Source organism: Talpa europaea (assembly GCF_964194135.1).
Source record: "Talpa europaea genome assembly, chromosome: 8".
Lineage (NCBI taxonomy): Eukaryota > Metazoa > Chordata > Mammalia > Eulipotyphla > Talpidae > Talpa > Talpa europaea.
In genome coordinates, this window is record NC_140075.1 from 67,921,141 (window position 1) to 68,209,498 (window position 288,358).

The 288,358-nt window shown below is 37.4% G+C and overlaps 4 protein-coding genes across 6 annotated transcripts in view; 3 read left to right on the plus strand and 1 right to left on the minus strand.

Annotated features, from left to right (window-relative positions):
* Positions 1-46,849: 46,849 nt before the first annotated feature.
* On the plus strand, positions 46,850-84,574 carry G2E3 (G2/M-phase specific E3 ubiquitin protein ligase; the record flags this gene model as incomplete). 2 transcript variants are annotated; one of them, XM_084239779.1, is made up of 14 exons in its annotated part: positions 46,850-46,901; positions 53,458-53,555; positions 55,669-55,770; positions 58,272-58,396; positions 59,643-59,808; positions 65,737-65,843; positions 66,788-66,904; positions 69,912-70,036; positions 70,140-70,272; positions 72,843-73,150; positions 74,644-74,825; positions 78,759-78,931; positions 82,759-82,949; positions 84,318-84,574. In XM_084239779.1, the coding sequence occupies 14 exons, from the start codon at positions 46,865-46,867 to the stop codon at positions 84,572-84,574; spliced, it is 2,121 nt and encodes a 706-aa protein (XP_084095905.1). The 2 variants fall into 2 exon arrangements, with proteins under 2 accessions (XP_084095905.1, XP_084095904.1); XM_084239778.1 differs by having other exon boundaries at positions 46,865-46,901; positions 70,140-70,276; positions 72,799-73,150.
* Positions 84,575-90,569: 5,995 nt separating this feature from the next.
* SCFD1 (sec1 family domain containing 1) lies at positions 90,570-188,095 on the plus strand (the record flags this gene model as incomplete). 2 transcript variants are annotated; one of them, XM_084240740.1, is made up of 25 exons in its annotated part: positions 90,570-90,627; positions 95,384-95,454; positions 97,391-97,479; positions 97,940-98,030; positions 101,486-101,608; positions 102,801-102,888; positions 106,557-106,646; positions 112,886-112,941; positions 117,291-117,376; positions 119,551-119,650; positions 131,269-131,408; positions 139,039-139,129; positions 139,538-139,611; positions 140,259-140,340; positions 154,809-154,905; positions 160,777-160,847; positions 163,027-163,106; positions 166,690-166,752; positions 168,722-168,797; positions 172,198-172,251; positions 176,162-176,214; positions 178,095-178,128; positions 179,896-179,961; positions 186,326-186,394; positions 188,072-188,095. In XM_084240740.1, 25 exons carry the CDS (start codon positions 90,570-90,572, stop codon positions 188,093-188,095), a joined length of 1,926 nt encoding a protein of 641 aa, XP_084096866.1. The 2 variants fall into 2 exon arrangements, with proteins under 2 accessions (XP_084096866.1, XP_084096867.1); XM_084240741.1 differs by lacking the exons at positions 90,570-90,627; positions 97,391-97,479 and having other exon boundaries at positions 95,411-95,454.
* An 89,789-nt stretch (positions 188,096-277,884) lies between these two features.
* Positions 277,885-278,355, minus strand: LOC311174823 (coiled-coil-helix-coiled-coil-helix domain-containing protein 2-like; the record flags this gene model as incomplete). The annotated part of the gene is made up of 1 exon (XM_084239554.1): positions 277,885-278,355. One exon carries the CDS (start codon positions 278,353-278,355, stop codon positions 277,885-277,887), a length of 471 nt encoding a protein of 156 aa, XP_084095680.1.
* An 8,440-nt stretch (positions 278,356-286,795) lies between these two features.
* COCH (cochlin) overlaps positions 286,796-288,358 on the plus strand; it is a gene marked incomplete at both ends in the record, with an annotated part of 11,625 nt that continues 10,062 nt past the window's right edge. The window contains 2 exons of the mRNA XM_084240411.1: positions 286,796-286,828; positions 286,910-286,964. Coding sequence (XP_084096537.1) covers positions 286,796-286,828; positions 286,910-286,964 — 88 coding nt within the window. The remainder of the gene's footprint in view (positions 286,829-286,909; positions 286,965-288,358) is intronic.

Here is a 288,358-nt window from a genome sequence, read left to right on the forward strand (position 1 = left end):
TCAAAAATACCCATGAGCTTGAAAAAAATTGAGGCATCTTTGTCAACTCTGATGTTCTTTCTAACTGCATTTATACTTGGGATTGAGACCTTATAATGACAATAATAATCATAAAAGTTTTCATTTGTTGAGGACTATATACCAAGCACCAAAGTAGTTACTGATTTGTTCACTGATTACTTATTGAGTGCTTATTATGTGCCAGGGAGGTTGTTAGTAATAATTCTTTGGATAATCCATGGTTAATTATATCTCTACAGTTTCACATATGAGGACACTGGAGTTTAAAAGTATTAAGTAACATTCCAGTAGTCATCTTGTGGATAGCTAGGACAGCTTTGATTTTAACCCATACCACTCTGATTCAGTGAGATGTGTCAGAGGTTGAACTGAAAAAGTATTTGGCCAGGATGCAAGATTTCTGAATGCCTGTTACCTTATTCTGCCATAGCTATAACTTTCCTTTCCCTTCTTTTCCTTGACCCTCCATCCAAACTGCCCTTACCCTCCTGGTACCCTTGCAAAATATCCAAGGGATATAGGCACAGAGCCCAAAACCTAGAGAATATGCCTTCTTTATTACTGTGAAACTTTTGTCCAATTGCAGGAACTAGTAGCCAAGTTCCTTTTTATAGCTTGGGTTTCTCAAATAGTTTTCCTAAGAAACTATTTAAACGTTGTTAATTACTATGCCATATTAAGTATTTCATGACCAAAAATACCATAAAATGCTACATTATATATTTCTGGCCTACTGTTTTAAAAAAAAATCAACAGATTAAAAACTGAGAAAGTTCTGCAGGAAAAGAAAGATTGGATAAATCTGATTTAAAAAGTTTTTCTCAAATTCGTTTGACCAAGAACACTCTTATCATGAAACCCCTACTGATATATTGCAGAACCATACCCCACATTTAAAAAACTTTGGCTATCACAATGACAGACTTAAGCCATCTACACTGCTAAAAACAGACCCACGCCAATGTTACAATGAATTGATGTAGCTTCTTCAGCACCTACAAAATAGAGTTTCTCTGACCCCAAACATTCCATGTGTTCACTTTTCCTATATAACAGACATTCAGTGTGTACATAAAGAATATGGTTACAAGACTCACACTCACGAAGAATAACAAAACACTATTAAATTTCGGAATAAATGTGACCATTGCTTCAACCCTTTACAAACAATGCATCAATTGCTTGCTTAAAAACATTTCCCAAACAAAATCAATGCAATCAATTCCGAAAATATTAAGATCTAGACCCACATAATTCTGACCAACCATAATCTATAGCAGAGAAAAGAAGAAAAGAAAAAAGAACAATTTCAGTTTTACTGGGTTGCTAGTCAATTCATGCCCGTTGTCACAGAGTCCCCCAGTTGTGAACTTAAGTTTCTCTTGGAAGAAAGAACCTGCGAGGAAGTTAGCTGTGGCCATAGAATTCCACATCCTGAGCGTTGAGGGAGTAGATGGGAGATACATCATTTAGCATACTGCCGCACTACCTCTCCCAGAGAATACTTGAAACTTCTGTTTTCTTTCAAATTTGTAGAAATTTCATTTTGGGGGCCTCCCTGTTCACGCAAAGGGTTAAGACGCAACCTACGAAGCTGTCTGCAGCTGCTGCAGCACGAGTTCAATCCCAGGCCAGGGAGCTTCCCACATGGCGCAGCAGACCTCTCCAGACTTTCCCGATGCTCCCCTCAGCAGTGTACTTCAGTCAATCCACCTGTTCTGTTCCCCACTCTGTTTCTGGTGAATCCTCTCCCCTCCACCCATACCTCTGGCCTGTAACCCAGTTCTTGTATGCACAGATAAATAAATCTTTTTTAAAAAAAAAAAGAAATTTCATTTTGGGCACCTCAACTCATAACATCTTTTCTAAAGCCCCATTCTCTACCTATTACCTATCCCACAAATTTAGAATCTCAAATTTTCTCTTTCCATTTCCCTTTGGTTACTGCATTTCTGGCACCCAAGTCTAAAATGACAGTGGATTCCCACTTGAAAACCGCTTCCCTACAGTCTTTTGAACAAAGATCACCACATTTATAGCAGGCAATTCACAAAACCCTTAATCGCCTGCATTTCTTCATCCCAAACAAAATCCTGTCATGTTGATGACCTAGGGCTGCTAAGAGATGGCTACCCATGCCTTGTCTGAACTTCCTCACACCATTCCTTACATTGTCTATAGAGAAGTGTTATTGTTTTTGAAGTCTGTGGGTTTGGAGTGCGGGGCCCTGAGGTTCACTCTGGGAAAGCTTTCACCAGAGCTCCTTTTTCAGTGACATGCAGCGAGTTTCCCAGGGGAGTTTCTCCACGAGACAGAGACATTTGTTATATTTACAGGGTAGGTTTATTAGGGAAGGGATAAAACAGTTAAAGACACTTGCATAGACACAAACGGGCAGGAAGAGCTGCCCCAAAAGGGACAGGTTTGCTCAAAGAGGCCTGCATGGTTGCAAGCAGGTGGCCTTGACAGGTCACAGGCAGGCAGGAAGCTGCTGCCCTGCTGAGGGAGAGAGTTGGTGAAAAGATGTGCCTGCATAGTCACAGGTGGGCAGAAGGAGTGCTGCCCCCAGCCAGTGCAGAGACTGCACTGATAGAGTCTTTCTGTTTGTGAGGGGCTCACTCATTGTAAACAGTCAGTTCCTTGCTAATTTTGGATAACTATGTAGAATTTGAAAGGGACCGAGATTCTACAATGGCCTCAATCTCCATATCTTTACCTTTGGGCCTGTGCTCTAGACAGAGCTGATACCTGCTTGGATGTTATGCTTTGTAATCTAGGCGTCCTGTCTGTGCCATCAGTGACTCGGGATACCAAGGATACTCCCATACTAGGGTTGTCCGTGCCTCAGGATACTAGTTTCTGCATCTGTGTTGATGGTTATGCTAATCTCTTCTGCCCCCACCTTCTTGTGTGAGCCAGGTTTCTGGTCTTGTGGTACACCTCCTTTTCAGTGTTTTGTCTATTCTTGTCCTCCATCAGACGCACCTTAGTCCCACATTTGCCTCACGTGAAAAGAATGATTCAACAGTTTTCTGAACTGGACCTACTGGTGGTGATCTATTTAAAGAGTCTAATGATATATGGTATCTATATGCTTGTTATATAATCTCGACCTGCATTGCTATTTTCAGTTGAAATCCATAACAGAAGTCATTTAGAAAAAACAGATACAAAAAATGGAAGAGAGGAACACAGAAAAAGCTTCATGTTTTCAAGCTTACTGGATTATTTGTCACGTTAGCTTGTAGAAACAAACATCTTTATGGTGAGAAACTCTAGAAGGGATTTGTCATGAGATTATTTTTTTTACCATTATTTGGTAACTTAATATTAGGAAACTGCTTTAATCTTTGTTTTGTAAAAAATACAAAAAGAGCTGATAAGGTTCTTAGCTTTAAAAGACATAGTCTCCCACCTTCCATAATTTATTTTGATACTTATATGTATCCCACAGTATTTGCTACTAACACTACATAATGAGTGGCAAGCTCAAAGTTACAATAAATTATGCATAATTTAGTCTTTGGAAGGTCTATAAATACAGTGTGAAGTGTTCAGCTTGTTACTTGATGCAACATCTGAAATCAGATTGCTTTGATGCAAATGTTTATCTCAACGTTATAATTGTGGCATGAATTCTTCTGAATTTATTTTGTTTGCAAAGAGCATTTTATTAATTAGTTACACCAGTCTCAAGGGTATTATATTTTTTTAGAGACATCAGTATCAAAACCTCTGCAAATATAAAATGACTCATTTTTAAAAGAAGAGAAGTTTTATTAAAAGATTTTTTAATACCATTTGGAGGACATAAGTACTAGACCCACTAGAAAATAAATTCCTAAAGGTTTTATTTTCCAAACATCTTTTAAGCATTGAAAAAATTAATTTTAGTGTTTATTGCTTCTCATTATCCCATGTTCTTTCTTTTGACAAAAATCAGAGTACAAGGATCTTATCTTTGGGTTCAGTTGTTATAAACTAAGATGACTCAATCACAGCTCAGCCAGGTTAGGCCTGCAGTGCTTTGCACAATGTTCTTAACCTCCATGTGTTCATTCTCCTCATCTATAAAGTCATAGTTATCATGCTTGCTGGGACTATTGTAAAGATTGAATTAGTGTTAGGGGGAAAAGAATGTCCTAAAGCTAATTCCATACAGGCTTTGCGGACTCCACCCCCACCCCAGGCCAAAGCCAAAGACACTGGGAACTCCAAATCCCATCACCACCAAAGGGAAGGTGTCTGGGGCCTGAGGGTGGGGTTAAGCAGCCAGGTTGGTATAAAGCCAGACACGTGGGCTTTGGAGGGTTCCCCCATTTTGACTCTCCGCCTGCTCGCAGCGTCCGGCCAGCGCTGAGAGTGCCTTTGGGTTTCCAGGTCGTCGGATCGGGTAGGACGCATTAAAGACTTTATTTCCCTATTTTCTCCCTGAGTTGTACATTTTCCTTATTTCCTTTTCCCTTGTAAATAAACCTTTTATTAACCTTTTGTGTGTGTCTGTAGTGGAGTATTAATAAGTCCCTTTTAAGTGCGTGGGTTAGGACCCACAGCCAGGAACCCGTTCAATATCGGGGCTGCCCTATAACATTAGTACTTATAAAGTACTTGTCTGGCATATAATAAATGCCCTAAAAATGTTAGATAATATTATTTCTAAAATATTTAGTGACTGATTTTCAATTCTACATTATTTAACTCCCTTTAGACATTGGCATTTCATAACCAGTCTCTTCCTTGGAATTTACTCTCCCCTTTATTTCTGTGATACATCTTGGTCCTTATTTTCCCTCCCACTTCTCTAATCTCTCCTTATAAGTCTTCTTACCTATAGCCTTGAATTCTTATGTCAGTGTTTCCATTTATACTTTCTTCAGACCTCTTATCTTCAATCTTAAAATATACCTTTTCTGGGCCTCCCCGGTGGCACAGCGGTTGAGCGCTGGGTTGCAAAGCTGCCTGCAGCCTCTTCAGCACCGGTTCGATCCCTGGCTGCTCCCTGGCCACCCCCCACCCGCGGCCACCGGAGGAGGGTCCCACATGGCACGCAGACCTCTCCTGCCGCCCGCTGCTCCCCTCAGCAGTGTACCTCGGTCTTTCTGCCTGCTCTGCTCCCCGCTCTGGCTCTGGTGAATTCTCTCACCCTCCCGCCCTTCTGACTGTACCCAGTGCTTGTATAAATAAATAAAATAAATCTTTAAAATATACCTTTTCTCTGTATGATAAGCTTCCATTTTCTTGGCTACTTCTTATATACTAATGGCTTTTAAACTTGTGTTTTTGCCCTATACTCTCTTGATCTCTGGAGCCATGTATCAGTACTTCTAAAGCCTTAGCAATTTATGCCCAAAAGGCAATTCCCATTAAATAAAATGTTTAATTATGAGGTTGAGGAGGAGTCCCAGACTATCTATAAAATCTACTCTTCAGAAGGAAGAACTTCCTCTACCCTCTTAAGCTCAATGTTTGGGGCCCTATAAATTAAACTAACAAAACATAGAAAAGAGGTTTTTATTCACGAACATACATAGAAGTTCACAGAGATATGTGACTCAAAGAGATGATTACAATTTGGGGGCTTATATAACATATTAGTATGGAAAGGATAGAGGCATTTCTGGGAGAACAAATGACTTCTTAGAAGTGGGGGGGTATTTAAGAAAAACAGAGTTTTTTTTAAAGATAAGTGGGCCCTTAGGAGAAGACATGAAAAATATTGTTACAGGGCAGGGAGAGGGGAACCCCAGACCCTGGAAACCTGCCTGCTCTAAATAGGTTCTGCCATCCGCCACATCAACACAAAACATATGAGACTTTAATGGGAAGGAACTTTAATACAATTAGGAAACAATACAGGAAAGGCAAAGAATCTAGTTTCTAAATCAAGCACCCAAAGTTACCCGTCTCCTCATGGGTAAAAGTCCACCCAAGCAGGATTGGCCCGGAACAAGGCCCCAAAGCCTGCCCCAAGTCTAAAGCATCTTCCAGTGGGGACTCACAGAAAAGGATCAGAAACCACCAGACAAGTCTGGAAGGAAAAGAGTAAAATCAAAATCAAGACCAAAACTGCCACTGTCACCTCCCCGCGGGTCTCTCACTCACATCTGTTCAACCAGTCCACGACCAAAAGGCAAGTGCAGTTTCTTCATGTGTCTCTCGGCTCCATATGCCTCCTCCAGGGCACCTAATGGCTCTCCATCCTGCTTCCTTCCTTCCTCAGTCTCCTCTGCAGCTTCTTCTCTCCCTGCTCAGCTTCACCCTCCTTTTTGGGTGGGGCAGGAAACCTGGAACCTCCCCCTTTCCTGGGGACCACCCTGTTACAATATGACAGTTTTGTGACTGACTTGGTGTGAGGCCAATTTCTCATAGGCAGGAAAGGAAGGTAAGAAGAGAGGAAGGGAAGGGACCAGAAAAGGGGAGGGAAGAAAAAGGGGAGGGAATTGCTCCCAGGCATGAGATTTAAGACAAGTGAGTACTATTGGGAGGCTCTGCTTTTAGGCAGATAAGAGATTTCAGGAACTCAAAGCATTCAGCTTTAAATAACTTTCATGCCACAGTGGCTCATTCTGAATCTCTTCACTTCATAATTAACCCTTCTTTCTCTGCTTCCTCCCATACTTACCCTTGGAAAACCAAGCAACTGAAATTTTCAAGTAGAAAAGAACTGGGATATAGGACACTCTAACCTGGTGCTTCTATTGCTGCCAAGCTATGCTTGCTGTATTTGAATAGTTATGGATAATGATGATAATGATCATGACTATTAGGTGACATCTCCTAAGGTGGTCTTTGTATGCCCACTTGTCAAAATGTGGGAGATGTTCTAGGATAGTACAAGGTATATAAGGAAAAAATTGTCACGTTGTCTAAAGTTGTGACTGCACATATGATGTGGCTAAGACTTAGGAAAGATTACAAAAGGGTAAAGTGATTACTGCAAGGACTGGTCATGCCAGTCAAGAGAGAAACAACCTTGGATACTGGCGAAGAAATATCTTAGCCCCAAGAAGGTCAGCAGTTGGGTAATATACCATAGATCTTTCTTAGGTCTTGTGTACAAGGTATTTTGACTAATTTTACCCATCCCCTCATGGACAAATACCCAGCAAAACAGGGTTGGCCCTAAGCAGGGCCACTGACACCTGAAAACTTGCAACAAATCTAAGGTAGACCTTTTGGTGGGGAACCACAAGAAAAGGATTAGGCAGATCTCAGAGAGCTGGGACCAAGAGAAACATTGAAAATACAAAATGCAGCAAATAAGCCACCAGAAAGTCAGAACCACAGCTACCAATGCCTCTGCCAAGGACTAGGAGCAGCCTCCCCATGGGTTTTTTATCCACCTCTCTTCCAAGTGTCTCTACAAGTCTCTCCTCCACCTGTGTTCTCCAAGTCTCCTTCCAAGCGGTCCCAGGGTGCAAGTCATGCCACAGAAGCAAGAGACTGGCCTACCTGCCTTTTGTCTTATATATATCAGCTCCACCGCTAGTTCCCAGTAGCTCCCCTGCTCAGGAAGTCTGATTCATGACATAATGGCATATGTAAGCCAGGGTAGCTGCATGTAAGTGGGAATAGAGGAAATAGTGCCTCCTTTTTGTGAGGTGTATCTGTAACAGGCATAGAAGCATTGCACTTTTTCCCCATACCTTGCCCTGTGTATTTCTTTGGTCTGACGATTCCTGAGTTACATCCTTTTATAAGAAATCAGTAATCTAGTTAAGTAAACAGGCTTCCGGAGTTCTGTGTTCTCCTGTAGAAAATTAATCGAACCCAAGGAGGGGGTCATGGGGTTCTCTTATTTATAAGCAGTAGGTCAGAATTACAGAATACAACCTGGACTTTCAACTGGTGAAGTCCAAGGAAGAGATTGCTGGAACTTCTCATTTCTAGCCAGTCAGTGAGAAGCATGGGTGAACTGGTGATAAACCACTTTTTACTGGTGTCTAAAGTTGCTGGAGGGAGGGGATATGGGGTAGGAGGAATTGCAGTCTTGTGGAACTGAACCTTTAACCTGTGGAGCATGATGCTATCTATGGGTAAATGGTGTCATAATTAGTTTGAATAGTTGGTGTCTAAGAGTTATTTGGTGACATGGGAATATGACCTCCACCACCCACCCCTGTCTCTGTCGCACGCTCAATCTCTCTCTCTCTCTCTCTCTTTCTCTCTCTCTCTCTCTCACACACACACACACACACACACACTGGAATTGAGTCCAGAACTTTCTTTTAGGTGTGCCAGAATAATGCCCAGATGTGGACATCTCTTATGTCTCTTATATCCTCTTTTTTTTAAAAAAAAAAAAAAGATTTATTTATTTATGCATACAAGAGCTGGGGTACAGGCCAGAGATGTGGGGGGTGAGAGGATTCACCAGAGACAGAGTGGGGAACAGAACAGGCAGACTGACAGAAGTACACTGCTGAGGGAAGCAGCAGGCGAGTCAGGAGAGGTCTACTGCGCCATGTGGGTTGCTCCCTGGCCAAACTCATGCTGCAGAGGCTGTGGATTGTTTCATAGTGGGTGCATAACCCCTTGCACCACAGGGAGGCCCTTCTTATATCTCTTGGCTCACTATAGGAAAGTGTACCTGGGAGCAATTGGTCTGAACTTTACCAAAGATCTCATGTTTTCTACTTCACTTCTCTTTTGTCACCATCTGGAATTCCTTTGTGAGCCTTCTCAGCCATTCTGGCACACCTAAAAGAAATCCTGATAAATGGGAGGACAGCAGTTTGAGAATAAATGTGACCTTCTCTTTTGTCTCTCTACCAAGTATTCTAAGGCCCATTCTACATTGTTCTAATCTCACCTGCCCCATCCTGGAGAAAGAAAATGTCATAGAAACTAAAGCTGAGAAAAATACCTAGATGAAGTAAGCAATGAAAATGGAGGAGAGAAAAGAAGTTCTGGCATTCTCTCAAGGCTATGCTAGTGTTTTATATATCTTTATATGCTTCTAATAGTTAGCTTATTGTAGCTGCTTAATATGTGCTGGGGGGAAAAATCAGTATATAGAGTACATAGGGTGAGAATAAAAGAATGTATTTCTGGCATATATGACTTTAAATCTTTATGGGAGATCTAATACATTAGCTGTCTAGAAAAATCTGCTTTAAAAATTTTATTTAAAATTGGTAACCTAGAAAAACACCATGTGTGGTATTTGGCTTCTAATCAGAATTTTTATTGAAGTAAATGTATTATTTCTTCTACAATGAAAATTTTTATTTACATCTCCCTGCAAGCAAAATGTTAGCAAGAGTTAGCAAGGGTTGATTGGAGGCAAGAAGATAGCAGGAGGGAAACTGAATGAATATGGCAAGGACTCTCCTCCTGCTGTTTTTACTATTTTCAAAAAGCAAATGAGGAACTATGGAATTAATTTAGTGAAATGTTTAGTAGTTTTTAAAGAGCTTAGTTTCAATATAAAAACATTGACATGGGCTATTGATGTGAATTTACTTGAATAGATGGAAACAGTGAAACTTTATTCAAGAATATTATAAACAAATTTCATGAATATTTATTGCAAAATCTACCAAATTATAATTCTTTACAAGTGCTTTGTTCACCTAAAATTTCACTGTCATGAAGTCATTGCACAGTCAGAGTCTGGAATGCCTGGTATAAATATTTACTAAGTGAATTATAGTCAAGGGAGTTTTCCCACTAAGCCAACTCCCTCTGATACCACCAGGGTTTTCCCTTCTCTATCACCAAAACCAGAAGAACTCAGGGACCCCATCCTCCAATAGAAAAGGAACTTACTAGTATTCTATAAAATAAGATGAAAGTGCTCATACAATCAGGTCATTAAAAAGGCAAAGCATGTTTATTTGCGATCAACAATTGTAACTCAGAGAGCACAGGTTCCGGTTAGGAATCGTGTCCCCAGGAGGGATCTGGGTTGGAAAGTTTCTTACAAAGAGTAAAAGAAGGACAAGGTAATGGAGATAAAGTGATATCAGGTGAAGGAGTCAAGGTAAAATGGTCAGGTGGAGAAGTCACAAAGTAAAAAGAGGTTAAAATTCTTGTTATCAGTCTTTGAAGCAGGACATTCTCCTTCTTCTTGGCTTCTTGAAATGTTGAAGGTTTAACTCCAACGTCTTTTTCTGCACTGTCTCTCTGACTCTCTGACCTTATATATAGTGGCTCTAGAGATGTCAACTTTTTGCAAAGTGCATTAAATTAGGTGCTTAACAAAGCCTTGGGGCAGTCTTGCATGTCCTGAGGAAGTAGCAAAGAGCTTTGGAAGGAATCAGTCATATAAGCATCTGTTTCATTCTGTTATCTTTGTTTTGGCACCAATTACATACTTCTATTCTCTCAGGACCCAAATATTTAATCTTGAGACATTTAGCTAATATGTGAAAATAGTAAAATGTGTATTCATTTCTGCTAAAACAGAAATAATTTGGAAAAAAAAACGCTGTCAACATAGATAAGAAGTTCAGGAAAGAGAAAAGTACAAAACTGAATGGATAAGTCAGAAAACCATAAAATATTAATGTTGGAAGTTGCTATAAAATAGTGGTCAGAAGAGTAAAAATGGTGGTGGTACAACGCAGAAGAGTAAAAAAGTTTTCACAAATCATTGGTTCATAAGTGAGAGAAAGGAAGAGAGGGAAGAAAGGAGGGAGGGAGGCAGGGAGGAAGGAAGGCAGGGAGGAAGGAAGGAAGGAAGGAAGGAAGGAAGGAGGGAGGGAGGGAGGGAGGGAGGGAGGGAGGGAGGGAGGGAGGGAGGGAGGGAGGGAGGGAATAATGAAGAGTGACATTATTTCCAGGGTTTCTCTTTGTGGTAATCAAAATGTCCTAAAATGAGATTATGGTGATTTTTGAGCAAATCTGTAATTATCATTACACTGTACATCTAACATGGGTGAATTTTACATGTATAATTATATCTTAATAAAAATGATTTATAAAAGTTAAAAAGAAAAGTCTGATAAATTCAGGAGTTTGCCAAACACTGACAAGCTAGAGAACTGCATTGTTCTGTTGGCTAGAAAGATGGGTGAATATTGAAGAGTTAATTGAGGATCTTGAAGAAATAGTGACTTTCAAAGATCGTCTCCCCCCTACTTGCACCAGATCTTTCCTTTGCTAGAAAGCTCTTATCACTCCTCCACCCCCTCCCACCTTCATATTCACAAGACTGCTCCTCTAGATCATTTATATTTCTGGTTCATAAAACACTTCTCTGAATGCTTAATCTAGAATAGTCACCCATTCACTCTATATTTCCTATATATTATTACACACTATGTTTTAACTCTTGCATTGCAGCTTTAACTATCAGATGTGTTTATGACTTGAAAGTGTTTATTTATTTGAAAAATCAAAACCCTCAATACTCATAACTTATTTTCTACATAAATATGATTTTATTCTTCTGCTATCTTCACTAACAAAATTTTATTATTCCTCTGTCTTCTTTGACATTATTTTTTTTAGGAAACTATTGTCCAAAAAGATACATTGTAATTATTTAAAGTAGTTTTATTTATAATTTACATAGAATAAAATTCACCCATTCTAGATCTACAATGAGATGGCAGCTACTATATTTATAGACTTGTACCAATTCATTACATTCTAACTTTAGGACATTTTGATTACTCCAAAAAAAGAAAAGTTGTCCCCATTAGCAGTCACTCCCCATCTCTTCCTGACAGCCCTAGAAAACCACTAATCATTTTCTGTTTCTATAGATTGGCCTATTCTGAACATTTCCTATAAATGGAATCATGCAATATGTGATCTCTGTGTCTTATTTCTTTCACTGAATATAATGTTTTTGAATCTCATCAATCTTTTAGCATGTATCAGCATTTCATTCCTTTGGATTGTTTAATAGTATTCCTTGTGTGACTATACTAATTTTTTTTCTCCATTCACCAGTTAATAGACATTTGGGATTTGGGATATTTCTCCTGTGGGGTTATTAGTAACAGTGCTGCTATGAACATTTGTGTACAAGTCTCTATGTGAGCATATACTGTCATTATTTTTTTTACAGAGATTCTTAAGACTAAATTAAAATTAGACTTGCTGCATCATATGGTTACTCTATGTTTAATACTGTAAGAAACTGCCAAACTGTGCTTTTAACCATTTAACATCTGCAGGAGCAATACATGAAGGTTCTGACTTGTCCACATTTGCCAACACTTTTTTTTTAACTGTCACAATTCTAGAGATTATTATTTTATTTGACCTTTGGAGTTTTTAATTGGAATTTCCCTACTGTCTAGTGAAATTGAGCTTTTATGTGCTTATTAGCCATTCAATACTTTGTCCTTTCATTCAGTTGCTTGTCTTCTTATTCTTGAGTTATAAGTTCTTCTTTTATTTTAAAGATTTATTTATTAATGCATACAAGAACTGGGGTACAGGCCAGAGGTGCAGGAGATTTAAGAGAATTTACCAGAGACAGAGTGCGGAGCAGAACAGGTGGATCTATTGAAAAACACTGCTGAGGGGAGTGGGAGGCAAAACAGGAGAGGTCTGCTGCACCATGTGGGTTGCTCCCTGGCCGGCCGGGTATTGAACTAGTGTTGCAGTGGCTGACAATAGCTTGATAGCCCTGTTCCTAACCCCTGCGCCACCAAGGAGGCTCCAGTAAGTTCTTAATATATTCTAGATCCAGGTCCCTTATCAAACTGTGTGATTTTCAAATATTATCATCCATCCTATGTGTTTATCTTCTACCTTTATTAGTGGTATCCTTTGAAGTGTAAATGTTTTTAATATAGATGATGTTCAGTTTATTAAAATCTTTCTTTTATCATCTGTGCTTTGAATCTAAGAATTCATTAACTAACCCAAGTAATGTTATAAATTCCAATTTCTAATTGCTCTAATTGCTAGCATGTAAAAATACAATTAATTTCTGTGTTTTGACCCTATATTAAAAAACCTTGTTTAACTCATATTATCTCTAGTAGTTTGTAGGTTCTGCCAGAATTTCACATAGACATGTTATCTACAAATAAAGTTTTACCTCTTCCTTTCCTATATAAATGCCTTTATTTTCCTTTAAAGGTTTTGCTCTTAATATCAGTTTTTGTGCTTTTCATCATTTGTTTGTATTAATCTAACACGTGGCATATGAACTAACGAAAGCATATGTTCTAAATGAATCTTAAGTTTGTATACATTTTCCTTTGGGAGATGTCCAGTCTTCCTTTGCACCAGTTTCTAGCAATGAATCAGTTGTTTTCCAGAATAGCTGGACTCAATAATAGGGTAAATATTTAGATGGCAAACACCATAATATATCAAATAACCATAAATCTAAAATCTCCTGTGCTGTCGTCACTATGATAGATGATAATTGGGGTGCTTTTATAGGAGCTAGCTTCCATAACCAATTATTTACAGCAATAAAACTTCAGAGCACTCAAAGGATCAGACAGCATATAGTTAGAGGCTATGTTGCCACAGACTTTACAAATAAGACACAACAACTCTCTTTTGCTCTAAATCTTTCTATTACTCTAAAGCCTCTCAATGCTACAAATGACATTGCTTGATGCCAAACCATTAGTGATACCAAAAAGACTATCACACTATTTGACAGTTTCTGGGAGGTATGTTAACGGAAAACAGATCATTTAGTGGCCCTCAATGACTGGTATTGGTTTTGTGATACAAAAGCCTACTGGCCACTACCTGAAAACTGGGCAAGGATTAAGGTTACTTGGTAAAATGATGCCAAACATTAATCAGAGTTTATTTTAGACATCAGTGTCATCTCTTGGAAAAGAAATATTTAGGTAACAATTAAGCAAGGGAAAAAACCTAGAGCTTGATTAGATTCCCAAATCCTCTCTACTTAAGGGGGATTCTTAACTGATTTTGTTTCTCCTCAGTTCTCTAGAATACATGCTTTACAAAAGACCCAGAAAATTGGGAGGATTTTACATACTATGTTTCAGAGAATAGCAGAAGTGTTGTATAATGCCATCTGGACTATTGAACTCCTTGCCTAGGAGTAGGTTCATAAAACTGAACTTAGTGCTTCAGAATAGAGTCACATAGATATGATATTGGGCTCTCAAAGGGAAACTCGTGCTGTGTTAATATGTGTATCATGTGTTTACATGCCTACATATATCTCTGGAATCTTTAAAGCTAAAAAAATTATCAAGGAGGCAAACAAAGAAATCTGATATCTTCACAGTGGTGTAGGCTGTTCTCTTGATTTAATTTTGGTACCCTTGATCCCTGGTGAGAAGTGAACTTTGAAGTCCAAACATGATCCTTGTCTTAGCATCTGTCTGTGATGCTATGTTCATGTATGTTTTTCCAGAGTGTTACATGATGCTGTAAAGCCAGTGTGCCATCAAATGATTCAATAAACAATGGTAGTAGAACAAAACAAAAACAACATTAACAACAACAGGGGGAAATGCAAATCAAAACTACCATGACATACCATCTTACACCAGTGAGAATGGCACATATTAAAAAAACTAGCAACAACAAATGTTGGCGAGGATGTGGAGAAAAAGGAACTCTCCTGCACTACTGGTGGGAGTGCAAACTGGTCCAACCACTATGGAGAGCTGTGTGGAGATTTCTGGACCTCCTAAACATAGAGCTTCCATATGATCCAGCAATTCCACTCCTAGGTATTTACCCAAAGGACACAGAAACATCAATTCCAAAGAGCACCTGCACCCCTGTGTTTATAGCAGCACTGTTTACAATAGCTAAGCTTTGGAAACAGCCCAAATGCCCAAAAATAGATGACTGGATCAAGAAGATGTGGTACATATACACCATGGAATATTACTCAGCATTCAAAAAAGATAAACACATGCAATTTGCAGCAACATGGATGGCGCTGGAAGGGATCATGCTCAGTGAAATAAGCCAGAAAGAAAAAGAAAAATACCGGATGGTCTCACTCATAGCAGGAATCTAGAAAACTTAAATAAGGGACCAGGAAAAAGAATAACTATAAGAAAGAAAATATCAAAATCAACAAACAACTATGAACAAGAGACATTCTATGGAGGGTGGGGGGTGGGGAGGGGAGGGATTGGGGTCAAAATAAGGGGATTGCAATTGTATGGGGACTATAAAAATAAAATTTATTTTAAAAAAAATAATAAAGTTTAAAATTCTCAGATGTAAAAAAAAAAAAAAAAACAACAGGGAATCTAGATATTTATAGAGATTGAAAAATTAAAACCCACTCCCAGAAATCTGTTCACAACCATGCCCCCTCAAATAAAATGGCCTGTAGAGGTGAATTGTCTATTCTTCAGTTTAAATTGAAAATTACCACAAAGGGGGGAATATTGAGAACCACCTATATGCATCCAGTTTACTGTCTGTACTAAGATGACTTCATTATTATGCTATCTTCATAATAACACCTAACTTTTCCACTGTCCTCTCCAACTTTATTTTACAATTTTAAAAATCTCTTGGGCAGAAAGGTGAATGTTGCAAAGGAACTTGCAACAACTAAACTTGCAGGAACTAAAATCAGACTCTTCAACTTAGTATCAAAAGTACTAACTGCTTTTTTCATTGAAGTACAATTGGTATAGCATGGTATTTGTTTCAAGTGTGAGACATAGTGATTTAACATTTGTACACACTGCAAAATTATATCAATGATAAGTCAGGTTACCATCTATCACCATAGAAAGTTACAAAGAATTTTTTCTTGTGAAGAGAACTTTCAGGGGACCTCCCTGATGGCCCAGGGAGTAAAGTCTCAGCACTATCAAGCTATAGCTGCCCCTTGCCAAGTAGCTAACCCGAATGGCTCAGCAGACCTTTCCTGTATTGCCTGCTGCTCCCCCCAGCAGTGTGTCTCAGTAGATCCGCCTGTTCTGCTCCCCACTCTTTCTCGCTGGTGAATTCTCTCACCCCCTGCACCTCTGGCCCACACCCCAGTTTTTGTATGCATAAATAAATAAAATAAATATTATTTTAAAAAGAGAGAACTTTCAAGATTTACTCTCTTAGCAACTTTCAAATATACACTACTATTGAATATACTATTGAATATAGTCAACATACAGCACATACATTGCATCCCCATGACTTTATTTTGTAATTAGAAATTTGTACCTCTTAATCCCTATCATGCTTTTTGCCTACCCTCCAAAAACTCTGCCTTCTAGCAACCACAAATATGTTCTTTCTATCTATGTGTTTTGTTTCATTTTGTTAGCACATTTGTTTGTTTTTTCAATTCTATCTGTAAGTAAAATCACATGGCATTTGTCTTCCTGTGACTTTTTTCACAGTGTAATACCTTCAGGGCTGATTCATGCTTTTGTAAATCGCAAGATACTATTCTTTTTTTCTGACTGAAAAATGTTCATTGTATACTGCGTTTTCTTCATCCAGTCATCCATTTATTGACACTTAAGTTCTTTCCATATCTTGATTGTTGTAAATAATACTGCAATGTATTTTTTTGTATTAGTATTTTCATTTTCTATAGATAAATAGCCTGAGGTAGCATTGCTGGAGCATATGCCAGTTTGTTTGTTTTTTAATTTTTTGAGCAACCTTCATATTGTTTTCCCATAGAAGTTTCACTAATTAGCATTTCCACCAACAAATCACAAGGGTTCCCTTTTCCATGGACTCACTAACACTTGTTATTTGTGTCTTTTTGAAAGTAGTCATTCTTAACAGGTATAATGTAAATATCTCACTGGGGTTTTGACTTGAATTTCCCAGATAATATTGGGCATCTTTTCATATGCCTGCCAGCCATCTGTATATCTTCTTTGGGGAAATATTTGTTGAAATCTTCTGCCAGTTTTTATTGAATTGTCTATTTTTGGTATTAAATTGTATTTGTTCTTCTTAAAAATATGATTTTCAAATAACTTCTCCCATTTAGTAAGTAGCTTTTATGTTTTGTTCAAAGTTTTCTTTGCTCTGCAGAAGCTTTTTGGTTTGATGTAGTCATATTTGTTTATTTTTGCTGTTGTTGCCTTTGTCTTTGGTGTTAAATCTGAAAACTCACAGTAAGGAATTAACTGCCTGTGCTTTCTTCCAAGGGTTTTATAGTTTCAGGTTTTGCATGGTAGTCTTTAATCCATTTTGAGTTAATTTTTTTGTATGGTGTAAAATAGAGTTCCAGTTTCATTCTTTCGCATGTGGCTATCCACTTTCCCCAACACCATTTATGAAAGAGACTGTCTTCTCCTTTGTGTATTTCTGCCTCTTTTATCATGTTTATTGACCATATATTTGTGGGTTTCTTTCTGAGAAATACTTAATTACAACTACTCAGATCTCTTTTTAAAGCCCTTGATTTTTTTTTTTCCCCCGTTGGTTTTTTCTTTTTTTTTTTTTTTAGATAATAAATTTTATTGTTATATTCCCCATACAATTGCAGCGCCCCCATTCTGACCCCAATCCCTCCCCTCCCACCCCTGCCCCCCTAAAAGTGTCTCTGGTTCATAGTTTTTTGTTGATTTTGATTTTCACTTTCTTATAGTTATTCATTTTCCTGGTCCCTTATTTAAGTTTTCTAGATTCCTGCTATGAGTGAGACCATCCGGTATTTTTCTTTTTCTTTTTGGCTTATTTCGCTGAGCATGATCCCTTCCAGCGCCATCCATGTTGCTGCAAATTGCATGTGTTTATCTTTTTTGAATGCTGAGTAATATTCCATGGTATATATGTACCACATCTTCTTGATCCAGTCATCGATTTTTGGGCATTTGGGTTGTTTCCAAAGCTTAGCTATTGTAAACAGTGCTGCTATAAACATAGGGGTGCAGGTGTTCTTTGGAATTGATGTTTCTGTGTCCTTTGGGTAAATACCTAGGAGTGGAATTGCTGGATCATATGGAAGCTCTATGTTTAGTAGGTCCAGAAATCTCCACACAGCTTTCCACAGTGGTTGGACCAGTTTGCACTCCCACCAACAGTGCAGAAGAGTTCCTTTTTCTCCACACCCTCGCCAACATTTGTTGTTGCTAGTTTTTTTAATATGTGCCATTCTCACTGGTGTAAGATGGTATCTCATGGTAGTTTTGATTTGCATTTCCCTGATGACAAGTGATGTTGAACATTTTTTCATATGCCTGTTGGCCATTTGCATTTCCTCTTCAGAGAAGTTTCTTTTTAGCTCTTCTGCCCATTTTTTGACTGGATTATTTTCTTTGTTGTTGTTGAGTCTCATCAGCTCTTTGCAGATTTTTGTGATCAGCCCTTTATCATTAGTGTTGGGTGCAAAAATGTTCTCCCAGTTGGTGGGGTTTCTCTTTGTTTTTGTTATTGTCTCTTTTGCTGTGCAGAAGCTCTTTAATTTGATGTAGTCCCAGCTGTTTATCTTCGCCTTCACTATCACTGCTTTGGGTGATGTGTCTGTAAAGATGTCTTTGATGTGCAAATCACGTAGTGTTTCACCTATATTTCCTTCTATGTATTTTATGGTTTCAGGTCTTATGTCTAATTCTTTAATCCATTTTGAGTTGATTTTTGTGTATGGTGTGAGGTAGTGGTCAAGCTTCATTCTTTTGCATGTAGCGACCCAGTTTTCCCAACACCATTTATTGAACAAACTTTCTTTGCTCCAATGCATAGTCTTTGCTCCTTTGTCAAAGATTAGTTGACCATAAATCTGTGGGTTTATCTCTGGATTTTCTATTCGATTCCATTGGTCTGTATGTCTGTTCTTGTTCCAATACCATGCAGTTTTGATGATTATGGCTTTGTAGTATAGTTTGAAGTCTGGGAGTCTGATGCCTCCATTCCCTTCTTTTTTTTTCAGGAGAGCTTTGGCTATTCGGGGTTTTTTGTGATTCCATATGAATTTCATCAATAATTGTTCTATTTCTTTGAAGAATGACATTGAAATTTTGATTGGAATAGCATTGAATCTGTATATTGCTTTTGGAAGGATGGCCATTTTAATAATGTTTATTCTTCCAATCCATGAGCAGGGGATGTCTCTCCATTTCTTTGTGTCTTCTTCTATTTCTTTTAACAGTGTTTTATAGTTTTCTTTGTATAGGTCCTTTACCTCTTTTGTTAGATTTATTCCCAAATATTTGATTTTTTTTGTTTCAATAACAAAAGGGATGGTCTTTTTGATTTCTTCTTCTTCAGATTTATTGTTTGTGTATAGGAAGGCTACTGACTTTTGCGTGTTGATTTTGTATCCTGCCACTTTACTGAACTGATTGATGAGTTGAATTAGCTTTTCTGTGGAGTTTTTGGGGTTCTCTATGTATAATATCATATCGTCTGCAAATAGTGATAGTTTGACTTCTTCTTTTCCTATTTGGATTCCTTGGATGTCTTTCTCTTGTCTTATTGCCCTGGCTAGGACTTCCAGTATTATATTGAAAAGCAGTGGTGAGAGTGGTCATCCTTGTCTTGTTCCAGATCTTAATGGAATTGCTTTCAGCTTTTCACCATTGAGAATGATACTGGCTGTTGGCTTGTCATAGATGGCCTTTATGATGTTAAGGTATGTTCCTTGTATCCCAAGAATTTCAAGGGCTTTTATCATGAATGGGTGTTGCACTTTGTCAAAAGCTTTCTCAGCATCTATTGATATTATCATATGGTTTTTATATTTCTTTTTGTTGATGTGTTGGATAACGTTGATTGATTTTCGGATGTTAAACCATCCTTGTGTCCCTGGAATGAATCCTACTTGGTCGTGGTGAATTATCTTATGGATACATTGTTGGATTCTGATAGCTAAAATTTTATTGAGGATTTTTGCATCAGTGTTCATCAGGGAGATTGGCCTGTAGTTTTCCTTTTTTGTGTTGTCCTTGTTCGGTTTTGGTATTAGTGTAATGTTGGCTTCATAGAACGTGTTTGGTATTGTCCCTTCCTTCTCAATTTTTTGGAAGAGTTTGTGAAGGATAGGCACTAATTCGTCTCTGAATGTTTGGTAGAATTCATTTGTAAATCCATCAGGTCCTGGGCTTTTGTTTTTGGGGAGGTTTTTGATTACCATTTCAATTTCGCTAATTGTAATTGGTCTGTTTAGGTGTTCTATTTCTTCTTTATCTAGCTTTGGGTGATTGTAGAGTTGTAGGAATTTGTCCATCTCCTCTAGATTGTTAAACTTGTTTCCATATAACTGTTCATAGTAGTTACTGATTATTCTTTTGATTTCTGCTGTGTCCGTTGTGATTTCTCCTCTTTCATTGATGATCCTGTTTATTTGTGCTTTCTCCCTTTTTTCCTTTGTGAGCCTGGCTAGGGGTTTGTCTATTTTATTGATTTTTTCAAAGAACCAGCTCTTGGTTTCATTGATCTTTTGGATTGTTTTTTTAGTTTCAATTTCATTTATTTCTGCTTTGGTTTTTATTATTTCTTTTCTTCTACTGGTTTTGGGGTTTTTTTGTTGTTCTTTTTCTAGATCTTTGAGCTTCGAGATTAGGTTGTTTCTTTGAGTTCTTTCTTGTTTCTTGATGTGAGCTTCTATTGCTATATATTTTCCTCTTATAACTGCTTTTGCTGCATCCCATACATTTAGGATATTGGTGTCCTCCTTGTCGTTCAATTCAAAAAATTTTTTAATTTCTTCTTTCATCTCCTCATTAGTCCAGTGGTCTTCCAGTAGTGTGGTTTTTAATCTCCATGAGGTAGGAAAGTTCCTTGCCTTCTTTTTATGGTTTATTTCTAGTTTGATGCCTTCATGGTCAGAAAAGATGGTTGATATGATTTCAATCTTGGTGTATCTGTTGATGTTTGTCTTGTGCCCCAGTATGTGATCGATCCTGGAGAATGATCCATGTGCGCTTGAGAAAAATGTGTACTCCGTTTTTTTGGGGTTTAGTGTTCTATAGATGTCTGTTAAGCCCAATTGCTCTAGGTCCTTATTTAGAGCTTTGGTTTCTTTACTTATTTTTTGTCTTGTTGATCTATCCATTGTTGATAGTGGTGTGTTGAAGTCTCCCACTACGTATGTGTTTTCTCTGATGTCTGTTTTCAGAGAGGACAACAGTTGTCTGATATATTTTGGTGCTCCTTCGTTTGGTGAGTATATGTTAATGAGTGTTATTTCTTCTTGAAGTATTGTCCCCTTGATCATAATGTAGTGACCATTGGGGTCTCTTTTTATCTTTTTGAGTTTGAAATCTGTTTTATCTGATATAAGTATAGCTGTTCCTGCTTTCTTTTTTGGTCCATTTGCTTGAAGGATTGTTTTCCATCCTTTAACTTTGAGCCTATTTTTATCTTTTGTAGCTAAATGTGTTTCCTGGAGACAGCAAAAGGTTGGGTTTTGTTTCTTAATCCAGGCTGCAACTCTGTGTCTTTTTATTGAAGAGTTTAGTCCATTTACATTTAGAGTTAATATTGATATGTTAACATCTGTATTTGCCATTGTGTTTGTCTTTCCTTTGATTTTATTTATTTATTCTTTTAATAACTTTTTTTTTTTTTGGCCTTCTTTCATTGTTATTCGTCCCTCTGAGGTTCTGGCTTTAGGACTCCTTGTAGTATTTTTTGGAGTGGGGGTTTAGTTGCAATGAAATTCCGGAGTTTCTGTTTGTCTGGGAAGGTCCATATTCTTTCTTCAAAGAGGAAGGAGAGCTTTGCGGGATAGAGTATTCTTGGTTGGCATCTGTTTTCTTGGAGTCTGTTGACTATGTCCTTCCACTCTCTCCTTGCCCGTAGTGTTTCTTCGGAGAAGTCTGATGTCAGCCTGATTGGCTTTCCTTTGAATGTTATCTGTTTCTTCCCTCTTGCCAGCTTCATTATTTTTTCCTTGTCCTGGATTCTTGGGAGCTTTACTATTATGTGTCTTGCTGTATTTTTCCTTTCGTCGTGGAAGTTTGGTGTTCTTCTTGCTTCTTGTATATCAATTTTCAGCTCCTCCTTCACATTTGGGAAGTTCTCTTCAATTATCTCTTGGAATATTTTCTCTGTTCCTACTTCTCTCTCCTCTCCTTCTGGTATTCCTATAACTCTTATATTTCCTTTCCTCATGGAGTCAGATAGTTCCCGAAGTCTTTCTTCATTCTTTTTCCTTCGTACTTCTCTTTCCTTTTCTGTTTTGGTTCTTTTTATTTCTGTGTCTTCAAGAGTACTTATTCGTTCTTCCATTTCATCAATTCTGCTTTCATTGCTTTTCCCAGAATTCTTTAGTTCTTCCATTAATTCTTTGATCTCCTGCATTTCTTTTACTTCCCTCTTTAGGGACTCAATTTCATTCTTCTGATCGTTGATTATTTTTCCCTTATCATTGTTTTCCTTTATGACTTCTGTCAGTTTTTTAATCACGGCAATTTTAAATTCTCTTTCTGGAAGGCTCAGAAGTTCTTCCAAGTTACTGTCGTTGCCATCTGGGGGCTGGTTTTCTTTTTGTGGTGTGCTTTTTCTCTGGAGAGTTGCTAGGTTGCGTGTGGTTCTTCTCCTCCCTACAGTCTGTTTTCTAATTTGCCGTATGCGTTGGGACACTGTGTAGTTGGGACTGGCCGGCATCTTGGGTGGGCTTCTCTGCTCCCCCCTGGTTCCTCCAGGAGTCATCTGTCAGTTTCAAGCAGTCTTTATTGGAGAAAGGTCCCTGTTCTAAAATGCCGATGTGGGGACACACTCCCCTGTGCGCCTGGTCTGCCCCGGCGGTGGGTTCCTGCTCCCCCTCTGGGCTTGGACTGCAGGCCAGAGGGGTTCTGGCATGGGCGAACTTCCCCCGCTCACCTCTGGCTTCTGAGGAAGCCTTCTGCAGGTAGTCTTTACTGAAGAAATGTCCCTGTTCTAAAATGGTGATGTGGGACACACTCCCTGCGCGTACGGTGTCAGGCACACTCTTCTGCGTGCCTGGTCTGCCCCGGCTGTGGGTGCTCGCTCCCCCTGTGGGCTCAGACTACTGGTCGGAAGGGGCCCGGCATGGGCTACCTCCCCAGCTGGCCACTATCTCCTTCAGGAGCCTCTGCTGGCTTCAAGTCGCTAGGTGGCGCCAGAGATCTCTCCTAGAGCCCTTGGGGAGCTGATTTTCCACCCCGTGGGACAGGGAGCAGAGCGGGGATGGTAGGGTACACCTCAACGGCTTTGGGGTGCTGTGTCTGCCTTGTGCCCCACCGTCGTGGGGAACCCACGCCCCTAATTTCGTGCCCCGGGTCTCAGTTCCAAAGCCCTCAGTTCCAGGACGCGGGCTGTAGCCCAGATCAGTGGCACGGGAATGGCGCCTTTTGAATCCCGCTCCCCTGCCTGGGCGCCTGGTTCCTGCTCACTCCGGGAGGGCCTCCGCGCGTCTCCCCGCAAGCCTAGGTTGCAGGCGCGGGGACCTGGGCAGCTGTGATCCGATCCGCGCAATCCGCGCCGCTTTCCCGGCGCAATCCCGCTCCGAGTCTGTTTTTCCGGCGCGCCGCTTCCGCGCAGGCTTACCGGGCTGCCGGGGCTGTGTGCTGGTGCTGGTCTCCTCCTGGGCGGGGCTCTCTTCAATGGCTCCTGGAGCTCACCTCCGCGGCGGATCCTGCGGGGGTTCTCCACAGCTCCCGTTCACAGGGTGTGGTGGCTGCAATAGTTCCTTTCCACTCACAGTCCCGCTTGCTGCGTCCTTTGTTCTTGTTGGCAGTTTTAGTTTGTTTTTTTCCTCCTCTCTGCCGGTCGGAGAGTGCCGCCTCTGTGGGCGGGGGAGGGGAGCAGGGTTCTGCGCTTCCCTCCCTTCTCGTCCTTTTTATGGCAACTTTCTTCTTTGGGCAGTTTGCTGGAGTCGTCCGTTTATCTTCCGTGTCCTAGTTCTCACTGGGACCTGCCGCTTTTCCTCCCTATTAACTTTTATAATGGGAGATCTTACTCGCAGCGTCTCCTCGCCGCCATGTTGCTCCGCCCCCTCCTAAAGCCCTTGATTTAAAATCTTTACCTTGCTGGGCCTCCACTGGTGGCGCAGGCGGTTGAGCACCATGCTCTGCAGCGCCGATTCAATCCCGGCTGGTTGGCGAGGGTCCCACATGGCGCGGCAGACCTCTACTGTCATGATCGCTGCTCCCCTCAGCAATGTATGAGTCTGCCTGTTCTGTTCCTTGCTCTGTCTCTGGTGAATCCTCTCACCCTCCCGCACATCTGGCCTGTACCCCAGTTCTTGTATAAATAAATAAATCTTTTAAAAAAAATCTTTACCTTGCTTTGTCCACCAATCTTAAACTTTCATATTATCATTATTACCAAATCCTAACCAAGTCTTCCCACTTCTATTAAAGATTGACTTAACTTAAACACTAGAATTTCTTGCTCTCTCCCTTTAGTGATAGAATGAGGGCTCTGTCAAAGTTTTATTTTCCTTTATCAAGCTAGGAACAAATACTATTTTGTCAAGAAATTGGCATTATTTTGAAGGAAACTTTCAACAATTTGATTATAGATTTCTATTCCACTATTGTGTATGCTACTTGAGATTAGAGGCCTTGCTTTATTTGTTCATCACCAAATCTCCAATGGCTAGAATAGTTCCTACAGTATGGGGAACTCAATAAATATTTGTTAAGTGAAAGAATGAGTGTTAAAAGCATTAGGGGAACTGATAAAAATTGTCTACAGAAGTCAGTAAAGATGGAGGAAAGCATTAGCAAGTTGTAATCCTCATAAATTTGAACTGTTTCAACAAAGAAACTGCTGAATTATTTAATTTGTTTAATACAATTGTGAAACTATATCCCATACTACTGTATACATTATAGATTTATATACCCACTATACATGGAAATTAATAGGGATTTTAGGGAAGGTTTAGTTTGCTTAATCATAACCTTCTTTTTTAAGTTTAGAACCTAATTCCCTTGCAATATGTAATTCTACATACACACATTGAATTGTTCCTAAAAGAGAAGCATATTAAAGATTGGTCTTCTTGTTACAGGGAACTTCATGAAAGGAGGAGGTGCTATTTCTCTACTAACATGCAGACACCTTTGATTACAAGTCCCAGTATACCATGAACTAGACTTCCTGGATGGGGGGCAGCTGGGAAGGAGAAAATTGGAACAAAGGGAAGAGGAGACACATGGGAGTAAACACATGGGGTAGAGGCATGTAAAGACACTTGGAAGAGTGTGGGAGAGAGGCATTGTGGGCAGGCTGCTCCTGGTCCTTGGTAGAGGCAATGCCAGCAGTTCACTTCTAGCTCTCCTGCTGTCCAAGCTCTCTGAAACTTGCTTAACCCACTTTCCTGTAGTTCCTTTCCAGAAAGTAACGTAAACATATGGTAAGATTTCAGGCCCCAGCAGACCCACTTTAGACCAAACCTGTTTGGCTGGGGGCCAAACCTATTTGCCCATGAGGGGATGGGTAATTTTTAGAGTTTATTGGAAAACTATTATTTGAAATCCTTTCTTTGCTCTCTGTGCACACCAATCCTATTAAAAATCTTTCATACTAAAAGTATGCTTCCCTGAACTTTGTATGCAGGGATGGCTGGAACCCTTTATAGAGTATACACTCCTTAACAGTTTGGGGTCTCTGAATACCTCTCCGTCACATGCTAATATCCTTTATTAGCTCTTTCCAATTTGCAGGGGATAGTAAAATAACCTATCTTTTATGAAAGGATGCTCCTAAAGTGATGATGAAATACATTTATTGTCTTTTGGTATTCTTCCTTGTGTTAAGGGTTGAATTATATGACCCTACAGAAGCTTTGGTGGAGTACTAACTTCCCGTACTTCAGACTGTGACCTTATTTGGAGCTAGAATCTTTGCAGAAGTAATAAAGTTAAAATTAGGTCATTAGGGTGGATTCAAATCCAATATAACAAGTTCCCTAAAACAGGAGTGGCAGGGAGGTGAGGGACTGCATGCAGAATTGAGAGAATGCCATTTGAAGATAAAGGCAAAGATATGTCCACAAACCAATTAATGCTGAAAATTACTAGCAAATCAGTAGAAGCTGGGCATAGTCATAGAACAGTCTTCCTCACACTTTAGGAGAAACCAACTGCCACACTTGATCTGAAACTTTTAGCCCACAGAATGGTGAGATAATAAATTTCTGTGGTTGAACTGTTCGCGGTATTTTGTTAAACACAACATCAGTTTACTGACCTCTAAAATTCAAAACCTAGAAACTATTCTTTAGAGATTATCTAATTACTCTTAAACTTCTTGCATTACTTTATGCTCTTAAACACTGTAGACACCAAAATATTTTGTTTATGTGACTTATATTAGAAATTATAATAGGAAATTTTAACGTGTATATTTCATTTTAAAATAACAATAATATACCCATTACACTTTAATGTAGACATTTTTATTTTCCAAAACAAAAATATCTAGGGAGAAGTATGGCATTGCTTTATATTTATGCAAATCTCTTATATGTGACTTAATAAGTACAATTAGATTCTCATATTCTCATATCAGTTTTTCCATTCAATCTGTTGTAATATCACACCTTAGGTAGCCTCCAGGAAACTCCATTATACACTTGTGAGAGAATGCAAGTGAAAAAAAAAAGCAATCTTACTATTATGTAAATGATTTGACCTCAAGGACCACATTTCAAGAACTGCTGATTTAATTCAACCTTCAGGCTAGTGCCGGACTCCTCTCTGTACTAACCTGATAAAGCCTTTACCAAAACCTTGCTGATATCTTAGGTCCTTTAACAAATTAACGTCCTACAGTTTTATAGATGAGAAAACATATTTCTCATAAAAACTAAACTATATGATTATCAGATTCTTTTAGGTTACAGTTCTTATAGCTACTCTGATCTCTTAAGGGGTGTGTGAATTAAAATGTTGTCATGTAAAACAACAGATATTGTATGCAAACAAAGTTTAAAAAATCCAGTTCTGCCTTCTGGGGTCTTGGTTAAATTGCTTAACTGCATGAAGTCCTAGTTTTGTAACAGGGTGGTCCCCAGGAAAGGGGGAGGTTCCCTGCCCCACCCAAGGGAGGGTGGAGCTGAGCAGGAAGAAGAGAAGCTGCAGAAGAGACTGAGGAAGGAAGCAGGATGGAGCCAGGAGACCTGGAGGAGGCGCGTGGAGCCTAGAGACACGTGAAGAAACTGCGCTTGTCTTTTGGTCGTGGACTGGGTGACACAGATGTGGGTGAGACCCGTGGAGAGGTGACCATGGCAGCTTTTATCTTGATGTTGATTTTGCTCTTTTCCTTCCGGGCTTGTTTGGTTGTTTCTGACTCTTTTCTGTGGGTCCCCACTGGAAGATGCTTTAGACTTGTGGCAGGCTTTGGGGCCTTGCTCTGGGCCAATCCCATATGGATGGACTTTTACCCACGAGGGGACGGGTAACTTTGGGTGCTTCATTTAGAAACTAGACTCGTTGCCTTACCTGTATTGTTTCCTAGTTTTATTAAAAATCCTTCCCATTAAAGTCTCCTATGTTTTGTGTTGATGCGGCGGATGGCAGAACCCATTTAGAATAGGCAGGTTTGCGGAGCTTGGGCTGCCCCTTTCCCTGCCCTATAACAGATTTGGCGACCACGAAGGGACAATCTGTTATAGGGCAGGGAAAGGGGCAGCCCAAGCCCCGCAAACCTGCCTATTCTAAATGGGTTCTGCCATCCGCCGCATCAGCACAAAACATAGGAGACTTTAATGGGAAGGATTTTTAATAAAACTAGGAAACAATACAGGTAAGGCAACGAGTCTAGTTTCTAAATGAAGCACCCAAAGTTACCCGTCCCCTCGTGGGTAAAAGTCCATCCATATGGGATTGGCCCAGAGCAAGGCCCCAAAGCCTGCCACAAGTCTAAAGCATCTTCCAGTGGGGACCCACAGAAAAGAGTCAGAAACAACCAAACAAGCCCGGAAGGAAAAGAGCAAAATCAACATCAAGATAAAAGCTGCCATGGTCACCTCTCCACGGGTCTCACCCACATCTGTGTCACCCAGTCCACGACCAAAAGACAAGTGCAGTTTCTTCACGTGTCTCTAGGCTCCACGCGCCTCCTCCAGGTCTCCTGGCTCCATCCTGCTTCCTTCCTCAGTCTCTTCTGCAGCTTCTCTTCTTCCTGCTCAGCTCCACCCTCCCTTGGGTGGGGCAGGGAACCTCCCCCTTTCCTGGGGACCACCCTGTTACAGTTTCACCATATATTTTCTTTTTCAGGATTAAGTAAATCAACGTTTTGATAGCTCCAGGTCAGTTTTTGGAATATTGAAAATATTGGATAAATGTGAGTTCCCTTACATTTTCGAAATCATATGTCTTTCATTATTTAATCTAATTTATGAGAGACCTGATTGCTCCTTTATGAAACTGCACACATTCACTTGGTATCTACTACTGTATAAATAATAAAAAAGATGTGAGCCACCTCTGAGATACCAAATTTGCTAAACCCAAACTATAAAAAAAAAAAAAAAGACCAGGTAGGGTTAGATAGCAAATATTGTTATTAGCTTACTGCAAGTTTTCGCTATACTTTCAGTTTATTAATTTAGATTAAGTACACATATAACTTATTAAAGCTAATCCTTTAGCACTTTATTATGCTTTCACTAAAATGGATAAATTTTTCAGTTGGCCAAGGCGAAAAGTAGACAGCATGTCACTAAGAAATCTATCATTCACTCTGCAGGAAAGAGAAAAAGAGCAGGAGACTAAGGAAGGAAATGTGAGTATAACTACCATTATAAGTATCCTCTCATTTAAAATTCACTACAAACCTATGAGGTAGTTATGGTTTATTTACATTTTATAAATGAATAGTGATATTCAGAGGGTTGGGCTCTTTCTTCCCACTTAGCTTGTAAGTATAGAGCTAATATTTAGAGCCAAGTCCATTTAGATCAAAAGTTTCAATATTATACTACTATTTGACTCCTTAAGGAATTTAAGAACAGCCATAAGGTTCTAAGCAAAGAACTAAGCTAGTGCCTGCTCCCTAAATGGTAATGCTGTGTCCTAGACCTTTGTGAGAACTTGAAGTTTTCTTTCATCTCCATCAAGATATGCAGGTGAGAAGCTCATTATAACTGAATTGCTTTATCAACTCACTTGAGAAGTCATTTTCCTCAAGTATTCTGGGAGGGATTGAAAAATCAAAGTACACAAAAATAAACTGAAAACAGTTTTGATTGCCAGCAATTGTATCCAAGAATTTTTAAGATTCAGTTCAAACATGTTGTTCATTACTTGATTTATTCTGGGTGGAATTACCAATGTGTGTGACTGTATTTGGAGTAATACTCAACTGGAAAGAGGCTCTGATTTCTGTGTAAACACTTCAGGCCAAAAGACAGCAATTAAGAAAAACAATCCAGACAACCAATTGTTTGAAACACCAACCTGGAGAGGATGATTGTTGACATAAACATATTTTACCTTTGACCTGTATTAGAACACCATGTCTCCTATTGGCTATAAGCAAATTTTGAGCCCTTCTTGCTAAAAGCATGCAGTTTCCCAGCAGGGACAGTTATCATTCCACAGCAGTGCTGTTAATATACATACTTATTATCCCAACAACTTGAAATAAGAGACCTGAGATTGCTCTTTTGGGTGGTGCTTCCTGCTGCCAGAAGGTGGTGTGTTTGACTTAAAAGACACTAAGGAGATTCAACTTGAATGCAGCAGAGGTTGCAGATAGCTTCACAGTGCTGTGCTTAACCCCTTGCGCCAACGGAGAAGCCCAGGATCAAGAAATTCTGACTCATATGAAAGACAGAAAGTGTTAACAGAAATTCAGTGTGATTAACCTATGGAAGGATTGAGTAGGAACTATAAAGTACATTGCTGAAAAGTATAATTTAGTCCAACAATGTGTATTGATTCTATCAGTATTACTATTTAGCAGAATATTGTACTTTTTAAATTAAATAATATCATTTGTCATTTTCATTTGTATGTCTAGGGATTAAATAGCCCTTGCTTTTGAGGTACCAGTTTAGGAGGCAAAGCAACACAGCTTTGTGAAGCCTCTAAACTATTTCTTTTTAAGATTTATTTTTAAGGTTTATTTTATTTATACAAGAACCAGGGTATAGGCCAGAGATGCAGGAGGGTGAGAAGATTCACCAGAGACAGAGTGGGGAGCAGAACAGGCAGTCGGACTGAAAGCTCTGCTGAGGGGAGCAGCAGCGAGGTAGGAGAGGTCTGCCACACCATGTGGGATTCTCCCTGGCTGGCTAGGAATCGAACCCACCTGCAAAGGCTGCAGACAGCGCTGCGCTCATCTCACTGTGCCACCGGGGAGGCCCCTAGGTTGTTTATTTCTAATGGGAATGCTTCAAAAAACACTAATCTATTTATTGATATATAGGAGAATCCCATAGTTGAGATTTCGTCAACAAACTACTTTCCAAAGGATTTGTAGCAGTGTATGTATGCCCCCAGTAGATGAGACTTGGCCTTTTGCCACCATCACCTCCCAGTATTGGATATTAAAAATTGTTTTTATTTTGGTAATCCAAGAAAGGAAAATTATTTTAGAATTGTGTAATAGTAAGATTTTTGTTTGTTAACCTTTAGTATTTAGTAATTTCCTTTTTTAATGAACTGCTAATCCACTTCTTTTGCCTACTTTTATAACTTTTTGAAAATATGGAGTTTCATTTTTTTAACCTTAGTTATTAGCCTTGTATCACATGTATTATAAATATTTTCTCAACGTTTTTCTTTTCTCTTTTAATTTTTTGTGGTGAATCTTGCCAAGTAAACATTTTAAACTTTACTAGTAGTGTTTTAGGAATGGAAAAGTTTTTCTTTTCTCCTCTTTTTCCACTACTTGAAGTTCTGCAAACTAAGCTGATAAAAGGCAGATTAACAAGAGAAAAGCATAAAATTTTTCTTTTGAAACTTTTACATGCATGGGACTCCACAGAAAAGAAGTGAAAACCAGAGAAATGGTTAGGTTTGAAGGCTTATATACAATTTTAACACAAGGTGATAAATTGTGAAGTGACTAGGCCAAGAAAGAAAAAGAGGTTTAGCTTCAGAAAGAGTAATTGATGGGAAGGTAGATATATAGGGGAAAAGGAATGATAGTTAAGAGTTATCTAGTAAGATTCATCTTGGTGCCAACTCCCTTTCTGCCAATAAAGAGGTATTCACCCCGTCCTGGTACAGGAGAGGGGACGGGGAAACCTTCACTATGGGAGATTTATGCCTTGCTTTTAGTTAGAAGGGAGAAAGTAGACAGTTCTTTCTTTTACCTTCAACTCAAAATAATCTTTATGCCAAAGTGGCATGTTTTAGGTTGCCATATTCTTTTATTTTATGGCTTCTACGTCTCCCTCTTCAAGAAATGTCTTCTCGGCCTCCCTGGTGACACAGCGGGAGAGCACTGGGTTGTGAAGCTGCCCGCAGCCTCTGCAGCGATGGTTCGATCCCCGGATGCTTCACGGCCACCGGAGGAAGGTCCCACATGGCCCGCAGACCTCTCCTGCTGCCCGCTGCTCCCCTCAGCAGTGTACTTCGTCAGTCTGCCTGTTCTGTTCCCCACTCTGGCTTTGGTGAATTCTCCCACCCTCCCGCTCTTCTGACTTTACTCAGTGCTTGTATAAAAAAACAAACAAACAAACAAATAAATAAATAAATCTTTAAAAAAAAAGAAAAAATGTCTTCTACTCTAGGATCACAGTTATTCTTGTAATTTTTCTCCCAACACATTTGTTATAATTTTTATATTTCAATTTTTTATCCTTCTAGAATTTATTTTTGGCATATGGTGCAAGGTAAAGTTTTAACCTATATCTCCCAGAGCCAGTCATTGGTTTTTTGGTTTTTTTTTAAAGATTTATTTATTATTAATTTATTTATACATGCACTGGGTACAGTCAGAAGTGCAGGAGGGTGAGAGAATTCACCAGAGCCAGAGTGGGGAGCAGAGCAGGCAGAAGAACTGAAGTACACTGCTGAGGGGAGCAGCGGGCAGCAGGAGAGGTCTGCGGGCCATGTGGGACCCTCCTCCGGTGGCCGTGAAGCATCCGGGGATCGAACCATCGCTGCAGAGGCTGCGGGCAGCTTCGCAACCCAGCACTCAACCGCTGCGCCACTGGGGAGGCCCCAGTCATTGGTTTTTCTTGTACATTTATGAATGAAACCATTCCTTTCCCATTAAACTGAAATCCACCTTTTTATTAATTATTATAATATTAATATTCTATGTAAAGTTACATTTTTCTGGATTCCCTATGTATTTGTCTTCTTTTTTTATTTATTTTATTTTATATAATTCTTACATCTTTTTTTCATCTTTGCACAATGTATGCATTTTCATTTTGGTTATATTCCCCATACAATTGCATCTCCCCACTTATTTTGACTCTAGTCCTTCCGTTCCCCGCCCCTCCCTCCCCCCCCCCCCCATTTGTCTTCTTTATGCTAATACTTTTTTAACTTCTACTCTTTGAGCATAGATTTAGGTTGTTTTACTATCTTTAGAGACAGATTATGTACTCTCAACCTCTGCTAATCTTCTGAAATGTCTTAATAATTCTTACATATTCATCTTACATTTACAAATATTGAAATTGTTTATGTTGTCCAATTACACCTTTTAATATCAAGTTATACCTCTCTTTAAAGTTTATTTCTAAGCATTTTATTTTTGTCATTCATGTTGGTTAGGATAAAAACCTTTCAAAGTAAGTTCTAGACACTTTTCTGCCAAAGCACTTTGTATTGACTCTAGCATATGAGCAAATAACCATTGGTCCCAAGAGTTTTTGTTTTGTTTTCAGCTGCATATGGCGTGAACAAGAAGAGGAAAACAGGGAAGACAGAAACTTACATTAGCTTTGATTCAAATTTCCAATGAATTTGGTTCTGTTAGTTCAGATTGCTATGTCTTTGTCATTTTTCTACAGTCTTCGCAGCATTTATAAAGTGAAATATTAACGTCAATATATGTCACTTGATTTTAAAAAATGACTTGTTACCAAAATGTTCAGTCTGATGGCCAGATTTAAATATCTCCTATATTAAGTATTTTCTTCAAAAAGTTAAATCCTTATGTACTTAGTCTTCTTGATTTAGTCAGTGGGTATTTATTGAAGATTTTCTTAGTCATGAAATGCATTCAAGCATTACTTGAATTCTGGATGTATTCAAATTTACCTATACTCAGTGTAAATAATGCAAATAATTTTAATATTTCACTCAATAAACACCAACCCAAGGAAATTTGTACAATTAAGGCTGGCTAATCATATGGGAAATGTCTATCCATGACTTTAAGAGGTCATCAACTGCTGATGAGAAATTAGTCTTATTGGTCTGACATAGCAGAGTTGCTGGGTAATGATAACTTTGTCTACATTTTGAGGTAAGACATTAAAGAACTTAATAAGTGTCCCCTAGAAAGAATGACTAAGGAAAATTCAGTGAATAAACATTTTTTAAAACTTACCTATATAGTTGTATAAAAAGATCATATAATTTAATATATCCCATTTATAAAAATAATATATATTTCATATAATATATATCAATAGATAATCACAGCTATGAGTTTCACATATCAATACAGAAAACATTTTTGTCATGTATTTTTTATTTGTGGGACTTTGCAAGGACAATTTGAGAATATTTTACTTTTGCTTGCTGACTAACCTGAGAATTCCTGTGAAGCATGAAACTTAATGGTTGGAAAATACCAAAAACTGTGAAAATCAGGAAAATATATAACATAGCTTCTGCCTTCCAGAAACTTGAAGGAACAATATAGAATAGGGCCATATTAGAAATGTGAGATGTGAAATAATTTATCAATGAATGAAAAAATATGTGGTCATACCATTACTATGAAATTGTTAAGTGAATTAATGAAATGACACACTATTCTATACATTTATTAAGCCTGATTTCAAATCCAGAGTATAGGGAATTTGTTTCCTTTTAAAACAATGAAAATTGGGCCTCCCCAGTGGCGCAGCGATTGAGCACCTCTGTAGCACCGGTTCGATCCCTGGCCACCAGGGAGGGTCCCGCATGGTGCACAGACCTCTCCTGCCACCCGCTGCTCCCCTCAGCAGTGTATTTCGTTGTCAGTCTGCCTGTTCTGTTCCCCTATCTGGCTCTGGTGAATTCTCTCACCCTCCTGCACTTCTGACTGTACCCAGTGCCTGTATAAATAAATAAATAAATATTTTTAAAAAATAAGTAAATAAATGTTAAAAAATAAAAATAAATAAAACAATGAAAATTACAAGAGTAAAACATGCTTGTTGTTTTGAAAATTCAGCTGATTATAAAGTAAAAGTAAAAAGTCTCTTTTCATCCTCATTCACCAATGGAACTCCCAGAGACAACTCTTTATAGTTTGCGTATCCACTTCAGAAGTTTTATATGCCATATACATAATTTTAGAGGAGACCACATACAGTCCTTCCAAAACTGACCTTCATTTGAGTACCTACTAATTATTATTTTTAGCACTTGCACGTGGCAGTAATATTACTGCTGAAGTACAGTTTATTTAATCATTTCCTTATTGTTAGACTTTTAGGTTATTGTTTTCCACTGTTAAAAAACAGTACCTCATTTAGTAGCTTTACACCCCCTTGTGTCCGCCGGTTGTCTGTAAAATTAATTCCTAGAAATGTAGTGAATCTTTAAAGCTGCAGTTTTGACCCAGACTGAAGTTGTTCTGTCGTGACTTAGTTTGTACTAATCAGTGTAGCTAAATCAGTGTTACTAGATGTTAAGATGCTCTGGTCTCAACGAGAAAGATGAAAGTTGTTTAGTTCCCCACCCCCCTTTTTTTGGTTTTGTTTTTTTGTTTTGTTTTGTTTTGGAACATGTTCAGCTCTTCCTTTCCTTTCTTAAAGCTCCCAGCTACATCCCTTCAGAAGCTCAAGCTGTTTTGGATTAAGTATATATTGTGCGTCCTTCGTAAAGGAAAATGACTCTTGTCCTAAGAACCGCAGAGGAGAAGCAGCAATCTTGAAAAACGATCTTGTGTCACAGGGGAAAATATTTGCAGTTTTCTAACATTTATTCTCAAACATTTTATTGGGACCAGGAACTGGTCCGACTCCTCTTTTCAGTTTGTGGCTGGGCTGGACGAGGGTGATCTGTGGTCTTTTGTCCGCCTCAGACCGGAGAGGGGGAGAGGCTACGTCTTGACTGTGCCGGGATAGAACTGAATTCAGGAAAACTCCGTGACCGAGCGAGTGACGGGGTCGTTTTCTCTACTCGTCGTAGCTGTTGCTTATGAGAGGGTAACCGTGAGGGGTAAAAAAAAAGAAAGAAAGAAAAAGAAAAAAAAAAAAAGGAAAAAAGAAAAAAAAAAGGGGAGAAAAAGGAAAAACAAAAGAAAAAAAAAAAGTCCCGGTTTTATTCTTCTCGTCCTTGAAGGAATGAACTTCAGCACGTCTCCGCCCACTTCAGAAACAAGAGTCACCCGACAGAAACAGAAACTCCGACCCGCGCCCGGGCTTCTCCGTGAACCTGAACGCGGGAGACAAAAGAAGCCGAAGCGCAGGGGAGACAGCCCCGAGCGAGCGCCCAGCGGGAGAGGAGCCGGGGCGCGCCGCGGGCCCCGCCTCTCAGGTGGTGGGGCCGGGCGCTCCTTCCGGGTTGCTGCGGAAGTGGCGAATTTGAATCCTGGGGCCGTTGGGTGGGGCGGCTCGCGGCTGGCGCGCGGCGCGGCGCTGAAGGGAGAAGTGACACGCTCGCTCGGGAACTTCTGCCCGCGCGCCTTGTGAGTGGATGCGGGGACGGGATGAGACGCGGCTCCAGCGGGAGCAGCGGGACCGTGGGGTGGGACTGGGGGTCGGGGGGCAGGATGACCTAGCGGGGGCTTCGTGCTGCCTTCGGGGGTGTCGGGGCCGGCGGGGGGGGGCGGGCGTGGGAAACTGGGGGAAATCGGGGGTCCGGGAAGCGTTTCCCGGCTCCGCGCTGCCCGGGCACACGAGCCAGCCCCGAGTTGGGAGGGTCCCGAGGCCTGTCCTCCGGGATCTCTGACTTTCTGGTAATCACAGTCTAGTCTTTCGGCCAGTGCGGCTCAGATGTTGACGCTTCCGTCGTAAGATCTAATTGCGAAAGCGTTTCCACAGGTGAAGGAATTTTCCTTTCTTAAAGATGGAAGGTTGGGGGCGTTTAGAATGTGGAGGCGTTTAGAGGACTCCGTAGCCCCGGAGTCCTCTAAAGAGGAAGTCTTAGAGGACTTAATTACTCTGTACCGCAGAGCAGTGACAGTCTTTGAAATGCCTGGTGGGGATTTAAACTGAAATCTGAGTATCCTTTGTATTTAAAACCCGGATATTTTCTTTCACGGTTGACTTTTTTTCGTGCACCGCAAAAATCCGAGACTCTTGCTCTTTTAAACTGGCTGTAATAAAAGCACGATTCACAAGGGTCTTAGTTTGCTAACAATAGGGATAAGGTTTAGTTGGTTCCCCAGACCTGCAAAGTCCTTCTCAATCTGTTTACGGTTATTGTATCCAACCAGCGTCTTCATAATATTCCACCATTTTCTCAACCTGTGAGGGTCTGTCCATACTACCTCAGCTCTCCAAATCACTTTTTTATGCTTGCTTAGCCATCAACCTTTTTTATTTCACCTTAACATTTTACCTAGTGGGTTGTAAATACCTTCCTTAACTACTGCACACAGAGGGCTTCTGCTTGAGTGCAATTTAGTTATAAACATAGAACTAGACTGAGAAGCTTTTGCTTTATCTGCAATTCTTGGTACAGAACAGTGATTTTGCTCTGAAACTTCTGATCAACGAGTGCTTGTTATTTTAACAGTTTAACACACTGTATCTTGTCAATGCTGAAAAACATAAAATGCTGCTTTTTTCCTGGGTAGTGTAGTACAGGGATTTCAGTGATTATACATAGTTTATAAATTTGACAAATATGGGTAAATAATTAAATCATTAGTTCAGAAGACATTTCAAGTGGGAAAAGATTTAGTGATTTTTTTTTTTTAAAGTTACGTTTAGTTTCCTCCTGGTGCATCTTTTTAATTAGAAGGATAATGTATGTTAGGCATGTTAAAAATTAACTTTATAGTAGAGAATTTAGCTTTATTTGTATGTGAGTTTGTTTCTACTTTCATTCAATTTCTAAGCAAATATTGGAGAATGAAAAACAGAAAAGCTTGTGTTTCCTTTTCAGTTTGAACAGTCAAGACTTTTATCTCACCTCGACCACAAATTTTTCTTTAAAAACCTGCTCAACAGAGTGGGAATGTCATTCTAAAAACCGGTGGGTATATGTACTCCCATCGCACACACCTTCTCCTGCAGTAGTCTAAGTATTTGAATCTGCTTAATATTTGATGAAAGCTAGACCATTCAAAGCCTCCCTGGTGGCACAATGGGCTAAGCACAGCACTGCGAAGCTATCAGCAGCTACTGCAGCATGAGTTCGATTCCTGGCTGACCAGGGAGCTACCCACATGGTGTGGCAGACCTTTCCTGTCTGGCCAGCTGTTCCCCACTCTGTCTCTAGTAAATCCTCTCACCTCCCACACCTCTGGCCTGCACCTGAGTTTTTGTATGCATAAATAAATAAATCTTAAAAAAAGAAAGAAAGAAAGCTGGACCATTGCTTTTTTTGGATTTTGGAGTTGTGCTGGGATGACAATGGAATTATGGCAGAACAAGTAATGGCCTAGGGAGCTAATATGGGAGTGTAGAGGGCAGACACCAGTTTTCTGAGGACTAGTTATAAAATAAGTCAATATAAACTTGTAAATTTGTTGTTTCTGCTTTTTTGTTAAAACTATTTTTTAGAACAGATTTAGGTTCACAGCAAAATTGAGGGGGGAAGTATAGGGAGTTCCATTACTCCTTGCCCCCACAAATGCATTGCCTCCATTATCAACATTCCCCACTAGAGTGGTACATTTGTTGACAATTAATGGACCTACCTTGAGATTTCATAATCATTTCATAATCATATACTTCATAATGACTTAAACTTCCTAGTTTTGATTTCTTTGCTCTTGGTGTCATACATTCTATAGATTTGGACGAATAATGATTATCCATCATTATTATATATAAAATATTTTCACTGTTTTAAAAATCCTGTGTTCGACCTTTTCCCCCCCTCATCCCTTTTGAAACCACAGATCTTTTTACTCCCTAATTTTGCCTTTTCCAGAATGTTATTTAGTTGCAGTCATACTCTATGTAGCCATTCAGATTGGCTTCTTTCATTTTAGTAATAATATTTAAGATTCTTCCATGTCTTTTCATGGCTTGATAACTTTTCTTTTTAGCATTGATTAATACTCCGTTGTCTGGTGGTGCCACAGTTTTATCCATTTGCCTACTGAAGGACACCTTAGTTGCCTCCAGGTTTTGGCAGTTAGGAATAAAGAGCCTATAAACATTCATGTTAAGATTTTGGTGTGGACATAAACTTTCAGTTCTTTTGGGTAAATGTCAAGGAGTATGATTATATTATCACTTGGTTGTATACAGTTCTTTTTATACATTGTTGGATTTGATTTGCTAATTTCTTTTGTTCTATATTATCTGTAGTTTTCTTTTGGTATTTTCGCATTCCAGTAATGCTGGCCTAATTGAATGAGTTAGGAAGCATTTCCTTCTCTCTTCTGAAAGAGATCATAGACTTGACATAATTTCTCCCCTAAATGTTTGGTAGAATTCAGCATTGAAACCATCTGGGCCTGGAGTTTTCTGTTTTGAATTTTCATTCGTTTTGAGTTAATTTTTACTTATGGTGCAAAGTAAGAGCCATTCTCATTCCTTTGCTTATAAGTACTCATTTGTCTCAAAATCATTCCCTGAAGAGACTATTCTTAACCCCATTAAATGGTCTTGGCACCCTTGTCAAAAACTAATTGATCATAAATGCATGGGTTTGTTTCTGGTCTCTTCTACTGATAGGTATGCTGTCCTTTTCCCAGTACCACCCAGTTTTGAGTAATGTAAATTGTTTTGACTATTTTGAGTCCTTTGCAATTCCTTAAGAATTTTAGAATCAGGTTTTCCATTTCTGCCCTCAAAAAAGGCATTTGGTTTTGATAGGGATTGCTTCAAATTTGTAGATTACTTTGCTACCCAAACAGAATGTTAAGTCTTCCCACCATAGACTCAGTATCTTTTCATTTAATTTAGATTCTCTCATTTCCTTTAGCAGTGTTTAGTAGTTTTCAGTGTACAAATCTTGTACCTCTTTAGCAACATTTATTCCTAAGTGATTTTGTTCTTTTTGATGTTATTGTCAATGGAATTGATTCCTCAATTTCCTTTATGGATTGTTCTTTACTGTTGTATAGAAATACAACTGATATGTGTGTGTTGATCTTGCATCCCACAACTTTGTGGAATTTATGTATCAGTTCTAACAGTTTTGTGTGTGTGTGTGTGTGTGTGTATACAGGTGAATTCATTGGGGACATAAAAGACTCTGTCCCCTGAAAATACATTTTCTTCTTTCAATATGGATGCTTTTTATTTCTTTTCTAGCCTAATGATTCTGGCTAGAACTTCTAGTACAATGTTGGTTAGAAGTGGTACAAGTAGACAAGATCATTTTGCTCTAGATCTTACGTGCTTTCCAGATCTTATTAATTTTCAGTCTTTCACCATCGAGTGTGATGCTAGCTGTGGGTTTTTAATAGATGCTTTTTATGTTGCTGAGGAAGTTCCCTTTCTGGTTGAGTGTTTTATCATGAAAAACTGTTGGACTTACAAATGTCTTTTTCTGCATAAATCAAAGTGTTAACAGCATGGTCCCCAGGAAAGGGGGAGGTTCAAGGTTTTCTGTCCCACCCAAAGAAGGGTGGAGCAAAAAAAAAGAGAAGAGACTGAGGGAGGAAGGAAGCAGGGTGGATAGCCAGAAGGAGACCTGGTGGAGGCACATGGAGCAGAAAGACACGTGAAGAAACTTGCACTTGCCTTTTGGCCGTGGACTTTGTGAAACAGATGTGGGTGAGAGACCTGTGGGGAGGATAACAATGGCAGCTTTTATCTTTATTTTGATTTTCCTCTTTTCCTCCCAGACTTGTCTGGTTATTTCTGATCCTTTTCTGTGGGACCCTGCCAAAAGGTGCTTTAGACCTGTGGCAGGTTTTCAGGCCTTGCTCTGGGCCAATCCTGTTTGGGTGGACTTTTACCCATGAGGGCACAGGTAACTGGGTGCTTGATTTATAAACTATATTCTTTGCCTTTCCTGTATTGTTTACTAATTGTATTAAAGTTCATTTTCATTAAAGTCTCATATGTTTTGTGTTGATGCGGCGGATGGCAGAACCTATGTAGAGCAGGCAGGTTTGCAGGGTCTGGGGTGCCCCTTTCTCTGCCCTGTAACAAAGGTAGACCTGTGGCCTTTTTCTGTTAATGCAATGTATTGCATTGATTTTCTTGTATTCTGGAATAAGTCCGACTTTATCATGGTATATTATTCTCTTCACAAGGATCTAGTTTGCTAGTATTTTATTGAGAATTTTTGCACCTGTATTCTTCTTTTTTTTTTCCCCCCTAAGATTTATTTATTTATTTATACAAGCACTGGGTACGTCAGAAGCGTGGGAGAGTGAGAGAATTCACCAGAACCAGAACGGGGAACAGAACAGGCAGACTGACAAAATACACTGCTGAGGGGAGCAGCGGGCAGCAGGAGAGGTCTGCGCGCCATGTGGGACCCTCACCGGTGGCCGGGGATCGAACCGGTGCTGCAGAGGTTGTGGGCAGCTTCTCAGCCCAGTGCTCAACTGCTGCGCCATCAGGAGAGGCCCTGCACCTATATTCTTACGGGGTATTGATCTGTAGCTTTTCTGTGATGTCATTAGCTTGACTGGGGCTGGAGGCTTTTCTTCTAAAATTACCCATTCACATGACGGCAGGTAAGTGCCTTAATTATCTGCCAAGTTCCTCTCCAAGGATTATCTTGAAAGTCCTCATGAGATAGCAACTACCTTCCTTCAGCACAGGTGATTCATGATAAAGAAGAGTAAGGAGTAAGTCACAATGCCTTTTATGACTTACTCACACATTGTCATTTCTGCCAGACTTTTTGGTGGAAGGAAGTTACTGAGCATAGCCTGTCAAAAAGAGAGAACTCAGATTCCACCTTTTGAAGGAAGGAGTATCGAAGTGAGTATCACTAACTGAAGATAAGTAATGAAAGAGACTCAGAATACCTCTTGACTATAGCTTTCTGGAACTCTTCATTAAATTGTTCATGATTTATAAAGAAAGAGAAGAAAACAGTTTGATATTATTTTGAAGACCAGGTCCATTGTTAAGACTTGGATTGTTATTAAGATAGGAACTTACTTAACATTGTTTTCCTCCTTCCACACAGGAAGTCTTAAAATTCATGTACTAGAAGGAAAACAAATAACAAAATCCAAACATGATTTCAATTACTGTGGTACATAAAGAAACAAAACAAATGAACTAAATAAACCTTTAAGCTCTAAGACCAAATTAGTGATTTCCAGAAGGGAGAGAAGTGGGAAATATTATAAAATGGGCCAGTTTTACAGTGAAGTGGTGAGAAAAATGACTCAGTGGTGAGCATAATGTACTATAGTATATGTGCTGCCGAAGCGAGCATGAGCATAATGTACTATAAACAGAGGTTGATTTATAATGGTGCATGCCTGAGACTTATACAGTGTAATAATCCAACGTTCAATTAAAACTTTTAATATGTGAAGTCATTTTTTTGATGAAGATTTGTTTTGAAGAGTGTTTGAAATAAAGTGATCAACAGTCAGAATTTAGAAACACTTGAAACAAAACTTTCATTTCTAAATCTTGATTGTGGCATTTTTTCTAACTTCTAACCTTTACATTATATTAATGAGACACACATTTTTCTTTATCTTGTTGATGGATATATGGGTTTCCAGTTTGGAACTGTCACGAAGAGGGCTGCTGTGAACATTCTTGTATAAAGTTTTCTGCCTTGGATACATTCCTGTTTGTGAAATCCCAGCATCAAAAGCTTGGCACATGGTGGGTATATGTTTAACTTTTAAGAAACTGCTGAAACTTAAAAATGATTATTCCAGTTTACATTACTGTCACCTCATGAGCTTGAATAACAACAAAAGGGAGATGTAGAGACAGGAAAGAAACCTCTGGGTGAAAAAATCTAACTTGACTTCCCATAGATATACAGAGCTAAAGCTATGTCATCTGTTGTTTTACTTACCTAAAATGAAGTCAGACGTCCTTTATTTACCCTTTCATCAGGCTCCCCTTTTCTTGGGTGTAGGAGGTCAATGTCCCGTGTTTTTCTTCCAAGCTGATCATGGTGGGGTCATCATTTGTTGCGTCATGGGGCAGCAGCATTGGAAGCAATGCGTGATGAGAGAAAGAACACTGAAAGTCCAAGTGGAGAGAGGCCTAGAGGTGCCTACATATAAAAATTGGCAGTCTTAATCTGCGGGAAGACTCATATTTATTTAAAACCAGGTTCAGAGAAGATGGGCACGTACTTGGGGAAATGTAAAGGATAGGGGTGCATTACCGGGATGTGTTACAAGCTAGGGTGGCGTGACCTGGGCTCTTGCTTGGTGGGGGCGGGGCTCCATAGTTCCTGCTAATCAAAGCATACTATCTCTAATCCCTATTTTTACCTAACTTTCTTTTTTTTTCTTTTTAAAATTAATTTTAATCATTGTTCATTTTTTAAGCAATATTTGCTTCCCCCCACCCTCAGTTGTAGTCCCATAGAATTTCCTTCACCAGTGGGCCCATGCACCATCATCAGAGTCCCCTGTGCTCATCCCTCCCTCCCTCTGATCCCTCGCCTTCCTCCTCCCCTGTAGGATGTGTCTGATTTATAATTGTCTGGTTTTGCTTTGTTGTGTTTTGTACTGTTATTATTTTTTTACACTGATGTCTTATTTGGTTCCCCTGTATTCCTCCTATAAGTGAAGCCATCTGATATTTTTCTTTTTCTTTCTGGCTTATTTCACTGAGCATAATTCCTTCTAGCTCTATCCACGTTGCTGCCAATGGCATGAGTTTATCTTTTTTGATTGCTGAATAATATTCCATTGTGTATATATGCCACATCTTGTTGATCCAGTCATCTATTTATGAGCATTTGGGTTGTTTCCAGGTTTCACCTATTGTAAATAGTGCTGCAATAAACATAGGGGAAAAGGTGTTATTTTGAATCGATGTTTTTGTGTCCTTTAGGTAGATCCCTAGGAGTGGAATTGCTGGGTCATATGGTAGCTCCATTTTTAGTAGACTGAGGAACCTCCAGACAGCGTTCCATAATGGTTGGACCAGTTTGCACTCCCACCAGCAATGTAGGAGAGTTCCTTTTTCTCCACATCCTTGCCAATATTTGTTGTTGCTAGTTTTTTTTTGATATGTGCCATTCTTACTGGGGTAAGATGGTATCTCAATGTGGTTTTGATTTGTATTTCCCTGATTATAAGGGTGTTGAGCGTTTTTTTTCATATGCCTGTTGGCCATTTGCATTTCCTCTTTGGAGAAGTGTCTTTTAAGTTCTTCTTTCTTGACTGGATTGTTTACTTTGTTTTTGTTGAGTCCTATGAGTTCTTTGTATGTCTTTGTTATCAGTCTGTTATCTGTTGTATGGAGTGTAAAAATTTTTTCCCAATCAGTAGGGTGTCTCTTTGTTTTGGTTAATGTCTCTTTTGCTGTACGGAAGCCTTTCAGTTTGATGTAATCCCAGGTGTTTATCTTTTCCTTAACTTTCTTTGCTTTGGGTGATACTTTCTGCTAATATTTACAGGCAAGGTAGTCTTGCTGATTTTGCTAATCTGACCATAATGTCTGCCTGCTGTTTTCAGCAGATAATGGTTTCCCAGTATGGTCCTCATACCAGGACTTTTGCCCTGGTGAGAGGGCCCCTGTCTGATTCTACATTTGAGCTTAACCAGCAGGAACCCTAGTCACCAAAACAATAGGCCAAATAACAAGGAGGGCTGGAACATTACCAGCAGTTGATGACAATTTCCCTGATGTTTAGTGTTGGTAGTCTTTTTAATATATTGCTGTTATTGTGGGTTTGAAGTGTTCTTTTATAGTGGTTCGAATTTTTATTATCCTGATTGCCAATGGTTTGAACATCTATTCGTGTGTTTGATGATCATTCATATATTTTCCTTTGTGAAATATCTGTGCATGTTTTTTGCTCATTTCTCTGTTGGATTGTTTGCTTAAAATTGTTGATTTGTAGGAATTTGCTGTGTATTCTAGATACAAGTCTTTGTCAGGTACATTTTACAAATATTTTCTCCCAGGCTGTGCCATCTATATTCACTTTCTTGATGATATCTTTTGATGAGTAGAAGCTGTTAAATTTGAATATAAGTACAATTTATTTGCAAGGTGCAGTATAGATTAAGATTCATTTGAAATAGACAACTAATTCATGAGAAAGAATCTAAGAATATACAATAGAATAAGAAAGTCTCTTCAATAAATGCTGGAAAAACTGAACAGCCACATGCCAAAGAATGAAACTGGATCACTGTCTTACAGCATATGCTGAAATTAATTCAAATGGATTACAGACTTGAATATAATACCTGAAGCCATAAAATACATAAAGGAAAACATAGGCGATAAGTTCTTTTACATCAATCATAGTGATGTCCTATGGGTTTGTTTCCCATTGGCAAGAGAAACAAAAGGAAATACAAACAATTGGAGCTACATCAAACTAAGAAGCACTGTACATTAAAGTGAAGAGGAATTTTCATTTGAATTTTTATTATCCTAATTACCTACTGAATGGGAGAAGATATTTTGCAAACTATAAACCAGACAAGGGGGGTTAATATCCAAAATATATAAACAACTCATGTAACTCAACCAAAAAACCCATATAACCCAATTAAAAATTCAGCAGAGGATCTAAATTGGCGTTTCACCAAAGAAGACATGTGGCCAAAGGACACATGAAAAGATGCTCTGTGTTGGGCCTCCCCTGGTGGTGCAGCGGTTGAGTGCTGGGCTGCGAAGCCAGTTCAATCCCCGGCCGCCGGGCTAGGGTCCCACATGGTGCGACAGACCTCTCTTGCCTCGCCCGCTGCTCCCCTCAGCAGTGTATTTCGTCAGTCTGCCTGTTCTGTTCCCTGCTCTGGCTCTGGTGAATTCTCTCACCCTCCTGCGCTTCTGACTGTACCCAGTGCTTGTATAAATAATAAATAAATAAATCTTTAAAAAAAAATATTCTGTGTTACTTATCGTAAGGGAAATGCAAGTCAAGAACACAGTGAGGACCTGCCTGGTGGTGCAAGGGCTTAAGCAGGGAGCTATCCACATGGTGCAGTAGACCTCTCCTGTCTCACCCGCTGCTCCCCTCAGCAGTGTATTTCAGTCAGTCTGCCTGTTTTATTCCCCACTCTGTCTCTGGTGAATCCTCTCACCACCCTGCACCTGTGGCCTGTACCCCAGTTCTTGTATGCATAAATAAATCTTTAAAAAAATGAGATTTCACTTCACACAAGTTAGAATGGCTAACAAGTCAAGAAATATTAAATGTTGGTAAGGATTTGGAGCACAAAGACCCCCTAGTACATTGTTGGTAGGAATGTAGGTTGATGCAGACTATGGAAAACAGGTATGGAAGCTCCTCAAAAAAATTAAAAATAGAACTAATAGAACTACCATATAATCCAGTGATCCCTCTTCTGGGTATTTACTTGAAGAATATGAAACACTATTTCAAAAATATATATACCCTCCTGTGTTCATTCTAGCCTTGTTGGAAATAACCCAAGTGTCCCATCATGGATGGTTGGATAAAGAAGATGTAGTTATACAATATATGCACAATGTAAAATTACTTGGCTATAAATAAAAAGAAATCTTGCTATTTGCGACAACATGGATAAATCTTGAGGGTATTTATCTATGTAAAATGAGTCAGAAAAAGGAAAAACAACAATTTCACTCATTTGTGGAATACAGAGGAAAAAAACTAAATGAGTAAAACAAATCTTTAGACTGTGACTACAGAAGGGTGGTTATAAAAGAGAAAGGTAGGGGGTGGGGAACAGGTAGAAAGGGCTAACTGGTAAGGCTGTAGGTAGTTACTGGAGATTTGGTGGTAGGTATAGTGTGATTTTATACAGTTTTTGAGGTGAGAAACTGTACACTTGAAACCTGCATACTAATTTAAACTAATGTTAACAAAAAAGGGTCATTTGTTTTCCATATGGACATTTAGTTTTTCTAGCACCATTTGTTGAAAAGACCCCTTTTGCCTGTTGAATTGACTTAGCTATTTTTTAAAATTCAGTGACTGAAAAAGTGATCTACTGATGGGCTCTTTATTTTTGTTCTACTGGTCTGTGAATAAGAGTTTATTAATACTTAGAAAAACTATCTAAAATGCTTATTAAATATTGACACCTGGGAAAAACTTTTCCCATTCATGTTAGGATAGCATTTCTTGTGATCAACCTATAGCTGATGATATTTGAAGACTTTCAACTTGATCCTCCACATAGTCCTATGCTACTTTTTGTGTCATGTGAAATTGTTCACTTTTTAATGTTTATATGTAGAGATGAGAAAAGTCTCGTTTGGCACTGAGTTCGTAAGTGTGGTGTTTTTTTTTTTTTTTTTTTTTTTGGTTTTGTTTTTAAGTAACATAGTTTTTTTTATATATATCTTAAGAAGCTAGATAGACCATCTGATTGTGCTCCAAGAGAAATGTCCTGGATCCTTGCTATGGGAAGGGGAAGAAGAGAAGATGTAGCCACATAAAAGTCGTGATTTTTTTTTAAATAATGAAAATTTAATAGAACCTTGCCCTGTCATTATTATTTTTATCATATCTATCAGTTCATTCAGCAGATACTTATTAGCACTGTACTGAATGACAAGGGCGTTTTACAGAGACATTAACTACTAAAGTAAGAAATTATTAAGTAGCTTATTTGTAAACATGTATTAACTAAATTTAATTAAAATTGTTACCTTGAGACTTTTAAACTTAAGATGGCTATATTGTCTGTTCTTATTTTTCCTAGTAAAATGAATGAAAAGAAACCTGATGACTCGCAGAACCTAGGTAAGTAGTGACTTAAAATGTTTTCAAATGTAGCTTAAAATATTAGGATACTTTAGTCTTGATTTTGTTGTCCAAAAACTTTTTAGACTGTTGTACTATAGCAGTAATAGTTAATTCTCTGATGTATACTTAGTTCATCTATGCATATGATAAAATAAAACATTGTGTGTATTCACTCCAACAAAAATCTGCTTTAAAAGAGAACTGTTTACCAAATTTTAATTGTGGAAATGTGTATCAGGTGTGGCTTATTTGAATTAAACAGTATTAATAAATATAGTTTTTCACCTTTTTGTATAATTCTTTTCTTACAAAAGGAAAAATCAAGGTGAGAATATAAACAATACACAAAAGTTTGACATAAAAAGGAAAATTTAAATGCTCACCACAATCTTAATTAGATTAATTACTTTTAAATGCTGTTGCTTCATTTATTAGTTATAAACAGTATATATTGACTTACTATCATGGGTAGTGAGAAATTTCAAATTATTTTTTGTTCTGTCACTACTTCTCCTTCATTGACCCTTTTTAAGGTTTCATTTTATTCCCTCTAAAAATATTACACTGAATATTTTATCTCTTGACCATTACTAAATAGAGAACATCTGTTAACCACACATCATTCTGGATAAGATTTGTGCTCTCAAACCTTCTACTTTGCTTTCCGACTTTTTACTTATAGACTTCTATGCTAATAGTTCTGAAACGTAATGGTTCATGGTTGTCTTCATGTGTTTGCCAAATGCAAGTACTACGGGTACTATTATTTTTTTTTAACCTCAGATTGTACATATCCCATTTGTATTTTACCTGATTGATTCATTTTTTTACATGAGTGTTTTTATTTCATTATTGTAATATAATCAGTGTCATTTACTATAGCAGAAGGTGTACCTAGTAAATACGATATTTTACTAAATTTTTAGAGTTAAAGTTAAAAAAAAAACAGCAAAAACAAATGAAAACAAAAGCAATCTACTTACAAAAACACACACCTGAAAACTAATCTGTTCTATATCCAGGTTCTCCATACTAAGGAAGAAAGGGAACAAATGGAAAGACACCTGTCAATAGCATATAGCAGATTGCACCTTCCTTCAGCATTAAATATGATGACACCTCTGTGTAGTCTCAGTGTAATTCTTTGTTCCACTGATGGCTGAAAGTATAGACACTAGAGTGAAGGAAATAAGATGGGAACTGCTGATCTAAGATGTTCAATAAGCAAATGATATTGCTGGAGTTAATATGGTCAGTTACTTTGGTGTAATATTTCCCCTAATATTTTAAAAGATTAGGGGAAGGGATTTTCATTTATGGCTTGTCTCGCAAAATTGGAGAGATGAGGGGCAGCTTTTAAGGGGACTATTTCAGTTAGTTATTAACTTATGCACTTTCTTTCCAATCCTGTATTCTAACTTGTGAGTAGTCTATTAAAAAATACAGTACCTTCCCAATATACAATATCCAGTGTTATTCTAAGTAAATAAAACTAGCTGCTGTAATAGATAAACTTTGAAGTTTTACTGTTTTAACTTAATAAAAGCTTATTACTTATATTACATCCATTGTGGATTGATTAGGGGAGATGGGACAAAATGGAACTGTCTGTTGCATGTTGTCATCTATAGATTTAAGCATCTTCCATTTTGTATTGAATTATTACTTAGCAAATGATTTTCTCTTTGTTTTATTAGTATAGTTATACTAATAAATTAGATTTTCTATATATATCAACATCATAAAATGGAAAAGATTGATAATTATAATTAAACTAACATTTATTTAGTTTTAGCCTTGTTAATTATGTTATTATATACTATCTCATTTAATCCTCTTAAAGCATAATTTGAGGTAGAGACGATTGTCCTCATTTTTAAATTGAGGAAACAGAATCATAAAGTGTATATGTGACCTGTCCAAGGTTATAGAGTATAGAGCTGAGTTTTAATTCATTTCTCCCTGACTCTACAATTTGCCTTTTAAGCATTATTAATTGTGGTAAAGTAGATAAAAATAGAATAAAATTTACCATTTTAGCTATTTGAAGTATAAGCTTTGGAAATGGTATTTAGTGCATTCAGAGTGTCTAACTTTAAAATGCTTTTATCACCCTAAAGTAAAACACTTTATATCCATTAGGCAGTTACTTCTCATTTCCACTGTTCTCAGACCCTGGAAGCCACCAATCTGCTTCTTAGTCTGTCTCTGAATTTACCTATTCTGGATAATGTAATCCTGTATATAAATGTAATCATAATTGTGCTTGGCTTCTTTTACTTCACATGTTTCTAAACTCAACTATGTGGTAGCATGTGTCACTATGTCATTCTTTTTTATAGCTGAATTGTATTTTTTTACATGAGTATATATTGTATTTTGTTTATCTGTTTGTCCATCTCTTCGTGGATATTTGTTTTGTTTTGTTTTGTTTTTTACTATCTCTTTTTTTAATTAAGTTTCACAATTTCTTTTTTTTTTATTGCGGCAGTGGTGGTTTATAGCACTGTGTTTTAGAATACAGTTTCACGCTCTTCAAATGCGCATTGCCATGCCATACCCACCAAAATGCTTATAATGCTCCACCACAGTCCACTGGACAGACCCCTTCCATCCTTTGTCTTCCCCTTTCCTGGTCACCTCAGTTTTGCAGTTGAATTCTAAGGCATGTTTTTTTTTTTTTTTAAGATTTTATTTATTTATTTATTTATTTATTTAAGCACTGGGTACAGTCAGAAGCGCGGGAGGGTGAGAGAATCCACCAGAGCCAGAGCGGGGAGCAGAGCAGGCAGAAGGACCGAAGTACACTGCTGAGGGGAGCAGCGGGCGGCAGGAGAGGTCTGCGCGCCATGCGGGACCCTCCTCCGGTGGCCGGGGAGCAGCCGGGGAATTGAACCGGTGCCACAGAGGCCGCGGGCAGCTTCGCAACCCAGCGCTCAACTGCTGCGCCACCGGGGAGGCCCACTAAGGCATGTTTTGGTTTGGTTTTCCCATTTTGTTTGTTCGTTGTAAGGAACTCTGCAACCATACCAAGGCCTGAGACTTTTTTTTTTTTTTTTTTTAGTTTTGTGCAGAAGAGCTGGGTGTAAGCCAACGGTTCAGGAATAAGGGAATTACCAGAGACAAAGTGGGAAGCAGAATAAGCTGAAATAATGCATCTAAGGGGAGCAGTGGGTGAGACAGGAGAGGTCTACTGCCCCATATGTGGGTTAGCTCTCTGACCTGGGACTGAACTCAGGCCAAGGCAGTGATAGTACTGAGATTTAACCCCTAGGCCACCAGGTGGCCCCCTGTTTTCTCTTTTTGGTTGTTTTGAAAAGTACATAAACATTAGTGTTCAAGTATTTGTTTGAATATTATTTTCAGTGCTTGGGTCTACCCAGGAGTGGAATTGTTGTTTCATATGGTAACTGCTTAATTTTTTGAGTAACTGCCAGACTATTTTCCAAAGTGTCCTACCATTTTACATTTCTACCAGCAGTACTTAGGGGTTCCGAGTCCTTGCCATCATTTGTTATTATCTGACATTTTGATTATAACCATCTTAGTGGTTTGAAGAGATAATTCGTTGTGGTTTTGATGTATATTTCCTTAATATGACTAGTGACATTAAGCATCTTTTGATTTTATTGGCTAGTTGTATGTCTTCTTTGGAGCCCATTTTAAAATTTGGTCATGTTTTTGTTGTTGAATTGTAAGACTTTCTTATAGATGCTATATATATATACCTTATCGGGTATGTATTTTCCAAATACATTCTCCCAGTTTTCTCTTTTTTTCCTACGTGAGTAGTTACAGGCTTCTCAATTTTGATTTTTTTTTTTTTCAAAAGAACTTTGACTTTCATTGAGATTACAGTTTTTCTTCTCTGTTTTATCTCTAATCTTTATTTCCTTGCTACTGCCAGCTTTGGGCTTAGTTTGCCCTGCCTCTAGTTCTTTAAGGTTAAGTTTGGGTAATTGATTTGTAATCTTTTTTCATGAAGGCTTGCATAGGCCTAAAGATCAGTCAGAAATAAAATCTTTTCTGGGTTTGCATTCAACACTAGGCATATGAATGCCCTATGCTTTTCAGTATTTGCAAGAGTTTTCAAAGCCTTTAATCTCAGGGGGCCTCCCTGGTGGTGCAAGGGGTTAAGCTTCCCACATGGCACAGCAGACCTCTCCTCTCCTGTCTCGCCTGCTACCCCCCTCAGCAGTGTATTTCAGTACATCTGCATGCTCTGCTCCCCACTCTATCTCTGGTGAATCCTCTCACCTCCCTCCCACCCCCAGCACCTCTGACCAGTACCCCACTTCTTGTATGCATAAATAAATAAATCTTTAAAAAAAAAAAACAAAGCCTGTAGTCTCCCATGTATTCCCTTCTTCTAGCCTTTTCTTTTCAGGTCTTTTTGATCTTTCACTTGCTTACCCTGTCGGTATACTTTGTTCAGGCTGCTGCAGCTATCAATAGTATATCTGTCTTAAATTGAAAAATGGTCCAGGTCCAGTCCTGAGGAAGTTCTGAGGAGGGTGAAACAAGGGCACATATCTGAGCGTATACTTCAGGGAGACTCCACACAAGTCAAAACAATCAAATTTCTTTGATAGCATGTCCATATTACCTTCTCTTGGACAATCCACACCAAGAGCTTGAACCACGGTACCTAAGTACATGGTTCAGCTGGAGAGTGAAGTATGGTAGGGTAGATTAAGTTAGGATGTCATAAAACTCTCATCAGAATTTACTTTTTTCTCATTAAACATTTTCCTAATTGTATTTTTAAAAATTAGATTTCAGTGTTTCTTAAAAAAAGTTGATTTCTGACTCTTTCTGGAAGCTTAATTATTGCTTTTTTTTTCAAAGATTTTTATTTGTTTATGCATACAAGAGCTGGGGTACAGGCCAGAGATGCGGGGGGTGAGAGGATCCACCAGAGACAAAATAGGCAAAGTGACTGAAATACACTGCTGAGGGGAGCAGTGGGCAAGACAGGAGAGCTCTGCTGCGCCATGTGGGTTTCTTCCTGGCCGGTTGGGGATCAAAATGCTGCAGAGGCTGTGGATTGCTTCATAATGTGGTGCTTAACCTCCTGTGCCACAAGGGAGGCCCAATTATTGCTTTCTTGCAAGGATAGTTCTATTAGAGTTTCCTAACACATTATTTTCAGTAATGTTACTTTACAAGTTGCACTTTATTTTATGTTGGTAAATTTGCTTTAAAACATTCTATATGGTTTAGAGATAAAGGATCACCCTTCAGGTATATATTACTACACCACACCCACCACCAGGGCACCCATAGTCTACTACTAATAGTCCTTTGGGCCCCCTTACCCCTTTCCTCTTGTACTCCCCGTCTGCCTCCAATAGTCTCAATTCTATAGTCATATTTCTTTTTTTTTTTTTTTAAGATTTTATTTATTTATTTATACAAGCACCGGGTGCAATCAGAAGTGCGGGAGGGTGAGAGAATTCACCAGAGCCAGAGGGGAGCAGAACAGTCAGACTGACGAAATACACTGCTCAGGGGAGCAGCTGGCACGGCAGGAGAGGTCTGCGCGCCATGTGGAACCCTCGCTGGTGGTCGGGGATCGAACCAGCACTGCAGAGGCTGCAGGCAGCCTCGCAGCCCAGTGCTCAACCGCTGCGCCTCCCGGGAGGCCCTGTAGTCATATTTCTAGGGCTTGTAATTGGTTTGGTTTTGTTGGACCCTTTGTTTTATTTCTGTATATTCCATCTGTGAGTGACACCATCTGGTATTTGTTTTTCTCCTTCTGATCATTTAGCATAACCCCCTTGGGACCCCCCTTCCATCCATGTTATCACAAATGGCAAAAGTTTATGTTGTTTATATAGCTGAGTAGTATTTTATTGTGTATGCATAGCATGTCTTAATCCACTCACCTGTCTTTGGGCACTTACATTGTTTCCATAGTTTGGCTATTATAAACAGTGCTGGTGCCATTTAAACTGCTCACTGGAATTCATCAAAGATTAAAGAGGGGAAAAAAGTGAAGTAACATTGTTTTAGATGTAGGTTTTAGAGTTGCTTTTTCTGTTGCTTGTGTCTATACAAGCATCTTCTTTCCTTTTCCAAATAAGCCTGTTCTTTTAAGATGTTAAAAAAAAAAGGTAGGTTTTAGGAACTTTAGGTTACTGATACAATATAGTGTGGTTTGTTCTCTCAAAAAGAATTGAATACCTCAATTGAAAAAAGCATCAATATCATTATTTTTTTTTTTTAGTTTTAAAAATATTTTTTTTTAAAGATTTATTTATTTATTTATACGAGCACTGGGTACAGTCAGAAGCGCGGGAGGGCCAGAGAATTCACCAGAGCCAGAGCAGGGAGCAGAACAGGCAGACTGACGAAATACACTGCTGAGGGGAGCAGCGGGCGTGGCAGGAGATGTCTGTGCGCCATGTGGGACCCTCGCTCGGTGGCCGGGGATAGAACTGGCGCTGTAGAGGCTGCAGGCAGCCTCGCAAACCAGCGCTCAACCGCTGTGCCACCGGGGAGGCCCAGTTTTAAAAATATTTTTATAGCTATTTGCTTTTCTCACTGTTAGCTTGTGTCTTCTGTCGAAAAAATGATGACTGCCCTAATAAATATGGAGAAAAGAAAACTAATGAGAAATGGAATGTCACTGTACATTACTATTGTTTGGTGAGTATTATTTATAATTACAACCTAGAAATTTGGTATTCTTCTAAAAAGAATTAGAATTAGATCTTGGATGTTTTCTGAGAATTCAATAAATCATGTACTGGATCTCATTTTGTCAAAACATAAAAAATAAGACTTTTCATTTTTCAAATTCAAAGATTCTGAAATTACTTGGTATGTATAAAGACTCATCCTCATTACTATTTATTTTTGTCTAGTTCTTTTAGGGCCTAAGTGGAAAAACGAAGAAAATGGTTAGGTTTCTAAGGGAGTTGTTCTCTTTACCACTTTGTTTCCATTGTTGTTTAGTGATAAACTTGTTTGAAGGTTTAGGTTTAGAAGGAAAGTATTTTACTTTGCAGAGAACCTGGAATGAAAAATTCTAACTAAAAGTAATAAATATGTGTGGAAAAGGAAATAGGTTAGTGTATGGATTACACAAAGGAAAAATTGATATCATACAAAGTCTTCCCTCCACCAACTTCTCACTTCAGTGAATCTGTGCCTTCAGATATTAGTGGCTACATTACAGCTTTAGGTTGGCAGAGTTACATTTAGTACATACTATTTCTTAACACTGTTATTTTATAGCATTGTTATAAAACAAATTATTCTCAAATTTAGCATCTTAACCAGCATCTGTTATCTCAAATTCAGGGTCTGTTATCTCTAATTCATTGTCTTCCTGGGGTTACAATGGCAGTGTTATCCAGGATGTAGTCATCTGAAGGCTTACATGTACTGGAGGATATACCTCTATGGCTCACTCACGTAACTTATAACCTCAATTCATCCTTACAATTGCAGGAAGCCCCACTCAGTTCTTTACCTCCTAGGCACTTCTATAGGTCTGCTCACAGTATGGTATCTGATCTCCAAGCAGGTGATAAGAGAGGAGGGGTAGGGGAGAAGGATAAATATACAAAGACAGGACAAATATGATGTAGTCTTCAGTCACATACTGCTTTACTGTTGCATTGATACTGTATGTTGAAAGTGAGTCATTATCTAGTCCTATACTCAAGTTGAGGGAGGCAATTAGAGCCCACCTCTTAAAGGAAGGAGTATCAGCACAGCTGTGGAAGTCTATTTTATTTTGTAGCACAAAAAAAAAAAAAAACTTCATTTTTTAAAAAAATTTCTTTTACTTTACATGCAGTGGAATTAGGAGGGGTTTTTTAATTAGTTGGTGGGTTATTAACTAATTGCTAAGTAAAATATATCATTTGTGATTTTCTTTAGGATATATTATATTGAGTAAAATAAGCCTCTTTAATCACACATTTGAAGCATTTTTTAATACTTGATGCTTTTAAATTACAATTACATCAAAATTTCCCTTGCATTGTCTTATTTTAGTAACATGTTAAAATTTAAAAAATAATAACCCTAGGCTCAACCCCTATAAAGATTCTATTCCTTGTGAACAGAAAAATATAGTAATAGAACTTAAGACCTGAAAGACTTAATTAAGAGACAATCAAAATCCAAAATTTTTGTGTTTAAGGAGAGAGACATTAAATTATTTGCTTAGGGCTTCAGAAAGTTGGACACAGATTCTGATTTGTAAGCCATGATTTCTCATTCATGGTTCCATGCTTTTTCTTGATTGAGATACCCTTAACATATTTAAATTGAATTAAATATCTGATTTTTAAAACTCAAACATTTAGTCTTAGCTACAATGTAACAGGATTACCTATAAACATGCCTTTTATGACTCATAGTCCAGCTGGATTTAAAATTAGCTTGAAATATCACTGATAATCTGAATTACCTTCACAGTACTATATTTTTTAGTATTTTTCAGGATTTGCCACTCTTTTTCCTTGAAACTTATAAGTGTGTTTTATTTTCTTCTAAGATGTTTTTCTCCTTCCTATTTTCTAGAATAATTTAAGAAACTAGTAGTTATATGAGCTCTTAATATACAGTGTTCTCCACATCACAGAATGTGAGTAGCCTCTTACTTAAGCCATTAAATAGAGATGATGGATAAAGAGGTGCTTGAAAATTGAGTTTTTTTATGTCTGCTTTTCTTGGAATGTTATGTATTATTTTATTCCAAACAAGTTTCTTAGAGTTAATTTTCTAATTAAGACTATATTCATAGTTGATGTCAAGTGGAATTTGGCAAAGAGGTAAAGAAGAAGAAGGCGTTTATGGTTTTCTGATAGAAGACATCAGGAAAGAAGTGAATAGGGCTTCTAAACTGGTAAGTAAAATTTTACTCATTATACAATAAGTACCATAAATATTGTTATTACTAGGTTAGTCCTTTCCATCAATTTCTCCATTAAAGTTTATAAGACTTTGATTTTACATTTTAATACATTGTCAAATATAGTGAATTTTAGAAAAACATCTTGTATTTTTATAACTGAAAGAGAGCTTAACTGACTCTGGATAATATATATGGCAGTAATGATTTCACTTTCTTATCTTATCCCAACCTATCCATCAGTTTTCCCACTCTTACTATCAGAATTATGGTCATACTTCCACCCTGCTGTTCTTCAAGCCCTCAATTTGAGTCAACACAGTCATACATCCTATTTTCATCCTAACACCTCAGTAGCTGGATTAGAACTATGCTTGAGGTGGAAATTACACAGGTCATACAGATTATAAATTTGTGATCTCCGTACCTCTCGTGACCCTTCTGTGGCATTGTATGTTTGGGTTCAATGTCTTTGCCTTTTTTCCAAATTAAATATTCTAAAATTTAACCCCTGTTTAATCAGTTGTAATTTGTGAATCTTCTGTATGACAGCTACTGTATTATATGCAAGGAAAAAATTATAGTTCTTCATATGGTTTGTGTAGAACTATTGAGAGAATGAGAAGGTTAGAAACAGGGAGTTCTGTTCAGAAAATGTCATGCTAGAATTAATGGTTTCCATAGTGGAGCAGTTTTGGATAGTAAGAGGATTCATCATTGTACTACAGGAGATGAAGAGCATTGTCACAATTAGTTGAAGTTAAAGAAAGGTAATTCCATCAATGCAGAAGTTTAGAATAAAAAAAAATTAAATGCAGACAAAGGGGCCAAAGAATTTTGGTGACAGAATAGATACCGTAAGACTCAAAAGACCAGATTTTAAAATATGAAGATAGAATAGTGGCCTGTAGTCTGCAACTGAGAGCTAAAATAATAATTTGTTTTATCCCCCTCTTTCCCCTCTCTACATCCCACTCATTACCAAGTAACTTCCTTGGTAACTTCCTTACCAAGTCTGCAAATTAAGAATAGGAAAATAAGCAGCTTCATTTGAGAAATTGTATAAGGGAAGTATAAAAAGACCTTTATTTTAGTTGTGGCAAAGGAATGGAGGCAATTATTTTTGAAGATGTTGAGGATGCAAGGGAACTGTTGATAAAGTAGTGGATCCAGACATGAGGGAAAGCCTTGAGAAAGAGATAGGTTACAGTGGCATTTGTTTAAGGGTCTTGTGAGAATATTAGTATCAAAATTCCTCAGCCTTCTGGATGACAGTGAACCCGTTGTAAATGATGGCCTTTAAAATCGCCCTTATGGTTTGGAAATAACATCTGAATCCTCTCTGAGTATATTTTGAGAATATTTGATCCTAAAGAGGTGTCTCCATTATGACCTTACTAGAATTCCATGTTAGTTTATTGGCACAGCCTCAGGCTGACAAGATACTCTAGGTCCTGGTGGAACTTAAGGGGTCTCAGCAGTTAAGACCATATAATCCTTTTATCAATGACTGTTATAATGGTTCTAAGATGTTTTAGATACTGCTCTACTTTTAGCAATGATTGATTCATCTAATAGTCTTTCTGTTTATATACTATTATTATATTTCAGTTAGTAGCTATAGTATTATATTCATTTCCTAGGATTGCCATAATACATTACCACAAACTGCATTGCTTAAAACAAATTCTCATGATTCTGGAGACAAGAATAAAAAAAAAAAAAAACAAGTTGTCAGGATTGATTCCTTCTGTTAAACTCTGAGGGAAAATCGATTCTATGCTTCTCTAAATTTCTGGTGACTCCTGACAACCTTTCACATTCTTTGGCTTGTGGCAGCATAATTCTATTCTATGCTTTCATTAATGCATGACCTTCCTCTCTCTCTTGGTCTAAAGTTTCCCTCCCCTTTATCATAGGACACCAGTCAGTTGAATTAGGGGCCACCCTAAATCCAGGATCATCTCATGTTGAAATACTTAATTTACTTAATCTACAATCTACAAAGACCTTATTTCCAAGCAAGGTTACATTCTTAGGTACCCAGAACTAGAACCTCAGCATAAATGTTGGGGGGCACTATTTAACCTATTATGAGTATAGAACACTTTCATTTGGTTTACAGTGGTATAGCTAATTTTTTTTACACATTACTTTTTTTACTATTGTTTTGCTGTTCTCCTTGGTGAATACTTAGTAACTTACTATCAAGGCTCAAATGAGAGTTTATGCATAGCTTATAAACCCTTCATATTAAAACATTTTATTTAACAAATAACAAGGAAAAGAAGCTTCATTCTCTGCATGTTAGATTAGAGATATTTATCAGAAATTCTTATAATAGAATCTTTGGTGTTGAACAATTTTTATGTCTAGCTGTTGTGTGATTAAAAAACAATTTGAGACTTCCACCAAGAAATATTCATAACACCTTGGTCATATGATAGTATTCAAATTTTGTATGTTATAATTCCTATTTTTATATTTTCTTCTAGAAATGCTCTATTTGCAGGAAAACTGGTGCTTCAATTGGATGTGTAGCACCTCGGTGTAAACGAAGTTATCATTTCCCGTGTGGACTTCAGAGGGAATGTATTTTCCAGTTCACTGGCAATTTTGCGTGAGTTAACTAACTATTGAATGTGAAAGATGGATGTTTAAGAAAAGTGGAAAATAGAGACTATACCACGATAATATATAATTCCTTTGTAAATTTTCTTTTCAACACTGTGGAGTTTTTACATAAGAATTATGTAATGTCTCCCCTCCTTATAGAGTCATTTTTAAAAATTGCCTTGTTAAAATGGACTTACCATTGAATCTTTAACTTTCATTCTAAAATGTGATAGAGAACTGTTAATTTCTACCTTATATATTCTAAATTTATGTCACTCTTTAGGTTCAATAGTGCACTTTTCTTTCATGGGGTCATATGTATTTCTCATTGGGTAAATTGAAGGTATGTTAATTTGGTAGAATCCAAAAAATAAATAATATTCCCTGGGATGTCCCTAAAAATACTTACTTCCTGATTACCACTTTAAACATCAAGATTTGGGGCTCCCCTGTGGTGCAGCGGTTGAGCGCTGGGCTGTGAAGCTGCCCACAGCCTCTGCAGCGCCAGTTCGATCCCTGGCTGCTCCCCGGCCGCCAGGCAAGGGTCCCACATGGCTCGCAGACCTCTCCTGCCCCCCGCTGCTCCCCTCAGCAGTGTACTTCAGTCCTTCTGCCTGCTCTGCTCCCCGCTCTGGCTCTGGTGAATTCTGTCACCCTCCCGCGCTTCTGACCTGTACCCAGTGCTTGTATTAATAAATAAATAATTTTTTTTAAAAAAAAATAAATAAACATCAAGATTTTATGAGTTTCGGCATTTCGTATCATGAGTATTCTTTTTCTTATAGTCATGTTCTTGACTTGTTTAATGGATTATCACCATGTGGTGATAGAAAAAACAATTGGAAACAAATTTTTTGTTGATTAAGATGTAATTATTTGTATTTTACTGGTTATATCATGTATAACCAGTTATATGAACTAAAATACTAAGTTCCTTCAACTTTGTACAGTGTTGAGTACAGTGGTTTGTACTGTCCAATACTCTGTTGCTAACACACATGGGATTCTCAGCATAATATTACTGAAATTCTGTAAGGTAAGTCTTAGCACCAAAAGGTTCATATTTTAAAAGTCCAACTCTTCTTGGTCATAGATTGTGAGCCTGATTTATTTGTTAAGGTTTCAATCTTCTGTAAGTTAACAATGAAAGGGACATGAAAGAATTTTCTCTTAAAAATGTGAATTGTAATGCTAGCCTAGTAGTGCTTTGTAATTTATTAGATGCTATTTTAAATAATTTATGTTTTTAGGTCATTTTGTTGGAGCCACCGACCTGTTCAAATAATTACATCTAATAATTATAGAGATTCCTTACCATGCACTATTTGCTTGGAATTTATTGAGCCTATTCCAACTTACAGCATATTACTAAGTCCTTGTTGTAAGAATGCTTGGTTTCATAGAGACTGTTTACAGGTAAGACTTGTTGCTTACTGATTTGAATTTTAAATGGAAAAGAATTGATCTGTGTATTTTAGCACTTATTACATTGTAACTTTTAAAAGTGATTAAAGTCATATTAATATATGCAATTACTATTTTAATGTGCACTTTATATTCTGTCTTTTAAATACTTACATGTAAAATTTGTTGTTTTTACCTAGGTGTTTTGTTTGTGTTTCATAGTAAATAAATCACAGGTTTAAATTCCCCAATTCATTTACATGTTTAAGCTACCAAGATATATGAAATGATAATTTAACTCTCAGCTAAGATATTTAAATGCTAAAAGAGACTTTTTTAAAAAAACTATGATGAAGACTTTATCTTAACTTCTTGACAGGGAACTGATTACTCTCTAATGAAATAAAAGTATTCATTGATAGTCAAGGCAAACCTAGTGACAAGTTTTCAAGTAAATGATATATAAAATACAGGATTTTAAACATCATACTTTTTGATTCAGAAGATGCATGAAAACTTTCAAAAGACCCCAGTTATTAATAACCTCAGTTATGTAGTATGCATTGGTAAAAGTGCCAACTGATAGATTTACAGCTAATAACATGCCAAGTAAAAAAGGATTTGCTTAAGTTTAACTCTGGTGTTTAAAGCTTGGCTTTTATTGTTTAGTAAAATGAAATGTTATTATTGATTATAAATTATCAATGAAAGGAGCTTTTAAGGCTAGAGATAAGTAAACTCTCTTTGGTTTCATCAAAGTCTTGAGAAGCACTAACCATCAAAGTAACAAGATTTCCTTGATTGATTACTTTCTATTCTTTAAATATGAGCATTGAACTATTATATTTAAGATTATTCAGTTAAAAGTAGCAGGATGGAACCTATTTTACTAGATATTAGAAATTCTGTTAGTTTTTACAAAGAAATGTTTCTAAAAGGGAATACAGAGCACAATTCATAAACAATGTAAAGTGTCATTTATACCTATAGAGGAAGAAATTCACATATCAGAATCTTTAAAAAGTGATTTATCTTAATTAAGGGATTGTATTTAAATGAATTTAATTGCTATGATATATATTGTTAATTTTGTAAAAGTATGTTATTTTGTAATAGTATATAACAATTTTTTTTTAATTTGTTGATGCATGATAAATACATTTGCCTTGTTTACATATTAATAGTCAAAGAAGTTCTTAAATTTGAGCTCAGGGCTTTTTTGTGAACACCCTGAAAATACCAAGTTTCTAATTCTGTCTTTGAAAAGTAGAAATAATATTACTAACAAAAAATGAATGTCTACTTTATGCATATATAACAATCAGAAACACATGGATACCTGTCTGTGATATAAAAATTAATAAGCAGTTGTTACCTGAATAGAGAAGACAATGCTAATTCTTCAGTCATATTCTTTAAAGGAGCTCCAGAGATACTTGTATATTAGGATTTTAACTGAAATAGTAAATGTAGTCTAACCGGTCTAGGTTATTGTTAACAATACCTGAAGAAACCACTTTGAAAATCTTTGTATTTCATTAGTATAATAGAAGGAATAAACCTATGCAATAGTATGAGAATTATATGTGTCTAAGCAAATTTCATTATTTGCAACTACTACAAATGCTGTATATATTGGTATTTTGTGTGAATCAAAACTTTTCACTCCATATATCTACAGATTTATCATTATTATTATTCACTGTTGAATGTCCCCATAATTGCTGTGGTCTTATTGATATAGGAGCAGAACCAATCTACATTCTCTCCACTGATGTATTAGAGTTCCTTCACTTTCAAGTTATTTGAACCTGAATTTCTTTCTTCACTTCTTTCTACACCATCCACAAATCATTTCCTAAGTCTTATCATGTCTACATAGTAGCTATATTTTGTATATCTTTTTTTTGCTATGTTTTCTTTTTTTTTTTTTTATTAGGATTTTGGGGTTACATTTTTACTCTATATTATACTCACCTTCCACCAAACCACCCATGCCAGTATCCTATCTACTTCTATCCCCTGTTCTCTCCTCTGTTTCCCTCTGGTAACTAGAACATATTTTTCACTAAGTCTAAGATTTGTTTTCCTGTATTTTGCCAGTCTATGTTTATTGGTTATTTATATTTCACTGATAAGTGAAATCATCCGATATATGTCTTTCAGTTTCTGACTCACCTCAAGGTCTATCCACTTTGTCCCAAAAGGTACTACTTCATCATTTTTAATACCTTTCATTGTGTGGTATTGTATTGAGTATATATTCAACAAATTCTTTATCCATTATCTGTCAGCAGGCATTTAGTTTGGTTCCATGACTTGGCAATTGTGGCAGTTTACTGTACATATTTGTGTGGGTATATCTCTGGGCTTTCTGTTCTATTCCATTGGAATGAGTTTCTTTTTTTGTTCCAGTACTGTTGCTATATAGTTTAGCTTGAAGTCAGGGAGTGTTATTCCCTCTTGTTTTTTTTTTTCTTTTCTCTCATGATTGCTTTAGCAACTCAAATCCTGTTGCCATTTTATACAAATAATTGTTTGATTTCTTTGAAAACAGTCATTGGGATTTTAATAGGTATTGTGTTTAATCTGTAAATTTCTTGAAGTAATACGATTGTTTTAATGATATTTATTCGTCAGTCCTTGAACTTGGGACATTTTTCCATTTCTTGTGTCGTCTTCTATTTCCTTTAACAGAACCTTTTCAGTTTATCAGTTCTTCACCTTTGTTGATTCCCCGCTATTTCGTTCTTTTTTCTATCTCTTTGCTAAAGAACTCTCTTTATTCCTGAACGTCCTTTCTAGGATTTTACACCTGCCTACCTGCCTTTGATTGATCTTCCAGTAGTTCATGTAGAATATTTAATATAAAAAAAATTTAATGTTTTTTCAAAATCTTTGGTAGGTTCTCTATTTCTGTATCCTTTAAATATGACCTGAAACTTTTGTTTTTCTCTTTTTCATCTTTGTTCAGACGTTCCTTATTTTCTAGGCATGTATATTGCCTTGTTTGGTTTTTGCGGTTGGGATATTGTGGATTTAGTTTTGTTTCTCCTTAGTTAGCCTTGATGTGAGGTGGAAGTGGGAAGAGAGTCTGGGGCTTAAATACTCAGTCTCAGTTTTGTTGAGAAGTGAAGTTTGTCACCTCTACCTTCTCTTCATTCTATAGCAAGCTCTGTTTGGTGCTTTGGTTGTCTTAACTTCCGACTCTGCCTTCCCACTCTGCCTCCCTGCTGCTCCATTCTGCCATGGATCATGATTCCTTGAAGCTTGAATCTCCTGGTGAGAGCGTCTAGATCTTGCCTACAGGGCTCATGCTCTAGGATTCAGTTGGGCATGACCAGCAGGGAGCTCCTGAGTGGGTTTTGTGCCCTGCTGGCCACCTATGGTCATATGCAATGGCTGTCATCACTGCTGCTGCCCCTCCAAGGGACCCTGGCTGTAAGTCCTGCCTGCCTGGTTAGTACTTTCCAAGAGAGTGGTAATGTTCTGTTATCAAATCCTCCTACTGCTGTTGGTCCTACATTGAGCCCTGCCTGGCTCTGCCTGAAGACTCTGATCTCTTACATTGGGAGGGGGTTGGGAGGAGAGCTATCCTTGCCCACTTTGCGTCTCAGAACTCAGTGTCCCAGGCCAGACCTACACAGTATCTCAGCACTCCTTTTCTGAAAAGTTATGGTGAAAATCACTGTGCACTGGGAGTACCCTTTAGAGTCATCAGGCCCTACGTCTGCTGTCCCAGCCATACTCCCCATTGCCTGCTTTGTTATTTCCCCCTGTAACATGCCACCAACTTTAGTGCTAGTTGTTCATTGGAAAGTCCTAGGACTTTGTTAGGGAACTTCTATATCTTCATTTGAGCAATTTTTTTTTTCAAGTTATTAGCGGACGAAGTTATCCCAGCCTCTATTCTGCCATCAGCCGTCATGTTGGTCTTTCCTAATACCTTTTGCATTAAACCCTCTGCTTAGGGCCTCCCTGGTGGTGCAGTGGTTGAGCGCTGGGTTGTGAAGCTGCCCGCAGCCTCCACAGCACCGGTTCGATCCCCGGCCACCAGCGAGGGTCCCACATGGTGCACAGACCTCTCCTGCCACCCGCTGCTCCCCTCAGCAGTGTATTTCATCTGTCTGCCTGTTCTGTTCCCCTCTCTGGCTCTGGTGAATTCTCTCACCCTCCTGCGCTTCTGACTGTACCCAGTGCTTGTATAATTAAATAAATCTTTAAAAAAAGGGGGGGGGACGACTCCCCTGTGGCGCAGCAGTTGAGCGCTGGGTTGCGAAGCTGCCCTCAGCCTCTGCAACACTGATTCGATCCCCTGACACTAGGTGAGGGTCCCACATGGCGCACAGACCTCTCCTGCCGCCCACTGCTCCCCTCAGCAGTATACTTCGTCAGTCTGCCTGTTCTGTTCCCCGCTCTGGCTCTGGTGAATTCTCTCACCCTCCCGCACTTCTGACTGTACCCAGTGCTTGTATAAATAAATAATAAATAAATCTTAAAAAAAAAAAATAAACCCTCTGCTTAATTTAATTTCAGATACTTATTAAAGCTGTACTTTTATTGGAGCCTACTAACTTACTTTCTCCTGCATTCCTTATTCTTTATTAATTCTTCACACTACTGCCTTCGATTGACTTGTCTAGCCTTATAATTTAGTTCATTATGGCTAACATGTAACTCCTAAATATATTAGTTAGCTCCCTGATCACATATGTGTTCTCTGGTCACTGAGACTTGATATATGCTATTCCCTTTTTTTTTTTTTTTTTTTTCAATTTTCCTGGAAAACCCCTGTTCTTCCAAATATGGTGAGTTTTGACCTCACCATCTATGTGACATTTTATCAAGCTCTTTTATATATATATATATATATATATATAAGCTTTATATATATATATATATAAGCTTAGTACTTCTTCCTCTCTCTTCCATATGTATACTTTTAAAAAAACTTTCATTGTCTAGATTATAATTGTATACCTGTATATATACCCAAGAATTCCTTGAAGTAGGATCTCAGTCATTTTATGTTTCTATTTTTTGTATAAAGTACAGTGTTTGGGACTATAAAGTAAGGTATACATACTTGTTAAATGAATGTGTCCTATTAATTTCTTTAATTAGGGATTGGCTACTCTTTCTGGTAAGTTTATATTTGTCTCCTTCTGAATACCCTCTTATAGCTTCCCTAATTGTATTTGCTGAAGCAGTTAGAATAGGTTTTATACTTCTCCCCTCTGTGGAAGAAAACTAATTTAGAGATTGAGTTAAAAGCAGAACTAAGGGGCCTCCCTGGTGGTGCAGTGGGTTAAGACACAACCAATGAGGCTGTCTGCAGCTACTGCAGCAAAAGTTCAATCCCTGGTCAGGGAGCTACCCACATTGGCACAGCAGACCTCTCCTGACTCGTCCACTGCTCCCCTCAGCAGTGTACTTAAGTCAATCCACCTGTCCTGCTCCCCACTTGGTATCTGGTGAATCCTTTCACCCTCCACAGCTCTGGCTTATACCCTATTTCTTAAATAAATAAATAAATCTTAAAAAAACAAAAAGGCAAAACTAAGGATACTTTGTATGTAACATTTAAATATCCTTCCTAGATAAGTAACTCAAAATTTTTATGTTTTGTTCATGCAGAGTTATAGGCAACACAATATTTGGGACCAGAAGTGACATTAGATACCAAAGATTAAGATATTGGAGGATAAATGTTTAAAAAAAAAAGTCAATTTGTAGGCTTAAATTTTTTCAAGCCATGGGTGGAAAAATCTCTAAATTTTATTAGTTAGATAACTTACTTTATCAAAGGTTGAGAACAACTTGCCTAGAAAATAAGTTTTCACAATATGTTAAGGAAAAATAGCACTTGTTTTGTTAGCGATATAATTTATAGCCTAATAGCCTGTTTGACTGTTAACAATTTTCTATTTTCCACTGTAGGTTCAAGCAATAAATGCAGGAATGTTTTTCTTTAGGTGCACAATATGCAATAATAGTGATATATTTCAGAAAGAAATGTTGAGAATGGGAATTCATATTCCTGAAAAGTGAGTAACATTTAGCCTTCTGACAAAAAGATGTTTTGGATATAGGATTTTAAACAAAGGAAATAATCATTTGTGTCTTGATTGTGAACGGGGGTAAGCAACCATTTCAAATAGAAACAGGTTAAACTAGCTCCATCTCCTGCCTCCTCTACTTCCCCAGATGGTCAGTTCTTTTTTTTTTTTAAATATTTTATTTTATTTAATTCTTACATCATTTTTCATTTTTGCACAATGTATGCATTTTCATTTTGGTTATATTCCCCATACAATTGCACACCCCCCCCCCCCTTATTTTGACCCTAGTCTTTCCTCCTCCCTCCCTTCCCCACCCTGTAGTGTGTCTCTGGTTTATAGTTGCTTGTTGATTTTGATTTTTACTTTGTATTAATTAGTCTTTTTCCTGGTCCCTTATTTAGGTTTTCTAAATTCCTCCTATGAGTGAGACCAGATGGTCAGTTCTTAAGAATAGGGACTTTGACTTAAATATCTCATTTGTTGTTTCATAGTCTCTAATAAATACCTCAGTTGTATATAATAATTGATTGATTTATGCATAAGTATAGTAGACTTCAAAATGGTATGTATAAATTATCCAAGAGAATCAAGATGTGGTTTAAAATGTATGAGTCGAATTATCTTAATATTTAAAGATAAGGAATCCAGAAATAGTGATACTAAACTTGAAACACAAAAGTTAGAAGTGAAATACTGGGAAAAAAATAAAGCTTCCAAAAGTTTCTACTTAATTTTTCATTTAGAATTAAAAATTTATTGTGAGACTAACTATGGGACAAAAGACACTGATGGATTTATATCTTGATGAGGATGAATAATCATAAAGGAAACATTTTTTTTTCCCTAATTGAAAAGCTTCTATTTTTAGATTTCATTATCCTTTTGTTAATATTTTAAGTCAAAGTATATTTTATTTGCCTTATTTTCAGAGATGCATCCTGGGAATTAGAGGAAAATGCTTATCAAGAGCTTCTGCAGCACTATGAGCATTGTGATGTCCGAAGATGTCGTTGCAAAGAAGGACGAGACTATAATGCACCTGATAGGTATATCTAGAAGTTCAGTTGTGCTTAGTGTCCTTAACTTGAGCAGAGAAAGTAGGTTTCCTAACTAATTAAATGTATAGTTTTGCTTTTACTGTGTTTGAAGCTTTAATTTGAGATGAGGCATATTTATTAAGTGGATATTTACATTTGTTTACAGAGAAATTACCATCAACATAGTTGTAACTTACTTCTGTGACTTGTTTTCATGAGGTTCTATTTTCTAGAGCTGCATTGTCTTATATATATATATATATATATATATATATATGTCTTATATATATGCATTGTCTTATATATGTGTCTTATATAACCACTTGCTGCATGTGACTTGTGAGCACTTGAAAAGTGACTGTTCTAAATTGAGAGGTGTTGTAGGCATAAAGTACACACACCAAAGACTTACAATATGTCTTAGTTTGCTAGACTACCATAACTAAATACCACAAACTAGTTGACTGAAACAATAAAAATTTGTTCCTCACAATCCTGGAGGATTAAAGGTATTTGGAGGTTAGGTTTCTACTGAAGCCGGTCTTCTTGGTATGCACATGGTCCCTGCCTGCTGTGTCCTTACATGATTGTCTATCCATCTGTGTCCCTATCTCATTTTCTCCTAAGGATAATAGTCACATTGTATTAGATTCCACCCATATGACCTCATTTTATTGAAATGATCACTTTCAAAGCTCTGTTTCGAAATACACTCATGTTTCAAGGTATTGGGAGTTAAGACTTCAACATAAGAATTTTGGAGGGATACAATTCAGCCCTTACCAATAAGAAGAAAGAATTTAAAATATATTGTTGTTAATAATTTTTTGTAGTGATTACATGACAAGCAAAATGAAAATATTTTGGGGATATTCAAATTCATTTTACCTGTTTCTTTTACCTGTTTAAATCTGGTTACTAGAAAATTTTATCTTTATATGCATACCCACACATACACATTTATGATTTGCATTGAACTTCTACTAGATGGCACTGTTTTAGAGGCTCCTTGAACTAAATTTAGTCTGGCGGTGTTTCTTTTCGACCACTCTACGGGGATTTGGCATTTAATTTTTTTAATTACTTTTGTAATCAAAGATATAAAATGTCAGTAGATATTGGCTCTAATCTTAATTAGCAGTCATTCTGTGCTTTGTATGTACACTATTGCTGTACACTATTGCTGTGTTGAGTACTAGAAATCAAGAGTTTCTTCCATTTTTTAATAATGTGGAGTAAAAAGTAACATTTTTATCAAAATTTATGTAGGAAATTTCAGTAATTTTTAATCACAGTTATACAATCTTATATAACATGCCAAACTGAAACTTAAAGTGTAGAGCAGAATATCAGGAGCCTTGTTTCTCATGGTAAGCGATTTGGCTGGCTGAGGGGTACTACTTGTTGTGAAGACTCAGCTAAAGTCTTACCAACTTTGAAAGTATCCCCTCAGCAGCTCTTCCCACACTTGATTCCCCATTCTGGGTTGGGTTTTCTTCATTGTGTTTATTCAAATGTAGTTAATATTATTTATCTTTTCCATTAGACTAGAATTCTTTAAGGGCAGAGTCCTCATATAAGATGTCAAGAACGTGAACTCTTGCTTATGTTACTTTACTTGGCAGCACAGCTTATTCATTTGTAAACAATGGTAATACCATCTCAAGGGTTATAAGGAGGCAGATGGGCTCTTGTGTATAAATGTAGTTTGTAAAGAAAAAATATTCAAGTTCTGAGAAGCAGTGTATTCATTGTTACTGATATTTTCCAATTCATTTTATGCTTTTTAATATATGTTTTTTGTATACCACTGTTCATCCATTCAGTAGCTGCCAAACACTTTTTATTTTTCCAGTAACCTCTTGCCCTTGCTATCCCTTGCCATATTTCCTAGGACATGAATACCTGCTATCTAAATGTCTTCTTTCAATCTCATTCCCTGTCATCCTAGTGATAAAGAGGCAATTTAACTCTAACATAGCATGGTGTAGTAGTTAGGAGCATGGGTCTGAAGCCAGGTAAATAATTGGAAGCCTCACTCTGAGACTTCCAGTGTACTTGTTTGAACAAATCAATTACCCCTTTATGCCTTCCTTTTTAAAATGAAGGTAACATTAATGTGGAGATTAAACCTTTCAAGTAAAGAGTGTATAATAAGCACTCATGTTAGCTGTTATTTTCATCACCAGTTGGCAAAACTTTCAGGGAAAGAGGGAGAAACCCACCAAAAAACACACCCACATATCCATGTTTTGAAGATTTACCCATACCTACCACAGGGAATGCTGTCCATACGCTCAGTGAGCCATATCCATTTCTACAGAGAAGGTATGCCATAACCAAATGAGGAAGAGCCTTCACACCCACACTCATACTCAGAAGTGTGACTATGTGCTGGCAGGTATCACATAATACAGTGGGAAAACATGGGGTTGGAAAAGAGGGGTGGGTAGTAGATAAGGGAAATGTGAATATGGGCCAAGTTTTAAGTCTGGACCCTGTTGAGCTGCACAATACTTGAAGTGTCTGAGCAAGCTTATTGTAGAAAGTACTTGCCTTGAAGAGGAAAGATAATATTTTTGGTAAGATAATGTATTTACTAAATGTTTCTTCTATACCAAACAAACTAACAGTAATCTCCCCATGAACATAGTTATCACCAAATATAAAAGAAAAAACATCTCCTGTTTAATCATATTATTTTTGATGTTTATATTCTTTGTGTGTGTATATATATGTTGATAGCATTTTAAGTATATGTAAGCATGTACATGTTTACATTTTAGGTATATGAAATTAGAGATTATTTAAAGGAGAATGTTACAAACATAATAAATGATGTAGAAAAAATACTTCAGGAAAAAAGTAATGCAGTATCACAGCAGATTGTTTTCCCTCCTTTGATAAGAGTTGGTTGTGTGTATGAGGTGGAAATATGACCTGTAGTTGTGCTGGTGGTTGCAGTTAGAGCAAGCTAATACTAAATATAAACCTCTGCTTTTCTTAATGTCCTCAGCAAGTGGGAAATAAAGCGCTGTCAGTGTTGTGGTTCTAGCGGAACACATTTAGCCTGTTCCTCGCTACGATCATGGGAACAAAATTGGGAGTGTTTGGAATGTAGAGGTATTATCTACAATTCAGGTAATATTTTTAAATTTTGAATAAAATTTTAACTCAAGTGCTTATTATTTTAAAGTGTCTACCTGTATTTCTGTTATGCTAACATTGGGTTTTAAATCTGCAGGGAATTTCCAAAAAGCCAAAAAGCATTCTTTACCTGGTTCTAATAATGTGGGAATCACTGATTGTTTGTTGGAAGAATCGTCACCTAAGTTACCCAGACAGTCACCTGGATCCCAACGTAAAGATCTGCTGAAGTGTGTATTTTGAATTAGGAAAAAATATAAAAATCTATTTTAAGAAAAATTTGACAGGAGGTGGCTATATCCACCTAGAATATTAGTTGATCTTGTAGTAATCTGAAGTACTTTGCAAACAGTAGGAACCAATACATGATCATGTTATCAATGTAACCAGCATTAATAAAAGAAAACAAAACAGGATGGATGGAATATAAAATAACAGACTGTTTTATAAATAGAAAGAATGTATATGAAATATTATCACAATGTTAATTTTTTCTTACAGATCATTTTTAAGATAGTTAAAAATACTAATAATGAAATGATTTATTAGTTTTAATTCCTAATCATTTATTTGTTTGATATGTTGTCTATGTTAGAGGTCTAAATGTCAGCTCTTTAGAAAGTCATACTTGCTAATAATATTGCATTAATGTATTTCCTTAAGATAGCAAAATATAGAACTTTCAAACTCAAACATTTAAAAGTAAGGCTAAGATTGGGCCTCCCCGGTGGCACAGCGGTTGAACGCTGGGTTGCGAAGCTGCCCGCGGCCTCTGCGGCGCCGGTTCAATACCTGGTTGCTCCCCGGCCTCCCGAAGAGGGTCCCACATGGCGCGCAGACCTCTCCTGCCGCCCGCTGCTCCCCTCAGCAGTGTACTTCGGTCCTTCTGCCTGCTCTGCTCCCCGCTCTGGCTCTGGTGAATTCTCTCACTCTCCCGCGCTTCTGACTGTACCCAGTGCATGTATAAACAAACAAACATAAATAAATAAATAACATGCCTCTATTAAATAAATAAATAAATAAATAAATAAATAAACAAATAAATAAATAAATAAATAAATAAAAGTAAGGCTAAGATTATAGCTTTACTATTTCAGGTATTTTTTCAACTGAAATAAATTTTTTAAGTATATGTGGCTTTGCAAAGGAGTTCATAAAGCCTTGCTGTAGCCAATAGGGAAAAAACAGGCAAAAGTAGCATTAACTAAACATGATGACATGCCTTCTTGAATATCAAGTTAAAACTTAGAAAAATCAAGTGAATTTTTGTGAAAATATTTGATAGCTAGATTTGTAGAATTTTGTAGAAGTGGGATATGAAATACTTTTTAAAAAAGAATTGCTGTTTTAAGATACCCCTTGTTATAACTGAAAGTTTTCTTACAAATTTTTAATACTATTTTTAGTATTTAAAATGTTCACATTACTTTTAAATAATTTTAATATTTGGAATTCTAAAGATAATACACCAGAAAAATTTGATTCCTTGCTCCTGTTTTAATACGCTATCATATTTTAGAAGAATAGCATGGAGACGGGAGTAAGGATTCAATCCTCTATATGAGGGTATATTTCTGAAGGATCACCTTCCAAAAGACAGGGTTTCCTTCAGTTTGAGTTAATGCAAGTAGGGAAATGATAATGTTAGAAGAAAAAATGATGTTAGTGTATGGCTTTGTAATGTCTACGGATTGGCCATTTTTCTACATCAACTATAAAATTTTCCTATGAACGTTGCCTCAAGTAGGGTTATTTTGAGTCAATTAATTCCAATTACAGTTGGAAAAATGGGAGGAGGAAGCATTTGAGTTAGTCCCTATACTCTCTTAGAGAACTTGTTTAGATACAGATTGTTAACCCACATACCCAGAGGTTTTGATTCTGTTTATTGCTGTGGAACTCAAGAGTTTGCATTTCTAACAAATTTTCAGATGCTGCTGCTCTGATTTGGGATCCACTTTGAGAATGACTGGTATAAACTAAAAGATACTATTTAAAGAATTGTGAATTATGTTTAAAATATTAGCTCTATGCTTAACTTTATGATTAAAAATATATACTCTTTAAACTATCATTCTCCTCATATAGTAAGCAGAAGTAATATTGACTCTATTTTAAAAAGATCTAGTAGGGCCTCCCTGGTGGCGCAAGGGGGTTAAGAACCACACTCTGAAGCAATCCACAGCCACTGTAGCATGAGTTTGAGCCCCAGCTGGCCAGGGAACAACCCACATGGCGCAGCAGACCTCTCCTGACTCACCCACCTGCTGGCTTCCCTCAGCAGTGTACTTCGGTCAATCTGCATGTTCTGTTCCCCACTCTGTCTCTGGTGAATCTTCTCACCCCTCATCTCTGGCCTGTACCCCAGCACTTGTATGCATAAATAAATAAATCTTTAAAAAATTAAATTAAAAGATCTAGTAGACATAAAATAAGTTACAGTTAAGCAAGTATATGTTAGAGCCATTTGTGAGGAAGAGAATTTGAATGCATTTACACTAAATCCACTAAATTGCTCAAATTTGAACTGATCATTTATCAATCTTTTATAATATTAGGTAATTTTAATTTGGTCGGTGATTGGGAAGAGGGAATCAGTAATTTAGAAGCAAGGTTTTTAAATAATTGGGTTTGTTTCCAGTGACTGCCATTGTCTGCTTTTGGGTAGGAGTTGGAGAAGAACTTCCTTCTTTTTAATTTTTTTATTTTCTGTTTTTTTTTTTTTTTATTGACTGCAATTCCTGCGTGAAATAAAGAACTTTAAAGTACTTACCTCTGTGTTTAACTTCATGTTTTATAGGCAAGGCAACAAATTTAGAAGAGATATTTCAACTATATTAATAGAGTTAGGATTCCAAATTAAAAAGAGAGCTAAAAAATTATATATCAACAAAGACAATATCTGGAACAGTGCCTTAGAAGAATTCAGAAGTCAACAATTTAATCCCACATATGCAATTGAAGTAATATATGTTAATGAAAATAATAATTTTGGAAGAGAACACCCTGGTTCAAAGCAAGAATTCCTAAGTCTCTTAATGCAGCATCTTGAGAGCTCACCATTGTTTGAAGGGTCCTTGTCAAAGAACCTGTCTCTGAATTCTCAAGGTAATTAATTATTTTCCATACCATATGTAAATAAAAAGCTAGCTGGTTAGAATTGATACTCAATACCTGTGATAAAAATGTGTATTATCATTTCTTAATAAAATATTGATAAAGTCACAGGAAAGGGGAAATTTTAAAAAGTAAATTTTGTAGTGAAACATTTATTATCTAAAAATATCCTTATTCATAGCAGTATCCTCCTTGAAGTGATCCTATCATTAAGTGTAACTTCTTAAAAATGCATTTTTCTAATTTCATTTAAATAGAGTAACCATATGGGAAGGATAATAATCTGAACCCATGTTCAAATATCTGGAATTTGAAGTTTGCATGTTTCTTTACAACCTAGCATTTTTTTATAACATAATTTTCTAATCCACATGTAAAAGTATTTTTAATGTACTCTTTAAGAATTTTTTACCCAATTATGTATATGATATTTTTCTGGCTTTACTATTGAAACAGAACTAATGGGATTAAAAACAGGCATCTCAAAAACTGGTTGATTTTAGCATTAATTTTTTTTTTTTTTTTTTGGAGCTTTTATACGAAAACTTTTGCTCTCCTAGAATATTCAACAGAGTGAGAAGATTTATTCCATTCTGTTTGAGTTTTCTTTTATATTCCCTAGGACTTTTTCACCATTGCCTGAAGCATCACTGAGATAATATACAATAAAATTCTATACTCTTTTAAAAAGAATTCCAAATAATCAATGATGTTGTCAGTTTTGCTGCAGTGAGGAGAGTATATGAATTTAAGTCACAAAATCTACATTCACTAGATCAGTAATTTTGCGTCCTTAGATTAACTACTTAGCTTTTCTGTATATCAATTTCCTCATTTGTAAAATGTAATATTATATGTAGTGTATTAAGATGATTAGTTCAAACATTGTGTTACTTATTAATAAAGATATTTGAACAATCTTAACACCTATATAAACAGCTTAAAAATATTCATAGCCTTTGAACTACTAATATCATATGTAGCTTTATCCTAATCAAATACTCAGCTCTATACACAAGAATATTTGGATTTTGACCGTCACATTGTCTCATAGTTGAAAATGTTACTTAGTCAAGGTAGCCAGTAATAAGAAGGTGATTTATGTTATAGTACATTTGTAAATTAATCCTAATCAATGATTTTAGCTAATAGATTTGAATAAGAAAAAGCAGTAAGTGTGGAAAAATAGAAATCAAACTATGCGTGTAATTAGATATACACAAGAAAAATACACCAGAGTGTGTATACTGGTTATTATGGTGGTAGAATTATGGGTGACTTTTAAAACTATTTTCTGTATTTATATTTTTTCTATAATAGGTTATTATTTTGTATTAAAATTTTTTTAAGTGAGGTTTATGTTTTACATATGATTATAACTTTTATGAATTAGTATTTTATATTTATATTGTGCTTAATTTACTACATATAATGGTTATTATAATAAAAGAATGTGTTGAATGTATTTTTATCTGTATTTACAGCTCTGAAAGAGAATCTTTACTATGAAGCTGGCAAAATGCTTGCCGTTTCTTTGGTTCATGGCGGTCCTTCACCTGGTTTCTTCTCTAAAACCTTGTTTAACTGCCTTGTTTATGGACCAGAAAATACCCAGCCAATTTTAGATGATGTTTCAGACTTTGATGTGGCACAAATTATAATCAGGGTAAGAAATATACCTATTTATTAAAACATAGACTGCATTCTAGGTTTATTTGAATATATTTGATGATCACCAATAAAATAATAGTGTTTGTAGGGTAGTTAAGGGGTGTGGCTATTTCTGCTTACCAGCCTAGTTATAGTCAGTTAAGAGGTAGATATAAAAGTCAAAAACTACAGATCAAAGTGCCAGGATCAATGCTGATAAAACCAATTGGAGAGTGTGACTTCAGTTGGTGGTCAGCCTAAAAATAGTTAACCATTTATTGAGCCCTACAATACACAGAATGAATACAAATTCATTGTGGGGCCATAATGAGATAAGTATCCTTATGATACCCTACTGATTGGGAAACAAACTGAGGAATGAAAGACATACAACTTTTCTTCCTTCCACCTCTCTAATACTTAAACATACCCTATCTCCTCTGATTTAAGTTGGCAGGATAGTTTAAGGTTAAAAGCAAATAGATGTTCAGGAGTTAGATTTTACTTTGAAATAATTATCATCAACTGTGACCTCAGGCATGTTATTTAATTTTGTCAGGCCTCAGTTTCTAAACCACAAAGTAAGCACTTTGGGCCATAATAATCCCATTTATTTTGCCCAGATTTCTCATCCTAAAATGGCATTTTAAGTTGACCCTTCAACTTTTCCTTTTCTCGTTACCAGAAATATACTGTAGCTCAACTTCATTGTCTCTATTTTCTCTTTCCTATTCATTTCTTCTACTAAAGTCAGGTTTCTCAGCACCACTCTTCAAAATTAGCTAGTTTATGAGCTTATATACAGATAAAAATCTCCATATCCAAAGGCCTTTTATTCCTAATTCCACTCTACATTTATTTTATTATACTCTCCTCTTTTTAACTACTATTGTCTTTAATCCTTCTTTTTACCCCTGAAACTTAGGCATTTTTAAGTATAAGCTTAGACTATTTTAAGTTCCTGTTGTCCAATAGCTCTTATTCTATACATCTGGCAAACTTCCTTTTATCCATAGCCTTGCTGAATGACCAGACTTTTATTTTCACGTCCCTAGACTTAAAACCAGAAAAAAAATCTGGTTTTGTTAGTACATGGAACCCAAAGTGTTTATGACAAAACTAATGTTTCCCCAGAATTTTTTTAATTGCCTGATTTTCTTTCATGTTCAAAATAGTTCTTATTTCCAAATAATTCTGAAGAAGGGATTATTTTCATTCTTCCAGACTCCTTTTACTGATGTGAATCAAGTCACTGTGGCTTTTCTTCCACCGTTCCTTATATCTAGTGTGTCTGTTATATCTAATTCAAATTATACCTAGGGTTTAGACAATTAAAATATTTTTCTAATCTTATTTAGAATGATTATTTGAGAAGTACAGTTTTTGACAACATTGTTTTCCTTCAGAATCCTCAGTAATTTCTCATGACTTAGTGTATAGAGTTAATGCAAGAGCATTAAATGCTCAGGATTTTAAGACTTCTCACACATCTCATGGCTTTATCTACTCCAGATTCTGGACTCCTATCCAGAAACTGATTATTCATTTAGCCAACAAATACTATGTTCCCTATACTGTTTTATTACTCCCTGACTCCTTGGAACTTATGTTACAGAGAGTAGGACAGAAGATAAAAAATACACAGTCATGTAGCAAATAACATTTCAGTCAGTGATGCATGGTGATTCCAAAATTCCTATGGCCTAATGAAGTTACATTGTCAAGACAATGACTATATTTTGGGGTAGGGGTTGACAAATTATGGCATGTTGAGCATTTTAGGCCAGCCACCTCAAAGATCTCTTTATTACTGCCTCTCTTGATAGCATCATTTTCTCTGTGTGTGATTTAATCTTGTGTTCTGTTCATCATGGCCTCTAAGCATGCAAAATACACTGCCACTGTTGCCAGTAAGAGGTCACATTGAGTGATTGACCTAGAAACAAAAAAAGTGAATAATGTTTAGGATAGTGAAAAATCAATGTTGATTATTGCTCACCAGTAAGGCATATCATTCTACCATACCCATAATCTTGAAGAAAAAGAGCGAAATGACAGAAGCTCTCAAAGGATGTACTTCATTGAAGCATCAAGAATAACAAAATTTTGAAAAAGGCCCATTTCAGATATGGATTGAAGACCAGACACACAAGTTGTATTCCTCTCAGCACATGATGATCAACCAAAGCAGAAAGTTAGTATATTGAAGAAAAAGGCTGGATGTAACTATAATGTTGAAATCACTGATACCTCTGGGTGATTTAAATGACTCAGGAAACATTAATATAGAATGTGAAAATAAGTGGTGATTCTGCAAGTGCTGCTCATGTAAAGGTAGCTGAAAATTTTATGGAAACACTTAACTCTTGATAAGCTAGCTGGTTGTGGAGGAAAATTACTTTTGTCAGAGCAAATCTTCAGTATGGATGAAATCTTCCTATTCTGGAAATAGATGTCTGAAGAGCTTTCATCGATAAAAAGGTTAATTCAGTGCCACGGTTTAAGGCTTGTAATAACGGGATAACAGCCTTGCTTAGGTGCAGTATTGCAAGCTGCAGATTAAACCCTTTGTGATTTAGCTTGCTGAAAATCCAAAGATCTTTGAGATTATTATCAATATGTACAGACTGTGAGTAAATTATAAGAACAATGAAGTCATGGATGATCCAGTTTCATTCTCCAAGATGCACTCCTGATTGCTATGCCAGTGAAATATACAAGAACTGTTTGGAGAATAACATACATTTCAAGATTTTGTTTACTGTTGATAATGCTCCTGGACACCAATGAAATGATTGTTGTAACCCTGTCATTAAGTGAAAAAGCAAACAATAAGAAAAAGGAGGTAGATAATACTTGAGGTATAATGAGTTAAATAAAGACAATGACTATGTTCTGGGGTAGGGGTTGACAAATGGCATGTAGTCCAAGCCTAGGCTGCTGCCTCTTTTTGTAAATAAAATTTTATTGGAACACAATCACACCCATTCATTGCCTATCTGTGACTGCCTTCACACCACACTGGCAGAGTTGCACTGACAGATGCTGTATAGCTCACTAAGCATAAAATTCTATCTGACCTTTACAGAAATAGCTGCTGTTTTTCAAGTACAATTGTGAATGCACCATGTCATTTAGGGAATTGGATTCCTTCCTCTCCCTGTTGTGTAATGACTTAGGATATTGTCTTCACCTGTATAACTGATGCTTGCTGTTAAGTGAGAAAGCGGAAGTAGAGTGCAGGGAAGTTTGACACATTTTCACTCACAACTCTCAGTCACATGTGACTGCAGCCAGCTGCAAGGAATGTAAGTTATTTGCCCAGCTAAAACTTTTGAGTGGTGGGTTTGCAAGGATGAGGCAACATATTCCCAACTATTAGCCTCTCACAGATTTATAAAGTATTTTGTACAGGTTAGTCAGGGAAAACTCCTGAGCTGTCAGTAGAGCTCTGAAATGAATGCTAAAATCATGTAACTGGGAGAATTTTTGGAAAAAAATAGTAAGGAATTTTCTATTCAAATGGATGATTCAGTGCTTCCTATCTTTCTCTATAACTTCTTCCTGGCACATAAATGATCAAGTATTCCTTTGTTTATATATATATATAGAAACATTTCCATATTTCTCTGAAATATACTTTTGATTTATCCATCTTTTAAGTCTCTGTGGGTATTCTTACTTCTTCATGAAATCTCAGGTCATAACGCTTGCCTCTGTAGTGTTTTATAACTGTTTTGTGTCAGTCATTTCCTTTTATGTAAATTATGTATGTAAATAATTTCCCTTTATGTAATAGTATTAAAGTGGCATTCTGGAAACAATTCTTGGCATACATTTACTCTACTCTTTTCAAGAATTGAGTATAAAGTAATTTTGTTGGAAATGTAAATGTTCACATATGGTGAACATGTGAACATGTGAATTGAGGCTATTTTCTTCATTTCAGGTAAATACTGCAACAAATGTGGCTGACTTAAACTCCATAGTTAATGATTGCTATAACTACCTAGAACTAATTGGATGTCTAAGAATTATAACATCATTAAGTGATAAATATATGTTGGTAAAAGACATACTTTTTTACCATGTAATTAAGAGAGTCCAAGCACCCTTTGAAAGGTAAGTTGTTTTTATGTAAAATAATCTCTCAAATGACATGTTTAAAGTGTACTATGTGGGATATGTTTTAAAAAATATAAATGCTATTTTAAAATAATGCTTTAAAATTAACCTCTAAAAGATGATTATTATTCTGACCATTCCATACAGAGTGGAGAACTATTTGATGCTTAGGTAGGAAAGTAATCATTTTCTCAGTTGATAATTATTTTTCTAAATAATTTTATTTTAATTTTACCATTAGTAAACTATTGAATCTCTACGCATTCATTCCATTACTAGTGAGCATCTGTCTTCTGGGTAATAGGTAGTAAGCATTATTTGATCAACAAGGTAAGGCAGGTGTGATCCTTGCTCATCTTTAGGTTAGAATACCGATCTTAAAACTTGCTTGTATCTGTATACTCTTCCTTTTTAAAAAAAATAATGGGAAAAGTAAATGAAAATAGGTGGAATGATATAACTGTGTAATCACCATCCAGATCTTATGATTATGAACCTCTGACCAATCTTATTCATTATACCTTACCCTTGTTATTAAATCCAGTATTATTTTTTTAAGAAAATGCCAAACATTTTAAAGTTCTTTTTCAGTTTCATAATCATTAACCCATAGCCTTAGATATACTTAATATGTTCAAAACTGTTAAAATTGTAATCCTTACTGAAATTCTTTACTGTCTCATTGTTGACCAGTATCTTTATTATGTTTTGTGTACTTTTGATGTTAATACTAATAACTTTATTGTATATGGAATGACAAGGTATTTACTGTCCATTTTGTACATTCTGGCCCAAAATCTTTGTTTCTTTCAACGGAAAATGGGTTTTTCAAAGCCACAGTCTGGATACGGGAATGCTCATTTTGCCATGTTTCTTTTCAGTAGCCCAAGAGTAGGAAATACAGTAGGGTTCTGTTTGGTTTTGATTTTTCAGCATAAAATACACAGTAAGTTTATGCTGATACATTTGTTTATTATATCGAGGGAACATTGGTTTACAACACTGTATATAATGCAGAGTTACACTCTTTATGTATGTTAACCAAACCATGCCTACCACTAGTGCACCCATAGTCTGCTACCAAATCCAAATAGCATGTCAATTAAAAGAACAAACTGAAAAAAATAGAGAAGAGAACAAACTGAACAAGACAACAAAGTATTGTTACATTGATTTAAAATAGAAAACAAAGCAAAACATGAAATGTGGAAATCAATCAAATAGAAATATGATCAAATACTTCCATTTCTAGATGTTGTAGAGTGGACATACTCTCTCTGTTCTGTTAAAAACGCGATGTTATATGTAAAACAAACATAACACTTTGAAAGGTAGAGAGATGCAACATACAGTTGGGTATTTCAGAACCCAAGGAACAACATAATATATAGAAGAGGAAATCTAGTCATATAAAGGAAAAGTAGAAGAATTTGTCATCAGTAGACAGACCTAGCCTTAAAAAATTGTCATAGGAGGGCCTCTCCCACTGGCACAGCACAGTTGGATCCCTGGCTGCCGGCGAGGGTCCAACATGGCGCGGCAGACCACTCCTGTCTCGCCCACTGCTCCCCTCAGCAGTGTATTTCATCAGTCTGCCTGTTCTGTTCCCCACTCTGGCTCTGGTGAATTCTCTCATCCTCCCGTGCCTCTGACTGTACCCAGTGCTTGTAGAAATAAATAAATAAATCTTTTAAAAAATTGTCATAGGAAGCTTGTGAAACAAGCAGATTATTAAAGATGGAATTTTGGAATATCAGGAAGGAAGAATAATAAGAATAAAAGCTTATTTCCTTCCCCTCTTCTGTTTCCTAAATATATTTGATGGTTGAGGCAAAAATTGTTAACATCTCTTCTTAAGTTGTTCACAATTATATAGAGAAAATATCTAAGAAATTACATTATGAATAGGGATGAACAAAGGCACTGAAAGGTAGTTAGTTAAGGTTTTCATACTTGATAAAATGTTGACACCAGTAGACAATTACATTCTTTAAAATCCACAACATAATGTTTCAAAATCTAAAAAACATTATAGGGACTCTCTGGTGGCCCAGGCGGTTGTATGCAGCACTGTGAAGCTGTCCACAGCCTCTGCAGTGCCGGTTCAATCTCCGCCAGCCTCGGAGCAGCCCACATGGTGTGGCAGACCTCTCCCGTCTCTCCTGTCTCGCCTGCTGCTCCCCTCAACAATGTATTTCATTAGTCTACCTGTTCTGTTCCCTGCTCTGTCTCTGGTGAATCCACTTACCCTCCTGCACACCTGGCCTGTACCCTGGTTCTTGTATAAATAAAATAAATATTTAAAAAATATCTAAAACATTATAAATAAAAATTGATTTAAAAGAAACCCACAGGAATTAAAAAAAAAAGAGGCAAACATGATTATGAAAGTGATTGTTAAATGCCAGTTGGAGAAAACAAGAGCTCTGTAAAGGTAATATGAGAATTTGCTCAAAGAGATTGAAAGCCTCATGAAAGTTAGAATAATAACACCCTTATATATAGTTAACTAATAAACATGAGAATAGGGCAATACTATAGAAAGAAAATGCTGCTTGAGGAGTTTCTCAGGTTCATAGGACTAAATGAACCAAACTAGTATACTCTGATAAAACTAGTATATTCTGATGAGCAAAAAGACATTATTGGAAAAAGAAGGATCAGTTATATACAAAGCAGTTCTTCCCTTTAGATCATTGACAATAGCCAAGGTAATAACTTCACAGAACAGGTTATATTATCATGCAAGAGTGGGAAGGATAGAGAGACATTGAATTGACTTTATGGTACCCAGTAGTCTCTTAGATGTTTTTCTGGGCTTGAGATGATAGTTTTACAGTGATGAACATACACCTGCTAAATAAAGCCATGGGAGAGGGAAAGGAAGAGAAGATACCTTGTTACTAATTCATGAGGAACAAACAGCAACATTTAAGCCAATGGAAAAGTAAAACCAGCATCAATGAAAAGTTCCAGCCAGAGAAATAAGGGGACACCGGGAAACTGGTGCTGTAGAAAGAAGTCATTCGTAAACTTAGGTCTGTTTTTCTTTAGATGTAGATAAGAATTGAGGCAAAAATAATGGGAAATTAAGAAATAGTAGTGAATATAATTTTAGTAGGTTGTCTTGAAGGAAATGACGATGGGATTGATTTTTTTTCTCAAAGATGAGTAAGGTAAGCACCTTCTTTTAATAAAGCACTTCCATTTAAATGCTCTCGAGGAAAAGCCAATAGAAAGGGAGATTAATCTATGTGGCAGAATACCTATGGAGGTGGCTAGGAAATCCAGAACACAGGTAAGGCTTATTGTGTCCAATAAATAAAAACGGTGCCTCCTTTGCCTGTTACTAAGAGTGTGCATTTTAAAATGTGTCTTTAATTGTACATTCAGTTTTGCTTATTTTCCCATTGGGACTCTGAGAAAGAATTTATATTTTTTTGTAAGTAGGGAAATCAGTTTTCTGGAATGTCTATTGAAAATATTTTATCACTCTTTGCAATCTGTAGACTTCATCTTTATAGTAACTAGCTGGAAGTGTAAAATACTTAAGATGGCTACTTCTTTCCTCTTAATAAAAAATTCTTAGCTTAATTTTTAAAAGATTCTATAGTCAAATTATGTAGGCATATAAAATTCATTTTATATTAATGTATTTACTTTTTATGGATTTGAAGGTATCATAGGGCATATAGTATATTCATATTTTTACACATTTTTCTCACATCTATGTATATATGGTAGTAAATTAGCTGGAAGTGTTAATTCCCTATAGTAATACCTAACGTGTGTGAATATTGGCTCATTATTTTTCTTCTCTTAAGTTTTAAGCAGGGTCTGAAAACTCTTGGAGTTTTGGAGAAAATTCAGACTTACCCAGAAGCTTTTTGTAGCATCTTCTGTCATAAACCTGAGAATCTTTCTGCAAAAATCCTTAGTGATCTTTTTACAGTACACACATTATCTGATGTACAGGTTTTGAGGTTTTGGAACAGTTACTTACAGGATGTTGAGGGTATGTAAATGTTTTATTTAACTGTCTTAGAATGTTTGCTTGAAGATATTTTGTTTCTTTGAGTTCCAATTTTTGATAGTAAGACTTCAGTCTCCTAACTCCATATTTACCAAAGAAAACTTATTTCAAAATAAGTCCATATGACTGAGTCAAAAATTATGAGGAAAGGTTATAAAGCTATACTGTATATTACAACTTTTTTCCCATAGATAATTTGAGGTATTATGAAATCTTCTTAGAAAACATTAAATATATGGATGATAGCCACAGCATAGAATTGCTTCAAAGCTTGTCATCTACAGGCATACCTCCTCTTAACTGCTCTACACTGTTACTGTGTTTTTGTAAGACCCTTCAGTGAAAAGATTGTAATTAGCTTAAGCCTCTGGTGATGGTTACCTTTTTTTAGCAATAAAATTTTTTTAAGGATTTATTTATTTATGCATACAAGAGCTGGGGTACAGGCCAGAGGCATGGGGGGGTCGTGGTGAGAGGATACACCAGAGAGAGTGGGGAGCAGAACAGGCAGATTGACCGAATTACACTCTTTAGGGGAGCAGTGGGCAAGTCAGGAGAGGTCTCATGCACCATGTGGATTGCTCCCTGGCCGGCTGGGGATCGAACACTTGCTGAAGAGGCCAGACAGCTTCATAGGTTGCGTCTTAACCCCTTGTGCCACTAGGGAGGCCCAGCAATAAAATTTTTTTAATTAATGCAGTGTACAATTTTTTAGAAGTAATGCTATTGTGCACTTAATAGACTATGGTTAGCATAGCTTTTATATATACTGGGAAACCAAAATGGTGGTGTGAGTCACTGTATTGCGATATTTGCTTTAGTGCAGCGGTAGAACCAAACCTGAAATATCTCTGAGGTATGCCTGTATTTGATCTTTTCCATTCTTAAATTGAATTATTCTTCATCCATTGTTAGGGCCAGTATAATATAAATTTATCACTGAGCTTTAGTCGTGTAAAGTCATTTATTTAATTTTATGAGAAATTTTCAGTTGAAATTTTGTTTAGTTAGGGTAGTTGGTGGTTTTACACCATTAAGTTTTCTCTTTGTATTTGTTGAACTAGTTCATCAAATAGAGGTTATCTAGAAGTGGTTTTAAATTACTTTTAATATTATAGCCCAAAAATAAGGAATCTCCAAATCCATTCAACTAAAAGATTTTATGTGTCCTACATTGAGATTCAAGTAAATGTTTGTTGAATGCAATGTTTTCTTTTCATAATCTGACTTAGTAATTTAGTTTGCCTATAAAGAAGGGAGTCTCTGTTTCCATTTTAGTTGGGGAGAGTTTATGGTTGTAGCAATATAAACCTTGGATTTCTTTTTCTCTTTTTTTAATAAATTTTTCAGATGGTAAATCTGTAACAACAATGGAAGATATTCTTATTTTTGCAACTGGTTGCAATTCCATTCCACCTGCTGGATTTAAACCCACTCCTTCAATTGAGTGCCTGCATATGGATTTTCCTGTTGGAAACAAATGTAATAACTGTCTAGCTCTTCCAATCACCAATTCTTATAAAGAATTTCAAGAAAATATGGATTTTACCATAAAAAACACTCTAAGACTAGAAAAGGAATCAAGTTCTCACTACATTGGACATTAAAATGTTCAGACAGAGAGAGATGCTTCTTTAAAAGCTGCTATTGATATTATTTCAGAAATCTGTCTGTCATCACTTTTGGACACAAGTGTTAGCTTCAGGCCCAATAAAATTCATGATGTGTATATATAAAGGAATGTTTTGGCCATGAAAGCTAAAAAAATTTTTAAGGATGTACCAGTCAAGATATTTTTCTATTTTCATAATATACATGCTTCATAAACGTCAATATAAGTACTTTCAGAATGACTGTACAGACTTTCTTCAAACATAAAGCATGGTATATATAGAAAAGAAGTTCTCATACTCAGAAGTTTTTATAAATTAGGATTAACTATAGGCTATGCCACAATGATTTTTCTAGTTTTAATGCTATTTTCAAATTATTACTTTTAAAGCATTAAAAAGAAAAGCTAATTGCTGAATTCTGTAAATGAATAGCATATATTCTGGGGTATGTCTTATATGTATTCTTCTTGAGGATGATTGTTTAAAAAGTGTTTTGGTTATTGATTTATATGAAAATAGACTCGCACTGCAATTAGACTGTGCCTAATGAGAAGTATTATGTAAAAAGCTGAATTGCACAAGTATTCTAGATTCTATGGACATTCTATAGCTTTAAAAACACTTCTGAGGTGGATAAAATAAATATAGTAGAAAATGCCTAAGAAAGTGTATTCTTTAAAACCTTGGCTTTGGTCATAGGATTTTTTTTTTCTATATCCCACGTGTATACCACACGTGGTAAACTACAGTATGTCTGGTCCCTAGTCATTTAGGTATCTGAATAATCTTTGGATTGCCATGTGGTACATTTGGCTATTTGATATTTATTATCAAGATGGTTATAAGACAGGTAATCAGGCACCAATGTATTAATACCATTATCTGGGCTCTTGAAAGATACCTATTATTATATAAGTAGATACCTGTTATTATATAAGAAATATAGAAATATGTAAAAAAAATGCAAGTGGCAGGAAAAATTCACTCTGATTCACCATGCAAAGATCTATATTTCTATGTATCCTGTAGATGCTTTACTTATATTTATTTTTTAACTATCAATGTTACTAAACGGCAATACCTAAAAACAGGAAGTCGTGTAATAACACCTTAAAGATATATGATCCCATAATCATGTTATTTACTGTTGCAAAAGAAGAAATTGGAAAAAATCTGGTGTCCCTAATCAAATATAAATGAGTTTTCGTCAAAGTAGAGCATAGGAGAGATAAATCACTGAGAGGTAAATTGCTTGGTTTTAACCACATTTTTCCTGATACACAAAGCAAATGCCAGTTACTGTCATAGACTCATCTACCACAGGAACACCCTTAAGTTATGGTTATTTAAAGAAAAATAACAAAACTGATTTGAGACGGATACTCTTTTAAGCCAAAGGCAAACTAATTATATAAACGTAGTATTATGTTATACTTATTATACTGCAGACCCAACAAATTAAAATTCGTTTGAACTTCTAAATTTTGAACATTAAAGAAGGGCATTTCTTTGTCTTGTATGGAATTCTGTTAGATTATCAAAAGCAATTAAAGAATCAATTATTAAAAATAGTTTGAATATCTAATATGAACTTCAGACTCATCATGAAGCAACACTCACATTTTGTTTCAAATGTTTTGAAAATTAGGTATTTTATTTCTTAACCTAGTTGTAAAATTTTAAAAACTCAAACCAAAAAACCCAATGAGAGCTATTTTCTAGTTATTTGTAACTAATTTGTCTCAGCATTGTAATTAAAGCTGATGCACACACATTTATTTGAGGGAGTAAGGAGACAGCATATTTGAATTGGCTACAATTAAAAACAGTATTACAATTCATCTTTTCACTTATGTGTTAGGCAGGGCCTTTAGGATATGATGGTGTAAATAATAATTTAGGACATTCACATTTCAAATGAAGCATATATATTCATAATTGCAAAATGGTTTTAAGAATATTCCAGTTGTATGAATTTTGGAGAAAATGTTATTTTCTGCAGTATTACTACGCTCAAATGGTTGGAATCATGATTGTTCTTTTTCTATTATAGCCAGTGTACAATTCTTATGACTTGATTTTAAAAAAGAAATATGCTGTAAACCTTTATCAATGTGTATATGTATTTTTAAAATGTTTGAATCATCTGAATGCCAATAGTTTGTTTTCTCTTGCTCTCAATATCAAAGAAAATTATAAATTCACCTGCATTGCATCTCATGTTAATGATCTTGGGTTAGTTTTGTATGCATTGCTTTTAAACAGTATTTAAACCTTTTTTGGTGTGGGCATCATCTGAGTTTTCTTCTGTTGTACTTAGTCATTTACTATTTTAATATTTAAGGTAAAGAATCTTTAAAATAACTCATTAGAAACCATCTTCAGGGCCTCCCCTGGTGGCGCAGCGGTTAAGCGCTGGGCTGCGAAGCTCCCCGCAGACTCTGTAGCGCTGGTTTGATCCCAGGCCTCTGGCGAGGGTCCCACTTGGCGTGCAGACCTCTCCTGCTGCGCCCACTGCTCCCCTGAGCAGTGTATTTCGTCAGTCTGCCTGCTCTGGCTCTGGTGAATTCTCTCACCCTCCCGCACTTCTGACTGTACCCATTGCTTGTATGTATAAATAAATAAATCTTAAAAAAAGAAAAAAAAAACCATCTTCATTTTTCACTTTGTAACAATTTCTGTATTATTAAAAAAAAGGCTGTTTTGGGTTAAGTAAAAAAGCATTTTTCAAGAATTCACTTTTCTATTTTTATACCAGAACTTTTACATTTTCCCCTTAATTGTATGTAAACTATGGGAACTTTTTTTACTCCATTCTGAATGCAAAGTAAAGGAGAATGTAAGGTTTGTCTGACATTGCCTTTTGTATTGGTATTAAATGAAATGATCAGAACAGGATTTTTTATAAACATGGTTTTATTATATAATATGCTTCATTGTGACTTAAAATCTATGAAATGATGTAGTTTTTATGCCTCAAGTAATACGATAAAAAGTTTTATATTTCAAGTAATGCAGTATAAGCAAGGCTTAAGAACACATTTGGTTTAATTGAATGTATATTACCTGTAGTTTAGGAAAATTCAGATTGCTTTGAATAGATAGTTTCCAAGTTCTGATTTTGACGGTTAGATTTTCTAATTCCCAAAAATATCGTAGTACCTACTGTATGCCAGGTATTGTGCTAGGTGTAGTTTGGTATCACTGTTCCCCTTTTTTTTTAAAACCAAATGATGTAACCAAAATATGACTCTGAAAATGAAGTTTTCTAGATATTTATGCCACTGCATTTGAATGATTATATATATAAACTATGTAACTTGTTAGGATTTAACAAGGTTAAGAACCTGACAGAGCTAAATAAATACAAGACCCTTTGGTCCACATTGAGAGATTATATAAGCCAGTTACTGTCTTGGACCTGGGAATCAGTTTTAAATGAGCTGTTCCTAGGTATTATGTTAAAACTATTCCTTTTTTTATATAAAATAATTCCGGGGCCTCCCTAGTGGCGCAGAGGGTTAAGTCTCAGCACTATGAAGCTATCTGAAGCCACTGCAGCACAAGTTCCATCCCCAGCCCGGGACCTAATCCACATGGCCCAGAAGAACCCCTGTCTTGCCTGCCTCTCCCTTCAGCTGTGTATTTCAGTAGATGCACCTGTTCTGCTCTCCATTCTGTCTCTGGGGAAACCTCTCAGCCCCCCCACACTTTTCACCTACATCCCAGTTCTTGGGTATGCATAAATAAATCTTTAAAAATGAAATAATAGTCCATAACAAGCCAAAAATATGGAAAGGTAGAGTCAAAAGATAATAACTAATAGTTAATCTGATTTAATAATAACCACCAGTCAACCTTAGAGGGACTCTACTGCCACTGTTTTTCTGTAGGACATGCTTTCTATACATTTATTGCCCACACTATTTCCACCAAGGACAGTTTTTACTTCATATGTACATACTGTGCATAATTGTTAAACATTGACAGTGTTTTAGTATGAGTAGTCAGGAAGGAATCTTATGATGGAGCTAAATAGATGATAGATTTGCATTTGAAAATAGAAGTATCCAAATGACTAAAATTGGGCTCTCAGATACTGGAAGGTGGGAAAGCTGTGTTTTATATTCCCTGGAGAGTAAAGTTAATTAGAACTTTCTCCTAAGGCAAGAAATGTTATTTTTGTTTAACTAGAACACACTCGGTCATTGATTCTTTGAAAATATTTATGATACGACTGAATAAAGCAGTAAATATTCCCGTTAATTTTTTAGTGACTGTCAATGAGAGATGATGCAATTCTTAATGGGAAATAGGTTCATAATCTTTTACTAAGCTCTATTTTCCCAACCCCCACCCCCTCCCAGTTTTCTACACCTTTCCTTGAATTTGACTTTAGATTCTACATGTAAATCTTACAGTAACTTTGTTATGCTTTGTGATGATCTAATATAACATGCTAATCTGTAACTATAGTTAACATACAAGTAGAACTTAAATGTTTTCACACACAAAAAAAAATGAGAGGTGATGAATGTGATAGTTAACTAGGTGGGGGATTCTTTCACTGTATACAAAATTATAAGATATTTAAAGCGTGCATCATGATGACTTGGTGCATGATGCACGCATTAAATGTCTTATAATTTTGTCAGCTGTACCTCAAGCTTAAAAGTAAGTTGCACCAGGAAAGGAAAAAAAATGTGGGTTTTAGGACGTTTTCCTACTGGCATTAAAAGAATTACCTGTTTTCAAGTTTAATAAACTTACTTGTGAGATAGAGAAGTTAGTGTTTTATTGTAGGATTTTGCTTTTTATGTAATTGTCGGGGTAGCAATTCATTTCTCCTTAATTTTTCATTTTTGAGGCACAATATTTCAGAATTTGGTGCAGTTTCAGAATGGACATTCGACAGCTAATAAAACATCATCAGTAAACTTCAGCACAGGAAATGAGTTGTATCCATTTTTGACATTCAATAAAACATAAGCATTAGAAGTTATGACTATCTGAAACATTTATCATTATGTGACTTCAATTGTACATTAAAACACCAGCACTAAGGCCTCCCTGGTGGTACAAGGGGTTAAGCACCGCACTATGAAGCAATTCGCAGCCTCTGCAGAACGAGTTCCATCCCAGGCCAGGGAGCAGCCCAAGAGGCGCAGCGGACCTCCTCGCCCGCTGCTCCCCTCAGCAGTGTATTTCAGTCAGTCTGCCTGTGTGTTCCCCGCTCTGTCTCTGGTGAATCCTCTCACCGCCCCCCGCCCCCACCCAGTATCTCTGGCCTGTGCCCCGGCTCTTGTATGCATAAATAAAAAAAAATTTTTTTAAAGCACTATCCTCTCCCCCGCAATGTTTTGTAATTTTGCAATTGCATCAAGAAGGGAAATCCCAATGCGCTCTTTTGCACCTCCCAGGCGCCTGTGACTGTGGTGGCAAAACACCATAAAGCTAGACCATTTTGCCAAACAATGAGATTGAGAAATCTACTTGATTAGGGCAACGTTGCAAAGTCGCCGGTTTCCCGGAAAAAGAAGATCGCTAAAGCACAGCAAACAAGAGGAAGCTAGCGTTTAACTACCTACTTAGTCCCAGAAGTTTAATTTCCTTTAGTCCTGTGATAGTTACACCCCTAGAGTTTTCTCATCATTTAACTACCAAACATAAGTTCAATTTTTTGATAGGGTTATTAGAACTACACAATGCTCCTAAGAGCTCAACTTAAAAGCAGCTACTACTTGAAAACTGGCTTCATTCGATAGAATAAAATTACCGCAGCTGAAACACTGGCAGTTGATTGGACTTCACGTTCTCCGAGGACCTCAGATTTGAGTCTCCGAGTTATGCTCACAGATCGGAGGGCGTCCTCTTGGAGCGTCCGCGTCCCCATCGCAACCTCTTCCAGCCACGCCCCTCCAGGTTTTGCTTCCGGGGCGGTCGGGGCGGCCACGTCATCCACCGGCTCCGCTCGCCAGCCGGGCAGTGGATGTTGAGAGTCAACATGGCGGCACCTGCGGCAGCCAGTATTCGAGAGCGACAAACAGGTATCCCCTTAGTTCCCTTCTTGAGGTTTTGTGCCCGCCTTGAGGACATGCTCATGCTGTGCTTGCCTTCACTGGGTCGCGTTGCGTGGAGCTCAGAGACGGTCTTCCAGGTGTTTAGTACAGTTTCCACAGCATCGACAGCCCCTCCCCTTTGAATTTTTAGGAAAGAGATGCCTTGTACTAGACAACTTAGCCCCGTAAGTGTAGTGCAGGAGAATGGGTCTGAGCGGTGGGCCTGTTGCTAACGTCCTGTGCCTGTCGCTTTTCTACTGAACTCAAAAAACTCTCAGGAGAGATCTGGCAGCTTCCATTCGCCCCCTCCCCCTCTTTCTGGTGCCTCCTTTGAGTTCTGAGGGTTTGTTTCCTTGGGTTCTCTTTCACTTTTATTCTTGAGTCATTTTCGAATCTACCACCACAACTGGAAAAGTTTGGCTTTCTTGCTAAAGCAGTTTATCTTCTCTCGTTTAGACCTGTCTTTTGGGGGTCATCTGAAAAGAAATGCCTGATGGAATGGAATTGAAGAATAGCAAAGTAAATGAATAGCTTTTACATTTGAACAAATTAGTGTTTTTAAACTGTTATTTCATATTTAATGGAGCGCGATTATTGGCTTGCAGCGCAGTGAAATATGACTTAAAATACTTCTTTCCTTGAGCTCGATATTCTCTCTTAGGTATTTTTTTGCCTTATTTTTTTGTAAACTTATGAAAACTTGGCTTATACCTGTCAGCTGCAAACTTAATGGCTTACACCTGTTAGCTACAAACTAATGGTTTATACCTGTTTACTAATTATCTTGTAAGTTGCACACTTTTATTCTGAGGAGCTAATAGAAATTCACAGTGGGCATACTTGGAAATTCTGTCTCATGTAATTGTGGTATTTTTGCATGTACATCCAATTAGAAAAGCAATCGGTTGCAATTAATATGAACTTCAGAAGGGATTTGGTTGTACTTAATACTTTTGAATTCAAGGGAAAAACAAAGATAGACTTCAATCTAATAATGACACACAATGCATGCTGAGTTGTGTTCTGCTTTTCCCATTAGATAATATAAGGTTATGGGCTTCCCGCTGGCGCAGCTGGTTGAGCTCAGCGCTGTGAAGTTGTCCTGCAGCCTCTAAAGCGTGGGTTCGATTCCTGCCGGCCAGGGACAAACCCACATGGCACAGCAGACCTCTGCTGTCTGGCCCACTGCTCCCCTCAGCATTGTATTCCATTTAATCAACCTGTTCTGCTCCCCACTCTGTCTCTGGTGAATTCTCTCACCCTCCCACGCCTCTGGCCTGTACCCCAGTTCTTGTGTAAAAAAAAAATAAATCTTAAAAAAAAAAAGATAAGTTATTAGGTGAATTCAGACATACCATAAAGTCTAAGGTTTGGGGAATATCTGCCATTTGTTTTATCAGTATAAGCAAATGGAAGCCCTACGTTTCCATATAGCATTGTTCTGCTAGCTGGATGAACTCAATGAATTAGTTCATACTACATATAAAAAAAAAAGCATCAAAGAAGACAGTACAAAGAAGCTTACTGAAAAATAACATTTTATGCTAGTAATTTTTATTTGCAGAAACTTTGTAGATTTCAGTTTCTACTGAAATGAACTTCATTATAACAAGATTTCACATCATTCTAAATAGGTTATGCCATACTAATCATTCACCAAATTAGTACCTAGTTGAGTTCTGTCTTGTTTTCAGAGAAAGTTAAATCCCTTTATATGTGGTATGGTAGTAGAAGTAACCATTTCCCTAATGCCTATTGAGAATGTTTTGGGAAATAATAGTAACTTATTTGACAGAGAGAAATTTTATATATATTTTTTTTCCTTTACCTGTTTGAAGACTCTTTATTCATCTCTGAAGTTACCTCAGAAGTCATCTCCACTGTGTTTCTTGGGACTCTCCTGTATTCTTAATTTTAGTTCAGCAAGCAGAATCTGTGTTATCTTTGTCCTTCATGCATGTTTCCTCTGCAGGTTCTTGCCCAACTCCCCCACTTCTCAATATTGGGGAGCTTCAGGTCAGTTGCTTGCTTTCTTCTATTGCTCTCATTTAGCCTCTTGCCTGTCAGTACGATCTATATCCTGATGATCCCCAAGAGTGTTTCTCTAGCGTGCACCTCTCCTCTGAATTGAGTCTACCCTATGCCAATTAATTGCAATTCAGTCCTTACAGTTGCTCAAGTCAAACATTTTGAAATTTTCTTGACTTTAGTCTTTCATGTCTCACTTCAGATCCAGCAGTAAATCGTGTTCTGAAAATAAGTCCAGGATTGAACCATTGTCACTGCTATCACCCAGGTCCAAGCTACTGTGAATTTCTACAGTAACCTATTTGTTCTCCTTGCCTTTACATCCCTGCTTCCCTTATTTTTATTCACACAGTACCCAAAGTGATCTTGTTACATATTTTTTCAAATCTTCCCATTTCGATAACCAAAGTAGTCTTAACAGTGGTCTCCAATGCTCTGTATGATCTGGTCCCCACTTGATTTTCTGACCTCACACTGTATTAGTCTCCCCTTTCTTTGAACAAACCAAAATGTTCCAACCTCAGAGCCTTTTTACTTTTTTCCTCTTTCTGAAATATTCCTTCAGAGGTATCTGTATGTGTCTTTATTTATTTACTCAAATGTTACCTCAAGACTTTTCCTGATTATTTAAAATAACACATAACTCTCTTCCCCCACCCCTTTTTTTCCCTCTGTAGCACTTATTGTGATCTCACATACTATGTTTTACTTAGTTTGTACTCTTTGTGTTCCAGTGAGAATGAAAGCTATTTGAGGATAGGTGATTTTATTAAGTTTGTTGTATTTGGTGCCAACAGCTAGATCAGTGACCACCTGTAGGATATGTGAAGTTGATCAGGCTTTTTGCGCCACTAGCCTCTGTGGCTATCACCTATGGCCTTGATAGTGCTAATGCAAGAGGTGCTTTGGAGCGTGGGCGCAGGGCACACGTGCCTGATTGTGGGCACCTGGAGCAAGGGTGTGCACGCATGCGCAGTTGTGCACACCTGAGCCTACAGTTCTGGGATATAAGGGTGGCATCACTCAGAGATGGGAGGATGGTTGCAGCAGGATGGCTATGAGAGGGTGAACTGCTTGACTACAGAGGAGCAAGACCGCGAGAGAACACCAGAGAGAGCCCAGAGGAAGAGTAAAGATTTCTAGGGGGCTGGGAGGATCCATTGCCTGCCTCCCAGGTGGGCCTGTGCCTGCCTCCTAGCATGCCAGACCCCTGCTTGGTATGCCTGAGTACCTGGTTCTTGGAGAGAGCACTAAAGCCTGTAAGAGCCACTGAGGGCCCCGGGACTCTCCTTTATCCATCTGCCCAAACACGTAGTGAATGTTGCCCCATGCATGCTGGCAAAACACCACCAAATGGGGCCTCCTTGGTGGCCTTGGGTCAGGTCTCAGTGCTATCACCTCTAAGGCCTGAGTTTGATTCCCAGCCTGGAAGCTAACCCACATGGCACAACAGGTCTCTCCTGTGTCGCCCACTGCTCCCCTCAGCAGTGTATTTCCGTAGATATGTCTGTTCTGCTCCCCACTGTGGTGAATTCTCTCATCCCCTTCACAATCACCCCTCCCCTGCACCTCTGGCCTACACCCCAGTTTTATGCAAAAATTAATTTTACAAAATTTTTTTTAAAAACATGGTAAACACTCACTGAACATTTGTTGAATGAATAATAAATTTAGTTGACAGTATTTGTTTAGTAAATGAATGAAGAAAACATTCCAGATAAGGGTAAAACTACTTGAACCAAATCTAGGATTATGGATAGGATGTTTAGTTCTAATAAAGAAATCTGATTTGTCATTTCAATTAAAAGCAATGATTTAAAGCCTTTGAGAGCTACTCTAGTAAAAGTAAAATTACGTTTTTATACATTCTCTGAATACAGGACATGTAATTTATTAAATTCACTGTGTCAAAATTCCTGTTAACAAGTTAGCCAGGTTTCAGAGTTGAGGGAATTCACCTGGATGGAGCTGAGAAGACCAATCTGGAAATCTGGCCTCTTTCACTTAGCTAATGCCTACCTCTGGAGAATGCAGTACACCTGGGCTCTCATGCAGTCCAGGCTATGGTTCTTTTCTAGCTGTCCTGTGTCAAGAGTGTGACCAGATTGCCCTAGAAACAAGATTTTCTTTTGAGCCTTGAAAGCCAGGATCTTGTCTGTTACCTGGAGGTGGAGGAAGAACTCTGCTAAAGCACAGTGGGAGAGTTAATTGTGGATCACTCTGTGTTGTGAATTGATGCACAAGTGGTTTGATATTCTTTAGTTCCCTGGAAGGAGAACTAAATCCAAATGCTTTTAAAAATTAACTAGGTAGAATTTAGATTTTCCATTCTTTAAAAATTTAGATCACCTAACTGGTACCTTCCCTTGAATATTCAATCATCTCAAAGAGATTATTTAAAAATACACATATATTATCATCTCAATAATAGTAGTATGGGATCATCAAGAGAAATGGAAAAGGCTTTTTTCTGAATATTTTTTACAGTTTTATGTAGTGACAGATGGCTATTGTATTTTAGAAAATCACCCAAACACTTGCCAATTAGCTGTTGGTAAAATGGTCTTTTACAAAGCCTGATTCTTGTTCTACTTAGTCATTTGATCAGTTTTACTAGAGTTGATTTCTTCATTTTGTTAAATAATAAATGTTTGGGGGGGTGAAATCGTAGGAAAAAATCAGTGGTAATATTTAATAAGACTATTTTAATTTTCAGTGGCTTTGAAGCGTATGTTGAATTTCAATGTGCCTCATGTTAAAAACAGCACTGGAGAACCAGTATGGAAGGTAAAAGTTTTTGTTTTAATGGGGACTGTTTTCTTCTTCTTAGTCCTTATTGATGGTAATTGGCAGGAATGTCTTTTTAATTCTGAATGGTAGCACATTCAGTTGAAATGTATGAAGATTTTTTTAATTTAATATGCATGAATTTAGTTGTAATGCATGAATATGTTATTTAACATCCTACTGGGCATATTTTTTATAAACATTTTGTGTAGTGAGCTAGGCAATGATAATTGTCATTTTAGGTGAGCCAGCTGATGTCTTGGGTGGGGCCTCACTGATAGGTCTTTCTTCTGGTTAATGTGGTGTTCCTTAGCTTTTGCAAGAATAGAATTGTTTCTTGCAAGCTTGCTCAGAGTTAGTCAAAAGGACCAATCCATTTTTAACAACTCATGAGAGAATGATCTATAAACCAAAATGTATGAGAAAAAAGCTGTCAGTAAAACTGTTAAATGGACAAGAAAGCAATCTATAATCTTTCTCCTTTTAGAAATGCTGAAGAATCTAAAAATTCCTATTTTGAGCACCTTCATTTTAAACTTTATGCTATTCTATCTCCAAAGAGATTATACAGTTTAAACATATTGGTTTACGATCATTTTATACTTGGCTGAAAACAAGTTAACTTGGTTAGAATTCCGGATGTTTTGAAAATTCTCATAAATTCTTTTAAGTCCTTTGAGTTTATGCTAAGATTAAAGTCATCTGTATTGAATTCATAATTTAAACTTCAGCATATCCCCTAATTCACCCCTTCCTACTTATTCATGGGCATCTTCTTATTACACTTACATAAATTGTATTTACTTTTTCTAAGGGCTATATATTTTAGCTTTGAAATTAAATAGCTTGAGAATTTCTTGTGATTTGCGTCAAATTCTTGACCTCAGCATTTCTGTATCACAAGATTAATAATATGATATATTGAGATTTAAAAAGGAAAGATTTTTTGTTCAATTTATAACCTCTTCTTAATTGAGCAGAAAGATTTTTGGCATTCAAGAAAGCCAATGTTTTTAAAACAGCATGTTTAAGGTGTTGTAAAACACACTAGTTGAAATGTCTTTTTTATTTGCCTTAACTCTAAAACTGAATTTGAATTAGGAAACCCTGTTGGATTTCTTACCACATCTCAAAGGTGTCAGTTTTATTACTTTTAGAATGTAAGGAAGTGCATGTGACAGAATAAAGCTAATAGGTACTCATTAGGAACTTAAATTTAAAGTAAACATTTTTTAGGACGCTAAGCTGCTTAAATTAGAAAGTTTTCTTATAGCCATTGAACTTGTTACAAATTACTTTTGAGAGTGATGATTTTTACTTTTTCAGAAAGAACATATTTGAAATAAGCTGTAAAGTTTATATGAATGTGCTGTATGTTCTGACATGAAAATTTTATACTTTAATATGTTTTATTTAAAATAGAAAAAGTATTTGATAGGAAGAAATTTATGTAATTGTTAATTTGTTGTAGCCTAAGTAATAATGCTTTTAAGAATGAGTTACTGCATTGGTAAATAATGGTATGAAATACTAAATTGAAGTAAGGTTAAGAATTGAGTATGTATGGGGCCTCCCTGGTGGCACAAGGGGTTAAGACGCAACCTGCAAAGCTATCCCACAGCCACTGCTGCATAAGTTCGATCCCTGGCCAGGGAGCTACCCGCATGGCACGGCAGACCTCTCTTGACTTGCCCTCTGCTCCCCTCAGCAGTGTATTTCAGTCAGTCTGCCTGTACTCCCCACTCTGTCTCTGGTGAATCCTTTCACCGCCCCACGCCTCTGGCCTGTACCCCAGTTCTTGTATGCAAAAATCTTTGAAGAAAAAAAAACTGAGTATATATGATTTAATAAAATGTTCTTCAACATTGTCTTAGTATGAGTTCTCTATTTACTGGTGATTGATAGTTATATGTAAAGAATACATTTTGTGTACTAGGTGCTCATTTATGACCGATTTGGACAAGATATCATCTCTCCTCTGCTATCTGTAAAGGAACTAAGAGACATGGGCATCACTCTGCATCTGTGAGTTTTAGCTTATTTCTAATAGTGACATTTGTTTTCACAGGCTTATTAAAGATTTCATATACTTTTCATTTTAAAAATATATTTGATTTTATTTATGGTTAAATTTTTCTGTTGCTCTAAAGATTTTCAACTTCCTGTTTTCCTATTCTTTCTTCCTACTCACTTCCTCCCACCATATTTCTGTGAAAAATGGAGTAAAATTGATTTTGACTATACTTTAGTTCTCATTCAGGGAGAATATTAATAAAAGAGAATGTCTTACTCTAAGAAATATAGATTAAAAAGATTAGGATTTTAATATTAACACTGGTAGGAGGAAGTTGGGTTAACTGATGAATCACAACAAAAAAGTCACTGTCCTTGAACTTGTGAACTGGTGTGAGAAATATTGCTTTAAATTATCTTTTCAGATAAGTGACTAAGAAAAAATGATTTTTATGTACTTTATATCTTTTAGGCTTTTGCATTCTGATCGAGATCCTATTCCAGATGTTCCAGCAGTATACTTTGTAATGCCAACTGAAGAAAATATTGACAGAATGTGCCAGGTAATGAGTTCTTATTTTCCTGTCAAATGTGGCAACAAAATTAGAAAAAAAAAAAAGCCATTCTTATGTTCAGTATGAACAATCACAAAGTCTTAGTTTTCCACTTTGAATTTTGAGACTACCTTTGAATTTTAAATAACCTGAAAGAGTAAAAGTTTTTTGGCTGAAGAAGGATTATATTGATAAGATTGAGTGACTATAATAAAACAGAAAACCTAATTGTATTAGCTTTAAAATTAGGGATTTATTTTACTAAAAGATGGGAAGTCTGGGTGTAGGAAGGCCAAGTAAGTATAGCAACTCTGTAAGACAATTAAAGACTCCAGCTCCTTCTATATTTTTGATCTATCATCTTTGTCAGTTTTCACTGTCTTGTTTGTTGCTTCATAGATTCAAGGTGGTTTGTAGCTGCCACGTAGACCTCACATCTATGTTCACGGCAAGCATAAGCAGGAAATGCACCATGCCAATACTGACTGTTTATTTTGATCAGAAAGTTAAACTTTCTAGCAACTACCAGAAGTCTTACATCTGTGTCTCACTGGGTTAGGGAGACTGTAAAAGTTAATATATAGATAGTGTGTCACCATCCCAAACAGAGCTGGATTCTTTTAGCATTGAAAATTGGGGAACTAGACATTGGCTAGGTAGCTATTGTTGTCTGCTACAAGACACAAGTATCTTTACTTGAATACTTATTGACTATTGTATCAAATTACTACTTAAATTATCAGGTTTGTATATTTTGTGTCCTATGAAGCTTAACAAAACCTCTATTCCTCTTAATCCTGCATAAACTTGGCAGTGCCCCTTTAAAGGGTTACTATTTTCCAATCCCTTCCTCTGTCATCTTTTTACAACAGCTTCATTGAAATATAGTTTGCATGCTATACAGTTTACTTATTTAGATTGTATAGAGTGTATAGTTCAGTGGCTTTCAACGTAAATAGAATTGTGCACCCATCACTGTAGTCAATTTTAAAACATTTTCATCACCTCCAAAGAAACCCTTTGGTGTCTTTAACTCTTAATCCCCAGTCCTCCCACCTCCTCCCCTACCCTATTTGTTTCTGTGAGTCTATTCTGGATATTATATATGAATAGAATCATATATTTTTAATAGAATCATATTTTGAATAGAATCATACTGTTTTATTTGTGTCTTCTAAGATTTTTAGAGTTTTGGCTCTTACATTTATGTCTTTGATCTTTAGTGTTAATTTTTACATATGACATGAGGTAGGTGTCCAGCTTCATTCTTTTGTGTGTGACTATCCTGTGACTGACAAACAGCATTTGTCAAAGAGGATTTGTCAAAGAGGATTCTTATCTCCCAATGAATGGTCTTTGCAACTTTGTCAAAATTAGTTGACAGTAGATACATTAGTTTATTTCCGGAATTCGGATCTATTCCATTGATCCCTATGTCTGTTCTTATGCAAATACTACACTGTTTTGATTACTTTTGCTTTCTGGCAGGTTTTGAAATTGGAAAGTTTAGACCAACTTTGTTCCACCTTTTCAAAATTGTTTTGGTGTGATTAATGCAAAATAATTTAGGATTAGCTTGTCCATTTCTGTAAAGAGTCACCAGGGTTCTGATAGGAATTACATTGAATCTAGATCAATGTGGAGAGAATTGCCATCTTCACAATATTTTGTGACCCATGAACATGGGGTATCTTTCCATTTATTTAGATCTTTCATTAGTGAGTTATAGTGTTCAGAGTCTAAATTTTGTGTTTCTTTTGTTAAACTTATTCCTTCATAATTTTTTTTCTTCATAATTTTTAATCCTATTGTGAATGGAATTGTTTTCTTAATTTCACTGAGAGGATTTTTCATTTTCCATTTACACATAAGCAGTTGATTTTTATATATTGATCTTGTCGCCTACAACTTTGTTGAATTTCTGTGTCTTTTTGAAATGGCTCTATCATTCTTTGATTAATTTGGCATGGTAGGATGTTCCAGTCTTATCTTGTTCTTTCTCTATCCCAGCCCAAGATTCAACCATTTGTTTAAGGAGCTCTGGTTGCTTTTTATTTTTTTTTTTAAGATTTATTTATTTATTTATACAAGCAGTGGGTACAGTCAGAAGCGCGGGAGGGTGAGAGAATTCACCAGAGCCAGAGCGAGGAGCAGAGCAGGCAGAAGGAGCGAAGTACACTGCTGAGGGGAGCAGCGGGCGGCAGGAGAGGTCTGTGCACCACGCGGGACCCTCCTCCAGTGGCCGGGGAGCAGCCGGGGATCGAACTGGCGCTGCAGAGGCTGCGGGCAGCTTCGCAACCCAGCGCTCTACCGCTGTGCCACCGGGGAGGCCCTCTGGTTGCTTTTTCTAGAGAATGATATTTAGAAGCAGTGTCTAGGCACCAAGTATACCCATTGCTACTAAGGTGTCATGCTCTTATACCACCTTAATGAACTAGGAAGTGTATGCATGTACATATGTGATTGCACATATACTTATATATTTAACTCTATAAATCTCTGTATCCACCTCTAGATAGATTGAAAAGATAATCTCCAAAATAGTTTTAATTCAGAAATACAGGATTCATTCTAATTTTTCTTTTTGCCTTTATAAATTTGTCATTCCTTTCTCTGATGGTGAGAAGTATGGCTTCTATTATCCTCAACATATTTATTTTCACCATCCTCTCAATCATTAACACCTTTAAACCAATCTCCCAACCTTTGTTCAACCACTGCCCTTTTCAGTCACTGTGCTCACAGGCTCTTAACACCTTAGTTTTTCACATTTTAACATCTCTGAAATCAGATGCATCTTAAAATTAATGATGTGTTAAGAAATTTTATTGACAGTGCTACTTTTTCTTAATGTTGCATAAAATAATGGTGCCTCTTACAATTGATTATATTTTAGTTTTGAGGAAATAATGGTATTTTTATTATTTGTTTGCCTAGAGTTTAATAAAAGAAAGAAGTTTAAGAATTTTCATAACTTTAAATTCTGCTACTCTTGCATGATTGAGAAGAAATGCATCTATAAGTGAGCACTGAAAATAATGACATTTCTGTGCACAGAGAAGGAAGTATTTGTTGTATTGTCACATGACCAAAGCAACAGATGGTGATGGTATCGGCCAGATAGAATAAATATTTCACTATATAAAAGAGCCACTTCTGCATATACTTAAGAAAAATGCCTATGTGCAGTATTGTAAGATTTTATTGATAGCTTTAAATGTGACTAGATTGAGTAATGATGATCATTTTATTTTAATTTAAATTAGCTAATTATTAAAATAAGTATTAGTTACATCTACTAAAACAAGTAACCAGTACTGTTTTTTTCTCTTGGGATATTTTTGATTATCATTTATATTACCTTGTATTCTCCAAAATCTTGCTCTTATAGTATCTAAGAGGTTTGTATTCTTGATCACCCTTTATACTATTCTGTAAAAATGAAGTATTCATTGTATTTATAGGATCTTCGAAATCAACTCTATGAATCATATTATTTAAACTTTATTTCTGCCATTTCAAGAAGTAAACTGGAAGATATTGCAAATGCAGCATTAGCAGCTAGTGCAGTAGCACAAGTAGCCAAGGTAAGAAATTTTGATTAGCTGATTACATTTTGTTAATCTAAAATTTAATAGTATCCTATGACTTGTTAATTTTCATAAATGTCTAATTCACAAAGAACCAGAGCAACCTAAGAAATATTTAATCTTTTAGAAAGAGTTCTAATGTGAATTATCTTCAGTGTGAACTAGACAAAATAAACCAAAACTATTACTCAGTGAATTTGAAAGACAAAATAAAAAGCAGTATCAGTTTTGCTTTAGACTGGAATTTGCATAATTTTTGTATCTCAGCTGAGTTCAACGGTTGTCATATATTGTACTCAAAACATGTTGACATTTGTTTAATCTGTAAATGCTTTAGTCACTATGCTATCTCCAGATCTTTCATTAGAGAAAATCCAAAATGGCTATGTTGCATATTATAAGAAAAAAGGAATTAACAACAGGCTATACATCATTGTGATTTTTAAGTCAAATTTAGCTTAGTTATAAATAAATTTGTAAAATCTAGTCCTGATTATGACTCTGTGTACTCTGTGCTTTTTGAATTTGATCAAAAAAAATGAAAGTACCTATGAATGATGTAGGTCTAATAAAGGACTGAACAACCATGTATTTACTTACTATTTTTTCCCATTGATTTTTCTTTCTTAGATTTAAATGATCCACTGCTCCCTGTGATTAGTTTTTGAAGCTTGATGTTCTTCCTCTTTCAAAATTTATTGTTAATTTTGCATAAAATAATAGGAATGGTTTTCAAGTTGTTTTAAATTTAATGTATTTCAAGTAGTTTTCTCAATTTTTCAGTTGCTTGTGTTTCTAAAGAAACACTTTATAAAAAATTCATGGTGGGCAAATTTACTATGATTTCTTGGGAAAATGTGATGTTAAGGTGAATATAAAAAAATAAAATTCTGTTTTCTCCCTAAAATAGATATACATTCCCATCCCAACCACGATTCAAGTTTTTATGTCTTCCAAACTTTTGTATTCTGAAAATGTTATTCTCTTCCTGACATTCACTGCCCAAAGACTTGTTTTTATTGATTTTTAATATTAACTCCTCATTCTTGCCCAATTAGGCAGTCTACATGGTATGATATTTTACTTATTGAATATAATTATAATTTTTTCCAATTTCACTACTGGAGATTAAATGTGCTTTAGTATGGCTGTATTCTAAAACTAATTTATAATCCTGCTCTTTTTCTAGGTTTTTGATCAGTATCTCAATTTTATAACCTTGGAAGATGATATGTTTGTATTATGTAATCAAAATAAGGAGCTCGTTTCATATCGTGGTATGTAATGATAGGACTATTGTAATTGTTAACCAAGTGAATGGTATATTATAAGATAAATAGTGAACACGTTTCAGTATACTCCAAAACCAGTTATCTGTACAGCAGTAGAGATGTAAAAGATTTTAGAAAGCACACAGAATGAAGTCTCAGACTGAATTGTCACATATAAGCAGTATTCAGTAAACCTGTAAGCTTATTGGAATACCAATTCTTTGCTCTTTTAGTTATCCCTAGAGCAACTTGCATGAAAGGTTCAGTCATAGCAAATACGACAGTGTTTTAGTAGTAGGAATCAGTTAATATTTTAGTACTTCCAGACCTCCCTGGTGGCGCAAGGGGTTGGGCACCGCACTGTGGAGCAATCTGCAGCCTCTGCAGCATGAATTCAATCCCCGGCCGGTCAGGGAGCAACCCACAAGGCACAGCAGACCTCTCCTGACTTGCCTGCTGCTCCCCTCAGCAGTGTACTTTGGTCAATCTGCCTGTTCAGTTCCCCACTCTGTCTCTGGTGAATCCTCTCACACACACACATCTCTGGCCTGTACCCCAGCTCTTGTGTGCATAAATAAATTTATTTTAAAAAAAATACATATTTTAGTACTTCCACCTTGGACAAGAACAAGTTATTTTGCTTCTCTGTGTTTTACCCTCTCCATTTGTACAATGTGGACAGTAATACTATCTACCTCATAGAATTTTTGTGGTAATTGATTGGGTTTAATGTATGTAAAATACCTAGAAAATTCTCTGGCACATTATAAGAAATGTTATCAATGCTCCTCCTAGTGTTTAGTGACCGAGGACTAGGAAGGCCAGGTATTCTGTAGTGTGTTAACCTTGCTTTTATATAGAAATTACTCTGCCCGAGATGCTGGTATCCAATTACAAAGCATTGGTATCCAATTATAAAGCAGTGGTCAGCTGCCTTAAAGAACATAACAATCTTTTGGTTTCACTGAGTTCCATAGCATACTTTCTTGTTGAAATTAAACAGTGTTCTTAAAAGAGTATATAAGTATTTGTTAAATTGCTATGCAAGAGATATTTACCAGTAGTTGTCTACTTATAATTAGTTGAGTTTTAAATTAATTAGCTACTTAATTGAATTACATATTTAAAACCTAGTTTCATTTAAATCTGTAAACTAAACTTAAAAATTTTATTTTATTAGTAAAATCAGTTACTTAAAAACAAGCACCTTTACTTTTGTTTGATCAGTTAACTCAGACTTAATAGACTGAATTCCAATCATCCTCTTTCTTTTTTTTTTAAGAGCTCGGGTACAGGCCAGAAGCGTGGGAGGGTGAGAGGATTCACCAGAGGGAGCAGAACAGGCAGATGACAGAAATATACTGCTGAGGGGAGCAGTGGGCACAACAGGAGAGGTCTGCCACACCATTTGGGAATCTCCCTGGCCAGCTAGGAATTGAACCCGTACGGCAGAGGTTGTGGACAACTTCACAGTGCTGTGCTCAACCTGCTGCGCCACCAGGGATGCCCCCAATCATCCTCATTTAATTAGCTTAGCAGATGTTAAATTCCTTTAAGCACTTTTTTTTTTAAAGATTTTTTTTTTTTTTTAAATACAATAGCTGGGTTACAGGCCAGATTCACGGGAAGGTGAGAGGATTCACCAGAGACAGTGGGGAGCAGAACAGGCAGACAGACTGAAAGCACTGCTGAGGGGAGCAGTGGGCATAACAGGAGAGGTCTGCCGTGCCATGTGGGACTCTCCCTGGCCAGCCGGGAATTGAACCCATGCTGCAGAGGCTGCGGACAACTTCACAGCGCTGTGCTCAACCCACTGCCACTGGGGAGGCTCCCTTTAAACACTTTAAATTGCTTCAGTATATTAAATTTTCTTAAGTACTTCACATACTAGAAAGAAGCAGATTTACAAATCCAGTAATTTAAATAATTCTGAAAAATTTATCAGTCTAGCTTTATTTTTCAAGTACTTATTAAATTTTATATCTCTCAACCCCAAAAAAAGTCTAAAATTATTAATTTTAAAGTGTAACTCGATTCATTTTCCAGGTTATCAATAATGTAATTATAATAACAATAATCTATAAGCATTTATATTTACCCATGTGATTAATTGCCCGTATTCTCAATAGTATAATTATAATAGTATATTGCTTTTATAAGCATTTGTTATATAAACTCATTTACTCCTTAGAAAACTTTGTGATGTAAGCAGTATTATTTCCATTTTCCAGGTTAAGAAACAGAACAGATATTAAATAACTTGAAATAAGTTATGAAACCCAAGCACTCATTTAAGAGATAGTGCACTTAGCCATTATGTAATTTCATACCAAATTTCTCAAGTATTGTCAGTGCTTTAACTGACAATCTGAAACTGATTGTTCCTAAACATAAATATGTTAATGCCATGGTTTTGATTGGTATCACCTACTTTTTGTGGACTGGGGACTTACTCAATTGAAGAAGAGTTTTCTTGTTAGACTCATGAGACCCATCTCAGATTAATCAGATTGTTATCTCAGTAGAGTTGAGGTTATTATTGAATAGTTTAAGATTGGTAAGCCATTATATAATTACATAATGAGACCTCTCATTCAGAGGTGTGGGAACTAGGCTATAGGACCTAAGAACTGGAGACTTCTATATAGATTTTACCTATAAAAGTGATTGACACAACCAAGTATTCCCCTGATTGGTCTCCTCTGAATAGTATTTTTATGCCATTTCTGTCATCTGATTTGATAGATGGCAGCCTGCAACATTAAGTGTTAGCGCATTTCCCAGTCCAGATTCTGATTGCTTGGTTGAGTTCTTTGTTATTGTTTTATTTTCTGCATAGGCAATATTTTCTTTAAATATTTTGACATATCCAATTGGAGTGCCTTGTCTCTCATGCTAACACAAATTCTGTTGTTAAATTTAGTATTTTTCACATACATGATTGACAAATTAGAAATATATAATGTTTTAGATAACATAGACATTTGTTATTGGAACAAATAGTGAACATATACTTTGTCAAATTCTGGACCCTAGCTATTGTGAGAGATGAGATGAATAAGGTAAGATTTCTGACTGTCAGGGACAGTCTTCAAGGCAGTGTTTCTTAAAATGGAGCTGTATAAATCACCTGTCAAAATTTCAGATTTCTTAGAATTATTCCAAATACATTGAATTGAATCTGGGAAAAGAGCTAAGAAATTTTTTTTAAATAAAGTTTGGGAGCTTATATACAGTCAAAGAGAGCAGAAAATACAGGCAACTTATTATAATATAAATTAAATGATATGTAATATTGGTCTTGTCATAATTGATTTACTTTGTCCTGTGCTGGTGGTAGTCAGATAATAACATCAGTAGTTCTTTGAGGCCACCTAATTTTGTGAATAAAATTATGGAATACAGTATTTATTGTCCTATGTGCTCTGGCAAAACCTTCGTATAGCTTATGTGGTAAATATTTTTTCTTACTACTCTTCATAGTACTGCTTTGATTACAATCTTTAATAGATACTTGTTCACATTAAAAAATGTTAAAGCGTTAAAACTCTGATGTACAAAATAATCTTAGTATTACATATGTTATCAAACTATATTGATTGGAAGTTCAGTAATTTAAGGGTTTAATTGAGAAGACTTGGTCACTTATTTCTTCTTCACCTTTGTTATTTTAGCCATTAACAGGCCGGATATCACAGACACAGAAATGGAAACTGTTATGGACACTATTGTTGACAGCCTCTTCTGTTTTTTTGTTACTTTGGGTAAGTTTTCACACCTTTCTGACTATTCAAAGGAAATTATTTAGCAACTGATTAGAATGACCCCCCTTTTTTAATCTGGATCTGTACAGACTTTTTGTCCAGAGTTGGCATAAAATCTAGATAGTACGCTATATAAGATCATAATTCTTCTAATAATTTGAGTTTTGTGTCTTTTAGTTATTCTTAAGTTAGTATTTAGCACATATATTGAGTTGTTTCTTTAAACATCTTTGGTAATGGTAACTTTTTTTTTAAAGACTTATTTATTTATACATACAAGAACTGGGGTATAGGCCAGAGGTACGCGGAGTGAGAGGATTCACCAGAGAGAGAGTCGGGAACAGAACATGCGGATTGACTGAAATACACTGCTGAGGGGAGCAGTGGGCGAGTCAGGAGCAGTCTGCTGTGCCATGTGGGTAGCTTCCTAGCCAGGGATCAAACTAATGCTGTAGTGGCTGTGGATAGCTTCATAGATTGCATCCCAACCCCTAGTGCCACCAGGGAGGCCCAATTGTAACTTTTTTTTTTTAAGATTTATTTATGCATACAAGAGCTTGGGTACAGGCCAGAGGTGTAAGGTATGAGAGGATTCACCAGAGCAGGAAACAGAACAGGCAGATCGACCGAAGTATACTGCTGAGGGGAGCAGCGGGCGAGGCAGGAGAGGTCTGCTGCACTATGTGGGTTGCTCCCTGGCTGGCTGGGGATCGAACTCGTGCCACAGTGACCCCAGACAGCTTCATAGATTGCATCTTAACCCCTTGTGCCACCAGGGAGGCACCCCCAATTGTAACTTTCAATGTATTGTTTGATTGATTTGGTGACTTCACTTATATGCCTATTAATTTTCTTTTAATGTATTATTATGAAAATTTTCAAATACACTTCTAAGTAGAAGGATCTATGCCTTGTAACAAGGCTTACTCCCAAGACTCCAGAAAACACATTTATATATAATACTAATCTACTGTACTCTCAAGGTTTTAAAGCATAAAAATTTTATCTACACTGTGTTTAGTATCTAATGCTTTTAGTTTATGCTTTACTATTACACCTGTTTAGAAATCTAATTGTACTTTTGAGAAAATTAAAGCGATACCATGCACAGTTTAAGATACAAACAAAATTTGAGGAGAATGTGTGTGCAGATTTTGAGATTTCCCTTCCAGAGATTGTTTCCCTTTAATTTACTGCCCTGAAATTTTGTGTTTGATTCCTCCACTCAGTAACTCTTCTGTTTTCTACTTAAGATCTTTTTCCTGTGTGCCAAGCAAACTTGAAAATACCCTCACAAGGAAAACCAGTGGAAAGCATATCTTACCTTTCAAGTATATCTTTCCCAGAGTTTTACCCTCTTCCAGTTTCTGATGATTTTGATCACTCTCAGTTCCTTCTAATAAGGTTGTTTTTTGTTTTTAAGAAAGCACATGTATACAACTTTCAGTTGACAGACATATAGTTAATCTTTGTATCTTGCCATATTACATAATCTACAACATTTTGTAAGTACTGGGGTTATTATGGACATTAAAAGTTATTTTGCTTGATGATAGCTATGTTTTCAAGGAAGGGTAGACTGAAAAAGAGAAGTCTTAATAAAGACCACTATAGTGTTAATGCCGTCTTTATGTAGAGTGCCAGAAAGTGATTTTTTTTAAAAGGAGAATTTGAAATTAATGCCAATTTCACATGGGTTGATAACAAATTGTCAAGGAAAAACAAAATTAAGAAAAGTATAACATCCTATTTCCGAGTTTTTCCATGCCGTATATTGTACTTATTTAGATTATATGTAGAAATAACCTGAAAGCATCACATATAATTTTTAATGGAGATTATTTTTTTAAAGATTTATTTATTTATGCATACAAGAGCTGGGGTACAGGCTAGAGGTGTAGGGGGTGAGAGGATTCACCAGAGACAGAGCGGGGAACAGAAAAGGCATATCAACTGAAGTACACTGCTGAGGGGAGCAGCAGGCGAGTCAGGAGAGGTCTGCTGCTCCATGTGGGTTGCTCCCTGGTAGGCCGGGGATCAAACTCATGCTGTAGAGGCTGCGGACAGCTTCAGAAGGTGCATCTTGACCCCTTGTGCCACCAGGGAGGCCTAATGGAGATTATTTTGTGTAGTTGAAGTCGAGTATGTTAGCTTTGTGTGTTTCTTTTTTTTTTTTTAAGTTTTTTTTTTATTTTTATTTATTTATTTTTATTTATACAAGCACTGGGTACAGTCAGAAGCGCGGGAGGGTGAGAGTATTCACCAGAGCCAGAGCGGGGAGCAGAGCAGGCAGAAGGACCGAAGCACACTGCTGAGGGGAGCAGCGGGCCGCAGGAGAGGTCTACGCGCCATGTGGGACCCTCCTCTGGTGGCCACAGAGCAGCCAGGGATCAAACCGCGCTGCAGAGGCTGCAGGCAGCTTCGCAACCCAGCGCTCAACCGCTGCACCACTGGGGAGGCCCAGCTTTGTATGTTTCTGATATTTAAATTTTTATGACAAGGATATATAATAAATTTGCTATTAGAAGAAAACAAAGATTTTAAAAATTTCCTGATATTCCACATTTTTATTTTTGTAGTTGACCAAGCATTTTATATAAAGGATCTAAAATGCAAAATTTTAGCATATAAATATTGTTGTGTTCTTTGTTTATATGCATTTTCGGACAATTAGATTTTTTTCTATTTTAGGATTTCAGTCATTTTTGAATGTATAAATGACATATTTTCGTTTCAGATACACAACATGATGATTTAATATTTGTATATTTTCAAAATGATCATCACAGCAAATTTAGTTAACACACATTGCAGTACATAGTAACAAAATTTCTTTTCTCATCATGTACACTTTCAAGATTTCAAGATTCAAATATGCAGGACAATAATACTGTAATAATTATATAGTTAATAATACTAACTGTAGTCACCATACTGTTTATTACATGCCCATGACTTATTTTATAACTGGAAGTTAGTACCTTTTGACCGAGTTTCTTCTATTTCACCCATCTTCCCCAAGCCCCAACTTCCAACAACTACTAATCTGTTTTCCGTATCCATGAGCTGATTTTTTTCATTTTATTTTGGTTTTAGATTTCACATCTAAGGTGAGATCATAGAGTATTTGTCATTCTCTGATATTTCATTTAGCTAATGCCCCCAAGGTCTATCCATATTGTCTCAAGATGGCAAGATCTCATTCTTTTTGATGACTTCTATTTTTATACCACATCTTTTTGTCCATTTAATCCATCATTGGGCATTTTTGTTGTTTCCACATCTTAGCAGTTGTAAATAATGTGCAGTGGACATGGGAGTACATCTGTCTTTTCTCGTTTGTGCTTTTCTTTAGGTAAATACCAAGAAGTAGAATTGCCAAATCATGTGGTAGCTTTATTTTTCATTTTTTGAGCTCCTCTACACTATATTTTCCTTAGAAGGTGCTCCAACTTACATTCCCACCAACCGTGCACAAGAGTTTTCTCAATATTCCCACCATTTGTTTTTTCTTGGTTTTTTGATAATAGCCTATACTGACAGCTAGAAGGTGGTATCTTGTTCTGGTTTTCATTTGTATTTTCCTGATGATTAGTTATGTTGAGCATCTTTTCATATACCCATTGCCTGTTTTGTCTTCTTTAGAATAATATCCATGCAGATCTTCTGCCCATTTTTTAATAATTCGTTTGCTGTCAAGTTCTGAGTTCTTTATTTAGTAGCTCCTTATCAGATACATGATTTGTAAATATTTTCTCCCATTCAGTAGGTCCTCTTTTCATTTTGTTAATGGTTTCCTTTGTTGTCTAGAAGCGTCTTAGCTTGATATTGTTCTACATGTTTATTTTTGCTTTTGTTTCCTTTGCTTCCAGAGTCAGATCCAAAAAAACCATCACCAAGATTTACTGGCAAAGAGCTCTAGTGCCTATGTTTTTTTCTAGGGCTTTTATGGATTCAGGTCTTTCATTCAAAATTTTAATCCCTTATGACTTAATTTATGTGTATACTGTAAAATAGTGTTCCAGGTTTATTCTTTTGCTTGTGTTTGTCCAGTTTTTCAAACACCATTTTTTTTTTTCCTTTACCAAGGTAACATTGGTTTATAAAACACTATGTTTTATTTAGGAGAATAGGTTCACACCTCATTAGATATATTTTCTCACCCCATACATACCACCCAGCACCCCAGAACTTTATTAAACATAGAACATTGTGTCTTCTCCTACCTTTGTTCCTACCCTCCTCTTCTAGTCATCTCAGTTCTGCAGTCATATTTCTAGGACTTATTTTGGTTTAGTTTTGTCAGTTCCTTTGTTGAGGGGTGGGGAGTTAATTGTGTTTTATTTGTTTTCTCTATATTCCATATGAGTGAAATCATCTGGTATTTACCTTTCTCCTTTTGACTGTTTCACTTAGTGTAATGCCCTCCAGTTTCAACTACATTGTCACATGGGATGAGTTAATCTTTTTAATAGCCACGTATGATCCTATTGTGTAGATATACAACACCATCTTAATCCACAGTTCTATTCATGGACATTTAGGTTGTGTCCATAGCTTGGCTTTGTAAGTAATGCTTCAGTGAACATAGGAGTCCATATATAACTGTTCAAATTAGTGATTTTTTTAATTCAGGCAGATACCTAAGAGTGGAATTGTGGGATCAGAGGCAGATCTACTTTTAATATTTTGAGGAACCTCATACTGTTTTCCATTGGGAATGGACCAGTCTACATGTCCGCCAGCAGCGTATTGAGGGTTCCTTTTTTTCCATCTCCTCACCAAATTAGATGACTGTTTTATTTGAAAGATTACATTCTCACAGGAGTGAGGTGGTATCTCATTATGGTTTTTCATGTGCTATTGGCCATCTGTATGTCTTTAAAGAAGTGTCTTTTTAGCTCTCCTGCATTTTTTCATTGGATTCTTTGCTTGCTTTCTTGTTAAATTGTATGAGTTCTTTATAGATTTTGGGTATTGGTCCCTTTTTAGATGAATGATGTGTGGATACTTTTTCCTATACAGTATCTTTTTTAAAAATGATTTCTTTCTCTATTCAGAAATTTGTTAGCCTGATGTAATCCCATTCATTTATTTTTTGCTTTTGTTTTCCTTGCTCTGGCACTTTTTATGGAAGTGTCTGTCCTCCATCATGTATATTCTTCACTCCTTTGTTGTAATGATAAAATTTATAGGAGTAAGAAAGAAAAATTAAGAGGTCTAGTAAGTTAAGGCCAGTTTTTTTTTTAAAGGTTTTATTTATTTATGCATACAAGAACTGGGTGCAGGCCAGAGGCACAGGAGTTTAGAGAGGGGGTGGGGGGCGAGAGGATTTACCAGAGACAGTGCGGGAAATAGAACAGGTGGAACGACCGAAACACATTGCTGAGCGGAGCAGCAGGCGAGCCAGGAGAGGTCTGCTGCACCATGTGGGCAGCTCCCTGGCTGGCCTGGGATCGAACTTGCGCTGCAGAGGCCAGGACAGCCTCATAGTGCTGTGCTTAACCCCTTGCGCCACCAGGGAGGCCCCAAATTAAAGCCAACTTTTAGGAACATTTTACGTTATGTGAAGAACCGGTTTTCTATTATCTTTAAATTTATATTTTTTAAAAAGACTATAATCCTTATTAACTTGGGGAAAAAAAAACACTACCAAACTTCTGAATTAGCTACGTAAGCTCTTTTCATTTTTTTTAAGTCAAATGAACGTGAACCCTGTGAATAAAAAGTAACTTGACTCTTTGAAACTTCCTGTAAGGCATCAAAATGATGTTTTAGTCATTCCATTAAAAAAATCTTGTCATAAACTAGCAGGCAACTATAAATCAGAGACATTCATCAGGGCAAGGGAGAGAGGGTGATTAAAACGGGTGGGAAGAGCACAAGAGACTATGGTGATGGATCATGGGTGACTTAGTGGTAGGAATTTCATGGGGCTTACACCTCAGAGGAGAATGCAAACTGTACAAAAATGAATAATGATGTAAAATATATAGAGAGAAATATAAATAGAAAAAAAAATCTTGTCATACTCATTGGCCAACATCATATAAAAAGGTCTTTATGTCTCCCCAATGTTTATTTAAGGGAAAAGTCCATTTTTGAAATCTTGCTTATAACTCTTGATATTATAAATTCTTTTATTTGTAGCCTGAAATTTGATACATCTATTGTTCACTTTTTATAAGTATCTTAATTGCTAAGATCTGAAATTATTGCTAACATCTATTGTTAAATAGGTGCTGTTCCTATAATCAGATGTTCAAGAGGAACAGCAGCAGAAATGGTAGCTGTGGTGAGTTCACACAAATATCCATTGGGGATAAATAATATGTCAATTGATTTCTATAAGTACTTCAGGTGGTTTTGTTAATATTTAGTGTGATTCCTATAGGTTATATAAAGTACAAAAGACAAATATTTTTATTTATTACTTTGGAATTACACCAAAAATAAAAAGTTATCACTGGGAATTTCTAGCATGATGACATAAAATGTTTTCTCTAATGTCCTCCTTCAGTCCTGTTTCTTTAGTAAAATGAATATTCCTTCTCTCTCTAAGAAGAGTGTAGACAAGTAGATTCCCCCCAGATCATTTAATACTTCATTTAGCAAATATTTATTAACAGTCATTATTTTGAAAATGGTATAGTGCATTTTGTCTTCCCACTGTATTGGAATAAAATAGTTTAAGTTGAGCATTTAAAAATTTGCTTCAAAATTAAAAAAATAATAAGAGGACTCCAGGAAGATGGTATCAGAATAATCTCCCTACTTTGCTCAGGGGAGAATGAACTGATAGTGCAGTTGGGGACTCGACACAGAGGATCCTGCAACATGGATCAAAACTGAAGTGCCTTGTGATAACCAAGGACCTACACTGACTGTGTGCAACAGAGGAGATGGCTGAAGAAATTCAACTCTGGGCAGCAAAAGCATGAGTGGGGGAGAGGCTTCTGCCAGGGTGGAAACCGTGGTCATTTATGCCTGCACTCGCCCAGAGACTGCAAAATTGCTCTAGTGTATGTAACCATGGGAGATAATTAGATACTGGGATAAACTAGGTGCAGGAAGGACCGCCAGTGAGGAAGACTATGCTTAGAAAGTCACAATTCCTCCCTACCTGTTTCCCCCAGTAGTGGGTGGATGAGGGGACTGCATGCATACAGTGAGACTGTGTTGGAACATGCCATGGCTCCGCTGAAAACTTAGTCCAGAAACTACAAAGATGCTGGTCTGATACCCAGAGAGGAGAACTAGCAACAGTAACAGCGGCACAAGCCAGCTGACAACAGATTTGTTTTCCCTGACATACACCACCATCTACTGGAAAAGTGGGAGCTCTGCACCCTTAATATTTAGAAAGCAAATATGAGATGAAAAAACAAACTGCAACCTGAGTTCTCAGAAGAATACTGCACTACAGAAAGAGAATAAATCTCCAGAACCCAACCACAAAAATGTGGAAGATCTTTTCTTCTTATCAGGTAGAGTTCAAGTTTGCCCTGGTAAAGAAATTCAAAGAAATGGAAAAGAATACAGAAAGAAAAGCTCGTCAGAGATATACAAGAAAACTCAGAAAATAATTTAGTGTCCTGAGATAAGAAATTAACAAACAGAAGGTCAAAATCGTTGAAGTTTTAAGTAAGAAAATAACGGATATGCAGGCTGTAAAATCAACAGAGATGATAAATTCTGGAGAAAGCACATTTTCTGAGGCCAACATTACCACAATAACAAAAGCAAACAAAGGCAACACACACACCCCCAAACCAATCTCCCTAATGAAGATAGACACAGAAATTCTCAACAAAATGTTAGCAAACTGAGTTAAACATGCATTAAAAGGATCATAAAACCATGACCAAGTGGGATTTATTCTGGGAAGATAAAAATGGTTCAACATCTGAAAATTATTGTAATTCACCACATCAACAAAAGAAAAGATAAAAATCATACTACTATACCAATAGATGCCCAAGAAAGCATTTGAAAAGATTTAACATCCATTTATGATATAAAAAACTGAAAAAACTGGGGGTAGGTAGAACATACCTCAAAGGTAATAAAGGCCATATGACAAATCCACAGCTACGATCATTCTCAGTGGTGAAAAAGCATTTCCACTAAGATTTGGGTCAAGACAAGGTTGACCATTTTCACCACTATTATTCAATATAGCATTGGAAGTACTAACTGGAGCAGTTAAGCAAGAGAGGATTTTAAAGGAATCCAAATTGGAAGTGAAGTAAAGCTGTCGTTATTTGTAGATGATACAGTAATATATATAGAAACTGTAAAGATTCCACTAAAAGAACTAATTGAAGCAATCATTTCAGCAAATTGGCAGGTTACAAAATCAATACTCAAAAATCCGTTGCCTTCCTATATGCATACAATGAGCTAGAAGAGAAATCAAGAAAACACCATTTACAATGCATCAAAATGAATTACATACCTAGGGGTAAACTTAACACAGGAGGTAAAGGACCTGTACAAAGAAAACTCAGACATTATTAAAAGAAATAGAAGACACAAAGAAATGGAAAGAGATTGCCTGCTTAATGGATTGGAAGAATTAGCATTGTCAAAATGGCCTTCTTACCCAAAATAATATACGGACTCGATGCAATACTTATCAAAGTTTCAATAGCATTCTTCAAATAAATAGAGCAAACATCACTAACATTCATATGGAACCACAAAAGACTGCAAATATCCACAGCAATCCTGACAAAAATGAAGAATGGTGGCATCACATTTCCAGATTCCAAACTAAGCTACAAAGCTGTATAATCAAACAGAATGGTACTGGAGCAAAAACAGACACACAGACCAATGGAATAAAATTGAGAGCCTAGAAATAAACTTCACCTGTATTGATAATCTATGGTAAAGTTACTAAAAATATCCACCAGAGAGAGAGAAGCCTGTTCAACAAGTGGTGTTAGGAAAACAGGATCACTATCTCATATCACACATTGAAAACAACTCAAAATGGATCAAAGACCAGGCTATGAGACCTGAAACCATAAAATACATAGAGGAAGCTTAGGCAAAACTCTCCACAACATAGGCTTCAGAGATGTCTTTGTAGATTCATCTCCAACACCAAGGAAAACGAGAGAATATAAACAATTGAAACTGCATCAAACTAAAAAGCTTCTGCACAGAAAAAGAAATTTCCTTAAAGCAAAAAGACACCCTACTGGATGTAGTCCATATGTCCAACAAGGGGCTAACATCTAAGATCTACAAAGAACTTGTGCAGCTCAACAAGGGGAAAAAACAGCCCAGTCAGAAAAAGGCAGAAGAGCTGTATGTCTTCCAAAGAAGACATCCAGATGACCAACAGGCACATGAGAAAGTGCTCATCATCACTTATGGCCAAGGAAATGCAAATCACAACCACAATGAGATACCATCTCAAGTGACCCATATGGGAAAGACTGGCAACAACAAATATTGGCAAGGATGTAGAGAAATAGGATATCTCTTGCATTGTTGGTAGGAATGTAGTCTAGTCCAGTCTCTGTAGAAAACACTATGGAGGTTTCTCAAAATATTAAAAATGGATCTACCATATGAGCCATAGTTCCATTCCTACGTGTATACCCAAAGAAGACAAAAACACCGATTCAAAGGGACATGTACACTCCTATGTTCATTTTAGTACTATCACAATAGCCAAGCTATAGAAAAAAGCCCCAAAACAGATGAGTGAATCAGGAAGATGTGGTATATATCACAATGGAATATTACTCAGTTTTTGTGTGTGTTTGTTTTTTTAATGTAGACTCTTGTTATTTGTGGCAACATAAACAGAAGTGGGAGGGATGGTGCCAAGTAAAATAAGTTAGGAGAAAGACAAACATCAGATGGTGTCATATATGTGGAAGATAGAGCAACAAAACAAAGGGTCAGGTAAAGCCAAACCAGTGACTAACCAAAGTCTGACTGTAGAACTGAGGCTACTAGAGACAAAGGGGAGAAGTGAGACTAAAGTAGAGAGGGAACACATTGGACTATGGTTTTGGACTATGGGTGTGGGTGTGATGTGGTAACAACCACCTGAAGGGGGACTTCCTATACCTGTAAAGCACAAACAACATTGTAAATCACTGTTACCACAATTAAAAAAAAAAAGTCAATAAGGGATAAAACAAAATGTAGAATTACTGTAAAAGGAAAGAGGGTAAGTGTTGTGGGAAGGTGAAGTAGGATACATTGATATTTTGGAGTATTATTAGCCCAAATGAATCATTGACTGGTGGAGAACTGCTTTCTATCACATATTCCATTTCTGCAGATACTTGCAGCTACCACTATACAAATGACGTCATTGGTACATCACAGTCATGCTTCAGAAGTCAGGAGTGTGTCACTACTACAAAGGATTTTGTGTACATAAAATAAAAATAGTCAACAAACTGTGCTTGTTAGTGAAATAAGGCCAGAGTCACAGTAGAAAAGTCTTTAAAACCTAGTTATGATGATGTTATTAAAATAGTAAGAAGTATAGAAGTACTAAAGAAAATAAAATTAGACATTAGAATGCTTTTTTGGAAAAAATTCAGTTTTTAAGTTATGAAATTTTATAAGTCCTATGAAAATAAAGAGGTCACCTAAAATTTGATTTTTCAGAAACTAGATAAGAAACTTCGGGAAAATCTCAGAGATGCAAGAAACAGTCTTTTTACAGGTGACACACTTGGAGCTGGCCAATTCAGGTATTGTTGGTTTTTATACTTAACAGAACTTGAAAATGAAACATTTGTAGAGTTTTTGGTTTTTATTTTTTATCGATAGAATACCCTTTACTTGTAATTGATATCTGTTTCTTTTTAATGAGGCTTATACTAATCAGTTTGACTCTTGATTTTTCTTGAAATAGAAATGGAATATTTTGTTTAAGTTCCCTTCTTATGATAGAAACTTCTGTTTTGCATTTTATCATCCTTAGGAGAAATTTTGTATTTTTGTGGCTGTAACAGTCAGAAGCCATGGCCTTTCAGTTATCACTAAGCCTCTTAGTAATGAAAAAAAAAATTAAGTGCCAAACTTCTGATGCTTCTATTTCTACCTATATTAAATAGTTTCCAAGTTTTCATTGAAATGCTTGTAATTTAAATTTGCAGAGCATTTGTCATCATTAGCATGTCTAGCATGAGTAGATAATGCCAAAGCTGACAGCTGTTTAATTATTATTGACTAGACATGCTAAAAAAAAAAAAAAAAAAAAAAAAACATATGTATAGTTTATAATATATGTATCTGTTGAATATTAAAAATAATAGTTTGGAGTTGAAGTCAAACACCCATATATGTGAAAATTACATATACTGAAATGGACAGTTTTGGAAAGTTAATTTTTGTCCTCGGGCTTAGGTAAATTAAAAGGCAAAGCCTGTGAAAATGACCTTAGACAGTAAAGCTTCTGTCCACAAATAATAATTTTATGGTGATCTTCCATAAATTTCAAATCAATTTTTATGCCTCCTAGAGTTTATGTACTATTCCTCTAATTTGGCATTAATGCTAATAATGTGTTTGAATTATTTGGTCACTCTCTCAGCTCCCACATTATTTTAAGCTATTCTGTGATATGATTGCTGATCTTAAGTGTTCTTCAATATGTACTTCATTAAGTAGAGCAGAAATACTAAATTCTCACCTGATTTTTTTAAACAGTAGCAATCACTGTGCCACACCTTACTTAATAGTTGTTTTTTATAGTACTCTGACATAGGCTTTAAAAAACAATATAAAAACGCTTTTATTTGGATAGTTAAAAAAATTAATTTGGTGTCAACAATCTTGTTGAACTGTTGTTAAATACATTTTAACCTTATCGTGGGGTAGTAATCCTCAACTTGGAGCAATTTTGCCTTCAGTGAGACATTGGTAATATCTGGAGATATGTTTGATTGTCATAACTGGGTAGATGCAGTGGGATACATTATAGGATGCTGCTAAAATCACATCCTACAATCCCCCATAACAAGACGATCTTGCCGAAAAAGTAATGCTGAGTTAAACCCTGCTGGAGACTGTCCTCCCTAGCCTTCCACATAGTTCTGGAATAATAAATGATAGGCAGCTGCCACACCTTTTTATTGCAGTCTTATAGTAAATACAGTTAGGAAATGCCACTGTCCTACACCCAATAGGATGTAATGAGTTACTAAAATGGTCAGAGATTTCTTGCAGGAGAAATTACAGTTAATATAATCAAATAGCACTGCCTTTAAGAATTGATGTGTACTACATAATGCCTCTAATGCATATAACTTGGAGACACATAACCAAATGACTTTGTGCCCAAATGCTTTAAGTGTTTTATCTTTCACTTCTGAATTATAATAATGGAGTTAAACAATATATGAAGTATCTGTTAAGTGATTAATATAACTTGGTACCACTGTGGCATGTTTTAGCTTTATATTATAATGGATAGGGTTTCTAGAACCTGCTTTTTTGACTATGTTTACAGATAAACATAATTTATGAAACATTTGTATAGATTTATAAGTCCTGCTTGCCTTTTCCCAGATGCTAAACAATGACTATTCCTTTTCTCACTTTTTTCCAAAATGTGAAATGGAAATCTCAGTAGAATCATCTTATTCTTTGACAACTAAGTATTAGGCTGTAAAAGTATTTGTATAGATTATTTCCCTTAAGAAAATTTCCTAAATAAGACTTAAAATCTAGCATTATACTCAGATAGTCTAAAGCACTATTCTTCTAATTATGCTAAAAGAAAATTTTTAGAGCCAGGTATTATAAAATGTCAATATTATTTTTCACATCACAATGACATATACTGGAAAGTTAGAAAAATTTAGATAGATACACTAGTATAAGAGTTTCGTAAATTTTTTTTTTTTATATATATTTACAGCTTCCAACGGCCCTTATTAGTCCTTGTTGACAGAAACATAGATTTGGCAACTCCTTTACACCACACTTGGACATACCAAGCTTTGGTGCATGATGTACTGGTAAGAGGCTAAATATACCATTTATTAGTAAAATGTAGTAGCATTTAGTGATCACTTTAATATAAAATTAACATGATGACTACAGAAACACAGATGAGAAGAATGGAACTGAGAAATAGAAAAAGTGATGGATTTTAGTATCACCGGATGTGGATGCTAGATTTGGTGAAAGAATAGCAAAGCATTAAAGTTTGAAGTTATGGTGTTATGATTTTTAAAATATATAGGATTAAACAGTGATATTGTGAGCAGTGATGGGGAAAAAAGGAATGAAGGCAAATGAGTGACTTTTTTCATACTAAGTTCTGTATGGAGAAAAGCTATTTCTCCCTTTATGCTGTAAATCAAGTAAGTCTAATGATAAATAGTATTTTAATAAAACACTATATGTTTTCTGAAATAATTCCGCATGTGTAATTTCATACTTAATACAAAAAATTCTGTCTGTGCAATACTCATTTACTAAATATTGTGTCTAGCATGTGATATACACAGATCAATAAGACACAGCCCTGATCTTCAAAGGCAATGGGAAAAAATAGGTATACAAATAATTCCTGTACAGTACATTGTGTAATAAAACCAGAAAAATCCCTGTTTGATAAGTAGAAAAGCTGGGACACCAGAGTTAAAGGAATTGAACCTAAATCATTGGCTGTGCCAAGTCAAGCACTCTAACAACTCCCATCCTAAACCTCTAGGGATTATAGCATATAGTAATATAACTAAAGTTGTGGAAAATATCATATAGATAGTTGAGACATGCAATAGATGGTTTAGGCTTAACAATTTATTTCTTTAAAACTCAGATTTTAACTATGAAGTATTTCTCTAGATAAATCATGTTTCAGGATTACTGATCTTGTGATGTTTTGTATACTTCTCTATCTTGTGTTCTGTGCCATCCTAGACTCTGAGTGTCAAGGAAGTAGTAGTCAACTCTCATTCATTAGAGAGGGCAAAAGAATCAAGGAACTGTTGAATTAAATTCTGAGTAATAGAACTTGAAAACTCTTTTCTGAAGGTCAAGTGAGAGATTGGAAAGAGGAATTTAGTTCAACTAATGTTAATAATAAAGCAAATTAAATTCCTTTTTCCTGGAGCTTATATATTCTAGTAGGAGAGACAGGCAATAAATAAAATAAACAAAATACGTAACATTTCAGAAGGTGAAAAATACTCTGGAGGAAAATAAAGTAGGTAGTGGTGAACTGGTTTGCAATTTTAAAATAGGAAAGAACTCATATTAATAAAGATACATTTAAGGAGCGATCTAAAGGAGATAATCTGGTGAATTATGTAGCTAAATGGGATTCCTGGCAGAAGGAATACATTATTCCTGACAGAAGGATGCCTAATAAGTTTCAAAGATGGCAAGGTGTCCAGACCAAAGTGATGCCAGGAGAATAACAAATGAAATTAAAACTATAGAATAAGACATAGGCCATTATAAGGCCTGTTGACTTCTAATTGAAGAGAAATGAGGAGCCACTTGCAGTTTTAAGTAAAAAAGTGACATCTGGTGCACATTGTAAAAGTATCAGTTTTGCTGCTGTGTTAAAAACAGACTCCTTGGGGGCATAGGAAGAGTCAAAGACATTAGGAGTCTAGGGCAGCTATCTCAGCAAGAGATGATAATATCTTATACTAGGATGGAAGTGATTAGGGTCATGATAATCTGTTGAATTTAGAATATAGGATTTGCTGATGAATTGGATATGGGCTCCAAGAGAACGAGAGGAGTTAAGGATGAATACAAGTTCAGGCCTTTGCAAATGGATAGACATTTATTGAGATGGCAGAGACATGGCAGGGGCAATGTTGAGGGGATGATCAGGTGTTGAATTTTGGATGTGTTAAATGTGGGATGCCTAATAAATACGCAAGTGTAGATAAATCAATATGAAGTTAGATATATGAGTCTGGAGTTTAGGAGAAAAATCTGATCTAAAGAAGTAAATTTGGGAGTACTATCTATATGTATGGTATTTATAGCCAACTGATACGATGAAATCATCAAGGAAATTAGTATAGAAAAGATCTAGGGCCTCCCCGGTGGTGCAGTGGGTTGAGCGCATTGCTGTGAAGCTGTCCACAGCCTCTGCAATGTGGGTTCGATTCCCAGCTGGCCAGGGAGATACCCGTGTGGCACGGCAGACCTCCTCTCTTGCCTGCTGCTTCCCTCAGCAGTGCTTTCGATCCATCTGCTTGTTCTGATCCCCGCTCTGTCTCTGGTGAATCCTCTCACACTCCCACGCCTCTGGCCTGTACCCTAGCTCTTGTATAAATAAATTAAAAATCTTTAAAAAAAAAAAAAAGAAGAAAAGATCCAGGGACTTGAACTTTTGAGTAATTTCAACCTTTAGAGGTCAGGGACATGAATAGAAACTAACAATGAAGTATTTGGGAAGAAGCAACCAGTGAGATAAGAGAACTAGATCTGTGTTGTTTTGGAAGCCAGTGAATTAAATCTTTCAAAGAGGAGACAGCGATCAGCCCTTATAAATGCTGAGGCCTAAAAAGCACCATAGCATGTGACTATGTCACGGTTATTAGTGACTTTGGTAAGACAAGCTTCTTACAGTGTGGCAAAACACTGGAAAGTTTGTCCATTGCATAGGGGCAAAACACTGAAGTGGATTGAAGAGAGGCAAGAGTGAATATATATAAATTAAAAGAGTTTTGCTGCATAAGAGAGCTGAGCAAAGGGATGATTGCTGGAGGGAGATCTCATGTCAGAAAAGATTTTTAAATGAGAAATTACTATATGTTTGTGTATTGGAATAAAAAAAAAGTCAATAATGAAAGTTATGCAGGTCTGTAGAAGGCATTCTAGAGTATAATGATTATAGACCAGAAATTTCTCAACTTTGGCATTCTTGACATTTTGGACTAGATGACTCATGTAGGGGTACTGTCCTGTACGTTGTAGGATGTTTACAGCATGCCTGGCTTCTACCCTCTACAGGCCATTAGCACTACCTCATTTGTAGACAGCCAAAATATATTCACACATTGTCAAATATGCCCAGGCGGTAAAGAGGCAAAATTGTCTCTTAGGAACTACTGTTACAGGCTGTTAATAGAAATTTCAAAGCTGGAGTTGTTTTAGAGAAGACAAGTGAAGGACCCATCTCAACCCCAGGTCCAATGCATGATATATGTGACAAGTTTTAAATAAACATGATTTTGCCATATGAGAAGGCTACAGGATATAGCCAGCAAGATAATATAGTGGATTAAGAGAAGATGTTCAGAACATGGTATTTTGATGATGACTAAATAAATATGAGTTCCAGAGGGTATGACAGAAAGGAGTCACAGAAAGGAGTCAGGTGAAAATGAAAGATGAGATCTGAAGGGGGGTAGCATAAAGAGTCATGGAGGGAGAAATAGCCATGATGATATAGTATTAATGGTTTCAAATTAGATTTGGTTTTCAAATTAGACAGTTGGGTGGGGATAAGGGGTGAGGGTCTTAGAACAGCAGATCATAGATTATGATCTCTTTATTCCTGCCAGTGGTATGTGGGAAGCTGTATAGAGTACTGAGATACTGAGCTTTATCATTCCTGAACTCAAAGCATTCCTGGAAGAATTTAAAGTACATGATGCTTTGAGTGTTGGAGATAACATATATGTTCAAGTTATTTCAGTGTAAAAGAATCCAGTGCATTATGGTAAACATAACTTGGAACAGAGATTTCCCCAAAACCAAAGGAATACTGGTCCTTGAGATTTTCACTGAGTGAAATTTCGCAGAGCAAAATAAGAATAATTTAGACTATAAGTTTTTTTGACTAGGCTTTATATTAATTATTATTTACTACTCTTTGAAATGAAAATATCCTTTTAAAAATGCAAGATAGAGTAGATCGTTTGGTGTTTTGGGATTTTTTTTGTTTGTTTGTTTGCTCTAATCATCTTCACTTAACAGAAGAAAATGTTGGCAACCTTGTGTCTGTCTCTAAAGAATTTAATTCAGCGTTTATTATGTGCCTCCTCTGTACCAGACATTGTGCTAGTCACTGGAATACGAGAGGAACAAAGCAGATGTGATCCCTGCCTGTATGGAGGTATTATGGATCCCTTTGGACATTTGGGGGGTTTTTTTGTTATTATCATAAATAATACAGAAATACACATCTCTTATTTTTTAGGCTGGGTTCTCAGATCCCATATTATCCTTTAAGCAATCTTTTCTTAAGAGCATTATTATTGGAATATGTAGAGTCCTTATGAATTTGTCTCTTTGGAAAGATAGGCTATAATAAGCCACACAATTTACGTTGATTTAAACCTGTTCATCAGTGTAGTTTCTAGATGTGTAAAAACTATAGTTGATATATCAAAAATTGTAAAGTTGCCATCTTTTGATTGTATAAGCTGCAGTTTTTGAAGTTTCTTCTAAGCTTTAAAAGTTATTAATTATACCTGTTATCTCCACAAGATGGTGTAAAAGTTCTAGCTAGGAAATGTTAAGTTGAAATTGTAGCTTGCTTTTTTGTATTAAATATCTTTGCCTGAAATTCTGGAACACTGATAATATTTATATATCAAACCTTAGAAACAACTGTTCAAATTCATGCAGCTTCCCTATTTGCCAGAAAGATGATTGTTGTCATTAAAATGAGAAATAGACTTTCTTGGTGAAAAACTTAGCGGTGTCCCTTTCTTTTTATGTGACTATAAGAAGCAAGTTAGTAATTAGAAAGTCATGTCTTTTTTTAACTGTATCTTAGTTGTTGGAGAGGTGGATATGATTCTTCAGTTACAATGAGTAGTTTCCCTCCAGCTAAGGGGTAGACATTTCATCTCACTGTGTTGTCTTTTTTTTTTTTAAAAGAATAAGTTCTATATTTATTTATTTATTTGAATTTATTTTTTTAGTTAATTATTAATATATATTTTACAATATTGTTCATTTTGGTACAATGTTTGCTTTCTTTTCTCAGGTGTAGTCCCCATACAATTTCTTTTCTTTTTTTTTTTTTTTTCCTTTATATGGAGTACTGTATTTTTTTTTATTTTAATTTTTTTATTTTTATATTTCCCAAGCAATTGCAACCCCTTTATTTTGACCCCAATCCCTCCCCCCCGCCCCCCTCCCCTCATAAAGTGTCTCTGGTTCATAGTTGTTTGTTGATTATGATTTTCACTTTCTTATAGATACTCATTTTCCTGGTCCCTTATTTAAATTTTCTAGATTCCTGCTATGAGTGAGACCATCCAGTATTTTTCTTTTTCTTTCTGGCTTATTTCGCTGAGCATGATCCCTTCCAGGGCCATCCATGTTGCTGCAAATTGCATGTGTTTATCTTTTTTGAATGCTGAGTAATATTTATTTATTTATTTATCCATACATACATAGAAGCACTGGGTATAGTCAGAAGCACGGGAGGGTGAGAGAATTCACCAGAGCCAGGAGCAGAGCAGGCAGAAGGACCGAAGTACACTGCTGAAGGGAGCAGCAGGCAGCAGGAGAGGTCTGCCCAGCATGTGGGACCCTCCTCCGGTGGCCAGGGAGCAGCCGGGGATCGAACTGGCGCCGCAGAGGCTGCGGGCAGATTCGCAACCCAGCGCTCAACTGCTGCGCCACCTGGGAGGCCCTCACTGTGTTGTCTTTTACTGGAACTTTATTTTTGAAAATCTTATGTATCCTTTTTGTGCCTTTCACCTTCTACTGCTGACTCTTATTTGAAATTTTAAATGAGTATTTATTTATGCTAATATGCATAGAGACTTTATAATATAGTTTATTTTTTTCTAGCCAAATTAATGTATACTTTTTAAAAGTTATTAGAAAAGCATTTTAGAAGCAGTCATACTCTTTTTTTTTTTTTTAAAGATTTGTTTATTTATACAAGCGCTGGGTACAGTCAGAAGCACGGGAGGGTAAGAGAATTCACCAGAGCGGGGAGCAGAACAGAAAGACTGATGAAGTACACTGCTGAGGGGAGCAGCGGGCCCGGCAGGAGAGATCTGCATGCCATGTGGAACCCTCGCCGGCGGCAGGGTATCAAACCGGTGCTGCAGAGGCTGCGGGCAGCTTCGCAGCCCAGCACTCAACCACTGCGCCACCAAGGAGGCCCAGCAGTCATATTCTTAAAGATGTATGCTTCCAGTGTCTCTGGTTTATAGTTGCTTGTTGATTTTGATTTTTACTTTATTACAATTAGTCTTTTTCCTGGTCCCTTATAAGGTTAATATTTTCTTATCTTTGCCTTGCCCTGTGGTTTCCTGATAATTAATGCTTAACTGTAGTTCAAAGTTACATGCTTTAAGATCAAGGTTGATCCTCCAGTCTTTATTAACAGAATTTCTAGAGCAACAGTGTATTGGACTAGGTTCAAGCACTTGTCTAAAAGTCAAATGTATAATGTAAACATTTACTCATTTAATACACAGATTGTTCAAAACTGAACAAACTAGTTATTTGTGGAAAGTCCCTACTTAAAGTGTGTAGGTTATGTAAAAATCCAGAAGACACTCTTTGTTTCATTCATTTTTTAAATGATTGCGGTTTTGTATATTTCTATATTTATTACTGTTTCTGAACTTGGATTAAAATTTTGTTTATTCTAAGGGCAGAAAAGAGTATGTAGTATTTACTATTTTTAGTATATTTACTAATCTACCATTTCCCCCTTATGTCCTAGTTAAGATGTAAGATTTTGAGACATTTATGTTATCTCTATGATGGAGCATTTAGTTTCTTTTTCATAAATGATTCTTTAAAATATTCTCAATTAGATATTTCTTTGCTTTTTTTGTCTCTGCATAACTTTTTTTCCTTTTCTCATCATTAACCAAAGTTTAGTGTTTTCAATCAGTGCTGCATGACAGAAATACAAGCTGCAGATATAATTTTAGATTCTAGTAGCTACATGAAAAAGAAACTAGTTTTATTTTTGTAATGTATTTTATATAACCCAAGATATTAGCATTTAAAGCATCAATTATTTTAAAGTGAGTTAAGCAAATAGAAATTAGTTTTTTCTCATATCAGGAAATCTGGCAGTAGGTAGGCAATTTCAGCATTGGATCAGTAGCTCAAGGTTTTCAAGGTTAATATCTTCTTTTTTTAATTATTTTATATAATTCTTAAATCATTTTTCCTTTTTGTACAATGTATGCATTTTCATTTTAGTTATATTCCGCATATAATTCCCTCCTGCCTTATTCTGACCCCAATCCCTCTTCTCCTCCCCTCCCCCCCCCCCCCCCAGTGTGTCTCTGGTTATAGTTGCTTGTTGATTTTGATTTTTACTTTATTACAATTAGTCTTTTTCCTGGTCCCTTATAAGGTTAATATCTTCTTATCTTTGCCTTGCCCTGTGGTTTCCTGATAGCTGCTGGAGGAAAGCACTGGAGGCAATATTGTAAATATCTTATTGGCAGGAGCTGTGTAGAAGGGCATTCATAACTTTAAGAGTGACTAGAAAAGCAAAAGATGAATCTTTACAGTCTTGAGCATAGACACTAGTTAGGAGATGAAAGTTGAGATTGAGGGGGTAGATAGGCCACAAAAATTATCTACAAGTATACAAATATTTGTCATATGAAAAGGAACGTTCCAGGTAACTAAAACCAATGAGCAGGACTTTCACAAGAGCCGTAATATCCAACTAAGGGCTAGGTAACAGAGCGATTGACTATTTCGGACACTAATGAACTAGTCTTAGAAATACTCAAATGAAAGGTGAATGACTTCTTGTGAAAAGTAACACATGAAGGATTCCTGATTGAAAAGGAGGTTGAATTAGAATGAAAGCAAAAAAATGACACTAGCTATTTGCTAACAGTCTATAGTATTTCTCATCATTTGCAGGCACACTTGCTCATCATCTGTGGAGGTTTTCCAGTTCATAGTTCCTAGAGTTATAGGCAACTCTAGTAAGAGTGAACATGCTTATCAATGTGTCCCTGACATTGCAAAATTTGTATAGAATGCCTTGGCCTGAGTTAGGTTAGTTAGGTTGTCCTACACAGTATGAAACAACCTTCAATCATCAGTTTTGGGGTTTTGTTGGTTGTTTTTTTTTTAATCTTTTTGTTGTTGTTCATTGTATTTCTTTTTCCTTGTCCAATAATGCTACACAAGATGGGAACTCTGCTCAGCATAATCACAAATTCAGGGTGATGAGACCCCATCTCAGTGCATACTTTAATAATTTCTATGGCAAGGAGCAAACAATTGTGAGTTGTTTTTTCAATCCTGTATCATTGTTATGAATAAAATAATAATTTTATTAGGGAATATTTCCTATAAAAACACAAAGAGAATACTATATTGACTCTCTGTATGTTTTGTTCAGCTTCCCAGGCAGGTTATGTCTTAAGCATTTTATCCCAGGTGTTATATGATCTTCAAGTGTAAATACTTTAGCATGTATCTTAAAAAAAAGAAACCACACATATTTATATCATACCTAGCAATTAATTATTCTTAAGTAATATCTAATACCAGTTAATTGTTTGATAGTCATTGTTTCCTAATACATTCAAAGATGCATCTTTACAATGGGTTGTTCAAATAGGAATCTAAACAACATCCATACATTGCTTTGGTTGATATATCTTAAGTTTCTCAATTCTCAACAATTTCTCTCTTTCTAACTCCCATTACTGTTGCCTTTTTTTGGCTGAAGGAATTGGGTTGTTTTTCTAAAGAATCTTCCACATTTCTGCATATGGTTGATTGTAAGTTTGTGGGGTGCAAAATGACATGTTAGGGCCTCCCCTTGTGGCGCAGCGGTTGAGCACTGGGCTGCGAAGCTGCCCGCAGCCTCTGCAGTGCCGGTTCGAAATCCCCAGCCGCCGGTGATGGTCCCACATGGCGCACAGACCTCTCCTGCCGCGCCCGCTGCTCCCCTCAGCAGTGTATTTCATCAGTCTGCCTGTTCTGTTCCCCACTCTGGCTCTGGTGAATTCTCTCACCCTTCCGTGCTTCTGACTGTACCCAGTGCTTGTATAAATAAATAAATAAATATTTTTTTAAAAAATGGCATGTTAGCATCAGTAGCATTTCCTATAAAACTTAAACTAATGGATTTAGAGACTTCACTAGATTTGACTCAGTTCTTTCCCAAAATAAAAGTTACTTTTATTTTCCTTGGCTTTTTCCCTTGCATAAATGTAAATCTTAGCTCTGCAGAAGTGTCACTTACATAATCCCAACACAATTTTGCTAACATTAATTCTGTTGGACTCTATTGGTGTGTTTTAACTTGTGAAAGGAAAACAAGACTGCTGAAGACTTGTTATCAAGGTATTTAGCACTACCAAATGGGATTTATTTATATCTGGTGATTTGGGGCACCATTGTCCAGTCTTCTAAGTCAGGAAAAAGTGACTGTCAATAGAGACAGATTAGAGCCTATCATGTTAAAACCAATTCCGTTGTCTTTTTTTTTTTTTTTAAGATTTATTTATTATACAAGTACTGGGTACAGTCAGAAGCTTGGGAGGGTGAGAGAATTCACCAGAGCAGGCAGCAGAACAGGCAGAGGGACCGAAGTACACTGCTGAGGGGAGCAGCAGGTGGCAGGAGAGGTCTGCGCGCCATGTGGGACCCTCACTGGCGGCCAGGGATTGAACCGGCTCTGCAGAGGCTGTGGGCAGCTTCGCAAGCCAGTGCTCAAACGCTGCGCCACTGGGGAGGCCCTAATTCTTTTGTCTTTTATTTGTATATAAATGGTTGGGTTTTGTAACACGATTGAGTTCAGCACAGAATGTTCTAATATCTCAATATTGAGATTCAAGTTATTTTTCCTTATTTGCCTGGCTATCATACAAATAATGAAAATGTTCTTGCTGCCCTTTTTTCCCTCAAAATACTAAACACCTTTTATTCCTTTATCATTTTGTATTTTCATTTAAGTATCCCATCAGTACTTCAGTAATAATATACTATACTATTTTCAGAGCAGTAATTTTGCTAACAAATTATTTTATTTTGGATGAGCTGTGTCATCTCCATGGAATTATGTCACTAGAAATACTAGTGAAGCTTAACTATTTAAAAATATTTCTCTTCTTCAGTATCTTTGTTAATTTTTAAAAGCAGATTTTCTCGGCTGTTTCTCTTACCATCTATTATTTTAAAAGGTTTTCTACAATTGTGTGTTATATTTACTTTCCTCCTATATGGATGATTTGTTCTGCAAAATGAGGTCATGTTATGGAGTTGAGAAAGTGAGAGGATTAAATAAGGTTACTAGTATGTTTATCCTCTGGTAATATGAGGAGTCTGTATGGAATACATAATCGCAACAGGTTGAAATACAACATTGTATGCTGTTACCTTTCAAGTCTTGTTACCCCACTATTTCAGACATCTATATATTTTGTACTAAGGTTTTTATGTCATCGGGGAAAATGATGAGATAATTTATTATAAGGAATTTGAAAAACTTACAAGCTGTTTAAAGATCTAGACTGAGTAATGACTTTTACTGGGGAAATTACATTGTAATCAGCACAGGCTAGATAATTTCTCCATATACTTTCATTTCTTACTCATGATTCATTTAGTCACTTATTGATAACCATGTTTTTCTCTATAGCTCACTATTCTTCAGAGTAAAGTTCAATCATAAAATATTATTACATGAAGGAACCTACGGGTCTAATGCAAGGAGTAAGGGAAAGGATAGAAAAGTTCATCACTTTTTTTTAAAAAAAAATTTATTTTATTTATTTATACAAGCACTGAGTACAGTCAGAAGCATGGGAGGGTGAGAAAATTCACCAGAGCGGGGAACACAACAGGCAGACTGACGAAGGACACTGCTGAGGGGAGCAGTGGGCGGCAGGAGAGGTCTGCATGCCATGTGGGACCCTCGCCCAGCGGCCGAGGATTGAACTGGCACTGCAGAGGCTGCAGGCAGCTTCGCAACCCAGCGCTCAACCGCTGTGCCACCAGGGAGGCCCTTCATCACTTTTTCAATGTTTGTTTTTTGAGAAAGGGAAAAAAAATTAAATTTTGAGTGAGTAAAATTAGTTCTAGGCAGAAAAGTTTAGCAACTTTTAGTGTAACTAGCTCTTAAAATTTATGTCAAAGGTAGTATTATTATAGCTTCTATTGTAATTTTTTAATACAATCCATCAATCTAGTAACATCTGAATGTTAAGGCTCTCCAAAAGTTTAAAATTATGTGAAAATTTTGTTACCAGAAACAACTAAATTTCAAGACATCTGGTCAAATAGTGCCAAATATGCATCACTACGAGGTAGATGTACATGTACTAATAGAATAAAAGCTCAAAAAAATATTGAGAAAAATAAGGTATAAAATATGCAAAATATAATTCTGTTCTTTATAATGAAAAGCATGTATATAATGACATGCAAAAATAGTTTTCTAGAAGGATGCACAAGAACTTTAATTTTTACATATTTGAAATTTTGATCATATACATCTACTTGAATTAAAATACATAATTAAAAGAATCAGTTGTATATAAGAAAACTTTGCCGGGCGATTTTTAAATTTTAGAGCTATATTTGTTTGGAAAAGAAAGCAAGAATCTATATTGATTATTTTCCTGGTTGTTTGAAATGTGTAGTTCTTACATTCAGAAAACTTAGTTAAAACAGTATTACTCTTTCCTAGGATTTTCACTTAAACAGAGTTAATCTGGAAGAATCTTCAGGAGTGGAAAATTCTCCAGCTGGTGCTAGACCAAAGAGAAAAAACAAGAAATCTTATGATTTAACTCCAGTTGATAAATTCTGGCAGAGACATAAAGGAAGGTAAGGAAGAAAAATATCAATAAGTAAGATTTGCCCCTTAGAAAAAAATGAAGATGTCACCTAACCTAATGCATTTAAGAAAAATGAGAAAGGGCATGTTGGTTTGTCTGTACAATGAGTAGGAGCTATAATTTGTCTAGAACTATGTACCTCTATTGCTTGATTTCTACATTGTGTTTTATTAGTTGTAGGGTCTGCTTTCCTTTTTAATATGATTTTTTTGGCATTCACATATAGTCTTTATAAATTTTGTTTTCTCCCCTCTGACACTATAAGATCCTTCATGCCTTTGATTAAAAAGGGATTTTGTGATGGAAACACTGGAATGTCATTCTTTTTGTTCCATGCTTGTCTTCACACAAACTACTCTAGAGAGAGTAGTTAAGCCAGAAAACCAGAGATTTATTCGAAGTACATAGTAATTGCCCTTGCATTGCTATGTACCATTAAATTTTAGGGTACTTTATGGGTTCAGTAACTTTTTAAAAAGTTATCCAGTGACCATATGGCCAAAGAAATCATTTTAAGCAAACAAAAAATCCTGAGATGACAGTGGCGAATCCTAACTGCTAGACCACCAGGGATCTTCATTACTCTGAGATGAAAAGAATATTACTCGTCAACAATTATGAAAATATATTATCAGTTTGACTATTTCAGGTGTTACTTTTTTATCCATGCCCATGTCTTTGATATGGATGTTCTTTTTTGGCCTAATTTATGTTCAAAGAGAACTAGGATATAGACCTGGTTCAACATGATAGGATATTTTTATGGTTTTTATATATATATATATATATATATATATATATAAAATTTGTTTTCAATCTAGAAAATTACATTGCTATAAAAAATAATTTGATTTTTTTCTGCAGAGAAAATTTACTATCTTCCTTTTTCTAACTATGGCAATTTTAGATACTATTACCATTTATTTTTTTTTTTTAATTTTATTTATTTAAACAAGAACCGGGGTACAGGCCAGATAATGCGGGAGAGTGAGAGGATTCACCAGAGACAGAGTGGGGAGCAGAACAGGCAGACTGACAAAATACACTGCTGAGGGGAGCAGCAGGCGTGATAGGAGATGTCTGCTGCCTCATGTGGGACCCTCGCCAGCTGGCTGGGCAGGATCGAACCGGCACTGCAGAGGCTGCGGACAGCTTCACAGCATGGTGTTCAACCGCCGGCACCACTAGGGGAGGCCCTACCATTTATTTTAAATAATTTCCTTCTCTTTGGAATTCCATACTCTACATTTCCTTCTAGAATGATAAAGTATAAAAACTTACATTTACATTATTTATATAAAATGCAAAATATTATGTTAATTTTTAAAATTGACAGTCTCAAATAGAAAAAAAACATTAGAACAAACTCTTTAAATATAGAAATTTTTGAATATTATTCTATAACACATATTTAAGAACAGTCGGAGGGGTCAGTTGAATAGTAAGAACATTAAATTTTCATTTGTAAATAGGAATAGCCCTGAGCAGCCCTCATTCTGTTACACTACAATATATTATAGGCACAAAAACACGAAAGTAGCAGAGTTAAAAAAGTTATTAAAATTTCTCTGTACTTCAGTTACCTCATTAGTGGAAACATGGAGTTGATAATTTTCATTTTGCCCCATCTCAGACAATTCTTGTGAAGATAAAATGAGATAATATAAAGAAGTAACTTGCCCAAAGTCATCCAGCTTTCACTGGTAAAACCCCTGGAATAGAACTCAGTTCTGGCAGGTCCCAAAGTCTGTTGTTATAGCTATTGATCATGTGTTTCTCAACAAGACTGTTGTCAGGATTAAATGATAGAATAGACACAAATTCTTGGCAAACTATTTGGCACACAGTAAGCACTCAATAATGGTAAAGTTATTATTGTCCATTAACCCTGAGAACTGAAGCTGCTGAATATTTTAAGGGTTGTCTCATTCAACTGGCACATTTGGCAGATGACAGTAGGACCCTGACAGGATAAAAGCTTGTCAATAAAGGTAATTAGATGGAACAAAGGTGTCTGACTCCCCAGTGCAATGTTGAGACCGCAGTGTTATTTTTTGCCAACATAGACTCTACTGAAGCTTCGGTTAGTGCTTACATTGTCATATAGAAGGGGACTGATTGTATTCCTCATAATCCTTTCAGCAACTTCTGTTAGTCTCCATTTGATGAAATGCATTGACCATCAGTAAAGTTTATCAAGGGTCAGAGCTGAGGAAGGGGAAAAGATTTTTGTTGCAGTGCTCATGAGACATGACCTTTTCTTTCTTAAAGAAAAAAAATCTAGCCTCCCCTAACACTGTAGATAAAAAAATATTCATGTTAGGCTGACATCAGACTTCTCCGAAGAAACACTACGGGCAAGGAGAGAGTGGAGGGACATAGTCAACAGACTCCAAGAAAACAGATGCCAACCAAGAATACTCTATCCCGCAAAGCTCTCCTTCCTCTTTGAAGAAAGAATATGGACCTTCCCAGACAAACAGAAACTCCGGAATTTCATTGCAACTAAACCCCCACTCCAAAAAATACTACAAGGAGTCCTAAAGCCAGAACCTCAGAGCGACGAATAACAATGAAAGAAGGCCAAAAAAAAAAAAAAGTTATTAAAAGAATAAATAAATAAAATCAAAGGAAAGACAAACACAATGGCAAATACAGATGTTAACATATCAATATTAACTCTAAATGTAAATGGACTAAACTCTTCAATAAAAAGACACAGAGTTGCAGCCTGGATTAAGAAACAAAACCCAACCTTTTGCTGTCTCCAGGAAACACATTTAGCTACAAAAGATAAAAATAGGCTCAAAGTTAAAGGATGGAAAACAATCCTACAAGCAAATGGACCAAAAAAGAAAGCAGGAACAGCTATACTTATATCAGATAAAACAGATTTCAAACTCAAAAAGATAAAAAGAGACCCCAATGGTCACTACATTATGATCAAGGGGACAATACTTCAAGAAGAAATAACACTCATTAACATATACTCACCAAACGAAGGAGCACCAAAATATATCAGACAACTGTTGTCCTCTCTGAAAACAGACATCAGAGAAAACACATACGTAGTGGGAGACTTCAACACACCACTATCAACAATGGATAGATCAACAAGACAAAAAATAAGTAAAGAAACCAAAGCTCTAAATAAAGACCTAGAGCAATTGGGCTTAACAGACATCTATAGAACACTAAACCCCAAAAAAATGGAGTACACATTTTTCTCAAGCGCACACGGATCATTCTCCAGGATCGATCACATACTGGGGCACAAGACAAACATCAACAGATACACCAAGATTGAAATCATATCAACCATCTTTTCTGACCATGAAGGCATCAAACTAGAAATAAACCATAAAAAGAAGGCAAGGAACTTTCCTACCTCATGGAGATTAAAAACCACACTACTGGAAGACCATTGGACTAATGAGGAGATCAAAGAAGAAATTAAAAAATTTTTTGAATTGAACGACAAGGAGGACACCAATATCCTAAATGTATGGGATGCAGCAAAAGCAGTAATAAGAGGAAAATATATAGCAATAGAAGCTCACATCAAGAAACAAGAAAGAACGCAAAGAAACAACCTAATCTCGAAGCTCAAAGATCTAGAAAAAGAACAACAAAAAAACCCCAAAACCAGTAGAAGAAAAGAAATAATAAAAACCAAAGCAGAAATAAATGAAATTGAAACTAAAAAAACAATCCAAAAGATCAATGAAACCAAGAGCTGGTTCTTTGAAAAAATCAATAAAATAGACAAACCCCTAGCCAGGCTCACAAAGGAAAAAAGGGAGAAAGCACAAATAAACAGGATCATCAATGAAAGAGGAGAAATCACAACGGACACAGCAGAAATCAAAAGAATAATCAGTAACTACTATGAACAGTTATATGGAAACAAGTTTAACAATCTAGAGGAGATGGACAAATTCCTACAACTCTACAATCACCCAAAGCTAGATAAAGAAGAAATAGAACACCTAAACAGACCAATTACAATTAGCGAAATTGAAATGGTAATCAAAAACCTCCCCAAAAACAAAAGCCCAGGACCTGATGGATTTACAAATGAATTCTACCAAACATTCAGAGACGAATTAGTGCCTATCCTTCACAAACTCTTCCAAAAAATTGAGAAGGAAGGGACAATACCAAACACGTTCTATGAAGCCAACATTACACTAATACCAAAACCGAACAAGGACAACACAAAAAAGGAAAACTACAGGCCAATCTCCCTAATGAACACTGATGCAAAAATCCTCAATAAAATTTTAGCTATCAGAATCCAACAATGTATCCATAAGATAATTCACCACGACCAAGTAGGATTCATTCCAGGGGCACAAGGATGGTTTAACATCCGAAAATCAATCAACGTTATCCAACACATCAACAAAAAGAAATATAAAAACCATATGATAATATCAATAGATGCTGAGAAAGCTTTTGACAAAGTGCAACACCCATTCATGATAAAAGCCCTTGAAATTCTTGGGATACAAGGAACATACCTCAACATCATAAAGGCCATCTATGACAAGCCAACAGCCAGTATCATTCTCAATGGTGAAAAGCTGAAAGCAATTCCATTAAGATCTGGAACAAGACAAGGATGTCCACTCTCACCATTGCTTTTCAATATAATACTGGAAGTCCTAGCCAGGGCAATAAGACAAGAGAAAGACATCCAAGGAATCCAAATAGGAAAAGAAGAAGTCAAACTATCACTATTTGCAGACGATATGATATTATACATAGAGAACCCCAAAAACTCCACAGAAAAGCTAATTCAACTCATCAATCAGTTCAGTAAAGTGGCAGGATACAAAATCAACACGCAAAAGTCAGTAGCCTTCCTATACACAAACAATAAATCTGAAGAAGAAGAAATCAAAAAGACCATCCCTTTTGTTATTGAAACAAAAAAAATCAAATATTTGGGAATAAATCTAACAAAAGAGGTAAAGGACCTATACAAAGAAAACTATAAAACACTGTTAAAAGAAATAGAAGAAGACACAAAGAAATGGAGAGACATCCCCTGCTCATGGATTGGAAGAATAAACATTATTAAAATGGCCATCCTTCCAAAAGCAATATACAGATTCAATGCTATTCCAATCAAAATTTCAATGTCATTCTTCAAAGAAATAGAACAATTATTGATGAAATTCATATGGAATCACAAAAAACCCCAAATATCCAAAGCTCTCCTGAAAAAAAAAGAAGGGAATGGAGGCGTCAGACTCCCAGACTTCAAACTATACTACAAAGCCATAATCATCAAAACTGCATGGTATTGGAACAAGAACAGACATACAGACCAATGGAATTGAATAGAAAATCCAGAAATAAACCCACAGATTTATGGTCAACTAATCTTTGACAAAGGAGCAAAGAATATGCATTGGAGCAAAGAAAGTTTGTTCAATAAATGGTGCTGGGAAAACTGGGTCGCTACATGCAAAAGAATGAAGCTTGACCACCACCTCACACCATACACAAAAATCAACTCAAAATGGATTAAAAACTAGACATAAGACCTGAAACCATAAAATATATAGAAGGAAATATAGGCGAAACACTACGTGATTTGCCCATCAAAGACATCTTTACAGACACATCACCCAAAGCAGTGATAGTGAAGGCAAAGATAAACAGCTGGGACTACATCAAATTAAAGAGCTTTTGCACAGCAAAAGAGACAATAACAAAAACAAAGAGAAACCCCACCAACTGGGAGAACATTTTTGCACCCAACACTAATGATAAAGGACTGATCACAAAAATCTGCAAAGAGCTGATGAGACTCAACAACAACAAAGAAAATAATCCAGTCAAAAAATGGGCAGAAGAGCTAAAAAGAAACTTCTCTGAAGAGGAAATGCAAATGGCCAACAGGCATATGAAAAAATGTTCAACATCACTTGTCATCAGGGAAATGCAAATCAAAACTACCATGAGATACCATCTTACACCAGTGAGAATGGCACATATTAAAAAAACTAGCAACAACAAATGTTGGCGAGGGTGTGGAGAAAAAGGAACTCTTCTGCACTGTTGGTGGGAGTGCAAACTGGTCCAACCACTGTGGAAAGCTGTGTGGAGATTTCTGGACCTACTAAACATAGAGCTTCCATATGATCCAGCAATTCCACTCCTAGGTATTTACCCAAAGGACACAGAAACATCAATTCCAAAGAGCACCTGCACCCCTGTGTTTATAGCAGCACTGTTTACAATAGCTAAGCTTTGGAAACAACCCAAATGCCCAAAAATAGATGACTGGATCAAGAAGATGTGGTACATATATACCATGGAATATTACTCAGCATTCAAAAAAGATAAACACATGCAATTTGCTGCAACATGGATGGCGCTGGAAGGGATCATGCTCAGTGAAATAAGCCAAAAAGAAAAAGAAAAATACCGGATGGTCTCACTCATAGCAGGAATCTAGAAAACTTAAATAAGGGACCAGGAAAATGAATAACTATAAGAAAGTGAAAATCAAAATCAACAAAAAACTATGAACCAGAGACACTTTTAGGGGGGCGGGGGCGGGAGGGGAGGGATTGGGGTCAGAATGGGGGGCTGCAATTGTATGGGGAATATAACAATAAAATTTAAAAAAAAAATATTCATGTTAGGAACCATTTTATGGTCAACATAAATCCATCTAGAATTGTTGAAGATTAGTATGGCATGACACTTTTCTGTGTCCGCTGCTCAATTATTGTAGATCAGTTGTGTCTGAAGACTATTAAATTATTGCTAAACTGTACTTGCCTAGAAGAAGGTATCATACTTAGACCAACAAAAATGTCTATATTCTGTTTTTTACCACTATCCTAGAATACTGAATTTACAGAGTCATAAGATTTGTTTTTCACAACTACTTGCATGTACTATTTTTAAAATGCCATCTTCATAATGGCATGAACTTTCTGACATTAAATGTTAATTTGGATGGTTATAATTGATGTTTAATATACCACAACTCCTGTATTTTTTAGGCACTTAAATATTTTACTTTTTCTTACAGCAAATCAGTGAAGAGAAAATGTGGTTAATGAAAAGAATAAAAACAAATTTTAGATTTGTTTAGATGTAAAAGTATTGAGATGTTCATTTTAAACAATATCTATAGCATAAATAGATGTCACAGAGATATGTACTTGTATTTCTGCTAAATGTTTTCTGCCTGTTACATATATGATATAATCAGATACTAAAAGTGCATTTAAGGGCCTCCCCAATGGCGCAACGGTTGAGCGCTGGGTTGCGAAGCTGCCTGCAGCCTCTGCAGCACCGGTTCGATCCCCGGCTGCTCCCCGGCCACTGGAGGAGGGTCCCACATGGCGTGCAGACCTCTCCTGCCGCCCGCTGCTCCCTTCAGCAGTGTACTTCGGTCCCTCTGCCTGTTCTGTTCTCCGCTCTGGCTCTGGTGAATTCTCTCACCCTCCCGCGCTTCTGACTACCCAGTGCTTGTATAAATAAATAAATCTTTAAAAAAAAAAAAAAGTGCATTTAAAATAACAACGCTCACACAAAAATCTATCTTTTACTATCATGCTCATAGTTGCTCTCTTTTAATACTGTTTCAGTCCATTCCCAGAAGTTGCAGAATCAGTTCAGCAAGAACTAGAATCTTACAGAGCACAGGAAGATGAGGTCAAGCGACTTAAAAGCATTATGGTAAGATTCTGTTTGTTTTCTTAGAATTATATGGAAGCAGAAGGACGTCTAGAAAGAGAGAGATTAGCTTTCTTCCTCATAAAAACTCAAGGTCATTTATGTTATGACCAAAAAAAAAAAATCCTCAACTTATATAAAATTTTTTTCAAAAAGAAATTACTGACAAAAGGAACAAAAAATTTTAAGAATAATATGAAGTTAGGATTTGAGAAATTATGTGTATGACTTCATTTTAGATGTATATGTTCCAGGGTTTTTCATTCTACTATACTTTAACATCAAATTTCACCTCTATTTACTACTCATTACCTGCAGAAAGTCTCTGTGCCTATTAATTTATTTGAAAATGCCAACTCATCCCCTTTTTTCAGTAGAACTTTGTTACTTGTTCTTTTTTTCCCTTCCCAGGGACTAGAAGGGGAAGATGAAGGAGCCATAAGTATGCTTTCTGACAATACTGCTAAGTTAACTTCAGCTGTTAGGTAAGTAAGCAATATATCCTCTTTGAAGTCTTTCTGTTTATAAGATTTATTTTGGAAGTTAAAAAATGGGTTAGTGTTTTTAATAATAGGAAACAGTTGATAATTACTTTCAAGTTTAAAGTACTAAATCGTGATTTTTAGTACATCGAAACTGATTTTAGTTCATCTTTTATATATATCAAATCATTTACTTCTTTCACTAGTCGAAGTTGTATAATGGGAATACTTTTGCCAAGATACTGTTAATGATAAAGTTACTAATTTTATCATTGCTATATTGTTTTACTGTAAATGTTAGGCAATTTCTTTTTGATACTTTAAATACAGCTAGAGAGAAAACCTTTAGAAATACAGGTGAAAAATCATATTTCCATTAATCTGATTTTTATTCTAAACCTCCAAATTTTAAAATCACAAAATGAAATGGTAGAAATGATATTTGGAAGGGCAGATTATAAGAACATTTCACCTTTATTACAGTTGTAAATTCTGTATGTGTTCAAGCCTATACATTAAATATAGTAGACAGTTTTTAATTTGTCACTTGGTCACTGTTTACTGGTCTAAGTTTCTTTAGTGTGGGTATTATTTAAAAACTGTCACTTTATCAGAAAATTTGTTAACTTTCAAATTTTTGATATTTATAGTTCTTTGCCAGAGCTTCTGGAAAAAAAAAGACTTATTGATCTACATACAAATGTTGCCACTGCCGTTTTAGAACATATAAAAGTAAGTTTTATACCTTGCACCCTGAAGTAGAGCTTGTATTCATGTAGAATTTATGCTTTGTAAAATGATTTCATATTTATTATCCCATTGAGCCCTCTTATGTAAAATGAAATAATTATTGACAGCAGCATTGTTAGCCTCATTTTTTGCAAATGAGAAAACTTAAGAACTAGTAGAGATTAGTAATTTGTCCAGAGTCATACCTAAAAGTAAATAGAAATTAAAATATCTGTTATTTATATTGTTGCACTACTTCAATACTGTCTCTACATATATTACTTTTTTTTTTTAAAGATTTATTTATACCTAAAAGAACTGGGGTACAGGCCAGAGGTACGGGGGTGGGGAGGAGAGTGAGAGGATTCACCAGAGACAGAATGGGAAACAGAATAGGCAGATGGACCGAAATACACTGCTGAGGGGAGCAGCAGGTGAGTCAGGAGACAGGTGAGGTCTGCTGGGCCATGTAGATTAGCTCCCTGGCTGGGGATAGCTCTGTAGTGCTGAGACTTAACCCCTTGCGCCACCAGGGAGGCCCCAACATGTAGTACTCTTTTAACAGCATACATGTATCTAACCATCAATAACACCTATTTAGGTATTCCTTTTACTTAGTACAAGCTAAAATACCCATTAATAACATTACATCATTCTGTAATTTGGCTATGAACCATTTAGTTTGAGTCTATTAGCATTCAAAAGCTTCTTACTCTCTCTCTTTGTATTGTGATTTTTAAACAAATATGTGCGATCATCTGTTATCATAGTTCTTTTCTCTCATTACTTTATTATATAGTTATCCCATATTAACTTGATTAGTTCTTCACAGTTTTGCCTTCACTTATTCTCTAAACATGAAGCTGAATTCTGCTGGCAGATTGATCTTACATTAGGATGTGGTTATTACTGTCCCTTCATTGCATTTGAAAAAGCTTTGTAAATGTTTGCTGCCTGTAAAATATGTTGATAAGGTCTTAGATTTGTGAAAAAGGACCTTAAACTTTTTTCTTTTTATTTCAAAAGTCATAGAGCATTAGACAGAAGCTAATATGATAGGAAATGATATTATGCAGCATAGAATTTAACCTGAAAATTTGTTACATTGACAACCTAATGTTTTTCTGTTCCACCTCTTGATATTGATACTTGCCATTTTCATGTACCCACAGGAATAAAAACATAATTGTGCATATGTAGGCAAATTTACTGATATTTCCCTTAGATATGTAATATCTGTATAAAGTAGAAAATGGTGACTCAGATTTGTTTACCTGAGGTAATTTTCTCCTGTGGAGATAATATATATAAACAGGTGAAATATAAAAGAGAGCTATATTGAGAATTTCGTTGGGAAAGAAAAGGTTCTCTTTGCTTACAGGGCTAAATAGGAATACCAAATCTAAAATAAAAAGCTATGCAAAAATTTGTTGCACTAAGGCAAAATAAGTTTCTGGTTTACATATGTTAAACTATAATTATGTAATAAGGATTTTATGAGCCATTAAACAAATTTTTTGAGTATTTTCGGAATGTCAGTATGCAAGGTGCTATATGTGAAATAAATAACAAAAACAAATTCTAAGAATTTGTGGCAATTGTTCATAGTCCTCTGTATGCTTTGAGATTTAAGCTGTTCTGTGGATTTGACAGTTTTTTTCATTGCAAGTTTTATTTCTTATATTTTACTTTCTAACCTCAGTTCCCACAATCGTAAAACCAGAAAAATGGCCAAATTCAACTCTTGCTACCTGAGTTGTGTATCCAAAATAACTAGTTGTTATACCTATAGGGTCACATGCACATACGGAGGAATAAAAATATAATCCCTAAATTAAAATTTTTTTTTAAAAATTTAAGATGGGAAGTCATTCAAAATTAATGACTTATTCGTGTCTTAAAAAGTGAATGAAATGAGGAATATAAGAGATTGCTGAATTCTGGAAGTAAGTATAGAACTGGAAAATGACTAATATAGCTATCTAATTAAAAATGTTTTATAGGGCAAAATTTGCTTATGAAATTCTTTATGATTCTTAATTATAATTTTGAAGTAATGATTTTGAGTTTTTCAGAATCTGTGCTAATAGAGTCCATCTGCCTTAGATTCAGTACTGTTTTAAGACTCGATCACTTGGCTGTATATAAAAGAAGCTATTCCAGAACTGCTGAGTGGTCAAGTATCTTATGCTAAGAAATTTTTTTTTTACAAGAGCTGGGGTACAGACCAGAGTCATGGGAGGGTGAGAGGATTCACCAGAGACAGAGCAGGGAGCAGAACAGGCAGATGACAGAAATACACTGCTGAGGGGAGCAGTGGACACGACAGGAGAGGTCTGCCACACCATGTGAGATTCTTGCCGGTGGGGATCGAACCGGCACTGCAGAGTGCTGGCTGCGGACAGCTTCACAGTGCAGCGCTCACCAGGGAGGCCCATTATGCTAAGAAATTGATTTGTCAGTCAGGGTGTTAGGTGTTTATATGTAAAAACTATACATTTGGAGTCATTATTTTGCCTTAATTCAAAGAAGATACCTTTCCTAACAGAAGCTGATCTAATGAAACTGCTATAAAAGACATGTACTTTCAAAGGGAAAATAATATCAGATATAGGATACACTTTTTTTTTTCCCACTTAAAACAATAGAAATTTATTCTCTCACAGCTCTAGAGGCTACCAAAATCAAAGTGTTCACATGGCCATGTTCTCTTTGAAAGTTCTGGGGAAGAATTATTTCTTATCCCCTCTGGTGTTTGTAGGCTCCTCTTGGTTTTCCTTGGCTTGTGACACATCATTCTAATCTCCACATCCATCATCACAGCTTTTTCATAAAGTCTCTTCTTTTAACTCTGAATTTCTCTTTTTTATAAAGTTTTCTTTTTATTTATATATATTTTAAGTCATTGTTCATTTTTAAACAGTTTGCTCTCACCCTCCCCCACCTCCCCACCCAGGTGTAGTCCCCACATAATGTCCTTCATCAGTGCACCCATGTACCATCACCACAGTCCCCTGTGCTGCTCCCTCCCTCCTCTGATCCCTCTCCCTCCTCCTCCCCTGCAGGAGATCTCTGGTTTATAACTGTCTGTTGTTGTTTTGTTGTGTTGTGTTTTGTATTGTTACTATTTTTTTACACTGATGTCTTATTTAGTTCCCCTATATTCCTCCTATAAGTGAAACCATCCAGTATTTTTTCTTTTTCCATCTGACTTATTTCACTGAGCATAATTCCTTCAAGCTCCATCCACGTTGCAGCGAATGGCATGACTTTATCTTTTCTGATTGCTGAATAGTATTCCATTGTGTATATATACCACATCTTCTTGATCCAGTCATCTATTTTCGGGCATTTGGGTTGTTTCCAGGTTTTACCTATTGTAAATAGTGCTGCAATAAACATAGGGGTAAAGGTGTTCTTTTGAATCAAATGTTTTTGTGTCCTTTAGGTAGATCCCTAGGAGTGGAACTGCTGGGTCATTTGGTAGCTCCATTTTTAGTAGACTGAGGAACCTCCAGACAGCTTTCCATAGTGGTTGGACCAGTTTGCACTCCCATCAGCAATGTAGGAGAGTTCCTTTTTCTCCACATCCTTGCCAACATTTGTTGTTGCTAGTTTTTTTGATATGTGCCATTCTTACTGGTGTAAAGTGGTATCTCATTGTGGTTTTGATTTGCATCTCCCTGATTATACGGATGTAGAAAATTTTTTCATATGCCTCCTGGCCATTTGCATTTCCTCTTTGGAGAAGTGTCTTTTAAGTTCTTCTGCCCATTTCTTGACTGGATTGTTTACTTTGTTTTTGTTGAGTCCTGTGAGTTCTTTGCATATCTTTGTGATCAGTCCCTTATCAGCTGTATGGAGTACAAAAATCCCCCCCCCCCATCAGTGGGGTGTCTCTTTGTTTTGGTTAATGTCTCTTTTGCTGTAGAGAAACTTTTCAGTTTGATGTAGAACCAGGTGTTTATCTTTTCCTTAACTTTCTTTGCTTTGGGTGATGAGTCTTTAAAGATGTTACTGAGATGTATGTCTTGTAGTGTTTTACCTATATTTTCTTCTCTATATTTTATGGTTTCAGGTCCTATGTCCAGATCTTTTATCCATTTTGAGTTGATTTTTGTGCATGGTGAGAGAGAGTGGTTTAGCTTCATTCTTTTGCATGTGGTGGTGCAGTTTTCCCAGCACCCTTTATGTAACAAACTGTCCATGTTCCATTGCATATTCTTTGCTCTTTTGTCAAAGATTTGTTGTCCATATAAGTGAGGAGACACTCTTTTCTTACTGGTTGTTCTAATAAGCATAATATGCAAAGGTTTTTTTTCAGATGATTGCTGCAGGAGCATATTTATCTTAAGCATTTACATATAAATTAGTTTGTGTATAATAAACCACATGCTTTTTAAGAGTTATCTTGATATAAGAAGTTTTGTTAGTATAGAAAAATTTAAATGTTTTTGTAATGTTTGACCATCTAGGTGTTCTCTCTTGTCAAAACTAGCTCACACTATTGTTTCTATTATCACTACTCCTACTAATAAAATTTCTTCTTGGCTTTCCATAATTGTTAAATTTCTGGTTTTATAATACTTTCAAATGGCTTGTTTATCTGTGCCATTACTGCTATGCAGCTTCCTCTGGCTATAATGTTGTTATTAGAGAAGTATTTTTCTCCATGATCTGTTGGTATTTTCATCAGAGTTTATTGACTTTCTGAACTTTACTTCTTTGTAAACATTAATTTATCTAAATAGTAAATATTTTATTATTAACAAGAACATTATGACATTTTATGCAGAGATCTCAGAACAGTGCTCTAGATATTTGTCTTTTATTACAGTTTTTCATATTACTCCTTTGGAGAAATTTAGATTATAGCTGCTGCTTACGTTTTCCTTGCATCATTTTCTGGAGCAGACTATTAGATTAAATTGATTTCATTAGAAATCCTAACAACTATCTGGTAAGCAATGTTTTGGTAGAAAGTTAAAAGTAGCACACCAGTTTGCAACTTAGCAGATATTATCACTTAAGTTTACTGATACTCTAAGAATTTTAGTGGCTGAGGTAGTTAACATTGGTCTAGTAGATTAAAGAATAAGTTGTGAATTGTCATTTTGAGTAGCCCATCTTTATAGATATCTTTTTTACCAGTTTTCATTGCTAATATAAATATCCCTTTCTCCATCTTCTGATTGTTGCAGAATGGCTTCTACATAAGTAGTTTGTAGACATACTATATTTTAATTATTGTTAGCCCACTTATATAGTCAAAATGAATTAAGTAGACCTTAGATAGCATCAGGTAGCATCAGATACCCAAGAACATGGAAAGATACCTACATTTAAGTCACAGTAGGTAAAATACAGAAATGGTATTATGTGCTCACATCCTAGAGAAAGAACTCTTAATATCTGTATGCTCCATCCTGATGTAGTGGACCAAAAAAAAAAAAAAAAAAAAGGCTGTTAATAAGCTATTGTACATTAAGACCTCAATGGTGTTAGATTCTCATTTTTGTTTTACTTGTTCTTGTGGAGAAAATTAACTTACATCTGAAGCCATCACTTGATGGAGTAAACATGTATTACCTAGGTCTACACTCAGAACAAGGTTTAACTCTTCCTAGCAATGCAAGGTTTTAACTACAAACCCCTCTTCCAGGAGACTAATTTTTTTGGCTTTACTTCTTTATCTTTTTTTAGGATGAGAAAAGCTTACAAAATAAAGTAGAAACACTTATCTCCACTTTGTCCACACATCAAATTAACTAATGCTCTGTATTGCCGCTACAAAATCTGGAGGCTTACGGGCCACATTATTAACATGCTAACAACTATATGCTAGTATGAGTCACAAGTTGAATTTTTTGCTTACCAAGGAGTTATTTGTAATTTTCTATCCATGTTAATTCTGTGAGTCAGAAAACATAATTTCTGTAAAACTTAAGTTATACAGCTTTGAAAGACTAAATGAAGATGGAGGTTTAATTATTATTTAAATTAGTAGTTGGTAAAAAACCTGAAAGATTGGAAAATCTCAAATAATGCGATATTTAGGTTGCTTTACAAATACCTGTCTTTTGCTGTTGTTCCACTTTAAAGAAACTAAAACTAGAAATCATAAATAATCCCTTATTACCTGAGCTTTATGCAAGAAAGAAAAAATTTTCAATCATCGAACCTCTAACTTAAAGAAAAGATCATGAACCCACATCAGGAATGACAATTGTGCATTTCATATCTTGAATTAAAAGATACTATTTAAAATGTGTATGTACAGTATGCATCTTTTTGATAATTCTTTTATTAGCCAACTTAATTAACTGGTCACTACTCTCCTGATCACAGCAGGGAAAATACCTTTCTAGATTTAGAAATCAGAATAATTTTTGGCTGGATTTTGATTAATCTGTTAAAGCTTATCTCATGTACATGTACTTATGAACATTTTTTTTTTTTAACTTATGAGCATTCTTATAATGAATTGTTTTTTCTTTAAGGCAGGAAGACTGTATTCCATAGCAGAAAATCCCCATTGGACAGCTATCACTATCTTTATCTCTTCTCAATCCAAATAAGATCAGTCATTATCAGAACTTGAAGAGCTTTCTTTAACCCAAGTGTGACCAAAGTTAGTTCTTGAATTATTGAAATTTCCTTTAAATTCTCGTTCACTATGCATACTTCAAGACTACTATCATATCTTAAAAAAAAAGAATGCTGTGAAATTAACTTTCTCTCTATGCTCTCACTTCTTTGCCATCTGCCTCTGTGAAAATGAAACATTGCCATTAGCACAAAACAGTTTAATAAATTCACAAACGTTTTAAGTTCAAAGAAATAAAGATTTCTCAAAATTCAGTGAGAAAGTAAACAACCCAAATATAAAATGGGGTAAAGATTTTGAATAGCAACTTGACTAAGAAAGATAAAGTAGACAAGTGAATTCAACGTCACTAATCATTTGAACAGTGCAAACTAAAACCACAATGAAATATTACTACACACCTATCAAAATGTCCAAAAGTAAAAAATTAATCATGGTACTTCTGCAGAAATGCAGAGAAACTAGTACTGCAGTAAATGAAGTAGAAATGTAAAATACTATATCCATTTTGGAAAATAGTTTCTCCATTTCTTAAAATGTTAAACACAAACATATCATATGATCCGGCCATTCCACTCTTACCCAAGGTAAATGAAAGCATATATTCATTGTACTTGAATGTTCATAGTACTCTGTTATACCCCAAAACTAGAAGCAACATGAATGTCAATAAGTGAATTAGATGAACAAATACAGGTATATCCATATAATGAAATATGCTTTAGCATGAAAGGAAGATTCTGTTGATACATACAACAGTATGGACAATTCTCAGAATAATTATATTGAGTGGAAGAATTATATTGAGTGGGAGAGTGAAGTACATGTTCTATGATTGCATTTGCATGAAAATTACAAAAATATAAGCTAATCTATGACAGAAGAGAGATCAATGATTGCCAGTGGACAGGGAGAAATAACTTGGAGGGTCAAGAGAGAGGCATTACAAAAAGGAAACTTTCATGGATGATAACTTATATATTCATTATTTGGATTGTATTCATGGTTTCATGGATGTATAGATATGTTAAAACTTAAATTCTCTGCACTGTAGAGTGGTTATATTTTAAATGAAAAATTCAAACCAAATTTAGTGCTCATCTATTTAAAATCAATCATTTTTCAGATTAGAAAACATTTTAGTTTAAGTCATTGAGAAAGCCAATGATGAATTTCAATAATGTGAATTTTTGGCATTTGTTTTAAAATGTCCCAGAATAGCAAGAAGTAGAATAGCCTGCATAATTTGTGAGTGGGTAAATTCAGGAAATTCTTACAGATTTTCTTCTTAAGGTAATTTTCAGTAGGATAAATGCAAAGACTAAATTCAGAATTAAGATAAAGAGTAAAATGTTTAAGAGGACAGATGGTTTTTTTTTTAAGTAAATCTCTCATACTTGATTTATTTATACCTTGACTTGTTCTACAGAACTTGAGGTAGCTTACAACTCCTTATGGAGTTTTTTATTCTCAAACATAGCGTCCTCAGATCATAATACTTGGCTGACTAGTATGAACATGTCAGTGGGTTTTTTTCCCCCCCTTTAAAAGGGAAGGACACCCTTTTTGTGTGAACTTGTATATCAGGTAATATAACATAATAGATCTATTCTCCCATTTTAAAGAGGAAAATGAATCTTCTTCGTTAACCTAGTTAGAGGTTTATCAATTTTAGATTCTAGTGATTTTCTCTGTTGACGTCTTTCGAATTTCATTGATTTCTATTGTAATTTTCATTTCATTTTTTTATTTATTTTATTTATTTCATTTTATTTATTTTATTTATTTATTTATTTATTTCATTTTTTTATTTATTTTTATCTTTTGCTTACCTTGGACTTAATTTGCTCCTCTTGGGTAGATCTTTTAAGATTTTAGCACTTTGGTGGTACAAATTAAATCTAAATACTTCTGAGATTTCATAAGATTACAATAGTACAAATGCCATGTAAACCTCTCTTTTCTGCAGAAATATTAAAGATAAAGCAGTTTTTAGTATTTCATTGTAAGTTTGCTGATATTAGTATTTTTGATATTTGATTTGTCGTCTATAAATATCACCTTATATACATTAAACTTGTTTATCACTTAGATCATTTTAGTCAAAATTTAAATGTTTTAGTAGGATCCAATATATAGAATAAATGTATAGGTTAAGTAGAGTTGTTTATTTTAAAGCAGATTTAAGGCAACAAACAATATATACAAAAAAAATAAAAATTCATAATGAAATAAAATGCCCAGATTAGTTCCTGTATAGATAGGTACAATGGTAATTTTGAAATTTGGCTTTGAATTTTCTGGCAACCAAGATAAAAGAGAGAGTAAATGATTAAGTTTTAAAAAAACTTATCAGAAAATAGAATTTGTTTTTCATTCTAGGCAGTGTTCCTCAGTATCATATTACAAAAGGAATCCATTATATTGGCCATTACCTAGAATAAATTAAGTGATGTAATGTTGCAGTATCTTAATACTAGTTACATTTATGGATTACACATGGAAACTTTAATGAAAGTCAACGGTGTATAGTATTAGAATATAACTTAATGAGGGCAGCTCTGCGAGTAAGGGAGGGGGGTCTAAATTTATAACCATCTAGTGTTTTGTTTTTTTTTAAAGATTTATTTATTTATATATGCAATAACTGGGGTACAGGCCAGAGGTGTGGGGGATGAGAAGAGTCATCAGAGACAGAGTGGGGAACAGAACAGGCAGATTGACCGAAGTACACTGCTGAGGGGAGCAGTGGGCAAGTCAGGAGAGGTCTGCTTTGCCATGTGGGTAGCTCCCTGGTTGTGGATTGAACTCCTGCTGCTGTGGCTGTGGATAGCTTCATAGGTTGCGTCTTAACCCCTTGCGCTACCAGGGAGGCCCCATCTAGTGGTTTTTCTTTAAGATTAGAATTATTAGTATCAAGAGTGGAAAGGTTTTTAGAGTCTTTTCCATAATAATGTCACTTTTTCCAATTGGACTGCTAATAAAATAAGCTAGATAGCAGAGAAGTGGAAGTTACATGCTGTGCTTTGGGTCTGGAATGCTAGAAATTTGGTGTTCTGGTTGAAAGAAAAATGCATATATTTGAAAATGAAATAATCAGATAGTAAGGTTGATAGTCTTTTGTTGTAACTGAAGATCCTAATCGGGTCTTATACCTTGATATTACACTCTCCCACCTCTACACAGAATGAGGAAGAGGCATAGGGATAAATTTTATTTGTGATTTCTAAGTCACTCAGGCATAGGAGCCAATGCTCCAGGAAATATTTTCAACCACCTGTTACAGACCACCTTGACATATAATTTCATGAGTCATCTGGTTTTGTGCAACATAATTTTTCAGATTGGCAAACCCACCAGTATGAAATGCAGTGAAATATACACCTAAATAAGAAAATTTATTAATGTGATATTTTGTTATATTGGGCAAAGCAGCTGAATATTGGAGAATTCCAGTTATCTTGCAGCATACAAAGCAGATAATTATGAACAAGTTGTCACAATGAGTTTGTACTCTGGTGACACATACAGACCACATACTATTATAATACAGCATTATAGGGACTGACTTTCTGGAGGAAAGGATATCGAAGTATGCCCTGAATGATGAAGGAACTAAACGTGAAAGAAAAGAAAACAAGACTAGCTTATAAGTAATCTTCAATTTAAGTGTAAGTCATATCCTAAAAGTTTAGTTAAAACTCATTTTAGCTTAGGAGAGAGTATACTGAAAAGTGAAAAGCCTGACTGTCTCCTGATGACTCTGAATATCGGGGGGGAAAAAAACGCTGGAATTGTTTTTAAATTGGGTCCTCTCTTAGAAAGTATTTTACAGAGATTTTTGAGAGATTATGCTCTGAGTTCCATGCATAGTCCTTTAGTTTTTTTGTTTGTTTGTTTTAAAAATTTATGAGCTGGGGTACAGGCCAGAGATGCAGGGGAGGGGGGGGTGAGAGGATTCAGCAGAGACAGAGTGAGGCGCAGAACAGGCAGACTAACCGAAACACACTGCTGAGGGGAGCAGCAGGCGAGGCAGGAGAGGTCTACCTCACCATGTGGGTTGCTCCCTGACCAGCCGGGAATCGAACTTGTGCTGCAGAGGCTTTGGATTGCTTCATAGTGTGGTGCTTAACCCTTTGCTCCACCAGGGAGGCCCCATAGTCCTTTAGTTTTCAGCAGTATTTACTTCATACTCACGTTTTCTTGGTATTTATTAAAGCTTCCAAAATTGGCTTACTTTATACAATACTTTTTATATTGACATTACTTTGCTTTATGTTTTTAATTTATCTGTTGTCTATGTAACTATTGTTAATCAACTTGTATTCTCCTTTGCACACATATTACATAAGATATTCAGTCATGAGGGTTACAAAACTTGTTTCTCCTATTTCCCCTTACTTCAAAAATTTGAGAAAGGACCTATAGATATTATACCTCTGGCCAACATAACCTTCTACCACATATACATAAATTATGCTTACTACCAAAAAAATCAAATATGTACTAATGAAAAATATACTTTCTTTCATAAAGCATATTCACAAGAAGCAATAAATTATTCTTGAGGAATATATAATTTTCTCTACTCTTTATCTGTGGTGTACATTGGAGTCTGACCTGGATTTGAATCTCAACTTTCTACTACTACTCTCTGGTAACCTTGAATAAATTTACATTTCTGTGTGTATGTTTCTTCATCTTAAAATAGAACTAATAACCCCTAGCTCAGATTACTGTTTGGAGAATTAAATGAGATAATCTAAATTAGTAATTGTTAAACACTATTCTCTGGAACACTAGAGCACACTAGAAACATTTAATGGGTCACTTGTATTTATGTTTAGGGTTCTGCAGATTTAGTTTGAGAAAGAGGGCCATGAAGTCCTCTGCTAAAACCATTTGAGAGTTATAGCTGTAAGTAAAGTGCCTTGTTCATAATAGGTTTGAACAGATAACTAGTTCTCTTATGCAAGTTGGAAAATACCTACTTAACTCTTTTCCCTTCTGTATTAGTATATTGAAATGCTAAGTTATTTTGCTTCATTGATAAAATACTCACATTCCATACAATTAACCTAGTTAAAAGTATACAGTTCAGTAGTTTTTAGTATATTCACAGAATTGTGAAATGATGTCATTTTGGAACATTATCATCTCCAAAAGAAACTACCCATTAGCAATCAAACTAACTTGCTTTTGGATTGTTTACATTGCTCATTAAACATTAGAGTCTAAGTTAATACAGCAATAAAAGCAAAATAAGCCTGATATCGATACCTAAATAAATCAGTAAACCATGTTTCTTCACTAATGTATGTAGGTACAGATATTAGATTCTCATTGTGGCATTTAGCATACAGTTGACTACTAAAGACTATACGTTTTTCATTTCTAGAATTTCATCTGTCTACTTTCATGACTTATAGATGACTGCTTGATCTGCGTATGTCCTGCTCTTAGCTTAGAAATTCAACAAATATTTCACAAGTACTTGTTATGAGCCAGGTGCTGTTAGAATCTAGGGTTAAATGATTAGGCACATTCTAGGGAGTTTGTTTTGTGAAGGGTGGCATATAAAGAAAGCAGAATAATATATAATGTGTTCATTGTTATTGTGGAGAAGAGTATAAAGTGCTGTCAGTTCACTTTTTTTTTTTAAGATTTATTTATTTTATATAAGCACTGGGTACAGTCAGAAGCTCAGGAGGGTGAGAGAATCCACCAGAGCCAGAGCGGGGAACAGAACAGGCAGAGTGACGACGTACACTGCTGAGGGGAGCAGTGGGCGGCAAGAGAGGTCTGCGCACCATGTGGGACCCTCGCCCAGCGGGCGGGGATCGAACCGGCGCTGCAGAGGGTGCGGGCAGCTTCGCAACCCAGCGTTCAATCGCTGCGCCACCGGGGAGGCCCTGTCAGTTCACATTTAAAGGAGTAAATAAATTCTTCCAGTGAAGAAAGTCAGTGAGGGGAAGGCTGAAAAGGAGAAAGAATAGAAATTGAAGAAAGAATTTCAGAGGAGTTCGACAAAGAATAAGTAGAATTCCCTGGGCAGGTGATAAGGAAGAATATATTCTAAAAACTAAGAGAATAATCTGGGCCTAAGTCTAGAGGATTAAAAGCATACATAATGTTTAATGAGAAGTCTGAGTTATTTGCTGGGAGTAGAGGAAACTGAACCTAGAGAAATAGTGGTAAGACAGAAAAGATTGATGGGAGCAGATTGTAAAGACCTGAAAGTTTAACACCATCTTTTATTACCTTGCCCCTGCCGTTTCTGGCTACTGATGAATAATAGCCTTTCCCAAGATATAATTTATAATTCATGTTAACATAGTTCCTGCTACCCTTATCCTAGTTCCCCAGGAGTAATCTTTGACTTTACTTTTTTGCTCCCCATGTTCATTCTCATGTTAAATTGTTAAATATCTGTTTCTTCCCATTCCCACAAGCACTTCCATGGTCTCCTTTACATTTCGTTTGTCCATTTTTAATATTCTGCTTTCCCCATTCCTAGGACTGGGATATTCAAGTAGCTTTATACAGTAACCAAAATAGTTTCTATATCAGGAGCTTAAAGGTGTAAAGAGAGTTTATATATAATAAAGAAGACTCTTACATAGTTGTAATATATATTTATCAAGAACTCACTGATAAATTGTCTATGTGCTAATGTAGGATTCATTGTTGAGTGAAAATATGAGAGGAGTATAGTTAATGTTACAGTCTATGTCAGAAAGTGTGGGGATATTCCAGGATAAACCTTATTTGCTTATATTTGCAAATATAAGCTTATATAAACTGAAAAACTATATAAGAAATAAAGTAGCAGTCTGTAGGAACAGCTAGAAATAGAATGAAGAGGACAGGTAAGAAATGAGATTGGTCAGTGTATAGCTATATATGTTGTTTTGATTTGACTATTTTGTTTAAAACTCTGTCCTTACATGCCACTTCAGGGAAGTGGGATTGAGGGACTCTGATGTATTTCTTATAGCTTCATATATGAAATCATTCCTTAGTGTACAATTCAGATAGCTCCTCTCTGATTATGCCTTGATGTGATTCCTTTAACTTGAGTGAACTCAACCCAAGTCCCCAAATCCCTTTGAAAACTCAACACAAAATTTATTACTTCCTCCTACGCTATTTCATTTTGTTGTCTTAGCATAGTATATTTATGCCCTACATTTATATTTTGATTCTTATTTGGTGGCTCTAAGTATTCTAATTTCATGAATGGTTTCTGCTCCCAATCAGAATAACACTTCATGAGAGAGCATGTTCTTTGCTTTTTTGTATTATCTGAAGCATATTTTAAGATACTTGATAATGAACATTTTTATTTACTTTGGAGGCTGCTAAGATGTTAATTTCATTTCAATAATTTTAATCAGATTTTAAATTAAGGTGTCATAGTAAACTAAGTTTGACTACTTTTGTATTATCTAAAATTTCAAAATAAGTTGGAAAATAAGGAAAAATAATTTTATTGAAAAGCCATTGGAAATAATTTAGGGTTACTTTCTGTGTAGTTAAAGTGAAATGTGAATTTGTACACTAAAAAATAAATGTAACAAGATCACCTGACTTGTATTTGCATGGAATATAATAAGATTTGTGTGCTAGTTACTAATTAATACAGTAATTGAGTTTTGTGAGATTTTTGTCTTTGCTAATATATAACATGTCGGTTGATTCTGAATTTCATATACAAAATACACTAAAATAGTCTATTGGTTTTACATTAAGTATATGATCAAAATTCTATTAGAAATTGAGACTAGAAAATTGAAACTTAAAAATTGATAGATATTTAGTATATCCTTATTAATATATTCTAATGTGATATATTTTGAAACAGGCAAGAAAACTGGATGTATATTTTGAATATGAAGAAAAAATAATGAGCAAAACTACGCTGGATAAATCTCTTCTAGATATAATATCTGATCCTGATGGTATGTACCATAAATCTGAGGTTGATGTAGTTTTCACATGTGATGAATCCAACACTTTAATTTGAATAGAATTATTTTGTTTTCTTTCTTTTTTTAAAAAAAAAGATTTAATTATTTATTATTTTTATTTATTTTTTTTAATAGAGGCATGTTATTTATCTATTTGTTTGTTTGTTTGCTTTGTTCATACATGCACTGGGTACAGTCAGAAGCGCGGGAGGGCGAGAGAATTCACCAGAGCGGGGAGCAGAGCAGGCAGAAGGACCGAAGTACACTGCTGAGGGGAGCAGCGGGCGGCAGGAGAGGTCTGCGCGCCATGTGGGACCCTCCTCCGGTGGCCGGGGAGCAGCCGGGGATCGAACCGGCGCTGCAGAGGCTGCGGGCAGCTTCGCAATCCAGCGCTCAACCGCTGTGCCACCAGGGAGGCCCAAGATTTATTTATTTATATACAAGCACTGGGTACAGTCAGAAGCGCGGGAGGGTGAGAGAATTCACCAGAGTCAGAGTGGAGAACAGAGCAGGCAGATGGACGAAATCCACTGCTGAGGGGAGCAGCGGGCAGCAGGATAGTTCTGCGTGCCATGTGGGACCCTCGCTGGCGGCCAGGGATTGAACCGGCGCTGCAGAGGCTGCAGGCAGCTTCACAGCCCAGCGCTCAACCGCTGCGCCACCAGGGGAGGCCCTGAATAGAATTATTTTTAATTTGAATTATTTTAATTTGAATAGAATTATTTTTCTGACAGTCTATGCTAATAATGAGGTAACTAAATGAACCACTTTGTCAAGAAGTTAGCAGTTTCTAAAGTGGAAAAATTATTTGCATTTTATTTTGGTGAACTTTTCTTTAATGATTTTTAAATACTTTTTATATTCATTTGCTTAAAGCAATACACCTGAAACTCAATTTCTGCTGGTTCCAGCAAGATTTTAAGTAACATTTGAAGCAGGAATTTTAGTGATACCCTTTCTAATTGCTTTGCTGTAATTATAAAGAATTTCCTAAAAAGATGTATATAAAACTGAATTCTATTTTAAATGTTTAAGGAATTTACTTTTAAGGAATTTCTGTAGTCAGTCCCAATTTGTGTGTGTGTGTGTGTGTAAAAGAACTGGGGTATAGGCCCAGAAGTGTGGGGGATGAGAAGAATCACCAGAGGCAGAGCGGGGAGCAAAACGGGCAGATTTACTGAAGTACACTGCTAAGGGGAACAGCAGGCAAGACAGGAGAAGTCTGCTGACCACATGTGGGTTGTTAGCTCCCTGGCCAGGGATCAAACTCAGTCCTAAGAGGTGATAGCGCTGAGACTTAACCCCTATATCGCCAGGAGGGCCCCTGTAGTCAATCCCTTTATATTTATCTAAATATTTGTGTTTTAGTTTTTTCTAATATGTATATATATTCATACTTAGACTGTGTAATTGTAATTACTGCTTTCAATTATGATGAGTATGGTATCTACACAGGGTTTTACCCTCTAAAATTTTCTAAACTTGAGATACATGTTGATCATTCCAGAATAGTTTTCAATTCAAATCTCATCCCTTTTCCAAAAATAAAAAACACCTAAACTGTCAGGCTTATATTTTACAAATAAGCTGTTTGGCTGAATGATGATGGTTTTTGAGTTACAGTTTTGGTATGAATTTTAGGCTTTTTTCTAGATTAGAAAAAATTAGAAATTAGAATTTTTCTAAGATTAGAAAGTAATAGAATTACTTTAGAAGTTAGAAAGTAAAATTAGAAAAGTGATAATTTAGAAATTAATAGATTAGAAAGTAATAATTAGAAATTTCTTCAGAGCCCAGTTTATATATAAACATTTCATTCCTAAGTATTGTCTCACGCTTTTGAAAAGCTGAGTTTATGGTAAGAACATAACATTTGGAAGGCATTTGCATATTACAATAAAATAAAAGCAAACTTTATGTAGTCATCACTTCAGAGTTATTTCTTATTACTTAAAGTTTAGAAAGTTGAATCAAATATCAGGACCTTTTTTATCCTTTACCTTTTTTTAAACAAATTATTTCTAAAGACATTAAGTAAAGGTGGGCGTTCAAATAAAGTGGCGGTTTGGTGCCAGTGTAGCCAGTGTATCACAGAAAACATGTTGGGGCCTGAGCTGGATGAGGAGGGCATCTACACGTGGACTAGAAAGGTTTACAATCTAGCAGAGATGTCAAAGTTCAAGTGAGGTAAACAGTGTCCACATATGGGAGTAGTCCAGCACTGGGTATGAGAGCTCTAAACAGACAGATTGAGGAGGGTGACCCTATACAGGGGTGTCGACCCATGTAAGGTGAAAAGTGTCATCGGACATATGGCTGGGTCCACTGTAGAGAATCAGCCCAAAGTGAGAGAAAAGGCATCCATGTAGGCAAGGATATGGTACTAGAGATGGGATACTTGTTACATACAGGAAACTGGTTATTTATTAAATACATCAGATAACATAAAGGGAGTCCAGTTACAAATATGAAAGGAAGTTATGGAAGGGGGGCAATGAGAATGAACCCTATAATGTTGCATTGGAATTGGAGGAGTTGGTATTTAGTGTCTTTATATTTGTCAGAAAGGGAAGTACAGATACATGCATATGTGTGTGCAAATACATGTGTATTTCCTAATGCTGCCAACAGAGCAGAACTGGAAACAACAGTATCCCAGCATTAAAGAATTTAGGTTATAAATACCATTTCCACTAGGACTTACTGGAGTAGTGATTGGTTCCAGGACTGACAGAGAAAGAAAGTATAAAATGTACCTGGAAAATATTGTGTCAGAAAGCAGGGAAGTATTCAAAATGTGATGAGACATGTCAAAAGCTAGAAGTCAGCTTGAAGGGGCTCAGGAGGACAGGTCATGACAAATTGAGCATCAAAATGCAATGAATGAAATGGGAAGCCATGATTCCATACAGATAAAATATTGGCACAAAACTAAAATTTTACAGGATATTTATAGTTTCAGAGTACTGCCTGCAAAATACTTATTAATTATAGACGGAGAAAAATAAACTTTATAATGAGAAGACTGATAGAGCCTTTACTAGGCGATCAGAGTTAGCATTAGTAAAGAAACATTGAATTAGTATACCACCTAGCTGGATGCAATATGAAGGATACAGGACTACTTGTGATATTTCTGATAGTTACATAACCTAAATCTAATCATGAGGAAATACAGTCAAAACTTATTGTGGGATATTCTACACAGACTACTAGACTGTCATCTTCAATAACATCAAGACCATTGAAGTCAAAGACTAAGGACATTTCATACAGAAAACTAAAGAGGCATGACAGCTATATGCACCACATGATTCTGAAACTGAACCTTTTGTCATAAAGGATATTATAGAGACAGTTGGTAAAACTTGGAATGGCATCTGAAAATTCAGTGGTCATAATATATCAGTGCTAATTTCCTGATTTTGATTGGAGAATGTTTTGACATCTAGGAGTGACAGGACAGGGGTCAACAACTTACTTTCAAATTGTTCAGGGGCAAAAGATCTCTGAATTATAATCAAACTTTCTTTAAGATCAGATTACTCCATGAGAAAACTGACTTTAACAGAGAGTAATGCCAGTATAAACTTACCTGTGACAGAGGATCCAGGTTCTAGCTCTAGGCTCCAATATAAGCACAGTTATAAAGGATACATTTTTACTATCTCTGTTAGGTTCCCCTTGCCTAATGCCATTATAAACAGAAGGATGCTCTCAAAAACTTGCCATCTTATTACTCCTTAAAACCTTTGCAGAGGTTTTAGGACATTTAATAACACTGTAGCAATCATGAAATGTTTCTCTCCTTGAAGAAGAGAAGGAACAGTGAAATAAGCCAGAAAGAAAAAGAAAAATAGTGATGGTTTCACTTATAGGGGGAATGTAGAGAAAACAAACAGGGGGTCAGGGGAAAAAAATAATCATAACAAATTAAAAATCAAAATCAACAGGCAAATATTAATCAGAGACATTCTGCAGGGGAAGGAGGAGGGCGAAGGATCAAAATGGGTGGGATGAGCACCAGGGACTACGGTGATGGTGCATCCATGAATTGGTGGTGGGAGTTCCACGGGGACTACACCTGAAAGGAGAAAGCATACATTGTACAAGAATGATGTAAAATATATATTTAATTTAAAAAAAAAAGTAGTAACCGTTCTGTCTTTAACAGTGTGGGTATCTACTATTAGAAAAGACAGCTAGACATAACTGTATTGAAAGCAACAACTGAGGCCCACAGATCCCTGAAACTCTGAAGGAGGGCAATCTTTCTCTCCCATCTCAGAAACCTTGCTGCAAAGAGCCCCAGGACAAGCCCCATTACTCTTTTCTCTTTGTCCCCTCTCTCTTACTGCTTGGTCATAGTTACAGGAAATACACAGAAAATACAAGCCAAAGTTCTCTGGTCATAGTTCCAAAAAGTGAAGGCCAAGACAACTGGAAAGTACCAGGGAGACTGTAGGAAGGAAGAAGCTGAGGAAAGCAACCCCATAAAGTTGTTTATGAATTCCAGGGCTTTCCCTCTAGCTGAGTATGCCTGAATATCATCATCCTAAATAGCATTCCAAAGACTGAGAGGTAAAGACGAGACTACCTCCCAGATCCCATATTTGGCCACTAGGCAGTGGACAAGATAGCAGCACTGCAAAAGGTTTTGAAAATAATCCATGATGGTACCACAACCCACATAAAACTGCTAAGAACACTGACCTGAACCCAACCAGGCTAATTACCCACTGAAACAAAAATAGCTTTTCTCCTAGGATTTAAACAAGATGCTTAACCCTATAACCAAAAATTCATATTGTACAAAATACAATATTTATTTGTAAATAGAAGAACTTTGGAGAACCTATCATTGCTCTTTATTGCTATTCTTTCTCATATTTAGGGAGTAAGAATAATTTGACAATTGATGTCCTAGATTTTTAACTATATTTAAAAAAGTGATGGCTCATTAATCATTTTGGGGGGGAAAGTCTAGTTTTTATTATACAGTAAGGTATAAAATTCTGAGTTCTTGCATATTTAGGACACACATTGGCAGAGAGTACATGTACTGCTATTTATTGAATAATGAAACTGAGTTACCCGTGACCAGCAGATTATCACTTTCCACTAAAGCATACCCTGTAGCAGAGGGGAGAATAAGTGAGTTTCTCTGGACAGCCAAGGCTATGGGCAGTAGGAGCTCAAAGCACCCACTGAAGGCAGAAATTTCTTTGAAATTGTATGTTTCGTCTTAAAATTTCAGGCAAATACACTCTGCATAATATAACAATGTTTATTTTATTAGAAGTATATGGGTTTCCCAAATCTCATAATTCCCTTCAGAAAGAGAAGCCAGGTATATTTAGTGGCTCCAATTTGAGAAGTATGACTTTAGGCCCAGCTAGATGATTTTAGACAGTAAGGTTTCATAACCCACTACTACGGTGACCATACAGCTGGTTTCCCAGGGCAATCCCACTTCTATGCCAGTTGTCCTTACATTATTGCCAGCTTCCTCTTTCAGTTTCACAAGTATTCTTTTAGAATTGTATGGTTACTCTCCTATACCATTCTTTCCTTTTTAAATTTATATCTGAAAGGCAAATCTCAACAATATAAACAGTTTCGAAAATAGAATGGAGATACTTCTATATCCCATTCTTTAATCCCATAGTATTTAGTCTTTTTTCATAGTTGTATTTTATGTGATTGTAATTTAGTGCTCATAATTTTAGTATCAGTTTAGTCAAGAACCTTGTTATCTTGTCACTTTTATATATGCATTGAAATCTTACATATGTGTTGAGTGTAATATCTAACAACCAGAATTATGAATGTCTTTAAAAAATCTGCTCTCCCCCTCTGTAGCAGGAACTCCAGAAGATAAAATGAGGCTGTTTCTGATCTATTATATAAGCACACAGCAAGCACCTTCCGAGGTAGGTCCTCTGCATTCAGTTATTGGAAAGAAGGGGAAACTTATGTATGTATGTTTCTGTAAAAATAGAAGTAAAAATCACTATTGGCAAATAACTACTCATTCGTTTCTTTAAAAGAAAAACAATTTGGTAAGGCTGGTACTATTTACTCTTTAGTATAATGGCAGTATTTATCTTCACCAAGAGAATTGTCCACTCTTGAAATGTCTGACCATTTTTAAATCATTGGAAAATGAACTAAATTCTAGTCACCAAAGTTCCTGTTTCTGGAAAAGAGCTATTCTAAACTAAGTTAGCGATGTTTTTTGAAAGATTTATCTTATCATATCTTATGATATGATCTTAGAAATTCCATTTCTTTAAATAATAGCTACTAATATTTATTTGCCTTTCAAGGAATTTATCTTTAACCTAAACTTTAAAATTGGTAATATTTTAAGATTGTTATCAAAAGAAAGTCCATTATAGGGCCTCCCTGGTGGCTCAGGGGTTAAAGTCTCAGCACTGTCAAGCTATTGCCAGCCACGATGCAAACCCATGTGTCTCAGCAGACCTCTCCTGTCTCACACATTACCCTCCTCAGCAGGGGATTTCGGTAGATCTGCCTGTTCTGCTCCCACTCTGTCTCTGGTGAATCCTCGAGGCCCGCCCCATCCACCTCTGGCCTACACCCCAGTTCTTGTATGCATAAATCTTTAAAAAATAATTTTTTAAAAAAATGAAAAGAATGTCCATTTATAAACTACAAAGGAGTCACTTCTAAAAAAAAATCCATAATTCCCAAAAGCTATGTAAATATTTTATTTAATAATATTAAACTTCAGGATTCATATCTGTCATATGATTTATATAAAAATAAAATTGAAATACTTTATACTACAATAAAATAGCTACTTTTATGTCAACAGATTTTTAGGAATGATTGGAAAATAACATTTTCTTTTCTAGAATTTTTTTCTCACTGAAAGTGTATTATGGGTAATGTTGTTTCCTTTTCTGTAATGAGCCATCAATTGCACACTGAAGAAAGAAGATTTTCAAATATGCATAGAAAGTTGATTTATTGTAAAGGAAAACAGTGATTTGATATCTGTTTTTGCTGGGTTACAAACCTGTGAACTCTTTCGATATTAAGTCACTGTGATCTCATTAGGTGAGAAACAATCATAGGCACCTTGGAGATGAAATCTGGAATAATAGGATTGTTTGTGAACTCCATTCCTTTGCTTGTAGCAATGTCTTAATATCTGATAGATTGTAAGGCTTCTTTTGAACAAAATTCTTTGGCATGTTAAAGCAGCAAATTTAACTCATTGTTTTTTAGGCCTACTTTACTTTGTCCTGGGAATATATCTCTTGATTATTATTTTAATTCAGTAGGTAATCATTTTCCTTCTAGAACTGTCTCATTAATGGGGGTATACTTAGAGGATTTTAGTAGCCCATTTGCCATATTTTGTAAAGAATATGTGACTTTAAAATTTAAATTCAGTATTCCCTTAATTTCACACCATTATTTTATTTTTGGTAAGGATTATGTCTTTTCATAATTCTGTCATTAAGAAGCATGAAGCAAATTATGACTATGGATGTTAATGCAAAGTAGTAAACATCTCTGGTTGATAGTGAGCTCAAAAGTTTCTCTGTTGTAATATTTTTAGAGTTGAGTAACTTGGATGATAGGCTTATGTAACTTACACAAATTCAACTAGACTTACCAGAAAATTTAATAAAGAAAAGGAAAGTAGTGAATTGATAAGTATAATGTACCTCCTATTCAGCTAATGATTTTGAACCTCTAGAGTGACTATGAGCTGGGAAATCTGAATTTGATCCACTCAGGCAATGTCATTCTCCTTATATTTCTGGCTTTGAAATATCCTTTGTCAAACCACATCTTTCATTTAATGCTTATTCTGAGGAAAGTAGTCTTTTTCAACAGTGGAGGAAAAAACTGACTCTGTTGGACTTACTGAAGGATCTCAAAATACTTTATAGATGAATTGGGAATCTGTCAAAGGTATTTTTTATTATAGAAAATACTACTCTACTGTGCTTGGGAGCCTCAAATTTAAACCCATATCTTTGACCTAAATTTTTAGCTAATCAAATGACAACAAACTAAATGCTCTTCTTTTTCATGAAAGTGAAATTTTTTGTCATGTCCTCCTTGTTTCAGGCTGATTTGGAGCAATACAAAAAAGCTTTAACTGATGCAGGATGCAACCTCAATCCCCTGCAGTATATCAAGCAGTGGAAGTAAGTTTTATTTTCTTCTTTAATTCTTATCATTTAGGAAAGTACATTAGAGGCAAAGTTCCCAAGAAAATGGGAATGCTACTAAGAAAATTCAACAATGCCCGCCTTAGTATTTGTTTTATTCAGTGGCATAGATATTCCCTTATCTGTTCCACCCCATCCATAACTTATAGTTTACAGAGAATAGTGTTGCTTTTTTTCCTAGGCAGGTTTATATTTTCTCTACTGATAAGGAAAATCAAAGACTGAAATGTTTTGGGTCAAATGTCTCTAAAACATTAAAAGAAGATTTTAATTTAACTAGTAATCAGAGAAATGCAGATTAACAAAATGCAAAGATTTATAAAATACTGATGCATTTATATTCTGCTATTAAAAAATATAAATTGTCACAGTTTTTCTGGATGGTATAAAAAGTTTTTTAAAAAAAAAGCTTTGAGCTAGCACTTCTTCTCTTAAGGATTTATTAGAATTGTAAAATCTTGGAAGCAATTGTAATAATGAAATTTTTAAAACCAACCTAAATATCTAATAATGGGATCGGCAAACAAATTATGGCATTTCCATAAGAAATATAGTTGAATCTTTAGAAAATCATATTGTAGAAGATTTATTTAACTGGGAAATACCCATGCTATACTGTGAAATCGTTTACAACACAATTTGTTTGATAAATGTTTTCTTTATCTCTGTTCCTAAGGACTCTCTTAGGCCTTCAGGCTATAAGAGCAAACACTCTATGGAAGGTCTCTGTCTTCGCTGAATGTGCAGTTGTGTGGAGAGAACAAATAAGCAAACAAATGAACAGTGTTTTAAACCATATTCAGTGATATATATATGGAATAAAACTGAGTGATAAAGTCTTAACTTGTTGGGAGTGATAACTAAATATGTTGAGGGGATCAGGGATGTTTGAGCTGAAACGTGCATGGCATTTTTTACAGCCTTATTTTATCTATTCATTTGTCCATCCCTCTCTCTGTATGTGCACACACATATCCCTATAATTGCATAGCTGAAATGACATGCACTAAATATTAATATTGGGTAATTCTAAGTGGTAGGATTTTTTTCTTTCGGTACTTTAACAACAACTTTACCTTCAAAATATTTATTAAAATATTTCTTTAAGACGACAAGACTCAATATGCTTTCTAATCTCAGCTGTGTGAAAAAATATGCATAACGAGAAATATACCTCTGGTTATTTCTGACTTGTGTTTTTTACTATCTATGTATTTTTTCAAATTTTTTTTTATTCAACTGTATTCTTGTAATAGAAAAAAATATGTAACTTTTTGGGCCTCCCCTGGTGGCGCAGCGGTTGAGCGCTGTGCTGAGAAGCTGCCCGCAGCCTTTGCAGCACCGGTTCGATCCCCAGCCGCCAACGAGGGTCCTACATGGTGTGCAGGCCTCTCCTGCCGCCCGCTGCTCCCCTCAGCAGTGTACTTGGGTCCTTCTGCCTGCTCTGCTCCCCACTCTGGCGAATTCTCTCACCCTCCCACACTTCTGACTGGACCCAGTGTTTGTATGAATAAGTAAATAAATCTTTTTTAAAAAAAAGTGTAAGTTTTGTTTAAAAAGAGAAGCTAGAAACTATCTTTTCTGAATTTTATATACATATACATTTACACTTTTGGTTGTATGGCATATGTCATTGTGTTTTTTTTTTTTTAAGATTTATTTATTGATTGATTGATACATACATACATACAAGCACTGGGTACAGTCAGAAGCGCAGGAGGGTGAGAGAATTCACCAGAGCCAGAGCGGGGAGCAGAGCAGGCAGAAGGACCGAAGTACACTGCTGAGGGGAGTAGTGGGCGGCAGGAGAGGTCTGCGCGCCACGTGGGACCCTCCTCCGGTGGCCAGGGAGCAGCCGGGGATCGAACCGGCGCTGTAGAGGCTGCGGGCAGCTTCGCAACCCAGCGCTCAACCGCTGCGCCACCGGGGAGGCCCTGTCATTGTGTTTTATACTTAGGACAGTGGAACTCCATCAAATATTTAGCTGTAAACAGAAAGGCAGTCTTGGGCATCATTTTATTTCATCACAAAATACATAATTGCCAATTGGTAACATGTTTATTTTCAGTTACAAAAACTATACCAACTCATTAAAGAAAATTCTAGAAAACTCAAAACATCTAGTGAGAAATATTTATCATAACCTTACCATCCAGAGTCTAGAGTATACACTAAAGTATATCCTTTTATATACATATTTATTTGATGTATGTAATTATTTTATTATTATGGATACTGTTTGTAGTCTTGTTTTCTAGTGGCTTTCATCATATCTTTTTTATAAAGGTTCTTTTTATTCATTTATTTATGCATATAACTGGAGTGTAGTCCAGAGGTGCATGGGGTAAGAGGATTCACCAGAGACTGATTGGGAAGCAGAACAGGCAGATCTACTGAAACACTGCTAAGGGGTGCTGCAGGCAACAGGAGAGGTCTGCTATGCCCTTCGTGGGTTAGTTCCCTGGCTAGGGTTTGAACTCTGGCCGCAAGCAGTGATAACGTGATAGCGCTGAGACTTAACCCCTATGCCACCAGGGACACCCCATGTCTTGTTTTCATTGTCTTAAAGAATTTCTAGTAGTCATATTTAGTGCTTGAAACCTCTAGTTTAAAGAAATCCTCAACAGGGCCTCCCTGGTGGCGCAGCAGTTGAGCGCTGGGTTGCAAAGCTGCCCACAGCCTCTGCAGTGCCGGTTCCATCCCCGGCCACCAGGCAAGGGGCCTACATGGCAGACAGACCTCTCCTGCCACCCACTGCTCCCCTCAGCAGTGTACTTCAGCCGTCTGCCTGTTCTGCTCCTTGCTCTGGCTCTGGTGAATTCTCTACCCCACCCATCCCCCACCCCCATCCCCATCCCCCACGCTTCTGACTGTACCCAGTGCTTATATGAACAAATAAATCTTTAAAGAAAGAAAAGAAAAGAAATCCTCAACATTTAGAAAGACTGGAAAGTAAATGACTAGATGCAATTAAATATAAAAGAGTGTGGTATAGCTATAACTAAAAGGAAAATCTTGGGTAGTAGAATAAGTGCACTGTTATTTAAGAAAAGTGATTTTGATCTGAGTCTTAAAAGGAAGAGTACAATGTCTGTTGGAGAAGTAGTCGGTGAGTTTATTCCAAAAAGGGTAGCATGAGCAAAGGCTGGGACTAAGGGAGTATGGAATATAGAGAACAATAAAGAGACTAAACTCTATCAGTACATCATTGTTCTCTTAAGACATCAAGTCTGTTTCATGTTGATGATCAGATATACAAAAAGGTCAAGGAAATTTGTGGTTTGAGAAAGTAATGCATTTGTGGTTTTCTAAAATTCTCAGTGTGTCACCACTGGTGGTACTGTATATTTTATATGATTGTAGATTATATAATGAATGCTTATGTTATCATTCAGTGCTAGGTGTGCTAAAATATTGTGTTACATTGGTGGAAAAATTCTCTTTAGAAAAATTGTCTGCATAATAAAATGTTAGCGTTAGTCAACAGATATTTTAATACCATGATACTATATGTTAGCTGTGATAGTCAGCTTTTAAATATACATTTCTTATTTCATAGAGCTTTTGCCAAGATGGCCTCAGCACCTGCCAGCTATGGCAACACTACCACAAAATCAATGGGGTAAGTATTTTTAATAATTCTGATTGAATAAATCTGGTACCCAGGGCCATAATTAAACAGTCATGCTCTAAAAATACCTTGTCCGCCACTTAACAGTGTTTTCATTGTGATAAAGAATTAATATCAACATGCCTTATGTGTCTTTACATAGTGTAAATTCTCATTTTATAATGCAAGCTAATAAATTTTACATGGTATGAGTTGTGGCTTTACTGCCTCATTCTTAATATGTATTTTTCAGTTTTTGTAAGATATATGAAAGTTAAAGCTAGTTTTCCATCAATGTTAATAACTAGTCTAGTTATTGAAGCCGAACATGGAAGCCTTAGTTTCAAGATAGACCTAACTAAGCATTGCCACTAAATAATCAGGAAGTCCCCCGGACTGGTTATTACCGCTGACTCCAGCAAATCCCACAGAGTTTGCATGATTTTCAAAAGAGTTAAACAAGGTAATTCTAACTATTATTTTCCATACCACACTAGTTTCAAATTCCCAACTTATTTTTAGTTTGAAACAAAAGCATTGAGGCCTAGAAGACAACAGATTTATTTTAGCCCAACCCTGAGCTACTGATTTTAATGAAACAGTTACCACAAATCACAAGCACTTGGCCTAAAGCAGGACCTACTAGGTGCAAATTGGCAAAATGAATCCAGTTGGCCTCACCTTCAGACACTGTTGTACAGGTCAGCATACTCTCTCATAGTTGCCTGGTGCCACGGAATTGCCTCAGAACTATTAACTTCAACAGAGATTAATGTTAACTACAACAGAGATTATGGCAAGTCATTTGTTGATGTTAATTTTTTTTTAAAGATTTATTTATTCATGCATACAAGAACTGGGGTACAGGCCAGAGATGCAGGAGTGTGAGGGGATTCACCAGAGACAGAGTGGGAATCAGAACAGGCAGATGAACTGAAAACACTGCTGAGGGGAGCAGCAGGCGAGACAGGAGAGGTCTGCCGTGCCTGGTGTTATTTTTATTAGAAATTGAAATAGGCAGCTTTTCTCCCAAGACTCTACCTGTGACTTATATAGGTGCCTATCTTTTTCCTAATAAACCTGTCCTTTCAAAATGTTTAAAAAAAAATCCCTGCTAGTACAAGGGAGGAGCAATATGGAGCAATCTGCAGCCTCTGCAGAATGAGTTCAATCCCCGGCCGCCAGGGAGCAACCCACATGACGCAGAAGACCTCTCCTGACTTGCCCACTGCTCCCCTCAGCAGTGTATTTCAGTCACTCTACATGTTCTGTTCCCTGTTCTGTCTCTGGTGAATCCTCTCACCCTCTACCCCCACATCTCTGGCCTGTACCCCAGCTCTTTGTATGCATAAATAAATAAATCTTTAAAAAAAAAATTCAGACAGGAAACATTTCTAAGAGTTAAGGTAAAATTCATTTAGTGTATTGTGCTTCACATTTTTATGTTACTGATTTTATATATAGGGAAAATAGTATACAATGCAAGATTGTATTTAGCTGTTATGATAAAGAGAACATAGTTAACTTTTGACTTACTCATAATACTTAATAGACATGTGTTCAATTTCTTAGTGTGTTTTGAACTCCAAAGGCAACTTATCTGAAGTACTACCTTTCATTTTATTGTTTTATTATAATATTTAATAAGGCAGTCAGAAAAGAAAGGAATTCTCTTCAAATTGTAATTTATCTAAAAACTATAAATAAGGCTAAGCAATTAAAATGTATATTTTAAGGGCATCTCTTTAGTTTTTTTTATATTACACTAAGTTATTGACTAGTCAGCATTTTATTACTAGTTTATTGATAAAATTACAACAGTGATAACTGTAGAAGCAGAAATTCTCATCACTTCAGCTTAATGAAAGCAAAAGTGGTGGGTACACTGAGCATCAGTGGTTTGAATTCAGGCAGATATTTTATCTGTAACAGATGGAAACTATAACTTTTATTTAGTGTGATCTTCCTTTTTTGGTCCTAGCCTCTTGTCACGAGTCATGAACACAGGATCACAGTTTGTGATGGAAGGAGTAAAGAACCTGGTATTGAAACAACAAGTAAGTGCATTTGTCAGAAAGGTACTAGTAACTTTTGAACAAATGTTAGCATATTGATCAGCTACAATAACTTCTAGATGTGTCCAAGTTATAAATACTAGGAATAAAATAAAATCAATGAGTCTTTGGAGAATATTTAAGAATACGAGACTATTTTTACATGTGTAATTCAGAACTCTGTAATATTTGCTTATTTGGATATTACTCACATTTTGATTTTCCTTTAATGACCATCAGATTTGTAAAAGTACATTAGTTGAAAAATGAATTTAATCTATTGAGAATAATGGACCACTGCATAGTATATGCCATTTTTGGTTTTATCATATATTAAAGGAATAAGCTGGTGAAGTTAGTAGTATGAAGGCCAATGTAAAGTAGAATAAGATTTTTTTTTTTTTTTGAGGTCCAGTCCTCATATGGCCCAAAGGTTTTATTTATTTTTTTTTGCATATGTATCTTTTATTTTTTTTAAATAATAAATTTTATTTTTATATTCCCCATACAATTGCAACCCCCCCCCATTTTGACCCCAATCCCTCCCCTCCCACCACCCAGAATAAGATATTTTAAGTAGAATTTATGTTTTGGGATAATGAAACTAACTTCATTTCACACTTCATGTTATAAATAACAGTCTTAATTTTTTTTTTAAAGATTTATTTATTTATACAAGCACTGGGTACAGTCAGAAGCGTGGGAGGGTGAGAGAATTCACCAGAGCGAGGGGGAGAGCAGAGCAGGCAGAAGGACCGAAGTACACTGCTGAGGGGAGCAGCGGGTGGCAGGAGAGGTCTGCGCGCCATGTGGGACCCTCGCCCAGCAGTCGGGGATCGAACTGGTGCTGCAGAGGCTGCGGGCAGCTTCACAACCCAGCGCTCAACCACTGCGCCACCGGCGAGGCCCAATAACAGTCTTAATTTTACACATAGGACATTTTTAATTATTTTTACATTTCTCCTATTTTGTAATTCTGATATGTAAGAGTGTCATCATTGATTTAGTTTCTTGTCAAATAGGATTTGTTTTTTACTTCTTATGGAAATTTTCAAACATATCTTTTGGCACATCAGACACTCCTAAACCCTTTACCAATCTTATGTAGCAACCTGTACAGTAATGTTTCTCGTATTTCTAAAGTAACCATATCCAAGAACAATGAGCATAGTAATTTTTTAAACAATCAATGGTTTTTCAGTTGATTAAATTTCATTTAAATATTTTTATAGATATAGGTACATAAATTATGTTTCAGGCTGTTGATATTTTGTTCTCTGTTACAGTTCAGTTTTTTCAATCAGTAAAAGTTGATTAATCTTGTATACCTTAATCTTTTTTTAATTAAAATCTGTCATACAGTATAACACTGTGTACTTAGTGACAAGGCCTCATTTAGGCAAAGAGGCTAGATAAAGCATTTGACAGAGAGATCTCAATTGTTTTTTGAAGAATTCATTCTTCTGCCTTTAAAGACTTTGTGTATTTTCTTTCTTGTTCTCCTCATTTGAAGATTCTGAGACAGTATGTACATATTGTATAGAAAAAGCAGAAAGTACAGCATTCAGTGGTAGATCATTCTTTTGGTTTCAACTGATTATAAAATCCAGACAAAACAAAGAATTTTCTCTTGGCTCATGAACTTTTGAAACATTCTTATATTATGTAATGATCTATTCCCTGGCAGGTTCATCAATACAGCAGACCTATAAAATAGTAAAATTTAATCATACCTTTTAGAAAAATCTTTATAGTAAATGAAGATTTATCATGAGATAGTGTGTACATATTCACATTTCCAATTTCACAAATATATAAAAGTAGTAAAATCAAGGTACTATCAGTAATAAAACTCCATGTACAAATCTAATAGTATAATTCAAGGAACTAAACAGTTAAATGTAAGTAGGGAAATGCATATGAAATTAATTTCTGAAAAATCATGTAATTTATAATGTTCCCTTACTCCAGAATTTGCCTTTTCCTGTTACATTGCAAAGTACTTCATCTTTTGTTACTGTTACTTGGAACAAGTATACCTATAATTTTTTCTTTTGGATAAAAATTTTTAGAGATTTAAATCTGCAGCCAATTAAGTTTCTAGACAGTTATGGCATACCTTATTTTTATAAAAGCAAAATTTTACTTGAAAAAAATTAAAAGTTGAAATTTTGAACTACCTCACTGTTTTTTTTTTTTTAATGCTAAACAGAATTCAGGAAGTACATTCAGTCAGCTTCAACATTTGGTGCTTGTGTTTATATTTAAAAGTTTCTGGCCAACACAAATAACAGAGAATAATGAAATAGTTTTAATTTTATTTGCCTAAGATCATCTTAAAAGGTTTTTACTGATCTAGAGAAGAAAGAAATGCATAGTCTCAGTAAAGCAGCATTTTCCTTAGTGATAGTCCTTTCTAGTAACAATAAAAAGTTTTATGACCTAAGGAAAGTTAAACTACTTCTAAAATGATAATGTGTTATCTACAGTTATTTGAAGAATCAGACTTAATGTTGTCTTTGTTGGATGAAGTCTATACAATACAAAACTCTTCTTTCCAGAACATCCTGTACAGCTCACAAAGGAAAGATTGGTTAAAAGTGGGCAGAAAGTACCATCCCAGTAGTAATGCACAATGAATAAACATAATAGTCATTTAGTAAATTTTCTGTACTCCAAGTTTTGCTATGTTCAAAATAATGATAAAAATCATGAGATTGAAATGTAACCAAAGTATTTCTTATCCAGGGCATAAAACAAGTCAAAAAGTAATCTTCTGCCACTGCTGGTGTTATATATTACATGTTCAAAGTGGAACTTGTTCTGTAAGAGAACAAGCAGTATGTCACTGAAAATTTGGAATTTATCCCAGAAAAAATTTAAATGGTCAGTAAAGTTGTTTATGTATCCATTTCCCCATTCTTTAAAGATCACAAGTATCTTCTTTGCCCAGAAGTGTATGTGTTAAACATGAAAGAGCTCTGTAGGTCATTTAATCTCATACACTTTCACAAACTTTAAGTTACTTTTTTTTTAGGAAAAACTTAAGAGTCCGAAGAAAATGAAAAAAAAAAAAAGTCGGATTCTTATCAAAACAAAAGCTTGCAATTACTAATTACTAGTAGTAAAAGACAAACATCCAACTAAGTAAAAAGCCCAAATCTATGTGATCTAAAACCTGGCTACAACTACACTTACAAAAAGAGTTTCGGATTTAGAATTGTAATTTTCTGTGAAAAATTGAGTAGTGCCGAGGATATTATATTATGATTTCATTCACAGAATACTTAATCTAGAATGTATTCAATTGAAAGGTAAGTATATAATGATTCAGTACTTTTGTTATGAGAAGAACTTCGAGGTGTTATTCTAATATTTAACAAAATGCTAATCTCTTCCACAGAATCTACCCGTTACTCGTATTTTAGACAACCTCATGGAGATGAAGTCAAACCCTGTGAGTAGTAAACAATATTTTATTTGTAAATTCTTGAATGGCTCATACTGACAAGTATGAATGGCAATAAAGTCAGAGTTTGTTGTGGGCTTTCCCAAGGCAGACTACATGAGAGAAAGGAAGGTCTGTGTTTTTAAAAAGCCTTTTTTTGGCCATTATCACATAATAGTAATTGGTTTTCTCAGCTGCTACAACCAGTCTGGTCATTTCTCATGTAAATTAAATGTAGATTATACCTTATATAATTCAAAGGAAAATATATCCAACTGGAGCAAGTTTCTGTAAGTGAAAAAGAACCAGTGAGCATCATTTGTTGTAGTATAAAGAGTACCAGACCAATTAAATTTTATGAATATTAAATTAGCACATAGTGAATTTTTTTAGGTGCATGAGTTCAAATGGCACTAAATTCTTTTGGGCTGAAAAAGTAAATTGAGAGAAATTGTTGGATAAATAGACAAGTAGGTAAATATTGTTAGCATTTACTTCAAGAATGAGTTTCTAAGCTATGTTTACAATTCAAGGAAGGAATATAAAAATCACAATCTGTTTCCTACAACAGTCCATCCTGTTACTGTGGCAACTAGAAGGTAGTTATTATCACAAGAGTCTGCAGTTAAAAAAAAGGCTGAATGATACTTCACATATAAAAACACTAGTTTGGGTTGATCTGGATCACTGAAGACTTGGCACTGAGACTCATACTCCAGCTAAGGACAGAGTGAAAACACAATCTTCAGATTAATGTCATTTTTTGGTAACTGTTAAAACACGATTATGGTAGTACTAAAGGAATAAAAGAGAAACAGATTTTAAAATCTACCCATGAGAAAACAGATACATAATATAATAAAGTATCCAAGGGAAGATAATTAGAAAGGAATGAGGGTATTGTCTATAATATACATTATAGACAATTATATAATATCTGTCTGTAATTGTCTATAAACTAAAAGGGTTGCATTCTTCCGCCTGAGAATTGATACAAAGAAAATGGTATCCAGTGTAGTAAACTAGTCTTTGTCACTACATCCTGGAGTATATAGAGAGGAAGCACTTGTTGATGTGGTATATATACACAATGGAATACTGTTCAACAATCAAAAAAGAAACTCATGCCATTCACAGCAACATGGATGGAGCTAGAAGGGATTATGCTCAGTGAAATAAGCCAGAAAGAAAAAGAAAAATATCAGATGGTTCCACTTTGGGGAGGAATGTCAGGAAACCAAATAAGGGATCAGGAAAAAAATATATAATAAATTAAAAAACAAAATTTATAGGCAACTATTAAAGACACTGCAGGGGTGGGGGAGGCAGAGGGATCAAAACAGGAGAGGGAAGAACACAAGAGACTAGGATGACGATGCACAGGTGAATTGGTGGTGGAAATTTTGCGGGTACTACACCTGAGAGGAGAAAGCATACATTGTACAAAAAGGAAGAATGGTGTAAAAAAAAAAAATATATATATATATAAAAGTATATATGTACAGTTAAAGAAAGCACTTCTTAAAGAGCTTGGTAGATGTATACTTTTTTTTTAAAGATTTATTTATTTATGCATACCAGAAATGGGGTACAGGCCAGAGATGCAGGGGGTGAGAGGATTCACCAGAGACAGTGGGGAACAGAACAGGCAGACTGAGTGAAATACACTGCTGAGGGGAGCAGTAGGTGATTTAGGAGAGATCTGCTGCACCAGGTGGGTTGCTCCCTGGCTGGCCCGGAATCCAACTCGTGCTGCAGAGGCTTCAGATTGCTTCATAGTGCCGTGCTTAAACCCTTGTGCCACCAGGGAGGCCCGGTAGACGTATACTTTTTTGCGTGTCTTAGAAAATACTACCTTGTAACAGGCAGAAATTACTGAAAGATAATTATCCCAAGCAATAAAAATTTAAAATATTAAAAAAATGCAAAAATTTCAACAGGTGCCAAATCCACGAATAAGAAATTGAGTATATTTTCTGTTCCTAATGTCCAAGTTAAAATGATGAATAATGACAACAGTAATAATTGCTCGCATTTATTGCATATTTCTTATATTTCAGGAACCATTCAAAAACATTTTCAGATGCCATCTCATTTAATCCTCATTAGAACCTTCCAAGAAAAGTACCACTTAATCATTTTATAGCCGAGGAAACTATGACACAAAGAGATCAATTAACTAGCCTAAATGTACATTGCTAATAAATGGCAGAACTCAGCAGACCACATTTTTTGCCACTATGTAGAGTTTAAGGAAGCATTAGAAGTAATTTAACAATGGAGGAGAGAAAAATCAAGAGTAGTCAAGTGGTTTTTCCAAAGTCACACTATTTTTAGTAGGAAGCCAAACCTATCCCTATATTCCTGCCTACTGCTTATTCCAACATACACATTCCTCCTACAACATTTCTCTCTTATCATGGACACATGGGCTAATTATGGGTCTTATTTGGATGTTTCTCCACCTTGTATATGTTCATTAATCGGTTGTGTTGACTGTGACTTTATAATGGAAGGTACATTACTGCACGTAGGTATTTTGCAATTAATTAGAAAGTAAATTTTGCTGCTCTGAAAGCATTTCTTATTCGTCTGCATGTGTGAGCTGCCTGCAGTCTAATTCCCCTCTTCTTCCCAGGTGAACTGACTTGGAGGCACTGAAGAGATTAAAAAATAAATTAGCAAAGTGTCTTAATAAGACCTGACTAGTAATCTTGACTATCTTATTCAAAGGGTTTAAAAACCTATAACTTAATTGTACATGCATTCTTTCCAGTTACATTTATTAAGTGTTCTCTTTTGATTCGTCTCAAATAAATTGAAAGTATTAAGACATCAGCTAGGTTTCATCCTGCCTTTGTTATTCAAAGTGTTAAAGGAGTCTGCCACCACATTCCAGTCCACAGAGAGCTAAGTGTTTGATGAGCATTTTCCACTATGGGTAGTGGCAGCACATGAGTAGTTATTGATCAGATTCGGATAGTGTCATCCACACTTCAGAGAAAAAAGAGCTCTTTAACCAATTGTGCTATGGAACGACAAGGAGGCAGAAATTAAGAAGAAACTACATCACGAGCAGTAAAGCAGTACTTTTCAGCACCTTTAATATCAAGAAGTTGAGTTTCCAGTTCTGTGTAGAGTTGTACAACCCCTTACCCACACCTTCTGATGAGCTGTAAAATCCAAAATGTTTGGATTTGTAAAGATTTTGTATATCTTGTTTTGTGACAAGACTTCACCTTGACTCAAGATGAGCCTCTTTATCTTACCTTAATATTCATATTCTTAATAGCAGAAATAGTAACATGTTAGGTGATGGGGTGCAACCCACTAGAAGTGTTAATTTTTGCACAATATTTACCTAATTTTTTAATTCAAAATTGTGAAGTACATCTAACTCTAAAAGATTGAAATAAGAGTTTTTAAATCTGCATTGGTATTCTGTATAGTCAATGAATTATAGACATGTAAAGATACTAAAATTCTAAAAACAAGAGTACTTATGCATAAGCTCATAAGAGGAATATTTTCAAGACACATAATGCTGAAGAGTTTGGGCACTGAAGAGATTAGAAAAATAAATTGATAACTAAAATAAACTGATAACTAAAATAACTGGTTCAAGTCCTGGAGTTCTCATATTTAATAAACCATGTGACCTCTGTGTACCCCGACTTGCCCGTGTGAAAAGGATAGCAATAACTTATAGATGTTATAGGGATTAAGTGAGCAATTTCCTCTAAAGCACTTAGAATAATGTTTAAAACATAACAAATGTCTGGTAAATATTGGTATTGGTTGTTAGACATAATATCAAGTTAATAGATTCATCTAAGCCAAACTTTCTAAAGAGAAAGCCCATAGTCATTACAAAGTATTTTTGGTTTTTGTTTGTTTGTTTGTTTGTTTGTTTTTAAAGGAAACGGATGACTACAGATACTTTGATCCCAAGATGCTGCGAGGCAATGACAGGTAAACAGCTCTTTCCTTGTGTAATTTCTTCTTGGACTTCCCCTCATCCCTGTCAAGAAAGGAAATAGCAGGTTTTTTGTTATAGGTCAATTGCTTCCTACTCAAAAGTCATATTTCTAAAACTGGTAAGTAAACATTATGTATACTCTCATTACCCAGGGAGTCAGTGGTACCTGCACTTACATTTTGATGCTTTTCCTACCCAACATATACACATAAAAAAATACATTTATATGTCTTGGGTTTTTTTTAATGAAATGATACTGGTATTGCAGACTGTGTTGCAGAGGGGAATTTAAATGATGTATGTATATGATTTTAAACAAATATTCATGTTAGACCAAATGAAAGGATGGAAACTTGTTCTTTTATGTTTATTTCTGCTTTACAGTAAGCATGTGTGGAATTTGCTTACTTTATGATGGATATAGTTATTTTCAAAATTTAGTTTATGGTAGGTATAAAAAAAAAAAGGCCTACAGGATAAAAGAAAAAATATGCAAAATTTGGAGGGAGAAAAAACTCAGCACCAAAACTGGACAAAGTTGGTCCTTCCCTCTATATGTAGGATCTTTAGAACTTTGTTTTTGCTAGGTAGGAGAGACAGATAATCTGGTTCCTAAATAATTGATGATTAGGCTGTTTTGGTAACTTAAAAGGTTATTTTTTTTTTCTGAATTTACCAGAAATACTGCCAAAACTGCAAAAGAAGCTGCTAGTAGCAGGTGACACGATTAACAATAAATTTTTTAAAAGGAAAGGATGAAGAGTGATGACTTATAGGGCTTCTTTATGGAGCTGATAAAAATGTTCTGAAGTTAGGCCGTGGTGATGGTTGTACAGCTCTACCAATGTAAAAACCTGATTGTACACTTTAGAAATGCATTTACAACACTTATCCTATCTTGCTATCTTCCAGCTTATGTTGTTTCCATCTTTGTATTTGCTTCTTCAAAATTAACAGAAAAACTCTCTAAATCTTACCTGTAGTTTCTGTATTATTATGAGGAGGGTATTAACTTTGAGCATACAGAGCTCAGCTTTTGATTCTTAATAGACATAACCTTCTCCTGAACTATGTCACCACAATTAGACATTGTTTAGTAATACTGTGCAGTTCTAAGTCTCAGTCTCCTGCCATGTCTACTCATAGCATTTCAGTTAGATGGGTTTCTGTCCCCTTCTATGGCATTCAGACAGGCCATAAAAAATAAGAAATAGGTGATGGAACTGTGGAATCAGCCTCTGAATAATTAAGGGGAGTCATAATAGTTCCTTCCTCTTGGTTAAGATTTTTAAAATTTGCTTGAGGAAAACCCAAGTTGTCCTTGTAAGAGCCTATTGTAGCACTCAAAACAAATACAAACCTGAGAAAAGCTGGAAAACTTTATTAAAGATCTCTTAGACAGCAAGGGAATGTTTTCAAAATATGTAAGTATATAAATAGGTAATATGTGTAATAATGATTTGTAAGAAATAAGCCAGGCAAGATGGAGAGACCTCCTTCAGCCCCCTTTACCTTTCCAACGTGTTTTCCTTCTCGTATGTTTACGTATTTTTTTCATACAAACTATATTGAATATAGTAAAATTTTTAGTTTATTATACCCAGCTTTCCTTCTCAGTCTTTTCCTCAGTCTTCTTAGAATTTTATTTTAAAGTCAAAGTTTGCCCCATTCCCTTTTAGATAACGAGACAACCTCTTTTAGCAACTTCTTCTGCATTCTCACTCACCACCTGGCTGTATAAAACTACAGGACTCGCCTCAGAGAAGATGAAGGGAAAGAATATTGTAACTACATATCTCATAGTGTGTGCCTATTTTTTTCCATAATAAAAAGTCTTGGATGAAATTTTCATTATTTTTTCTCTTTATTACAGCTCAGTTCCAAGGAACAAAAATCCATTCCAAGAGGTAAGTTCCATATAAAAATTATGTCTTTTAAAAGGAATAATGAAAAGATACCAGTCTTGAGGACTTCTGCATACTTTAATCATCATAAAGCCACGTTTAAGACAATTTTGATAAATCCAATTCTGTGCGCCCAAAATTGGTTAACACTATATATGTTTTAGGAGTACAGACTCACACCTCTTCAAATATGTTACTACACCGTACCTACCACCTGAGTACCAAAAACACTACCACAGTCCATTGCATTCCCTCCATCCTCTGCTGCCAGTACCCACCCTCTCTCCAATCCCTAGAACCTCAGTTGGATTCTAGGGATTTGATTGGTTTTGTTTATTGGTTTCTTTATATTCCACGAGTGAAATCATCTTGTATTTGTCTTTCTCCTTCTGACATGCTTTCTTTAGCATAATCACTGTCAGTTCCATTCATGTTGTCATAAAAGGCATGATTTCTTGTGTATCTACTCATCCAGCATTGGACACTTAGGTTGTTTGCATAACTTGTAAACAGTGTTGTCATGAACACAGGAGTGCATATCTTTTCTGACTTGGATATCTCACGTAGAATTACTAGATCTTAAGGTAGCTATTTTTCTTATGAGAAATGTCCATACTTTTTTCCAGTGGCTGGATTGTTTACATTCCCACAGATACCTATATATCAGGATACCTGTTCTCTACACTCTATGATCTAGTGCCAGCACTTTTGACTGGTCTTTTTGGTATTGGCCATTCTCACAGGTACGAGATGGTATTGATTTGCACTGCCCTGATGATAATGAAGAGCATTTTTTCATGTTCCTGTTGGCCATCCCTCTGTATGTCTTCTTTGGAGAAGTTTTATTTAGGCAAATATATTCAGACCTGCCCATTTTTTGATTGGGTTATTTGTTCTCTTGTAGTTTAAAATATTGGATATCAACCCCTCCCTCTTTGGGGATATATGATGTGCAAATAGTTTCTCCCACTCAGTAGGACATCTCTTATCAACTGTATTGTCCTTGTTTGTGAAACTGCTTCTACTTGGAATATCTTAAGTAATTCACAGAAGATATCTTTGAGATTGTGGTAAAAGTTTTATATGGGGCTTCCCTGGTGGCACAAGGGGTAAAACACCGCACTGTGAAGCTATCTGCAGTCTCTGCAGCATGAGTTCTATCCCCGGCCGGCCAGGGAGCAGCCCACAAGGCGAAGCAGACGTCTCTTAATTCGCCCACTGCTCCTCTCAGCAGTGTATTTCAGTCAGTCTGCCTGTTCTGTTCCCCACTCTGTCTCTGGTGAATCCTCTCACACACACACACCCTCTGGCCGATACCACAGCTCTTATATGCATAAAGTTTTATATGTATGAAACTTTTTTTCCTAAAAGATTCCAAATGTTTGTGAAAATATGTGTATTTTCATGTTTTGCTTTGAAAAAAACTGCTCAGTAAAATTAACATAAATTGAAATTATGTACACGATGAATTATCTAGTTTTTCCTACCTGCAATAAATAACCTCAAATTTAAAAAATACCCTTTGGATGTATACTAACACTTAAAGAATAAGACTTTATTTTCCTCTAAATTGTTAAATCTACTTCATTTACCACTTTTTAAAAACTTAATAATTATGAGGTACTTAGAATGTGACCTTTTGCTGCCTAGCATTTTTTATCTAAATTGTATACTAAACTCCCGACTGTAAGCCAAGTTGCTGGAAAGTTAAAATTCTGTTTAACTATTATTCCTTTCAACTTACTGGTTTTTTCCTGTATGCATTTTTAGGCAATTGTTTTTGTGGTGGGAGGAGGCAACTACATTGAATATCAGAATCTTGTTGACTACATAAAGGTACATTTTGGCTTTCTATCATATTTTATAGTTGTGTCTTTTAGAATACGCGCATTCTCTGGTGGCTATTCCGATTCTTTCATAACACCGTTTCCATAGAGACTTTTTTAAAAACCTGCATGTAGGGCAAAATGGACATATGTTACTGCTCTTCTAGTTCTGTCATTACATTCATTCCCGGCCTAACATAGTATTTTATCTGGAAAATATTGCCTTACTCAGGTAATCTACTTTCCTAAGTATCCATGTTAAGTTGATTTTAAATGTTTAGAGATCTCAAGCTCCTTTGCCAAAAAAATTCCTTGCTGAAATGACTTACTGAACCCACTTACCTGAATAATAAGCATTTTTCTCCTCTCCTGTTGACTTAAATCAGCAACACACATTCTAAAAAGCTTGAAATGTGTGCTGCTTCGGTAAACTTTAGAGCCAGTAAATTAGATGTGGAGTCCTATTCCAAACTGACAGCAGCAGAGAGTGACAACAAAGGAAATGGTTATGAAGGAAAAGGGATACTTAAAGAGCAAAAATACTATTTTAAATATAGGGAAAACAGAATTAGCAGTCATTAGAATGATAAGTAGTTTTCATTTGTTCACTTAATAATGATTCCATTATGTCCTATGTTGTGAGGCTTTAATAAAAATAGAGGGTCTTTTTATAGATGGAGGGAAAAATAGACATGTCTCAAAACCCACCAGGGGTTCTATTTCAGTTTTATCAAACATGCGTCATCTTTCAATTGTGTATGAACCACCCAGACATATATGTAAGCACCTTGGTGTGAGGGGAGCATCTGTCTTGTACAGGAAAAGGTCTTTTAAACCCCTCTGATTATATAACTAAATTCAGGTTTCACACAATCAGGCTCAAAAGCAGATACCAAGAGAACATAACAAACCAGGTGCAAACTGTCAATCTGTACAGTTTCTATAAACAATGCTGACAAGCTAGTGCAGGTTGTTTCTGGCCTGTGGCCCTTATAAGGACTGTATTAATCATAAATTGGTCTCTCATTCAAGTTTGACCAAGGATCAACTGGCCCCAGGTGTTCCTAGGGATAAACACAAGGTTGCAATAGACTAGCTGAAAATAATCCTGTACTAAAACACATTCCACACACCCCAATTCTTGGTTAAGCTTTCTTAATTTCAGCATTCTTCTGAATTTTTTTTACATTTACAGAAAAAGATAAAGACCAAAATACTAATTGTTTATGGAACTGCAATGACAGAAGTATAGGTATAATTTTAAAGAAGCATTGCAGTTTACCAAGTAGTCCAGTGCAAACTTGTTTAAGTCATACATTAACTTAACAACTCTTACCTATTTCGTTCTCTGATCTATCACTAACAGCAGAAGAACATCGGGTCTTTATCAGTGGTAAATATGTAAACCCACCAATTTATCTTCTACTTAGTTTCAATTCACAAAATTTTTTAGCCTTTATTACTGTCCACCCACAAAAACAGGCATGCAGCAGATATTAATATGTCCCTTCTATCCAGGCACTTTCCTTAACAGATCGTCACTTTGGTTCATAGTTATATAGTGGACTATGCCCTGTTATTGAGCAAACTCTTTTGTATGCATTTGAGTGGCAACATTATCTTAATTTTGCTCCCCAGGAGTCATCTAGATAAAAACCTATAAATTAGAACCTATAAAAGATTTTTTTTTTTTTTGGTGGGACCCTCGCGGGTGGCCGGGAATCAAACTGGCGCTGCAGAGGCTGCGGGCAACCTCGCAACCCAGCGCTCAACCACTGCGCTACAAGGGGAGGCCCAAAAGATTTTTTGAAAGCGTTAAAATTTTGTGTTTATCCCCAATTTATTAACCATCATTAAGACATACCACATGGATAACTGCTGATTAAATCCTTAAGACTTATCTTGAACCTTCAGCTTCATACAAAGGAGACAGTTTACACAGACCTCATGGGAATCTGTAAATATAGACAAGAGTATTAGTCTCTTCCTCTTAGCTTCTAAAAGGTTACAAGATAATGTTAGCTTTCCCTTTTTGTTCTGTTCACATATTGGCTCCCTTTCTGAGAGTCAAAACTTCTTTTCCCTTGCCTTTAATTTTTACCCAGACCTTGGCCCCTGGTTTAGACCATCGGACACAGTAAAAGGACTGATCCGTAGAGCTGGCAGCAGTAAGAGACTGGCCAGCGCTTCCCCATTACTATTCCCACTCCTGTGAAATAGGATTGGGTAAGGGCAAGGCTGTAGTACTGGCTAGGAAAGATGCAGAAACCATTAATTCTAGCTTAGGTGAAAAGAAGAAACAGCCCATTCCATCATTCCTCCTATTTAGAGGTAAAGTCTTGGTAGCATGTTTGTAAATGTGCAAGGCTTGTGCCTACAGGATCAGGCAGAGAAAAAGTTTTAGTAATGCAGAAGTTTTTCTCAGTTCCTCTGTCACACCCCACTCTTGCCCTCCTTTATTATTTCCGCGGTATTTCGATAATCTATATCCACTGTTGATGGCTCGTCTGATTCCATGCCTGTTATGCTTTTTAACATACATTCCATCATGCAAGCAATCATGTCTCTTCTTAGAGATTGGCTCAATTTGGAACATAGGGTGTTTCAAATATCTCTTCCAATTTTCAGTCAGTGTTTGCTAAGGTAAGTCTATGGATTGTGTATTAGGAGGTTTTTTTTAATCAAGTGATACATTAAAAAATGTACAAGTTGAAACTTTCTACTGTGACATCTAATAGTGTTTGCTTCATTTACCAAGTATACAAATCCAATTCCAAACTGAGTGTCAATTTTAGATGAAATTAATTGCTGTTCTCTTGGAACCATTAATAGGCGTATGTAATTCTGTGTAAGGATGTATTTTCATCTCTCAAGAATATGCCTAGGCGTGGAATTGCTGAGCCATGGTAACTACATTTATCCATTTGAGGAACTGCCTGCCTGTTTACAAAAGTGTGCCCCATTTTATATTCCAACCACCAATGTATGAGGTTTCTGATTCCTCCACATTATTGCAACACTTGTTAGCTAACTCTGATTCCTAGTCTAGTGTGTATAAAGCAGTGTTTCATTACAGCTTTGATTTGCATTACTCCAATGACTTATGAAATGAAGCATCTTTTCATGTGCTTATCGGTCTCCTTTGTGTGTTTTTGGAAAAATGTTGAGTTCCTATGCCCAGTTTTGAATTGGTCATTTTGCCTTTTTCCAGTTTCAAGAGTATTTCATATATCTGATAAGAGACTTGTACCTACATTTTAAGATTTGCAAATATTTCCCCCCAGTCTCTGGGTTGTCTTTTCACCTTCTTAACGGTTCTCTTTAAAAGTATGAAAGTTTTATTTGATGAAGTCCAACTTATCTCTTTTGTTGATCATGCTTTTTGTGCCATATCTAAGATTCCATTGCCAAATTCAGGGTTCTGAAGATTTACTCACATTTCCCAATGATTTTATAGTTTTTGGCTCTTAGGACTTTGATCCATTTTGAGTTAATATCGTGTATACTATGAAGTAAGGCCTAGCATCATTCTTTTGCTTATGACTATTCATGTTGTTCCAGCACTATTTGTTGGGAAGGCTCTCTTCTTCATGGTGGTCTTGCCATCCTTGTTGAAATTCAGTTAACCCTAAGTATATGGGTTTATTTCTGGACTCTCCATTCCTGCTGTATACAGGGTAGACTTTCGTACAGTGCTACACTGTTAATTTCGATTTCTTTACAGTAAGTTTTGAAATCAGGACCTGTTAAATGCTGTTACTAGAATTTTTGCATCTATATTTGCCAAATCCTAGTAACAGCATTACTATGATTTGCAAATCAAAACTGTAATGAAACACCACTTAGATTTTTGCATCTGTTACCAGAGATACTGGTCTTCAGTTTTATTTTTTATTACCTTGTCTACTTTTTTGTATCAGTAATGTTGGCATAATAAAATGTGGTGGGAAGCATTCCCTCTCTTTTATGAAGACTTGAAATGGACAGGTTCATCTTTAAAGGTTTACTAGAACTTAACCACCGTATCCATCTGGACCTGGCCTTTTTGCTTTAATTGCTTCAGTTTCTGTGCTTGTAATTAATCAAGGTCTGAGACCTGATCTTGTAGCTGCTGAGTAGGGGAGTGGCAGGTTACTATTTGTTCTCCTCTCTGGAGTTCCTGACCAGAGATCTCTGCATTCTCACTAGGCCGCACAAGGTCAGTACTAGTCCAGCAAGGTGGGAGAGTGGAGCACAGCCTCGTACCCTTTCCTTATTTTCACTGGAGCCCTGGCACCCTAGCTCTGCCACCTCTATTTCTCCAGTCAAGGGAATATATCTTCACACCATTATGCTCTACCCTCCCCTGAGTCACCAGCCATGGCAGTGCTGTGGTATGTACAGCAGCCTCCAAGCGTCTCCATATACCTCTAGGTCACTGAAGTGAGTCTCTGTCCCTCTGGCACAGTCTGTACACGTGCTCTGATGTTCAACAGGTGTTCTAGATTTGTACCCACAGGACTCTCTGGGTACAGTACTTCACTAATGATGGTCTGAACAGTGAAGCAGGGAGCCTCTTGGTGCTATCTTGAATGTGCCTCCCAATAGCAGACATTCTTCTCCCTGACCTTACGGGCAAAACATCCAGTCTTTTACCATTAAGTGAATATTAGCTGTGGGTTTTCATAGAGGTTCTTTAGAATAAAACTATTAACTACCCAGGGCTTTTTAAAAAATCCTTATTACTCTTGCTGTTTCCCTTGTTTTGAATAATCCTAATCTTTTTCTTTTCATTCAACCCCATTCATGACAAGACTTTGGCTATGCCTACTAGAGACTTAAAACCAATAATTCATTTATACCAATTCACTACAAAATGAGCAAGTGCCATATTTGCTGGCAAGACCAAAAAATACGTAACTGATTAGTAATGGATTAAGTTAATATTGGTACACTGAATTAGTGTATTATTACATTTCATGCAATCAATTTTTAATGGAAGAACTATCAGGTTTGCAGTGGAATATTAGTAAGCTGCAATGTTAATTAAACCTACACCTTAGTGGATAAGCACCAAATATTACATGTGGTATTATCCTTTATCAATCTTTTTTAATAAAAGTAGTGCCGGGTGGGGGAAATGTAGATCATATCAAAGTACAGTATTAATCTCAGCTAGTGTATTTTGACCTTGTGGGCGGGCAGGAAGCTTGCACTAGCTTGTCAGCATTTTTTAAGAATATGTAAAGACTGATGGTTTATGCCTGTACTCAAGTGGGATCCTAGAAGCTATACCTAGACATTTGGTTCCCAGGCTTTCTTTATCCTTCTATGCCATGACTTCTACCTTTATTAATGCCTTATCGAGTATGTCCGGTGTAGCTTCACGCTTCCCAGCTACAGGCATACCTTGGCTGATTATGCGTCACAGATACTGCTTTGAAGGTTTGCCTTTCTTACATCAAGCAAGTCTATTGGCACCATTTTTCCAAAAGTTCAAGTGATGGCTAGCATTTTGTAGTTATGCTTTATTGTGCATATTTTTGTTTAAAAAAATAAAGCATTAAAGATTTTATACAATGTTGCACATTTACTTGACTGTAGTACAGTGTAAATAACTTCTGTATCCACTGGGCAAAACAGAAAATTTGTGTGACTCATTGTATTGCAGCAGTCTAGAAACAACCTGTCATATGACCAAGGCATGCTTGTGCACAGTCCTGTGTAATGCTGCCTCTGCCACCATCTTGTTTGAGAAAATGAGTTAGATGATCAAGCTAGGCCATTTATTTTTACTATACAGAGAAATATCCTCTTGTGTTACAAAAACCACAATTTTTTTATGAATTATCACAATTAATGTTATAGAATAAATTTTTACATCACAAAAGAACAATTATGAATTTACCTTCAAGTTCACAGTGCATGAAATAATTTCAGCAAGAAGAACTTACAGAAATTCTCCAGTTTCAAAGTTTAGTCTGCTGTAACTAGGTTCCAACCTAGGAATGAACTTCATAGTTACAAAATAGAGCGGGATAAATTACTTAGTAAACATAATATTGCAGAAATAAGTACGATCAGCGTAAAAATGTGCAATCTTACAATGGAAGAATGTTGCCGTAGATTTTATAAGTCAGTCAAAAGATTCCTTCTAGTTTCAGTGCAAATGGTACAACAGTGCATCATAAAACTCTTGAAAAAATACTGTGTCCATTTTATTCAATTTTAGATTAGAGACAAGTACACAAATCACATCTCTCCCCTCCAAAAAAAAAAAAAAAAAAGACTTTCAAAATAATGAAAAATCTTACTAGAATTAATCTTCCTTCTTAGGAATATTGAAACTGTCACTTGGTATTTACTTGTGTCTGAGTTCTCTCTAATTCTTACAGGGGAAACAGGGCAAACACATTTTATATGGCTGCAGTGAAATTTTCAATGCTACACAGTTCATAAAACAGGTAAGTTTTACCTTTTTTTATTTGTTCTTCTAATGTACCCTAACTTACTATCGGTATTTTTGTGAAGAGAGCAAGAGAATCATAGAACTCTGTAAGAATGTAAGGTTTTGCCATAGACAAAAGAAAGCTCTGTTAATGTAACATTTCCATTTCCCAACTCTTTATGAAAAGGTAAATTCAGAAAATTTAATTGCAGTTAGGCAAAATTCAATTTAATACTTGTCCATGTGTCTGTCTTTAACCAAGGTTATCACAGATGCAAAAACTGGAACATTCGCCTTGAAATAAGTTAATGCAACAGTTGAGGTGTAGTCTAATTCTTTTAGTATTTTTCCCATTAATGGTTTTAGTAATTACATTAAATTTAGCTTTTTTCAAAAAGCTTTAACTACCAGGGATATTCAGTGGTCTGACCAGTAATGTCCACAGCTTTGCCTGTCTGCAATAAAAAGTATAACTGCACCTTGTACTCATTTTTAGCAACTGTTTCCGAGCATCATTTCCCAATACAGTTCTTCCACTATGTGATTCTTGCACTTTTAACCTTAATGCAGTCACCTTACGATGAGAATTTTCAAACATAGAAAAAAGCTGATAGAATTTATACTCATTAACATTTTACGAACTACAAACCTACCCCATCTATCCATTCTTCACTTTATTCATAACTCCAATTTTTTTCAAAGTAAATTGCAAAATATTAGTACATTTCCCTCTTACTATTTAAGTACCAATATCATTATCTAAAGTTATTTCTTTAGTTTTTTGTTTGCTTTATAGCCTGTGAAGGTGATATTTACAACCGTAAAATACACAAACCTAAACATATTCCTAAGTTTTGTGAGGTTTTTTTTTTTTTGAGATTTTTACTTAATGCATACGAAAACTGGGGTGCAGGCCAGAGTTATGGAGATGAGAGGATTCACCAGAGAGCGGGGAGCAGAACAGGAGGATTGGCTGAAATACACTGCTGAAGGGAGCAGTGGGGAGACAAGAGAGGTCTGCTGTGCCATGTGGGCTAGCTGCAGTGGCTGGCAATACCCTTCTGACACTTTAAAAAACCTGCACCACCAGGTAGGCCCCACATTCCTCCCTGGTTCACCTGAGTAGCTGAAACAACATTTAAGACATCGGGCCTCCCTGGTGGCGCAGCGGTTGAGTGCTGGGTTGCGAAGCTGCCCGCAGCCTCTGCAGCGCTGGTTCGATCCCCAGCTGTTCCCCAGCCACCGGAGGAGGGTCCCACGGAGAAGGGTCCCACATGGCGCGCAGACCTCTCCTGCCGCCCGCTGCTCCCCTCAGCAGTGTACTTCGGTCCTTCTGCCTGCTCTGCTCCCCGCTCTGGTGAATTCTCTCACCCTCCTGCGCTTCTGTCTGTACCCAGTGCTTGTACGTATAAATAAATAAAAGACATCACACCATCAAGTTCCCTCATGACCTTTCCTCTACACTGTTCATACCCAGAATCTTTATCCTTAATTTGTACTTCAAGTGTTTACATGTTTTTTCCTACCATGACAGCTCATTACTGTCAGTTTTTTAAATATCTATAAACATTACCCTTAAGTTAGTGAATGAAAGAGGAAGCCTAAAATTTACCATGATGAAAGTATGCTTTCTTAAGGTATTTACTTATATGTTTAAATGGTGAGGTTAATATATTATTATGTTTTGTTATAGCTGTCACAACTTGGACAAAAATAAAGAATCTTAACATGAGCATCGACTTGGAAATTGGATAAATGTAAATAGAAAAATCAAAGAGCCAGGTGTTTCCCCCATCATTGTCATAACAGTGAAACTTATTTGTTAATTTTTAAGGAAATTCTATACTTAATACAATGTGCACTAATTAAAATAAAGCATTTCAGAAATAAACTTTTAACATTGTACATTCTCCTGTTATGTTTGACAAAGCACTATCTGAGCAGAATGACTGTAACATACAAATACATAATCCAGTCAAGGAATATCTCTTGCTTGTATGTATTTTAATTATAAAATGACCTTTCCTGTAGCTTGTTGGTTCCTCCGCGTTGCCCCTAAATTTTAAATGGAGATTTTTTTTTTAACATTTTTATCAAGAACTGGGGTACAGGCCAGAGGTGCTGGAGGGTGAGAGAATTCACCAGAGACAGAGTGGAGAGCAGAACAGGCAGACGGACCGAAAACACTGCTGAGGGGAGCAGCAGGCGAGACAGAGGTCTGCCACGCCATGTGGTGATCCCCCTGGCCGGCCGGGAATCGAACCCATGCTGCAGAGACTGCGGACAGCTTCACAGCGCTGCACCACTGGGGACGCCCCTTATAATGAAGATTTAAACGCACTTTAATCTTCCTTCTTCCTCTGGCACACCTCTGTTCATTTTATCACATAAAACCCCTCCTTTATATAAATGGCAACCATCAGATACTAACAATATCCAAAATGAACAAAACATTTAGTCCATGAAGTTCTAACAGTAAAAGTCCTAATAGTAAAATTTGATGCCTACATTCTACAGCACCAAGAAGAAATGTTAATTAACCATGAATAAAACAAGTCAGAATTCCTCCAGAGAAAAAACTGTCCCTACTATAAAGAGCTCCTTCTTCCTCATGAACTACGTCAAGTGGAATCCGTGATATTTCAGGTACAGTAAGATTCCCAGGACTGTTTCTTTCCATACCTGCACACCATCCCCTTGAGTCAATGCCATACACTAAAGTACAGGTCAAGAGAAACAGTTCTAGTTAGGAGAGGTCTGCTAACCTGAGGCCTGGGATAAAATTTAAAGCATGTTTGAGCTAATAGACTAGCAACTAAAACATTTCTCACAGATCTGGAGACTGGGAAATCCACGATCAAAGGGCCTGCAGACCCAGTGTCTGGTGAGCGCCCTAAGTTGGCAGCTAGCTTCCTACTGTATCTTCACATGGTAAACAGTTGACTGTGCTCTAGACCCTTTATACCCTTAGAAGGGCCTTAATCCAACCCCGTGACCTCATGATAACCTAATTACCTCTCAATCCATCTTATCAGGGATAAGGGGTTCAACATGTAATTTTGGGGGGGTGGCACAAAGATTGAGTCCACATCACTACATCATCTCCCAAGGTGTCCAAAGTAGCTCATACTCAGGGCTTAAGGAGAGAAGAATATTATGTATGGAGACAAGAGATTAAAGTTTTGATAAAGCAATGTCCCTTGTTTCTTCAGTAACACAGAAGTCAGACTTCAGCAGTTTGTTTGGGAAGTTTTTGTGAGGTTTAAACTGCATAAAAGCTGAAGGAAGGTGGTCTCTTTTCATGCTGTGTGAATATTTAAAAGTTAGCTATAACCACATCAATGATTGTACAGTAATTTTTGTTTTCAAGTTTGCCTTACAATTCACATAAAACAAGATCACTGCCAAGGTTCTGAGACAGAAACTTCCTATGAGACCTAGAAGTGTGGGACCTTTTGGGAAATCTTTCTGGAGAAACCTTGGTCTAAGGTGAATGGGTTAATCAGGCTTTTTAAGCCACTAGCCTCTAGATCACCCCTGGCCTTGATCGTGTTAACGCAGAAGGCACATGGGTGTGGGGCACGCATGCCTGATTGTGGACATCTAGAACATGGGTGTGTGCGCATGAGCAAGTGTGCACACCTGTGCCTAAGAGTGAGGGGATAAAAGGCTGGCATCAGCCTGGGGGAGGGGAGCTCAAGTTGCTGTCTCCCTGCTGGCTTGTTTCCCTCCTTACTATTAAAACCTGTGAAGATGATCCCAAGGGCTCCAAAGGTCTCTTTTAAACTGTTAGAACCGATGGTGACCCCACCTAGCCTGCAATGGTTGCAAAACACTTGGCCTTTCTCAAACTGTCCACAGCTTAGCCCTGTCTTCTGGTATGGGTGACCCAGCATGGCCACCCAGAATATTACAAGGGCCACAGTGGCTGCTATCTCAGCCTGGGTAGTTCAGCTCCTCTGTACCAGCAAGCCCCGTTTGACTGATTCAGAAACCAGTTTTTTTTTTTTTTTAAATAAATTTTATTGTTATATTCCCCATACAATTGCAGCCCCCCCATTCTGACCCCAATCCCTCCCCTCCCGCCCCCCTAAAAGTGTCTCTGGTTCATAGTTTTTTGTTGATTTTGATTTTCACTATCTTATAGTTATTCATTTTCCTGGTCCCTTATTTAAGTTTTCTAGATTCCTGCTATGAGTGAGACCATCCGGTATTTTTCTTTTTCTTTTTGGCTTATTTCGCTGAGCATGATCCCTTCCAGCGCCATCCATGTTGCTGCAAATTGCATGTGTTTATCTTTTTTGAATGCTGAGTAATATTCCATGGTATATATGTACCACATCTTCTTGATCCAGTCATCTATTTTTGGGCATTTGGGTTGTTTCCAAAGCTTAGCTATTGTAAACAATGCTGCTATAAACATAGGGGTGCAGGTGTTCTTTGGAATTGATGTTTCAGAAACCAGTTTTAGCTGTCTCTCCCAAAAGGGATTCTCAGAGGAATTGATTCTTGTCCTGGGAAAGCTCAGATTCAGGTGGAAGTCAACAGGAAAGGAAACTGCTCCACCAGGTGATCTACAAATTCACATCGATTAATCTTCACAACAGCACTAACAACTTGGTGTGGTGATACAACCCTAATTTTATAGATGGAAACAAACTCAGGGTTTAGTTTGTTTGACCTTGTTCAGAATCAGAGCTAGCACATGGCAGAGCCTGGTTAAGGAGCACCTGGCTTGGAGTCTTGCCAAGCCACTCCTCACTGATCAAACTGTCAGTTTATCTCATTTTTTCTCCTGTGTGTAAAGAGTTGTACAGAGTTAGGGGCATATAACATGGGCCTTCAAAATGCTCACGTGAACCAGCCAGCTCAGGAGGTGCAACAAAACAAATACCTAACAAGCTCACACAAATGAATTGGCAGGCTTAGCCACCTGTCTGAAACAATTTGAAGACTGGCCTAAACATGGGAAAGCTCTGCTCAGTTGGCTTAAATGGAGCTCTGCAGTGAAAGGGAAGACAAAAAAAAAAAAAAAGCGGGGGGGGGGGGGGGGGGCTAAGAGAAAATTCAGGTAGAAACAAAAGTTTGCCCTGAAACGGAAGCTTCTATTTCATCACCTCACCACCAGATAATTTTGTACTTGACAATAGCAAGACAGACACATCCTGGTGTGCTCAAAATTGCGAATTAGACTCACGTCCTTAAAGTTTATAATTTTTAGATATTAAATAAAGTGAAGTTGTATGTGAAGATTTCAATTAACTTAAATATGCCCAGATCAGATTATGGGTATTTGCAGAAAATTTTTCATGATTTTAAATTGCAAGTCACAAAGCAATTTGACTCCAGTGCCAATGAGACTGTCTGAGGTGACATGTGAAGAAAGAAAACTAGAAACTGAATTTCTGACTGTTGGTTGTCACCACAGTAAAATATAGACTAAGCAGAGGGAACTAGGAACTATTCCACTTCACTTTGTTCAACTACCCTGGGTTCAACAAAATCATGGGATCTCAAAGACTAATAGCTGAACAGATTCCTGGATGTTGATGTGTGTAACGGCCTTAATTGTTGGTAGGTGCTTGGACAATGGAAACCTGAGGGTAATTATAAAGTACACCAGCATCAGCCCCATCAGGGTAGCTCAACTTCAAGAGGAACTACTAAGGTTTCTAAAAGCTGCTTTTTATACTAAGATGACTTTGTATCCTACGAATCCATAGACAAGCTACATGAATTCTAGGACCTACCTCCTAAACCACCATGGCTCAGTGACAATAATATGTTGCTTTCCCAGAATCATCTTCCCTGATTTTTGTCACCCTAATATTTTCTTCCTCTTCTCTCACCCATATGGCTCACGTAGAGCTGACACCATTCCTGAAAAAAATAGGTTCGACAAGTAACCATCCCAGTAAACGACAATGCTGAGGTCATGCTTGAGAGGCAAGGTGGTCGCCTTTTCTGCTGGTTTTAAACAGGGGTGCCTTCAAATGTGGTAACATGGTTGGAGCTGGAATGGATTATGCTCAGTGAAATAAGTCTGAAGGGAAAAGAAATACTAGATGGTTCCACTTAAAGGTAGAATATAGGGGAAAAGACCACAGGTAAGCAGGCCTTAAACATAATGCCACAAATGTTGCCACAGATCTGAGAACGAAGCCAGTGCAGAGCCCAGAGATGAAAGCCCTGGGTCTATCATTAGTATAAACTAGTGTTCAGGAAAAAGACAGACCCAACTTTCAGGAGAGATGCAAAATTCCAATGGATGATTTACACATCCCAAGAAAGTCAAAGAAATACAAACCTGACAAAATACAAGAAACAATGATTTTCAAACACTGGGCATCAGGAAGCACAATGAGACCTAAGAGAAGGAAAACAAACATGAGCCCAGCCACTGCCCCAGCTTACTTTCTGGAGAAACTTTTCAGGCTGCATTACAGGCAGGGCTAGCGCAGAGGTCTCCAAGTTGAGGAAATGGAGTTGGGCATCTGGAGGAGGTTGGGCAGCAATGAAGTGAAGAGAGCTACATGGAGTGTGGAGATTCCCCACAGGATCAGATAAAAATATTCATCAGTGCATTTCTGTGAGGAAATGATGCAAGGTCAAGAAAGTAGCTAAAAGGATACAGGGAGCAGGAACAATCTCCTTTGCTCACATGGGGCCAGGGATCAATTGCATTCTAATTCAGGGAGGGTGATCAGAGTAGTCAAAAAGGTTTTGCCTCAGTGATGGAGAAAAGCATCTAAACTCTGCTCTGGTTCCACCAAACCAAACTCAAAAGCAAGACCCAAAAGGATCCAACTATTTCCAAGTAACGATCACATACAAGAGAGCTCAAGAAAAAAATACAAAACAATATACGCAACACCAAAAGTTAATGCAAGGAATTCAGTCAAAACTTACAGATAAAAAAATAAAACAAAAAACTCATTAAGAAGAGAAATTTTCAATAGAAACAGACCCAGATATGCCAGGCATGATAAACATCGCAACAAGGATTCTAACTATAGTCCTCTGTTCAAGGAGGAAGCCTGAGCATTAAGTAGAGATGTAGAAGATATTTAAAACCCCAAATTAAACTTCCAGAAATGAAAAAATTCCATATCCGAGAGAAAAAAATTACTGGATATATTTATAGACTGGTAATATTTATTTATATGTTCAACTTAAAGCTTAAGGAGAGCTAAGTTTTTTCAGTTTAGGTTTAATGAACCAGAATTCAACTTTTCAAATAAAATATAATTCCTAAATATATCTCATGACCAAAAACTTATACTGAAGACATACCTGAAGCCCTTTTTTAAAAAAAAATTATACCTGAGACCGTAAGTTCATTTTTTAGCTTAAAACAGTTTGAAAGTATTTTCTGCCACTTGCAGTCAGCCAAACTGGTTCTGAGAAAATACATTCTGTTTCACAGACCTGCTCAAACTTTTGCTGACATCATTTGTGATGCAGACCTAGAGTCATACTTGAGATGTGCCCACAGAATACAAACCACAACTCAATAACTTTCCACTCTGGTAGAAACCATAATTCTCAATGACTTTTACTAAATTTGACCAATAACTTACACGAGACTTACAGCTATGAACTTTGGTGAGAAAAAAATGATTGAACATTTTTTGACTACTTTTTTGTGCTGCTAAAAAGTTTTGAATTATCACTCCTGTGCTGTGGCAAATTTTTAAATTATGCCAGTCATACATGACTTTCTGATCACTATCCTCTAAAAATTGGATTATACATTCCTCAAGTGTCTACCGTCATTAATATTCCAAGACTACAAATTCACAGAAAGCTGACTTCTAAATCTGTATTCCAATCTGAGTTAAAATACACCAAAAACCAGCAATATTCAATTGTATGCATCATATCTATGAGAGGCAAAGAAGAGGAATGAATGGTTCTAAAACTTCCATAACCTGACAAGGACTTTGTTAGGTGCTCTAACAAATTACTCATTTAATCCTTAAAAACTCTAAGAAATTAGATAATATTATTCCAGCTTCACAAATGATAAAATGTAACTTCAGACTTCACCCACTTAATCCAAGGTCATTTGGTTAGTAAGTAGAGGAAGCTGACCTGGTCAGATCTGAGTTAGAAACTTTTCCATTTGAAATGAGGAATTAGAAGATAGTAGGGATATTAGCAATTAGATGATAGAAAATGTAGATGCTTCTAGCAAATTATTTCAGTCAAATGACTTGTCTCTGTCTGCTTAATAACCAAGACTGGTATTTAAAGTAACCATTTGAAGGAAGGACTCAATAAAGGATCCTAGTCACATGAGTCATTCACTGACTCCACTTCAGAAATCCAATAAGGCCATGTGCCCTCTTTCATTCATCAAGTTAACAAACATTTATTAAATGACTTACGTAAAAGATACTCTGGAGATGCTAGAATTACAAAGATGAAAGGCAGATTTATAATTTCCCAAAAGTATGTCAGTGACTTCCAGTCACCATATAAGCAAGTAAGACATCTTCAGAAATGGAGTTTCTAGATCATAATGCAGGGTGTAGGTTGTCACTAAGTCCCTCAAAAATAAGCTAATTTCTGTTGAGTTCAACGAGACCTTGTACAGGTCCATATCCACTTATTCCTAGTAATTACCTTTCTATCCTAGAAAGAAAAAGCTAGTTCCAATATCTGCCCTAAATTTATGTCAGTGCTTTTTTAGGGCCATATGAAAACATCTTTATTAAATACATTATTACATACCCTACACCATGGAACCCCATGTAGTTAAGTAATGAGGACACCCTCACTGTACTAGGAGGTGGTCTAAAGAACCACAAATGTGTTAACTGTGTTAAAGGTATATAATATGATGCTGCATATAGTATGATGCTGTCTTTGGAAAAAAAGGGCAAAAAGCATATATACTTATTTATGAGCAGAATATCTCAAAAAATTATTGTTTGTCTCCTGGATAGGAACTGAGTGCCTGGGGTACAAAAATGAGGGGCACATCTAGAGGCTTTTCATTGTATACCTTTTATATATTTTGAATTTAATATAACATGTATATCAAATTTAATATACCATGATATATTTAATTAAAATTTAGAGAAAAAAGCTCTTGAAAGATGAGAGTTTTAGCACAAGATCTAAACACAAATCTGAGGGAATCTTGCATTTCCATCTTATTTTCTCTGTGTAGCATTTAATAGCTGTCTACTCCCTTTTTGAAATCTCCTTCAGCCTCCTTAAAAATACCAAAATGGAGTCATTTGACTTGCAGCCTGAAATTTGAATATTCTGCACAAGAATCGAGGTAAAGTATTGCTGGCATTGTCATTGAGTAGTTCATATAGAAAAGGCTAGATCTACTCTATCTTACCACTAGTGCAAAATTTAGAATTCTGCAGTATTCAATACTACAAAGATTGTTACTATGTCCATTAATGACTACACTTAAGACTACTAATGACATTAATTACTACATTAGTGCCAGTAATAATTAAAAATCTACAACTGAGCATCTGGAGACAGGCTGCCTAGATTCAATCCCAACTTAATTAGCCGTGCAGCCCTGGGCAGGCTTCATCTATGTGTTTTGATCTCCCCATCGAAAAGAAACCACTGTCCAGCTTCATAAGAGTTGTTGGGCAGATCTGCACATAATCCATGAAAGTGCCAGTCACAGGGCCTGAAGCTCTGTGATCTCAACTATGACCAGGTGCTTTGCTATATGGGGGAGAACCCTGCCATCCACTCAAGAAGCTGTACCCCCAGAGACATTTACTTCCACAGGGTGCTATGGGTTCCCAGAGACAAGAACCCAAGAAGCAGTCTCAGCACAAAAACCTTTGGGCTCAATGTGGCCACATCTGAGATGTGCCCAAGACCTTTCTGAAGAATCTGGTGTTATTCTGTTGTTCAAGAAGCCTGTGACATGCCATATAGAAACCAAAACGCATAGTATGCACTGACTAGTGATACTTGAAAAAGAGGACAATATACAATCACTGCCCTTTGGGGTATATTATTCTCTACTGTAATTATTCACATGATCTAATACATCATAATTTCACATACATTACTTGCATAATTGTAATCATTTTAATAGATAATAGGGAATTGGAAACAGTTTGATAGCATTGTAATACAGCAACAGTATTTCCTTTAAGGTTAACCTATAGGACTGATCTCTTGGTACTCCATATAGACATATGTATTCTTTTTTTTATAAGATTTTATTATTTTTTTTAAAGATTTATTTATTTATTTATACAAGCACTGGGTACAGTCAGAAGCGTGGGAGGGTGAGAAAATTCACCAGAGCCAGAGCGGGGAGCAGAGCAGGCAGAAGGACCGAAGTACACTGCTGAGGGGAGCAGCGGGCGGCAGGAGAGGTCTGCGCGCCATGCGGAACCCTTCTCCGGTGGCTGGGGAGCAGCCAGGGACCAAACCGGCGCTGCAGAGGCTGCAGGCAGCTTCTCAACCCAGCGCTCAACCGCTGCGCCACTGGGGAGGCCCTATTTTATTATTTTTATGCATACAAGTGCGCGGGGTACAGGCCAGAGGTGCAGGGAGTGGTCAGAGGATTCACCAGAGAAAGAGTGGGGAACAGAACAGGCAGATTGACTGAAATACACTGCTGAGAAAAAGCAGCGGGCGAGTCAGGAGAGATCTGCCACACCATGTGGGTAGCTCCCTGGCCAGGGATAAAACTCGTGCTTTCAGTGGCTGCGGTTAGCTCCATAGGTTGCATCTTAACCCCCTGCACCATCAGGGAGACCCATGTATTCTTTTTTTTAAAGATTTATTTATTTATGCATGTAAGAGCTGGGGTGTAGCCAGAGGTGGGGGGGGGGGTGAGAGGATTCACCACAGACAGAGTGAGAAGCACAACAGGTAGACTGACTGAAATACACTGCTTCAGGTGAGACAGCAGAGGTCTGCTGCGCCATGTGGGTTAGCTCCCTGGTTGGGGATGGAACTCATGCTGCAGTGGCTGCAGATAGCTTAATAGCTCTGTCTTTAACCCCTGTGCCACCAGAGAGGCCCCAACAGATGTATTCTTTCCTCTCTCTTCACTGACTCAGCTTCTGCCTATATAGAACTGCTGGCATTTTCAATGTTTGAGCCCTCCTATTTTTCTTGCCCTATTCAAGGTCAACACCACTCACTCACCTACATCCCTGTCCTTCCTCATACACTCTGACATGTGCAGCGTATTACCATCCACTGACACTTGTCCTTTGTGGGACTGAACTATGCGTGGGCCTTCAGTTCTTCCTCGTCTGTACACTGTAATGTGCTACGTTTTTATTCCGTCGTGTCTCCTTCGCAAACTCCTCAGTTTAAAAACAAACAAAAACATACACCAGTAGCAGCAGTTATAGTTGTTACCTGCCAACACCAGGACACAGCTCTAGATCTGCCCTGATTCTGGACAGCAAAGCCAGGGTCTGGGCCCCATTCTACACCTCTCACAGCTGCTAAAGTGAAGGTCAAAGGGACCATCCTCCTATGTGTACACGTCCTATTTCTCCAGTTAGGAAGGCAAGTCTTACTATTCTCTGTGTAGGCGGCAGTTCAAACATCTCCACTGAGGGTACCGCAAAATGTCCCAAGTTGTCTCCAAGCTGTAGTTACAGGAAGGAAATAAGTCAACCAATTTTCTCATTCCTCAGGTGTCATCTGTGATTTGTTCCGCCTCTCTCCTGGCACGGCATCTGATGTGATCACTCCCTGTCTGTGGGGGATGCATGCCAGCTGTCACTTCCCTCTTGGCTGTCCATGTGGCCAAATCTGCCAGTGTCCACACCCTGTGTATCTGCCTTGGCATGGACTCTGAGTCCTGACCAGACCAAAAGTCAGCTCCAGTGTCTCAACGAAGACTGGAGTTCAGCCTTCCGGGCACTGGTATTCAGACTCCCTGAATTCAAAGAAATGTTGCGTGGCCAACAACCCCGATGCCAACAGCAGAGTGGACGTGGCCCACAGACAATCCCTGGCCCCAGAGTGCCTGTTGCTCAGGTTTCCAGTAATCTGCTTGTGTTTGGAAGGAAAGAAATCCAAAGGCGAGTGTGAAGGATGCAATTTTGAATCTCAAGTTGGTAAAAATAAGGATAAAAGTTTTCAAAAAGTAGAAATAAACTCCCACATCAAAAGGATCTTCGTCCTATGTTGTGTTTAGGTAATTACTCTTCTCACTTCTCACTCAATGTTTTGCCTCCTCCATCTCTCTCATGCCTCACCTTTCATATCAACAGGGAAATCCACTGGTTGATAGGTTTACCCCAAATATATCCAGAAAATACAAGTCCACAGATAAATAAAATTGAAGTTTCCCCCTACTTTTAAATATTCCAATTTAATTCACCTTCTAATCCAGGTGTCCCCACACATTCCCATGGAGAGGCTACTGCATCAACCACTGGACCCCGGGCTATGCCCTCAACTTTGCATAACGGGGCTGTATTTAATATTCTCAAAAAGTATGTGAAATTATTTCATTTTAAAGGAAAGAAAAAGAAGATGGTAATAAGTGAATGTTACCATTGCTTCACATTCACTTAGACAAAAACTTTGGCAACTATAAGATTAGAGCAGCACAGGATTGAAAAGGGCCCTTAGGGACCCAATCTAACTGCTCAGATCCCCTCACAGCCCCCTCCCCAGCCCAGTCCCACAGGCAGCTGTCCCTCATAGTCAGGGCTGTCCTTTCTTCCTGAGGGAAGCAGAGGCACCCTTGAGTCAGATTATAAGATATTCTACTCTCAGATAGGCACAAATTAAATTTCTGACACTATGCTGCTTTTCATCACCTGAATATAAAGGTTAGCAATCTGACTTGAGAGAAATGCTTAATAATCAGCCATCAGAGATCAGTTAATTCTAGAACTTGTGGGTGTAGAAAAGCAGGTTTCTTGCAGAGAGAAGCCTCACTAATTCTCCAAGTCTTTGTTTCCACAGAGCCACAATGGCCCTCAGTGTTTGAGCTCCATGTACCGAAAACCATCTCCTCTGCAGAGTAACATGGGTGCAGATGAAGAACATAACCTATGAATAAGTAGGTCAGATGGGAGATTCCAAAGAAAAGGCACAGAGCACCCTGGGGAGACAAACACTAGGAGGCTTTGTCAGCACAGGACAACTCAGGCATTACCCTGCAGCCGACCTCCTTGTATTTTCTCTGGTGCCCCTCGTACCTCAAGAAGTAGGTCTTGTGGTCAGCATCAAAGGAACAGATGGGCTCAGCTTTAAATGAGTACAGGTGGAGAGGCTCATGTCATGTAGAAAGAATGGGAAAAGGAAAACCCAAATGCCTCAGAGAAGTTGTGATAATCTTAACTACAGGGTATAAGGTTCTGTCAGAAGAAATTATATCAGCTACATACACATACACACGCAATTAATGACCAAGATCTTTCACTTAACTCCTTAGGAAACTCTGGATCAGTGGAAGAACTATAACATCACCAGGAGTGGTGGGGGAGGGGGATACTACACTTCCAAATTACAATGATGTAAACCAGTATCACCTAAATAAAATTTTTTTTAATCTTCCTTATGTAAGAGTTGCTAAAGCAATAAAAGCTCAACACAGACAGCCTAAAAAGGCTTGAAAATACCAAGTATGATGAACTAGCAGAAGCATCAGTTATTTCAACTTTCTGGGGACTAAACTGTTTTCCAGTCTCACGAGGCCCAGTTACAGAACCAGTCTGGATCCCCATGGGCCTGACAATGGGCACCTATGGGAATCCGCACAGTGAAACTGTCCATTCTTTGGGTTAATCTGACTCTCTAACCATGAAGTTACCTGCCATCAAAAAATTATGCTGCTAAATGCTATTCCAATAAAAATTACAATGTCATTCTTCAAAGAAATAGAACAATTATTGATGAAATTCATATGGAATCACCAAAAACTCCAAATAGCCAAAGCTCTCCTGAAAAAAAAAGGGAATGGAGGCATCACACTCCCAGACTTCAAACTATACTACAAAGCCATTATCATCAAAACTGCATGGTATTGGAACAAGAATAGATGCAGAAACCAATGGAATCAAATAGAAAATCCAGAAATAAACCCACAGATTTATGGTCAACTAATCTTTGACAAAGGAGCAAAGAATATGCATTGGAGCAAAGAAAGTTTGTTCAATAAATGGTGCTGGGAAAACTGGGTCGCTACATGCAAAAGAATGAAGCTTGACCACTACCTCACACCATACACAAAAATCAACTCAAAACAGATTAAAGAACTAGACATAAGACCTGAAACCATAAAATATATAGAAGGAAATATAGGCGAAACACTACGGGATTTGCACATCAAAGACATCTTTACAGACACATCACCCAAAGCAGTGATAGTGAAGGCAAAAATCAACAGCTGGGACTACATCAAATTAAAGAGCTTCTGCACAGCAAAAGAGACAATAACAAAAACCAACTGGGAGAACATTTTTGCACCCAACACTAATGATAAAGGACTGATCACAAAAATCTGCAAAGAGCTGATGAGACTCAACAACAACAAAGAAAATAATCCTGTCAAAAAATGGGCAGAAGAGCTAAAAAGAAACTTCTCTGAAGAGGAAATGCAAATGGCATTGTAAATAGCAGCACTATTTACAATAGCTAAGCTTTGGAAACAACCCAAATGCCCAAAAATAGATGACTGGATCAAGAAGATGTGGTCCATATACACCATGGAATATTACTCAGCATTCAAAAAAGATAAACACATGCAATTTGCAGCAACATAGATGGCGCTGGAAGGGATCATGCTCAGCGAAATAAGCCAGAAAGAAAAAGAAAAATACCGGATGGTCTCACTCATAGCAGGAATCTAGAAAACTTAAATAAGGGACCAGGAAAATGAATAACTATAAGAAAGTGAAAATCAAAATCAACAAAAAACTATGAACCACAGACACTATGGGGGGTGGGGGGCGGGAAGGGAAGGGCTTGGGGTCAAAATAAGGGGGTTGCAATTGTATGGGGATTATAAAAATAAAATTTATTTTTAAAAAATTTTAAAAAAACATTGATTTAATAAACGATGTAATGATTCGGAAAGGATGGGAAAATAGAGTGTTATTCACGTGAGGTTGGAGCTAATGAAAGAGTTAAAGGGTGTTAATAGATTATCTCTAAAACTTAAAACTGTCTCTAAAATTAAAAACTAACAAACAATATAAGCATATTGTTCAGACCTATAATGTCCAAATCAAAAGGCACGACACATATGTGACAATGGAGCACTTCAGGTGTCGCTAGTGCAATAAGGAAGTGAATTTTTAAATTGATGTAATTTTAACCGATTAAAATTTAAGATTTTTTACTCAAAAAAAAATTATGCTGCTAAACTAACAAGTGATCAGAGTCTCTCTACTTCAATGAAATTATTTAACAAATGGTTATTTTTTCCAAGTAACCTTAAGACATAGCAGTGGCAAAGCGAGAAGCAAATGGTAGTTGATTTATGGGGAACACTTTTAGCCTAGCTTTTCCATTCAGATTTTGCCATATTAGTATTACTATTCTTCATCCCCTATCTCACCAGTACTTCTTTCTAGCCTATCTCAAATTTTTCCCTATTCATGACCTTGCTTTTCACCTGCCAAGGAGATTGTAACACTCTTGGGAGTTGCACAGCAGAAAGCACAGATCAAACAAACCAAAAAGCCCAGAACTATTACTTTAGCTGTAACCTTCTACTGCCATCTCGTTCTTGAGAACAATGTCATCTCTCTTTTGACTGATGTCTTTCTCTGGTTGTAGATTGGCCCAGGGAAGTGGACATCAGCAGCCTGGATGCATTTTCAGGTGCTGCAGATGATTCCATAGAATTGAAGGTTTGTCACCAGGGTTTTCACTGTCTTCTGAATTTTTTAATTACTATTTTATTTTATATAATTCTTACATCATTTTTCATTTTTGCACAATGTATGCATTTTCATTTTGGTTATATTCCCCATACAATTGCACCCCCCCTTATTTTGACCCTAGTCCTTCCTCTCCTCTACCCTTCCCCTGCCCCCATAGTGTGTCTCTGGTTTATAGTTGCTTGTTGATTTTGATTTTTACTTTGTATTAATTAGTCTTTTTCCTGGTCCCTTATTTAGGTTTTCTAGATTCCTGCTATGAGTGAGACCATCCGGTATTTTTCTTTTTCTTTCTGACTTATTTCGCTGAACATGATCCCTTCTAGCTCCATCATATGTATCCAAAACCCCAGGCATGAGAAAAGCAGGAAAGAATTTTGGTTAAGGCCAGCAGTGTGCTTGAGTGGTGGGAGAATGGTCATGTTTGTTGAAATTCAGAAGTCCACGCCAGGGTTTGTCTTCTGAATTTTAACAAACATGACCATTCTCCCACCACTCAAGCACACTGCTGGCCTTAACCAAAATTCTTTCCTGCTTTTCTCATGCCTGGGGTTTTGGATACATATGAGACTAGAAAAATCTTATGATTCCTCAGCTTGGACTCTAATTTTGTTGCTGTTATTAGGAATGCCTGAAGCAATTTAAAACTCTTTTAAAGAAAATAATGTTTCTCTAGGTGTAAGAGGTAACAATATATTCCTAGGGTCTCTCCACAATACCAGATCTAAGGAACAGATCTGCTACAGACCTAAGGAACTATGGTTTCCAATATATAAATTACCAATTCATTAAAATACAATATATGGTAAGCTGTTTTATTCATCCCAATATCTCCACCACCCACCATGCCTGATAGATGAAAATGACTCAAAAATGATTAAAAGGTAGAGAGAGAACAGAGAAGAGGACTAAATGAATGAATTTTAGGACCAGATATCAAACCTGAATTCCATTTCATTGTCTCTTAACATCCATCACCACATGAAAAGATGAAACCCAAAATGCCTATCTTAGTCTTGACTTTTCCTGCCTACTACAGTCTTGTTTCAGGTCAAATTATTCTTTGACATGTAAGTTTTGTGATACAAAAAATACAGAAGAGAATAAATCAAAGTCCTCAGCCTATAAGTGGGACCAGAACTCATTTGTTTTAACATATATCTGTAACAATATGGCTATTCCCTTCACGTTTTAAAGAAAATTTCTGGAGAGGTCACTAGGATGTGTGGTCTTACTAGATATTCTCTTAAATGCCCCCTACTGAGAGTTATTCTAGAACAGAGCTACTCTGGCTATAATAAGCATAGGAATTACTTTTAAGATAAAATTTAAATGTTAAATTATGTAGCAGAAATTTCTAAAAAAAAAAAAAAGTGACTCTTACTAGCCAAATAAGATATATTTTAAGAATTGGCAACATCTTTAGTTTTTCCCAATGTGGTTGAAAAATTGCACATACCGCACTTTCAACTACTTCACTGAAGTTCAAAATCAACATTAACATGGGAGATGGAAGTTAATTTTCACTAAGATTTCCCTGAAAGTCAGGACAGGGTCTTAGCAGAAATAGCTTTGGAGAGGTGAACAATGTGAACTTTATTCCTCATGGCTAACAAGCAGGATAATATTGCATATAAAAAGTCATCCCTAAATTTACAAAAGGCCAATAATACTGAGAAGGATACTAAATCCTCACAAGTGAAAGTAAGATCACTCTCATTGTGTTCATTTTCCATAGAAAGGACAAAAAAAAAAAAACAACAAATCTGGCAAATTACCTATTATGTTAAAAATATAAATTCTTTATCAAATTACAAATTCATCACGATTAGTTGATAGTGATCGATCATTCAACACTATGTGCCTCACTTTGGCTGATATAACAAAAGACCACAAACTAGGTGGCTTAAACAATTATCATGTTTCTCACAATGCTCAAGGTTGAGAGATCCCAAGACTAAAATGGCAGCAGATCCAGTGTCAGGGCCAACTTCCTAGTTTGCAGACAGCTATCTCCTAGTTCTATCCTCACATGGTGGAGAGCAAGCACTCTGGCGTCGATTCCTATAAGAACACTATCACCTTCTCCTATGGTGTCCTGTCAGGAGATGTCTTCGATTTGTGTCTGTCTTTTGGGTCTTGGTGGCCCGACTTCAGGCCAACTCTGTTTGGCTGGACATTTACCAATAAGGGGATGGTTAACGTTGAGTGTTTCATTAGGGAACTATTAACCTTTCTTCTCTCTCTACACACACCAATTCTATTAAAGATCTCACACACTAATAGTATGCCTTGACTTTTTGCAGTGGCTGGCAGAATCCCTTTAAAGCAGGCAAGTGTGAGCATGCAAGTTTGGGGGTCCTGGGGTTCCCCTCAGTCTGCCAACACTTTTAACTTTATTATATTACACATTTGGATGGTGCTTACACCTTCAAATTTTAAAAACCTTCGGTATTATTGTCCTTTTTCTTCGGATGTCCATCAGAGCTGTCAGAGACTTGGTTAACCTTGGCCCAAACCCACATCACAGGTTGAAATAGTTAAAGCTTTTCTCAAGGTGTTCTTGCAATTTATTCCTCTCATTGATTCCATGCCTGGTTGCCCTCTCCAATTCATGTGCATTCAGAGTCCAGGCTGACATTATATGTATATATGTGTGTGTGCGTGTGTGTGTGTGTTCATGTATTAAAATACACAATATAAATTTACCACTTTAAATTGTACAATTCAGTAATTTTAAGTACATTCACAATATTGTGTAATTATCAACACTTCTAGTTCCAGATCCTTTTCATTGCACCAAACAAATGTCATAACCTCTAAGCAGTCAGTCTGCATTAGGCACTAGTAACTACTAATTTGCTTTCTGTCACTATAAATTTGCCTCTTCTGGAAACTTTGTATAAATGGAATGATACATGTGGCCTTTGGCACAGTGCCCCCAGTAAGGCCACATAATCCAGTAACATCTCCAAACATTTTTTTCTTTCACTTAGCATATGACTCATTCACATTGCAGCATGTAAGACTACTGCATTCCATTCAATGGCTGAATAATATTCCATGGTATGGATGTACTATATTGTATTTGTCCATTCATCCATTGATTGGCATTTGGCTTTGGCTGCTGTGTATAGTACTGCTATGAACACTTATATAAAGGGTTTTATTTTTTTCTAATACCTATTTTAAATTGTTGTCTACAGAAGTTTATTTTTGTTTTACGGCCATTCATTCCAAGCAAGACATGAAGTTAATAACTTGACTGATGATGTGGGCGATCATAAGGAGTCAAGATTAGTCACATTACAAAGCAAGCTGCTTTCAATCATCTCTCTGGTTCTAGCCTCTTGATCTCCTGCAGGGACCACAGGTAAATTTACCTTCTTTCCACCCAGATTTGTTATTTTCTCAATGAGGTCCCCTGATGTCTCTCCTTTTTATTTTATAACCCAGGAAATTTTGTCAAAGGAACTCTTCTAAACAAAATAGGCCTTTGCTGAATATATTTTTTTCATTGTTACATAGGAACCTTTAAAGAACTGGCAATAAGCTCAAAAATCCAAGAAGTCAGAAAAACATACCAGCATGGGTTTCCTATGATGAGGGGAAAGACATTCACTGGCATCACAGGTAATTAAATCCTGCCTCTCAGGTAACTCAGTATACTAGTAATCAGTAAAACTGGGATCTAAACCAAGAAAAGCATCTTTGGGGAATATGACAAAAACAGAAGGTAAAGACAAGGCAGTAGACAAACAAGGCAGTAGACAGTCTAGATGTTTAATGAAGACCAACACATTTCACAGTCAGCATCTGTATTTTCCCTATGGAACACTAAGATATAGGGTAATACCATAGAAAAATCTAGGATCTAGCTAAAATCAAAATGGAAGAATCAAGGTCAAAATGACGGCACTGGGATGGAAATGTTCCACTGTTCAGTCTGAACAGTGCCTGCTGCAGCATGAAAGGGAAACAGAGCGACTTTCCTGTTGAGTTTAATATAGCGAATTGGTTGACACCTACTACGACGCCTGCCAGACTTTTAGGCTCTCCTCCCTAACAGGATACTCTCCACGCTGTCACCAGGATTATTCATATCTGATAATAATGATGACCCAGTAAGCATTTTCTATGGGCCAGGAATTACTGTAAGCATTTTACATACATTATTTCATTCAATTCTTACCTTACAAATGAGGAAACTGAATCACAGAAATAATTGGCCCAATATTACACAGCTAGTAAAGTTAGTGATAAGGAGACTGGAGTTTAAAACTGATTTTGTCTGAACCTTGCTTTGTTTGTCCTCAACACTGCCATTCATTTACTCTAAGCCAAAATCTTGGCTGTATAAAACTGACTTAAGAGAAAAAGTTTATTAAAAGAATATTAAGTGCAACAACACTAATGATAAAGGACTGATCACAAAAATCTGCAAAGAGCTGATGAGACTCAACAACAAAGAAAATAATCCTGTCAAAAATGGGCAGAAGAGCTAAAAAGAAACTTCTCTGAAGAGGAAATGCAAATGGCCAACAGGCATATGAAAAAATGTTCAACATCACTTGTCATCAGGGAAATGCAAATCAAAACTACCATCAGAGGGCCTCCATGGTGGCGCAGCGGTTGAGCGCTGGGTTGCGAAGCAGCCCGCGGCCTCTGCGGCGCCGGTTCGATCCCCGGCTGCTCCCCGGCCACCAGAGGAGGGTCCCGCATGGCGCGCAGACCTCTCCTGCCGCCCGCTGCTCCCCTCAGCAGTGTCCTTCGGTCCTTCTGCCTGTTCTGCTCCCCGCTCTGGCTCTGGTGAATTCTCTCACCCTCCCGCGCTTCTGACTGTACCCAGTGCATGTATAAACAAAAGAAAGAAAGAACGAACGAACGAACGAAAGAAAACATGCCTCTATAAAAAAAAAAAAAAAAAAAACCTACCATGAGATACCATCTTACACCAGTGAGAATGGCACATATTAAAAAAACTAGCAACAACAAATGTTGGCGAGGATGTGGAGAAAAAGGAACTCTCTTGCACTGTTGGTGGGAGTGCAAACGGGTCCAACCACTATGGAGAGCTGTGTGGAGATTTCTGGACCTACTAAACATAGAGCTTCCATATGATCCAGCAATTCCACTCCTAGGTGTTTACTCAAAGGACACAGAAACATCAATTCCAAAGAGCACCTGCACCCCTATGTTTATAGCAGCACTATTTACAATAGCTAAGCTTTGGAAACAGCCCAAATGCCCAAAAATAGATGACTGGATCAAGAAGATGTTGTATATTACTCAGCATTTAAGAAAGATAAACACATGCAATTTGCAGCAACATGGATGGTGCTGGAAGGGATCATGCTCAGCAAAATAAGCCAAAAAGAAAAAGAAAAATACCGGATGGTCTCACTCATAGCAGGAATCTAGAAAACTTAAATAAGGGACCAGGAAAATGAATAACTATAAGAAAGTGAAAATCAAAATCAACTAAAAACTATGAACCAGAGACACTCTATGGGGGGTAGGGGGTGGGAGGGGAGAGATTGGGGTCAAAACAAGGGGGTTGTAATTGTATGGGGAATATAAATATAACATTTATTATAAAAAAAAGTGAAAATCAAAATCAACAAAAAACTATGAACCAGAGACACTCTATGGGGGGTAGGGGGCAGGAGGGGAGAGATTGGGGTCAAAACAAGGGGGTTGTAATTGTATGGGGAATATAAATATAAAATTTATTATAAAAAAAAGTGAAAATCAAAATCAACAAAAAACTATGAACCAGAGACACTCTATGGGGGGTAGGGGGCAGGAGGGGAGAGATTGGGGTCAAAATAAGGGGTTGCAATTGTATGGGGAATATAAAAATAAAATTATAAAAATAAAAAATAAATAATCTTAAAAAAAGAATATTAAGTGCAAAAAATATGTAAAATTTAAAAAGAAAATGCATACATTGTACAAAAATGAAAAATGATGTCAAAAATATATAAAATAAAATTAAAAAAAAAGAATATTAAGTGCAGTACTGCTTCTACTTAAGATGTAGAAACCCACCCTAACAATACAGAAAACTGAATAATTTAGCATACAAATTTCTTGGACCTATCAGAATATAAGGACCTGCTAAAAGCTGTAGGTAGAGAACATATAATGAGAAAAGCCTCCCAGTACCGTGGGCCACTTAGGAAGTCTAAGTTATCAGCAGTCCAACACCAGAGGAACTTAAAGTCTGGTGCGCTGAAGGTAAACATACTAAAAACAAAATTCAAGCCCATCTGAACTCACTAGATTGACTCAACACTCCGTAACAATGCTCTAACAGGATAAAAATTTTGCCAGTTTCTATTTACATCACTCTACCTCTCTAGACACATTGTGCAACATCCAGTTAAAGCTGGAAGTATTATCAAAAACAAGAAAGCACCCATTTTTGAGACATCAAACTGTAAATATAACCAGACCCGCAAGTAAATCAAATGTTGAGACTATCAGAAAGAAGTTTAAAATTTCTGTAATTAATATGTAGTTACTATGTAACTTAAGGTTTATACCTATGTAGAAGGAAAATACACAACAATAGCACAAAGGATGGCAGGGAGGAAAGGAAAGGACAGTGTTAGCAGGTTAAGTGTGAAAATTCAAAGATGTATATTGTAAACCCCAGAGCAAAAACTATAAAAAATACATCTAACTAATAAGCCAATAGGAGAAAACTGATGGAATTTTAAAAACACAGTAAGTTTGATAGAATACCAGAATAGAGAATAAAAACAAAGATATGAGACGAGTGGAAAATAACTAGCAAGGTGGCAGATATAAGTTCAACTATATCAGTGATGTACATCAAATGTACTTAATTAAAAGGCAGAGATGGTCAGAATGAAAGAACAAGTTATCAACAAGGAGCCAAGAAGAAGCCACTCCAATGTGCATGGCTAAATTAAAAGAATGGGAAAAGATCTATGGGAACAATAATTAAGAGGGAGCCAGAGAGGCTATCCAGATGTCAAAAAAAGAATGTCACAACAAAGAATATTTCCAGAGGTTAAAAGAAGCGTTATCTACAGGAAAAGGTCAAGAAGACAGCGATCACACATGACTTTGCACCTAATAACAGACCCATTAAATATATAAGGAACAGTTAATAGAACTAAGAGTAAAAACAAATCCACAACTATATATGGCAATTTCAACATATTCTTTTAGTATTTGATAGAATGACCAAAAAAACTAGTAATGATAAAATCACTTGAAGAGCTTTATAAATGTGACCTAATTAATGTTAATAAAATATTCCACACAGAAGCAGTGAACATTTTTTCTTCAAGTGAACACGGACCGTTCATCAAGACAGACCACATTTGGAGTCATAAAAGAAATTTCAACAAAATTAAAAGGACTGAAATCAATACAAATGTATGTTCTCTAAAGAGGCTGGAATTAAGTGAGAAATCAATAACAGAAGAATATCTGAAGATCCCCAAAGATTTGGAATTAAACACACCTACTCCTAGATAACCTTTACATCAAAGAAGAAATCGCAAGAGAAATTAGTTATTACTTTGAATGAAGTGAAAATGAAAACACAACATACCAAAATTTTGTTGAATGAAGCAAAAGCAGTATTTGCAATGAAAAAAATTCATAGCATTAGTTTATATTGAAGTCTTAAATCAATGATCTGTTTCTATATTAAATTATCAATATTAGGGCCTCCCCGGTGGCGCCGCGGTTGAGCGCTGGGTTGCGAAGCTGCCCGCGGCCTCTGTGACGCCGGTTCGATCCCCGGCTGCTCCCCGGCCACCAGAGGAGGGTCCCACATGGCACGCAGACCTCTCCTGCCGCCCGCTGCTCCCCTCAGCAGTGTACTTCGGTCCTTCTGCCTGCTCTGCTCCCCGCTCTGGCTCTGGTGAATTCTCTCACCCTCCCCGTGCTTCTGACTGTACCTAGTGCATGTATAAAAAAACAAAAACAAGCAAACAAACAAACAAACAAATAAATAAAACATGCCTCTAAAAAAAAAAAAAGAATACAAAAAAAAAATTATCAATATTAGAAATAAAAAAATCACTATAGATCTTACATATATTAAAAGGATAATAAGGGGAAATAAGGAACAATTTAAGGCCAATATATTAACTTAGATAAAATGAATAACTTACTGGAAAGACAAACTATCAAAAAGCTTATTTAGGGAAAAAAAGGTAACATGAATAACCTAACCCTATATTTATTAAAGAGACTGCAATTCTAGTTTTAAAAATTTCCCACAAAGAAAGTATCAGGCCCAGGTGAGCTCACTGATGAATCCTAGCAAACATTTAAGAAATAATATAAATTCAACAGTCTCTTCCTAATTCATTATGTAAGGCTATCATTACCTTGACACCAAAATCAGAGAAAGATGTAAGAAATTAAAAATAAATGTACCTCCCTGGTGGTGCAAGGATTTAAATCTCAGCACTATGGAGCTATGCGCAGCCACTGCAGCATGAGTTCAATCCCCAGCCAGGGAGCTACCCACATGGTGCAGCAGACCTCTCCGGTCTTGCCTGCTGCTCCACTCAGCAGTGTATTTCAGTAGATGTGCCTGTTCTGCTCACCACTCTGTCTCTGGTGAATACTCTCAATCCCTGCATCTCTGGCTGCACCCCAGCTCTTGTATGCATAAAAAAAATTAAAATAAATGCGAAAAGTTCTCAACAAAACATTACCAAATTGAATCAGCACAATAAAGACTACTCCCCCATGACCAAGCAGGATTCAACACAAAGTTGGTTCAACATTTGGAAATCAATTATCATTCCAACACATTATAAGAGGGAAATTCCATTATATCAATAAATGCAGAAAAAACATCTGACTCCATTCACCATCCATTTATAATAAAATCTCTCAATAAACTAATGTAAATGACATGCCTGAAACTGGCATACATATGAAAACCTTTAGGTAACATCACTTATTGGTGAAAAACTTAATGTTTCACTTTAAAATTAAACCTGCTCTCCACCAATAACTCAAAAGTCTCCTATGTAACATTCTCCTCTGAGAGGAGGTGCACTGGTTCACATTCTGCACAAAGAAAAAAGTCAGGCTATTTGGGATTGGAACATCTTTTTGGTACCATGAAGTCAGAAAGCTTTAAAGGAATCAGCAGTGCTAATTGGACCAAGTAACCAACCTCACAGTGCAGCAATAACATAATTTTTTTATTGTCAGTTATTAGAACAAATTGGATCTCTGAAAGGCCACGAATTCGTGACAATCCAAGTGGAAAAGTTCCAAATAGTAAAAAGCAGAGAAAAGATTTTAAAACACCTACGAACGTTTCACTTTTTCATTCTAATAAGTAATGTTAACACATATGGGTACTTTTATTCTGACAGGTCTGTTTACAAAGTAGATGTACATACTGTTCCACCTGGATAACAGAAACAACTCTCAGTCCAGGGATAAGTCAAATAGTCTCAGGCATCGTGCGGCTTTGTTCTGATTGTGTGGGCAGAACAAGAAGGGCTGCTCACACACAAGTGCCAAGCAGATGATGAGAACGGAGTGTATTCCAAGAACCAGTCAATGATTCTAGAGCCCTGCTAACTCCACAGACTCAACTTCTTCTCTACTAGGAAGTAAAGCCTTCAGTGAACCAAGAAATATACCAAAATAATGTGTTAAAAAAAAACATGAATTTCCAGCATTACAAAATGCTCCCCTCAGTGTCTCAAACACAACAGTGTGTTATATAATGCAAAAACTAAAAACTGTGAGAAAGGTATGACTTCTTACAGACATAACAAAAAGCATATTGAAACTGATGATTGAAATCCAATAAAATCAACTGAACTAAGACAACACCTTATTTCTTTCAGACTGAATTTTTGAAAGCCCAGAAGAAAAAAATATTACAGAAATCCTAGGAGGGTAACAAATTGCTCTCTAAGACATTGGAATTACTCACAAGAGTCAGTCATACTAAAATTTTAGTCTCAGTTTAAAATGGTAAGGATATTCAAGTTTATAAATACTCAAATATTCAAGTCAATTTAAAGTTTTATTAAGTACAAGACTTTAATAAATTGAACATTAAACAAAAAAATTAAGTCCACTGTCATTACTTCTATTCAATATCCTTCAGGCAGAAATCCTAACCAGAGAAACTAGGCAAGAAAAGGAACAAGAAAGCATACAGATTAAAAAGAAGCAAATATAACTTTCTTTATTCATAGATGACAAGATTATTTCCATAGCAAATACCAAAGAATCTATTTTTTAAAAGCTCCAAGAAATGGCAGGTGATCTTAGCAACATACAAGGTCAATATCCAAAAATCAATTATGTACACTAGCCATAAATCACTGAAAAATTTCAAAGCAGTATCGTTTAGAAGCACATTATAAAAAGCAATAACTAAAATTACAATGAAAAACTATACCTACTAATATGACAAATTGCTCTCCTCTGCAGCTACCCAAGATCCTGAAAGGAAAGGAGCCCAACAGGAAGAAGATGGCCCCTGCCACTGCTGTCATGAAGAAGCTGGAGGCCAAGAAGGTGGTAAATCCCCTATCTGACAAAAGGCCCAAGAATTTTGGCACTGGACAGGTCATCTGGTCCAAAAGGGACCTTACCTCCTTTTGTCAAATGGCCCCACCACAACTGGCTGCAGCAGCAAAGGGCTATCCTCTATAATGGCTGAAAGTGCCTCCCACCGTTAGCAGTTCACCCAGCCCTTGGACAGCCAAAGAGTTACTCTACTGCTTAAGCTGGCTCATAAGTACAGAGACCAAGCAAAAGAAGAAGCAGAGATTGTTGGACTGGGCTGAGGAGTTGCTGATAAAGGGGATGTCCCCACTAAGAAGCCATCTGTCCTTTCAACAGGGGTTAATACTGCCACCACTTTGGTGGGGAATAAGGCAGTTCGCTTGTTGGTGATTGCACAAGATGTGGATCCCATTGAGCTGCTTGTTGCCTGCCCTGCATCAGAGTAGGGGTTTACCTACTTCATAATCTAGGGGTAGTCCAGGTTAAGGCATCTGGTCCACAGGAAGACTTTTACCACCATCCACTTTCACAAGGTTAATTCAGAAGACAAAGGAGCCTTGGCTGAGTTAGTGGAAAAACCAGCACCAATGACAATGGCAGACATGTTGAGATCTGCAGTGAATGAGGAGGTAACGTCCTAGCTAAAAATCGGTGGCTGGCATTGTCAAACTGGAAAAAGGCCAAAACTAAAGAAACTCACCACCAAACTGGGCTAAGGGTACACTGTCATGTTATTGTGTATAAAAGACAATTCTCCTTCATAAATTAAAATGATAAACTAATCTGACTGAGGATGCAGGGCAACTGGCATACTTTCACATTTTGCTGATGGGAACACAAAATGGTATACCCACTATGGAAACCAATATGAGAGTTAGCTTATAAAATTTAATATAGTTTTAACTATATGATCCATTCCTAGGTATTTACCTAAATAGGTATTTACCTATTTAACATAATGTCTATATGAGGACTTATACATGAATGTTCACAGATGCTTTAGAAGCCAAAAAAGGGGGGAGGACCTAAATGTCCATCAACTGGTGATTGGATAAACTGTGATATAACCAAATAGTAATCAACTAACAAAAAGGAATGGACTGCTGTATATAATAACATGGATGAATCTCAACATTACAGTCTAGTATAACTATAGTTAAGTTAAAAAAAAAAAGTCAGACATAAAAGCCTCATAATGTCTGATCCATTTATGTGTTTGGAAATGGCAAAACTCCAAGGACACAAACTCTGATCAGATTGGGGACTGGGGATAGGCAGAGGAGACTGACTACAAAGAGGCACAAGGGCACTTTGGGAGAGGATGAAAATAGTCTCTCTTGTGATACTTGTTGCACACATGACTGCATTGTCAAAATTCACTGAACTATGAAGTTTAAATGCTACATTTTTTTAAAGTTATACCTCAATAGACGTGAAGGGAAAGGAGGGACAAAAGCGAGGGAGGGATAGGAGGGAAAAGAGAGGGAAGGAGACAGAATGGACAGCTCACTGACTGTCCTGGAGAGCCAGGTTGGAATCAGCCAACAAAGATACCCCAAATCATGCGGGGAGATAGTGGAGTAAGGACATCACTGCTGCTGAAGGGCCAAGACACCACAGCTTCTACTCCCACCCTGGCCCTTGGGTATTTGCTCCCTACTGCCTTTAGAAACTGGTGCTTCCATCTCCAGAAATGAATTTTGTTTGAGATGCCTGCATCTTCATATCATCATTTAAGATCTAGTATAGAGACATCTGACTGACAGAGTCTAGGCTGTGTGACCGTTCCTTGCCTGCAAGTAAGACTGGGCAAGACAGCATATAACACTTTCAGCTTCTACAGTGGGGATAGACTGAATCGTTAAGTTGAGGAATTCCTCTAACATAGAAAGCAGGTCCTCACCATTTGCCCAGCATTAGTTCTTTGCAGGGTACCCAAAAAAGAATAAACATCTACTACACCTCCTACTTCATGGATCCTGATTAACAACTTTAAATGCAGACCCAGTGTTTATGGGATAAAGTCTGAACCATTTATGTGCAATCAAACCTCATCTGGATCTGACTGATTGGCCTCAGTGCCCCTCTCACACTACCAACTGACTAGTTCTAGTTCCCAGGTAATGTCACTGCCCCCCTCTTAATTTCCTCGGCTTTGGGACTCTGATATGCCTGAAATGTCCTCCTCCTCCATCTGAGGAGTTCCCAGTCATCTGTTAAAGTCTACTTCATGGAAACCTTGTCCGAGTCTTTGGGCAACATGACCAGACCTTCTACACTCTGCTCCAGGTAAGAAATTAAATGCTGAGGGGATAAGATTTAACCTTTAAAGTCAAAGAAAAGATATGTTTTTGAAATAAGTAAAATATAACTCTAGTCCTATCATCAAAAGTAGTAACAAAATTTTTTATTTTTTCTAAAAAGTTTGAGGTCATTAGATGACTGTTGTTTCAACATCCTTACTCCTCACAGTGTTCTGAAGATTCTCTCTAAGAGAATGAGTGAAGACATATCTACAAATTTTCACTAAGGCAAATGACACAGAAGAGAAACGTCCTCAGATCCCAAAGGGGCCCACGATCAGGTCTAGGCCTGGAGCTCAGATGGGAACAGAGCACGTAGTTGAAATCTGTTGTGAAATGCTGCTCACTGAAGAGTCCACAGTTAGACTAGAGAGCCACAGTTAGACTGGAGAGCCTAAATTACTCCTTGCAAAATGAGTGAAATATATTAATAGCTAATAGACCCAGCTGACTTGAAACTGAAATAATTGCCTTAGTCATATTTCTATGCCCACCCACTGACACAGGCAACTCTATCAGACATGAAGAGGAGTGGAGTTCCAGGACAGAAAGTGCCACAAACAACATTCTTGAAATGGTGCCCACTGGAACTCCATAAATCCCTGATGTAGGGATTTGTTTAGAGATAATCTTCAGAACATTGTGAGGAGTAAGAATATTGAACCAGCGGTCATCTGATGACCTCAAAATTTTCGGAAAAAAAAAATTTTGTTACTACTTTTGATGATTGGACTAGAGTTACATTTTACTTATTTCAAAAACACATCTTTCTGTTTTTGGACAACTGACTCCACCATCTCCTGCATTTCACACCCCCAGGCTGGGTGACTGGGGGTGTGCTAGGAGAGAGTTCACTGACCGATCCACTCCATTTCACCTGGACCTCAAGCTGGCCTGGCATTCATCTCTTTATTTGGGTATTCTTCCCTCCACAAAGATGCGTTCACAATAATTTATTCTGCCTTCCTTGTTTAAGATGGCAGTGTGCCCTTTGCTCTCTTTCATCTTTGCTTTTCCCTCTACAGTAGACTTCTGAGCAGATAGGATTTTGAATCTCATATTTGTTAGAGTTTTTATTTTCAATTCCATGTCTAAAACTTCTTGAAGTCTGTTAAGTCCCTCAGTCCCCCAACAGAGTGCATGCCGCTGTCTTCGCAGGTGGCTTCAATAATCCTCATGTCAGTTAACTGACTGGTTATATGGAAAACAAATGTGTTCAGGCCACGTTAAAGGAGCCATGGTGGGCATGAAAGAGCCCCTGCCATACCCCATCCCACCTTCAGAGAAGGGGCACAGCGCCTCTTCCCTATCTCTACCTCGTGGACCTGTGAGTTGCTCGCAGATCAAGGGAGATGATCCAACTGACCCGACTCCCAACAACTAGTCCTAAGAACAATCACAGCAGAAAATTAAAAAAAAAAAAATATTTTCCCCCACGGGAGAGAAAGCTGAAATTATTAGCAAAGAAAAATGCCAAGATATATCATTGCTTTCCTCCCCACCCCCAACCAGCCTCTCCAGGCTAGAGAACACGTACCATACCCATTTTATCCCAAGAGAGAAAAACTTTTTATAACCTTACAAAAAAAGTTACATAAACAACACTATCTCCTTTGTTGATTTCTTTTTTACTTTTTAAGGATTGTTTTGAAAATAATTTTACTGATCCAGGAGCCAAGAACTGTTGCTCATTCTTGGGCTGTTGGATGGCCCTGCTGGCAGGGTTGTTTGTTTGCCTAAGATTATTCATGTTTGCTGGGGACACACACACATACACACAGCTCTCCAGTACTTAAAAAAGACCATGACAACAAAACAACCTCTCCTTGAGCCTGGGACTGGGCTGAGCAGCACCTGTATGGGATTGTTGTCCTGGAGGGGCAGCAGTCTGCTCGCTCATGTATTCCCCAAGTTCTTCAAATAAGGCTTTCCCTTGTTGAGGGTACAAAGGTAAAGAGCATGAGGGGCTGTGAGTCTATTTACAGCAAGCAGACTGTGAGTGTTGAGAGACAAGCAGGTGGTGGACAGGAAAAAATGAGAGATAAACTGCCAGGGAAAACACATCAAGATAGGGCTACTTGTCTTGAGGTTAATATTTTCAGTAAAAGGACATATCCAAAAAAATCACCCAGTCAAAAACAAACCCTAGAAATCTGTGAAAGTGAGAATGCCAGGAGGGAGCGGTGGAGGGTGGAGAGAGGTAAGGACGGAGGGGGCACAATGGTCTGCCATGGGGGGCTGTGGGTGTGTGGGCGGCAGGTGGGTGATAAAGAACATCTGAAGAGCTGCAATCCTGTATCTTTAAATCATACACTGTGGTGGACACCAATATTACCTCAGTAAATTTAAAAATTTTTAAAAAGTAAAAGCTAAAAAGTCAGTGGTTTCATCTATACACCACAGAAACCTTGTAAGGTCTACATGTACATTTCCTACTCAAACTCAACTAAGATGTTTCAGATTAACCTGAAGAAAAGGTGACACAATGTTGCTCTGAAGTATCGCTACATTTATGCAAAATAATAAAAATATAACCTATTGGGAAAGGAATTTGAACAGCACATGAAGTTTATGCTTTGTGTATTTAAACTTCTTTAAAATAGAAGCATAAAAATTTCTACAAATATAGGCTCCCCAATTCAAACACACAAAATAAGTAACTCTGAGAACAAAATTGAACTTTAAGTGTCCCATGCATGTTCTTTGTGAGGAAGTTATCTTAAAATATTTCTCCTACTCAATCACAAGCCTCTGTGATTTGAATTTTCTTTTTAATATAGTCATTTTATATTAATGTTCTTCCATCACAAAAGGATGAAAAGCAAAACTGATAAGTTATATAATATATAATGTCACATGTTTTTAAACACACAATTTCACCTCAAAATTAATCAAATCCTTTCCTGAAATACTTCAGCTGCTCAGGGGTAGAGAGTCATTCACTGTTCTGATCTCAGTACCGACCATAAAGCCTGCCTCATAGTAGGGCTCAATAAATATTAGCTGAGTTATCACTACTGATGCCGGCGTGTGTAACAACTGCTGCTGCTTTACTACGAGTTCTTGTCTCGCGAAACCGTAGAAAGGAATTCACAGACTTTTTGGAGTAAGAAAGCAGAGAGAGACAAATCTTGTCTTTGAAAGAAAAGTTTATTTAGGAAGAAAAGAGACAAAGAAGAAAGACTCCCAGGTATAAGGTACCTGGGAGGGGCCGAGATGAGCCGGTACGGGATATTACATTGGCAATATATACTTTTTCTCCCTCATTATGTTTAAATTTCACTCTCTCTCTCCCTGATTGGTTAACTCCCAGAGGGTCTCACACTTACTAAGTGGGGGAATTTCACATTCTTTATCTAACAGCTTTCCCTTTCTCCATTTGTCATGCTTGTCACTTTATGGCCTAGTCCTCTGGGTGAGCATCTCTACACTTTATCTTTATGGCCTAGTCCTCCGGGTGAGCATCTCTACATTGAAGTTAAACAGCTGCCCTTCTAAGTTGTCCATAAATTAAACCACTCTCCATTTCTCTAGTATCCACCTCTCTTTCTCACCTGAAGAAAACCAGGACCATTGTTAACAGTATTAATATTGTCCGTGGTCCTGGGATATTTGTTTTTCCTAATGGAGTTGGTTACATTCCCTTGGTTGTCCTTATCTCTGAAGCCTCCCTAAATTCTTCAGAGGTCTCCTCCTGCACTGTCCCTGAAACTGCCTAATAACCCTCGCTTGCCCTGTGTCTCACTACTATGAACACACACACACACACAAATGTGCAACTGTCAATCCACCTCTGGGTAATGCCCTTCCTGCAAACACTGTCAACAGAGCAATCTTCTGAGCAGAGGGGAATATTTTTAAATTGGCACGTCAACATTTAAAGAATGAGCTGAGGGTTTGTACTTGTTGATTTACAAAAACACATCGATTTTATTCATTTTGAGCTGAGAATCAGTTTAGGAACACAAGAGGAGGCAGAATGTAGGCATGTTGATTTTTCAGAGACCCTGCCAGTCAGCAACTCCTATACTGCAACACAAATGCATTCTTTGCTGTTTTTCTTGGAAAATCATAAGAGTGTGCACTGAGTGTGTCTTATCAGCTTCCAGGTGTAGGCAGTTCGCCCAGCCACTTCAAACAGGGAAGCAGGGAGGGGGAGGCTCAGGCTGGGATGGAACCCAGGATGATTCCGCTGGGGTGAGGGCCTTCTCAGATACAATCCCCGATTATTTCCATGTCACCTGAACTTCCTGCTGTTTCCTTTGATTTTTTTTTTTTAAGATCCATGGTAACACACATAATGAAGGATTTGTTTACTCTTACAGAGGAAATAACTGAAAACAAATAAATAGGCTGCACTTCTTACTCTACCTAACCTATGATGACCCTTTGTGATCCTGATTGAAACAAATGAAAGAGATCATCCCCTAGCCTGAAGCTGATCGCTTGCAATGAGGCTTTTGTATTTACACAGTGTTTCAAAGGCTGTTTGACACTCATCTGAAATCACCCACTGCCCCCTTTCTCCTCCTTTGTGTTCAAGATTAAGATTTTCTTCCTGTGCCCCTCTCACAGCAGCACATTTGCTGGGAGGGAAGCACATTTCTGACTCTTCCCTGTCCTCTCCTATTTGTTTTGGTTCTTCTTCCATCTTTGCCACTGATGCACTGGGTTTTCTCTAGGGACTGATCTTCTGACTGGATTGCTTTTCTGACACCTTTTAAGTAGCTGTGCCCTTTCACACTGAGTGAAAACTGTTCCTTCGACCTTCTCCCCTACAGCTTCAAAATCTACAACAACCTTCTGAAAAACAGTATTTTTCTCGCTGTGTCAAGAGTAAAATCTAGCAGTGATTCACATATGGTACTGAATTTTAAGCTGATGATTCCCACGTGTGAGTTACTGCTGGATTCTACTCTCTTGAGTTCTCAGACCTGTTTTGCTATTTTCTGCAGTGCTGAGATGTGAAGCCCTCTTTCACGCTCAGAAATTCAGGCTCACAAACTCCCAGGAGGCACTGGAAGTCACGCTCCTTTCCTCCTGTCCTCTCTCAAGTCCCTGAGAAAAGTCTCCTGTTTTAGTTTCTCAGTATGAATGGTTGAGTAACACTGTAGCGACAGACTACAAAAGAGTTGGAAGGAGATGGTATTTGCTACATAATAGGTAGAGGAAAATGGCAAGGAATAGTATCAAAGCTTAGTGGAAAATTTTAACACAATTTGAAGAACCTTTGAGACTTACTAATTACATCTGTTTATTAATTTGTTCACACATCTATTCACACAAGTTTCAAGTGCATATTCATTGTCATGCCTTGTAGAAGGGGCTGGGGAACAGCTTTGATGATTCACTTGCAGCATAAAAACTTACCCCAGCATCCTCTGATATCATGTGTGAAATTTAGAGTGCTCTGACTTCATCAATACAACATCACGGTGGTATAATTTATTTCATTAATAATTATTATGCCATCCCTCTTACGAGTATAAGTTTGCACATTTCCCACACCAGAGAAACAGCTTTCTCCATATTGTCCTGACATGTAAAGGCACTCTGAAACAGTCCCGTTTTGTTGACCATCTACATACTAGAACACAAACAACCGATCCAGACCCATTTGGTGCATCAGCTTGGTAATCAGACGGAAGCCAAAGGCCTGCTATGTTCACAGAGCACCCGACCAACTCACATAGAGACCTGCCAGCCAGGCTTCCTGGTAACACAGAGCCAAACAGCACCACCGAAGTCTGCCACAAAGGCAGTATAATGTCCAAAACACATGGGTCATCCAAGAAATATGAAGTTGAATTAATAAGGCCAGAATTCCCTTTGAAAGGCCAGCAGACAGCATGGCGCCAGCATGGTATCAAGCTCCAGACCAACATCAACTTCTATAAATCAGTGGTAGCATCTAACCTCTTTTGGTGCAGGGTAAATTTGAACCTACCACAGATGCCACATCTGTCTTCTTCAGCAGTTCCACTTGAGTCACCTTTCAGCACTCATGAATATTAGACACCCGGCACATCCAAAGTCATATAAGTCCTGAGATGGGATTGGTCTACCACACTTAAAGCCACATTTATTGTGGACCACAAGGGTTCACAGACTGGTCAGCCACAGCATAAAAGCATGCCCCCTTCAGAGGGTTTTTTGCTGGAAGAGGGCATGAGGGAACCTGCTTAGGTGGTGGTTAAGAAGTGATATACAATTTCTAATTAACACAGAATGAATTTCACATTGTTTCTTAGAGAACAAGGGAGTTTATATCAGGTTTCTTGGTGGGTTTTTGGGTGGTAGACAAATCTTTTTTTTTTTTCTTTTTTTTTTATGGGACCCTCGCTGGCGGCCAGGGAACAAACTGGTGCTGCAGAGGCTGCAGGCAGCCTCGCAGCCTAGCACTCAACCGCTGCACCACCAGGGGAGGCCCAGTAGACAAATCTTAATCTCTTACTCTACTAAATACCTTCTCACCTCCTCCTCTGCACCACACTGAAACAACTGATGAATGAAAGTAAACGCCAAGCCAAACCAATATTACCAACTCATGCGGACAAAAGCTTAAGAACACACCTCTACTATGTAATATTTCTCTTAAAGTAACTAGAAAATAGTCACATATTTACTGTAACAGTTCCTAGGTCACCTTCCCACTTCAGAACTCCTTTCCAAGTGTGGAAGAAGTGAAGTTGGTCAGGCTTTTACGCTGCCAGCTTCTGACTATCACCTGCAGCCTTGATTGTTTTAATGCAGGAGAAGCTTGGGAGCGTGGGCACGGTGCACGCTGCCTGATGGTGCACACCTGGAGTGTGATGTGGGCATGCATGACTGTGCACACCTGGGCCTAGAGGCTGAGGCTATAGGGGCAGCATCACTCAGCCAAAAAACTGCTATAGAGGAGCAGCTATGCGAGGAAGAGACCACAAGGGAATCCCAGAGAGAGCTGGGAGAAAAGTGTCAAGATTCACTGGGGGCTCGGGTCCTCCTGCCCCACCCCCCCAGCCATCCTGCTCACCTTGTGCCTGGTTGCCACTGCACCAAGTTTCTAGGTCTTCACCCAAAGGCCCTTCTGCTAGAAAAGGGCAAAGAAAAGAGATTTAAAACTAAGCCAGGCTGAACTACTTTACTAATGAGGCATTTCCAGTAAAGCCTGCAATCTATAACTCTTAATTATGAGCTACAAAGTAAGAAATAAGGAATTTCAACTCTGTGTTGGGGAGGAGTGAAAAAAATAAGAAATAATGCACTTTTACATTCAGGTCCTCTATTTAGGAATTAGAGTTCTTACTCCAAAAGTTTGGTGTTTTCAACTATATTTCAACTGTACTGAATTTTCAACTTTGAAAAGCCAATGTATGCCATTTCATGACATAAACTCTCAAATGATAGCAATGTTAAAGCCTAGGTTCTCAATAAAAAAGCCCAGAGGTAGTGGTGAGCTTTAGATTCTATTAGAGTTCATCTAGTTTATCCACCCCAACTTCATAGATGAAGGGACAGAAGTCCCCTATGGATTAGTACAAACTATCACAGGCAATGCAATGTTACTGTCAGACACACAGCAATCCGAATTTTGCACAAAACTCAAGGACATCTGAAACAGCCTCCCCACTATACTGGCTTTGCCATCTTTCCAGAACTACATCTGGTTTGTGGAAGATTTGAAAACGGTCCAGAAAAGACAGTAAAAGTTCCTGGAAGAATGGAAAGAGGGGCCACAAAGAAAGATGAGAAACAAATGGAAGTAGAACAAAGAATCCTGTAGATGAGGTTGCTGGGTAAATAAAGATGTGCCACTGTATGTAGGTAAGGATCTTTTAAACTATTTCTAAGTGGTATACTTCAGAAGCATTAAGTAATTCATATTGTTGGGTGTTACCATCCTCAGAACTCTTCATACAAAACTGAAACTGTACTCATTAAACAATAACACCCACATCCCTCCCCCCCCCCCAAGTTCCTGGCTACCAATCTACTTTCTGGCCTATGAGTTGGAGTACTTTATATACTTCACATAAGTAAAATCACACAGTATTTGTATTTTTGTGACTATCTTATTTCACTTAGCATAATGTCTTCAAGCTAAAGTGTTATTTTTAAGAGGGCACTTAACTAGTCTTAGCTGAGGAGTTGACCAGCTGTTTTCCATCTTCCATAAGAACAAACAAGAGAAAATTAGTTCAAATGGCAAGGGTAGAAAAGCTGTCAGATGCTGGAATATAAACTCTTTTAAAGAAAAAAGTATTCTTTAGCACTTACAGAAGGGCTATAAACAATATGTTAACACATATTAAGAGGACTTATTTCCTTATGATAAGATCTCTTAAAATTATGAAATTAATTCAACAAGGCCCAATTGAGTCTCTGACTATAATGATGTAGGAACTACTAAAGAAACAGAACATATTGTCTTTTTCCTTGAAAAACATACAATTTATTCTAAGCATAATATAAATTCCTTCAAATTCTTGTGTTACTTACCATTTTTACAATAAGCCAGGGATAGCAAATGGCTTTCAATTCAAGCACCAACTCTTAAAACTGTTTAGAGACTTCTTGAACCCCTGTGATGAATTCTGAGCCCAAGACTGAGCATAGAAGATGCTCTGATTAGTTATTGTAGTTTGTCATGGGTCAAAAAGAGACAAGGATAAGAGTGTCATCTCCTTGCTATTCCTACAAAACTCTTATATTTTATAATGCATAATTGACTATTTCGTGCTGATCAGTATTTGTTTCATGTTTGTCTCCTTAGCTAAAATGAGCTTCACATCAGCCATCAGTGCTGCATTTTCTACTTGTTTAGCATTCTCACAAAATAGCACAATACTAGGACCATAGAAATACACAATAATGTGCCAAGAAACAGGGAGAGGGGTTCTGGGAGATGGCACTGTAGGAATCAGCAGCGATCTGTCTGCTACTTTGGCAATAAAGCACAGAATGTATCTGTATGATGTAACTATTTTGGAATTATGGAGTCTATTGAAAGCTTGAAACGTCCAACAAAAAATTTAGATGGTAAGTAATGCAGGAAAAGAGGGACAAAAAATTGTAGGTATATAGAAAATAAATAGCAAAATTACAAAGAAAGACCCTACTTATCAGGAATTACTTTAAATGTAATGGGTTAAACTCTCCAATCAAAACACAGAGATTGTAAGAATGGATATAACATACAATCTAACTCCATGTTGTCTACAAGAGACTCACTTGAGATTCAAAGACACAAACAGATGAAAAATAAAAGAATGGAAAAATATATTACATGCAAATAGTAACCAAAAGAGAGTAGAAGGGTAGTTCTACAAAACAGACTAAATTAAATTTTAAAAGCTTACAAGAGAAAAGAATATTGTATATTAGTAAAAGATTCATTACAAAAAAAGAGATATAATAATCACAAGTATTCACATACACAATGACAGACCAAGAGGAATTTATTTCAGAATGTAACATGAAAATTGATCAAAGTTCCAATGTTACCTCAATAAAAATAAACTATTAGCCCACAAAGTAAAATCGGTCAACATAATACACAACATTACAGAAAGAAGGAGCAAAACCCTACGGTCATTTAAACTGAAAAAGCATTGGACAACATGTAATACTCTTCCATGATAAAACACCCAAAAATTAGGAATAGAAGGAAATGATTTAAAAATAATAAAAGACATATAGAAAAAAAAATGCAAATGTCATTCCCACTGGTAAAAGACCAAAGCTTTTCCCTTAAGGCCAGAACAAAACAAGGACCCCATCCCTTCTATCAATAGAGTACTGGAAGTTTTAGCCAGACTAACTAAACAAGAAAAATAAATAAAAGGGACCCAAACTGGAAAGAAGTATAATTATTGCTGTTCACAGATGATATGATCTTAAATATAGAAAACCTTGAAGACTGCATCATACACACAAAACAAATAAAAGCTATCAGAGCTAATAAGTGAATTCCACCACATAGTAGGATACAAAGTCAACATACAAAATCAGTTGCATTTTGATATATTAACAATGACCAATCTGAAAAGGAAATCTAAAGAAAATTCCATTTACTCTTGTATCAAAAAAGAATAAAATACTCAGTAATTAACCAAAGAGATGACACACATACATTGAAAAGTATAAAACACTGCTGAAAAAAATTAGAACAGCCATAAATAAAATAGTGTGTGTATCCAGACTCATCTGCTACCTCTATCCCTTTCTACTTTTAGTCTCTAGCAGTAATAAAGTTCTTGCCATTCCTACAACACATAACTTTCTCGCATACTTCCACGTGCTGTACCTTGCACATACTCTTCCCTCTGCCTGGCCTTGTCCACCCAGTATTTGGCCATCATTCTTCAACTTTCAACTCCAATATGAAGTCCTCTAAATTACCTACAACAGAATGCATCTCAAATAACCTAAGCCTGAGGGAAATTTACTGGGTGATGTAGGTAAGAGAATCCCATGGCAGGTCATAGATGTGGCTTAACATTTCCTTAGACCCTATACCCCAGCCTAACTTCTCAATCCAAAAGGTTATTTACTTTATCCTTCTGCTTTGCTTCAAATACTGATTCAGTTGAGCAGTTTAAAGAGAATTTTTAAAGATAATAATAGCTATAGCAATCTAGATAGAGGAATTAAGTATAAAAGAGGTTCTGCCTAGTTGGCTGTCCTATTACGTCTATCAATGACCAGTTTTATCTCATAAGCTCTTTCACTATAATAGAAATAAAAGAAACACATGAAATACTTCAAACTGACCAAAAATAACTGATACAATTAATGGAATAATTTAATACATATTTGTTATTTCATACTTGAAAAATTTGAATCAATCATTGAGCATCCATCATTATTAAAAATGGACCTGAGTAAACATGTATCTGTACCTTTTTTGAGTAATTTGATTTATTAAATATTTTGAAGTCAAAAAAAAAACACAAAACAGAAGTAGTCAGTGAGAATACGGTGTTTCTAAAGATGACTCCAAAATGCTCTCTGATCTAGTTTTAAATGCCTCAAGATGCTATCCTAGTAATAATAAAAAAAAATCATAACATAAAAAAGGAAGAAGACAAATAACTCTGCAATATCAATTAGCTGACCCACCCAGGGTAGCGAGAAGCCAAGGGTAGTTGTAAAACATCTGTGGAAGAAAAATATAAAAAGCATATGATCTTGCCTATTTCCAGAGTTACCATAGAAACAGATCTTCCCAAGAATCTCCCCTCTCTTCTATTTAGGTGATCTGCAAACTAGAGTTCTGGACCAAATTTGAGCTAAACACTTGTTTTATAAAGTTTTATTAAAATGCAAATGCAACTGTTTTTAAAGATGTATTTATTTATGCATACAGAGCTGGGGTACAGGCCAGAGGTATGGGGGGGTGAGAGGACTCACCAGAGACAGAGTGGGGAACAGAACAGACAGAATGACTGAAATACACTGAGAGGAGCATCAGGCGAGACAGGAGAGGTCGCCTGTGCCATGTGGGTCACCTCCCTGGCCGGGGATGGAACTCATGCTGCAGTGGCTGTGGGTAGCTTCACAGTGCTGCGTCTTAACCCCCTGTGCCACCAAGGAGGTCCCAAATGCAACCTTTTTTTAAAAAAATGTATTGTCTACAGCTGTTTTTATATTACAGCTATAGGATTAAATAGTTGAAACAAAAACTCTTATTCACAAAACTGAAAATATTTACTATCCAGTTTTGTTCCAGGAAAATCTTGTTGCCCTTCACATACAAACTACTAACAACAATTAAGAGGTCACTAGATTTCTACAATAATAGGGGATCACATCTATTTTTTCAAATCTAGTCATGAATTTGACAGTCTCTTAGTGAGATATCAAACTTTCTTCTTCACTTTTTTCACTTTCATAATTTGGAGGTAGTGTGAGGGATATAATATGTTAATGACAGATCAATATGTGTATTAGATCAGTAATGATGACCTTGAACCCAAATTGATGAGAATACAGTGACTGAAGGAAATATATAAGTCCTTAGGACTTCACTGTTTGTGCCCACCCCAGGGAGGGATCCAACAACAATAACATGCTCATTAGTCATTTGCACATTGTTTTTTAAACCTTCAATCTCCCAGATCCTGTATATATTTATTGGGATCAAATGCTGAAAATCTCAGCCATCAGAAAATGCAAATCAAAGCCACAATGAGATACCATTTCTCACACACAGCCTGGCTATATATATTAAAAAAAAAAGACAACAATAACACATATTAGGAATGTTAAGGAGAAACTGAAGCCTCCTCACTGTTAGTGGAATTGTAAAATGGTACATCCACTTTGTCAAAACAGTCTGCAAGTTTCTCAAAACGCTAAATTACTCTATGACCCAACAATTCCACTTAAATATATACCCAAGATAAATGAAAACATATGTCCACACAAAAACTTGCACATGAATATTATTAGCCATATCATTCATAAAAGTCAAAAAGTGGAAATAATCCACATACTGATTAATCAGATAAGGAATGGATAAATGATGAATGGAATGGATATGGATGAAACTTGAAACATTATGCTAAGAGAAAGATGTAAAACAGACTCTGTTTGACTAAATTTTAGTTAGGCTCCTCAAAGCCTTTTTTCAGCTAAGGCTCATCATGGGCCTGTCCTCAGATCTGTATAGTCCTGTCTTGGAAAGAATCCTGCTAAGTAATTTTAGCAAGAATCCTCAACTTCAATATCTCATCACCCTCAATACCATTTCAAATTCCTTATGCCCTATGCCCTATGCCCTGGCCTGTCTCCAGCAAGAATTCTATTAGGTCAGTTCAGGAGGAAATTCCCCTACCCTTGATATTTCCCCTTAATAATTTCCATCTGCTGACTAACTCTAGCCCCCACCACAATCTGCTCCTTAGCAATGAATCTCAAGCGTAGTCAGAATTGAACCCAAGTATATACTGAGGTTGTTTCTCCTATGGCCATAGTTTCAAAGAGGTAGGGAGGGAGCTGTTTTATTCCACTGGAGCTTTGGTTTTCTTTAATAGAAGCAAGTCACAAAAGGTCATATATATGAAATATTTAAAAGAGACAAATCTATAGAGATATCTGTCTAAGTACAGGGAACTTAGAGGGTAATATCTAGGTATTTAGTTATTGTCTAGGTGTAGGGGAAATAGAGGTTAATGGCGGGCCTGCTTGTGGGTATAGAATTTCCTTTCAGGGGTGATAAAAATGTTTTAAAAAGTTTTGAAGACTTATTTGTATTTATTTATGCATACAAAAACTGGGGTGTAAGCCAGAGGTGGGGGGAGTGAAAGGATTCACCAAAGATGGAGTGGGGAGCAGAACAGGCAGATCTACTGAAATATACTGCTGAGGGGAGCAGTGGGTGAGACAGAAGATCTCTGCTGTGCCATATGGATTAGCTCCCTGGCCAGAGATCGAACTCATGGCACAATGGCTGGCGATTGCTTGATAGTGCTGAGACTTACACATGCGCCATCAGGGAGGCCCTGTTTTAAAATTATGATGATGGTTACACTACTGTGTGAATATATTAAAAACTATTAAATCATACATTTAACATGGGTGAATTATATGGTATATGAATCATATCTTAATAAAGCTATTTTTAGGGCCTCCCCGGTGGCGCAGCGGTTGAGCACCGGGTTGCGAAGCTGCCCCGCAGCCTCTGCAGTGCCGGTTCGATCCCCGGCTGCTCCCCGGCAACCGGAGGAGGGTACCACATGGCGCACAGACCTCTCCTGCCACCCGCTGCTCCCCTCAGAGGTGTACTTTGGTCCCTCTGCCTGCTCTGCTCCCCGTTCTGGCTCTGGTGGATTCTCTCACCCTCCCGTGCTTCTGACTGTACCCAGTGCTTGTACAAATAAAAAAATGGGCAGAAGAGCTTAAAAAAAAAAAAGCTATTTTTAAAAAGACTTCTGGTTATGTTATTTGGATGATTGAAAAGGGGAAATTCAAGTACTTTGTGAGCAAGATTTTTAGGATTTTTAAAAATTAAAATAGATTAAGATATTAAAATAGATTAAGATATTACAGAGCATATTATGGTTTCAAAAAGTAGTAAGCAATACTAAAAACAGATCTATAGAGTGTAAAATATAGCAAAATGTTTTCAGATCTTTATCTGATTGTGACAAGTAGTAATTACAGTGGCTCCTTTTAAGTGTGAAATATGGACTAGGCCATAGGCTGATGTTTTCTACACATTTTCACTGTACACAACCTTGCCCCAAAATATGTAATACTTATTTCTACTTTTAAGTGAAGAAACAAGTCAAAAAGTTAAATGGCGGGCCTGGCTGGTATCGCAAGGGGTTAAGCACTGCACTATGAAGCAACTGCAGCCTCTGCAGCATGAGTTCGATCCCTGGTCAGCCAGGGATCAACCCACATGGCAAAGTAGACCTCTCCTGTCTTGCCTACTGCTTTCCTCAGCAGTGTATTTCAGTCAATCTGCCTGTTCTGTTCCCCACTCTGTCTCTGGTGAGTCCTCTCACCCCCCGCAACTATGGCCTGTACCCCAGCTCTTTTATGCATAAATAAATAAATCTTTAAAAACAATTAAATGGCTTAACCCTAACTAATAAGTTGTTAAACCCAACTTTCAAAACTACCCATCTTTACATCCTATGCTATGTGCTCCAAATCAATATTTTTGAAGAAAAATACCTGTTGATAACAAAATTCAAGAAAAGTAATATTCTTCTATTTATACATATTAGAAATGAGATCATGTTTAGTATAGGATCTTGCATAAAATAATCATCCAATTGGTATCATCAGTTATTATTACTTTAATGTTATTATTTCCAAATTTAGTAACCATTTTGCCTTACTCATCCCTTCAAAACCTTCTGCAGCCTTATGTATCAGTGATTATCTTTCTCCCTAAAACTTGATCTTCCCTGGGATTCCATGACAGTGCATTTTCCTCATTTTCTTCTTACTCCTCTGACGGTTGCTCAGTTTCTTAGACATGACTCAAAAAGTATGATCCATTAAGGGAAAAATGATAAATTGAACTTTCTCAATATTATAAACATTTGTTTTTCAAAAGATACCATTAAGTATAAGAAAAGGTCGAGAAAAATGTTTCCAAATTCTGTATGTCATAAAGGACATATAACCAGAATATGTGTGTACATTCTTACAATTTAATAAGACAAACAACACAAATGGGCAAATGATTTTAAATGACACTTCAAACAAGAAAACATATGAATCACTAATGAGTATATGAAAAGATGCTCAACATCATTTGTCATTAGGAAAACACAATTAAAACCACAGTGAAGTACCATTACCCACTCACTGGAATGGCTAAAAGGATATGGAGAATGGGCCTCCCTGGTGGCACAAGGAGTTAAGATGCAACCTATGAAGACAGCCACAGCCACTGCAGCACGAGTTCGATCCCCAGCCAGGGAGTTACCCACATGACACAGCAGACCTCTCCTGTCTCACCCGCTGCTCCTCTCAGCAGTGTACATCAGTCAATCCACCTGTACTGTTTCCCACTCTGTCTCTGGTGAATCCTCTCACCCCCCACACCTCTGGTCTATACCCCAGTTCTTGTATGTGTACATAAATAAATCTTAAAAAAAAAAAAAGGATATGGAGAATGTTCCTACATTGCTGGTAGGAATAGAAAATGAGACAACTTTGAAAACAGCTTTTGCAGTTTCTTACAAAGTTAAACATATATTTACCATATCACCTAACAAGTCAATTCCTAGGTGTCTACCCAAGAAAAACAATACCATACTGCCATGCAAAGTCTTTGACACAGATGATCATAGCAGCTTATCCAAAACAGCTCCCAGCTGGAAACAATCCAAATGTCCATCAACAGGTGAGTGGATGAACACAATATGGGATATTGCTGAACACCACTCAGCAGTATCAGGTAGGCAGGTAGGTAGATGGATGGATGGATGAATGATAGAGTAGACTGATGGATACAACTGTATGGATAAATCTCAAAAACATCATGTTGAGTGAAAAAAAAAGTCACTTATATATGATTCTATTTGCATGAAATTTCTAGAAAAGGTAAAAATGAACAGAAAGCAGATGAGCATTTTCCTGGGCTGAAGGTAGGAGGAGGAATGACTGCATACAAGTATCATGGCATTTTTGGAGGTAAAGTAAATTGGAATAAGTTTATGGTTTCATAACTATAATAATTTACTAAACATCATTACACTGTATATTTACAATAGATGAAATTTGTAGCACATAAATTATTCCATGATAAAGCTGTTGAAGAATTTTTTAAAAGAAGAATATTTTACTAATAATTAGACATTTTAATTACTGAACTACTTGAAGGACTAAAGTGCAGAAAACTTTTCATTATCTGAAAATGACTACAAAAGGCAGAGAATTACCCACGATTTCATCTAAAAAGCAGGGGAGAGCTAAACCTACAAAAGTATAACTGTAGTTGAAAACAAGGGGAAAGCATGGAGCAGAAGCAATACTTGAAGAGATGACAGGTTTTTTTCAAAATCAGCAGAGATTTAGGAAGTTCAACCAAAACCAAAATACCTCTTAGTAAAACTTCTGAAAATCAAAGAGAAAAAGAAAGCCATTTTAAAAGCAGCCAGAGATGTAAAACTCACAAAGAAGTAAAACTAAACCATATTTTTAGGGATGCATACATAGTTGGTGTAACTTCTTAAGAAAGGAATCTTTTTGATTGGATCAAGAAGATGTGGTACATGGAATATTACTCCGCATTCAAATAAGATAAACACATGCAATTTGCAGCAACATGGATGGAGCTGGAAGGGATCATGTTCAGCGAAATAAGCCAGAAAGAAAAAGAACAATACTGGATGGTCTCACTCATAGCAGGAATCTAGAAAACTTAAATAAGGGACCAGGAAAAAGAATAACTATAAGAAAGAAAAAAATCAAAATCAACAAACAACTATGAACCAGAGACACACTTTGGTGGGGGGCAGGGAAAGGAGGGATTGGAGTCAAAATCAGGGGGTTGCAATTGTATGGGGAATTTAAAATTTTTAAAAATTTAAAAAAAGGATCTTTTAAGAAAGGAATCTTTCTTAAAACAAAGGATGACAGGGTGTGTTTTGAATGGGGGACACAGGAACTTCTTTGTGCTGGTAAAGTTCAATTTATTCATCTGTATGGTGGTTACCCGAATGGCTGTCATATAAACGTTAATATTCAATAATATACAGAAAAGCTGCACACATGTGTTGCCTGGGCTTTTCTGTATATATCTCACATTACATAGTAAAAGGAAAAAAATTAAATAGTATCTTTGTAAATATATTTTATAAGTGTTATTGCTGGTTTTTCCCTTAGAGACTGTTTGCTGACAAAGAGTACTTTCTGGGGAAATGTTTTCCATGTTGGTGGTTTCATTAGCATCATCACAGTGTTATTTTGACCTGTAGAAGCTCTTGCTCAGAACTTAGAAATATCCACTTCTTGTAGTGCTCTACCAAGTAAGAAGCTTCACCAGCGTATTTTCAAAATTAAGAGAATGGCTGGTGAAAATGGCTACCAAATACTACTGCAGAGCCAACAGAAACATATACTATAGATAAAGGATAATATTTTGCAATGAGTAGGTGGGCAATTTTTATCGTTTTTGGCACGGAAATTTGTTAATTTCAATATCTGCCTAAGAGTTATTTATTTTTTAAAATGAAAACAGATTTTAATGCATAATACATTTTGTTGTTGTTGGTTGAGTCTGCATAATTAGTCTCTTAGCCTGTCTTTCTTAAACCAGCAGAAAACTATTTTGTATACCAACCCCAGGTCCCATATGTAAACAACCCATTTGAACCTGTGCCGCAGTGGATCACAGCACAGTCAGTGCCTTTTTATTTATTTATTTATTTATTTATTTATTTATTTATTTATTTATTTATTTTAGAGATTTATTTATTTATACAAGCATGGGTACAGTCAGAAGTGCAGGAGGGTGAGAGAATTCACCAGAGCCAGAGCAGGGAACAGAACAGGCAGATCAACAAAATACACTGGTGAGGGGAGCAGCGGGCACAGCAGGAGAGGTCTGTCGCACCATGTGGGACCCACGCCGGTGGCCAGGGATTGAACCAGCACTGCAGAGGCTGTGGGCAGCATTGCAGCCCAGCGCTCAACTGCTGTGCCACCAGAGGAGGCCCTTTATTTTTTTTAAGATTTATTTATTTACACAAGAACTAGGGTACAGGCCAGAGTCACAGGAGGGTGAGAGGATTCACAAGGGACAGAGTGGGGAGCAGAACAGGCAGACGACCGAAAAACACTGATGAGGGGAGCAGCGGGGAGACAGGAGGTCTCCGTGCCATGTGGGAATCTCTCTGGCCGGCCAGAATCTAATCTGCACTGCAGAAGCTGCGGACAGCTTCACAGTGCTGCACTCAACCCGCTGCATCAATGGGGAGGGGAGGCCCAGTGCCTTTTCATTTAATTCCTGATTTTTCATTGTCTCTGAGCCAAACCCAGTTCTTACAGTCTGTCCAGTTGCGAATTTGTCTAACTCATATGGCTTTCCTGATGAAGTCAAAGTTCTAATGCTCCATTTTTCTTGGGGAAGGCAGACAGAAGGTAGAAAATTGTAATATTTTAAGAGCCACTTCACAGAGCTAATGTTAATCTATATATCACAACATGGATAACTGAATCTAGATAATTATTAAGCTCCTGGATTCCATCTGAGATTTGGAAATACCTTGAAGTGTCAAAAAAGAAATAATTCAACATTTTCTCCTAGTCTTGTGTGAAAGTTCAACTATAGTCTCATGGGACAAACTTACTTCTACAGTCTTACTCTCTTCCATTGACAGAGTGCGGTTCTTAGAAGGAAATATTCTATAAGCATCCCTAAACTGCTTACTTTTAATCCACCTCCATTGTGTGTACAAAGATTTACTAACCTTCCTGAAAGCTTCTCTGGAGCTCTAAGGAAAAATGTTTGTTTTATAAACAAAAGTTTGTTTTTGAAATAATCATACCAGATTTACTGGGAGTGTGAGTTAGAGACAGTGCATACACTGTCCAAAGGTTCCCATATACACGTTCTCAGATCTCCTCCAGTCAGGGGTTGACTGCACCAGCTCACATCAGAAATGCTGCCTTTAGGACAAACCACATTTTATCCTACCATGACAGTCTTCTAAATTTATGTTAAAAGGGTTTCTTGTCTTTAATGAAAATGAGGTTGATAAAACATTGTGGTACTTTTAGTGGTCTTATATTATTCCCTTAAACATTTTTTTTGAAATTTTTTGTTTTTTTAATTTTTTTATGATTTAATTTTTTATTTATATCTTTTACATCATTGTGTATTCCCCGTAAAATTCCCCTCACCAGTTCACCCATGAACCTTCACCATAGTCCCTTGTGCTCTTCTTGCCCGTTTTGATCCTTTTTCAATACTACTAGCCTGTGATATTTAAAAGTCTGGGAACCGGGCCTCCCCAGTGGCGCAGCGGTTGAGCGCTGGGTTGAGAAGCTGCCCGCGGCTTCTGCGGCGCCGGTTCGATCCCCGGCTGCTCCCCGGCCACCAGAGGAGGGTCCTGCATGGCGCGCAGACCTCTCCTGCCGCCCGCTGCTCCCCTCAGCTGTGTACTTGGGTCCTTCTGCCTGCTCTGCTCCCCGCTCTGGCTCTGGTGAATTCTCTTACCCTCCCGCGCTTCTGACTGTACCCAGTGCTTGTATAAATAAATAAATAAAAATAAATCTTTAAAAAAAAAAAGTCTGGGAACCATATTTTCTAGATGATCTCTTCTGAATCCTACAGCTTTTTTTGTTGACTCACACACTATTACAACCATCTAATACCACATTTTATCCTCTCTAACCAACACCATTGTATTACACATTCAACCTGTTACTTCTTAAAATGTCCCTCAATAAACAGACTACAGTGGCAAAAACAAGACAAACCAACAAGCAGTTTTTTGTTTCTCTCTGCTTCCTCCTCTATTGCTTTCCCTGCTGGCATTTCTGGTTCACCAAATGAAAAGTCATGATAAGAGCAGGCATTCCTAAAATCAGTCAATCCGTCGCTGTCTCTCTCTCTCTCTCTCTCTAACACACACACACACACACACACACACAAACACACTCTTACACACATACACAGAGTGGTAAGGACAAAACAGGAAATAACCTCTTAACAAAAATTTATGTGCACAGTATCTGTTCTTTTTCCCCACTCATTCTTCTGGGAACTGCTGCCTTCAGACTTTAATTACCACCTCTGTGCTGATGACTTTCAACACTTCAGATCTAAGAGCTTAAACCACTGAGTTCCAACACTTCACAAACCATCTGTCCTGGGATGGCCACCATCAACTCAAACTTTCCATCTTCCACAATGAACTAATTCTGTTCTCCAACAAACCAGCTTACCCTTGCAAATTTCCATTTTCTACCAAGCACTTTGATGGCAACAAAAATCTCATTGTTCTTTTATCCTTCCTTCTCTTTCAACTTCTAAATCCAATCATCACTCAAATCATTTTGCTACATTTTTCAAAATTTCAACACAAACTTTGGAGGAAAAAAAAAACCTAAAAAAAAAAACCACCTACATTTGACTCCATAGTCTGACATTTAATAGCTATGAGACCTTTGGACAAATTACTAACCATTATACACTGAAGGTCTGTGTCCCTCCAAATTTCATTATGTTGAAACCCTAGCTCCTATTTTGATGGCATTTGGAGATGGGACATTTGGGAAGTAACTAGGGTTAGAGGAAGTCATCAGAATGGAATGCTCATGATGGCATTAATGCCCTTATAAGAAGAGACACAAGAGAGTTGACTTGCTCGCTCTCCACCTATGCACAAAGACAAGATCATGTGAGCACATAGTGGGATGTGGCTGCCTAGGGAAAGAGGCGAGACCTCAGAATTAAACCTACCTTGCCAGTACCTTGATCATGTATTTCCCAGCCTCCAGGACTGAGCGAAATAATATTCCGTTTTCAGTTACAGTAGCTCACACACACTAAAATAAAAACATGCTCTTTGCCTTTATAAAATGTGACAGTAACAAATGCCCTGCTGGCAAATGTTAGTTCTTTATTTTCTCTATCCTCATTACTACCAATACATCTCAGGCCCTCATCTGCTAGAGACAACCACCTAGCCGAGTTTCCTATTTGTACTCTTTCCTTGTTCCTGTCTACCCTGCAAACTACAATCACATTAATGTTCAAAAAAATCAAATCAACCATGTCACTCCAATTTCTCAGACTTGTTAATGGCCCCCCAGTTCACTACTAGAGAAAATTTAAATTTCCAAGTCTGGCATCAGAGTATCTCAAAGTATCTCTAATACTATCTGCTCAAGTCTCTCTGAAGAAAAGAAAAACTCTTCACTTCTACAGAACGGTTTTTACTAATCCCTTTCCAACCTAGGCTGGAAGGTACTTCGTCTCCCTTCTCTCTACATCTCTTCATCTCTTCAATTTTCCCTCTTCCAGTTGTTCCAGCTGAGTAAGTTTCTATGTTTCTACTTCTCATTTTGATGCATAAGTATATGCTACCTTTCATAGCTTAACTGCTTCTAGTAATAATAAATTATTATCTTAAGAAAGTAGGTTTCTGAGGAGCAAGACCCATTACCCATGTACTATGTGATTTTTTTCTATAATCCTCAACCCCCCAGCACAACGATCCATGGTCAATTTTCAAGAAACACTACTGAATGAATGTAGTCTGGCATCGCTTGATATGCAGTTTACATTTTTTAATTATAAAATATTTCAAATATATAGCACTATATAATGTCATGCTGTCAGGTTTCTGAATTTTTAGAGATTTACTTTATTTGTTTATACATACAAGAACTGGTGTCGAGGCCAGATGTGGGGGAGATGAGACAGAGTGGGGAGCAGAACAGATGGATTGACTGAAATACACTGCTGAGGGGAGCAGCAGGTGAGACAGGAGAGGTCTGCTGTGCCATGTGGGTTGCTCCCTGGCTGGGGATTGAACTCATGCTGCAGTGGCTGGTGACAGCTTGATAGCACTGAGACTTTAACTCCTGGGCTACCAGGGAGGCCCCCAAATTTTTAAAGCACATAAAACTCTGCAGATGCAATTTAAGTCTTATGGGCTCTTTTCTGCTCCCATTTCCCATCCTCTTGCCCTAGAGTCATCCATTTAGATATGTGTCCTAACCATCAATAAATTCTGCTTTTTGTGTTTTAAAAGTTTTATCATATTCATTCCTCTAAAAATTGCTCCTTTCAAATCCTTATTAAATTCTGTGATTTGGTCATAAATATTTCAGTAGTTTTACTATCCACAATGTCCATTTTATGACTATACCATAATGTATTTATCTACTTCCATAATGATGAACATTTATTTCCAATGTGGTCAACACTGCAATGAATATTCCTAAGAATGTGAGGCAGCCTACTTCCGAAGCAACCAGACCCACACATAAAGGCAATAATGCCTTGGCAATGGCTCACATGTGTTTGCCAACTTTTCAAGTATTCTAATCAGGCTTTAGGCTGGTTCATAATATTCCACAGCTGGCATAGCATAACAAACAGGACCTAATTTCCAAGCTCCCAGTCTCACTATAGTTACTTTTGCCTTTTTCCTGAAGACCATCAACCTCAAAATATTAGTAATTACTCTATCGCTCATTATTAATACACCACAGTTAATACCCACCAACATTGTAAAAATGAGAACTGTCTAGGCAAGCATCTCTTTTCCCAGTCCCAAATTTTTTCATGTCTCATCAGCCATTATTGAAGAAATACTTATTGAACTCAGCAGTGTTAGGAACTGTTCTAGGAACTGAGAATCAAGTGGTAAAGCAAATCAAGTGGTAAAGCAAACCTGCTCCCAGAGCTGGCTGGCATTCTTATAGAAAAAGACAGCTATTAAATAAATAAGTAAACATAACATATATCAATAAATGCTGCAATAAAATTAAAGTGGTGATATGGCGAATATAATGAGAAAGGGAATCGTAAATGTTCTCACCACAAAAAGAAATATAAATTATGTGACATGATGAAGGTGTAAGCTAATGCTATGGTGATAATTATTTTGCAATAAACAAATGTATCAAATCAACACAATCAATAAAGTAAATATTAAGAAAATAATTTTTTAAAAAGTGGTGGAGCAGGGCATCCCTGCTGGCACAGGGGGTTGAGCGCAGCACTGTGAGGCTGTCCGCAGCCTTTGCGGTGCTAGTTTAAGCCCTGTCTTGCCCTGAGCAACCCACACGGAATGGCAGACCTCTCCTGTCTTGCCCGCTGCTCCCCTCAGCAGTGTGTTTTGGTACATCTGCCTGTTCTGCTCCCCCTCTCTCTGGTGAATCTTTTCACCCCCACCACCCCCTGCCACGACTCTGGCCTATACCCCACTTCTTAAAAAAAAAAACTTTAAGAAAAAGGGGATGGGGGAGACTGTGCTATTCTAGGCCAGTGGTGTGCAGCAGAACTCTCTGCAATGATGAAAACAGTTCTATAGCTGCACTATTCAACATGGTAGCCGCGAGCCATACTCAGATGTGGCTAATCTAACTGAGCAACTAAATTTTTAAAATTTAATTTGAACTATTATAAACTTAAAGGTAGTTGCATTTGCCTAGTAGTTACGGTACTAGATAGGGTAACTTACCCCATTTCACAATACTAGTAGTAGTATATTAAATTTGGGCCCAAATATTCTGGTATCAAGTTTACATTCATAACCACTACAGATATTGTCTCTACTAGGATATTAGCTAAAAAGAGGGATCCTAAGAGACTTTGATTCTTCGTTAGTTTGATAATAGAGCCTGTTTTTATGCTGATGAAAATTAATCACTAGAAAATGAAAAAATGCTGATGATGTCAAAGAAAGAAAATGAAAAAAAAAGACATCTTGAAAAGATGAGAGGAGATGAGATCCAGAACAGAAGGGGTTGGCTTTTGATAGGAACAGTGGGTTTCTGTATTACTAATACAGGGAGGCCAGAAATTGGGGCTGATGTGGTAAGCAGATTTGGAGAAAGAATAATAAAGGAATGTCTGTTGTTGCGCTGACTATCTCAATGAAGTGCAAGGCAAGATTATTAGCTAAAGGTGACAGGAGAGAAAGAAATGAGAAGTCTGAAAAATGAGGTAAAAGTATGAGTGACAATTTTGGAGAATGGTAAGTATTAGGTAGTTTTGAATGCCTATTTGAGATCTGTCATCATGAATTTTAAATGAAGACACCCAGAATAGTTGCTGTTTTTTTTCCCCAGCTATTTTCATTGATTGGGTACAGGCACTGAGTAGTTGGGTAAATAATTATGTGGAAGAATTACAAAGAAGGAAAATGGAGTTAGGGGTGTTTGCAAGGAGATCACCCAGGGAATTCAAACTGAGTGAGAAAGGAAATTAGAGTGACTGTGAAAAAATAGTAAAGTCTGTAATTCTAATCAAAATATAAATGAAGGATAGGATTGTTTTGTTTTTATGGGACCTACTAAGCTTTCTAAAATTTGTATGAAAGCACAGAAAGTGAAGACGATCCAGGGCAATCTTTGAAAACCAAACCAGGGGACTTGTCATACCAGATATAAAAATTATTTATTTATTTATTTATTTATTTATGTATACAAGAACTGGGGTTACAGACCAGAGGTGCAGGAGGGTGAGAGAATCCACCAGAGACAAAGCAGAGAGCAGAACAGGCAGAAGGACCGAAATACACTGCTGAGGGGAGCAGTGGGCAAGACAGGAGAGGTTTGTCACGCCATGTGGAAATCTCTACGGCAGGGTGGGAATCAAACCAGCACTGCCAATGGGGAGGCCCCTTAAGATTTATTTTAAAGATACACTAAATAAAGGACCTCCCTGGTGGTGCAAGGGGTTAAGCACTGCACTATAAAGCAATCTGCTCCTCTGCAGCACAAGTTCCATCTCCGGCCCTCCAGGGAGCCACCCACATGGCGAGGCAGACCTCTCCTGTCTCGCCCGCTGCTCCCCTCAGCAGTGTATTTCAGTCAGTCTGCCTGTTCTGTTCCCCACTCTGGTGAATCCTCTCAACCCCCACATCTCTAGACTGTACCCCAGCTCTTGTATGCATAAATAAATAAAATCTTTTTTAAAAAAAGATATACTAAATAAAGCAGTATGCTACTGACCACAGAAACCGATGTAATTTTGGTCACAGATAGGTAACAGAATAGAGAGCAACCTGCTACAAATCTGTTGGGATCAAGCCAACAAAGGCAAATAAGCAAGAGATATAAACAGGCATTTCAAAGAAGAAATATGTATGACTCAGAAACATAAAACACAGGGCCTCCCTGGTGGCGCAGTGGGTTGAGCGCAGTGCTGTGAGGCTGTCTGCAGCCTCTGCAGCACCGGTTCTATTCCCAGCTAGCCAGGGAGATTCCCACATGGTGTGGCAGCCCTCTCCTGTCTCTCTGCTCCCCTCATCAGTGTATTTCAGTCCTTCTGTCTGTTCTTCTCCCTGCTCTCTCTCTGGTGAATTCTCTCACCCTCCTTTGCCTCTGGCCTGTACCCCAGTTTGTATATAAAGAAATCTTAAAATAAAAAGAATAGTCTCTTTTAAAAAAATAAAAATTACTTTAAAAAAAACAAAACACATACTCAAATTTACTACTATGTATGGTAGAAAGATGAAATTTTGTACCCTTAGACTGGCAAAATTTCAAGTGTTCCATATAAAAGACTGATGAGATTATGTAATATTGAGAACTCTCATACACTTGTGGTAGAATAGTGGAAGAAGTCACAGAAAACTGTCGGTTATAATTCTATTTATATTACATATAAATGCAAAAAAAAGAGGTGGACTGGGATTCATTTAGAGGAACAGGTGATGTGTGCTGCAGCTGGATTTTAGAATTTGACCAGTGACTACCATGGCAACTCCCCCACCCTCAACCCCGCCTTGGCACAGGTTTGTTATTCTATGGTATAATTATCCTCTCCCTTTACCACCATAGTATCATGGGTGTTGAGATGGCATACACACTGTCTTTAAGCTCAAAGTGTTCACCTTAATAAAAACCATACATAAGATGTGATATCCAAAGAATTATACCTGTACCTGGTAGATGACAACAACCTGGACTTGGACCCAATCCTAACATGAAAGAAGGCTTTAGGGATCTTGGGAGAGAATGCATGTAATTTGCATGTAGGGCAGATGTGAATTGTGACAAAAGGAAAAACAAGGGAAGAAAGTCAAACAATGGCACCATCAATTCCTTCCCTACTTGCAATTTCATATTGTCCCTCAAATCAAAAGGTGGTCTTAGTCCCCATTCTTCGAATCTTGACAGGTTTTAATGACTTACCTTAACCAACAGAACACAGTGAAAAATGAAGTTCCAGGCCGTTTACAGATAGGTTATAAAAACTTCACAGTTTTGTACCTCAGAATATATGCTCTTAGCACATTCCTCCAAGAGCCCTGAGCCACCTTGTAATAACCCCAAACCAATCTTCTGAAAAAGAGGTGAGTGGAGGGGCACTAAGGATACCAGACAGGTGAGTAGGATGGTCCAGCCCAGTACAGTCATCAGTCACTAATTGCAACTGCATGAGAGATCCCAATAGAGAACTGCCCAGCTGAGCAGTCAACTCTCAGACCATGAAGAAAATAACAAACTGTTTTTTAAAACCACTACATTTTAGGATATTTGTGACACTACAACAGCAATAGATAGCCAGGCAGCATGGTTTTGAGACCCCTTGCTATCCTCATCAGTCTGTTCTATTTATGTTCTAAATTTTTCATTATTAATGTTGTCATAGAACAGCATTTGTTATAATCCTGCCTGTTTTCCAAAGAGGGTATATCCTGTTATGTTGGAGAGTTCCTTGTTTTGACAAATGCCTCGATGGATTTGAAATTATATAAACTTGGAGATAGGGACAGGAAGTAGAAAGTAGGCACAAGTTGAATTGCTCTGCTTTATAAAAGAATCTGAAATACCTGGGGAATTTTGAGGAGAGGGGAGAAACAGGAGTCAGAAATGCTGGTAAAAGTATCAGAAAAGTGAAGAGAAACAATGTTCAGTGGAGGCACAGCAGCAGAGACAATAAAACCCAGAAAAGTCTAATGCAAGGATTAAGTTGTTAATTTCAGAGTATACAATGTAAAACCTCTCCCTGGCCTTATGCCATCTCCAGTAACATCTACATTGCTCACTCTCTATGTGAGTGGCTTCTTTATTGAAACATCAAGAAGTCATATGCTAATGTGCAAGCATGATGGAACAGAAGAATGATGGGCAGTCAATATCTGGGTTACATTTTATGTAAATATTTAGAACAGGTACTCAATTCTCTAAAGCAGGATATTCAAACCTAAAACTGAAATTCATCCAGCCATAAGCATTTAGGGATAACATTATTTAATAACTTCTGAGTCATTAAACTCTTATCTAACCTATTTCTCTCCACGTTATTTCAAAGAATATCACAGGAAACAGTTAAACATTTTGTTGCTATCCAGATGCTGTACACATAACTGTCACTCCTCTTGCCTGCCAGATTAGCAACCCTATACAAAAAAAATCTTTAGATTCACCTGATATCATATGGTTTTTTTTTCTGTCTTATTTATTTTTTTTCTCAGTTTTTTTTTTAATAATAAATTTTATTGTTATATTCCCCATACAATTGCAGCCCCCCCATTCTGACCCCAATCCCTCCCCTCCCGCCCCCGCCCCCCTAAAAGTGTCTCTGGTTCATAGTTTTGTTGATTTTGATTTTCACTTTCTTATAGATATTCATTTTCCTGGTCCCTTATTTAAGTTTTCTAGATTCCTGCTATGAGTGAGACCATCTGGTATTTTTCTTTTTCTTTTTGGCTTATTTCGCTGAGCATGATCCCTTCCAGCGCCATCCATGTTGCTGCAAATTGCATGTGTTTATCTTTTTTGAATGCTGAGTAATATTCCATGGTATATATGGACCACATCTTCTTGATCCAGTCATCTATTTTTGGGCATTTGGGTTGTTTCCAAAGCTTAGCTATTGTAAACAGTGCTGCTATAAACATAGGGGTGCAGGTGTTCTTTGGAATTGATGTTTCTGTGTCCTTTGGGTAAATACCTAGGAGTGGAATTGCTGGATCATATGGAAGCTCTATGTTTAGTAGGTCCAGAAATCTCCACACAGCTTTCCACAGTGGTTGGACCAGTTTGCACTCCCACCAACAGTATAGAAGAGTTCCTTTTTCTCCACACCCTTGCCAGCATTTGTTGTTGCTAGTTTTTTTAATATGTGCCATTCTCACTGGTGTAAGATGGTATCTCATGGTAGTTTTGATTTGCATTTCCCTGATGGCAAGTGATGTTGAACATTTTTTCATATGCCTGTTGGCCATTTGCATTTCCTCTTCAGAGAAGTTTCTTTTAAGCTCTTCTGCCCATTTTTTGACTGGATTATTTTCTTTGTTGTTGAGTCTCATCAGCTCTTTGCAGATTTTTGTGATCAGTCCTTTATCATTAGTGTTGGGTGCAAAAATGTTCTCCCAGTTGGTGGGGTTTCTCTTTGTTTTTGTTATTGTCTCTTTTGCTGTGCAGAAGCTCTTTAATTTGATGTAGTCCCAGCTGTTTATCTTTGCCTTCACTATCACTGCTTTGGGTGATGTGTTTGTAAAGATGTCTTTGATGTGCAAATCACGTAGTGTTTCGCCTATATTTCCTTCTATATATTTTATGGTTTCAGGTCTTATGTCTAGTTCTTTAATCCATTTTGAGTTGATTTTTGTGTATGGTGTGAGGTAGTGGTCAAGCTTCATTCTTTTGCATGTAGCGACCCAGTTTTCCCAGCACCATTTATTGAACAAACTTTCTTTGCTCCAATGCATAGTCTTTGCTCCTTTGTCAAAGATTAGTTGACCATAAATCTGTGGGTTTATTTCTGGATTTTCTATTCGATTCCATTGGTCTGTATGTCTGTTCTTGTTCCAAAACCATGCAGTTTTGATGATTATGGCTTTGTAGTATAGTTTGAAGTCTGGGAGTGTAATGCCTCCATTCCCTTCTTTTTTTTTCAGGAGAGCTTTGGCTATTCGGGGTTTTTTGTGATTCCATATGAATTTCATCAGTAATTGTTCTATTTCTTTGAAGAATGACATTGAAATTTTGATTGGAATAGCATTGAATCTGTATATTGCTTTTGGAAGGATGGCCATTTTAATAATGTTTATTCTTCCAATCCACGAGCAGGGGATGTCTCTCCATTTCTTTGTGTCTTCTTCTATTTCTTTTAACAGTGTTTTATAGTTTTCTTTGTATAGGTCCTTTACCTCTTTTGTTAGATTTATTCCCAAATATTTGATTTTTTTTGTTTCAATAACAAAAGGGATGGTTTTTTTGATTTCTTCTTCTTCAGATTTATTGTTTGTGTATAGGAAGGCTACTGACTTTTGCGTGTTGATTTTGTATCCTGCCACTTTACTGAACTGATTGATGAGTTGAATTAGCTTTTCTGTGGAGTTTTTGGGGTTCTCTATGTATAATATCATATCGTCTGCAAATAGTGATAGTTTGACTTCTTCTTTTCCTATTTGGATTCCTTGGATGTCTTTCTCTTGTCTTATTGCTCTGGCTAGGACTTCCAGTATTATATTGAAAAGCAGTGGTGAGAGTGGACATCCTTGTCTTGTTCCAGATCTTAATGGAATTGCTTTCAGCTTTTCACCATTGAGAATGATACTGGCTGTTGGCTTGTCATAGATGGCCTTTATGATGTTGAGGTATGTTCCTTGTATCCCAAGAATTTCAAGGGCTTTTATCATGAATGGGTGTTGCACTTTGTCGAAAGCTTTCTCAGCATCTATTGATATTATCATATGGTTTTTATATTTCTTTTTGTTGATGTGTTGGATAACGTTGATTGATTTTCGGATGTTAAACCATCCTTGTGCCCCTGGAATGAATCCTACTTGGTCGTGGTGAATTATCTTATGGATACATTGTTGGATTCTGATGGCTAAAATTTTATTGAGGATTTTTGCATCAGTGTTCATTAGGGAGATTGGCCTGTAGTTTTCCTTTTTTGTGTTGTCCTTGTTCGGTTTTGGTATTAGTGTAATGTTGGCTTCATAGAACGTGTTTGGTATTGTCCCTTCCTTCTCAATTTTTTGGAAGAGTTTGTGAAGGATAGGCACTAATTCGTCTCTGAATGTTTGGTAGAATTCATTTGTAAATCCATCAGGTCCTGGGCTTTTGTTTTTGGGGAGGTTTTTGATTACCATTTCAATTTCGCTAATTGTAATTGGTCTGTTTAGGTGTTCTATTTCTTCTTTATCTAGCTTTGGGTGATTGTAGAGTTGTAGGAATTTGTCCATCTCCTCTAGATTGTTAAACTTGTTTCCATATAACTGTTCATAGTAGTTACTGATTATTCTTTTGATTTCTGCTGTGTCCGTTGTGATTTCTCCTCTTTCATTGATGATCCTGTTTATTTGTGCTTTCTCCCTTTTTTCCTTTGTGAGCCTGGCTAGGGGTTTGTCTATTTTATTGATTTTTTCAAAGAACCAGCTCTTGGTTTCATTGATCTTTTGGATTGTTTTTTTAGTTTCAATTTCATTTATTTCTGCTTTGGTTTTTATTATTTCTTTTCTTCTACTGGTTTTGGGGTTTTTTTGTTGTTCTTTTTCTAGATCTTTGAGCTTCGAGATTAGGTTGTTTCTTTGAGTTCTTTCTTGTTTCTTGATGTGAGCTTCTATTGCTATATATTTTCCTCTTATTACTGCTTTTGCTGCATCCCATACATTTAGGATATTGGTGTCCTCCTTGTCGTTCAATTCAAAAAATTTTTTAATTTCCTCTTTGATCTCCTCATTAGTCCAGTGGTCTTCCAGTAGTGTGGTTTTTAATCTCCATGAGGTAGGAAAGTTCCTTGCCTTCTTTTTATGGTTTATTTCTAGTTTGATGCCTTCATGGTCAGAAAAGATGGTTGATATGATTTCAATCTTGGTGTATCTGTTGATGTTTGTCTTGTGCCCCAGTATGTGATCGATCCTGGAGAATGATCCGTGTGCGCTTGAGAAAAATGTGTACTCCGTTTTTTAGGGGTTTATTGTTCTATAGATGTCTGTTAAGCCCAATTGCTCTAGGTCCTTATTTAGAGCTTTGGTTTCTTTACTTATTTTTTGTCTTGTTGATCTATCCATTGTTGATAGTGGTGTGTTGAAGTCTCCCACTACGTATGTGTTTTCTCTGATGTCTGTTTTCAGAGAGGACAACAGTTGTCTGATATATTTTGGTGCTCCTTCGTTTGGTGCGTATATGTTAATGAGTGTTATTTCTTCTTGAAGTATTGTCCCCTTGATCATAATGTAGTGACCATTGGGGTCTCTTTTTATCTTTTTGAGTTTGAAATCTGTTTTATCTGATATAAGTATAGCTGTTCCTGCTTTCTTTTTTGGTCCATTTGCTTGTAGGATTGTTTTCCATCCTTTAACTTTGAGCCTATTTTTATCTTTTGTAGCTAAATGTGTTTCCTGGAGACAGCAAAAGGTTGGGTTTTGTTTCTTAATCCAGGCCGCAACTCTGTGTCTTTTTATTGAAGAGTTTAGTCCATTTACATTTAGAGTTAATATTGATATGTTAACATCTGTATTTGCCATTGTGTTTGTCTTTCCTTTGATTTTATTTATTTATTCTTTTAATAACTTTTTTTTTTTTGGCCTTCTTTCATTGTTATTCGTCCCTCTGAGTTTCTGGCTTTAGGACTCCTTGTAGTATTTTTTGGAGTGGGGGTTTAGTTGCAATGAAATTCCCGAGTTTCTGTTTGTCTGGGAAGGTCCATATTCTTTCTTCAAAGAGGAAGGAGAGCTTTGCGGGATAGAGAATTCTTGGTTGGCATCTGTTTTCTTGGAGTCTGTTGACTATGTCCCTCCACTCTCTCCTTGCCCGTAGTGTTTCTTCGGAGAAGTCTGATGTCAGCCTGATTGGCTTTCCTTTGAATGTTATCTGTTTCTTCCCTCTTGCCAGCTTCATTATTTTTTCCTTGTCCTGGATTCTTGGGAGCTTTACTATTATGTGTCTTGCTGTATTTTTTCTTTCGTCGTGGAAGTTTGGTGTTCTTCTTGCTTCTTGTATATCAATTTTCAGCTCCTTCTTCACATTTGGGAAGTTCTCTTCAATTATCTCTTTGAATATTTTCTCTGTTCCTACTTCTCTCTCCTCTCCTTCTGGTATTCCTATAACTCTTATATTTCCTTTCCTCATGGAGTCAGATAGTTCCCGAAGTCTTTCTTCATTCTTTTTCCTTCGTACTTCTCTTTCCTTTTCTGTTTTGGTTCTTTTTATTTCTGTGTCTTCAAGAGCACTTATTCGTTCTTCCATTTCATCAATTCTGCTTTCATTGTTTTTCCCAGAATTCTTTAGTTCTTCCACTAATTCTTTGATCTCCTGCATTTCTTTTACTTCCCTCTTTAGGGACTCAATTTCATTCTTCTGATCGTTGATTATTTTTCCCTTATCATTGTTTTCCTTTATGACTTCTGTCAGTTTTTTAATCACGGCAATTTTAAATTCTCTTTCTGGAAGGCTCAGAAGTTCTTCCAAGTTACTGTCGTTGCAATCTGAGGGCTGGTTTTCTTTTTGTGGTGTGCTTTTTCTCTGGAGAGTTGCTAGGTTGCGTGTGGTTCTTCTCCTCCCTACTGTCTGTTTTCTAATTTGCCGTATGCGTTGGGACACTGTGTAGTTGGGACTGGCCGGCATCTTGGGTGAGCTTCTCTGCTCCCCTCTGGTTCCTCCAGGAGTCATCTGTCAGTTTCAAGCAGTCTTTATTGGAGAAAGGTCCCTGTCCTAAAATGTCGATGTGGGGACACACTCCCCTGTGCGCCTGGTCTGCCCCGGCGGTGGGTTCCTGCTCCCCCTCTGGGCTTGGACTGCAGGCCAGAGGGGGTCTGGCGTGGGTGAACTTCCCCCGCTCACCTCTGGCTCCTGAGGAAGCCTTCTGCAGGTAGTCTTTACTGAAGAAATGTCCCTGTTCTAAAATGGTGATGTGGGACACACTCCCTGCGCTTACGGTGTCAGGCACACTCTTCTGCGTGCCTGGTCTGCCCCGGCTGTGGGTGCTCGCTCTCCCTGTGGGCTCAGACTACTTGTTCGGAAGGGGCCGGGTGTGGACTAACTCCCCAGCTGGCCACTAGCTCCTTCAGGAGCCTGTGCTGGCTTCAAGTCGCTAGGTGGCGCCAGAGATCTCTCCTAGAGCCCTTGGGGAGCTGATTTTCCACCCCGTGGGACAGGGAGCAGAGCGGGGATGGTAGGGTACACCTCAACGACTTTGGGGTGCTGTGTCTGCCTTGTGCCCCACCGTCGTGGGGAACCCACGCCCCTAATTTCGTGCCCCGGGTATCAGTTCCAAAGCCCTCAGTTCCAGGACGCGGGCTGTAGCCCAGTTCAGTGGCGCGGGAATGGCGCCTTTTGCACCGCTCCCGTGCCTGGGCGCCTGGTTCCTGCTTACTCAGGGAGGGACCTTCACCTCAGTGAGGACCTCCGAGCGTCTCCCCGCAAGCCTAGGTCGTCTCCCAAGCCTAGGTCACAGGCGTGGGGACCTGGGCAGCCGCGATCCTGGTCTGCACTTGCTTTTCAAGCGCGCCGAGCGCGCCACTTTCCGCGCAAGCTTACCGGCAGCCCGGGCTGTGTGCGAGTCTCCCGGGGTCTTTGTTCTTCTCTAATGGCGCCCGGAGCCGTTCGCTCACCGCCACGGCGAATCCTGCAGGGTTCGCCTCAGCTCCCGTTCACGGGGTGTGGTGGCTGCAATAGTTCCTTTCCACTCACAGTCCCACTTGCTGCGTCCGTTTTTCTTGTTGGCCGTTTTGGTTTGTTGTTTCCCTCCTCTCTGCCGGTGGGAGAGTGCCGACTTTGTGGGCGGGGGAGGGGAGCAGGGTTCTGCGCTTCCCTCCCTTCTGGTCCTCTTTTATGGCAACTTTCTTCTTTGGGCAGTTTGCTGGAGTCGTCCGTTTATCTTCCGTGTCCCAGTTCTCACTGGGACCTGCCGCTTTTCCTCCCTATTAACTTATTTTAATGGGAGATCTTACTCGCAGCGTCTCCTCGCCGCCATGTTGCTCCGCCCCTCCTAAATAAATCTGATATCATATGTTTTTAAAAGCATGCAGCTTCCCTATGTGCTAAAAATAAATTATCCTTTTAATTAATCATTCTACAATGGTTGACAGCAATTGACATTAAGTCCACCTATGGCTGCCATTTATAAAAGTTTATAAAGTGTTCATTGCTGCCTGAAACCTGGAGTGCTTATTAATCCAGTTATATTTGAGAGAGAATTTTGGCAGAATCAGGATACTACTGGATTTTCTCTGATGACCTTGGTCAATCCCCATGGTAACATGGTACAGATATGAGGCATGAGTTTGCACCTCAGAGGTGAGGACTCCCTCCTACTGGCTACCTGTAAAAATTATAAATCTGAGTTCTGTCTGAATAAGGCATTATCCTGAGAATAGAGGCCCCTGGCAAACATCTAATGCTGAATTCCCTAATGAGGGTTTTTGACACCTCCTGTGTCAAAACCTTACTGCTAGTAGTTTTACCTTGCAAATTTTTTAAAAAATCATAGTGGTCAATCATTTTTTTTAAAGAACAGAGCAGTGAAAAACTGAAGTGACAAGGACTAGCTGTTTGTGACTACAGTAGTAGAGTACAAATTCAAGTGTGCGTTTGAGAAAGAAGAAATGCTGACTAAAGCTGCTGACATGAAAAAAGAATTTGACTCTGAAATAAAGCTGGAAAGGCAGAATTGGGGCAAGTATAATTCTCAGTATAAGAACAAATGTCTGGACATGATGACAGATTTAGAAATTCAAATGAAAAGCAAATAAAATAGAGGGGAAAAATCTGGCATTAAGGCTAGGTATTTCCCTGCATGTCTGGAACTTCCTTCCTATTAATACACAGACCCTGAGGATCTTTTTCCTTACATCTCTTATTACTTTCTGAAGATAAACTATTTCAAACAGTTTGGCTCTGTGATTGGTAAGATGAATAAACATGTTTTTTCAGCTTTAACAAAGGTAAGAGACTGAGGAAAGTGAAACACTGCCTTAAAAAAATGAAGACAGGGCCTCCCCAGTGGTGCAGCAGTTGAGCGCTGGGCTGCAAAGCTGCCTGCAGCCTCTGCAGCACTGGTTCGATCCCCAGCCACCAGCGAGGGTCCCACATGGCGTGCAGACCTCTCCTGCCACCCGCTGCTCCCCTCAGCAGTGTACTTCATTATTCTGCCTGTTCTACTCTCCACTCTGGCTCTGGTGAAATCTCTCACCCTCCCGCACTTCTGACTGTACCCAGTGCTTGTATAAATAAATAAATAAATAAATCTTTAAAAAAAAAAAGAAGATACATCCATATGTAGGAACTAGCATGTGACTGTAGAATGATTGTAGAATGACTGTTGAAGGTTGTTTAGGTTCTAGTGTGAACCTTTCTGAAAGAAAGGTTCAGATACCAATGGATGGCTCATTTATGCCCATTCTCAGGATACCTCTCTCCTTACCTACCTCTTCATAAAGGAGAATGCATAGGTCACATAATCTCTTCCCACCTCTCCCTGGCTGAAAATTGTGTGTACTGGAACATCCCTCAGTTCCTTAGTTGTTGGACAAAGTACAACAGAGGGAATAGTTCCTTATTGTTCATGCTGTAGTGCACTCAACAAACACTTATTAAATGCTTTTTAAAACACATTACTTTGGGGCCTCCCCTGTGGCGCAGCGGTTGGGCGCTGGGTTGTGAAGCTGCCTGCAGCCTCTGCTGTGCTGGTTCGATTCCCCGCTGCTCCCCGGCCACTGGAGGAGGATCCCACATGGCGCGCAAACCTCTCCTGCCGCCCGCTGCTCCCCTCAGCAGTGTACTTCAGTCTTTCTGCCTGCTCTGCTCTCTGCTCTTGCTCTGGTGAATTCTCTCACCCTCCTGCGCTTCTGACTGTACTCAGCGCTTATCTAAACAAATTAATAAATCTTAAAAAATATATATATTAAAAAATAAATAAATAAATAAATAAATAAAACACTTTACTTCGTGGCAGACACTATGATAGATGGTGGAGCTAGAATGAAGAACAAGATAAAGTTCCAGTGCCAAGGAACTCACAGCTTACTCTGAGATACAGAGTTCTGAATCCCAGGATAAAGGCAATGAGAGGTCAGAGTTCTGTGCTGGGAAGGAGAGAGGAAAGCATCGCAAAAACAGTGACATCTAAGCTAACCCTTAAGAAAGGAATTGAAGGTCACCAAATGAGTCAGAGAGGTTATGGCTTTTGGGAACAGTCAAGCTGAATTTGTTTAAGGAGTAAAACACTTCAGTTTCTCCTGCTTGCTGATTTCACAGACCAGATTAATCGCTATATTACAGTAGTTCATCACTGGATCATTCACTTGCACATTATTCTTTCCGTTACTGTAATCCAAAAACTTGACTTTTTCACCAAAGACAATGTGGTAGTTTGGCCTTTGCATATTAAGACAACCTTTGAGATGGCTGTTATTGAACTCAAGTTCCTTTACTTAGGTATGGCACAAGTCACTGACGATAAATCACTGACTAATGGAGAAGAAATACAGAAATGTTCTAACCATTCCATCAGTTCTGAAAATTTTTATAATCACCCTGGAACTATGTTTAGACAGCCTTAATACATCCTACACAGAAAAGTTAGAATCTGGATTGGTCAAAATGGCATTTTCCTATAATGGAAAGAAAATGCAAATAGTCTAAGTACCCAACAATTTGGCTTAGTAAATTATGGTACATCAACATGACAGAAAATTATTCAGCCTCTAAGAATGATAATTAAGATGATTATGTATGGTATGTGGGAAAAGAAAATGCAAAATAATTATACACATGATTGCAGTAAAATGCATCTACTTGTGAAATGTTACTTGGATATAACAAAAAATTAAAAATCAGTAATTGCAGTGGGAAATTTTCTGGTATATTTTTCTTTAATGCTACAGATGGGTCACCTTTTAATTTCTAAAAGGTTGGTGGTTTTACAGAATGCTGCATGTGTGGCATGACTAGTTACAGAATTCTGTTAGTCCAGCCCCTTTCTCACACTATTACAATTACTGCAGCCCAAGACCGTAAGAGTTGGTGAATGTTATTCTCATGGAGCTCAATGACAACAACAAAACTATCTTATATTTTGTGATCTAAAGTTAGTATGGTTTAAAAATTACTATAAAACCTTTCTTTAACTCCATCACATTTTTCTTTCCTAGAAAGGGCCATCAGAAGATTAACATAATAATTAAGAGCATAGGTCCTCCCCTGGTGGAGCAGCGGTTGAACACTGGGCTGCGAAGCTGCCCGCAGCCTCTGCAGCGCCTTTCAATCCCTGGCCACCGGGTGAGGGTCCCACATGGCGTGCAGACCTCTCCTGCCGCCCGCTGCTCCCCTCAGCAGTGTACTTCGTCAGTCTGCCTGTTCTGTTCCCCGCTCTGGCTCTGGTGAATTCTCTCACCCTCCCGTACTTCTGACTGTACCCAGTGCTTGTATAAATAAATAAATAAAATCTTTAAAAAAAATTAAGAGCATAGTTAGTCTTCTTCCTACCAGTTGCATTATCTTGGACAAGTTACTAAGCCCCTCTTTACTTTCTTATCAGTGAAATGAGATGATAATAATTGTGATGATATTCACAATTGAATGTTGAATTATAATTGTGATAATCCATGGCATTTTTATAGAGATACAAGGAGATCATCCATGCAAAGTTTGGCCAATATGCTCAAACAATGTTAACTACTGTCCCTGAACGGATGGGGACAAAGTTCTTCCTGATGCCACTCACCCAGTTCTGTGCCGCTTTCTAATCTTCACTCATGGCAGATGTCCACTGCATCTTATTCATATCCTTTTAAAATCTGAGTTTGTTAGAGGGCTCTATAGAAATAGAACTTTCCCTTTTTTCCTCTTTTTTAAACTAGAGCATATATGACTAAAAATTAAACTCTTTGAAGAGTCTCATGTCATAGAATCATTCCCATCTTTTGTCAGATTAAATGGCACTAAAAATCTTCTTACCATTTTCAAATAATGAGTGGCAATGGTACACCAAGTACGTTCCACAATAATTTGGTGTAGAAGTTACATAAGTCTTTTCTCTGTTTTGTACTATTTACTCACAGGTAATTCACATAATCTAGGACCTCCCTGGTGGTGCAAGGGGTTCAGCACAGTGCTGTGAGGCTCTTCACAGCCTCTGGAGCACAAGTTCGATTCCCATCCAGCCAGGGAGCAACCCACATGGTGCAGCAGACCTCTTCTGACTCGCCCACTGCTCCCCTCAGCAGTGTATTTTGGTCAATCTGCCTGTTCTGTTCCCCACTCTCTGGTGAATCCTCTCACACACACCCCACACCTCTGGTCTGTACCCCAGCTCTTGCATGCATAAATAAATAAATCTTTTTAAAAATTAAATAAAAGTAGTAGGACTAAAAGTTGGCTACTCTTCCAATATAATCACTTGTTAGTTATTTATATGCTGATATCAACTTTTCCCCTTCAGCTCTACTCCTCACCTTTTTCTGTGCCACAAGAGGTTGCCTGTGTGGAACCCAATTAAGTGGCTCCCTTACTCTCTGGCTTCTCAGTAGTTTTAGTTATTTTTTTTTAAGATTTATTTATTTCTTTATACAAGCACTGGGTACAGTCAGAAGTGCGGGAAGGTGAGAGAATTCACCAGAGCCAGAGCGGGGAGCAGAGCAGGCAGAAGAACCGAAGCACACTGCTGAGGGGAGCAGCGGGCGGCAGGAGAGGTCTGCATGCCATGTGGGACCCTCCTCCGGTGGCCAGGGAGCAGCCAGGGATCGAACCGGCGCTGCAGAGGCTGCGGGCAGCTTCGCAACCCGGTGCTCAACCGCTGCGCCACCAGGGAGGCCCTTCTCAGTAGTTTTAGCTAAAGAAAAACATCAGTAAAGATTTTGAATTAACAGAGAAAAAAAATTAATTAATTAATACGACTAACTTGAAAAAGAAAAGAAAGAAAAAGAAAAACACCAACAAAGGGGCCTCCCTAGTAGCCCAGGCAGTTGACCACTGTGCTGGGAAGCTGTCCGCAGCCTCTGCAGTGCTGGTTCGATCCCTGCCGGCTATGGAGATACCCACATGGCATGGCAGACCTCTCCTGTCTCAAGCGCTGCTCCCCTCCGCAGTGTATTTCATCAGTCTGCCTGTTCTGTTTCCCACTCTGCCTCTGGTGAATCCGCTCACCCTCCTGCACATCTGGCCTGTGCCCTGGTTCTTGTATAAATAAATAAATCTTTTTAAAAAAAAATTAGAATAGAGGTCACTGGCATTTAAAAAAAAAAACAAACACCAACAAAGAATCAAAGCAAAGAAGTGGTTACCACAGACTGGCTACATCCATAGCTCATCCAAAGGCTACATTTCCTATCAGGAGGTCCCCTCCACACAGCTCTCCTAGATGTGCTGCTGGTCATTTCACCCTTTGCCCCTTTAGAACCAGCTGTGGTGTCCCTTACTGGCTGACCTCCCAATAAGGTGCAATATCTCTTGTGATATCTGTAACTTCTACCCACACTTCATAAATCATTTCTTTATTAAAATCTCCTTAAATTTCTCATGTGGGGCCACCCCTGGTGGCACAGCAGTTGAGTGCTGGATTGCGAGGCTGCCCGCAGCCTCTGCAGTGCCAGTTCAATCCTCGGCCACTGGTGAGGGTCCCACAAAAAAAAAGGAAAAAAAAAATTCCTCATGTGTATCCTGTTGGGATCATGCTCTCTCAAAGTGTTTCCACAGAAGACTTAGTGCTAAAATGTACATTAAAATGTTTTAAACTCATCTGTCAGTGTTGGAAACACTTGATGAAACCAAAACAAGTAAGCTATTCATATGTTATATGTTACATTTTCCAGACTTTTTGAACACAGAACTTCCTCCTAGCCAAAGAAACCTCTTTATCAAGGTAACCAGATACAATTACTGCTTATTCCTGAGTAGTAAGCTTCACTTTCCTGCCGGCCTACAGAGTTATATAAATAAATCAACCACATCTTTCCAGGGGAACCATGGTTATCTCATATTTTTGATACTACAAAACCTGCATCCCGAAGCCCCTGCACGTTCACTCTGTTCCTGAGCACAACTCACATGTGGCCTGACATGACCACCTGGCTGTGAGTGCTTGTGATGAATAAACCTGTTGACCTAGTCTGTCCAGCGTTGGGTGCTGGGTGTTCAAATATCCTCATAACTCTACAGGGGAAATCTTTCCTTCACCAATGGGTTCAACAGGAGGCAACACAGAAAGGTATAGACCTGGTATGAGAAAAACAGGCATAAAGGAAAAAGTAGCTCTATCTTGCCTTCGTGGTTTTGAGCTAGGAAGTAGTGTAGACATGGATGACTGAACAGCACATGATATTCAGCGTTAGTCTATTGTTGACAGACAGGTATGAGGACCAAAAATTTCCAGTTTTTCAAGTTTCCTAAAGGCATTAGAAACCTGGATTTTATGTTCAATGCGCCTCTTTGTGGGTGCCAGTTTTTTAAGAATTTGAAGTCTAAAATAAAAGACCAGTCCCTAGAACACTACTCTGATCCCAAGACTTCCATAACATTCTGCCATTATGCCTTTTATATCATGAGCTTTCCTTTCTAATACATCTACTAACATTGCTGATTCAAGTTAGTTTTATCATACACTTAAAATTCATAATCTTAGTCATATTCATCCATAAGAGTCCATAATGCATTAGGGTGTTTGCTTTTCTTCCTATGAACAATTAACTACAGTGAATCTGGTCAGATTTTATACTCCATCAATTACTAGGTTCATGATGGGTTCTAATAATATCCTTCCAGGACTTCCCAACCACACCAAGCTTATGCTGTTCACTCCATTACATCATACCAAATATCAATAGAAATACCAATGATCATAGCTTAAAATAAGACTTCTAAAACACTTGTTATGTTCTTCCCAGATTGACTTGACACAAATAATAACTTGCTTAATTACTTCCAGGAACTGTAATAGAGCATACTTTTTAAGAATGTCAGTTATAAATATCTGTAAACAGTAGTTTCACAGGAATTAATAGAATTACTATGGGGGAAAATACTTTAAGCATGACACAATATTTTAATATACTTGATGAGTTTAAAGGCTTATTTAAAAGAAACTCTTTTAAAGCACATTAATTCAACTAACTTTTATAGTTCACCTACTATGTGTGAGCCGCTATTTGAGAAACTAGGAATAATTACTAAACAAAGTAGAATAAAATTATCATTCTGACTAAGTTCACATCCTATAATGTTTGGCAGAATATGAAATTACCACATCTGTTAATACAGCTAGGTAAAAATATGTAAGCCTGGCACAGTGTGTTGAGCACACCGCTGTTAAGCTGTCTGCAACCTCTGTGGTGCAGGTATAATCCCGGCCGGGCGGCAAGAATCCCACATGGCGCGGCAGACCTCTCCTGTCATGCCCACTGCTCCCCTCAGCAGTGTATTCCGGTCATCTGCCTGTTTTGCTCCCCACTCCAAATCTGGTGAATCCTCTCACCCTCCCATGCCTCTGGCCTGTACCCCAGCTCTTGTATAAAAATAAATAAATCTTAAAAAAAAAGAAATAAGAAAAGCTGAATGATGCAATTAAAAAAAAATATATATGGGGCCTCCCCGTGGCGCAGCGGTTGAGCGCTGGGTTGCGAAGCTGCCCGCAGCCTCTGCAGCGCCAGTTCGATCCCCGGCTGCTCCCCGGCCACTGGAGGAGGGTCCCACATGGCACGCAGACCTCTCCTGCCGCCCGCTGCTCCCCTCAGCAGTGTACTTCGGTCCTTCTGCCTGCTCTGCAACCCGCTCTGGCTCTAGTGAATTCTCTCACCTTCCCACACTTCTGACTGTACCCAGTGCTTGTGTAAATAAATAAATAAATCTTTAAAAAAAAATTTAATCATTAAAAAAAATCATTAAAAAAAATATATGTAAGCCAATGGACAAAATCAGAAGACAATTTGTAAAAATTAAAATAGTAGGCAAGTGTGTTATAGAAGTTACAGATTCCTTCTCTAGTCAATATAAAACCTATGGACTCATAATGAAACAAAATAAATATAAAAATAAACAACTCATTGTTCACCTATGGAAATTCACCTAGCATAGCAACCCATTAGTCTGAAAAATTGAGAAATAAATAGAATCATAATTTCCTGAGTCATTCATGCTGCTATGACAAAATATTACAAATTGTAATACTGTAATATTTCAGAATAGGTAGCTTATAAACAACAGAAATTTATTTCTCATAGTCGTGAGGGCTGGAAGGCCAAAAAAGATTACAAATAAAACCAAATGTAGGGCCTCCCCGGTGGCGCAGCGGTTGAGCGCTGGGTTGCGAAGCTGCCCGCGGCCTCTGCGGCGCCGGTTCGATCCCCGGCTGCTCCCCGGCTGCTCCCCGGCCACCGGAGGAGGCTCCCACATGGTGTGCAGACCTCTCCTGCCGCCCGCTGCTCCCCTCAGCAGTGTACTTCGGTCCTTCTGCCTGCTCTGCTCCCCGCTCTGGCTCTGGTGAATTCTCTCACCCTCCCGCGCTTCTCTCTGTACCCAGAGCATGTATAAACAAGACAAACAAACAAACAAATAAATAAATAAAACATGCCTCTATTAAAAAAAAAAAAACCAAATGTAAACATGCATTCAACACCACTATGAAAACAGAATACCATGAAGTGCAAATGACTTGCAAGTTAAGAAACAAAACTTAAATGACAACATAGCTCCCACCACCAATGCCAGCTGGTGTCTGGAGAGAGCCATGACAAAGGAGATTTCAGACACTCTGCAAGGAAGAGAAGACAGTTGAGGACTTAAACAGAATATATACAAAATCACTCCCAGAAAGAGAAAGTCTAACATAAATGCCAAAATACTTCACACAGGTCCAGGATTTAGCAGTTCATGACACCTACTAGAGAGAACGGACTTGAAAATGAGAAGGACCAGAAGAAGAATACTTCTGGGGGTAAGAGAGATAAATAAAAAGAAAGTAAACCTTTGGAAGGTAGCAATGAAGGAAAATAAGACATCCCAAGCCCTCTTCCACCTACTACCACCACACACATTGTCATCCACTAGGAAGAAAATGCTTTTCTCTAAAATGAAAGAAAAGGGTGCTCATGAACCAGAAACCGTCCAGGAAATGCCCTGGAATAGATAACAAAATCAAACAAATTCCATACAAAGCTGTTGTAGGGAAAAATACAAAATATGAATCAAAGTGTTGCAGTTGGTGAAGTGTCTCCTAAAATTGCTAACCACAAAATGTAATAGACTCAAACTCAGTTAAATAATGTCAAATACAGAGATATTAAAAGGTCTAGAGTCATAAATCTACAAACAAATAATAGAAACTAACCCAGAAAGATCTATATAATGGAGAACAAATTGGAATGAAAAAAAAGGAAATCAAAGAAACTCACAAAACTATCTCAGAAATGAAGAATAAATTACAAGGTGCCCAAAGGGAAAACGCCGCCGAAAATGGAAACCTAATTTAAGTGGAAATCTAGAAAGAAAAATAATCATGAATATGAAAATAAAATAATGAAGTAAAAAGCATCAGAAAAAGTAGGAAGTAGCTGAAATGGAAGGTATGCAAAGGTCTAACACATTTATAATCAGAATTATAGACAATTCTGGTCAGTTTTCGTGACAAAGAAAAGTGGAGCATAAATAAAATTTATAACTCAAGAAAACTTTCTGGAAATAAGAGAAAACTTAAATATATTGAAAGGGCTCATTATTTACTTGAAAATATTGACCTAAAATGAAAATCTCTAAGATATTTCCTTGTAAAGCTACTAGAATTTATATATAAAGATTATTCCTTATAACTTCCAAGCAAAAAAAGATCAAGAGTAAGAAAATTAGAATGGCATTAGACTTCATGAGAACAACATACAGCAATGGACAAGTATCTTTAAGAAGCTCAAGGAATTAAATTATAATCCACGAATTTTATAACATGATGTCCTTCAAGTACCAAATCTATATGAAAATAGTTTTGAACATGCAAGAACTTAGGAAATTCAGTACTCAAAAGGCCTTTTTGAAGAGTTCACTAAGGCAGGTGTTGGGAGACTACACTCCACAGGCCAAATATGGCCTGTGATCTATTTTTTATATGACCTAAAGTTAAGAATATTTTACATTTTAAAGGGCTGTAAGAGAAAGAAGAGGAAGGAGAGCTAGGAAAGAGAAGACAAGAATAGATTGTCACAAAGCCTAAAATACTGACTCTCTGGTACATGACAGGAATAGTTAGCTGACTGCTGACCTGGAGGATAACTTCATCCAAGCGAGAGATGAGGAAAAATGTCAATAAACAGGGTCTTCATCATGGCTGCTTTCTCCTTTAACTCTTAACCTGTTATTCACAAGGCTGACCCCTTGTCTTGTTCTAGCATCAACTCACAGGGACCTCTTCAGAATATCCTCTCCTGAGCAAATATAAAGTTCCTGAACTCCTAGCTAGTCACTTTTTATCTGTTCCACTATTTTATTTTTATTAAGATATTTATCACTAACTGATGTTTCATGCTTGTTTGTCTGTTCTGTTGAAATGTAAGCTCCTTGAGACCTTATTTATCTGTTCTCCACTGTATTTCTAATGTCTGGAACAGTCAAACATAGAGGATACACTGTAAAATGCTTGCTAACTGAAAAGATGTCACAAAAAATTGGGACAAAAGGGGCGATTGTATAGGGAAGGACAGAATTAGTCTTTTAGTGGTAAACTTACTGTAGATATACACATGTTGATTTTTAATGATGCACACTTGAAACTTATAGAATGCTATAATGTTACTTCAATAAATTTCAATATGGTTTTAAGGGTATGCAACTAATAATAATTCATCATGCTATATATTTGTTTCATCCAATTTCTGTACTATGTTGTATATTATAATGAAAAATTTTTTAAAGACATCAACATTATAGTATAGAGAAATTCAGCAGTTAAAGGCCAGAGTTATTATTGGATACAATATGTACACAAGTTATTCTTATATAAATAAACGTATTCCTGCAGTTTTCTTGACCATACTGAGGAAAGGGTTGGATGGTGGAGAAAACATGTGAAGTGTCCTAGAATTGCCAGAATTTAATCCAAAACTGTCAAGATCTTTATATTTTCTAACAAAAGTTTAAAAAGAAACTTCTTTTTTTTAAAAAAAAGTTAATTGTTTCAATGCATCTTTCTTTTGGGTTCTCAAGACTGTGTAATGACTTTCTGAAATAAAAGTATGCAAGAGCATATTAATAGGCAAATTTAAATATTTAATTTCTAAGGACTAAAGCACTGTAACTTTGTTAGAATGATTTCAACTATATTTACAATTCAACAATATTACAACCTAATTTTAAGAACCCCAAATGTCAATGAGGCTAAAACTCAGAAGATAAAACTTCAAGCAAAGGACAAAGTGAGAACCTCAATAAATTTTGGGGTCTAATTATTCTTCATCTAGATTAAACACTTGTCTTCTTCCACAGCAGTTAAGATTGCCTGCCTTATTGTTTTGTTTGTTTTAGGTTGTGTATTTAGGTTGTGTATTGTGTAATTTCATGTCCAAAAACAATGTATTTGCAAAAAATTATACTAGAGATTTGAATTCCACAAGTTTTCTTTAATTTTTTGCAGTTCTTATATCATCTTCCCCCAAAAAAGTCATTAGTGTTTGCATGCTCAGTGAAATGAAAGGTTTGCTAGAGGGATTCCCAAAAGGGAAGAAAATTCAACCATTTGAAACCAAGTGCTTTATAAAACTCAAGACTGAGTCTTCAAAGTCAGTCTTCACAGTCAACATGAGCCAAAAAAACCCCATGCGTTCCTTTTCAAAATCACAAATCAGGAACTCAAAGATCATTCATCAATGCCATTTCTCTTTGCTAGCAGTGCCAAGAATCTTTTTTTAGCTTTTCAATTTTTAGCTTTTTAAAAACATTTTGGTGTTATATTTTTGCTCTTCCATATGTGCAAATGTTCCACTCACCTTCTACCAAACCATGCCAGGATTTTAATAAATTAGTTCAAAAGTTCTACAAACATGTTCCTCAGTGAATGTGTGAATTGGGTCCCTCCCATAGAGGTTAACAATTACTGAAAATGCAACCCAGCCCAAATCCATTAAATACTTTTATTATATATATTTTTATGTATACATATACATACATATGACATAGATAATGGTTTAGAAGAGTATGTCTTCATTATTATAAACTGTACTTCATTATATAAGGTACTTATCCTCACTGATGGTTGACTATGTAGCATATTCTATATTCAGGGCTTTATATACTTCCTATTTAATCCAAAAAAACTCTGCTAGGCAATAATCATTTCCCCCATTTTACAGTCAAGAAATAAATGCTGAGAGAAAATATGACTTACTCAAGGCCTCCTGGACAAGAAGTAAGCAGATCTAGACTGCCTATTCACCACTCCAAGTTAGCTGTTTTCCCTGCACTGAATAAATGTAAAGAAGCTATCATGTCATCAGAAAATTGCAGGAAAGACTACACATTGTCCCTTCCAGGAATACTTGCATGCCCTACAAAGGCCAAATTCAGATTTGTAATGGGGAGAGGTACTTCCACTCTCTCCTGTTAACCACCAGGACTCACTGTGAACTAGGGCTGTGTGTCCATGAGAAAAAGCAGATATTAAAAAACAATGAAAATATTTGTATATTTTAGAAAAGTCCTTCAAGAGATTCTGAAGTCCTAGGGCCTGAACCAAAAGCTCAGAATCACTGAATCCTTATTCAGTGATTAGAGAATTTAGAGAATTTAGAGAATTTCAGAATTCTGATTCAGAATTTAGAGAATTCTAAATTCTGATTCAGAATTTAGAGAATTTCTTCCACCTGTTTTTTGTAATACTGCATTTATCTTCTACATAGGCAATTAAGTTACCGGCTCATTTACTACAACTTCCATCACTGGGGCCCTCAAAGGTATTTTATCTTGCTGAAATTTCCAAAACTGTATGGTATAAGCTTATGTTTATTTCCAAAAGAACATTGTTTATTTCAGTGTCAATGTAGTTTTATTCTATTTGCTTCCTTTTGGCCATTTTTTCCATTATAGGATTATTTTTATGTTATCTTTGAATTGAAGAAAAATACATATATACAGGCACAAATATTCACAGAATTCTTTGCAGATTCAAATATATGTGTGTGTGTTTATTTAAGCAAAATAAGATAAAGAACACACTCTGTACCTATCAATCTAAGAAACAGACCATTGCTAGAAACTTGCATCTACTGTGCCCTCCCCTTGTTAGAATTATTGCCATGCCCTCCCTTATTAGAATTTCACAGACTATATGTGAGAGTGTTAACTGATTATGGTGTTGGTGGGTTCTTGTCCTTGTTTTTACTTCCTTTAGCCATTTCATTCAGTTTTGGATTAGGCCCTTTGGATATTTATTGCTGACTGATGGAGTTGGTCTCCATTTATGTCAATAGGACTGAACTATCATTTCCTTTTTCATAGTGATTTTGCCTGGATTTAGTACAAAGGCAACAGAGGCCTCAAATAATGAGTTTGCTATTCTCTGAAAGAATTTGTATTAACTTTGCTCCTTGAAAATTTGTTTAAGAAGCAGAGACCTCACAACCTCTTACAAGACTCTGCCAGTGCCTGCCCAGACCAGAAACACCCCAGGCCTACATCAGGGAGGATGTCAGAGAAACCAGAGACCTCACAACCTTCTGCAAGACCTGACGGTCCATGCCAAGACCAGAAGAGGTCTTGAGACTTTCTGTGTGACCCTGGCTGTGCCACCCATATTGGTGACACCCTGTACTTATACTGGGAGGGTGCCAGACTGACCAGTGGCCTCATGAGACACTACTATTCATTAGGTATACTACTACTATTTTTTTAAGATTTTTTATTTATTTATACAAGAGCTGGGACACAGGCCAGAAGCGAAGGAGGGTGAGAGGATTCACCAGAGACAGAGCAGGGATCAGAGCAGGCAGATGGACCAAAAGCACTGCTGAGGGGCGCAGTGGGCAAGATAGGAGAGGTCTGCCGCGCCATGTGGGTATCTCCCTGGCCAGGAATCGAACCCACAATGTAGAGGCTGCAGATAGCTCCACAGTGCTGCACTCAACCTGCTGCACACTGGGGAGGACCTATCTACTACTTTTTCGCATTTTCCAATTCCTTTTCTCTCTCTACTGTGGTGAATAGTGGTTGTACCAAATCTACTATTAAGCCCATTCATGGAGCTTTTAAACTTTGCACAATTCTGTTATCTGCTTTCAGAAATGTCTGTTTACTTTCATGTCCACTTAGTCATTCCTGATAGTCTTTTGTTACTGACAATCCTGAACTGATGTCTAAACTGAAGGGTCTAACTCTGTTGCAACTTCCACCACTGTTTGTTTTTCCTCCAGACTCTCATTGACAATGGCTTGCCTTCCATGATCTTTGTGAAATGATGGCTTCATCTGCAAACTGAATTGTTGATGACTTCCTCCAGAGACAATTGCTTCCGCTGTTGCTTTTGTTTCATCTTCCATCTTCTGCCAGCAGATACATGCAGTACTGCCTGGGGCTGACATCAGCCCCTTTTGAGAATCTAAGCCTGCACTGGAAGACCCAGACTCAATATCCTCAGCTGGCTACTGGGCCAAGTCCCAAAACCTCCAGAGCAGTGCAGTGGTTGGCACCTGCTCTCAGGGAACATTCACTGCATGCTCTCATTGCCCACTGCTCTACTGATTATTGTACTTGTGGGGAGAGGCTTCTTAAGAGACTTCCACTCCCTCTGATGAGACAAAAGCTGCTATAATGCATGTGTCACACTGCTAGACTTGGACTTCCCCAGCTTCTTCCCAGTGTTGCAGATCAAATTCCATAAAAATTGCTTATCTCAGAGCATTCTTAATGCCTCTTCTGTTAAGACTAAATTCTAACTAACATTCCTCCAGTGTTTTTTTTTTATTTAGCTTTATCAATTTTTTTTTTAAAGTCCAGAATGTCTATATGACACTTTTGTTCAACCAACAAACCTTTCCTGTGCCCTGCTACATGCTAGGCACTGTTCCAGTCTCCAAGGACCTTTAGGGGAAAAAAATGGTTTCAAGGAAAGGCAAATACAAAAGAATCACAATGTTATCAGATAAATTAAATGACAGAAGTCTGCACAGATCCAAAGAAAAGACATTTAATCAAGGTGAGTTTGTTAGACAAGACTTTCAAATGGAGTCTTAAATCACTCAACTTGAGAAATGCAGGGTCTCTTCTTAGAAAGGGTTTGTCTTGTTCATGAGCTGTGTATTGATAATGTTTCACCACTTTTCTCTACCCTAAATAGAAATACCCTCTATTGTAGCAGTCTGTGCTATATTTAGTTTGAAGAAGTGGTTAATTTATCAGAACATCCATTTGTCATATAAAATTAAAGTTGTTAATTTAGAATTAACTGGTTTTATAATTCTTTATTCTTTATAAATGTTTTCATTTTATAAGACTAATAAAGGAAATGTATACTAATACACACACACACACACATTTAAGTACCATTATCAAATAACTAAGGCAAGTCAATAGCAGATGCTGAATTTTTTTCTTTAGGACATGTCTCCACATTGCTCAGGCTTCAGAAACATGGGGCATCATCCTTAACTATTTCTTCTCCCTCATCATCCTGACCCTCCCTTAAAAGACAAACAATCACCAAATTATGTTAAACATCATGAACATCTTTCCTCTCCTTTCCATCCTTCCAGTGGTCTGTCATCAAGGATCTACATCATCAGATGGGAGCCCCTTCCCATGTGGCTTCTCTGCACGGTTTTGGTCTTCTCTAAACAGTAATGACAAGGAGTTTTAATAACTCAGACAAAGCACTCAAAAGCTCTTTCCTCATTCTCTTCCTGAGCTCCTCAACTTGTTAGTCTAAAATAACTGCTTTAGGGCCTCCCCTGGTGGCGCAGCGGTTTGAGCGCTGGGCTGTGTAGCTGCCAGCAGCCTCTGCAGCGCCGGTTCGATCTCCGGCCGCCGGCAAGGGTCCCACATGGCACGCAGACCTCTCTTGCCGCCTGCTGCTCCCCTCAGCAGTGTATTTCATCAGTCTGCCTGTTCTGTTTCCCGCTCTGGCTCTGGTGAATTCTCTCACCCTCCCGTGCTTCTGACTGTACCCTGTGCTTGTATAAATAAATAAAACTTTAAAAAAAAATAACTGCTTTAGAATACCACTGTTATTTTCACATGCCACTGATATAAACTAATCCCTCAGATCTATTATTGATTTCCTATTTTTTAAAGAAAAATGCCAAATCTATTGATGGGTTGATAATTTTGGAATGAGACAACCTGCTGAGCAAGATAGATTCACTCACTCATTTATCAAATATTTATCAAACAACAATAGCATGCCAAAGACCAACTGGTATTGGGAACCGAGAAGTGAACAAAGTCTCTGCCCTCAGAATACGTACATTCAATGGTGCCAGATGGTTCAATAAAGAAGCAGATGATATAAGTTCTGATATAATAAGTACTATAGAGAATACATACCAGGGTAAAGAGAGCCACAGGGGGTGGCTATATTTGGTAGTCATCTCTGCAAGTTCTCAGATAAATAGGGAACTTTTCTTTGCATTCAGAAGCCTACACTAAAAATTTCTGAATTCTTCTATCTTCCACCTAGATTTTAAAACTTTGGGGCTCAGGCTTAGTATCTGATTTATTTTTTCCTTTTCATACCATATGGGAATGATTAACAATTACTTCTTTTCCATAGAATTATTGAAAACAAAAGCACCAATTCCAGATATGTTATTTAAATAGGAGGAAACTCAAAGATTCTTTAATTTTATTAATTACTAAAGTCTTGTAACTACAACAGGTTTACTATGCCAGTAAGATAAAATATAGTCCTGAATATCATTCTTCCATAAAACAGAAGGAAATCCTGTCATTTGTGGTAACCTGAGAGGATACTGAGTGCAACAGGCCAAATGAAATAAGCTAGATGAGAAAGACATATACCATCTGATCTCACTTATCTGTAGAACCTAAAAAAAAAAAAGAACCCTGAACAAAAACAAAATGAGGTCATAGAGAGAATAAATTAGTGGTTTCCACAGGTGGGGAGTGGGTGGTAGACAAAATGGGTGAAGCTGGTCAAACATTACAAACTTCCAAATATAAAATAAGTCAGTGCTGGGGAGGATATGAACAGCATGGGAACAACAGTTAATAATAGCGTAGTATATATCTGAAAGTTACTGAGAACAGATCTTAAAAGTTCTGATGACAAGAAAAAAAAATTCTAATTAGATATGGTGATTGGTGTTAACTAGACTTACTGTGATGAATATTTCACAATTACACAAATATCAAATCATTTAGTTGTACACCTGAAAGTAATATAATATAATATGTCAACTACATCTCAAAAAAATAAAATAAAATAAGGTCTTGACTACTATGTCTCACCCTATTTGGCTCCATAATGGTTGAGATTCAGGGATCCAGTCTGTGGGATTAGTCAAAAGTTGTCTGAGTGTGATGAGATATTCAGGTCAACATTTCTGACCTGGCACCTCCAGATCTTTCCAGGAAACTGAAAAACTCCCAAGGTGTAATAGAAACCATATGGTCAATCTATCCTCCTAATATTCTTTCAACAGGATGTTTCTAGGTTTTGGCAGTTAATGAAATGATAAGAGTTCTTTTAATTTACAGTATTGTACTTCCTAGCAAAGCTTATTAAGTATAGGCATTTGAAGGGCTATCAGGAAACACAGAAAATTAGGGCTAATATCTACAAAATATATCTAAAGCAATGTTTCCCAAAGTGTGATTCCCCTATCAGTGGCATCGGCATTATCTGAGAACTTGCTAGAAATGAAAACTTCACAACACTGCCCCATACATACATAAATTATGGGGTAAGGGCCAGCAATATAGGCTTCCAGAACAACTCCATAAGGTTTAAGAACCACTGATCAAAAGTATTTTAAAGAGACATTGTCAGTATTGCCAAGAAACAGCAAAGTAGTTAGACAAGATGCCAGAAAATTCCAAGAATCTGATAGAAAAAAGTAAATCGCCAGATACTTCTTTGCTTGTTTGTTTCTTTTCTAAAAAATGGGTGCTGGTAGCATATGGAATCACTTAGATTTCCAGTCTAAGTAGCTGGCCAGAATCTGGGTCCAGATCTGGATAGAAGGCAGGCATGTTGCATAGGCCAGAGAAGCGACCATTTAAAAAAGTTCCAGAACACCAGCAGATTTTTATATTTTATGGTAGAATTAGCCATTCTCATGCTCCACCCATACCACGGCACATTAAAAACACAGCCATCTGCTTCAAATCCCACCCTGCTAGTAAATTATTTCCCCCACCAACACCACCAAATATGGCACACATTTAAAAGGACGTCATTGAACTTTATGGATCTGTGTTTTTTGCAAATACAAGGGCCATTAATTGCATCTACAGCTGTGGCCTTCCCCATGCTAAAACATGTCAGGCTGCCAGTAATACATTTTCTGGGAGATTCAAGAAGAAAAGTCTCCTTTTGTCTTTCTTTCTGTAGTGGCTTCCATAAGCACTCAGACTCCACCAGCATAGGAAATCCTATTCCTTAGTATTTTGTCAACAAAAATAGGAAACAAAAACAAGCGAAAGTTTACCTCCTCTGTGATAACCATCATGATGCACTTGGTAGAGAAATACAAAACTTATAGTCGAACACACCTGTGGTGCCTATTTCAGAACACTGGACTTAGCTATAATAAAAATTACTTTCTAGGGCCTCCCCGGTGGCGCAGTGGTTGAGCACTGGGTTGTGAAGCTGCCCGCCCGCTGCTCCCCTCAGCAGTGTACCTCGGTCCTTCTGCCTGCTCTGTTCCCCACTCTGGCTCTGGTGAATTCTCTCACCCTCCCGAGCTTCTGACTGTACCCAGTGCTTGCATAAATAAATAAATAAATATTTTTTAAAAATAAATAAATAAATAAATAAAAGTTACTTTCTAGGTTAATTTCAAAGAGTAATAAAGATCGGGTTCTACAGCCTTGGGCATCTGTGAACTTCCTTGGCAGGCAAAATGATAAAGACATTTGGTGCCCCATCTCCCCATACATATACTTCTTTCTGTAATCCTCTCCTATCTTCAGGTAAACTACTTCACTATCCATATTCAAAAAATCAAATTACTACACCTTTGCAAAGTCCCACTCATCACCTTGACCCAAATGTCTAAGGCTGTGTAAAAACAGTATTGTCAGATTTCATAAATGTGCAATGATGACTCAAAGTGAAAAGAGACATTCTGTCACAAGGGAAACAGTACTTGTCAAAAAAACTCATATTAAAATCGGGTAGCTCTCAGATTATAGGTTAGAGAGCTTTATTTTTAGAGATAAGTTTTCTATTTTGTACTGGCTCTAAAAACTAAATTTTAATAAGTGGTACTTTGTTTCAAAATCCAGGGTTAGGACTTCACTATTACAAATTCATTAAAAATTATATTTGCCAATAATTAAGAAAATTTCCATTTTTAAATAGTTTTCATTTTTAGACTATTCCACTTACTCTTAAAACTGAAGAGCAGTTAATTTTTTGTACTGTGAAACACCTCATTCTATTACTGTGTCTGAAATAAACCAGTTTACAAGTTTTTTACACTCAAATATCAATCATAAACCACTGGTAAAAATGGGTACACCACCTTCAGTAAAGTCAACATCCTCAACATTGTAAAATACATATCTTTGAATCATCTCCTTCTAGAAGTCAAGTTCCCAGCTTTTCTTTGAACTTTTCTCTCTTTTTTTTTTTTTTCTCTTTCTGTTTCTCCCCAATAACAAACAAGTCTTAGGAAAATAAACTAAGGGAGAAAATATTTACAGGGTATGATTCAGAGAATTTCCATCTGGGACTCCTCCTACTTGAAGAAAATGTTTACTAGTTTTGTCTTCCCCTCACTCCAGGTATAAAGGTCCCCTTGGTTTTCTCTCCTTTGTCATCTTACTGATGACCATTAGGCCACTCCGTGAGGTAACTCTAGGGGGAGAGTGATTGGCTGACAAGGGCAGGTGGAACAGTCAGGAGAAGCAGACAGCAACACAACCTGCCCTTTCCCCTTTCTCTCCGAAACACACCATCAGATAATATTTATATGGAGGGAGTAAATCTCTATGGATAGAACTTGGTTGATATCCCCTGTCCTAGAAGGGGAGATATTTTCACCAAGACCTAATAATAAGAACCTCTCCTAGCAATGGTGCACATCAGTCTGACATCTCGGCTGGCAGGTGGCAGCTGACATCCGGCATTGTCAGGAAAGTATTTTCCATCAGGCAATACAAGTTGTCCCCAGAGTGGCCCAGCAGCATTCAACCCAGTATGCCAAAAAAGTAACAGATTATAATTCTGTGGTTAAAAAGGAAATCAGCACAACTTTCTGGGAAAGAAGAACTTCTTTATAGGGAAAAGAGAGAAAGCTACCTAGAGAATGAGAAAGAAAAAAAGCCATAGGAGGAAAAGTTCTGGAAACTTGTAGAGAAAATTATAAAACTTAGAACTATAAAAGAATATAAAACTGAATACAAAAGAAGGCATAGCTGTAATTTATTTTATAAAATGCTTAACAATGAGGAATTGTGCTTAAATATTTGAGAGCTATTTTACAATTCACTCAAAAGCAGTATAGAGCAAAGAATGAAAGGTTTATAAAGCCAAGAACCTAATGACAGTACAGGTGATAAGCATCAAAATGGGTCATTGAGTAACTGTGAAATTTAATTATTTGGAGAAATGAGGAAAGGTAACTTTTTTTAACTTTGACCAGATAGCACCTATTATATTTACCACTTTATAGTTATCTGTCCTGACTACTTTGTAAGGTTGTGACAAATAAGATTAGCATGTCTAGACCAGAATGGGTAAGAGCCCTGCTAGTTCTTTCTCTTTAGTTATCTTTGTTGAATACATGCTTCTCACACTTCACTATTTTATATATGGCATCTAGTTTAATCTCTACGACAATTCCTTGAGGTTTGTAGAGAACGTATTTTGGATCGGGGCACCACTTTCTGAGAAAGTAAAGTTTATGCTAAGAACTGAAATATGAGGGCCTCTCTGGTGGCGCAGGCAGTTGAGCGCAGCGCTGTGAAGCTGTCTGCAGCCTCTGCAGTGCCAGTTCAATCTCCATCGGCCTTAGAGCAACCCACATGGCGAGCAGACCTCTCCTGTCTTACCCGCTGCTCCCCTCAGCAGTGTATTTTGTCAATCTGCCTGTTCTGCTCCCCGCTGTCACTGGTGAATCCTCTCACCCTCCTGTGCATCTAACCTGTACCCTGGTTCTTGTATAAATAACATAACTCTTTTTAAAAAAAGAACTAAAATATGAGAACGAGCCACTAAGTAGAGCGAGAATAAGACTTTTCTAAGCTAAGGAAATGTTCCATTTCACACTGTCAGGTAACACCCATGATGCCAAAGGTTAGTCGTAGGTAACAGAGGTAAAATGGTATAAAACATTAACTCCCTGTAAATGTATTTTTAAAAGATGCTAGTTCCCACTTTAGAAAATCCACTCACATTATGCTGCATTACAGTAAGGGTGAGAATGGAAAGATTTTAGTTAGCTCATTTACTTGGAAAAAAAAGGTTCCAACATTCAGGAAGCTGAGGCACTGGTTATGTTTGGGAATAGGTGTCCAGATGTTTTCATAGACACATTCTCCAACAACAGAGCTGATAACTAAAATATACTATGCTGTGTTGGTAATACTGAAGCAAAAAGCTGCCTTTTCACCATGACAGATAACTGAAATGAAGTATTTTCTGAATAAACATTTTTAGTTTGCTAAGTCACACAGACAGCTTTCATATTATGCATCAAAACAGACAAGCTTTTCCAAGTTTAAAAAAAAATCACAGCGATTTTTAAATAAAACATTAAGCAAATAAATATAAACCTGAATATCTCTGAAGAGTAGACTTTGGACTAACCTTTGATGATTGATTCTAAACCCATCTATGATAATTATGAAAGGTAATATAAGTGAGGTGACTGAAATTTCTTATATTACAGTTAACCCTAGATTATTCAGCTTTTGAGTATTTAGGTTGTAAGAAATGTCAACCCAAGATAATGGAAAAGGGCAAAAACAGACAAACAACAAACACACAACAGAAAATAACCATTCAGGGAGATTGCATCTATGGCTTTGGATGAAAATGCAGAAAGAGGAAAGGAAGCAAAGAAAGCAACTGACACAACCATTGATCCATCATTTAAATTCACTGAATTTGCATTGGTTTGCAGAGTAGAGAATTTTGTCCTTCTTTTGTCCATGGAAACTGATTCACAGCAAAATTATGTGACATGTCCAGGATCATTAAACAAACAAACAAATAGAATAGGTGCCAACGTTTGAATCCAGATATCTCATGATTACAAAGTTCAAATGACCAGAGTAAATGAGCTTGCTCCTACCCACCTCTCCCATCTTCTCTCTCTCCTCATCACTCACATACTCTCCTGTGTTACTCAGCAAGGCAAATTCTTCCCTTCATCACAACTAAACTGCTTTTTCTTTTGTTTAGAAAACTCTATTCCCATTCTACCTAGTGGCCCATTCTCATCTTTCAGTCCTAAGCATAAATATGGCTTCCCCAGAAAGCGGTGCCCCAATTCAAAATATATCCTCCCATGATCCCCTGATATATGTCTCCATAATACTAAATTAATTTTCATTTCATCTGCCATATTTTTGTAATTATACCTTTAATTGTTTCCTCCTTTAATGCTGCCTTCCTCACTAAACTCCAAGTTTCAGCAATATAGAGACCACATCTGTTTGCTCTTGACTCTCTATCCAGGACCTAGGCTTTGTGTCTTTTAGATTAAGTCACTGTCAGGGAATTTGAGTTTCTTTGTCTGAAAAGTAGATATTCAATAATAATATCTATCTCATAAGGTTTTGAGGGCAGAACATAATAGGGGAAGTCACTAGAGTTGTGCCAGCCCACCGAAGATGCTAACTCAATACTTGAATCTGAAATCAGAAGCCCAAAATTTGAAAGAATTAAAGAAATGTAAAAGCTCTGTATCTATCAGAATAATTTATAATGCAAAGAACAGAAAATTCAACTCAAACTGGCTTAAACAATAATGGGAATTCACAGGCACATAAAACCAAAAAGCTCACTAGAGATGGAAGCACCACATATCACTCCCGTGAGGTCCAGCTGACTTCTCTGCGGTTCTCCTGGCTCTGCCCTAGTCCATGTTATTCTCCCTTAGGCTGGCTTCCCTCACTCTGTAACATACTTGTCAGCAGCCATGTGAGGGACACACTTTCTCCTTCACATTTAGGGAAGAGAGAACATGGATTCTCACAATAAAGAAGAGTGCTCAGTTTGGAGACCACTGAACTCACTCTAGTGATTAGGTGAATGCCAGGCACTGCATGCACAACAGGGGAGAGTGGGTAAGGAGGTGCCAGACACTGGAAAAGAGTGAAATGAGTGCCACAAAGACAGCCACAAGGCAGCACCAAAAAATGCTCAGTGAGCGACGATGCACTCCAAAGATTTTTTTTTTAAGGAAATAAATTATCTTACGAAAAACAACTAAATTAGAATAAATCATTTTGGTGGGGAAAATGTTGACACCTACGTTATGCCATAGTTTGTAGAAATGTTAAACTTATTTGTAAAATTTAGTAAGTAAATGCCATGACCTGAAAATAAACATACAAAAAATGTTGACTTCTGAGATATCTAGGATCCTAATGAGCTCAGATGGAAGGGAGTAGGAGTAGGGATGGAGGCAGCAAGGGGTGTCTGAATGCCCAACAGGAATCCCAAGAGTAGGCCCTCTCAGGACTATCCACTGCCTCCCAGGAGCGCCTCTGAGGCTGAGCACCACCATCTTCAAAGCTGCTCTGAAGCCCCCAGAGGGGAAAATCATTCAATCCTTCAATCCAGTTCCTACAGATATAAAATTAACTGGACAAGCAGAATAAAAACTTCCCAAGAGTGGGAAAGTTTTAAATGATGCAAGTTCCTCTCCTTACTTTTCCACAGGAAATACACAAACACTCCATCAGTGCCATTGGAATGGCAGAAACAATGACACAAACATTTTCTCTATTTAGAAAGAAACTAAAAGTCCCAGTACAAGTAAGTCAACTGAAGATGATTTCCTTTTGAATAAAGCATTTGATTAGGTCTTGGGACATGTTTGGTTGTAAGGATTTGAAATCCACCCAAGGTCCTAAAGCAAAAAAAGGAAATGTATTGGATCACTACCCAGTATTTCCCGATCATGAAGCACAGCTGGCTTCAAAACGGATTGGATTCACTTGACGAAGAAGAAAATGCCAATTGCTTTAGTCTTCTCCACAACAACCAGCTTTTCTGAATTAACTATGGATCCATCCTGGCTTTACATATTCCTTGTTTAAGATCCACTACTATAAAGCTGAATAGTTCCTACAAGCTGATTTCAAAGTTATGGGGAAAAGAGCCCACTGTTACATTAGATGTCTGTCCTTGGCCAATCAGCTATGGCTGGGAAGGGCTGGGTCAGCAATTCTAGTTCACTGCGCACTCAGGAGGGGGTGTATCAGCTGACTGAGAAGAGGAGCATGAAAGTCAAATGACCAGAGTGCCTGTCAGACATGTCAGTTCTTTCATCCCCTATCAAAGTACAGTTTGTTACATGACTTTATTAAAAAAAAAAAATCACAGAAATAGGTACCAGTACAGGAACATGGACTAGGTCTGGAGAATTAATCTCTCAGATAAAATTGTATGTATCTTTTATAAAGCACAACTTCTTAGTGCTGCATATTTTCACCTGCCAAATAAAGATAATCACAGTTGTCCTTGTAACTCACAGGATTATAGAAAGGATAAAGAAATATAGACATGAAAGCGCTTTACAACATTAAAATGATGTTCTTTATACTCAGCACACTAGAAAGCTTCTCTTCTGAATTCTAACTCAGTCTTCGCTGTTTCTATGGAAACACTTGAGTTCAGGGATCATTTGTCAAAACAGCCATTTTAGGTTATCTCTCTAGGTGGACAAATCATAATTTTGGGGTGGCGTGTTTTACAAGCCATGTGGTTACATAGCATACACATGGAAGATAGGAGAAAGAAGAGCTACAAAGATTACAGAAAGGCAGAAAAATGAAAACAACCAAAACACAAAGCAAAAAACAAGAGGGAAACATCCTCAAGAAAACAAACATATCTATAACAGTTTGCAATGATTTGTATTCCCTGTCCACTAAGGACAAAAGGAATGAAAATAGGTGACAAATGATGGATTTGAATAAGAGAGAAACTCCTGGGAATGAGGGCAGCTAAGTATTCTTTACTAATAAAATTATTCCCCGACTCCTTCCCAAGCAGCAAATGACACATTCTTTGACAGCAGGATTTTGTTGCCTTCATCTTTGTTTCCCCAGCACCCAGTGCAGTGTCTGCCCTATAAGCACTCAGCTAATATTGTTGAAGACCTGAATGCTCAGAGGCTGAGAAGGTAGCAAGAGACAACAGCCATTTTTATCCTTTCTCTATGCAAGAAATTAGTTCCTTGGCACCAAGGAGGAGAAGGGAGACATTTCATTTAACTTCTCCCTACCAACACAAAATGTGCTAACAGTGAGAATGTTTTTGCTTTTGTGGACCTAGAGGTGATCCTCAAGTACAAAGTGTTCCTCTACGCTGTTATTTTTTAGAGTAGCCTGACACATCTACCAAAGTCTTTTGCTTTATGTTTTATGGCTCTTAGTCTGCTCATGTCATTGGACTCGACTTGTCAACAATCAGCAGTCCTTGAGACTGTGTTCAGAGAGCGACCAAGCTTCCAGTACTGCAGAAAGCAGTATGGCCAGCGCTCAAGAGACTTGGAATAGATCTGATCTTAGCAACAACTGGTTATCTAGACTTAGGCTCCTCATTGAGCTTCTCTTGATCTGCTTCCTTACTCCTAAAATGAAGACGTTAAGCTAGGCATTAGAGAATGCCTCAATTCCTTTACTGTATGGTATCAAGCCAGGCACCAGATAAAAAGCAAACATGGTATTTCTTGTATTTTTAATTCCATATTTTCAGCAACTTCTGAGTACATTTAAAGCCTGAATCTTATTTACATCTGAGGCACCTGTTTTTTTTTTCTTTTTATCTCTAAGAGGATGGGTTCATCTTCTTCATCTCCATTACAATGAGGCAAACATGACAACATAAAAACAATTTTTTTAAATAAAAAAGCCAACTTTACTACCAAAATAACTGAAAGAAAAAGTCAAAGAAAAAAAAGTTTTTTTTAAAGATTTATTTATTTATTCATTCAAGCAGTGGGTACAGTCAGAAGCGAGGGAGGGTGACAGAATTCACCAGAGCCAGAGTGGGGAACAGAACAGGCAGACTGACAAAGTACACTGCTAAGGGGAGCAGCGGGCGGCAGGAGAGGTCTGCGCACCATGTGGGACCCTCATCCCGCGGCCAGGGATCAAACCAGCTGCGGGCAGCTTCGCAACCCAGCACTCAACCACTGTACCACTGGGGAGGCCCCAATGAAAAAATTTTAAACACAAACACAAAAGAGTAACTGGGGCCTTCTTGGTTGCAGAGGGTTTAAATCTTAGCGTTATCAAGCTATCACCAGCCACTGCAGCCTGAGTTCCCTGAGTTTGATCCCTGCCAAGGAGCTAACCCACATATGGTGCAGAAGACCTCTCCTGTCTTGCCTGCTGCTTGGCCTGTTCTGCTACCTAATCTGTCTCTGGTGAATACTCTCACTACCACCACTACCCTCCCGCACCTCTGGCCTACACCCCAGTTCTTAGATGCATAAATAAATAAAATAAATCTTAAAAAAAATTCCAGTGTGTCAAATATAATAATGTGTAATTAACACATCACAGTTGAATTACTTCCAGTTCAATTGGTAGCAGGTCCAAGCAAATAAACATTACTAAACATATAAATGATCATCTCAATTATGCCTCAATCCAAAACAAACTTTTGACAGAAGGAAAACATGTTGCTCCAAAGAATAAACTGGAACAGAGCAGAACTTTCTTTAGCCTTTGTAGAAATATTAGGTTTGCAAATGTCTTTTAAAAAAATTACTAGATTCAAATTTACTAGAATAATCTAACGTAGCCTTTCTAGTCCATACTCCAAGTCCTAATGTCACAAGGCATCCATGGTAGAGAATGGTTCTTTCAGAATCATTCTTGAAAGAACTCAGGAAACCATTTCTCAAATTATTTACTATAAACCCAGTTCAGAAAAGCTGATTTAACAAACTTAATACTCAGTATTCCTTATACTTCACCTCTTCACAACAGTCTGTGTTCTCACAAGCCATAGGAATATGATGACAGAAATGGATCAAGTATTAGCAAAATATACACCATGAGGAAAGTTATAGAAAATGACTGGATTCCAGGGCCTCCCGGGTGGTGCAATGGATTAAGACACAGTACTGTGAAGCTGTCCACCCCTGCAGCATGGGTTTGATTATGGCTGGCTGCAGAGCTACCCTCATGGCACAGAGACCTCTCCTGGCTCGCCCACTGCTCCCCTCAACAGTGTATTTCAGCAGATCTGCCTATTCTGCTCCCGGCTCTGTCTTTGGTAAATCCTCTCTCCCCCCACACCTCTGGCCTGTATCCCAGTTCTTGTACGCATGAATAAATAAATCTTTAAAAATAAAAAAGATGACTGGATTTCTAAAGAAAAAGCAAGCAGATCAAGATAAATTTTAAAAGACCTGTATATCAAAAGAGATTTAAGAACATCAAATAGGGCCTCCCTGGTGGTTCAAGGGGTTAAGCACTGCACTACCGCACTATGAAGCAGTCCGCAGCGTCTGCAGCACGAGTTTGATCCTGGCCGGCCATGGAGCAACCCACATGGTGCAGCAGACTTCTGCTATCTCACCCACTGCTCCCCTCAGCAGTGTATTCGGTCAGTCTGCCTGTTCTGTTCCCCACTCTGTCTCTGGTGAATCCTCTCACCACCACCCCCACATCTGTGGCCTGTACCTCAGCTTTTGTATGCATAAATAAATATTTTTTAAAAAATCAAATAATTATAATGTACAAACTTAACTTTGATTTTGAATCAGTAACTCATTTAAAAACAAAATTTATGAGACAACTGAAGCAACATAAACCTTAAGTGGTTATGATATTCAGGAATTAATTTCTAAGCATGATGATATTAATCTGATTATATTTAAAAAGAGTCCTTTTCAAGGAGAAATCTTTCAAGATTAAGGATTATAATGTCTGCATTTCTTGACAATCAGGGACATGTACAAGCACAGAAGAAATAGAAATGGCCATAAATTGATCATTGTTCAAGGAGGAAAATAGATTTAAAAAAAAAAAGTTTACTACACTATTTTCTCAGTTTTTGCATATGTTTGAAAAGTTCCCCTACAATATTTTTTTTTTGGAAGAAAATCACCTTATTTTAATTCACAAACAGTAGCGCCACAAAAGCAGATTTAAGGAAGTCAAACATTTTCCCCATCCCCAAACTCAGTATCATTTCAGTGAACTTCTAACTATCCCGTCTTCCATTGTAATGAAGCCATTAGTGACAGATTTAGCTGGTAGCTTTATACTTGCATTTCACTATCTTTTATATTTTTGTATTAAATTAACTTCGTCAGGAGAGGTGATTTTCCATGCCTTCAATTTGAACTTCTTGATTAGGCTAATCCATTTGCAAATCTGCACTGTTTGAGCACCTCACTGAAACCCTCACAAAGCTTGAGGTCACCCTGGTTCTGGGCACACTCCAAAAACTGCTTCATCTCATAGTGGCATGGGCCAAACTGCTGCTGCTGCTGCTGGTATGCTGGCTGGGTTCCCTGAGGTTCCTGGTAAGTGATGTCAGGCCTTGCGGGCTCAGCATTACTACCTCCACTGAAACACCCAGTGGTGGCATGACCTATTGTGTATCCAAGAGCAGAGCCCACAGCCACACCTGCTGCAGTGGATGCCATCTGGGCCATGAGGCCTGGCTGACGAGGAGCAGCAGCAGGTGTGCCAACAGCAGATGGGGGAGCTGCTGCTGGCGGCTGAGCTGCAGGTGGTGGCCTGGGTGCAGCTCTCATCTGAGGTGCCCGCCTGGCTGGAGAGGCCATGCGGGAAGTGCGGCTCCGGCTTCCACGCAGCATCACAATGGCACGGTGGCTCAGCGTCAAGAACAGCGGCACTCGAGACCCAAACTGCCTACAATATTTTTTTAAAGAAGAAAACTAAACCCAAAATACAATACAGGTTTCATGCATAATTTGAATTAACTCTGATCTCATAACAGCTTTTATTACAATTAAAAAACTACTGATCTTAAATAGTCCAATCTAAAAACAGCTGAAATTTGTGCTTTTCTTCTGCCATCCATGGAAATGATTTTCAGTCCCAATGAAATTTTAAATAATTGTGGCATTCCTGGGTAACATAATGCTCAGGAAATCTCATTGTTATATCTGTCATACTTGGTGCAGCATTTCTATTAGAGATGTTCTTTAGCATGAAATGTTAGCAAGCAATTTAAATAAATTTCATTTTTAACTTTCTGAAGATATTGGCAAATCTTCATTCAGGCTTTTGGCTTTCAAAGGCTGAAGAAATGGTCAAGTGTGTTTTTGTGTCCTTTTTAAAACTCTTCTTGAAGAAAATGTCCTTTTTATTGCCTAGAATCCCCTTTGTATGTCCTACATTAGCAATTTTTTTTTATACCTCAGTTCCAGAAAAACACTTTGTCTTTCAAGAGGGCTAATACTCTAATTGTTCAATAAATAATATAATGCAGTTTCTTTTTAGTCCAACTTTCCAAGAAACTCAACATTAAATATAATTACTGCTCTGTCTTATTATATGTCTCCCCTTTCATATGTTTAAATCTTTTTGTATGAGTCACTTATTATAAAAAATGTATTCTTTAGAATTAGTAATAATGTCATCAACATTTTATCCACACTTTAACATTTCTGAAACTATTATGCATCTTATAATTGGTATAGTTTTCACGGAAGTATTTTTTCTTTATTTACAATTACATCAATAATGATGTCTTGTATTTTATTGCAGTTTAGATTTGACAAAATATTAAAATGTCTTCAATAATTATTCTGTAATATGAAAATACTATTATAGCAGGACAATAAAACTGGAAAAACTAGGGATGGATTTAAGCTTTATTAAATATCTCAATTTATCTGTATTATATTTCAAAGAGCTTTGAAGAGTTTGTATTGCACTGACATTTAAAAATTAATGTGTAACAAAGGAATTGGACTTTGCTCTATACAATTATTTCTAAACATTTTGCATTTTGCATTATACTCTTTGTTCCAGTAGAAAATGTTATGTGAACTTCACATGAGCAACACTATCAACATATAATTCCCCAGAACCACATGAACAAGATAATTTATTCAGATCCTAATAAGACTCAACAAAGCTTATTGGATCAATGACTTCAAGTAAGCACCACTGTCATTATCATTTGACCACAACAAACAAATCAACCACATTTCCCAGCGAGGAGGAGAATAAAATGTTCCACAGTATGTACATTCTAAAAATCATTTCTAGAGTGCACCCCTGAAGAAAAGCCTTGGGATCAGCACTAGTGGCTACCTGTCTTAGAACTAACTGAAATTTTGCTCTTGACAGATAATATATAAACATATTTTAGAAATTGTTTGACCTGAATGTTACTAATATGGGCATAACCTGCTGCATTTTTGTTTGGCATTCATAATAATATTTTCTAGTTATCTTTTTATACCAACCTAAAAATCATGTGTTTCTACTGAGGATATACCAATTTCACAGATCTCAAGGAAAACACATACCTAGAAGATCTCACCAGTCACTTGCACTCCAGGACTTATTCCTTCTTTTTTCTGTAGTCTTATAGACCTTGTCATTTCCACCACCACTGGCATTTGTTTAAACCTTTCCTTGTGGTTTAGACTATAATGAGAGAAAACACAGTATAAACCTGTGGTTAAGGATGTGGATTTTAAATACCCAGACTCAAATCCTAGACCTACCTTCTAACAGTGTGACTTGGGACACATGTCTTAATCAATCTTGCCATCATTTGTAAAATCAGGATGATTTCCCCCTTGCAAGAATGTTACTAAGATTTTATTAGAACATGTATGAAGAGCTTGACACAGTGTTAGGATCATTATTGTTATTAGAATTTAATTACACCTTTGCCAAGAGCCAAATGGGCAACTACCTGGCCCAAATCTGGCAGTGAGAAAGAAGGGTAAGCTGTCAGCAGACAACTCCCGGCAGTGGAAGTTACAGGCCATCCTTCATAGGATGGAATGACTAATACCCCACTCTATTCTCCAGAGCATCATGCAAGTTTTTGGAAATGTACAGAGTACAGCAAATAGTCTGTGCATTCAAGGAGCTCACAACTTCATATAGAAGAATTCCCACATGCAAGAAATACATAGTAAATAAATAAATAGGAGAGAAGAGACAAATCTCCTTTGCAGAAGAATCACCAATCTATTTCTGTAACTATTCTACTTTCAAGGAAGTTGAACATAACAAAGAAGACAGCATGGAAAGAGTGGAGGAAGAAAGAGTAACGTGCCTGAAGCAACCTAGCAAACAAAACCTCAGTTAGGTGACTAATGTTAACATCAACACTTTTGTATATATCTTTGATATGAAGTAATGAGAATGTTACTTCACCTCTGTGGTCTTCCTCCCAAAACTCATAACCCTGGTTGAATGATAAGAAAAACACTAGGCAAATCCCAGTTGAGGGACATTATACAAAATACCTGATCAGTACTCTTCAAAACTGCCATGGTCATCAAAATGAAGAACATCTGAGAAAGTGTCACAGCCAAAAGGAGCCTAAGAAGTCACATCAATTTAATGTAATAGTGTATCCTGAATGGGGCCCTGAAATAGAAAATGGGGCCCTGAAATAGAGAATGGGGTCCTGAAATAGAAAAAGGACATTAGGTAAAAATAAGGAAAATTGAAAAATTTATAGACTTTAGTTAACAACAATCTATCAGTATTGGTTCATTAATTGTAACAATTGTACCATACTAAAGTAAGATGCTAATAATGAGGAAACTGGGTATATGGGAACTTTTTGTGCTATCTTAATGATTTTCTGTAAACCTAAAAATGTTCTGAATAAAAAGCTTTTTTCAAAAAAAGGTGAAAATGGCATGACAAACTGAGGCTGATTCCTTCATTCAACAAATATTTCTTGGGCCTCCCCGGTGGCGCAGCGGTTGAGCGCTGGGTTGCGAAGCTGCCCGCGGCCTCTGCGGCGCCGGTTTGATCCCCGGCTGCTCCCCGGCCACCGGAGGAGGGTCCCACATGGCGCACAGACCTCTCCTGCCGCCCGCTGCTCCCCTCAGCAGTGTACTTTGGTCCTTCTGCCTGTTCTGCTCCCCACTCTGGCTCTGGTGAATTCTCTCGCCCTACCGCGCTTCTGACTGTACCCAGTGCATGTATAAACAAAACAAACAAATAAATAAATAAATAAAAACATGCCTCTATAAAAAAAAAAAAAAACAAATATTTCTTGAGTACCTATTATATGCTAGACACTTTCCTGGGGAATGGGGATACAGAAAGGAACAAGAGAGAAAGATCCTTGACCTTGAGGAGTTTATATGGGTTGTGCTCAGGGCCTTATAGAACTAATTATATGTTCCTGTAGTTGTAGCATTCCTTGCTTAGGAGGGAAGTTTCAGTGGCATTCCAGGGGCAATGGGACTTTCACTACCTCTTGTGAAGAAGGGGTAAGCATGGCCCAGGGTCAAGTTTAGAAGTGAGAGGTGAACAGAAAACAGCTTGTATAAGAAAAGATGGGTGCTAGAACAACTGGGAGCCAAGATGGCACAGCCAGAGTTTCCTAAGGCCTCCAAAAAAACATCACAGCACCTGAAGAATTTTTATGCCCCGGGAGCATTTGCACAGTCACAGAGCATGGCCAATGGAAGGTTCCTTCCAATTGCTTGGTCTAATTCCCTTCACTTTATAGGAAAGGAAACTGAGGCCCAGAAAAAGAAAGTCACAGGCTATCTGAATCAATTTTTAAATTTTCACTCCTCAGAGACTACAAACATTTATTCTACTACTAGAAATCATCATAAACTGAAAGATTAGATAGAAATACTTGCTTGATATGTGAAACAGGAAGGGAAATCAGGGAAATTAGACATAAAATGAACAACGATGCAGGTTAAATAAGATAAGTAATAGGAGTTTCTAAACTGATTATCCTCTAACCAATCAAAGAAACTTATGAAATACTGTAGGTTAAACTGTAGCCTTCCTAAAAGGGAACAAAATTGATTTAAGGTCATTCCAGTGAAATAAAACTGAGTTATTACGTATTGCATTAGCTCAGTAACGTTTGCAGGGGAATTGAAGTGCTATAGGAGGTGGGGCAGGACTGATTTTTCTTTAAATAAATAACAACAAAAACATAAAACTTCAGGGTAACACCAGAGTCACAATCAGGTAAGAATAGGACAGAGGGGACCTGTAAACTAATCTCATCTCTGTGGCAAAGAGTCAAATCCAAACAGATAGCATGCTATTCTTGAGAAACCCTTTTAAGGCTGTCAACAGCATCCTAAAGCCTCCAGATTCCACTTAGAACATCAGTTTTGGAGGCAGCTCACTCCCTTAATAATGTTACCCATTCTGCACAGAGTTAGAAATGTGACCAGACAGCACACTCAGAGAAAATTACTTTTGAAATTGAGCTTTCAACCTTTCTGTTAAGGATTGTTTTTAAACAACCATCAGGCCAGAAGATGCTTCTATGTTTTATCAGGGGAACACAGTAGGCACATTTAAGGTGAAATTTTAACGAAAAGTTAATGAGAGAAGAATGAAAAATTAGAATTATTAGCTTAACCTCTAATATTTAACTAAGTATTATGCACCTGGGGGAGCATATTAAAATCATCCAGAGAGCTTTAAAAGATTTCTAATGCCCTGGCCCCATCCCAGGTCAATTATTTTCCAGTCTCTTGTGGGGGCAGAGGACTCAGGATTCACTTCTTTTTAAAGCTCCCCAGGTGATTTCACTGTGTAGCCCAGTTAGAAACCCAATACTCTACGGGGAATTAGTCTAAATTCTGAATATCAAATATTCTTAATTAATGCAGGATAAACTAACGAGGTTTATCCTAGTAGTACAATACCCTGGAATTCCACCCAATAGAATACAAAACTATAATTTTAACAACATGTCTTTTAAAGTTAAACGTTCTCAGATTTCCTTGACTTTCCTCTCTTCTCAGATATTTCTTTTTTTTTTTTTTTTAAAGGAGAACATTTTTTTTTTTTTAATAGAGGCATGCTTTATTTATTTATTTGTTTGTTTGTTTGTTTTGTTTATACATGCACTGGGTACAGTCAGAAGCGCGGGAGGGTGAGAGAATTCACCAGAGCCAGGGCGGGGAGCAGAGCAGGCAGAAGGACGGAAGTACACTGCTGAGGGGAGCAGCGGGCGGCAGGAGAGGTCTGCGCGCCATGTGGGACCCTCCTCCGGTGGCCGGGGAGCAGCCGGGGATCGAACCGGCGCTGCAGAGGCCGCGGGCAGCTTCACAACCCAGCACTCAACCGCTGCGCCACCGGGGAGGCCCCTCTTCTCAGATATTTCCACAGTAAAAGCTACTACCTCTTAAGTTCAGATATTTTCCCCTCAATATACTTATGGTGAGCACAAGGTACAAACTAAGGGAGAAAGAGAAATTTTACCCCACCTGCCCCACCCTCCTTGCTTGGCCTTTCAAACCATAAAAAAAAAAGATTAATTTCTCTTAAATGTTTCAAAACAAAATAATTAAAATGTATCTTTGGGTAAACTCGTGAAACTCAATGAGGTATTTCCTTTATTTTTTAATAGACACAGACTCAGGGTCAATCACGGAAATAGTTGCATAGTTTGGACTCTGCCAAAAGGCTCAGCGCTATTACATCATAACCGGGTGATGCCCTTTGGGAGTTCTGAATAGCATGCACCCCTGTGGCCACCTAGGTATCTGCCTGCTGAGCTGTGGGGTGGTAACTTCTCCAGGATGCCAACTCCCCCTATTTTATGTAGTATCATGACAATTAGACCCACCCTAATTGGAGGCAGTTATCCAACCTTGATTGAAGACACTCAATAAACAATAATGAAAAAAGACAGCTATAATTATCCTGCAGACTTGACATTTCCCCCAAGGGCATTATTAGGGGTGGTCACTAGATTACTGGATTTCTAAGAAGGGAGAAACTCTACCATGGAAAGGATTAAATCTTTAAAGAAGTCATGAAAATACAACTCAATTCCCACCCCCTCCAAGTCCACAAATGTTATTTAATGCGCTTTTCTCCCCAGAAAACATTGAGGGAGTAAAGGTTTAAAATAAAGGCAGACACCCCAGTTGACTAGTATAAACATTGACTCATTCCTGATCAAGAGGCTCATCATTAGACTATTACAATATTTGCTTCCAGGTGGTGGTGGTAGGTTTGCTTTCCTATTATAATATAAAATGAATGGGAATAGTATTCAGCAATAAAAAGGAGGTACTCATACATGCTACATGGATGAATCCCAAAAACATTATGCTCAGTAAATGAAGTCTTATATTTTATCATTCCACTTTTACGAAATGTTCACAAAAGGGAAATCTACAGAGGCAGAGAGAGATTGGGATCAGAGAGGTAGTTGACTGTCAATGGCCAGAAGGGGTCCTTCTGGGGATAAAAGTCTTGTAAAATTAATTGTGGTAATGGTTGTAAAACCATAAACTCACTTCTGAAAACATGCAATTGCACACTTAAAATAGATGGGTTTATGGCATACAAATTGTTGACTAGTCTTTGGACCTAAATAAAATTCTATTCTTTGGACTAAATAAAACTGAGTAAAACAGCATAAGGCAACCTCTCCTGGGTCTGCTTCCTCAGTTGCCAAGCAGATCAATTCACTGTCCTGCGAATTAGTGAATTTGGCTCTTCCATTTCCACCTGTAAAAAGTTATCAGGAGAGAGGAAAGAGGGAGGGGGTCGGAGATGAGAGACGGCAGGGAGGGAGGGAGGGAGGGAGGGAGGGAGGGAGAGAGAGAGACATATTACCAAATCTCATCTCAGATTACGTGCAATCTCAACACCAGGTCTAGGAATTTGGAAAGGCAATGAATCGTAAATATCCTTCTTGAACTAGAAAAGAAGAAAAAGCCAATGTAATGAGGGGCCCAGGACACCTCATAAGGGTTGTCCTACCCATTTCACTAAAGTGAGTCTGAGGGGATGGGAGGGGTATAATCCACTCCCACTCCAAAAGAGACCAAGGGGAAGGCTGGATCCCTAAAGCCTAAAGAATACCAATCCCAGGGCCTCCCTGGTGGCGCAAGGGGTTAAGCACCATGAAACAATCCACAGCCTCTGCAGCACAAATTCCAACCCCAGTCAGCCAGGGAGCTACCCACATGGTGCGGCAGACCTCTTCTGTTTCCCGCCCACCCCCCCACTCCCCTCAGCAGTGTATTTCAGTCATTCTGCCTGTTCTGCTCCCCATTTTGTCTCTGGTGAATTCTCTCACCACCACCCCTCCCCCCCCCCCCCCCCCCCGCGTCTCTGGCCTGTACCCCAGCTCTTGTATGCATAAGTAATTAAGTCTTTAAAAAACAACAACCAATCCATTGGCCAGGGTTTCACACAAATACCGGGCATATGTTTATCAAACCCACCGTAGGCTTTACATTAGAAGGAACTTGCTTTCCAGTGGGGCCGCGAAGTTGGTAAGTTTTGTTCTGAGGCCGCGCGGACGCGGTAGCGCTCCCGGGGCCCAAGGCCGCTCAGTGGGCGGCGGCGCCCAGGAAAACGCGGGTCTCCGGGTCGCCGCGAGGGGCACGGCCCGTAGGAAATCTCCCCCCGCCGCGGCCCAGCCCGCACGCCCCGCGTCGCCTCACACTCGCTCCACGGCCCCTGACGCCGGCCTGGGACTTCGCGCCTCCCTCGGGGCCAGCCGTGGCGTCCAGGTGCCCGAGCCGCGCGCCGCGGGGGGAGGCGCCTCGTTGGGCCGCGCCCGGGGCCGGGGCGTTTGGGGGGGCGAGGGCGGGGCTGGACGGCCGCCGCCCGGCCCGAGGGGCCCGGCTCCCAGCCCCCTCCCCCGGGACCCCGCACAGTGCTCATGCGCGCGGCCGGCCTTATAGCGGCGGCGGGCGGCGCGCTCTCCGCACTCAGCGCAGCCGGGCGCGTCCCCTCAGGTGCAGAGCCCCGGCCCGCCCGCCCGCGCGCCCTGTCTCTCCTTCGGTCTGTCTGTCAGGCTCCGCACAGCCCCCTCCCCGGGGCCGGCGTTGCCTATCGATTCTGGGCTTAGCTCGATTTGCAGTCGGAGCGTCGCCTCCAGATCGAGAGGGGCGCTAGCTCGGGCGCAGCGGCGTGTGCGCGCTCCTCGCTTCCCGCGGCCGCCTCGAGGTTTCCGAGGAGCCGGGGTTGGAGCAGTGGGCGAGGGCGGTGCGGCGGGGAAGTCGGGACCTGGGTTCCCCGGGCGCCTCCCTCGCATTCTCCCTCTCTCGCAGGTGCGGCTACCCCTCGACTACCATGTCTGCACCCGGGATCCCGGTTCTCTGCCTTGTGGGTACGCGCCCCTCACAGCGCCTTCTCCCTCGCGCCCCGCGGGGTGCACGCTGGAGCTAGCCCTTGTCCTCCCTTGCAGGTGTGTGCCTGCTGCTGCTGCTGCTGCCCGAGCCTGCGGTCGGCGTGGGAGCGGGTAAGTTGCGGGGTCCGGGGTGGGGGAAGCCAGGCTGCCTGCAGGCGGTGGGAGGGGCTGAGGACCCGCTGCTGGGTCGCGCCGGGATGGGGCCCCAGGACTGGTGCCGGGCGCCGGGGCTGCAGGGCGCGAAGGTTGGAGCAGTTGCGGGCGCGCCTCCGTGCGTAGCCTCGGCCCACCGACTCCACTTACCGCTTTCTGCCGCGGGCGCGGACCCTCGGGTCGGATGGGGACGTTCTTTTCAAGGAGAGGAGGAGGAAGCCTTCCCGCACCCACACCCGCACCCCGGGAGCCCCCCGCTAGCCGAGCTGACGGGCGAAGGTTGAGGCGGGAGATACCCGTTAAGCCTCACGGAGGGGCACACTAGTTCCCGTCTTTCGCTGTGTTTGGAATCAGGGAGAAGCACCCCCAGACCGGACTTCAGACTGTCAAAGCCGGCCGGGAGAAGGTGGGGGGGTGAGAGGGAGCGGAGAGGAGAGAGGACCAAAAGTCGGAGACGCAAAGGGAGAGACAGAGAGAAAGACACGAAGTCTGAGACAGGCTTACCTCGTTGTCCCATTGCGTTTTACCCCCTGGCAGTGTTTCTAGAGGTGATCTCTATTAAAAAAAAAAAAAATTCGTGAACCATTCAAGACAGTCTAAAATGAGTTTGTTTCATATGTAGAAGTCTGAGTATGGATGTATGACCCTGTGTGCTTTCTACAATAAAAAAGGGCAAGCTTTTCCCCAAAATCTATCATTTGCTTTCCTTGAAATAGAAATGAAGGTAAGTATTGCTTTGGGCTTTCTTTGGCATAGTCCCATGTCCTCCCCACTACTCACTAAAGTCGATGTTTGGCAGCTGAAGGGATTTCTGACTTCACTAAAAATGAAAGATTAAGGTTTTTTGAGCATGGGTATGAGATTCCTAGGTATAAGGTTACTGTTTTTGCAAGGATTTCAACTCCCCAGTTACCTGGAGTGTTTCAGAGTTAAGGAATTGGCACTGACGCTGCCATCCTGTGTTCCCTTCCATGGATATTTACAGGCTAAGATACAGGCCAGGAGACTCAACACAGAAGCTCTAGAAGAGAGTTATTTTAAGATGCGGGCTACTCAGTTGGGTAGTGATACCAGATAGTATTATGTCTTGGGGAAAAAAGTGTGTTTTGAATTAGTATTGGTTTTAAAAAGATTTGGATAACCACAATTTCCTATGTTTGGAAAATAGTATTTAATAACTTTATTCTCAAATATTCACAGTAAATTGATGAATTAACATGTTATATTACCTTGTTACATGCTACTAATGGCTTGTTTCTACCTCGCATCTTTTGTGGTAAAAACTTTCTTTATTCATCAAATAAACTTTGTCAGATTGTCTAAAACTTGAGAGTTCCTTCTAAAAATGCATT